Here is a 235,430-nt window from a genome sequence, read left to right as displayed (position 1 = left end):
TACAGATATATGGTGAAAAAATTAAAAAGCAACAGCAAAGTGGTCCCACTAGGATTTTCTGAGATCACACCATCAAATGCTCACAAACCCCAGACATCTGCTCTCTATGGGCCAAGTATAATGTCAGTGTACTACATAAACTCTTAATTTCAACTATGTATCACAGAACATACATAAAATCTCTACTAAATGAAAAAAATCTAAATCATCTGCCTAATGACAATCTTGCATCAGTGAAGTATACAAAAGGTCAAACATAAGGTCTTTCAGTAACATGGGGGCAATGCTGAGTTAGAAAGCCTCACTATGGAGAGGGGTGTGTGTGTGTGTGTGTGTGCGTGTGCATGTGTGTGTGTGTGTGTGTGTGTGTGTGTGTGTGTGTTACAGCTTCATTGAACGTGCCCCCATCATTCCAAAATCAATTGTATATGGACAACATATTAAATGATAAATCTGTTAAGTAATTAAATATGAGGATAAAGATCCTGCCTTCTATTCAGGATCATTGAAAAATTTGACTAGTTGCAATCAAACTCCTTTTCTTAATTAACAGTAATCAATTTGAGGGTCACAGCCAGCTTATATCGAAATTCTGCTGACAAACCAATTCACTAACCTTCACTATGCATGCTCACAAGAGACCATTTTACATGTAACCAGAAAATGATCTATCCTGTCAGCAGAGTGCACTTTTACTTTATTGAGTAATTCCTCTTTATGTTTCTTTATACATATATTTAAGAGGAAATTGTTGTACTTTTATACATTAATCACTTTATAAGTTACTTTGCTGATTAAAATTTTACATAAAACAAATGTTACAGCTATGAAACACAGCTAATTAATTTTTACTAGAAGTTAAAACCCCAAATTTAGAGGATGGCAGGCAACAGATCACTTTTTATTGCAAGGAATCATCAACTGAACATTACATGATCAAATCAAGGACCCAGACTGAACTGAAACCCACAGACTACACTGACAAGGGGATGAAGTGCAGGTGGAGAAAAGATTTGGAGATGCTCAGGTGAGGGGAATACGGTGATTAGCCAGAAGAACAAACAGGGAGCTGATTGGCTGAGAGAAACTGAGGAGCAGTGATGGACTAACAAGGTCTGATGCAGGACAGGCGTGTAGCTGGATTAATGAGGGAAAGGCAATACAGGAACACTACAGTAAACTGAAACCCAAAATCCAAGAAAACACAAACTTCCATATGCTGAACAAATGAAAACAAAGACAGACTAACTACTGGAGGCAACTTAAATGAGTCTTAAACAGACACTCAGTCCAGTCTTCCAAAAAGCAGACTGTGACATTAGTAAAGATTCAACCAGTGGTTCTCATAAACTGTGACCTTTTACAAAAAACAAAACAAAAAAAAACCCAAAAAACAAAGTGTTTGGCAATATAAAACATGACCTATGTTTGTCATGTTTTAAATGTCTGAGTTGCTAGCAGTGCCACTGAAAAGATGCTTCCTCTCAGAATTTCTTACATGTGTAAGGGTTAGAAAGACATCCAAAAAGTGTATACAAATATGTGTAACAGAGCTTTGTGTTATTCTTTCCTGTCCCCTATCATCACACGATTAATCCTGGAACCTCTTGGATGGGTCCCACTATTATGTTGGGAAGGACTGAACTACTCACCTTTAATTAAGTTAAACTAACTCCACCTCAATCAAATACATGCAGCAGACACACTGTTGCTTCAGTATTTAAACAATCTAATAATGTCAGATGTGACAATATATCACCCACAGGGGACATTTTACTACAGAACCAGTACTTTTATTTTCCATAGTTTAGTACATATTAATGACACTTGCATACTTTTACTTAATTGGGATTTTAAATGCAGGACCTTCACTTGTAAGTTTTTTTTTTCCATTATTATTTTTTGAGGACTTTTGCCTTTAATGATAGGACAGCATTAGACAGACAGGAAAGGTGGGAAAGGGTAATAACAAGCAACAAAGGACAGCAGGTTTGGAATTGAGTCCAGGTCAGTGCTAAGTTACTCAGGCTCAGGCTAGGAGAGCTAGAGGTCACCTCATAACAGAGTATTTTCACACTGTGGCATTATACTTCTTCCACCACGGCACCCCACCAACCTGCAGAACTGACAGATGTTGGATGGACGATGAATTACAGTTTTTCTATTTCCCTTATTGATTTCCTTAAAATGAAACCATGACTTTAGGTCAAGACACAGTTTGTTGAATTGTGCATGTAATTACATGACACCAGTATTATTAACTCTACTGAACAAGACAAGGGTCCATTACCTTAAACAGCTTGTTTTCAAGCATCACAAATTAGTGTTAATAGCTTGGACAGTAAACATGGCTAATTACACTGCACCAGTACATTTCCTTCAATGCTATCTTGTTCCACTGAGGGAATGCCGTGTGTCTTTCTCTCCTAATTGGTCTTCTCATCATCTCTCATCTTAGGAAACTGCTGCCACCTAATTTTCCCAATGGTAATGTTCCCAGATGCCTGCAGGCCTGCTGAAAATGACTCCTGTGATGTGTTTAATGATTACCGAATATGCTCGCCACACAGCAGTCAGATAGGAGCAATCAACACAAGAGGCTATAGATATATTAGAAATTGCTGGAGGCAGTGTAATAATGCTTGGTATCAATGACAAACACTTGCACTCATGTCATTTGGTAAAACTGTAACGGACATTTCTCAATCACAAAAGGCTTTTGCACTTTTTTTCAGAAGAAAACTGCTTTTCAGGGTTTTTTTTTTATGAATTATATTGCAATACCTGAACTAACCAGCAGAGGGGGCACATGTTATTCTGTTACAATGTGAAAACCTGGATGAAACAGAGGATCTTTGATCTCTGGCTGAATTGTTATGTGATTTTGACAGGCTGTTCATATCAAACATGAATCCACTTTAAACCCATGCATCATGCAATACTGTGCAAACGTGGGGCTTCTTCCAGTACACTGCACTGAGGTGTCACATATACAGCTTTCATGCAAAACACTCACTTTCGGAATAGGAGAACATAATTCATGATCCAGTTTCAAGCTTGTTCTGACCCTAACTTGATCTTCTTCCATCAGACCAGTCATAAATCTCCATGCCAGTCACTGAAATCCCTTGATGAGTGGGAAGAGCAGAAGATCTAGTTTTCTGGTTGAGAAGAAAAGCCAATCCCTGACCTGAACACACATAAAAGCTAGAAGAAGTAACGTATCACAGCTGAGGATTTACAGCCCTTTGCCAGAATTAAATGTTGATGCATGGAGAATATTTTTCCCCAACAGTCAGAATCACTTTGAGTGCTTCTGTTTTTGAATTATATAAGTTTCAAAACACTGATGTTAAAGTTGTTTTTGGGTTTTTTGGGGTTTTTTTTTTTATCTTTGCCTGAATATTTTCTTGAAAGAATGATGCTGCATATGACATGAACTGGAACCTATTATTTGAAAAACATACCATGGCAAGAAGCTTCACAAATTCAAAGTAGAAAATAAACACACATTACTTTCAAAATTGAAGGTAAAGCAATGAACTGAATATGTGATTATGAGTAGAAAAAAAACAATACAACACGGACAGAAATGTCTATTTAGGAGCTTACTGTTGATTGAAAATTGATAAGAAAGACTGTTTTCCCCGTTAAAACAACAGAGGAGTCATTTGTTTATCATTTATGTACATTTGTAACAGTCTGTGAAGACAATAAGGGGTTTAAACTCTTCTGGAGGTAAAGAGTGTCATTAACTACAAGACCCATAAGCCACTGGGCTAATTGCTGGCTATTGATTGGCTGTAAGGCCACAGAAACCTAGGTAGACACTTCCTTAAACAAAGGCCTTATCTGCATATTGAAGCCTAGACTGTCAGTATGGAAGATTCTATTGGCTCAAATGAGGTGTCAATCAAAAGGTCAGAGTTCAGCCTTAATTTTGACACTAGAGGAGGTGGCATATATTTTTATGCAATCAAAGGAAATTCCGAATAATATATGGAGGAATACGAATGTTTGAAACAATGTAAAGGCAGATCACAAGTCAACAATGAGGACATGAAACATTTTAGGAGAGAATGACAACAGTGAGAGATCTGTCTGGTAGCGAAGCAATAAAAGGTGACATGAAAACAAGATCAAATTGCTTAACAGCTGCTGCAGGAGCAGAAAAGTTGAGAAAGTTGGCCTAAAGTTGTGACGGATGGGGAGCGATTTTTTATGCCGCGCCTGTGGCTAATGGAGTCAGATAATGGCTAGTCCCCTGCTTTCATCCCAGCTCCAGGTTATTTAATTAGATCAAACGCTGATAAATGAGTCTTGACTTTCAAATGAGCGTCTCATAGGGTTGGAGGTGGAGAGATCTCTATCCACACTGATAATAAAGTTGGCCCGAGTCTGCAATTCATTAGGGAGTCTGTACAAGACTGGAATGGTTACAAACACAAGCTTTCTTCCTCATGTACAAACAGACACAGATGCAAAAGTGAAAGAAACATGGACAATAAGTTATCAAAGCATTTGCCTGCTATAAAGTGTGTCTCATGTGGAGCAATAAACTTCATGTTGGAAGCGTTTTCCGTTCATCAAAATGTATCTCTGTTATATAGTTTCATGGATGATACTTTTTCTTAAACATTACCTCGTAATACCGTAGGCATTTAATCTGTCTCTTTTTCTCTGCTCACCTCCCATCTCTGCCAGGGGTCTAATCCTCTGTGACTAATAGGCTGGATATGAGGATTATTTTTTACCTGCCCAGAGATACAGTTAAAGAGAGGCAGAGAGGGAGAGATGAATGGATATGTGGAAAGCTGATCTTTTTTAATGGTATGACAGAGTTGCCACTATCCTGCTCCTGAGCTTGGGAGGCAGTTTGAGCATTTACATGCTGAAATAGAGTCTGAAAGCCATGATGCTTTCATGTTGCAGTCACATAAATGTTGTGCCTACGTAGAACTTTCTCAGGTTTTATTTACAATATGAGTTGGACGGACCGACTCATGGTATAGTCACACGCACCGAGACATTAAAAGTAATCAGTTCAGCTAGATTTTTCAGTTCATGAAGAGATTATTCAGTGTGATCTCTGATCCACTGCTCAGTGGAAAGAATATCATATGTTAAAGCTGTATTCCACATCTCTGCTCTTTTGATAATAAGAAAGCCATGCAGTTTGATGTGCCAACCATCTTAAAAATGCACCCGAAATAGCCCCAAAACTGAGTGGCCTCCTATGAACTGAGGTCCAAATAAAAAAATGAGCTATGGGTATGAATGAGCACAAACAGTTGAATCCACAATATAACGTTGCTTTGCATTCTTTAACCAGACAGCCATGTTTGCGCCATGCTGAACGCTAACATCATGACGCTAACATCAGCCCGCTAATTGGCTCACACTGACAAGGCTTACACACTGATATTTGGTTGATAATGGTATAATGTTTACCACATTCACCATCATAGTTTAGCATGTTAGCATGCCAACATTTAATCCTCAATGTATTAAAATAATAGACATTTTGAGTAAAGTCAGAGCATCACCAAAGTCACTGGGAGATAGGCGTAGCCTAAAGTTCAGGGGGGATGCAGGGGCCACATCACCCTCAATATTTAGCTTGAACGTGTTTGTATCCCCTTAATAAAAAAAAGAGAAAGAGAGTAGCAGAGGACGGTTATTTTGACAAAATTAAATTACACTATAGATTGCTCAAAAGCACAAAATGTTCCAAATCTCTTGTTTCATATGTGCGCCCCCCCAATATTAAAACAAAACCTATGCCCTTGTTTGAATACCTCCTCTAGGCACCATGAATGTCTGCAGGAACTTGAATTGCAATCCAAACAACAGGCTACTTGCTAAGATATTTCACACTTAACTTACAGTATCTCTCTGAACAATAATCCAATCTTGCCATCACTTGCCATGCCACAAGCATGGCTAAAAACTCTTTTAAACCTGATCTAAAGAAGAGTTCTGTGATTGCTTTTCAAGATGCTTGTCATCTGTCAAGTGGAGTGAAGTGGAGAACAGCATCTCATTGCTCAGGTCATCCATTTTTGCATGCTCCAAGAATCAATTTGAATATCTAAAAGCCCAAAGTGTGTTGGGAAAATTTTCTCATGCTCTCTTGCCGTATGGCTCACTCCTTTGATTTCAAGGGCTTTGGCTCGTTAAGATTGCATCAGCGGATAATCAGATTGTCCGAAGAATGAGCCAGTTCAGCTTTACGTCTGAGACCCATGGGACACAATAAAGCTAATCTTATTAAACAACTTCTATAGTAAATATATGCAGTGATCCTCCCTCGACTGCTTCACATTGTAATCCTATCAAAAGGTTGCAGACAAAGAGGACAATGTGGTCCTCTCTCACCAATGTGTCAAGCTACATTGTCTCAGGCGGATCCACTAATGTATTTCCACTTGAGAGAATGCTGTTGGGGTTTGGGATAACTTGTCTTCAAAATAAGGCAACATAATAGCCAGTGAATTGGAGAGTTAGAGGTAATTTCTTCAAGATATTAGCATATGATTACTCTCAGACAGTGCACTGTGTGGCAGCAGATGGCAGCACTGTAATTTTGCACTTCAAGAAATCACAGGGTTCATTTTTCTGTGCTTCATTCTTGCACTCATCCAGCAATGGGATGCACCAGTTATTTGGAAATCCATTTCTACATTTGCAAACAGTTCTTCATTTTTTATTAACTTAAGAAACTTTTGAAGGGATTTACAGACACACACACACACACACACACACACACACATATATATGAGCATGGCAGCTTTAAATGACAGGCATAGTCTGTGATTAAATAATGAACGTAGCTACTGTGACGTCACCAACTGGTTTGTACACCTCCAATTTTTTTTTTTTTTTTAGAGCCAGAAATGACCATATTAGGACAAGAGGGTGGAGCTGTGGAAGAGGAAGTGGTGGATCCTGGGCAAAGGCCACAAGGTTGAACTCAAGACTTCAAAAGTAAGTCTGTCAGGCCCAAGGAAGCTTTGAAGTTAATTTTTGTATTGGTCAAATAATGTAATTGAACCCTCACGCAATACCCTGTGGCTCAAAAATACTTTTCCATCAACTAACATTGTTCAAAGAAATGTCTGTATATTAGTGGACTGCTTTTTTTGAGCGTCATAACACAAGTAAATTAACTTTTTTTGGTCGGTATAAGTCTGTAGTGCATCTGCTCTACAGGCCAAATTATGCAGAAGCAGTGCCGACATAAGGGTAAATGTATAGACGGCAGTTGAACCATTTCCGCTTCATGTACCACTGAACAATTTTTATATGAATGAGCGGGTCCTGCCTCCTATGCTGTATCCAGTTCTCTGTATATATCCATAGAGGCCAGAAACCAATGGGTGACATCATGATCGCTGCATCCATACAGTCTATGGCTGAGCCTGTTAGCAACACAACAGTTACACCAGGTCAGTTACCACACTGAAATCTTTAATAAAAACAAATCTCTCTGCAAGTCTGTGTGGCGCAACACTTTTACTTAAGTGATGCGTAAATCTCCATCCAACACTTGCACTATACAGGAAGTTTGAACATGCTAACAGCAAGTGCAACCGACTGCTAGGCACAAATGAAAACACAATACACTGATGGCCTTGAAAAATAAAGAGCCCAGCATCCATCCATCACATTTTTACCTTGCAATATATAGTATATAATACACTGTATGACCCTTTGTAATACAATGAATTCCACATCATGGAGGAATTGCTCTGCACTGTGTGCATCCACAGATGACTGGTCTCAGAGAAAACTTAGTCCTTTGGGATCTAATTTACTCTGCTTCTCTAGAGTTCCCAACAAGTCTTGGGAATATCTATTACTTGCTGGCTTCTCCCTAACACATATATCTGCAGTATCTATGAAATAATTCCGTTTAATGAAAAACACAGTGCAGCGAATAGCATTCTGTTTATTTCTGCAACCTGTCTGGTCACATCTTCATGCAAAGCTTTTTTGGTTTGAGGTAGGAAGGTGTATTTTTTATGAAAACTAGACACACACATGCAAACACATAAAAGCAGGAGCACTCATTTACAGAAGGGAATAAAATGCCTACTCGACTTGACATAGTGCTCATACACGGCAGCCTTTCACACACACCCGTTATGTGTCTGTTGTTTGTCTTTGGTTGCCTCCACCCTGCCATGTTCACTCAAGGGTGGAGTGCCTGAGATTGCGTGTTGGTTTGTGCACGTGAGAGTGTCAGAGGGATTAATATCAGTAATGGCGACAAAGAGCATCTATGCCCATATGTCAAGTGGCCACTCAAACACTGATAGTTGGGGGATGGGACTAAAACAGGAAGAAACAGAAGTAGTAAATCTGAGAAGAGGCACTATGGGGATGTGTGAGTACTGACCACTCATGTATAGAGAGAGAGAGAGAGAGATGGGACAGATGCAGCCAAGAGGTTATTAGATAAAACATATAATCTTCAGTCTAGGCCCCGGTGGCACTATGTAAGCCTCAGGGCCGAGAGGTGTTAAAGGAAGTTTATGAGCGTGTTTATGGAGATCGATATGTGTAAGCTGCAGTGGCAGGGGACCGAGTGCAAAGGCATCAGTGAGATTGCCGTTTTGTCTGGAGGCAGCAGCCTCATGTTAAGGCTGTTGTAAACCTCTACTTGTTGTTCTCAGACTGAACTGTAAATCATTGCATCCAACAAGTCTTAAGTTCAGGTGTTGCTGGAAACAAGCATGCTGAGATTGTGGAACTAAAACGATGGATAACCGACTGATAGGAGTATGATAACCTCATTTTGTAGAAGAGTGGACCAATCATGAAAATACGAATGAGGTGATCCTTTGGCCAGCACTGAAAGCTTTGCTATCACTTTCTGTCATATTTCAGAGTCAGATCGTGACTTTAAAGCTGCATTTCAACGAAAAACTTTCAATAAATTTCTCTCTTGATACGATACGATACGATACGATACGATACAACACAAGATACTTTTTGACTCGGAGGGGAAATTTGTCTTAGACTCAGTGCTGCACAGATAATGCCTCCGCAGTGACAATAAAAACAATGATCACACCATTACATTGAAAACATGACAGTCAAAACAAAAAACAACATCAGATGTACCATTGCACATAATCCCCGTTAGACCTAACACGATATTGTGCATACATTGCATTCACTGAATGGTCATGTGATTCATTGCTAATATAAGTACATTGATTAGTGCTGCTTTTGCAGATTTTTTTCATTCATGTGCACATGCATGCATCAGAAACTTTTTTCTGGGGTAACACATGCAGGTACTAAGTCACCATCATGTATCATGCCGTTCAGAGGAATGTTTCTATACACAGATACCACAATGACAGCTTAATAGCTTGCACAGCATGTACAATAGTTGTGAGATATAAATCATATTCTTGCCATGTACCCTGCATTATTATCAGATAGAGCACTTTTCTTATTCCCCATGATAAAAGGCCAAACAAAGATGGCCTCAGGTCATGTCAAAAATACTTTCAGCACAGCTGCAAATTTACTTTAGCAGCACAAATCTTCCCTCTGGGTCAAAGAGCTGTGGCTTTTGCTGGCCTCATTATTTTGCACTAACAAAATAACAACAATCACACATGGAGGAAACCACCGAGGAAGAGATGATGAGACACCAGTCCTCCCCTCAAACATGCCTGTAGAGTTTGCAGTGCAGACACAAAAGATGTTGTGCTTCAATTAATTAACTCTACTGGACTTCTTTACTCTTGCCCTGAGAATGCTCCCACTATGATACTCTCTCACACCTCGATGCAAAAGCCGTCTTCTGGGTTAGTGTGCCAGTGAGACTGACTCCAGTCTAAATAGATTTCTTCCCAAAGGATCCCAAAACTGAAAATGAAAGTGCCGCACCTCCAAGAAAAAGAACGTTCATGACAACTTGCCTCAAAGCCATTATGAACTCTCACATTCTCATGGTAACGAACCTTGACCTGAACAACACACACACGTCAGCACATTACACTCAGACAGAGACACACATCCTGTCCGCGCATATTTATAGTCAAGCATGACTCTATAACCGAAGCCATTGTCTCTGTGTGCGTACGTGATAAATTACACACCATCCTCTCCTTTCACATGAATCTACTAGCACACAGACACACACATGCCTGAGTCAGTGCTGCAGCAATGCCACAGTGGATCACAGTGAAAAGCCAAAGAGGACCTGCAGCTTGGAGCCCATGGCAGAGACTCAGCCTCTGAGGGAGGTGGCCTCCTGCTGAGGACAGTAAACGTAACGCAGCACATAACAGAGCAGAGGATCCTGCTCAGTTCTCCCAACCCACAGAGCTGCTCACACATTACGGACTGCTCACTGAGTCGGATTGCTTTGTTTCTAGAATTAACGAGAAGGTTTTGTGTGTGTGTGTGTGTGTGTGTGTGTGTGGATGTGGTTAATGTTGCTTTTAGGGGTGCGTGCATACTGTGGTACAACTATGCATGTGCATGTTTCTGGTTAGAATGCATTTCTGAGCAGCGTAAACTTTAATGCTTTTGAAAATAGCAAAACATAAAATATTCAAACAGCTGTGTCAAAGCTCACATAAGTGGCTTTGCAGCCCCTTTGTGCTGTGCATCTCTCCCCCTCTCTCTTCCTCTCTCTTTTTTTCTCTCTCTTTCCTTTATGTCATTACTGTAATTCAGTTGTTATTTGCGACATCTATTGCACGTCTGTCCGTCCTGGAAGAGGGATCCCTCCTCAGTTGCTCGTCCTGAGGTTTCTACCATTTCTAGAAAAATGGATGCACTTGTTTATGGTCAAAATATCTTTGTTTATGAGAAGGAAAACAAAACAAAATTCAAGCAGCATTCAACATTTCAAAAATAAAATGGAATGCGATGCCGTCAGGCTCTCAGGCATTCTGTAATGATTTCAAACATTTAATCTTTTGTAGATCCATATTTTCATAGATCTTTATCTCTGCTGAGTCAACACACACGTAGGTGTAACTCTTTTTCCCACCGGCTCGTGTATTAAGAAACCCACCTTATGCTTTAAGATGAAATCTTCTTAACCCTTATGAAATATTTTGTGGTAAAAGAGACATCTCACATAGTAAACAACTGTCTAGAGTAACATATGATTCTCACTAACTGTACAATGTTAATTTAGAGGCTGGCGGGAATACTCTCACCTGTAACTTATATTTACTCAGCAGTCTGAATGAAAACACCACTCAGTGACACAAGATATCAGGTTTTGAAAATGTATCGCACCTGAAAACAAACATTCAGACCTTTGGTTTTGAAAAACAGAAAAACTAAGAAAAATAACAGACCCGGGTAAATATGTTTTGTTTAGTCCTAATTGTTACTTTGCTTCGTTGGCGCGCTTCGTTGGAGCTCATGGTGGTTCAGTAATGTCTGTGGGTACCTCTGTGTGTCTGTGAAGCTAGCGGGGCCACGCTGCAGTTGCCGATACACTCCGCCATTGCGACGGCTCCTTCGTCGGCGACGCTCATCCACGACGACCCGGCGATGATCCTCCGCGACGACCGTGCCATTAGCTTTTCACAAGCTCCGACTGGCTAACTCTGCTGAACTTACTTCGTTTCCAATAAAACAACAAAAACACTCAACTGCGCCGGAGAGGCCGACTCGCAAATTTTAACTTGAACTAGCTTTTTTCCTTTAACTCATTCCCATAAAAAAATATAACATAAATACGACTGATATTTATCAGAGTATTACATAGGTATGTGTCCTCTTTTGTGTGGAAAGGTAAGCTCTTTAAATGTGCATGTGGCACCGTTTGATGTCAATGACATATTAATTCATTTTAATTAATATTTAGAGCCCTGGACCCCTGGACAGTATCTCATATCGTTTGTCAGATTCACAGAGAGAGAATGGAAAACAATGCATACATGTTTGGGATCATTTTAGAATCACTAGGCTGGGGAACCTCTATTTTTTTTATTTTTGTCTTAAATTACTTTTTGGACAATGCACAACCTATGGTCAAAGCTTTCAATTTTTTTGTAATCACTATGAAATGACACTTATAATCTGTCTTTTGAGAGGATTTTAAACATTTGTACTCTTGTTCTGGCACGGCAGCTGTGGTCAGCTTATATTCAGATCAGTCACAATAGATTCCAGTAGTGTCAAAAAGTATTAAAAGTGTTTCTAGAAACTTCTCAAACCACTCCTATAACATCATCCACTTCTCATCTCCATATGCATTGTATATGCCAAACATTCATATTTTCCCTCAAAATATTGTTAAACACAGTTTCCATCTCAAACCTCACGCACAACCTTTCAGTATTTCTGTATGTGCCTGTATATTTTCCACAGGGATTCCATGAATGCATGGATAAATGATATGCTTTAAAGTCAACACATTTGAAGGCCCTCTTTTGTTAGGGAGCTCTGTTTTGAATTATTGTTCACTTCCTGACTGCTCACTTCCCCTGCAGTTGAATGTTCTCCCAGGCTAGTCCCCCTGCCTCGCCATGTGAAACCCTATACAGCCTTGACATACATAACTGGAGCAAAGTAACAACACGGCACTCCCGGGCCCTGCGGCCCTCGCCCTACCGGCCCACAGCTTCTCTCTCAGGGGAACAATCCACCCCAATCTCCCCCTACATCTCCTGGACTTCTGCCAAAGCTTCATTCAACGAGGGATCAGAAGAAGAAGCAAACCTCTACTGGTGAAGGAGGCCCAGATGAGAATATTACCTCTCCCTAGATATGTTCACAAAAAATTAAAGACACAGCAAAACATGCTGAATTAAAACTGTATAGAGGAGCTGAAGTTGAAGACCATATTGTAACTACAAAATGCATTGTATATATTTAACCCCTTGTATCCTGGAGAAACATCGCTTTTCTTGTACTTCTTTTGGATTCCTCTCACAAGTGTGTAAACCTTTGAACCCAGAGCAAATTGATGCAATTTCTTTCAAAAAAATGGAAAAAAAGGCAATGAGCATTTGGTGATAAATGTAACACAAACTGAACGAAATTAGTAGGTTTAGAAAATTTTGTGAGTTGAGTTTTTTATTTTATTTTTTATAAATCAAGGACAAAACATCTGGGGAAAAAGAAAAACCTAAGGAAAATGTATGATAATGTATTATTATATTTTTTAAGCGCTTTTCTCCAGGTGATTTCCTTTTTTGTTTGTTTTGTTTCCTTTTCTTTTCTTTGTTTTTTATCTTTTTTCTTTTTAAAAAAAATGTTTTCAGGTATTTCCTGTACTTTTTACTAATTTCTTGAGGTCATTTCTGCCCATGTTGCTCATTGCTTTCTTTTATATTTTGGAAACAAAAAGCCAAATTGGTTTCAAAGGGTTAAAGGAATTGGCAAGGGGCAGAAAACAGCTAAAAGGAGTGCTCAGCAACAGGACTCTAAAGTGATGGTGCTCCATGTCTGCTGGATGTGTAAATAGGCAACAGTTTGATAACCAATTCAACATACAAGTGGCAAAAATGTTAATACTGCTACAGATCTAGTGTGTAGAGTCACAGGCAAAATTTGTATGTGGGGCCCATGTGGGTAGCAAATGGGCTGAAAAGTGGGCCCCACATGTTTGCAAGAGCTACCTGGGTACCAAGTCGGACCCAAAATAGGCATCTTATTCGAGCACCCTTACATAACCCACCCAAGTGACTGATTGGCATGGAGCCTTTATGGAACCGAAACATGTAGGAGAATTATAGTGGATGACACAAAAATGCGAATTACCCTATCTAGAGCCAGTATCTGATTTGTGCAGACTGGGCTTCTGTAGAACGACATAGTGGACTCTGTGAAAGAGGGTTTGCTTTGTATGTATATACAAATGCCTCATTCTAAGATAACAAAAACACAAGTATTCAAATTTCCAAGTTATTATACACTAAAGAAAACATACATATTATATCATATTTATTATCTGCCAATATAGCCCCCTAAAACACCTGGACCTTTTAAGAAATAATGTCATATTTTACCAGGTAAGTGCCATGACAGACACCAAAAACTGTCTATTTTGGAAATCCATGCCAACACTTGCCAATAGGCTGGTGCTTTTGGCTAATGATCTAGCACAATGCTAACTACAGTATGTGAGACTGAACCTTTAACACGAGTTTCATGTGTTTTTATATGATCCTTAGTTTTAACTACAGGTAGGAAGTGATTTATCTAGTGACCAATCACTGATTTGTGAAGTGTACATGTTCAGTCACTCATCAATTTAACTGAACCACAAACTTTCCTAAAAATAATAACGGAGTAAAATTAACAAAATCTCTAATGCAGCCTCATCAAAATGCTAAGTGCTTCATAAAGTTACAGCAGGAGTTGTCTAACAAGGCTACTTGACTTTTTCAATCACTGCTTTTTACCTTATTTAATTAATACTGTTTATTTTATTTTATCTTATATCTTATTTATTTATACCGTAGACTTTTATGTATCGTTTTGTTTGTTTGTTTTTTCGCTTTTCAATAATTATTTGTCTTATGGTTGTAATTTGCAATTTGTAATTTTGCAATTCTAGTCATGCAAAACTAAAAATAGTTATTGTGTTATCCCTTTAATTGTGTCTTTGTCATTTAAATCATGCCACATGAAGCACTTTGGGCAGCATGTTTGTATCAAAGGTTCTATATAAATAAAGTTGAGTTGAGTTTATTTAGTCCAACTCCTTGTGTGACAATATTCTATTGTTACGTTATTGTTTTGGATCACTCCAACATGATACGGATTGCTGAAAATATCTGAGCCACATTGCACATAATCCAGACACTAATTGGTGTTGTTTATAGGCAGCAGTACATAGTTTCATAATCATCATTAACAACAACAAAAACAAAAGCAGTGCCCCACACAGTGAACCCATGACAACAACTGATTTTTTCATATTGACTCCTCTAATCAGCGTTGGGTTCAGGCACAAAGCGGATCTCTGTGCTGCACTGCAAACTGAGGACGGTTGGATTGCCTCACACTGCTGCAGGCAGGTCAGCTGGCTGTGAGTGGAGTCAGGGTCGTGTTGGCCTGTTGATGCATTTGTTCGTCTGTGCTCCAATGTTTATGCTTTCTGTCTTATCAATTATTTACTCTGTGTATTGCACATCTGTTGGTGTAGCTGCTTGCTTGTTTCTGTGTCACTATTGTCAGTCTCCCTGTTGGAGTGAAGGGACAGAATTTTTGAAGATGAGTGTGTGTTTTTTTTTTGTATGTGTGTGTGTGCTTACATGGAGCACAATGTGGGGCTATTTCTCTTGTGCATTTGTGTTTTCATGAATCAGTCTGAAATAAGAGATGAGTTTCATTTCATTGTTTTAAATTAATAAAATAAAAATGAAAGAAATGTTTGCATAAAAGTGAATGTACGAATACATACTTGAAATATCTGTATTTACTTATTCAGCAAGTCTTTCATTTTTCTTTCAAAAGATTTTATTCATAAAGTCATCAAACACAAACAAGGTGTCAGTGTCACTCTGATTTTGATCAAACCCACCTGATATCCAGCACACTTGATGAATGAAAAAGCTTGTGGCTTTTATAGTGCACAGAACAGATGTAGCTGTGCTGTATCAGTTTTCACTGCTACAGAACAAAGCTCTTTGTTGGGTGTTTGATGGAGCGGGTCCATTCTGCTTGAGTTAGTGAGAGGGGAAGTACCTGCACTCCAACAGAAGCACCCATGTGCTTCCTCCACTAGTGTTTAATACTCACTCAGGCAAACCTACTTTGTGCCCTGGCTGAAATCCTGCCAGTTTAGGAATTCTCATAAATTCAGAGCAAATGTTTTCAGTTGTGACCCTGTGCTTCTGGCCAAGCCCTGTGTTTGAGGAAACAAGAGTTGTACAGATGTAAAGAGTTTCAAGCAAACATCACCTAGATATTTTCTATTTAAAAGAATACTTCATCCCCCCAAAAGACAAACTGTATTCCTTTAAGGCCTCCTCGTCCAGCTACAGGAAATTAACATTCGCAGCATACTGTAAAAAGAAAATATAGGGACTATTGTGTTCATCCAGATTCCACTGGTTTCCCCGTTAAGTCCACAGGGACGCCGCAAAAAGCTTTGTGTATGTTTGTTTAAAAATGTTCCTTTAGCTGGGTGATATATGAAAGGATGCAGGACAGCAGTGATGGAGTGATACTTACAGATTTATTTTTAGAAATTTCATCATCAAGTGAATATCAAGAACATTTTGTAAGAAAGCTGATACCAAAATGTAGCACCAGCAATGTAGATTTAAGGGATAGTTCACCTCAAAATTAAAATTCAATTGTTATCTGCTCATTCTCATGCTGATAGAAAATCTGGTGAAGTTTTATAGTCCACAAAAAAACACTGTCGGAGTTTGGCAGGGAAAAGGCGTTGCACTCATCTCCAAACTAATTGAGGCAAATTGTGACCAGAATTCAAACATAAAAAAAAACCATAATAAAAGCATAAAATGTATCCATATTGCTCCTCTGAAGTAATCCAAGTGTCCTAAAGCCCAGATTTGCAAAGGCTGTTTTCAAAAACATCACTGGCACCATTTTTTAGCCTTGTTGTAACCTGTAACTTTTAGTGCAGGAGCCGCGTTCACGTATACATACTTCCATACCTATGAAAACTCACAGCATATCTGCATGCCAGTGTTTGCATGCTTTACATATATTACCTGTGAAACTCCGGCATTGTTTTTTAGATAAAATTTCACCTGACTTACCACTGGCATGAGGGAGAGTACATAATGACTGAATTTTCATTTTTGGGTGAACTATCCCTTTAAATGTAATATCAGTAGAGAATTAAGTGTACCTCTTGACAACAAAGGGCTATTGTACAATATTCAAAACACACTTTAAGATGTTAATCACATCCAATCAAATTCCCACTGAATCCAAACAGAGCACGGGTGGGGGGAGAATGAAGTCACGCCTGATGTGGTGAGGCATTTGCCAAGGCCGTACCCTCCCACCCCTCTCCCCCCATTGTGTGCTTTGGTCCTCCGTCATGCCAAGCAACCTAGCTGGGTCAAGCAAACAAAGGAGCACCTGGACACAAAAGCTGCCTTGTTTGCCACTGTGTGACAGCAGTGTGACAGGTATTTCAAGGCTGACGTAAGCACAGGCTGCCTGAGAGCTGCTTTGAAGTCACTGACACCGTGATTTTATTCTGCTGTCTGTCAGTACTGACAGCCCATGTAAAAGCTGTAAAAACATTAGTATGTTCTATCAGACAAGCATAGCACTCTTGATGGTGTGTTCAACAACTGCAGCTACATCTATCAAGTAGTAGCTTTAGAGTAGCAACAGCAGGCTGAAAAGCATCATTTCTCTTTTGTTTCAGTCTTTTCCTGACTGTTGTTGACCACACCGTAGATGCATAATAATATCTAGAAACCAAATGCCAATTCAATCCAATGGAGAGGCTCGCCTGGAAACATATGCCAAAAAAAGTTTGTGGCTTCCTGGGTTAACCCACAGCTTGTATTCCACTAAGTATGCACAGTACTGTTCCTGCAGATTGTATTGATAACTTACAAGCTTTTGTTTTGTTTTTTCAGTTTGAATTGTTTCATCCAAAACACAAGCACGGACCAACTATTGATGATAAGAAGACAGTTTCTCACTTGACTTCTCCATTGTTGCCTTTGCTATCTCCTCTTTCCAACCTGTAAATTATGACACACCGACTGACTTTGTCACAGTTTGCACTTCATGTCAAGGCAAACCTGCTATTTTCTGATTCCAGCTGGAAACCAACTTTCATTGTATGTCTTGCTTGGTTTTTCACAAAAAAAAAAAAAAATAGGGAATACTGTGAAAGAGCGACTTTATCCTTACTTAAAAGTTGAAACCGGGCAAGTTATTACACTGTGTTTCATCAGAAACAATATAAGCAGTGGTGTGTGCGTGTGGCCTTCAGAAAAAAAGCAGATCATATCAGAAGTTTATATCAAATAGATAAACTAGACAAGCACTTTCAAAACAATGTTGAAATGTCCAAAATGTCATGCGGGATTTGATTTTCAGTGCACATATCATTTAACTTATTTTATTTGTTGGTGAAGTTGGTAAAGTACAGACCAACAGAAATATTCTGGACACGTAATTTGCCAAATTTTAAGATGAATTAATCGCTTTATTTGTGAGATGATACTTTGACTTGCTCAATCCCAAGGGCTTTTTGAAAACATTTATAAAACTATTTGGATTTTATTACCTTTCATTTAGCCGCGTGTTTTATCAGATGATGTCAGACAGCTCCTTTAAAAATATTGACCGGTGCTATTTTTGCAGTGATTTAGTTATTTCTAACTGATTCCATGGATTCTTCAGCTGTCATGGTAGGAAAGATAGCAAAAGAGGCAGAGAGACATCGAGAGGAGAAAGAGGTGAAGGAGAGCATGCCCTGTCTCATGTGGTTTGGCCGAGCATCTTCACGTAATCACATCTGAAATCAGGAGGAAACGCAAAGCAGTTGCTTAAGGCCAGAGGGATCGCACAGAGGGTGAGCGGGGCAGCTCATATGGTCCTTACATGAGCTATCCATCTGTGCATACAGCACACTGTCCTATTCACAATCCCTTCATTTAGTCCTTTTATTAATTCATGCCCCTTGTGATGTCTTTTATTGTGTTAGAAAATACTCTTTCTGGATACAGAAAATACAGAAGCAGAGACTGTGATGATTAATCACCTTTTTTAACTGACAGTAGAAGCTGTTCCTTACAAATTCCCCTTTAAACTGTAGAAGAATATGAAAAATGTCATGTAGAGTGCATCATCGGCTTGTACAGCTGGGCTCTAACCCTAAAATGTCCACTTGACTTGCTTCTGTTTTATTCCAGGCCGTGTGGTCGTTGAGCTGGCGTGGGAGTCAGTAGCAGAGGACTAAGAAAAAGCCTCGCTCTGTTCATTGTGTTGTGTTGCTTTGAATTATTCAGTTTTGCTTTAACATGGCACACGTGACCTAACCCAGTCATACCCAGCTAATCATGATGTATCATCATCATCTCTCGCTCTCTTTGCTCTACGCTTTTATCTTTTTACTCCCTTTTCGGGCTCTTCATGACTAAGATGTTGAAATTGAAAGATTCAGAGATGAAAGCTCTAAATTGTGGAGTCGCAGTTCTTGGAAGTGAGGAGTTTGTATGATCTGTGCAAGAGCTCAATAAAGTAAAACCTCACATTTAGTCTTAATGCAGCAATTTAAGGTAAAACTCTGATGTGAAATGTTTTAATTTGTGTAATCAGTCTTGGCACTGAGTGAAGAGCCAATGAATGATACTCGTATTTTGCCTCAGACATTTACATGCAAAGTCACTTAGGCACAGCAATAACAAGCTATGACCATAACACTGACATATTATTACATTTTAAGTTGACGCTACTGAATATGTTGAACAAATAGTTCCCATATATTGTGTTTTCTGCCACCAAGTTTATGTAATTCTAATACATTTCTTTATGTCTTTATTTACATTTATTTCTTTTAGCTCTGTTTTTGTTCTCCACCAACTTCTGAGGGAAATTTGTCAGTTTTGCTGGTAAATGCTCAACTGTGTTTACTATCCAGTTGGGAAGTGTGTCAGTCTGCTGTCAGTTTGTCATGAAATGTTAACTATGAAGTGAAGAGTGGGATTTTAGATCATTTTGCTGTGTGAGAGATCGAGCTGCAGGCACGAGGAGTCACAAGTGGGTTTAGTTCCACTATAAAATGAAGGAAGCAATTTCCAAGAAAAAAAAGAAAAGAAGAAAGTTCTAAAATACACTATAAATACAACAAAATGGGACAATTAGTTTATCAGTTTTAATGTTTTCACAATTAAACAAAACAGAGGTACCGAAAAATTAATATACCTTACAAAAGGATCCCATTGAGGGTGGGGGGAGGTAGGATTTCTAGTTAAGAGTTTTTGCAGTGCACATCTTTTGCTGAGGCATGACAAGGTGTTCCTCTAGCTGCAGCAACCAGCAGCAGGACCCTCACCTCAAAGAAATAAATTAAGAACATCTTAAAGGGGCTCTGTGAGAAATTCAGTGTGTGAGTGTGAGAGTGGTTTGCTGCTACATGAATGCTCTGAATGTCACAAACAGGAAACTCAAAAACTCAAACTCTGACAAGAGTTGACTTTACAGAAGTTGTGTAAGCAACAAACGAATGCGCTCTAAAATATACTAAATAAACTATAAGTATCATGTATGAAACAAAGGCTTTGTATTATAATTTATCAGTTTACTTATGTGTCTGCAATGTCCCTGAGGTCAAAAGGTCAACACACTAAATGAGAAAATGAGAAGACAATCAATTATTAAGAGATAAGTAATAAAGGTGAAATAAAAACAATAAAATAAAAATAATAAACTATGAAGTGTAAACTATAAAGAAAACACAGAGATGTGTGAACCAGAACACGAAAACAATAAGTTAAAGATGCTAAGAAGCTCCATAAAGCTTAGAGGAGGAGTGGGGAGGGTGATAATTCAGTGGGTTCATAACTAAGTATGACCCCTTTTACATAATACAAACTTATTATTGTTGACATTTGAATATGTATATTTTTAACCAGCATTTCCAGCACCTATCAGCTGGTGCTTGCTGAAATGTGACATTTTGATCCTTTGATCCAGATTCTTAAAAGCCACCTGTTCTGTGAAGATAACTGTTGAGGCTATTGTGGATGCAAAGAATGTTATTCCATGCTATGATGCTGAAATGCAACTGCATGCAGCATCAATGTTCATCAAAATTTAACATCCAATAATGACATTGTAGTGTAAGCAAGAGTGACATAAAACTGTAGGTGGCTTGTTGAGGATTAATGAGTATTTGCATACATCTGCAAATACAAGAAAAAACAGGGCAAAGAGCAAAACTTCTCACTTGTTATGTAAACAAGTGTCTACCAGTCTTCATCTAAATACAGTCAATCCCCTCCCTAAGGCCCTGGAAATGCAGATAAAAAAAAAAGATACTTAACTCTGCTCAGCTGCCCGTCCAAAAAAGGAGATGATCCTCTCTGGGTTCCCGCTGATGGGAGGAGCTTCGGAGGGCAGTTGGGAGCACTCCTGACACGATGACCCATATGTCACACGTCTGAAGGCATCAGACGGTAGTGCTTTGAGATGTATTGAGTGTTGCAGTGTGACAGTGAGTGAGATGTCTTATTCAGAGTGCTGGAGAAGATGGTCGATTGTTTCTCGAGTGAGTAGACCTGAATGATTGTTCAGGTATTCAGATATATTATTCGTGTATTTGTTAAAGCAACACATGACACATGTTAAAAAATGTATCCCAAATGTGAATATAAAAGAAAATGTCTGGGTCCACAAGTAAATGTAAAGATGGCATCCCTTTATATTTCTGGAAAGGTTTAAAGATATAAGGTATTTTGAATTAAGAGAGCAGCATGGGTGCAGGCTGCTCTGTGCTTCATCAAAGTTATGGCGGAGCCAAACATTCTCAGCATCCAAATCCAGCTGATGTTTTATTGCTTGGGATCACAGCCAGCTGCGAGAATGTGCTGACGTAAATTTAGGCAGTTAAATACGCTGAATAATGTGTGTAATTCACTCAGTGTCCCATTCCTGTCCTGGCCCTTAGTTAAAGAGCTCCAGCCTTTGCTGCTCACTCACTCCTGATGCACAGTGGCGCCCCCAGACATGTTTCACTGGGATGGCCAGGTGGAGCCACCAAAACCAAAAGCCATGCCTGAATTTGAATATGTAATGTATCTATACATATTAGGCGATTTATTCTCTTTCAAGTAGGCTGTCCTAGGGACAAATATACAGCTTTCATTTGAAGGAGTACATTGACTGTAAGAAACAAAACATTTACTGATAACAATCTGTGTATCATTAGTTCTTTTGACATTAAATTTGAAATACAAAATCAGAAAATTTAAAAAAAAACATTTATAACAAATAATGGTTTGTTTTTTTGTGCTTTTTTGCTGAGAACAATAACAGGACATGCAAAAAAAAAAAAATCAAATTAAAATAATAAAAAACAAGCCATTGGCTGAACTTTATTTTGATATTTAATTTGTCTGATTCGTTGTGACCCAGAAGCTACCAGCTGGCTGCTACCCCACGGCTCCTCTCTGTTCCAGTCTTAGCGTATGAGACCACTTTTGTCGTGAAGAGAGCGGCCTGCACCTCAGGAGAGGTGGAGAAGGATTCGCTCTAGCAACTCGAATTCAGCCAGAGCCAACCTGTTAACCCAGCATGGGGTGGCCAGGGGCAGCTCTGGATCTAACCTGGAGAGTTGGGGTTTGAGGCTGGCTGTATTCAAGTTGCTACTGTCACTAACAAAAGAAACGTCTCCACGGATGCTGTCTGCTCTCCTCCCAGCTAAGTAGTCCCATATGCAGGAGTGGCGCAGCAAATGTATCAGGGGGACTTGGCCACCCTTGATCCCACCTCGTAGGCACCACTGCTGATGCAGATTTTTAAAAACAGAACAAAGCTCTATTTAGAGGACTTTAGTACAGTAGAGCTTACAGTAAAATGGAGTCCTTACTATACCAAGTACCTCATTAGTCCTAGTTATGAACCCCCCCTCCCCATCATTGGCTGTGATGTGACAGCTCTGCGAGAACCAGTCACATAATCTGATGGCCTTTTTGTGCTGAGCCATTCATCCTTAATCTTCCAGGGCAACACTGAGCTTTACAGCGCTGCTTTAGTTAAAAGAAGGATTTCGCTCTATTTTCCCCCTCACTCTCTCTCCCTCTCTCTTTCCCTCTTACGCTTTGTGGATATTATGATGAATGAGGCATTATCAGGGCACAGAGGTAAAGTAGATTAAAGTGACATCTAAAGCAGAAAAATGACCCTCCTCATTTACAGCGCCCGTGTTAAGTGATGAGCACAGATAAGTCATGGGTCAGCGAGAATGACTTGAGCAAAATTCGTTTGTTATACAACGGGAAAGCCACTCGGGGGAGTTATGCTATGATGCACCGATAGGCCTCAGATATGAAAAAAGTTCATATGTTTTTAATGACTTATGAATGGTGCACAAGCTGCACAAGATATGTGAAATGGCGCATCATTACAATCTCACGCCACAGATAATATGAGGTCATGTGCAGCCTGCAGGTTACATATAGGATTACACATATAGGCTACGTATATTCAGCAGATTTTCATCTATCAAAATACAGTTTGTGTCTGTTGATGTAGAGGATGGTGCTCGCGGCAGTCTGATCTCATTTATCAAAGCATGAGCTAGGATAGACATGCCCTAAAAAATTTTTTACAGACTTCTGGTTTTACAGCTACATGCCCATTAGAGTTTCTAAGAATTAAAAAGAAATAGGGAGTTTGGTTAAATATTTAAACAAAGTTCACTGCATGTCATTTGATATACAAAAAGTCTGCAAAGATAGCAAGAACATTAAAGATTGAGATGGGAAATGTCAGAGGGAAAACTGTGGAAGTTTCCAAACAGGAGGAAGCTTTGAGTTATGACTTGCAGGAAAAGGAGAGGTTTCTTTCAGGATGGATGTGTTGAAAGGTCAGGCGTCAGGCCACATCACATTATACAGCTCTCTCGTTTCTATTTCTGTGACAGCCCACAATAAATTTAAAGTATCATTTCTTTCTTCCTTTCAATCCCTCCAACTACTTAGAGGTGTAATGATAGAAGTGAAATAAATGCTGATGCACCTATAAGCTCATTTGCTGACTAACAAACAAACATAAATCATTTCCTAAATTCTAAAATGTATGTTGGATTAAGCATGAATATAGAGTATACAACAAAGTAAGTGAAATGACCCAGTTCGGTGTTGTACAACCAGTGAAAAGAAAATGGGCAAAGACAGACTTCAAAGTTACAACAACTTTATTAGAGCTGTAATTAATATTAAAAATAAAATAAGTGGAGGCTAAAATGGGGCAGAGCTACTATCAGGACTAAGGGGAGTGATAGGGGGAGAGAGTCTGTTATTGGGCGGCCTTCTCCTCTGTGTTGGCTAGGCCTATAGTGCACTGGGGACCACTGGTCAGGGCTGGTCTGCAGGTGGTCACTGTTTACCAGGCTAGATCACTGTATCTGGTGGTGAGGAGCTCCCAAGATGGCTTCACCAGACACCAGATGTGGGCCAAGCCCTTTCAGCCCCAGCAACCGGCTCTGATACTGCACACCCAACACTGCACACAGGAGGAGAAGAATGAAAAAGGGCCAGCTCACAAACAATTTAAAATACCACGTAGCACACCGGAGGAGAGTCTACAATATCTTACAGCCCACACTTAATTTGAAACATCAAGCACAACATGACCAGCTGCATTCCTGCACACAGGAGGAGAACAATGAAAAGGACTTTCCAAGCAGGAGTGAGGTTGCTTAAGTAGTAGTGAAATCACCTAATCACACTTGCATGCAGTTACCCATTACACACACACACACACACACACACACACACACACACACACACACGGAAACCACACCCACCAAGCACAAGAGGTGCTTGCTCACCTTCACAGCACTCAACACACAACACAAAAATCTAAACAAACAATGGATACAGTTCTACCTGTTACATAAGATTAAGTGTCTACAGTAATGCTGGCGGCTCTTTGACACTGCACTTGGAGTCTCAAGCGTTAAGAGCTGAGTGCTAATGTCATGCTAACATGCTGATAATGTGTTCACTATGTTCTCTCATATTTCATCTTGTTTTAGTTCTTTAGAATGCTAACATCAGCTAATTAGCTCTTGACACGATGTACAGCTAAGACTATTGCTGGTGAAAATACATCAGGTAAGTGGACTCTTAACTACTTGCAAAAACAGCAGGTGTGAATATTAAGAGAGAGTGTAATGTTTATATCACATTACACAATTTGAAATCAGATGATGGATGGGTCAGTCATTGTGTACATCATGAAAGCTACTAATGGTGGAGAACTGCCAGAGTGTAGCACCAAAGTCATCTGAGTGCAGCTGTCAGATTTGATGGCTACATTATTACTGTTGGCCATTAGGTTCACTCTGTCATAACTTGTCAGTGATGCCACCAGGCGCATCAGGCACATCAGGCACCGTGAATGGAAATGGTGGCTAATAATAGTTTATGATAAACAAACCATTCTCATCCAGGTCTTCCTCATTACACATGCTGTCATAACACAGCGGCACAATGGCAGAAAGCGATAATGTGAAGGCGCTGCTTTAATGAGAGTTCTCCCTGACAAGGTCCTGACTTTTCGATACAGCTCCTCAAGATCAACACTGACATTTATTGCATACTCTGTGGAGTTGAGTTTAATATGTAGATCCTGTAGTGCCGTATAGTATAACATGAGTGACACTGGAGACGTTATATAAACTATTATGCACCGGTGTAAAAAGACAGCATTTCGATTGTACTGTCACCATGCACTGCATGTGATAATGTGTACAAGACCAGACTGGACCAGAGTGTGTACTGCATGCAGTGTGGTTAAATCCATGTGGCTAAAACACAACATGCAGCTGACTCTGTGTGTGCATTTAATGTTTGGATGCACATACAGAGATTTGCATTTATTAATAAGTGCAAAGGGGTGAAAGGCAGGCAGAGAGAACATGACAGTGAAATACAGAGAGGCAGCAAACGCTACCAAGAAAACGTTGACACATGCAGACTGATGGATGGGTGGAAAGGGAATAGGAAATTTTGGGCCTGTGGCTGTGTGTGTGCCTCTGTCGATCTGATTTGGGTGACACTGTGACAGGAAGCTGGCAGAGGAGCTGGGTGACCCCCTCCATACTGGAGGTCAGGATGGAAGTGACTGGCACATATTCACATTCAAACACACACACACACACACACACACACACACACACACACACACACACATCAAACCAAGCCTCCAAGTCTAAAACTTCTTCAACCCTGTACTTCTTATTAGCCCTCAAACTACTAACAGTGAATATCAGGCTGGCATAATGCTGGTGTTAACCCTTACATGGCCACTAGAGCTTGAATTAGTCTTGTGCATTAAACCAGAGACAACAGCTGGAAATATATAATTTCCCTATGTTACATCAAGGTAGGACTTCTTATATCTATATCAGTGATCCCAGGCCAAGAGAATCATGTACCCACTCCCAGTTAGGTTGAAAGGAGTCCTCAGCCATGCTTGAGTCTCTAACAGGCTGTACTTGAGCTAAATGCTGCCACGAGCATGTTTACATACACTCAGTAACAGTGTTAAATAGCTGAGGTTTAGCAAATGAACCTAATGACGGCAGTAAAAGAAAGAGATCACTAAAGTCAGTAGGATTTATCCTCTGGAGACGGTGACTGTATGTCCAAAAAATGTATCAAATCTTTCAGTAGATGTTAAGATATTTCATTGCGTACGTTAAAACTGTGATCCCAAAGTGCCAGAGGAAATGTTAGTGGACCACCAAAGTCAGCAAATACATTCTCTGGGAACCATGAATACTGGACAAAAGTATAATGACAATCCATTCAACTGTTTCTTAGATCTTTCTGTTTGGACATAAGTCACTGAAGTAGAATTAAAAAAAAAACTTGAACCTGCCTTGATGTATGGAAAAACTAGTACCCCTAATTCTTGCCTTCCACACACAAAGTTTTTCCCCTTTTATCAGAAGGCTCAAACCACTGAAGGATAACTCCCACAAGAAAATAAGTTCTTTTGTTTCGTGTGCCATTTAATAGCTTACCTCTGGTTTATGTATTTTTTATAGGGTAGTTGGAAATGCAGTGTTAGTGCTGTTTAGTTTAATGGTGGTCCGTAGATAAATGAAGAAGACATTCATAATTTATGATGCCGGCATATTTTGTTTTAAGTACTTTTCTATATTAATGTTTGTATTTCATCAATTGTCTGCAAAGAGAATTTCCCTCGGAGGCAACTGCAATGAACTGAGCACAATATTAAACATGCATTTCATGTATGAACAGCTGATGAAGATTGTTGTACGTTTTCATCTTAAAAGTGCACTTACTATTTCCCGTCCCATCCAGGCCAATGGTTTTTACTCCCAGGAGACCAAGAGTACTTTCACTGTTATTTTTAGGTTGAGAAAAGCTCATCTGCTGTTCCCAAGGTGAGAGGCCCAGCCCATCTGATCCCATCAAGCAGTGTATTCATCTGTGCTGTCTTAGTCTAGCTGAATGTCCACCTATACCAATGTCTTTTTTGTCTTGCTTTCATTATATCTTGGACTATAAACCTCCCGTACAGTTATGGCCTATTCTCATTTCCTTGTGTTGTGTTCTTTCTTTGTTACTCACCAATCATCCCTTTCCCCTTCACTTGAATACAACAAATCAGAAAAAAATGTATAGTGACTGTAATTATGACACTGACCATAGATTGATAATGGTACAAGCAAGTCATTCTCTAGTAGATATAGAATTGCATCGTTGAAAAGAAAAAGAAACAAAGTCCCAATCCTTCTGCAATTTCTTTGATTAAAAAATATGAGTATGATGTCAGGAATACAAGAAATAATGCTGACATTTCTGTATCAGGGCCAAACACGCACAGAGGGGAGGTTTCACCCACACATGAAAATATGGTGAACCTCCAGTCTAGCCTGAAATTCAAGAATCCTACCTGGCAGGGTCACAGGTGTAACCCTTGGCTGACTCACTGATTGTCAAATTAGCATTTCAGCTAGAACCATCTACTCAAGTCTGAATAACCAACTTTTTTGAGTATCAGTTGAAATAATGACAATTCCTTCACAAAAATCTCCACAGAGCACATAAGCAACAGTGATGAAAGATGAAAGACATTACAATATATTTTATATTTAATACATGAATTTAAATGAGATCTTTTTAATATTTTATTGACTAGTCTAAACTGATTGGAGTAAACACAAGATGTAATCAGTCATTAAGGGAAGCCAGAAACTCTTTTATGTAAAAGGGTACAACCAAGATAGACCTTTCTGCCCTGAGCAGCACGCATGCGCTCATATTGCTGCCTTCACGTGCTCTTTGCAGACTCCGTCTTCCGATACTCAAATTTAGAAATGTGTCTGAACTCAATGCAATGATGATAATGTGAAGCACTTTACATTACTGTACAATTTCCACTGTTTAAGCACTTATCAAAATAAACACAGCAGCCTATATTGTTTTGTCATACAGGCAACTGGGAGACAAGAAATTATATAAGGCAAGCTTTGAGAGACCTCAGCAAAGCTTGTATTTAGATTTGGCTTGCGTAGAGTGATTAAAGTATATATATTACGTCAGTGAATTTCTTAATTATTTTTTGTTGTCTGAGCCGTTCTGGCATTTAAGAAAAAAATGTTTTAGTCATTTTGAGTAACCCATGTTTTAGCGTTTACAGTGTAAATGAATCTGCCTCAAAACAAAATTAATATGGACATGGTATGCAATTTGGCACATTATATAATTATAAATAGTTAATTTGAGTCTCAGATTGGATTTATGATTCTCATTTATTCTTTTATTATTATTTTTTATTTAAGTGTGATGCCTCTTTTGGCCCATCCTATGGAATTACAAGACATGTTTTTTTTTTTTTTTTTTTTAAATAAGCATTTTCTGGTCTTGCATGGACAAAACAATGCATGTGAAAAGGGAAAAGCACTCAAAATTAAAAACTGATTAAAAACGCATCGCATTAAAATAAAATAAAAAACAAATAAATTAGGAAGGTATAAACTAATTTAAGATAAACATCATGGAAACTCCCAGCCCTAATTTACTTATTTTACACTAATATTTCCATTTTTTTCCACATTACACATTGTTGGGTGGTCCATGTGAACCTGTCTGTAACTTTCCGACAGCGCCTGAATGCAGCACGAACAGCAACACATTCCCAACGCCACAGCAGAGCCCAGACTGGGAATGACACTCAGCTAAACTGCACGAGAGCGTCGTACCTGCTTAAAACGAGCCGAGGACGGTGTCAGTCACCGGCAAAGTGACGCTCAGATACGGAAAGGAAAGAGTTGAGTCGCTTTTCACTGAAGAAAAGACAAAAACCCAATTTAAAGTGAGTTTTAAGAACAACTGGGAGGATTTGAGAAGTGAGCACGAGCCGTGAGTGGAACCGTGGCAGATGTAAGATGACATCGATAAAGGTGGATTAAACAGCAGGGATGTTAAAGGGAATGATGAAAACAATATCTGCACAGTAAGGAGTGACTTTGGAGCCGACAGGAATGGCTTGATTTTTCTCACCGGGAGAGCGGCGGGACAACACTGTCAGAGGCGCTCATGTTTCTGTGGAAGAGAAAGAAAGTTTGCTGCGCTTCACTCGGATACACTTTCTGAAAGGCATCGCTGTTGTGACTATTTTTCACCCCAAGTGGCAGAGCCCGCCAGTTTTTGGTGTCGGCTCGTAACTGTTCACAATGTCCAAACCCGTGCTAAAGAAAAACCACTGGACCTCCAGAGTGAACGAGTGCTCCGTGTCCAAAGATGCCCGCGGTGACTTGAATGTGCCCCTGCGCGGCGGAGCGGAGAACGGGGAGTTTGCCTACATCGGACAACTTAACGAGGATGTCGTGGTTTACAAAAATGGAGCAATAAATGAAGGAGACCTGCTGCTGGAGGTGGAGAACCTCTCCATCTCGGGATTACCCCTGTACGACGTGCAGACAGTGATAAAGAACTGCAAAGGTCCCGTCAGGTTGAAAACGGTCAGGCAAGGTAAGGACTTTGAGAACACACGCCAAACTGGGTTCAAACTTCTGCCATTTTAATGTTACACACTGTTCTGAAAAATTGTAAGGTATAAAAAAGCCTTTAGTGAAAAGAGAAGGAACCACTCTGCCGTTCGGCACACATGAAATGAGAAATGAAGCTCAAAAGTTGACCGAAATAGAAACGTTAAGTTAGCTATGCCTCTGGAGAGTAGCTGTGCAGGTAATCTTGAAGTTGGTGATATGCTGAAATATTCTCTTCCTGACAAAACAATAGGTTATCAAGTTGTAGAGTACATGACAAGACGTCAAAAAGTCGCGACATTTTATACCTGTCTTTGAGCAAGACCGCGTTAAATTGACAGATTTTTGAATGGGATTTGGCGTGCACTTTCTTCACGTGCGAGAGAAAATGCCACCTGTCGGGCCCAGGGGGATTTGAGACAACATAGGTTCTTACATAGTGTTTATACAGATTTTTTTTGTTTTATCTTATTACCAACCCTTTAGCACACGTCTGAAATAATCTTATCCTTACTGGTGTCACTCATGCAATTACTTTAAAGAGAATTTAACTATCAAACCAGTGACTTCATGCAGGAGGCCTGTAGGATAGCTCCAAATTCAAGGTGAAACCTGGATATTATAATCATATGCAAGAGTCAGATCACTCTGAATTTTAATTCAGCCAGACACCATACAAGCAAATAATAAGCTAAATCTGAGCTGGCCTGGATCTGTTTCGGCCGTGTCGGTTAGGCTGTACATTATCTGTTGAGTCCTCAAACAGGCTAGACTGGCAACACTTCTCCAGCACCTAACAGGAATGGGGACACCACATTCACGTAAGAAAAATGTGAACATCAGGCCAGCGTGGCTGGTCTGGCTCGTTCATGGTCAGCTTGACTCAGCAGGGCTGGGCATTTTGACACTGAGAGTCTCTGACAGGCTCCCAGTGTGGCACAGCAGACTGCTGAAGGGATGCTCGGAGCCAGCCTGGGCCACACAGACTTCCTGTAGAGACAGATAAAAGAGCAGCAACTCTTCAAGGACAATTTCACATATTTAGAACCTGTGAATGCTGGTAGCAATATAGCAATATAGTCTTTTCAGAAGTGGCACATTGCTTTTTAAATGTGCTACATGTGGAATTCAGCATCCAAGCAAGTACTGCATTAATTTCAGTATTATGATTATGCATTTAAGACTAGAACGATAGGCAGCCTCAACCTGCATATTACATTTTTTGCCACCCCATTGTATTTGCCATTACCTTGGTATAAAACATGAAAAATACACTGCTCTTGCCGGGGAATAAAAAGTAGGAAAAAAATGCTACAACAGTGATTTAAATGAAGGAGAAAACCTTCAATGTAAATGTCCTCACTGGGATGGGGAGCATAAGGGCTAATGAAAAACATGGTCCAGCTCTGATTAGTTCCTGCTCACCGGGTTTGTTTACCACACATCACAGAATGTAGTTTTTGTCTGAAATAAAAGGCTTCAAACTTTTCATTTCTTACATTTCAAACAATTCTCCATGTAGAACCTTTTATGATACGCAGTATCAACTCAAATAGTGAAACTTAGAAACTGCCTTAATGAAGTATGAACAGAACACAACTAAATTTAAAGAAGGTCCTGCATACAGGTGTTTTCATTTATTGGTCGGTTACATGTTTTATGTTGCTTTTAAATGGAACTTGTGAGCTTGTTGACATTAAAATTTGTGTATACGATTCAATTGATTAAGTGACTCTAGATTGGTGACTCTAAATTTCCCGTAGGTGTGAATGAGAGTACCCCGCCTCTTGCCCAGTGACAGTTGGGCTCCAGCCCCCCCGCAACCCTTATGAAGACAAGCGGTCACGGACAATGAATGAATGCATGAATGTTGAGAATATCAATATCGCTCAGACATATACAATAAAACTGAAATTATATTGCGTTTATATTAGTCAGTAAACACCTCTGCCTTTAAATGAAACGTGAGCTTGTAGTGAAAAAAATCAAAGTTACGTACATGAGGCGCTTGGTGTTCAAGTGGTTAAGTCGTGAGAGCACTGCTAGGCCATGGCAACAGTATCAAACATTTTAGCAAGCTAGTGAGCGGGTGGTGTAGTGCAGGAAATGCAAAGACATAATAAAAGAGGGAAAAAATGAGGCCGTTGGGAATATCAACAGTTTCATATAAATTACAAAGAAAAACATAATTTATGAAATTATCAACAAACATGTCACAACTCGTGAGCTTTTGGGAAATTTCCACTTCTGAGGCTGTGAATATTACAACAGGGGGGTGGTAAGTAGTAGGTCAAGCACAGGTGTTACTAATAACATTAACAATGGCCCTGTTTTGTTGAAGTGTCCCATTGGGGCGTGACAGTGAGCCAACAGGCAATACAGCAGGGCCGTTGTTAATTTTATTGTTTACACCTGTGCTTTTCCTACTGGGACAGGTTAAAATGACTTTTATGAAAAATGCCTTCATACTCACCATGAAGGTGTATGCTGTCCTGCCCTGACTAATGGAACAAAACTGACTGGACAGGTGGGAAGATGTCAGTTAAACTCAGTAAATCCTACTCAGTCTTGAGCAAAAGGAATAATTTGGGAAAATAGGGAAGACACCTGTACACACATGTAGAGGCTTTAATTCAGTTTGAAAGCGCTCTTAATGTTTAAAAATTGTTGGCTACTTTGAATGTTCAGGATATCTGTTTTCTTGTTTGGTCAGGCACTCGAGTTAAGTATTGTTTACGAGTTTCCTGGTCATTCTTAACCGTGACAGGTGCTGCTGGTAGCTCGTCGTCACCCGTTAGTCCTTGCAGGGGTAGCGTGTTCTCCAAAAAACTCTTGCTGCAGGAGGAAACAGCAGTAAACATATCACAATACCAAGTGGTTTACATCTTCTTCAGAAAGTTTGCCTGTTGTTGAGTGCTGGATTTACATGCCTATCTTGAATATTTTTTTTTTTGTGGAGCTTGTAAATAGAAACCTATTTGGTGATTTCATTTAGCACTCATGTAAATACTTTGAGGAAATCACCAGTGTGAATTCTGATCTTGTAACAGTGTCTGTGTTGATTACACACCCCTCCTTCCTTTCTGCAGTTTGTAATGACTTTAGACAATAGCAGGAAACTCTTTTCTCACTTTGAACCAATCAGAAGTCTCTTAGCCCCCAGCTTCCCCCATTTTTCCAAGCCCCATCTGGGGATGTCGGGTGTCACCACCATACAACGTCACATGATCAGATTCCATTTCAAGTTTTTAATAATTCACGCTGTCTGGGAATTTCCCCTCCCTAATCAGCCTTAATTGGGAAAATATGCTTGGCAACAAGGGCCATCTGTAAAATCTAAGTGACCTAATTTTACCCGGAGCTTGTGCCATTTTCTCATTTTAATCAAGTGGGATGTGTGGAGAGGTACTGCTGCAGTGTCTTGGCTCACTGATCTTCACAAAGCTTTTGCTGCTGTTGACTGCCAGCCGTATAAAGAGACGTGTTGAAATGTGGGAGGTCGGGACCTTCAGCACTATTCACTTCTATTCAGAGCTGTTAGTGCAAACTCATGCGTGCACACGCACACACTCACACACTCACACACACACACACACACACACACACACACACACACACACACACACACACACACACACACACACACACACACTCAGACGCACACAGTGATACTTCCAGTCTGAGCTGATAAAAGGCTGTAACCAGTTCTGCTGCAGAGATTGTATTGTTTACTTTGGGTATCAGTGAGAAAGTACAGGACACACACAATTGACTGCAGAACACACACACCCTGTGCACTGCTGCTGAGTCCGAGCCATGAGAAGTCCACTTCAGTGTGTATCGATCGGCCAGAAGCTGTGGGAAAATAACTGGATTACATAATTATGGACTATTACAGACAAACACAGATATACACTCTCACTCCTCACCCTTTTAATAACCTAATGCAGTTCAGTGTTCATTAGTATTATGAAAAAGACAGCATGCCATGTTTGCAAACAGAAAGTCACATAATGATGAAGACGTGTCAATCTGCAAAACACTGGAACTTCTTTATGGCTTATTGTATTAAAAAGATGACTCAGTGCTCCACAAAACTATCACGGTCACACTGTGGATAATACAGTGGTGCACAAACACACAACCTCAACAGAGAGGTTTCAGATTGAGAGCAGATTATTGTCAGGCTCTCTCTGGTGATAGTACACATTTTGAGCGTGCTAATAATCAGGGAAATGTCTATGATAGTGTGAGATCTTGCACTGTATTTTTCATGGAGACATAAAGATAGCGGCTGTTACAGTTTAAGGTTGCTTTAGCACTGCTACCCAGCAGCTGCCCTGACAACCAACCTATCTGCAAGAGCGCTCCTGCAAAGTATTTTTAAAAGTGGCTGCGGCAGCTGTGATCACAGGCAGGTGCTCTGGTGAACACTGGCAGATTCCACTGAAATTACAAAAAAATTTCCTCATATTTGGAAAATTTACCAGTCATCTGAAGTTTGGTGGAAATGTTATCCCAGGCCCAATTTTTCTTGTTGTTATTCTTATAAGTTGCTAATGCTGTAGCTGCATATTTGGACACCAACATTCTCTGCTCCCCCATCTTGTTTTCTTTCGGCTTCTGCGATGCCTGGTTTTTGATTGGTCAAAGCCAGGCGGCAACTGCCAAAAGTTCAACACTGTGAACCCGCAGAGCGAAATCTGTGTGCATTCAGGTGGGCAGCAACCACTTCATACCTCTCCCACCTTGTTCGAATCGACACTTCCCCCTGTCGCCTTCACCTTATTGAAATGAGCATGCGGTTGTGTGAAAGCCCCATAAGGGCCATGAAACACCAGGCTACTGGTCTGCCGTTTGCCAATGTCAGGCTGTCGGTGAGTGGCCCTAGTCTTTGCTGTATGTTCCACATTGTTGGTAGTTGGCTCTTGTCGGTGGCTTTTTGTCTGTTTGCTCATGATGAATTGGTGGCAGAGCCTGTGGGTGAGACAAATCATGCTGATTGTCTGTCCAGCTAAACCTATCAGTGCACAAGAAGAGAAACAAGGTGAGAAAAAGCTGTATACCTTCATTCCCAGGCTTCCACTTTTCCTTTTCGAATTACGAATACAGACCACCGGCGCCTGCTGGTATAATTTCTCACACAGTTGCAGAATGTATGTGCTAGTTGGCTGTTGGCTAGTCTTTGCAGTCTGTTCAAGTGCAACTTTTTGGTACCAGACATAGGCAACGTGAAACAACACAATATTCGGCGTTCATCGCCACAAGTTCTTTGATGTCAGTTTGGTGGTTCTGGGCCGTAAGTTTAAGATTAGATTGTAATTATGTTTCAGGGTTAGGGTTTGCTATGTGTTAATATTAGGGGTAAGGGACTGTAGCCAACAAAGGTCCTCAAAAGCCTTGTAAAACATACATGTGTGAGTATATGAGTATGTGTGTGTTTTTTGGTCATGAAAAGTAGCACAGTGGCCCAGAGTTCACGGGTTTCCCCAGGCAAGAGGTATGCTGTGTGTTGGTTGCCCTGCAGGATTTACTGCATGTGACCACGCTCTCACACATACACTTGAAATCTGAATCCTCCTCATGTAAAACCAACCATCGCTTTCCAAGACCAATCAGGAACTAAGGAACTACAGCTTTGGAAGAGTGTAATTCTTCCCAAGCTGCATTATATTATGGAGCTGGTGTGATGAATGAGGGCCTCGCTGTAGCTATAAATTTCTGGAAGCAAAAAATATTCTCTCTTTCATAACGCTGGTGCAGGTCGCTAACCAGGGCTGCTCAAATTTACAACACCGTGTTACTGCATTAACTCTGAGCTCCGGGTGTGTATGTGTGAGTGTTTCTGGCAGGCATTGCATATGGAAGTGTTTATTTCCTTTCTCTCTGCAGGAAGTTGGACACCCCTCCTTACCCCAACCATTCTTCCACCTTTGTATTTTCTGACAGCGTTGGAACGACTTCACTTCCTCCCTCATAGCAGGCTTTAGGAAAGATCTCTGGCTTCAATTTTAGGGTGTGTGTTTATATCTTTGCAAGCGTGTGTGGGGGGTAGGAAAAAGAGGGAGAGTCACATGTGTACAGTATAAGCATCTTGCCCACTTTGAGATAAATTTGTGTTTATGTGTGTTGGTGCTCAGCTTAAGCTCTGCACTTAAATACAGTGGAGGGACACTCAGTTACCATCTAAATAGACCATGAAATGCTGCCTCACTAATGCAGCTCTTTTTGTAATCCCACTAAAGAGGTACATATGCACATGTGCACAGTCTGTCCTCTTGTTTGCTGAAGAATAGTCTTTCTTTTCCTAATTAGCTCAAGTGTAAGTTGTATTGAGTCTGAATGGGCATTGGTCACACTTGGCACTTGCGGTTACACACTCTGTCAGAGGAAGAGAAAGGCCAACTAATTTACGATAGTGAGTTTAGTAGGGCTTGGGGAGAGGCAGTGAGGCCGTTCCCTCCCCTTTACTTTGAAGACTCATCCAGTGTCCTCACATTGTATACATCCACAGCAGAGGAGTGTGTATTTCTGAGGAACGTGTCAAGATTTAGGAGATTTACCAAGGAACATCAGGACTATAGAGAAGTATCTAAATATTAGTTGTAAACATGACATCACAAATTGCTGTTTTTTCTTTACTAACAGGAAATCAAAGCCTCTTTATAGATGTCTAAGTCAGCTGTTTGTTTTGTAGCTTTAACGGTAGCCATGAAAATTGGAGCTCCTTATGAGTGCCAGAACACACAGGAAAATTAAAGCCTTAAGCTTAATATCAGGCTGCTCTGGTTCTGTACCTAAGGTATCATGCTAACCTAAGTGTAGACAAATCTACTCAAAAGGCATTGACTTATTGCCGCACTGTCAGTCCGACTGCTTGGTTAGCATAATCCCCCAGCTGGGAGGTTTGTTGATGCTCAGTGATGGCAAAATTAGACTCTAATGTCAGAGCAGGTGAACGTCTTAATCAAAGACTTTTTTAAATGAAGCATTAAGATCTTGAAAATATGCATCTATTCTCAGTTGTATAAAGGAGCTGTACGCAACATTCAAAGAAATATCTCTGATTCAGGCTGATGGAGGCATGGAGGTGGCTGAGCTGACTGCTACGAGCTTAAGGTGCTAACTCAGTAAACAGTGGTAACAATGGCAATCATGCTGACCAAGCTAACATTGTAACCTGGGGTGATATTGTAGGGTGGGTGCTATATGTTTCTGCATTGCTGCCTTCCTGATAGCAGTCGTAACAGTGCAGTGTGGCAGCGCATAGCTAGCAAGTGGGATACACACAAAGGGACTCACATGCACTAACATGCACACACTGCTGGGCCCCATACCACAACATTGGACAGAGAAGCTCGAATTAGGCACACACAAAACGAGAATGACTTTAATTTCTGCTCAGGATGCCATTTAGTCACTATATCTTTACATAGCTAATGTAGTTTTTTGCTGCTTTATTAATGGTTTGAATGTCACTAACAGGTCCTTTAAAAAGTTACTTCAACACTGATCCATTGGTCATTAAAAAAGAAGTTATATTTTCTTTGTATTTTTTTTCCTTGAAATACCCCCAAAGTCTAAGAAAAATCTATGACTCACTTTTGACAAACACCCTGGAATTCCTCCATTTGTTCTACTACTTTTACAAGTAAGGAAGTGGTTTACAGTAATGACCGTACTCCTCATTCACATCCCCTGTTCTGTGATTGTCACTTGCCTATGTGGAAGCCTTTTTAAACAGTCAGTTCAAATGGCTCTGAGCCAAAATCTTGGTGTGTCTGTGGTCTGCCCTGGGGGCGCTACTTACTTTCAGTTTTTCCGACTAATAAATAAACAATAGAAACCCACAAAATGTTAAGAAAAGTAATATTCTCACAGCTGCTTTCCCTATTAAACAGAGAAATACAACTGTACACCTTGGTACACCTTGTACACCTTGTTCACGGAAGACAGACAAGGCTTACATACCTCATTAACTCATCATAAAGCACGCGTCATTCAAATAGATGGAAACAAAATAAAACTCACTCAAACCATATTGGTTACTCTTGCTAGTAATTTAGTTAGTAAGTCCATTGTTCCAACAATTACCAGCTCCGGTTTGGTTGAAATAAATCCTTTAATGACCAAGTTATGTGTAAAAAAACATGCTATTATTCCCCACAGTCTCTCTCTGCTGTCGCTGGCTCGCTGGCTGTTTGCAGTTCTGTCATTTATGATGGTATTACAAAACTAACCATTGTTATTTCTAAATACCTTGTTATACTGAAAGATGGTGTACTGCACATACTTAGTTTGAAAGCATTTTTTGAAATTGTGAAGTGAGTGTGTTCAGGCTAAAACAGAGGGTTAAGTTGCTGTTCAAACTCTACAGCACCAAGACCATCTCAGGTTTAAAGCCTGTAGATCAATCAGAACCAGAGCCACCCTTTGAACTGTAAATGTGGTCGTTAGTAGCTGAGTGGTGAAATGTTGTACCAAGACACCAACCACTATAGAAGCAGCTGATGCTCTGCCAGCGTTCAATGTGCACATAGTCTTCACAGTGTTTGAGCATTGGCTGTTCTGTTTTGTGTCATGTGTTCAGTCAGGAATGGGATCATATGCCTGCAGATAGCAGTGGGGGGTGTGTGTGTGTGTGTGTATGTGTGTGTGTGTGCGTGCGTGCATGTGCGTGTGCATGTGCATGCGTTCGATTGCATGCCAGACAGGCTGACACGGCCAAGTCTTTCTGTCAGCTCTGCTGCAGTTAAACTCAGATGAGATGCGGTTGTGCCTGCAGCGGGCAGACGAGGAAGCAGAGTGATTGGTAGTGGCTTTGGGCATCATTAATATAGCTAAGACTAGACCCAGCAGCAAGTGGAAGTGCCCAAGAAAAATGCTGCTGGTCTGTTGAAAAGTTTGTTTTATGTGTTTTTATGTTTTTAATTCAGCAGGGACTTGTGCACAAAGAAACATAGTTGAGTGCTTGTGCATTTTTAAAGTCATCTTTTTGTCATGTTGCAGCATATTTGACTTCTTGCGACACAAGATAGTAAAAGACACTTGGAAGCTTACTTGGAGTTAATTTGTTGTTGTTAAAACTTATCATCAGCTCGTTATCATTCCAGTCATGGATGCATCTGCAAAAATCTATACTTTATCTCTCAGGCTCCTTGAGATGTAAAGGCTTTTCTTCCCAAGTCTGCTTCCTTTTTTTTCTTTACCTTTAATTATGTTCTGGTTGAGGCCTTTGGGGTCTGTTTACACAAATCCCATTAATGTCAAGTCTTTGGGAAGCTTACTCACATACAATCACGTGCTAACACAGACAAAACAATGGGAATATCTACAGGTTTAGAGGATAGTCTAGCCCTGATTAAGAGGATTTAGACACAACTCTGTCTGTTGGTCCACAGCAGTGAGCACACATGCACGCACATGCACAGACAAACACACGTACACACGCACACACAGGCCCAAGCTCTCAGGGTCTTCCTGCAATGGCAATTATGCAGCACGCAACAATGCCTCGTTGAACCACACTGCCTTAGTCCTCCTCCTCCTCCTCATCTTTCCTCGCTCTATTCATCTCGTCTGCTCTCTTTATCTCTGCCTTCTCAAGTCTTTATCTTTTCTCTCCACACTCATTGTCGTCTGAGTATGGGAATTGTGATGGCTCTTATTAAGGGGCAGCCTATTCTGACTGAGTCCCCCCTCCCTGTCCTTTTCCCGCTTAAGTCCTAATGAAAAGAATCGTTCCAACAGGTCACTTCACAGTAGTTATGGATGAGTGTGTGCGGCAAAGCATTGAAGACAGCTTTACGTGGATGGTAGTCATGGTGAAAGGAAAGTGTGCTGGATTACGCGTTAAAAAAAATGATCTGAGAAAGAGTTGAAGTAAGGAAGACATATTGGTAACGTGTTAAGGTTTGTGGTGAGGAAATGACCACTGATCTGTGTGTTTAAGTGTCCTTTGATAAACCTAGAGTGATGTTGTTCTTTAGTAATTTGGTAATTTATGTGTACATAGTAAGAGTTAAATTCAAACCGACCTCATGTCTGTACCATAAATATGCAACTGGAACTAGCAGCCAGTTAACTTAGCGTAGCATATAGACAGGAAACAGGGTGGAACAACTAGCCTAGCTCTGTCTAAAGGTAACAAAGTCAGTCTACCAGGGTTTCCCACACATTCATTTATTTGTGGCATCCCACCATGATAAAAACATCTCCCACTACGTACTGACTTTATATTTTTGGTATTTATATACTGCTCTGTTATTCATTGCACCACACTTTTGGAGTGCAGAGTGTACTCTAGGCACAGATGGAGCAGAAGACTGCCAACTGCAGTAAAAGTGAAACTTAACCATTTATTGTGCTGGGTCTAAAAGTTTGCTTTCACTCACCTCTGCAGCAGCTGCTCCTCTTATCCATTGATCTGATCAGCTCTGATCAGATTGACAGATCAATTATCCACCCCGCAACTCAAACTTCTCAAACTGCTGCTGAGAGAACAGGCTTAACAGGCTTGTTCTATATGAAAACACTTGCAGAAAAACAACAATTTGCCATTTTACACGGCCTGCTGGCTCTGTAGCTGTTGCAAGGCAGGTGTTCCCAGCCAAGAAATAGTGTAGCACATTATCCATCACGAAATGGTGAATTGTTGTTTTTTTGTATGAAAGTGAATTTTCCATTCCTTTAATCTCTCTGAGAAAATGACTGAATTGCTGTTAATTTCGGAACTGTGCTGTGCTGTCACAAAAAAGGATGTGGCAACCAATATTAAAGAAATCTTAAAAGTGTTTGTGTATGTGATCTTTTGTTTGCACGGTTTGTACATAGATGTGGAGAGCACTATTAAAAAGGCGCCTGCAGTTCTTCCATCTGGAAATATCAGCCTCAGTAATGATGACCAGCGCTAAAGCATCCTTGATTGAGAAAGCATGTGTGTGCTGCGGTTAGCAGGAAGCCTTCAGGACACCAAATGGCTTTGGTAATCTCTTATGGTGACAGGGGAGATATGGTTGTGTCATCAGCTTTGCAGGTGGCCTCCGAGTGCTTAGCAGCTAAGGGCCAAGTGACACTGTGTCTTAACAGCTATTGGAGCTATCTGATATCCCTGTGTTGGACTGCATGGCTCTGCGTGGTGCATCAGCTGAGCTTGTGCGTCCCCTGAAGCTGGGCACTCACCGCATGACTCCATCACCACCACAGACCTCTCCACCACTCACATTAGAGTCTGTTCCAGTAGTTTCGTGGCTTTTCATCTTAGTGGTACACACACTAAACGATTCAATACATGCTGGGGACCACACACAACAAATTCTTTAATTTGTTATGCACGCAGAACGTGACTTAAGTTTTGAACAGACTGAGCTGAAATGGAACTCGAGAAGGAAGAGTGGTGTGTACTCATTTGTGCCAGGAAAGAACAAAAGCAATGAGCTAGATGCCAGAGTGTATTACTTAATGTCCTTGCTGCATTAATAGCATTGTCAAGGGTATTATTTTACAAGCAGTTACAAATGATATTAGTTTTTTTATTCTAGATTCAAGTCAGTTTTATCATGAAGTCTTTCAGTCATTCACATTCATTACTAACCTTTCTTGGGATTATTTAAGTTAGAGGAGAGTTGGTTCATATCTTGGCATTTTGACTCCAAAAGTTAAAACTCAATTAGGGTAAAGTTAAATTTATTTTTGGAAAAGCTTTAGTGGCAAAACACTATGAAAGCAGGCAGACCTAACACCTCTGTAATGAGTGTTTGAGAGGGATAATGTGAGCAAAATGTGATTGAATTGTAAGGAATTCTTCTTATCCTTTGGCCATAGTAATTGGGATTCAGCCCACAGCAATATAAAATATTCTTGAAAGTCAAAATGTGACAAATGATCTGCAAATTTTATTAAGTTTAAGTGGTTTCAAACGGCCTTTGAAAGCACAGCTCTGTGACGGGTTTGCTTCTTTCATCGTCTTGGTAGCACCATGGCAGCACAAAGTTACGCTGTCCCACTGTGTGTGTTTGTGCATCTGATAGTTCAACATAAAGGCCGGTATGCATCTGAGCACTTTAAGGTCAGCACATGTACTATATGAACACTACAACAGAGAAACTTCATCCTCATTTTTTACAGGCAGAAACAGTTCACACACTCATCATTTGCTGCACAAGCTTCATTAAACCAGTACAGTGAGGGAAATGTGACAGCTTACCGATAGAATCTTAATTAGACAAGCAGAGACTAATTAGCAAAGACAGGGAAAGGATTGAGTCTTAATTAAGAGGTCATTGGTGTCCACCTCCTCTCTTCACTCTTGGCATCAGTCACAGATGCTAATGCCTAGTCTCTTGAAGTGAGGTCTGTTCATGTGACAACACCACCACCCTCTATATGTCAATGTCAGCAGCTGACCCCCTTTCTGTTCTCTAACTTTACAAGTTCCTTACAGGCGGGGTTCAGCATATTCAGATCCTCGCCTGAACACAAACATTCACACAAATTAAAATCAAGAAAAACTTAATGTGAGCAATACTGTACATTAAAACTAGCAAGTGTACCTCTGTCAGGCTGTTCGGCAGTATAGCCATAGTCCTCTTTTTTTAAATCAAGTCTGATAAATGTACCTGATGATAGATAGCATTACAGCAGTTAACTATGTATGTACATTTTCACACACCGACCGCTCATTTTCACATGATTATGATAATTCTTCTCCTTTGAGAAGAAGATATTGTACATCATCACCACAACTCTTATTTTGCCAGCTGCCCTTCATGTCTTTCACAGTGAATTTGACATCAAGTTAAATCAAGTTTACTTTCAAACTCCAACCAACAGCATTTATTATAAAGTAGATTCAGGGTGGTGTTTTGATGAAAGCTGAACTTACATGAAAGAAGTCAAATTTCTTTTTTAATTAAAGAACAAATACAACTCCTGTATTATTAAAAAAAAACCCAGAGGTCAAATGTATGCTACAGCAGATTTAACCATTTTACAATCTCCTAACACAAGATAGGGTTAAAGGAGCACTTCATTCCCCAAATGACCCTTTGTATACCAATTAATCGCATGGTGTTGGAATTAACTAATGGAATTAGTAAAGAAAGCATTGTTTTTTTCCTATGCCTCTACCGTGAACAAAGAATCCAAAAACATAGAATTTCATAGAGTCAAAGGGTCCACATTTAATTATAGCAAAACTATATCAAAACATCCGTTGACAAACTCTCACACAACTCATGCAGCGTAATCCAAGTCTCATGGATCCAGTTGACTGGATAAACATTTACGCTTTTTTTTTCTTAAACAAATTTCTTGCAGTTTGAGGGACGTTTCTTGCCAGCTTTGTCATTGCATTTTTACTTGCGTTATTTGAAAGAAATCAAATCAGTTTGCTCAGGTTTGAAAGGGTAAAAAAGCTTGTGAAAGGCATCTAAATATAGTATGAGAAAATTGATGTCTATCCAGATTTCAAAGGGTTAATTAGGCCTTGACTGTTCTGTTCTCTGTGACTCAGTTCTAATCTGCTGCAGCTTCAAAACAATATTCCTTTGGAGGTTTACAGTTATGTTGTAGTCTCCCTCTAAGATTTATTTTAGGACATTTTAATGTAACCAGTCTAGTTTCTTTCCATCTCTGATCTTATATAGACTTGACACCATAAAATAGTGGCGTTACTGATTTAAATTGCTTCTCTGCGCTTCAGTGAACGAATGTAATGAGGCAGACAAGCTTGGCTTTATTCTAAGGTTTTAATATTTTAAGCAGAAACACACATTTCTCACATAAATGTTGTAAACAAATTCCAAAGCCAGCCACTCTAGACTTTGTAGTGGTAATTACAGTAAAACACAGACCGCACAAAAACTTACAAAAAGTTGCCTATTCAGAAAGGCTGCCCTATCACACTGGAGCAATTGTATATGTTTGTGGTAACCAAATCAGCACCCTGATATATCTGAACTCATGTCTCCCACAATGTTAAATTCTTGCATGTTCATGGCAGAGATACACTGGCGTGGGCTTGTGGACCACGTGTCACTGCTAGTAGCGCCCACTGTGACGAGGCTAATCTGATACCCATATGGAAATAGTGCCACACAGCAGGATTATGACTTGACACAGACCCTGCAGGCCTTGTCATCATGCCTGTATTTTCAGTTTATCTAATGACCGCTCAGCAGCACGTCAACTGACTGTTGCTGGTCTTGATGGAGGCTTTGTGAAGCTGAGGTTCCCCACACACAGCATACTGTTGATGATGCATGGCTTTCATATGGGCATCATGTGATTTATAGATGTGTGTTGAGTCGAACGAGCAGGACTGTGTGGGCTGGGTCTGAATTCCATTTGTCACTTGGTAATGCCACACAACTATCACTGCAGCTTACAACCATAAACACGGACAGACACACACTTGCATGTAAAGTTAAATCCATAATCCATGCCCTTGAGATAAACATGTAAGCTTACTACATGCAGATGTTTTCTCCTAAGTTTGCATGCAGGGATGCACACACACACACAGACACACACGGACACACAACTGCTTCTCCTCACCCTGTTCTGCTCAGGAATGCTCTGTTTACATAGCTGGAGCTGGCCAAGATTAGTATTTTGGTCTCTCAGGTGTCTGCTGTGTGTCACTGACAGTTATTTTGTAGGCCCTGGTACGGCTCATGCTCAAATGCCGCTGCACCTTGCTGTAAACTCTAGTCTGTCTGCTGGATTTATAGGACAACACAATGGTCTAGAGACACTTGGGAATTTTCGCCCCATTGTTGAAATGCACTTCAGAATTGTCATTTATTTCTGTAGGAAACCTTGTGGAAAAGTTGTTGAAAAAGCTATAGAATTTTTCACCTTGTGTTCTATTAGCTTGTCTGAAATGTGACTGATGCCAAAAGTGCCACTGTGATGAATGCATATCCTCAGCATATACACTCTGACTTTTCAGCTTTAAACTTGCCGGCCTGACATCATTTGTCAGTGCTGCTGATAAGATTGCACTAGTTTATACAACTGTGACTGCAGAAAGCCTATCAAATCAGACGGTGTGCCGCGAATGAAGGCCACACTGATGGCCGGACAGAATGCATCTTTCTCCCCCGCTTGTGAATTGAATCTCCCTAGCCTTGCCAACTGCATCATTGTAAAAGGAATGTGCAACATCAGCACGCCTTTTTATATGATCTCTCTCTCTCTCTCTCTCAGACCTCCACCCCCTCTCTTTCTCTCTCTTTGATGTTTCCTCTTGATGCACCTTTCCATGAAATGACAGTTCCTGTACCGGTGATATATTGCACCAATCTGTTTAACACATTGAGAATCACCTATTTTCTTAAAAACTCATTGGCGCAAATAGGCAGAAGATTGCTGTCGAACACAGACGTCCCTCTGTGACCTCAAGCTCTGCTGGGCTCCGAAGCTCATAAATTAGACAAGAAATCTAATTTCCCTGTGGGGCTCTTAGGACCCGAGCGCTCACAGGTACACTGTTTCTTTTCAGGGGCGGTTGATTTCTATTCTTCTTGATGTAAATGGGCTGATAAGGGGACAGCTGGAACTGGATTGTGGCCTAGTTGCTTGCTGAGTCACAGTGGACAAGTAGTACACTCCTTTCTGTCACACTGACTGTGGTTTTTTAGCAGTTCACATGACAGGACTGTTTGCAGTTGTCTCCTCGCAGCTGGAGAAAGTGTTGCGAGAGGGAGTTTATTACAAGTGTTGAGTTGTTGTTGGTCCTGAGAGTCTCGCGGGCCACTGAAAGCACAACACACTTTTTAAACAATGTTATCACAGAAAGCAGCTGGAAAACTGAAGTGGGAATGAGTGTGATAAGAGGAGTCATTTTCAGCATTGTCATGTGTTACTGAGCTCTGCTGTCGAGTTCTTGTCTCCTCTTTGAAGGCGCTTTTTTTGTTTAGCTTTCCTTTAGATTCATTTTCACTATCTTTGACTCTCTGTTGCTCCCACTCTAATTCCTACGAGTCACTTCCTCAATCCATTGTGTTGTCTCTGTCCACCACGCTCTTTGTTCTGGTTGATATGCAGAGGCACTGTGGACATTTCCTGGGTAGGTCTCGGTGTATTGAAACCTTTCTGCAGGGGCGTGTTTCTTTCTCAATTTTCAAACACAAACAAGCCAAACAGATGCGTGCTGATGAAATCACAGGGTCATCATGTGAAACCTGACTCCTGCCATCTGTTTGTTTAAAGATAATAAAATGGTACGAGTCACACATTTGTTTGGTTTATTATTCATGTTCAACCTCTTTTTCTCCACCGTTAAACAACAAGTCTCTTTGATCAATATCTGACTCACGTCCTCAAAACATTTAAAGGCACTGCTACCCCGAACTACTGAATGCCAAATTCATTCAATCTTTATTTAGTCTCAGTGGATCATTGAGAGGAAGCTCTCATTTACATGATGTCGAGAAAAATATATCCCACAAAAACAAGTCTGCAAAAAGAAGAGTGATAAAATAATTGAACCAATTAAAAGCATTTAAAAGAATACGGTTAAAATAAATCAAAATAATTAAAATTAAAAATGAGATTAGAAAAATGTTTTTAAAAATCATTTAAGACAGTTGCAGACTGTGGCAGCATTATTGTGTGCTCATTTCTCCCTGCATTGCCACTCTGAAATTAGCAGTGTAAAACAGATTGGATTTATTATTATTTCCCTGAAATGTATCTTGCATCAAGCAAAGTCTGCTTCATAGTTAGACTGATTGAGGATTTTTGAGATTTCAATAATTGAGTTTAAAAAATGGATGATAAATTGGCAAATGGTGTCTCATTTTTTTTTTTTTGATCAAGTGCCTGGTGCTGCTTTCTTAATTACTTAAAAACTAGTTTGTCATTTCTGTAGTGCAGTGTTTTGTTGCTCATTGGCAAACATGTACACCAATAGTATCTGCAGTGAGCTGATACAAGCCAAGATGTCGGCCTGGTGGATTCATCAGTCTGGCTTTAGTTGCATTTTCATGCCTTGTAGCATTTCTCTAATGCAATTCCTTGTTGCTTATAAACTGATATTAACACTGATACAAATATAGCTACAATAATCTAATACAAGCCACTACATCGTCCATTATTATTTCGGCTGGAGGCTTTTTCATGTACATGGCATGTGAACATCACAAAACAAATGCAGCATGGCATGGCCAGCCAACAGTTGTATATTCAGCTGCTTTGCTTTACATTCAGTATATGGCATTCCCTGGTAAATTGCCATTTTGTGACGGAGAAAGAGAGACATGAGGTGTGAATTGAATTTTTTTTTCCAAATCCGTACTTCTAGCATTGTAACTCAGTCAAATCTGAACACACACAGATATGATACACATGCTTTATTTATTTTAGATTCGGTGTGATGTACACCTAAATATAATATTATTATTATCTCTAATGTCCAACATACAGAAATCTGCTTTGAAATCATAGAAAAAAAGATGCCTCTAATTACTAAAGAACTTGCTGAGAAATTATCATGTTTTCTGTTTTCTTCAGTATCAAACTAATCAAGTGATAAGTGCCTGCACATCCATAGGATTGCACTTGAACAGCAACTGCTAATTAGCTAAGTTGGCATACTTTTAATGGTGCTAATTTGCCAAAATGTAATTAAATATAGGTTGAATAAATGGGCTGCAGTTAAGACCTAACCGGCATGATGTTATTTCCTCTGTTGTTCCACAATGTAAGGCAACATTACACTCCAAATCAAAGTGAGATAAAGCAGCATAATAATAATAATAATAATAATAATAATAATAATAAATAATAATAATAATAATAATAATAATAATAATAATGATAATAATGGAAGTTAAACAGCTAGTTCATTGGCCTGTTGTTAGGAATGGTTGGAATCCTATACACCATTCCTACCATGTAAAACAAACAGTAACCTGCAGTATAAAGACCCCACCCATGCTGCCAGTGAGTCTGTGTTTATTAGCTCCATGCGGCCCCAGCTAGTTCATTGTCCTTTTGGTAGGAATGGTTGGAATCCTATACAGCTGGTTCGGGCAGTTCGGCTGTCTGTCGTCATGTCTCTGGCTTGTTGTCAGTTAACAGCACAAGAACATGCTGGTGTCAGGCGCTCTTTACGAGTTGTTTAAAACAGAAGGTGAACATTTGGGAAAATGAATGAGTGGTTTGAGTTGTCTGTGTTGTTACAGCCACATGAGCACGCAGACTACTACTCTGTATGGGCGAAATCGCTTTTCTGAATTAGTAGGCGTGGACTTAAAGTGACACAAAGGTTTATTCGTCAGAAGAATTGCAATTTTCTGAATCAGTTGTTGGTTGTGTTAATGATCAGAAACTGACTAATCACCTGGGAAAGCAGTTATGTCATTTCCTCTGAGGTGTGTGTGTGTGTGTGCATATGTGTGTTGACACCTGCTGAACTTGTTGGACAGGTTGGGGTGAAACTGCAGCATACCCCTGCTGCACCTGTCAGCAGGTGCGCTGGGCGGCGCTTGGTGGCAGAACACATCATCAGAGCGAGATAAAGATGAGAGATCAGAGGCTGCTGTGCTTCCTGGAGATTTGACCACGCCCGCATACGTCTTTGTTTTTACTGCACTCTTGTTTCCCCACTGGTAAATGCAAATTCCCCAGAGCCAGTCAAACCTCTCTGGACGTAATATTGGAATTGTCTCGCTCATTTTAAAGTGTTGGAGCTTTGTAGTCACTGCAGCTGGCACTTTAAAGAGATAAATGATCTCTCCACAGTTCGGGCCGATGTGTCTTTACCCTGGTTAAATGCCACACTTGAGCGCACTCCATCCTTTTACCCTTACCCCCCCTGTTCATCTGGAGAGTGTAAACATGATGTCTAAGGTGATTGGTGTCAGGTGACCTTTTGGTTGTCAGGGCAACAGGGTCCTAAATCCCAAGGCGCCGGTCATCTCCAGGGGCTTGGCTGATTACTAAATAAAATCTTCCCAGGCACACACACACACACACACACACACACACACACACACACTTGCACAGACTTGGAAAGCAGTAGATAAACAGTGGTGGGGAGAGGAGAAGCTTTTAGTCTCATGATGTTGCAGGCAGATAACTTTGTTTAGCTGCCCGAGTACAGACAGACCACATTCCTGCTGTCTCTCTGCACGGACGGAGAGGTACAACAGCATTGTTGTCCACATCTGGTTGGAGTTGAGTCACTTATTGGTGTGCTGAACACTTGCATTATTTTGTTAAAGGTAGAAATGAAATAAAGAATTACTTCCTTGCACTGTTATATTCACGGTGGAAGAACTTATAGTTGAGATATCCCAGAGGTGAAACGGTCTTGTCAAAACAATTGTCTGTAATTAAATATCCAGTCAAGCATTCAGATTTATTTCTGTAATAGAATTTATCCATCCCTCTACTCTGATATAAAGCCAAACAGAGCTGCATGATTTTGAAAAAAATCAACAGTTCCACATTCGTTTTAGACTTTTGGTCAGATAGAACAAGGCAGTTGTTCATGGCACCGTGGGCTTTGAAAAACCTTTAAAACAATGAAAAGACAGCACCTATCACATCCATAATCTAAGACGATATCTCGTCTGATATTGATATTGCATTGATTTACTGCCCAGCCCAATATGAAAATGTATTATCATTTTTTAATGGACCAAATAATAAATTGATTAATTACAAAGAAGAAGATTCATAGACAGTTAAATTGTTAGTTGCAGCCCTAAATCCACATTAGGTTTATAGGAGCCTCCCACTACTTCATTCAGATTTTCTCGTGTATTAAGAGCCGTCTTCCATTCCTCTCTCTGTTGTGAATAAAAACATGTAGTTTCAGCAGAAAGCTCTAGGAAGTGGATTCATCAGTACTCTCCTGCACCTTTGCCCTCTTAGATAAGCTATAGGCTGGCTGCTCTTCAGTCCCAGCTTCTACTAATCTATGGCACGCAAAAGAGAGAGGGCCAAGGGATTAGCATGACAAACTGTCTGCGGATGACTTACTTCAGTCATTATACATGTGGGAATATTTTTTTTTATCAAGCTTGAGTTGTAATGATTGCTCAGGCTATAACTGTATAACTGTTTTATTTATAAATTTTACAAAGCGGGAAATACAGGTTGTTCTTAATGTACACTTTGCAAGATATTTAAATCCTGAGTTTACTTTAGAGAGTTGAATGTCAGCAGAGAAACATGGGAAGGCAGCCTTAATGTTTCCACAGGAAAACTGTTGCTGGGAAGGTAGTTATATTTGAATGCAGTTTTAAACAAATGATGTCATAGCTTTGCTCCAGATTGTAAAAAGGGAGCAGAGGAAAAATGCGTTGCTTTGTTCTCTTAAGTATCCAGACTCTTGACCACAGGCCTGCTGTGTGTGTGTGTGTGTGTGTGTGTGTTTGTGTTTGTGTGTGTGCAACTCGGCACTGGCATACATGCTTGTGTGTGGTCTAAATACAGCTCTTTACTGTTGCCCAAATCATTGTGCGCCAAAAGGCACAAACAAGGTCATAAAGTGACTTTGTATTGTCGCTCTAAACATAGACCGCCTCTATATTTTCATACCATTTCCCACAGGCGACTGTGTCTTTGTTGGATGTGAGTCAGCAATGGATCTGTATTCAGCTACTGTTTTGCTCCTGAAATGTCAACCCTGAGTGATCATTTTGTCATTAACACATGTGCCCTGGCTCCATGTCATTGTTCTTAATGAAAGAGTGTTATTTAAAGTGTACAGATTTAGTCGTGCTGGCTAAATTGGTATAATTACTGTAAATTTTTTCTCCATTAGGCAGTCATAGTTCATAATGCGATCGACCTCTGCAAAGTAGGAATGTAACCAATTTATATTTAGGAGGTTCAGTGCTGTGCGCCTAAATGTGGCCCAGTAAATTTGGGGGAATTTACCCATCCAGACTGTGATCCTGGCTTAACCTCCACTCACTCTTTTTGGAAGCTAGAAGACACGCACACACACACACACACACACACACACACACACACACACACACACACACACACACACACACACACACACACACACACACACACACACACACACACACATTAACCCTACTACACATTCCCCATCTGCCTGACACTCAGATGAATGAATTAGAGCAGACACAGGATGAGAGGCTAGATCTGTGTTATTTTATTGTGTGTGTGTGTGTGTGTGTGTGTGTGTGTGTGTGTGTGTGTGTACCTGCTCATCTGGTCTGTTTCTCTGACTTGTTTCTGCCCTGCTAAGCGCCAGCTGTACAGGGAGGTATTTCTGTCTACCTGACTGTGGTGTGAGCGCTCGGCAACACAGCCTAGGTCAACCACAGAGCCATCACTCATTTTTCGGATAAATGACAGGCAGAGGACAATGTAGGTCTGACTGAAGCCTAGGATGTTTATGCTCATCAGTGACTGCTTGTATAACAGAAGGTCTTTGCTTAAAATGAGAGACTTCATTTTGAAGTTTTAGCACTTCAGATTCTTGGCTGACAAATAGGTTGAGCTTTTCCAGATGATGATCCGTTCACCTGGCGACGTCGTATTTCTCAAGCTGCTCCAGGTGCAAACCGACAACATCTGTTATCATTAATATGAAATGTACATTGCAAATTAGTGCAGTATTATAAAAAGATCTCATGGGCATAACAATTCTAGGTGAGTTATTGTCTGTGTTTTCATGATTGCCTTCAGTTGCACAGACCACCCAATTCCATTTCATGTGCAAGTGAATTTTTGATCATTGCATGAAATAAAAAAAAACAAGCGGAGATTTTGAGATTCTCTGTCTTAAGTCATGGGAACCAGAGAGAACGCGGAGAAATTACCTCATTTTGCTCTCATTAGCATTTTAGCTCACACCCATCTTAACTTAATTTCACTACTTTTCGTTGTCTCTCTCCTGGGATCTCTCTTTCTCCCTTTCCGATTGAACAGAATACATTGTGGGTCATAAAATCTGGGCGTGTGTAGTGTCTTCCAGGCGACCGCGGTCGGCTCGACACGGCCTTACGGAGCCGAAAGAGCCCTTAGGAGCAGAGGAGAAAACTGGCGGAGCTTTTGCACCAACCAAGCCCCTTCCCTCCCCTCCCCTGAGACTCATCCCATCGTTCAAACTGAAATCAATCCTCCTCCCTGTCGCTCTGCACCCCTCCTCCTCCTCCTCATCTCATCTCCCTCATTCTCCCTCTGTTCAGTCACCTCCTCCCGTCCTCCATCCTTTTCCCCCAAGCCCATATTGCCAGGAATCCAATTACATCACATGAGGGTAGACCCGGGCTAATGCTGCTGCTGTTCTGCCGCTTCAATCCTTTGCCTCTTAAACTTTTCTCTCTCTCATTTCTTCTTCATACTACTTCTCCCAGTGGGTGAAGAAAGATCCACCACCCTCTGGGAATTTGGCCCCCAGGCATGTCACTCTGTCCTGGGTCAGTGTCACCTCGTAGCCCCTCCTCTATGAGCTCTGGGTGCCTGGCTTTCTTTGCATTCCCACACTAAACAGTGGCTGTGTTGACATTGTTCCAGTGGTGCCGTCACGTTTTTCTGACACACAGCAGGTGAACCATGAATGAGAAGAAGGTCAAAGCAAGGCCATGCATGGGTGGATGATGGCAGTGGTGATACTGGGGGAGGAGGGTCAGCCAGTTGACAGCAGGGTGTTATCATTAGCCCTTTTTTTCACAGAGTTCTAGTGATAGGGCTGCTGCCAATTCTCCTTTTTTTTGCCTCCTTTGAATTCTTACATTGTACCAAACGACAGCATCATGCTGCTCCAGCGTGAGAGTTGAGATACCATGGTGACATGTGACATATGCATCAGCAGCTCTTTCTTAACAATAACAATGGTATAACATGACAATAACAATCATTTACTGTCTCTGTTTTCCCAATTTGCTGATATTTACAGACACTGTTCTTTTCTTTGATGTAGCCTCATGCAGTGAAAACATGACTCTCCTTCCGTCCATGTTTCCATCCTGCCGGCTGTCCCCTCTACATAGACCTCGATTCGGCCCTGCTACTTTCTCCATTGCTGGCTCCAAAGTGCGACAACTCTGTTGCGTTCCTTAATTGTACCTTTTATACAGGATGGCGAGATGGCATAACAGTGCAATATTCCTGCCTTGAACAGGCAGTGTTAAAGGGGCTGTTGACTCTCTTTGCTGGTTTGGAATTTCTTACTTAAAATAAATCAGCAGAAATGATTTCTTCCATGTTTTCAGACTGTGGGAGGACAAATAATATATTGGAAAATTAAAAGTGTTGGTGCTGACAGTGTTTGACAGAGTCATACATTGCACTGTAAATTTCCTTTACCTGAACTGAGAAAAAGCAGGTATGTTTTTTCATTTGACACCAGTAATGTGGAGTTGGAAAGGGTGGTTTATATTCCATGTTTGTTCCATGTGTGGGTGTGTGAGTCCGTGTGTGTTTGTCAGACATCGCTGGCTGAATCATTAAGCTGTCGGGATCCTCCAACAGAAGGCAACAGATATTACCTCCATATTTCATGTCAGGAGGAATGGATGTGCCCTGCCAGTCCCACTGTCTAATCAGCTCGAAGTGGACTGTGCCAATAATCAGCAGCCACAAATCACTCTCATTTCCTGTTATGGGGCGAGGTATGTTGTTGTTGTTGTTGTTGTTGTTATTCTTTTCCTCACAAATTCCACAATAACATTCAATCTGCAGCATTCTGTGTAAAGTTCTGGCTATATGCTTATAATAGATAGGAGGAGTGGCTGTCGGTGAGCGACTGTGTTTACATGTGTGCTGCTTATATGTGATGCATGACTTAAAAAAACCAAAAAAACTCAGGATAAATAATTATGCCCTCACATTTCTGGCTTTATCTGAAGTATTTCTCTTACTAAAACTGGAATGTTTAAAAGGTTATCATTAATTGCATAGAAAGTTTAAGCTGTCCTGAGCTAATATGCAAGAATGTGCCTGGAGCTGTTTGTTGAAAACTGCAATTTTCTTCATACCGGGGATAATGAGGTGGAATCCAAATTCTGTGCAAGCATTCTGCCACAACAGTAACAGACTGAAGCTCCTCTCACTGTGGATATTGTAGAGGACACCATAAGAAACCATGAAAAGAAATCTGTGATGCAGGCTGTTCCTTCTTAATTCAGAGCTGTCAAATGTCTAAATTGGATAGGCTTCATTGATTTTAATATAGGCCTTCTTTGATAAGGTGTATTGTGTGGAAAATACACTAAGTGAATTGAAACCTGGAAGGCTGTTGCTATTAAACGGCTTAGAAGGTGTTCAAGGGATAAAAAAAAAAATAATAATTTTTAAAAAAAAAAACTCTCCAGAGTTCCCTGATTATGAACTTTGAATGTCAAGTTTGGGTGTCATTTCCTCAAAATGTCTGGGTTTTATTAAATCAACTGCCATAACACTTTAAAAAAAGTGAATAATGCTGAGGTAGATTAACTTTATAAATTAACTTCACTTGAATTTACTAAATAAAGAGGATCAGACTGCACATTGCTGACCACCATATAGCAAAAATGTTCCCACACTGTCAACTTGAAGAATGTGCTCAGGATATGGACTGATAAACAGTATATTTATCAAATTCAGTGCTCTGTATCGCTATTTTCCAAGCTGCTCTAGCTGTCATATTTTGCAGCACTGAATGAGCAAAGTTTCCTTTGGAATGCAGCTGGTATCCTTCTAAAGTAGGTCCAAAAAATGATAGATGCCGATGTATGTTAAAGAGAGAAAGAGGACGAGAGAGAGAGGGGGCAGAAGAGGGGCTGAACAAAAAACAAGAGGGGACCACCACATGGGCACTGTATGGTTATCATGGCGTGGGTCTTGGTTACAGGACTATTCAACCCAAATATTTAGCACTATTGATGGCAAACACTGTTTGAGAAATCGATTGAAGAAGAAGTTGACCAGAAAGCAAAGCAGCTAATTGGAACGTTCTGCTTTAAAATAGTATTCCTCTTATTTAATATCAAAACCAATTTTCATAGTCTGTGGTGCCTATTACCCACAATGCAACCAGACATACAAAAGTTGCATAAGAAATCAGCTAGCCACTATCAGAGATGATGAGTGGCTATACTCCAACACCTCCAAAATTTTTGTTGTCATTATTCAAACATGTAGTTTTCATATTAAGCGACATCACTGGAAGTAATTTACCAGCAGCTCCCTCAGAATCTAGAAAAGGAAATTCACAACTTTTTTCTCACTTATGCATAACTACTATCCAATATCTGCAAACAGACTTTGATTTGTAACATTGGTGGAGTTCCCCTTTAAGGGACATGACTACTGCAATCACCACAACAAGAAACAAATCCACTGTTCTTGCTCATACAGTGTCATTCTATACTGTTCTTGTTTTGTCTAGATGTAAATACACACACAGCTGAAAGCAACAAGCTCATGGACCTTTTTTTGCCTGTACTGAAATGTAACTAGATGTAGTTGGTTGCCAGAAACTTGGTAAAACAACAGAGTGAAACTTTATTACTCAAAAAAAGAGAGCATAGTGAAAATCACAGATTGATGATATACTGTTCAAGAGAATGTCTGAGGTAGGATTCTTGCTTTAATCCCTTTGTTTGTGTGTGTGATCTGTGTGTGTGTGTGTGTGTGTGTGATGGATATGCTGCATGCTCAAGTGTGTCAGATGCTGGTGCTCGACTGTAATAATGACTCCCGCCCACTGCTATAGAGGAGGAGTGTAAACACACTCAAACAAACCCTCCTCCTCATCCATCTCTCCCTCTCTTTAACCTCGCCTGAAGTTATGGTATCCAACAAAATAAATTTGCAAATTTAAAGGTGTAAAAAAGCTACAACAGTTGTTTTAAATTGCAGATAGACTCACATGCACACGAACAGAGGGACTTACAGAGAATTGATTTTCTCATTTGAATTGATAATTTCTTGCCACTTGTCATAAAGTTCCCCTGTCAACTCTTCCGTCCTGACACAACATCGCACTGAGACCCAGCAGTAAAGAGACATCAAACCACCATGTCAATCATCGGAGGGGAATAAACTTGCAGGATTCAGCAGACAGGTAGAAAAATATGCACTCCTGCATCATATCTCAACTTTCAGTCCTGCCTCTGTAAACTGTGAGCATGGCAGACTGAACACCGTAACTGGCACGGCCCTTCATAAAGCTCCTCAGCCCCTTAGGCAGCATGCTAATGTAAACGCTGTGCTCCGCTGCCCCTGTTTTAATCACAACCATATGCCTCGCATTCCTCCCCCTCGGGACCTGGACCCCGGTTCTGCCTACAGTCAGCCAGTAATACGACAGCCGCTCTGTTAGCGAGCTTGTTGAGTTGCTCGGCTGAAACACCTCATATCAGCAGGCTGCCTTTTAAATATTAAATTTCAGTCGAGTTCATATCACACCTGAGGAGGCAGGAGACTAGCAGTTGTTAAAGCAAGCTCGTGGTCAGACTGTCAGAACTGACTGCAGAGCTGCAGGAAAGAGGATGAATAATGAACTCATATTGCAGCCATAGTGCCTTTGAGCAAGACATTTAACCCCTACGTCTGAGGTGACAGTAGCAGATTAATGGTTAGATTCTTGGAGTTAATGTCCATGCTTTCCATGCTGACTTACTTACTAACAGGTACTACAAATAGAAAAAAACATTTTGTCTTGACAAGCTTTCTTTAAATGTGTCATCATACCTGTTGTTAGTGTAGAATAAGGCACTGCGTGAAATTCTCACTAAACGACAAAAGCAGATTTAAAATTCCAGAAAACTGAAAATGATCATCTCACCTTATCCAGCCGCATTAGGGGCTTTGTGCATTTTGTTTTCAATACCTGTATGTCCATTGTATCATTCTGTGTCTTCTCTCAATTCATTGATTTTTGGGGGTCCATGAACGCAGGCCCAACTCTCCATGAGATCTTTTTTATAGGGGGTTATAATTGATCCGTTGATTTGTTCACAGCTAATCAGATCAGATCAATGGATGAGAGCAGCAGCAAGCGAGTGAATGCAGGTTTCAGTAAGGGGTGCATAACATCACATAATTTGCTGATATCCTATATGCCTACATATCATACATATCATATATATATAAACAACTCATTAGGCCGATAACCAATACCAATATCGATATATCCATTTATATTGCCATCTGATTTTGGTGATCATCAAGCCTCTTCTGTAGTTGAATTAACATTGATCATGCATACTCTTATTGTGATGGCCCACCAGCAGATGGACATGAAATACAATACTTTTCAGTGTATGAAATATTCATTAATTGTACAATATAATGAAAATACTTCAACTAACAGGGGTGGTTTTTTTGGGACATATTTGTCTTAATATATATACTTTGTCAATAAAAGATACAAAAATATAGGTTTATCGTATTGGCTGAAATCAGCATGTTGGCCAATTCTGATATTTAATTTGAAAGCCAATATCTGCTTTTATCGTGCATCTACGCCTTACGTTCCCCCGCTCCACTCTGTCCCGAGTGTGCTCTGTGCTCTGACACTGTGTCGCTAGAGAATGATGTATACACTCAAATAGGGCTCCTAATGAACGGTCCAGTTATAAAAATAGAAAATCCATTTATGGTGGCTAATGTTTTAATTGTGGTGAGTTGCCAGAAGTAAGAGTGTGTGGGAAAATTAGCAGTAGAAGTTTAATTAGGAATATGCAATATTTGGTTTACTCTGATGTGGAACCTGGCCAGAAAGGTAAAAGCTCCTTGAGGTATATTTATCATTTGTGGTTTAGGGCAGTATAAATATGATTGACTTGACGAGGTTGTTCCTGGAAATAACAATTCTTTCATGGTACCTTGCATGATTTAAAAACGCCTCATGGCTCATTACTGTTGCCTTGAAATAGCCTCCCAGGCCGAGCCTGGCCGTTATGTATTTAGAGCTACTTATACTAAGCCCTTGTGTCCCTCTTTAGTGTGGCTCACTGATTGTAAGAATATTGTATTTCACTGTTTTATGTGTGACTGATGGTCGGATAAATTGCTGCTCCATCTGGCCCCTATCTCAGCGCTCAATTAGAGAAAGAGGTTATCTGAGGACACAATGCAACACACCGCTGCGGCAGGCAGATGGTGACTTGGTGTGTATTTGTCTCATCTGACACTACCTGTGTCTTATGCATAATCACGCTCTCCCTCCCTCCCATCCACTCTCTTTTTTATCTACCCTAGTTTTCCAGTTGGTCTTCTCCTGTCGTCTGTTCGCTTGCGTTCAATCCCTCATGTCCACCTGACGTTTCACACTTTTCCTCTGCTTTGTCTTCCGAGGCTGTGATGGATTGTTTGTGCTGGACCAATAGCTTTGCATTCATCACTCCCGCTGGCTGATTTGACAAACATGATTTTTTTGTCTATCAATAAACTGTGTTTTATTGTGCTGCGGACAACAGCATAACCTAAATACGAGCCTAAATAGAGTGTACTCATGGCCTTAATATACTTGTGTGTTTTCATTTCTGTAGCAGACAGGCATGACCTGAGGCTTTATGTATGACCACTGGGGAATAGAACAAGAAACGTTTTGTTAACTTTGATGTAAAAGGAGGCCATTTGGGTCCAGTTTAACAAAGTAAGACAGGAGGGAAGAGAAAACTAGTGTGTGTGTGTTTGTGTGTGTGTGTGTGTGTGTGTGTGTGTGTGTATGACCAGAGACACACTTACTGAATGCTACGTATGTGGTTTGACCTGCTCAGTTAGATTGTGGGTGGTCTGATGTCATGTTTCACACATGCAGCCAGTTTCTGCCTTCACGCTGCACGGCCCAGCTTCAGTTTCAGTGCACATACACGATATGTAATTCCCTATCTGATCATTCTTTGATCTTCCATCACATCTAACGTTAAGCCACTCGGTGTGCGCTCTCAAGGCCCCTTTTTCTCTTCCACTCCTCAGGAATCTGGGAAAAAATAGCTGTACAAACAACAGATGTGCGCTCTGATCCCAGGCCACCACTTCCATTTTCAAGGAATGGTATGTTCCCAACCCTTTGACACAAAAGGAGATATCCTGAAGGAACATTGGTGGTCTTTTGTTCAGCTGTTGATCATCAGCTCTCCTTCATGTGTTAGTAAGCAGATGGAAACTTCCTATCCCAAATAACCCTTTTGATTTTTGACTCATGTGATAGGATCATGGCCCTTCCCACTGTGACACTGTGACCACTGAGCATGCATGTTCATGTGTTTGTGTATTCACACATTCCCAGCCACCAGCACGTATCCCATACAGGTTCAGTCACAGTAGACTTGCCGAGGAGACAGGAAGGTACCTGATCTCTGCCTGTGTTCCCACACCGCACAGAAACTCTTTTTTTGGATAAGATCAGGTAAAGGTAAGGCCCTTCTTTGGCTCTTTCCTAAAAGTTGTTATTTGTCATCCCCTAACAATCGCCATTTTAATAGCCAGCCTTAGGTCGGGGATGTTTTTCATTTTCTGCTTATGATGCTTTCTAAGTGTTGTGTGGGGACAAACACCACTCTGCTAAGAGCAATCTTTCCACTTTGTGATTATTACACAATCCAAGGCAGTGTGGGAACATTTCAGAAATAAAGGCCCCACTGTAATATATTCTTTATGAGGGCTTTATTGCTAGTCATATGGCTGAAGTTGATGTAATTGTTTGAGTGGGCTTTTGAAGTGCTGAAAGGTGGAGAAACGCTTGCTTCAACAGCCTGTATTTATGGTGGCGATGATGGTGGAATTTTTTTTTTGCTAATGTGAATGTTGCAAGCTTTTTCTACACCTCTGCTCAGTGAGCTTGTTGCACAGTGTATGTATGTCTGTAATATGTCAAGTGGAAAAATACATGTACAGGAAAAGTGAGTACAGCATGCACTTGTCATGGCCCACAGCCAATTCCTATTTTTTTTTTCTTGTGTGGAAAAGAGATGGGCATTTTATAGTAACTTCTCTGTTGGAGTACTTGTGTTATAGTGTCATGGAATACTGAAATGTTTGCAAAAAAGAAAATCTGATGTTAGATTAGGAATGCATATTGGCCAACAATGGGAAAAAAGTGTCATTTGAAATTCATTTATTGAACATTCAGGACAGTGTTTCACACAGAATTGGAAGGTCTTTTTTTCTTATCAGATTTCAATGTAAGCAGCATAAAAGTCAGAAGAAATATTAAACTCCGGAAAGAAAACTATCTATTTCCACCTGATGTTTCCAGTCTACTTGATCTAACCACCTTTGAGTAGAAAACTAAAAGAGACGAAATAAACCTTTGCCAGGTTGAATGGTAGCCTCTATCTCACAGCAGTGGTATTTTGTTGCGCTTGTAAACTCAGACCACATTCCCCATAAAGCCAGTTACTTTTTCTTGCTAAGATTATGTTGCTGCTTGTGCCTGATCTTTCTCCCTGCCAGGTAAATTTTATTGTTTACCAGTAGAAGAAAGCAATATTTTCTTTCTTTTTTTTGCACCGTACCAGCAGCTTTCTTGCCATATAGTATGAAGTGATCTCTTTGTTTCTAGTAACACTGAACATTTTCTCACAAAATCCAAACTGGGAGCGCAGACTAATAAATGCAAATCAAAGGCTAGAAATAATCTGCCAGTCTTATTGCTAATGATCCTTTTTTTTGTGCTCATCAAGCTAATGTCTCCTGGATAATTTAACAGTTTAATGTTAAATTGCTAAATGTAGGAGGCTGAAAGTTAGACCACACTTGCACACTTGCTGTACTCTTTACAGTGTTGGGGGGGGCAGCAGAGGCTGGCCAGCTGGTTTGTCCCAGTGGTAACTGCAGCAGCATGCAGCCATATGGTGCCTCACCCTCTCTGTAATCACTGGACCAGTGGTGGAGACGAGGATGGAAAAACGACTGTGAGAAAGAGTTGGCGGATGTGTCGGTGTAATGTTTCTGTCAATTCCAATTCACATTTTGAAGATCTCCAGAGCAGTCGTCTGAGCTGCAGTGAAAAGGCCCGTAAACGTTTTAGCCTCCACATATAATTTTTTTATCACCGCATATTGTACTCGTCTTTCCTTCGCTGCGCTTCCACGAATTCTTTTTGACGACTGTGTCATTGGCAGTTGCATGGCTTATTATTCCAGCTGTGTTTTAGCTGCAGTGCTGGCAGCAGATTGGGGCATTTAGTCAGGCTGAGGTCAGGAACAGGTTACCACCAACATGTATAAAACTTAGAGGTGGTGTGTGTGGTGGGTGTCTTGCTGTAAGATGATACAGTAATTGATCCCACTCCTCTCTGCTTTATGGAGACGTGATTACTTCAGAGGCACATGAGGAGAGTGATGTAATGCAAAGAGAGATGTGGTCATTACGGTGGTTGATTGTGCCACTGTGTACGTTGTCAGAAGCAATAAGGAAAGGGTTGAGTTATCATTAACTTGATGCTAATGCTTCCCACTCAAGCTCATATTTGAGGTGGCAAATTGGATGTGTGTTCATGTATCGATGAATGAGAGTCCACGGTGCTACAGCGCACCACTGATGGATCATCGACACCTATACTCTTGCCTGAGCCACAAGGCCAGAGAACCACCTCTCAGCTGTGTAACCTAGAGTTACGGTTGCTATGATACGGAGAGGCGGTACTCGAACCACAATGGATGTTACCGATCTTGGAGGTGGCTCCATGTGTAATTGATGACATGGCGACCTCGGCAGCCGGGGGCCACTGCACGCTGTCAACACACACAGGGAACTCTAGAGGAACGGATGTCGCAGGACAAACAAACACAAATCAATAGCTGGCCTACCAACATCTGTGTCCATGTTTGTCACTCTCTCTGTTTATGTGCGTGTATATTCAGTGACCACCATCAAGAGTCATGGCACAGATTGTGGCGACTCAACTCTATGGACAAGGGCTGCAGTTGTGATGGATTGCCTCGTAGTTGAAGGTGTTTTCTAACGTTTCCCATGTAAATGTCTTTGACAAAATACTGGACACACGTTTAAGCCATCACGAACCAGGGTTGAGTCGACACAAAAAAATGGAACTTTAAAAGTTTCACAAAACTAGTGCTACAGAGCTTTTACATTGGATTGCACTACACTGTAAATTACATTATTCATTTTTAAGGTCAGTGAGTTTTTATGTTGTTTGTTCTTATGCGTGATATTTACACAGCAGCTAAATTGGAACAGCAGCACAATGAAAAACTCTCATCTCTGCTCCCCTCCAAAATGTAATTAGAGGAGTTGAGAGCAGAAATGTCATGGCTATTGATCAGAGAGAGTGGGGGCAAAAAGCAGTGGCCGGTCCCCATGTTTAACGACTAATTAAAGGGCCTATTTAGGAGGGCAGGGGCTGGGGGTTGATTGTCTGCAGGGCAGAGACGGTCCAGCCTCAGTCATCTGGCCCCGAAGTGGAATGTGAGGGATTTGCGTAGAGGCGAATGGGCATGTCAGCAGCTGGCGCAGAGAACTCTGTGGTCAGCAGCAGGTTAACTTACAGACGCACCAACACAAAAGAGCATACTTTTGAGTTTCTCATCTTTGTGTTAACAAGCTTGTATCGATGTTTGTGACCCGCGAATCCCTGTGCAATCTTGAAGCGGAGGATCAGGAATTTTGACTTTGCGTGCATTTTCTGGGAGAATGAACATTGGGCAAACTTGTCATCTTTCATCTTGACATGAATTCTTTGCCTTTAAGACCATTGTTGGATGTGTTTTGCTCAATCACCATCTCCTTCAGCTCTTGATTCCCGACAAACTGTCCTCTTTACTAGTATTTTTGTTCCCTTCCGATCATGTGACTATCCAGCTTATTTTGCTGGCTGTCCTGCAGTGTCCCCCTTAGTGTGTTTAGATTTCCCTTGAGATTGCGAGACAGGGAAGCAGTTTCTCACATCATTAAGGGACAGTTAGTGTAATGATTTGTTTAGAGGGCTGTTTCTGCTCACATACGCTCTCTGATTATGCTTACATTTGATAGGTTATTTACTTGAAAGTGGAATTTCACTAAATAACTTGAAATTCACTTCCTTAAAGGCCCCATATTGTAAAAAGATATCCATGTCTTTTTTTTCAAAATTATAAGGCAGGAATGGGTGTTATATAAATACTGTTAAAGTATCAACATGCTCCAACACCAGAGAAATACACAAGGTCGTATTCAGGAACCTTTGCCTTTAAACAAGCTGTCAGGACTTCTGTGAAGTTGTGATGTCACAGCTATACTATATAACGGTTGAAACTGCAGCTGCAGTGCTGTTACAGTCATTCCCTGACTTCAGTGATGGTGCAGAGATGCAGAGTTTGCAGATGTGGAAGTAAACTGGACTGTTTTGGGAGGGGACTTTAAAGAGACAGCCAATAAAAGTGTTTTAGACAGAAGGTGAACACAAGTATACTCAGGCAGAAAGTGTGAGAAAAAATATTAACATTAACCCATATAAATGTATTCTAGTACAAACCCCAGACATAATTATGGACCTGAAAATAAGCATAATATGGGACCTTTAAAAACTGTGAAACTGTTACTTTTCATTTTCTCTGCTATATTTGTGTCTCAATATCAGGAGACCTCTCTGTATGCTGTGGCAGAAGAAAATAATATTTCAGACCAAGTAATAAGGCTGTGTTCGGTAGGTTGCAAAAGCAATACATCTGTATCAGATTTAAAGCTTTAACCGAGGTCACAGAGCAATGATGCAGGCGCATGCTGAATTGTGTTGCAGTGGGCTCTTGTGTTGCCCTGGTGCTGCGAGGTGTGATTAATCAGTGTCCAGCCGTCCTCATCAATGAGAAATTGCATTTTTGTGCACTTCCCTTCTTCCTCTCTGAGCCACCCATATGCAGCCTCTCACCTTTATGCAAATAAGCAATGAGGTGACAATAAACAAGTCTTCTGTTATCAAGTCATCTGAAAATTGATAATGTTAGCATGCAGAAGACTGCACAGAGCCAGCGGGAATATAAACAACAGCTTTATCAGTGTGTTTTACTCTTAATATAGAGGCATTGTGAACGTCCAGAGCGAGACATCAGAGTGACAAATGTTGTCCAAGCAGCACCTGAGTTAGCACTCACCCTCTATTGATTTTCCAACTTTATATTTCACAAATCTATCTCAGAGACTCTTTGCAGGTCAGCCTCCTGGCACGGCGAACTGAAATCAAAGCTAACTTTATTTACTGCCCAGCTCTCAAACTTTGACAGCAACTTTTTTTGTCCTCACAGCGCTTTCTCTACCTCACCTTTCAGTCAGTTATTCTGTGTTTACAGCTGCAGTGATCCAGGCACCTCAAGGCGTTTTTATGGTAACACAGCACCTAGAAGCAGGTAATTATGTATATATAAATTGATTCATCTGTGCTGAGGAGATACGTTTTTTAAAAATATATACAGTTGTGTGTACTCAAAACTCAGACTATATGGTTATTTAGGCACTGAGGTGGGTCAGTGAAGATGATGTTTCCTGAATGCAGTTCCGTCTACTTCCCTTTTGCGCCAGATATTACTCACTAACAAGCAAAAGAGGCATTGCAGTGCAGCCCTGCAGATGCAGGCAGAATGTGGCGCGCGGGCTTGGAGGCTCCGGGCTGACTTTGAAGCTAATTCAATAGTGTGTTCTCCTCTGCTCTGGCGCATAATAAGATTGGAACACAGTCATTTGGTCCTTTGATTAAAGTGTCCAATCAAATGGAGGTTATCAGGAGACAGATTCCTGCGGCATGGACTGTAATGGAGAGCTTTATCGCCGTCTTTGTCATTATTGTTTCCTTAATTGCAAACGATGCCGGTGTTCGTCTTGGTAGACCTCTTTGAGCATCCCAAATAATAGGACGTGATAGCAACGATTGCAAGTTGAGAATACAAATTAAATAGCCTGGGGATCCCGGTCTTTCCACATTTTTCCAAGTTCAGTAATTAAATAACTTTACAGCGAGTGGAACAGTAAGTACATTTTTCTTTGTATTACAAAGAAGCCTTATTTAAAGTTTGATGGGGCCACAGGTGGCCAAGAAACACCAGAGAACATGCATGAAAAGACAAAGTATTCTCCACTCTACCATAACATGAGTGTGTTGTATTAGGGAGCTGATATTTCTATAGAGCAGTCTGAGACACTATCTTAAGCCAACACAGAAATAAATCTTTCAGCGCCTTTTGGTCCGTCCTTTTCTTCACAACATCACTGCCAGTATGGGGTCTGAGGATAAAGCAACTGATGTTTGTATTGGCTCATTCAAGATGTAATTACAGCGCTAAAGGCCAACAGCAGCTTTTCATTGGTCAAGCCTCATTGAGGCCCCACGGGCCGATGTGTAGCATATCTTTCAGTATGCAGTTTAACTGCGGCCACATTATGATGCAAGGATTCACATTATTTCATGCTCGTGAATCTCAGAGAAAAAACATGCATGCATTTTTCTGGCTGCTAATACAGTGTGTCCTTTTTTAAATTCCACATCATCTGTAATGTGAAGGTCCACTTTTATGGACAGGTCATCAAAGTCTCAGACTGACAAGGTTCAAAACCAGTGTTGTGGTGTTTCTCATGATAGTGAAAAGATAGAGGTCTGCACACCGGGGAGCTCCCCTTGAAAGGTTTTTATTCTGCGAAATAAGTGACGTTTCTAACCAAAACGCTAAGTCTGAGGAAGAAAAAAGTCACTTATTTTACAGAATAAAATCCTTTAAGGGGAGGTCCTCTGTGTGCGGACCTCTACCTTTTCACATTTTGGTTTATCTTGCATCCAGCACCCACTATGGGATGTGCGTGTCTTATTTTTGAATCTCTTTGCGTGTTTCTTGTGATTAACATAACAAAGGTGTTGGGTCCCTCTCTGTAATCAAGGCTCCTGCTGAGCGACTTTCTGAGAAAGCAGCAGCTGCTGTGAATGAGGTTAATTTAAAAAGCCATTTTTTCATGTTAAATATATACTAACTCAGTTCTTTTCTTTGGCTTTATCACTTGACTTTCCATGACAATGTCCATCTATGTTTAGGGATGTCACAAGACCAATACTTTGGAATCAAGTTGTGAAAACATGACAGTACTCGTTTTTCAGCATAAGCCCCTATGAGTGTTCTAGTCTGCCATTAAATGCTTAGAAAGAAGACAGATACTTACCTGCATGGAAGAACAACAAGTCGAAGAGGGCAGCAAGCACAGCTACAGTGACAGCTTTGCCTCAACTCACTGAAAAAAACCCAAACATTTTTGACCTGAGGCCAACATATTTTTCTTTTAATTCTTTGCAATGGGAGCGCTGCGTACTATACTAAAAAACAGCAGCAGCGTGATGACGCACTGTGCGTCTATTCTGCGCTGAGCGGTGCATCTTAAGTGTTGTTGTCTGGTCACCGAGATTTTAAAAAATGCTTAGCGTTAGATAAAACACTGCAGTCAATCGCTCCAGTCAATTCTTCCTGAGCTGCTCAATCACAGTGAAGGAGGGGTTTTGTTTTTTTTACGGTGGTATTAAATTGGTATTGAAGATCATTGAATTTCACTGATCTCTTGTAACGAATGCTAAATTTCTCGTACTGTGACATGTCTACAAATATTATCTTTGCTGTATCTCACTTTGTCCTGATCTCTTGTGCGGCCTCGTGCTTAAATGGCCTAAAATGCAGTCCACCTCTGTGTTCTTTTGCAGTGAACATTATGATTTCTCCTTCCCTCAACTCCCAGTTCATCTGTCATCTCTTTTAAACTATTCCCCAACGTCAAGCCCCCACACAGCATGCCAGCCTAACCCTTTCCTATATATCTCGATTAGTCATCGATTTTTTTCCACTGCACATCTGCTGGCTCCAGCCTCATTTATGTTCTCTGATGACCTTTTTACCTCAGCGAAGCCCCTGCAGCTACATTGTTAGCATAGATCTGGTATAGCCAAGTATGAGGCTGATGGCCTAATGTGGTCGGCGCTGAGTGATGACTAACATCAAGACCTGCGCCGTGCCTTTTTTCTTTGGAGCAGAGCAATGATGGAGATTTTGGGAATCCAGGTTTTATTTCCCCAGCTGTAATTTCAAGGAGTACACCAGTATTTTTCTATGTTGAGGAATGCTTATTAAAAATGATGTACTTCATTTAATTGGGTTTCACTTTATGTTTTTGCCTTCTGGTCAGTTGTGGATTAATATGATATAAAATTATTGAGGTAGCAATATATAGAAAACACTGATTTAGTACTTTAAAGTGGAGCTTCCACCAAATTATTTGGTCAGTCGACAATTGCATTAATTATCTGTGTCTTTTTCATTAAGGAATCGTCTTTTCGTCTCTGTGTAATGATTCAGTCAACACCCGCGTAATGAAAGCTCTTACTGATTAAAACTTTGTTAATGGTAGCTTTTTCATGAGAAATATACTTTAGAGTGCAGGAAGCAACGCAATGAAATAAGAATTTAATCTTAAGTTTAAGTTTGTTACCACCAAGACTAAATAACAGCTCAAGAAAACAGAAAGTCAAAGAAGAAGGAGACCAAAGTTAAATTGCAAAGTGAATTCTTGGAAGTGCAGTGCAGAAAAAATAAAGCATTCACAGTCATTAATGTTGCCAAATAAAAAAAGAGGATCTCCAGCATTACAGCTTTACAGTAATAAAGTCTGATTTAACAAGACATTTAGATGATTTTAAGCATTGCCGTTTGTTGATGTCATTGGGTTGGAGATTTTGTAAAGAGGGGAAGACAGAGAGAGAGAGAAACAGAGTATAACGTAGCTCTCATGGTATGCATTGTTATAATGTGCCTGCACAGTACACATGTAAATTATGACCACATGCTCCAACCTACGGTTGTATACATTATATGATTTTACTTTTACCCCGTGTTTTATTAAAAGCAGTTGTCTTTAATTCTTGAATTGCATCAGTATGTGTTTCTCATGTTACTATTTGAAGGATATCCAGCTTTATTAGGCACAAGGTAGATTCATACAGGCTTTTTTAAAGACACTGGATTTAGATGTATGATCTTAGTTATGAAGAGGAAAACAAACAGCTTTTGTTTCACTGCAGTGTTTAACTTTAACTTATTATGTGAAGCAAAAACCCTTTTTAACTCTTGACTTTAAAGTGTCAGTGTAATATATGACACTGTTCATTTGAGCACCAGAGTTTTGGTTGTTTTACAATAGCCTTTCATGTAAAACCATTATGCTGCATTACAGTCGTAACTGAGCTTGTACTGTGCAGAGTGAGGGATCAATGTACATTACTGTGCATTAACAGTGGGTCCTTTTGCCAAAATCTCTGCAAGTTTCTCTGCATGTGTTCTGAATAAAAATGTCAGCAAGTTAGCTTGTCTTTTTTAATGAAACTTCCCCCCAGAACATGACATCATTTTGGTGCTGCACTCCACATGAGGTTGTGACTGGTTCATGTGTCATGGTGGTGAAGCCTTGTGGTTGTGTCAGTTGCATAGGATATAATCAGGGTTAACTAACTGTAAGTAATGTCTGTTACATCAGCCTTGCATCAAAAAAATGCATAGGGCTGTGTTGGTGGGGACATGCTGTTTAAGTTATTAGTTAGACAATGAAATATGTGTTTGTGTAACAGATAAATGTTACAGCCCTCTAGCTGCATACAAATGAATAAGAATGCTGTGTTGGCTGTTCTTCTACAGTGAAGCTCTGCTGGAAATCATCATGTTTGCTTTTCTATTAACATGAAAAATATAAACTGCACCAGTTCAGGGAGACGACATGACCCTCTATCAGTTTGCATTGTGGTGTTTAGCTTCATTCTCAGTAATAGTCATTCTCTTTATTTCTTGACCCTGACAGCCTATTTCAGTGTTAGCTAGACTGCGATTTTGAACATCGTTTTCTAAAACGTTTAAATATTCTTCTCAGGCCCAGTTCGAAGAAATGATTTAATCAATTTGTCTGCTGAGCTGAAAATGTTAAAAAAAACTGCAGTCGGGTGTCGACCTTTTAGCGCCCTGGTCCATTTGTCACATATTAATGTTCTCATGGAGTTACGTTGAGGAACTCGTTTCAAGGTGTTCTCTATTTGACATCCAAAGAGTGTCACCATATATACCTGCTCAATTTTTTATGTCTTGTAATATTTTTGGATCTCTGCCGTCTGTCGTGCATGCTATCTAATCTGCACTCTCCTCTCTCTCCACAAAACATGCCCATCGTCCACTCCCTATTCCAACCCCCCCCCCCCCCCAAAAACCCCCACCCCCTCTTTAATGCTTATAGTTCAGAAGGTTTGGGTCTTGCTAATGCTTAATTAATCACTCACCAAGATTCCTGCACGCTCCCAGAAACCATGCTGTGTCCACCCTGACTTGTTGATCCATTTATCAGGCTATCGTTGGGTAACTGAGCTGCTGCTGCTGTGAGCTATTAAACACTGGGACTCCAAGTATCTGCCAGTTTAAGAGCTCATTTACGTCATTACAGACACGCTACAAGGTTAAAGCTAAGTGATCATCAGCAGGCCAAATGGGCTTTTAATGTCAGTGCTTTTTATGTAGTACAGAATGCCATAAAGGAGATATACTGTATAAGCCATTACACATGAGTGTTAAGGTATGTGTGAGGAGTTGACTTGTCAGTTTGACTTCAGAGGTATCAGCTTTGAGTTTGGGTGAATTCTTCAGAACACAGTAATCCTCCTGTTCATACAGTGTATATCAGTGGGACAAGGTCAAACATATGTCACTCCTCCTTTGTCGTTAATTTCAGCTATTCCTCGCCTGAAGACACTCCCTCATATTCCTCTAAAAGTTCCCAGTGTTTATACCTCTATAGGGAAATGGCTTATAGAACGTCCTCCATACTGATGAATTGATTTTTTTATCACCATAATGCCTCTTTTCCTTTAAGTAAAAAATCCCACTGTGTTGTGTTAGCCCAGTGGTTCTCAGCCTTTTTTTTTTTTTTTTTTTTTTTTTTTTTTTTTAAATTTGTGACCTCTTAAAGGGGCTCTATACAAAATTCAACGCATATGAGTTATCAGCAACTGGCTGTCACCATGGAGGTGGCTGAGTCGGCAGCTTGCAGCTAACGGTGCTAACTCCATAAACAGTGCCAAATGATAACAGCAATGATGCTGACAGTGCTAATGGTGTGTCAGGGGGGGGGGGGGGGGGGGGGGGGGGGGGGGGGGGGGGGGTTTACACTTCTGCAACACCAGCCATAACCGCTGAATGAGCGAAGTGCAAAGTGGTGACAATCAGCTAGCAAGAGGTAACAATATCCCAGCACAATAAACGTACAGTTTCAGTTTCATGGCGCCTGTGCTGCTCCATCTGTGTCCAGAATGTGTTCTGCATTCCCGGTGCGATGATTAACCAAACATTATATATATATTCCAGTCGTGCTCCTATTATTTTATTTTATTTTTTTCTATCATTATTATTTTTATTGTTATTATTGTTATTATTATTATAATTATTATAATTATTATTATTATTATTATATTGTTATTATTGTTATTCCTGTTATCATCTGCTGATACACAAGTTGGAACCCACAATGTTCATGCATATTTTTCTCCACATTCAATAGAGCCAATAAGTGTATGAGTATATTTAAGGTCTATTATAATATTAGTATAAGGTAAAAGGATGGATGTTGCAGCCATGTTGCTGAAGCTGACAACATGATAGATATGGATGACTGACCATTGTCAGCTGGAGTTTGTAGGCGAGGGGTTAAGTTGGACATTCATTCAGTTGTTTGGAGAGCTGTTTCTAGTTCAGCAGCCTTGCGTACAGACTCCCCTGCAGGGGGAGTGAGAACAGTGAAGGGGAGGGGTTGGGTATAAGAGGTGGGGGTCTGCAGTTGACTAATTGTTGGTGCACGACTCTCACTCCCTCCGTCTCTGTCATTCTGCGTCAACATGCCTCAGAGTGCTTCTCTCCTCAGTCGTCTGGAATGCACACTTTGTCATGCACGCATGCACAAATGAGCGCTGCTGAAGGAGTTATCCACACACACGCACACACATGTACCCACACCTCTTTCACCTCCCGGGGGAGTCAAACCCAAATCATTAAGTTTATCCGCTCCCCTCTCTGTGTTTGCTTTTCCTACGTTTATGTCATCAGGCACGATTTCCCCTCAGAGTCCCCTGCAGTCTTTCTCCATAAAGTGCTGCTATTGACATCAGCTCTGGTTAGCTGTAATGGGGGAATGCATGCTGGGAGGTTATGGAATCCTCTGCGTGTCCTGCGGTCCTGTATGGCTCACTAAATAGAAATGGTGAGAACTTTTGTAATGGAGAGGGAGTAAAAAATGGATGATTTCTATGTTCTAGGTTTGCAATGTGCTGGTCTTGCAGTTTTGTATTTCCATGAATATTTGACAACTGGTATCGCCTCATATAATATAGTACTGTATACCTGAAGGTCCTCTGTGGTACTGCTTTAATTGGCTGTTGGCTTAAAGTTTTGTCCATCTGGTTTTGCCGGAAACTCAGTATGTGACAATTGAGAAGAAAGCCGAAGATTTGTAGTTGCTTTCTTTATTCTGATTTTGATTCATCTTATTATGCGCATAGTATGTCAACATGTTGAAACTGTGTGTAAACACCACAGGTTTATACGAATGTGATTTATTTACATCGATATTTAAGTTTTTACAGATGTTTTACAGAGTATGTCGGAGCTGTTTTGGTTGGGTGGAGGATATCAGATTAGCTCAAGATATTCAGCACGCTAGACCTTTTGAAACCACCCTGAATACTTTAATTTGGTATTACCATTAGCTAATGAAGATTTGTAATTTAGTTTTTATATAACTTGGGTCATTTGTAAATCAGCACTGAAACTTTGTATGATAGTTTATGCAAATTGATGGGTTCTTTGGGAATAAAAGAGCAATCTGATTGATTGAAGAGCTGCAGAGGTTCAGCCTCTATTGTTGACTAGAAAGGATGATAATTCGATCTCCCGTTTCATTCAAACCAAACTTTCCTTTTAGCAAAGTTTTTAAGTCAAGCAAAAGATAGGACACTAATTCTGTCATAAATGTAACATTCTGAAAACTGATTTCCATACCATTGCAGGGGTGCAATTACAAAAGAGCCAGTGTAAGTTTCAATATAAAAGCAAAAGTAGCATCTATAATTAACCAGCCTGACTAACACTTGTTTCCTCTGCCAACAAGGGTTTAGTTTTCAGTCCACTTTCATTTCAATGGCATTTGGCGGAAAGTTTGGCTTTGGGCCACGGTTAGTTTTGGTTTGGATCCAGGATTGTTTGAACAGCCTTTCATAACACGACGAGGAGGGGAATTTCTTGAACATTTTTATTTTACCATGATCTTCCTTGAATGAAATCTGTGAGTGTGTTTTGATGCAGATCTGGATTCAGGTGAGGATTTAAAAGGCTGAAATAGTTTCTGTTGGAAAAATAACATGTTCCGGAGATTGTCCTGCCCCGGTGGAGTTTAGGAGTAAGTAGTCAGAAAAATAATGAAATACACCCATCACAGTTTCCTCGAGCCCAAGATGACATCTTCAAATTACTTGTTTTGTTCAAAACCCAAAGACATTCAGGTTTAATTTTCTGTCAATCAACTAATCCTTCAGGCTCTTGTGGAGTTTTGTGCTCTCTTAAGTGCTTTCTGGTGTCCACTGGCATGTCCTTGGTGCTTCAGAGGAACATCTGTTTTCATCACACTGAAGGTGGTAAACATTACCTGTAAATTTGGGAGTACTAATCTCTTTCAACACACAAGTGATAATGACCAAATAGTTCTATAAAACATTGTCTCACGGCCTTGTGAGTATCAGCTGCAAAGATTGCATGATTTTAGCAGAAGGGTTAAGTAGCTTAAAGGCTAAGGGTTGTTTTGGAAGCTTATAAGAGGGTTTGTTTGAAATAATTTGTCTCATTGGGATTTTTTTTTTATTTAGATTTTTTTTTTTTTTTTTTACAAACATTAGCGACATACATCCGAATGCTGTGTGTATTTGTATTCTGGGTATTCATATTTAAAGCCTTAAAAGCTACATTCTGTTGTCACGAATTATCTTAAACCAATGCCATCCAATCCAATAATCAATTAGAGCAGCTGCATTATACAACACTCACTAATTGAACCTTTGAAGAGGGTTGATTACAATTATTCCAAGAACAAAACGACAGAGAAATAGACCATCACTGGAAAATGAGTTCATTTGGACATGAAAGAATATTCAAAATTATCATTATTATGTCGGCGCATGCTTTGAGTTTATCTATTTAAAACTTCACTCACCAGTGCCTTCATGCACCCACCCTATTAGCCCTTTTATTGTCTTAACTGTAACCATATTTTATGTTTTAGCATTTGTCTGTGTTCGTCGTGGGGGGGCTGATCTAACCAAGGTGCTGAAGATCTTCTGTCCTCTCTGATTGGTAGAGAGCGCACTGCCTCACCGTGCTCTCTGCTTCACCTCCCATCACTCACACTGCCATCTCCTCCACAAGTCCTTTAGTGGATTTAGGGGTTAGCCGCACCTCGCTGCATTCACCCTTTTCAATGAGCTGTCACTGATTGAAGCTCATTTGCATATAAATGGACAACTAATTCTCCCCTCCTTAATCGTGCTTGGTTGAAAGATTTGAACACAAAAGAAAACAGCTTTTGCAAAGTTTTAGGCACGTCTCCACATTTGACCTCAAATTAAAGTCTTTTTTTTTTTCAATATAAACTTTAAAAAGTGCTTGTTCCTGGGGCTGCATCAGCATCTGATAGTGGAGATAACGTGATGGCAGTGATGGAGGGAGTTCAGGCAGGCCGTCATGTTTTCCCCTCTTGCCTCTTTCTGGGTATTTCTGTCTTTCTCTTCCTCTCTCCTCCTGAGTGCACAGCAAAGATCTCATTTGGGGACAGATGGAACTCCCTTTTTTTCCCTCTGTAGACAGTTTCCACTCTGGTCCTCTTATCTCTGTCCATCAAAGGCAGCAGGAGGGGGCAAGGGGCACAGTAAATGGAGGCTGGTAAAGGAGAAAAAACAACGAGACCCCTCTCTCTCTCCTCTCCTCTCCTCTCCTCTCCCTCCTCTCCTCTCCTCTCCTCTCCTCTTTCCCTTTTCCTGACATCTTCCCCTCTTCCTCCTCTCTGACTCACATCCTCCCTGCATTCCTTCTCCTCTTTCCTCCTCTTGTTCCTCACCCAGTATCCTCTGGGTCTCTATCCAAACTATTTTTGTTTCATTTCTTGTAAACAGTGTTAGAAGCACTTTCCCAGCTTGTCATCACAGTAGCTTTTTATCACCATTTTCACTAAAGTCCAGACATTTTAGTAGTGTGTTTGATCTCATTTATATTTGAGATGCATCAAATGTCAGCTATTTATGGGTACAAACAATTGTCACATGACAGAAAAACATGTTGGTTCTTTAGTGATTCATTCAGAACGGCAACAGCACCATTTGTTTTGCACTTAAATACCAGGCTCTCCATATGAGTGAACTTTTCTTGCACTTTGATTCAGATACTATTTTGCAGCACTAATACTTCTCATGAGTTTACTAATGTACATATAATTTGCCACAGTAAGCTGAACTACTTATACAGTATAAATAACACAACTTTTGAGAATTGTAGCTTGTAAGCTAATTTGAAGTAGCTGCCCATCACTGCTATGCGTAAATCCCCAAATCACTTTTTAGTAAGTACTAGCTAGTTGTAGGGATTTATTAAATCAGGTTACATCATGGTCACAACCTAGTTTGTAAGGCCAAAAAATGGAGACATGCCATTTGAAAGATTAGATTTAATAGTTTATTTGATAAAAATAACTAAATTATGCACATAACAGATCATTAGATCATCGACAGAGATGTGTTCATCAGTGGTGTCAGGAGTGCAGGGTGTGCATAGGAGGTGGAAATGGTGTGTGAATGTTGTGCATAAAATAAACAACACATAAGCGAGGAGGAACCAACACTGCCACATAACTAGAGTGATGCCTGCAGGGAGAGAGAGAGTATGACAGGAGATAGATTTTACAGACTGGGAGAACTGACCAGGAGACACCGATGACCACACTGTGACCCAGACAGTGACGTGGATTATAAAAACACTTGCAACAACAGCAGAGATCGTCACACCATTAAAACTTCAGGAATGTCTTTGCCAGGGCTGGCCAATATGGAGAAAGCCAGATGTGATTTTTTTTGACCAGATACCTCAATACTGACATTGCAACGATATTGTAGGATTGAGTATTGGTTCTTTCACAAAATATTCACACAGCGAGTTTTTTAATAGATAGTCATCAGTGGTGTGGATATCATAACTTAGTAAGTTAAGGCAAACAGGAAAAGACAATTTATGATGTTACGATATCCAAAATCTAAGATGATATTTAATCCCATAACACCATTTCTGTATAATATCTTTATATTGCCGAGCCCTTGTCTTTGCCAGTCAGGTCTTCAGGAATGTGTAAATCAGTTATTCCTCCTTACTAATATCTGTGGTGCCATCCAATCAAAAGCAATTAAAAATGCTACAAGGAAGTCATTTTAGCATCACAAGTGTTAACATCCAAATCTAACAATTTAAAGGAGCCAAAGGTCATATTTAACTTCATTTTGTCAATTAGACAGACAGGAAAATGTAATTTAAGGTCTTCCTAACATCTTACATAATTATAAAACTGTATTTTTATCAAGTGTCAGGTCAAATCAAATGTGTGTTTAATATCCCATCCCCTCTTTTACTCTTCACTCTAAACATGTAATATATAAGCAAGCCAGCCCTTGATTTATGTGTTTGTTCAGTTAGCTATATGACTTTTACACCTGTCAGTTAATGCACGTCTCTACAGAAAAAAAAAATTAGTGATGAGTAAATCTGCTCAAGTTATAATTAGGATAATTTTAAATTTGGGAACAGCTGGTGCAACTGGCTCCTGATGTTCTCTGCTACATCGCTGTGTAACACAGTGAGGAAGAGAGCGATGGAGGGAGAAACCACGGGATGACAGAGTTGCATAAAGGCTGACCGTTCACTTTGCCCCTGTCCTGTCAGCAAGCAGCTGGAGCTGACACTGGTACTAACAACAGAGTCTCTCTCTCTCCCTCATACACAAACTTTAAACGCAGCTAGAATCCCACAACTTCTCATTACCACATTTTCAGCTGCATCAGCAAGACTGAGAAACTGAGGCAGAAACTGAATGTGGGTGTGGGTGTGGGTGTGTTTGATGGTGTTTTTCCTGTGGTCTAATAGTTGCTCTCTGCCAGTGCAGCGCTGTGTCGCACACTGAGGCTGACCTGTCCATGTTAAAGTGTGGAACACCCGTTCAAATCAACATAGCAGGATGGTCAGAGCGGCGGCCGTTTTTATGTTTACCGTTGCCACATGCAAACAACTGTGACTGTTGTAGCAGGCTAACTTCTGTATAAACTGACCTGTGGCTGGTCATGAACTCACTGAGGTGAGATTTTGCAGTAATGAACCAAAAAAGTACGTCCATTAATGCCTGAACCTTGAACTGCTGAAACTGGATGGTGGTCTTTTACTGAGGCTGCTGCCTTTTAAAGTTCAGGTGAAGCAGCATTTGGAGATTATGCAGCTTTAATACTGTGAAGAATTTCAAAATGAAACATGATAGGAAGGATTTGGGGGAAACAAAGACACACTGATGTAGAATGCTGTTGCTAGTTAGCTAACTTAATCTGAGCTCTGTGTGGCTAAAAGTTGCAGATCGATTAATGGGTAGATGTCATTTTACCATTTGTTGATATTGGTTTGTACAAGCTTACCCAAGCATGTGTCATATTTTGTTTGCAGTAAGAAAACATGATTGGATTTTGAGATTTTTATATTTTTTGTGTGTGTATTTTTGGCATATATTACGATGCACAGTATGACCAGGTACATTATCTTTAACTTTATTTTCATTTTATTTAACCAAAGGTGTTGACTTTTTTGCACAGTTAGATATAATTAGTTATATTTTGCCTTGGTTGTTTGTCTTACTTTCAACCAGTGTCCAAACAGTTAAATTTCTGTTCTAGTCTCATTCTACTGTAGACGGTAGTTAAGGTGAGCTGAGGACTTTACGCCGCTTTTTCAAAAATAGCAATGTGGCCTCAGAAAATACACACTCCACATTCACCGACAGGCTGAACACTTGACTGTAGCTGTGCCTTTGTATTAAAATCACAATAATGTAGTTAGTTTTATTAAACATTTTTGTAACGTGATCAGTACTGTTCTTGTTGTGTGGAAAGCTCTTCACTTTAACCACTTTTAATGCAGCATTTTGCTAAAACTCGAAACCACTGACTGCCCAGCTCAGAAAGCGTGCGGCATTCATTCTCACAAAGGACCTCTCAGAGTTTCCGGTTGTCTCTCATCTTTCCATCATCACTCTCTCCGTCCATTTGATTGTCCTCTAGATTATCTTGTCCGTGTCACCCACCCCCTTACTCTCTCCTAACGTCCACTCCTCTTTCTCGCTCTTCTATCTCTTTTCTCCCATTTCGTCTCTCTCATTACAAGTCAGCATCATTATCTGGGCTTTACCTGCCCACAGTTGCTGGAGGATTTAGTTTTTCTGCAGCGGTAGATGGCTTTTTCCCTCCAAAACAGTGATTAATGATGCAACTAGGCAGAAATGGCAAGTGCTCTCCAGTTTTGAAGAATATTTATTGCATCAAAAGTGTTCACTCACAAATACTCATTGCCTCCTCTCCGAGCCTTACCTGTCAGATGTTTCTCCCTGTTTGGCCCATTTTATTCACGCTTTCTCAGTGGATGTGACGTGTCAGCTGTCACTTTTTCGGTAGACTTATGTTGACAGATTGAGAATGCTGCTAAAAACATTGCCCGTTGTCTGTAAAATCCCAAGTGTCACTTCAGCTGAAATCACACTTAGACTGGTGGACGGTGCTTTTTTTGTTAAGGGGGACATTTTAAATGAACAGCTAAACATCGAGACAAACTGGCTAGGCTTATGTGTCACCATGGATACTTATACGCCTTGCTTACCCAGCTTTCGAAATTACATGATGCGCTTTTTACTCTAAATATTTTTGATGGTGCACTTCTCAATATTTTTATGATATGATGATATATGATACATAGTGAAAGGGGGCAATTGTAGTGACAAGAATCATCACTTAAGTTAGGAGTTTCCCTCAGCTCGACCCTGATGAAGGTCACAAGTTTAAACACCATGGTCTTACAGTGAAGCTGTTCTAAATACTTAAAGTACTGCTGAAACTTCTACCTCTTTTGATTTAGTTCCCCTTAGCTCTGCAAATCTTTTTAGCATCTTTAAGCTATTGTTTTGGTTTTGCAGCCAACAACTTGACTGTTTTGGTTCAGTCTCACAGTTCCTATCAGCATTGTTTCCACCAGTAGCATGCAGCTGTTTTCAGCTACCAAACTCCGATAAAGACTTTGTGCTACCTGCCCAGCATCTAATCACAAGTGGATAAAGTGAACCACTAGCTGGTGCACTCAATGGGCAATTTAGCAGTTAAACAGCAACATATTTCCCTCATGAGTTGGTGGAGACCAAAACAAAGCTGAAAAATGGGTAAACAATGAACTATAGTGGCTAAAACATGACTTCAAATGTCTACTTGATGTGTAAATAGATAAGTGATTGCTAAGTCATTGTCAATGTTGTGTTTACATCCAATAAAACAAGCATGTGCTACTTTGGAGATCTTGTTAAATTGGTGTGTGGATGTATGTAATTAAGTAAAATTAATAATTAAAAGACATGGGGTGATGCATTATGATTTTTATTAAAATTCATTTAAACCCCTCCAGGAAAAGGTTGTGTAAGGAAAATGTACAAGTTTATGTTTATATAGCCAAAATAAGGTCAGAAAATGGGCAGAATTTAAATATATTTGACATTTCCTTTCTTTCTCTGGCACGTGTGCTTTTGTTTATAGGTAGTAGAGTTTTATTAATATAATTTATTCATTTATTGGCACCCATTACCACATGTACTAATTTCGAGCACATGCTTTTGGTTGAAATAATCCCACAGAAACATACAACACAAACAGCACCATTGAAAAGCAGGAAAATACCTCAGTGAAGCACAGAATAATTGTGTTTTTTTCGACTTTGTTTGACTTTATGGAAGGATTCAAGAGTGATGTGCGTGAAGGGCTGCTTCGTCCTCGAGTTTTGTTTACTAAAGTATGTGGCAGCTGGCATTTGCATGTGGCATCCTCCTACTTTGTGCAACTTAACATTTATGTGCGCATGCAGGAAGATACACATATGTATGTGTATCTTCCTGCATGCGCACATAAATGTTAAGTTGCACAGGAAGATACACATACATATGTGTAGCTTCCTCCTTGTTTTTTTATATGACTTTTGGTGCACATGTCCATGTCAAAGTGTGTGCCACAGTCTTTTATTAGCACTTGTGAGTCTTGCTGTCTCTCTTTAACTTTTATGATTGAGAGGATTGCTGAGTTACACCTCTCCATTTGGCCAGCCAGCCTCTAAGGTAAACATGTCTGTAAGCCTCCGCAGCCTCAGCTCTGTGTAATGTTAGCTTTGGGTCTGGCTCTCGCACATTTCTTGAGTTAACGCTAAGGCTTCTGACTGTGCCTGAGACTTAACGTGAGCGCTAACATCAACACCATGAGCCCTTACCACCTCATTAAAACAAAGTCGATTTCCACTGCGACCCACATTTTCATCTGCGACTCCTGAGGCTTGCCAGGACGTGCGGTGATGGCATGTTGTGATGGTGTTTAGAGCAGAACTCGTTAAGTATTTATCTTGGGTTACCAAGGCTATATTCTCATACAGTGAGAGGATTTGTAATGGGAACCTAACCACCTATTCCCCTTTAAATTCCGAAAAGAAATTGTGCTGTGAACACAGTGGAAGCTTTAGTTGTACCCATGTGCGTCATCTCAGTTTATGGCTTTTTGTTTAACCTTTGTTTACTTCAGCAGTTTTGCTGAAGGTGGCCTTTTCTGTAGATTTTACAAGAGCTTATGGAGATGCAAGCAGTCTTACAGTAGTCAATGTTGTTTGTGAAAGCGATTATTGGTTGCCAAGTGTCAGAGTCAGCACATCGGTCAGTTTGCTTATGTGTTTGTGCAAAATGCATGTAGATTGTGCAGTGTATTGATCTGAAACTCTGGATCAATACACTGCAAAACTGTTCTCGGTTTTCTCGGGTTCTCTGTTTCTTGATTTGCTCTCGGGCAGTTTATATTCCCTGTGCTGCTTTTTAATATTTTTGCATGTAGGATTTACAGTAGATGAGGAACACTGTATATATTTTAAAATGTTTGCCACACTCCATAATCATGTCAAAATTTTAATGGTTTATGTCCAAACACCTGCAAAACTAATGGCATTCTCAACTGGACTTTGTCTCTATTTCTAATGAGCAACTAAACTAAGATAGTGAACAATGGCAAAAAAATACATACAAAAATACACATACATACTAAAGAAATGCATGTGAACATTATCATAGCGAGTTAGCTCTTTCCTCAAAGCAGTATTAATATTAGCATGTCAATAGACTTCTGTCATTGTTAAAAAGTATGTCACATTGAAAATGGTTATGAGTTTAGTTTCTAACGTTTGTTTCCTTTTCTTTTGTTTCTCCTCTCTTCCATGGTCCTGCTTTTCTTTATGGCACGTGTCAATAATGATGACTCTTCTTCCATCACTTCATCAGGTAAGAAATATTGTACTCATGTAACATGAAGAATTTGTCATCTTTGTCTCCCACATCATAAAAAAATGTTATTTTACGGCGAAACACACTCCCCTCACCCACCTGCCATGACGGCAATGAAGATGTAGGAATTCCACTGTTCCACAAATTGTAAACCAAAAAGCAGAGAAGTCATGAAGATGAGGAATGAGGCAGATATTTTCACTCTGCTGTCTGTTTAGTGGGGGTTTAAAATAATATTTAAACAGTGGATGTCTGTATCTGTCTGCATACCAGAAGTCTGATGCTGTGGGAGTCATGATACAGCAAGGTGTGGAGAAACAGGTGGAGAGTTTTCAGTATCACACACACATAAAATCACACAGGCTTAAGTTGGAAGGAATTTTTTTGCACATTTAACGGCCCACAATCCCTTGAGCCCCGAGCCTTCACCGCAACCAAGCTCGCTGTGTCACTGTTACTGACGTTTAGTACATTTTCCATTCCTTTCCTCTGATCTCCTAAAAATCCAGAGCCATGGTGAGGATCCAGCCTTCACAGCTCACCAAAGGACTGTAGATAATAAAGCTAACGTGAAACGGCAGCATGATAAAGCTCACAGGGGGAGGTCTTCTAAGGGAAAAGATACTATTTTCATCCATTTTAACTGGTGAATATGCCTCTCTTGGACATTTATAGTACCTGAAGTGCATACATTTTAGCCATCTGTCATCTGTACTCAAAGCAGTGAGGAGAGCAAACAAAAGGACAGATTCAGCTGACATCTGCTTTACACTTCAGTTGAAGGCAAATAAAGTACACTGACATGCTTATTAAGTGTATGCAAATTTTTGTGGCTGCTCTGCTGAGGATTGAACTGAAGCATTAGCTGTGCACAGGACCAACAGGTAGCTAAATGTCAATCAGTGTCAGTCTTGTATGTGTGTAACGCAGTAAAAAGGGAAAAATCCATGGCTTGATACTCTCCCATACCAGTGATTGGTGGTGATCCAGTATGGTCAGCAGAGTATTGATGTGGTGACGTGTTGCCTTAACTGAACTCATGTATTCCTGTAATCACTCAGATTTCAGTAACTGAGCTTCTCTGGATTTATACAAACCGGCACTTGTGTCATTATGTCACGCTCTGGCAATTTTAGAAGTAGCTCTAAATCCAACTCAAATTTCATTAGTGATAAGCAATATGGCAGCATGAATAATATAATATCATGTTTGTAAACCTACTAATGGAGCAACTTGTTTCATTCAGGTAGTGTTTTAATTTACTGTCAGGGCGGCCGGTGTCAAATATGAGAAAAATCAGCTTTCAGCAGAGGGGGAAAGCCACGCATGCTGTTTGTTTACATTCTGGTTATTCTACATATCTGGTTATTCATACTAGTTATTCTCTTAAAAAGACTTAAACTGTGCCAATATGGCACCATTTTGGATTTGAAGCCGACAAAAGAGGTATCCTTACCGGCTGCTAGCACTGTTTTAAGCTTAATATTTGTAGGACACCATTTTTCTATTTATTCCCATCACTTTGAAAGCAAAGCAGTGGAAGAAAACTGGCTGATTCACGAAGATGACATGAAAAATTATTTATACGAAACCTCCTTTTTAAATTTTTACATTACTTGTGTGTAATTTCCAGTAAATATCACAACATAAAATGTGTGTTTTCTTATTTAACAACTTACATTACAAACATAGAATGATAGCAAGTTGGCTACTCACCTATGGTGTAAGCGTTTACGTCTCCAGGCTGAACTCGAGTGCGCAGCTGATAGCTACATGGTTTGTTTACATTAACTGACATAGGTGCATAATGGAGTCAGTGTTTACAGAGAGCTCCGGTGTTACGCGATGCTCAGTGATAGTCAGACACTCGTTTTCTGTTGGGACACGATGTCATTATGTTCCTCTCAGGATTAACTGCTGAGTCACATCTGACACCTGGTAAAAGCCAGAAAATAGGCCCGATCCGGTGTTTAGTTTAATATCAAACTGGTTTGAAAATTTTCCCACCAGCCCAACCTGACTTATTCACAGTGAATACTTTTAAATCAATCCGTCAAGTGAGACCTGAAAAACACTTGGCAATGTGACTGACATCTTTATCTCTATGAAGTTGCTTGGGTGGTCCTGTCCAGTTGATGACTTTTCTCTAAATGTGAGCTGGTGGAGCTTTGGCATGTACGTTTGTGTGAGGAGGGCGTTTCTGTCCACTCAGCACATTCCCCACCTGGGTGGCGGGGGCACATCTGTGGCACACGGCCTGCCCTGGCACCCTGCCAGGCCTCCATGCCTTCTTCCTCCCCTCACTCACATTTCCTTTTCCCTGTTTTTGCTTCTTCCCCCCAACATCTGTGGCTGTTCCTGTCTTGTTTTCTCCCACCTCTGCTGTCTCCTCTCCGTCTCTCATCTTATACCATCATCTTCTCAGTCTCCCACTTTCCAAATCTTACTCTTGCTCTATCCTACTGCTTATCTCTTACAGCAGGTGGACAGGGGTCTGATGTTTGATCAAAACATTCATTCATTCATCATTACATTCAACATGCTGTAACAAATTCATGTGTTACATTTGCGCTCTTACAGATATTGGTTGACTTGTGAGAGACTGATTAAAAAAAGGATAGTCCAAATCAAGTGTGCAAAGGCCGAGATATCTGTACTTTAAGTACTAAAACTAAAATTATTAACAGAGAACCTGCATTACAAACTCAAGTTTGACCAATTTTGGGATCATGTTATCATAAAGGTTATTTTCTCAGACTTGTGAAAGCTCCCTCCAGAGCCACATAAGACATTACATCCGTTTTTGACAGGTTGAGCAGTAATGTCCCATGATTAGTTGCTAAAAAATAAGTTTCATTGTTAAATCTTTGGATTGTCCCGTCAACAGTCAATAGCCCAGTTTTAGCTTCAGATCTTGTTTCATACTGTAAAATATGACTGTGTGATCTTAAAATAATATTGGAAAGCCACTGCCTTTAAAAAGTAAAGTTAAGAGATCTGTTAGTTGTGTTTCGTTGACTAATCAATAAATAATATACAATATATGAATGACTAGTATGCACCTGGCAGAATACAGATATATAGTGCAGTAAACTTGGTTTACTGAAGTTGCTAAAACTTCAGAAGATGGATAGTCATTTTTAAGTTGCTACGAATTTGCACAATTAATAAAATTTAACTAAATTTTAAGAAAATCCAACAATTAGATTCAGATTAAAAGTTATATTTACTTATTTTTTTTCAAGGGAATTGGTTTGCTACATTTTTTTAAACCAAAATCAGCTTGTCAGATTTTACAGTGTTGTTACAATTAACTGAAAATATGCTAGTTTTGCCCACTTTGTTCGTTTATCTGGTTTTAAAGACCCTTTTTGGTAGAAATCAAGGCTTTTATATCATAAATTTGGCATTTTTATTCCTTCCTTTTGTGTAGCCCTGCATCCATGATTTCATCTTTCCCTCTGCCCTCTGTCTTCCTCTCCTGTCATCCCCGCCTGCCCCATTTAACTCCAGCTGGGCTCCTCTGCCTTTTGCTGTGCTTCTCTGCTGTTTTTACAAGCAGTGTCCATATGAATGTCCCGCTAATGTGGTATCCACGACCTCTTAAGTGGACATTTTTTGAGAGCGCAGAGTTCATGACTTTGTGTACAAGACTTCCCGTGTCGTAAACACGATTTGAGGCATCCACCTGCAGAGCTCTTCCACCCATTGTGAGTCACAAAGTGTTATAACCCAAGCTAGTGCTCATGAAGGTTGCAGCTGAGACCTTGAACTCTGTGCCTTCCTGCACTCACCATTTACCAAATCACCACATTTCTCCTCCTGATTAATGATAAATGCCTGAAAAAAAAAAAGGCTGCCTTGTTCAGGATCATTATTTTTTACACATCTGCTCTTGACGCAGCAGGAGGAGTGGATTGGTGACTGGTTGGCACATAAAAATTCCCTTAATATTTAAAAGTAATACAGATGTACTGTAACTAATGATGATGACCTTAAACAGTAACCAAAACGTGGAGGTTGCAGATAGTTTGTTTTAAAAACTGTTTGGGAGTAAGCTGGTCTGTGAGGCTCAGTGCAGCTTCTATAAGTGAATTGAAAATGCGGCATGATGCCATTCAAGAACTGTGGGAAAGGTTGGTAAAAGGAGAGAGAAACGGAAACAGACTTCAGACTTGACCTCCATTATCACTTGCAACAGTCACACACACACACACACACACACACACACACACACACACACACACACCACACACACACACACACACAAAATGTAATAGACTGTCTGCACAGAGGAGTGGTTCAATAGTCTGTCTGCATGGGAGAGTGGGTCTGTTGTCACGAAGTGGGCATCATTTGTTCACAGTGTGTTTACTTCTTTGTTCTGATAAGTATTAGTTGTCACAGTGAAAGATGGAGCTTTTAACTTTTTTGTCTGTGTGTGAGTTTGTCCAAAAGTCATAAGACCTGGGGCATGAAACTCTGGGTGGATTCACGACTAAAACTGTGTATGCGCACAAAGGCAGAAATGTAACACGGCAATGCACGATGTGAAATTTGTTTTATGTTAACCATGCTACAAGTGGCTTGCTGAAGATAATCGTGTGTATTCATGGTCTGAAGTGTGCGTGAGGTGAGCACATTCTTCCTTTATTAATAACAGTTTATGTGTGGGAAAACCTGTTTGCATGTTTTTGGCGTGTACACATCGTTTGTACATCTGGCCTCTGGTGTTTGAGTCGCTTGTTTGTGAGTTTGGATACATTTGTTCATGGCTGTGTTCAGGCACATGATCGCGTACAATGTGAGCTGCTGACAGTGATTACCGGCTGCCGGTTCCCAGCCAGCTGATCCCCTGTCTGTCTCTCTGGCTGTCTGTCTGTCTGTCTGGAGAAAAGGCCAGTCCTGCTCCACTCTGCCTCATCCTCATCTTTGGCTGAAATTCTCCCATGGCTCAGTGGCCCACTGCGCTGTGCTACTCTCTGCTCTTATCAGGCTGAGTTTAAATGTGTCATTCATCCCAAATATAATGTTAAATCAATCCATTCTCCAAACATTATGAAGGCACGGTTTCATAACTCCAGGTTCAACTTAAGGTGGACCCCCCCCCCCTGTATGAACACAAACATCATCCATCATCCTTGTGTCTTGTCATTTGCTCCAGTTCTCTTTACAGATTTTGTACAAAGTAATAACAAAAGTGGCATGCTGTGTTATTAAAAACCATAAATATAGAATATGGAAGCTTTAAAAGGCCAAAATAAACATAAAATACAAAATGTGAATTGTATTTCACTTTGTTATTATAAAACCTCCATAGTATGACAGGTAAAAGGCGTACAAAGAAAACAAAACCTGTATGAGTCTCTAAATTCCAATACTAAAATTAAATAATTCCATTATATTTAATAATAATACAATTTAATAGTAATAAAAATAAAAGGCTGATGGAATTCTGTCACCAGAAATATTTTCAGAGGGCTTTTATTTTGAAACTGACACAGGAAAGGTTGAGTAAAACAGATGCATGGGTATTTTTTCATGTCTGGGATGAGTATAGACATTGAAACTTTAGAGAGAGGAGTATAAAGTCAGTATGACCCTTAAAACTGCATGTTCACTGTTTATTTTTGCTCCTTACGGCGGGCTGCAAGGAAACGAATCACAATTTCTTTAGATATAGTGCAGCTGAGCAGCAGCTGAAACATGCCTGCGCAGCGCTGCTCACTCAGGCAGTGTGGCTGCTCTAACTTGCTAACGTGGGTGCCAAAAACAAAACAAAAACAACAAAAAACCCCAACGGGTTCTGTGTCACTCACGCGCTGCTCATGCAGACAGTGTGGCCCAGGTGTGAGCTAAAATAAAACAAGCCTTTCCAGATATACAACACAAATGGAAACCCCATGTTTTCCCCAAGTGTTTATTGAGCTCATTGTTTGTGTAACCCTGCCGTATTTGTTTAAAATTTAAAGTGAACTGGATTTTACATTTTCATATCCAAACTGGCAGCCAGTGTGCAACAGAGTACGGTTGGAAGCACCAAAGGTCCAATGACATAATACTATCACAATACTTACATCACAAATATAATATTACTGTGATCTTAAAACATTTTGCAATATGCAGTGTTGTGATCATATATATTGCAATTGATTATTTTTTAAAACTGAAAATTATGTCCTGAAATTTTATCTTATGAGATAAATCATGTTGACCAAGTTTTCTTTCTGTTCAGCTTGCATCATTTAATTGCAATTAATTGCATAATTCTAGTAAGCTACCGAAAGATTAATTTGTATTTGTAATATTAATAATTTGCATTATAGAAAAAACTCAATATGTTGCGTCCGTGTAACAATACAATACCGACTAGCAAAAATATTGAAATATTTATTTTTCTTCTCCCCCTGTTTCTATGCTAAGCAAACTTTGCAGATATGAGGAGTGATAAAAATCTTCTTTTCTTACTGGCAAGAAGTGTATTTCCCAAAATGCAAACTTATCTTTCAAATTTAAATTTGAATTATGTCATGTTTTTGTGTTGCCATCATTGATCCCATGAAAAAAAGGCAGTTTTTTGTTCCCCATTAATCTCTTGAGAAGCACGGCTTCTCCTGCTGTGACAGCGTTTGGCAGCAGAGAGGGAGGTGTGTCCGTCCGTCAGTGAGACGTCACCACGGCTTGGAAGGAGACCTCTGTGGTGGATTAAGGCTGCGAACTGGTGGCCTAAAGTCCTCAGACATGGGCCGGCTCCAACGTGAGCCTCTGTCGCAATACGATGGTGACGGTGTGTTCGGGAAAGTGTTTGAGCATGTGTGCGAGTGGATTCTGCACATTCTCCTGTATGTGCGCATGGGTGTGTTCACTTGCTGAGCAACCCAGTTCCACACACAATTATCACCCTCTAACTCACACAAAGCTCTCGCCATGGTTCACCGGGCTTCATCTAGCTCATCATGCTAGGACACTGCAGATAACTATAGCTCTTATTTAAATATGCATGTGCTGCTGTTCACAGGCAGTGAACACACACAGACACACACACTTACAGCAAATGGCACAATACATGCATACAGCCTCACGTGGACATGTGCACATGCGAGGCATGAATGCAAAGACAAGAGGTACAGTGTGGAGTAATTGATACATGAAATCCTCTTTACGCAGACCCTGAAGCTTTTTCTAAATTCATCAAGTGTGTATGTATGTGTGTTTGTGTGTGTGAGAAGAGGTTTGCTTACCACATGGCTTGTGGCTGAGGGTGCATGGTACTTATTCACACATCAAATACATGTCATTGTGTTGAGGTGTGGAGTTTTTTCTTGGATAAAGTTGAGTATTTATAGTTCCTAATATTTGCATTTATTCATTTACATACATGCTGTGGGGTTCTGTTACTTTAATGCTGTATAAATAGCTTTTCTGCCCCTGTTGGTTCTAAGTTAGTGTTACAACCGTGTGACCCAGTGCGTGTGTGTGTGCGTGTGTGTTTGTGTTTGCCCCATGTCTGGCCTGGAGTCAGCTGTTAAGGGATGCAGCGCTGGATGAGCGTTGCCTGATGCTGACCCAGAAACGAGTGTAGACGTAACCGGGAGTGACTGCTGCCCCATTAGCCTACAACCTGAATCAAACACACAGCTTTGAATTTATGTGTGAGTAGCAGGCCGGAAAAATACGGGAAAATAGTCTGTAATTTTTTTTTTTTGACAAATACTGCCAGTATTTGTTGTTTTTTTTTTCTAATCTTAAACTTACCTATTATTTACTATACAGAAGCATTTTTTAATTCTTTTATTTTAAACATAATTAACCAGTTAAATCCCATTGAGGTCAACTATCCCCTTTTCAAGAAAGAGAAAAGAGATACCAATCTATTCATTCACCCTTGTACTAATGAGAGCTTTAAAATCAGGCAGAGAGAAAAATTCTCTTAGTTTCAAATCTTTTTGGAGGCTATTCCAAGTGAGGGGAGCAGAGCATGTTAAAACTTTCTTTCCCAGCTGAATCTTTGCATCAAGAACAGACACAGGGCCAGATCTTGAGATCGCAGACTATAGCTACAGTCACAATCAAATTGCAAGTGTATGAAGGGAGTTTACTTACTTTGGCTTTGTAAATGAACAAATCCCAGCGACTGAGCCTATGAAAGGTCAAATAAGGCCATTCAGCCCTAGAGTAAAGTGTACAGTGATGAGTGAGAGCTTCACAAGTTGTGACAAATCTCTCGTGCACTATGAAATGCAGTATCTAACATATGCAAGCATTTATGTACAAAATATCACCATAATCTAGAACAGGTAAAAGCATAGCAGCAACCACATTTTTATGGCCTCAATCAGTAAATCATTTTGTAGTGTAACTAACTCAGCACTTGATTAAGTCGGCATATAAAATGCTCTTTTGTGTAGGCCAGCCCTGCATGTTATGATGAAATGAGATTAATTAATGCATGAATAAATATAAATTATATATATTTTTAAATATTCCATTTTTAAAAACCTTCAATCACTGTAGAATATCACAACAGTGGTTGAATTAATATAACTTGTAAGTTCAAGCCTTTTAAATATGTTATATAATAATCATGATTTATATAAAATCTGAATAAGGAAGCCTGGTGTAAATATGTATATGTATATGTATATATATATGTGTGTGGTGTGTGTGTGTGTGTGTGTGTGTGTGTGTGTGTTAACTATTCCTGCTTTTTTTATACACCGTGGTCTGGAAGCGCAGAGACTCTGTGCTCCAGTCACCCCTGACCCATTTTTTTTTTTTTGTTTGTTTGTTTTTTATCGCAGTTTTTGTGATTTGAAATGGCGTCCTATTACATCGTTATGCCTATTTGAGTGCGATTCATAGTTCAGCCCTAGTGTGAACTTGTGAACTTTTTACCCTGGTGTGTTAATGTTGCTGCTAATGATTGTGCCTTGAAAGTGTCCTTAAATTTCTCATAACCCTCAGTACTGGTGACAATGATGGCCAAAATTGGAAATGATACATGCGTTGGCTTTTATTTTTCATTTTGTCCTGTCAGACATGATGAAAAGATGCAACTTTTAAGTGTTTTCTTCCTTCTACCTCTATTTGTGCTTGTTTCTGTGTTGTTAGTGTGCATGTGTGTGTTTGTTTTTTCCCATCCTGTTTAAAATTAGATCAGCGGGCAGATGTGATGTGTTTGAGTGTCCCTTTCGTTTGCAGGTGTTGCCAAATGTATTCATCTGCATTAGCGAGGCTGTATGTCTGTAGTGGTGCGTTCACAGAACATCTTGAGCGTGTCTTGAGTCAGCAGTGAAACACGGTGACGTGAGCGGGAAAGTGGGTCAGTCATGCCCTCTCCAGGCATGAGGGAGATGGACGGATGGATGGATCGGTTGAAGAAGATGACAGCAGCTCAAGGGGTGTGGACGAGGGAAGGAAATAAGGATTTTAAGGATGGAAGGGGGTTAAGTTAGGAATTACCTAAGAAGGAAAGAAGCAAAGAAAAAGATGAGCGAGAGAAAGAGTGGTAGACTGCAGACCTTGGGATGAAAATGAGAAAACAGCAAAAAGTGGTGGAAAATACTGGAATATAAAGTAGTCAACTCAAGGCTGAGATCAGTGATGGAAATGCACAAAAAGCAGTAAACAAGCAAACAAAAAAATTAGTGGCATTAGCCACATTTTCAACCAGACATGAAGTTTTATAATGCAGCCTTGAATTTATTATGTAAGGAAAAAATGTCAGATGTTGCCCTAATATCAACTAATAATACGTCATATTATTTAGTACATCAAGTCAGCATGTCAGTGTTTATACAGCACTTTTAAAATAATAATGTCTGTAATGCACAAATGATTAGTCTTTTTTTAATTAATCAACGGGACAAAATTCACCAGCAACTTTGGTTATTGATATCTTATTTTAGTCATTAATCAAGCAAAAATGCAGAAAAGCCAAGAGATCCAGCCTCACAAATGTGAGGATTTACTGCTTTTTTAAAAATGTTATGTAATTTTAAATTGAATATTTTGAAGATCTGGATTGTTTTTCAGACAAAACAGGCAAACTGAAGACATTTTGGGTTCTGAAAAATTGTGAAGGGTGATTTGGATTTTATAGAATAAATGATAAAACAAATCACACTTATGCAACCTGCTGGAAAGTTGGAATTACAGTTGTGTTTCATTAAAGTTTATTGTCCTCTGTAAAGCCATCATGTTACCTTTAGGGGCGTAGATTTTGTTTTAACATTGGAGGAGTATCTTCTGCCAGAAAATACTGAGCATCAGACACAAAATCTCCAGTATTCTGGTGAAGTTTTCTGCATCAATTTATGGTCCAAATGTAATTTTGTCAAAATAAAAGTGTTACTTTAATGTTTTCATTAGTGTAGAAAATTACAGGTTGGCGATATGGCCCTAAAATAATTTCAGCGTTTCAGGGTATTTTTAAGAAAATGATATTTTTTTGATGATATGACAAGTATTGAAAAATATAAAACATATTTTATTATTCATTTTAAGAATATACAATTGCAACAAAATAGGTGTTATAGTTTTACATGTCAACTTAAATTTAACAGTTTGCCTTCAAATATTGAATAAAAAATAAACAGTATTATTGTTTAGTAAGCCATACTGGTGGTACTTGTGGTTGGCGTGTGTAACGATATAACGTCATTTTGTGAACTATTTGAATTATTGCTGTTATCTCGATATGAATTTTTTCATACTAAAAATTTTACTGCTATTATTGTGAACTTTATGATTTGGATCACACCCCTGTTCTAAATATTGAGGGGGAATGAGTCCTCTGCTTCCCTCCTGAAATCTACACCTGTGGTTGCTTTTGTCCTCAGATCTGCTCAAAACTTGACTTGATGAATCTGTGAAGACAGCTGTGGTCATCAGCTTTATTTTTCAGGAGCACCCTTACACACAACTACAGGCACACACACACACACACACACACACACACACACACACACACACACACACACACACACACACACACACACACACACACACACACACACACACACGGGCATCAGCAAGGTCTGCCAGATCACAATAAGCATGCACACACACGGAGTGCACCCTCATACTTAATGATCCTGAGTGACATATGCCCCCTGGTGGCAGACTTAATGAGCCTGCCCTGGTTAATCATAGAGAATAACTGACTCTTCCCCATGTGGCCAATTAGAAGCCAGAAAATCTGTGATGAAGACATAGAGTCTCAACAGCTGGTTGTGCAGTTGTAGACAGACAGGAGGGACGTGCCTCGCCGCGGGTCTGTCTCAAATATGAATACACCTACAGGAAACCTCCCGTGTCGTCTGTCTCTGCTTTGTCTTCTCGCCTTCATCTTTCATTCATTCTTTATAACCATCTATTTTTCCTGTTTTTTTCCCTTTTGTTTAACCTCTTTGGTCCCTGTTCATACGCACCCTTGCTTTTATGTGCATCTCCTTTGCCTTTAATTTCTCCTTCTTCCCTCCTTGTTTATGTTATTCCTCCCTCTCCCGCCCTGCCTCCCTGGTTGTGACCAGTGGTTGGTCTGTCAGTACACTGTTCACCCACTGTGGGCCTGGGGTGACTTAGCACACTGCCTCTGATTACACCCCAGCAGTCTCCCATTTATCTTGCCGTGAAATGGAATAGAGGTGGAGAGGGGCCAGAAGATATTATGGTAATACATCTCACCACTGTTAAAGGCGTAATAAACTTGGAAATTTTCAGCTTAGTCATATGTTTATATAGTCATTCATTTGTGGCTGCGGTAGTGATTTGCTGATGGTCTTTCCTTGGTTTTTCTTTTAGTGTGACATATTTGCCCTGGATTGCTTTCTTTTACTGCTTTTCTTTGTTGTTGTTTTTTATGCTGATAGTTTTCCAGAGTTTCTTAGGCTTCTGTGGCTTTGTTCATTCTGTATAACTGTGCATTTTAGTGAAAAAAACAAACACTTTTTTGAGATTTAGAACATGACATTCAGATTGATACATCAAGTTAAGTTTAGAGGGATAAATTCAGATTTTTTGAAGTGGGGTTGAATGGGGTACTTTTCCATAGAAAGGATATTCCAGAAGTTAGTTGGCACGCCCCCAGTTTGGAGAAGTGGGCTGGAGTCCGAGTTCAGCAATCTATGGCTGTGGAGGGGTCAGCAACATAACATATTTTCGCCAACTTAAAAAAATCAGTATCACTTAAAATGTAAACTATACTGAGAGTATTTTTACAGCTTTACCTTAATGCCAGACAGTGACTTTCAAAGGAAAGTGAAGCTGACATTGCATCGTAAGACTCCAGATATTTGCTAACCAGTCACATAAAGGACACACTCTACAAATGTAAACATATTAAGACAACTTAAAGCCTTGTTGTTTAAAAATCCTTAAATGCCACTTGCCTTTTAAATTGTAGAAAAGCCTGTTCATGACTGATAGGTCCAGAATCAGGTTATCATATTTCGTGATGACAGCATGTCCTCTTTGTTGGTTTCTAATCTTATAGTTCATGTTATTTAAATCATGAAGTACTTAAGTCAAGGGCTGCACCTAAAGGTTTGCTGTCATTGTCATTTAAGCTGCCCATTATTTTCTCGATTAAGCAGTTAGTTGTTTGGTCTATAAATTGTCGATCAATGTTTCCAAAAGCCCAAGATGACGTCCCAAATTGTCATAGAGTAGTAAAAAACCTTTAAGAAGCTGAAACCTGAGAATTTTGACTTTTATGTCTTAAAAAATTACTCAACCAGATTAAACCATTATCAGATTAGTTCCAGATTGATTTAATAGTTGACAGCTAATCGATTAATCCTTGTAGCGCTCCTTAAATCATTAAATCAAGAAGAGAATTCCTCTATTTTCTAAATGGATTTGATGCTTTAATCAAATTCATAGAGAAACACTGCCATGCTGCTTTATTTATGGTCGATTTCTTGTAACTGGCTTTCCTTTTTTGCTGACACACACCTCTTTGGTTGCGTTTGAACATGAAGAGCACTTTGCTAAATGGCAGATGAAGTGTGTGAAGGTTTAATCTTGCAGTGTCCCAGGATCCCCCTATCAGATGTCTTCCCTGTACACACGCACACACACACACACACACACACACACACACACACACACACACACACCACTGTCCCATTTCTCACTGACTGTAACCATTTAAGTTTATGGTCATATCAGCCATTAACCCTTTGAAACCTGAGCAAATTGGCTTGATATATTTCAAAAACATGAAAGTCAAAAATCAACTTAAAAAGAAATGTCCCCCAAATTAGCAAGAAATTGGTAAAAAATTAACAAGAAATTGACCTGGAAATAAGGGGAAAAAAGTATCAAACAAAAACAAACGAGTAAACATATATGACCTAAAAATATTAAATTATTGTAATTATGAGTATAGTTTCCTCAAGATTTTTTCTTTTTTTTTCTTTTTTTTTCCATAATCCCCCCCCCTTTTTTAAAACTATTTTTTCAGTAATTTTATTGTCACCTTTTACATTTTTCTTGCAATTTGTGGGACATTTTCTGCAAGTTATTAGTCATTACTTTCCCCCATGTTTTTAAATAGAAATCAAACCCATTTGTTTAGATTTCAAAGTGTCAAATAACTTGTGAAGGACATCTGAATGCAGCGCAAGAAAACTGATGTCAGTCCAGGTTTCGAAGGCTTAAAGAGTCGTTACTTCAAAATTTATTTTTTAATTTTTCCGCATTACCTTTCTTGACAGTAGTAATGTTACTTTTTTTGTATAAAAGTGCTGATCTGCCCTCTTAGCCGGGGAGACCTGTTTTAAATCTGTGAGCCAATCAGCTGTCCTGTCACAGGAGACTAATACTCCCATTGGTCTTGAAATGCCACCTGTCAATGAGTAGTGGCCATGATGGAGAGGTAATTACCTCCAAAATACTTGTGTCCGAGTGGCGTATGAATCAGTCAGTCAATAGTCATATCATTAGCAGGGCAAATCTCAGCCTTAGAGAATGTTTGCATCAAGGACACCTCTAATTCAGTGTTCAGTGTTAATCATGTTTTGTGAAGATGTTGTAGGTGCATATAAAGATGCTTATAGTGTTCGGTTTGTACCTTTTGTCTTTCATATTCCTGGACTTTCAATATTAGTGTTGACAATCTCATCTACTGCAATACTTGTTGACAATAAATGCAAAACCATCCTGTGTGTCAGTGGATGATGGATCCTCTCATCCCGAGCCTCTGGAGGAATTGTACAGGCTCACACTATATGCAGGTATCATCTCAAGAATATTAATAATAACATAGAAAACGTATATTACTTTGTTCAGCACCAGCAAATCATAATGCAGGGGCGGTGTTATTGTTTATTGTGTCCAAGTCCTTGGTTTGGGGATGCTGATGTTTTTCAAATTAGACAGGCGCTCGTGTAGTGCAAGTGATGAACCATTACTCCACACAATGAAAAATGCATGTGAAAAATTAAATCGACAGCATACGCACATGTAAAAGTCACATACATGTGCTCCTCTAGATCCTCTGTCAGATTGCAGCAGGGAAATTGACGCCTCTGCTGTAGCCCTTTTGCTGCTCTACGTGCTGAAATGAATCCTCTGAGGATTTCTTTTCCCCGTGTGGAGGACTACGATCAATGAAAGCAATCTGGAACATAGTAAACAGGCAAGCGGCTCCAGTACACACAACCATATAGACAGGATTGACAACGCATCAGAGATTTAACCCCGGCCGTCCTGGTGTTTTTCTATCTCTGCTCAACATGGAGCAGATGTCAAAGGATAAAAATGAGTTTTTCTTGTTCCACAGCCGCACTGACAGGACTCTCCCAGGTTCTGCAGTTTGTGTGTCTCCACAGCTTTGACTCCAGCATGAGCCATAGTGATTGACAGTGGTCATGTGGCTAATTGGAGGCTCACACAGCTCAGGGAACTTGTTATCAAACAGCTAAGACATCGCATTCTTTATGTATTTCTTTCCTATTTAGGTGGGTAATGACTTCTGAAACAATTTCTGCAACAATCTCACAAAAAAAGCTCCAACTCAGGCCTTGTTTATGATATAATCAGGAGTAAATATGGTTCATGATGGGCTTCGAGTTTTTATTTGCTGTGTTTGGAGAACCAACATTATTGATAACCACAGACTTTCCTCTGAGGAAATAGACAGTTTGGCTCATGCTGTTAAAGTCATATCCAGATACATTATTTTGGTGTCTGGGTCCATTTCCTTATCAGCTAAGTGTGTTTATTGGAAAGCTGCTTTTCCCTGCCACAAGGGGCCTGAAGGAAATGCTTTCATTCATTCACATGTGCATTTGCAATAATTGGTATGTGGGCAAGTACAGCAGTCTATCTAGCAGTCGTTAGTGCATGGAGGTTAGAACAGTATAAGTATACCTGAGGCCATGAGAAATCAATCCTTTCATGCAACAGCATAGGGAAACCATCACGCAATTATTCCAGTATGCTTGAGAAACCACCAACTCAAACACAGATCTCAACACAAGCAGAAGTGGTGATATCAATAGCTATTTTTGAAGCTATACTATGCAGGATTGCCAGTAACTTTGTTTGGCCTTTCACCTTGCTGTACTTTTATTTTTATTCTTTTGGCACTGTGTCTCTTGGATGGCTCCTGCTTACAGTCTGGCCCCTGGTCGCTACCCTTTTATAAAGCGCAGACCTTGTCTGAGTACTGTGGCGGTACACGCCCGTAAAAGTCCTGAGCACAGAAAATGAGAATAAAGTACGGTAAGAGGGCACAGTCGCTGCCACACTATTCCAGTGGGTCATAAGTGATAATTGAGAGGTATTACTTCTCTTTGAGTCAATACATTGCTTTTTAGGAAAATCCTGCATAATGTGCCTTTTTTCTTACATTTGAATTTGGGAGGTCTTCATTGCCACAAACATTTAATCTTATTTCATTTATCCATCTTTTAATTTCCTTTTTGTCAACATGAGTTAAGCTTTTCTGCCTGAAAGTCCAAATTTCTGATTTTACAAAGCTTTAAAACCTAGTGCTGAACTTAACACTGTCATTTTACTTTATATTTATACTGTTGCCAAAATGTGGATTAACCCAACCAACTCTAAAAATGCTATTCCTGCAGAAAAACCCACCTCTGCAAGGGACTACTTTTACAACTAGCTATAGCTGCAAAGCTTGAATAAGAATAGCATGATTTGTCCAAAAATACTGTATGGTTAAAAATATTCTTGACAATATCTGAAAAAGCATTAAATGGAATTCTGTGATGCCATCAGGCACTGTGCATGTGGTTGTTTTTGTGCCGTTAAAGGCATCTTAGATACAGTGCATCGCATTACGCCAGCGAGCACATTCATACTGGAAGCTCTGAATCATTTGTGAGTATTCCAGTGTTGCTCATTACCTCTTTCTGTTAGGAGGAGCTGTCTTTTGTTTTTGTAATATCCTGTCAGTCCAGATGGGGGCAGCAGACTATGACTGGCTGTGACCGTCACCACCCTCACCACAGTCTGTGCTCATCTGGCAGCTGTTGCTATGGATACAGAGCCCGGCCATTGCTGCGTGATGCAAGCCACATCTAATAGAGGAACATAGGGGGTAGTGTTGAGCTCAGAGACAGGGATATCTACACACACACACACACACACACACACACACATATACACTCGTCTGATCAGTGAATATGAAAGATTGGTCTCCACATCCCTGCAGTATGGTATGGGACTTCTTATTCAAAAAGCTATTGGTTAAAATGTTGTTTTGTCGACTGCCTTACACAAAAGAGCTGAAAGAAAAAGGTATCTTGCCATTTGCAATCATTTTCATGTGGCTGCAGTTGGGGTCAGTCTCAATGCATAAATTCTGCAGGTGTCAAAAGATGCAACCGTGATGCACTTAACACTTGCTTGCTTGCACTTAACAAGCCGGATAAACAGTAGGATCCCTAATCCCTGGTCAAGGGTCAGATGACATCTCAACATGCCCCCTAATGATTATGACATATGGTTAAGCTGTGATCACCGGTGATGGAAATAACTTTGTTAACTGTAGAAAGCCTCTGCTGGTTGAATCAATTAAATGGTGATTAGCCCTGATTATCTGATTAACTAGAGCCATGGATGGACTGCTCACTTAAGAGTTGATTACTTAAGACATGACTCTGGACAGCCTGTGTATGTCTCACAGCTAAATTTAACTTGTAGTAGGTCATGTTTGAATGGCACAAATCCTTTTGACTTTAAAGCCCACTTCTTTACTATGTCCCACTTTGGAGAAACTAAATTTAGCAATAAACAGCCCACTGAAAGAGGACTTTATTCTAATCATAGCCTCTGCCTGGCAACATGTCCCTTGATGTTAAAAAGACAATTGAAAAGAGGGAGGGAGAAAAAAAAAAGTTGTTTGTTACCTTGTATGCCAGACTGTTTGTGTATTCTACATCGATACAACACTCAGTGCCCAGCCAAACATGGTGGCGCTGCCAAATCTGACTTGGCTAAGTGTAAAACAGGCTGGCACCCTGGCATATGACTGTGTTTTCTGCTTTGTCACTTAGACTGGTGCTTTGTGTTAAGAGGGTGACTGTGTCTACCATTGCCCAGCGTGCTGATTGAAGTCAGAGCATTTCTTAGATGCCTCTGCAAGATCATTTCAAATAGGGTTATTTATGATAGGGCAGGTCCTGCATTGCAATTATTACCAATGGTACCTCTGTAATTAGTATCCACACAGTCCCCTGTGTTACCTACAACCCCCCTAAGATTTTTTCTGTCTCAAATACAGCTAAACAACACTAAGAGTCTACAGCCACACTAGCAGCTCTGTGATGCTTTGCATAGGTGTACTGGTGCTTTGAGCTATGGTTAACATGCTAAAATGCTCACAATAACAATACTAGCATACTAGTTCTGGGTATTGGTTCTCCATACTTCTGAGGCAATAACTAAAATAATCCAGTACCAAGTATTATCGAAACTTCTCCAGTCCAATGATACCTGCATTTGATCCCTTTTGTACCTACATCTAGAAATAATTACTATTTGTATGGTTTTGCTCAGAGCTAATTACCTTAATTACCTTTAGCAGTATTGGTATTGGCATAACTTTAAGGGTACTGGTATCATAATGATATTTTTAAACAATACCCAGCCTTATAACATGCAGATGTTTTAGCAGGTATGTTTGCCATGTTAATGTTTTAGTTTTAGGTGTTAGCATGCTAACTTTTGCGATCGCCAGACAAGTACTGCTGATATGAATGCGAGTCTTTTCAGGTTTTTGTTCACAAAACAAAGTATTGGACGAATGCTAAGTTTTATCCAGTGATGGCCCTGGATAAAACGTTGAGGAATCTCCAAAGTTTTTACATTTTTTTTTTTTCACATTTTATCGTAAGGGAATCTACACAATTCATCCAATACTTGTCGAGACAATTATCTCAAAACCACAAATTTCAGGTCATGGTTTACATTTGTGGTCCCACATGCTAGTGGGAAAGTCAGATCTGACAGTCAGGTGATCACCAAACTCAGTAATGTACATCCTCAGGGAAATATAAATGTCTGTATAAATGTTTGTGCCAGTTCATCCAGTAATGTTGAAATTTGAGCGGCAAGTGGTGTGAGACGAAAAGTCAGGGGATCTTTAAAATCAGCATGATACATCGTCTGGGGACCATGAATGTCTTATTGAATTTCATGGCAAACTATCCAGCAGTTGTATAGATACTTCACAAAAAAAGTCAACCTCAAAAACTGTAAATGACAGCACACTCTGTATTTGAGTTATGGACAGTAATTTAAAAGGAACCCAGATCCTCTTTCTCGTGTGAATGTTCCCCTGGAACTACACACACAGCATGTAAAAAAACTCCCATTACTTGGCTTCTTTCAGTGAAAGTAATGAAGTGTAAGTAAGTTTAGATTTTGGCCTGAGTCCAGGTCTTGAATTGACAACCTCAGCTACTTCTCTACAATACACACAAGTAAGATTAATTTAAGGAACCGCAGTCGGGTCATACAAAGACATATATGTAGCGTTAAAGTAGCTGAAGGTTTTGAATATCAAGCAAGTTACCGGGGCTCTCTACAATGTAATGACACTGTCTGGAGCGTGAAGGGCCCGTACAACTTCAAGACTCCTGCTATTTCCAAATCAGCAGAGATCGGTCAAACCTTTCCTTTCCCACTACGAGCCGGAGGATCGAGTTTCAGTGAAGTTTGGTTTTTTCCATGCTGTGAATACAGATGTCAACTGCTAGCGGAGGGTCTGGCTGGTGCCATGTCTGGCTCTGCATGTCTGAGCAGAGCCTTGGCTGGCTGATCAGAGCCGAGGGGCGCAGGGGTGGGCTCAATGGGAGATGCCTGGAAAGTACTGGAGCTTTTCACATTTCAGCTGTGTCTAGAACTCTTTTGATGTGTTGTGTAGCTTATTCTGATGTTCTTTCTATGTGACACACTCTGCCTCTCTCTCCTCCTTTCATAAACCCCTTCTTTCCCACTTCTCTTCTGCCATGGATTGCATGTCTCCTTCTCAAAATCTTGCTTGTTTTAGGGGGCTTATAGAAAATCTATAACAGGTGGGCAGTGTTTGAAGGATATGTCTTTTCTAATTATCTGTTTGCAGAGGGATTTGGGCAGGCGGTCGTTGGGCCAAATGTTCTCTCAACCAAGCCTTGTTGCCTGTATACCTGCCATCCGTTGCCCATGAGTCAATAGTATTTAGATAATCAACGAATTAAAAAATTCACTACACACATGGTCTGGCATCTGGAGTTAGACTTGAGTTTAGAGGGTATTTGAGATAGGATATTTGAATTATGTTGATACCAAATAAAAGGAGTAAATGAGGCCATAATGAGGCACACCCCAGTGAAGGACCCAATAAATCTTGGCTATAAAAGGGACAATATATGTTTAAACATCACTGGTAAAGCTGTGAATAAGGTTGCAATGGTATGAGATTTTCATGGTACAATAACCGTCTCAGAAAATATAATATAAAAATGTTTTTTCTTGGTATCACATGCTACAGAATTTTAACATTATCACTTACAATGACCCTAAAAGGTATGAAAACAGGAGCCTTTTCTTTTGATTGAACATACCATTTATCACAATAATTGAAACCATTTTTTTAATGGAGTTATGTGTAACAGTCTACCTTTTGAAAATAATTAAAATAAATTGGAAATTCTCCTTCCAGGTGCATTTTTGTAGATAGCTGTACATTTTCATACAATGGTATAGCTTGAAACCAGTTTATGATGCAGCTCTAACTGTGTATTGTCAGGAATCTGATGATACAGTACATATCATAATATTTGGGTTACGATTCAAAATATTGCATTTTATTGCAAAACTCTAAGGAAGGCGATATATTGCAACTTTTTTCATACAACTTTAGGCAAACTGTCATGGAGCAAAGAATAAATAAAAAATGAATACACAAAGTTTTTTCTATGCAATCATTATCATAGCATTACTTTTCCGCAGTCTGAGCAAGGATATTAACATTGGCTAAATTTTGGTAAAACAAATAAAATAAACATGTTTGCAGGAATCTTTAGGTAAACAAATTAAGAAAATAAAAAGAAATTGCAAACAGCATTACCGTTCTACTAATTAATAAATGAAAAAAAAAATCAGTAGTGTTTTTGAGAATACATACAGTATCACAAAACATATTATTGCGATACTCAAGTGTAATGATATTTTCTCACATCTCAGATTTATTTTGTTTTCTAGATTGATCTAGTCAATTCAGTCTATATCCAAGTCTTGGATCAGTACCGAGTCCTTAGTTTGCTATCAGGGCCAGCATGCTCTGTCATTCCGGTATCAATATAAAGCAAGGCACCGTAGTAGCAGTTAATGGGCTTATGGTGTTAACATGCTTGTCATTGGTTTGCCTTAAAGGCTTAAATGGAGGTGAGTGGTGATCTTGACCTTCTAGCACATGAGATGGAGACAGATTGCTGGTAAAGCATTCACAGAATATTGGTCTCTAAGATTACACTGTTGACTGTATTTGCACCTCAGTTGGATCAGCTCACACCCAATCTCGAGCCAACCAAAAGACTGAAATCCACACATTGTGGGTGCACTTAAGGAGACTGGTTTTAAAGCAGTCTGCTCTTATTTTAAGAAGTGGGAAGGAAAGAGAACAGAGAAAGGAAATGTGGTAGACTGCTATTTGACCTCAGACCAGAAACAACATATTGTGTCGGGTGGCCACAAAATGAATTTGAGTTGACTCCCAAAGACCTCATGCATACTTTGGTCCCAGCCAACACCTCAGCCCAGTCTAATGAAAAATGGTCTGTTATCTTCCATTCCTTGTGAGAGCATTGAGGACACTTTTCAAGGTAGTGTGCATAGTTTGCAAAGACTTAAATGATCTATTATGGGTAACCTAATAATTCACAATCTGCGACAAACAGCTTCCTGTTATGTCTAAATCAAGCATTATTTTAACATCAAGCATGTGCCCCAACCTGCTCCATGCCAGTATTGGATAGTGGTTGTGAATTTTTTTCCCAGACACCCCTACTATTATTATTAAAGACAATATATTCACGTTGGGTGCTGATCCATAGGCATTCTGGTATTCCCATATCAGCACTTGATGACTGCAAAGTGGCCAAAAACAGCAGGACAGATAACACTATCTACTGAATCGACACATCCCTAAGTGATTACCTTCCCCTCATTCATCAATGCAGCAGTTCCTTCAGGGCCCCATCATTCACACTGTTCTGCCTTTGAAGGGTTTATGCTCATTTTCAATTAAACATCAATGTTTTCATCAAGATAAGCACACACAAAGAGAGAGTAAGGGGAGAAAACAGTCTAAGAAACTGGATTAAAGCTTAAGCAATAGCTCCTTGAGGTGTTGTTGCATGCACGCCAATGATCAACCAACCACACGGGAAGCGCTGTGTTAGCTTTTTTTAAACACTGCAGACATTTTCTGCTGTATAAGATTAACTTTTTCTTGAATGTTCCTCCTTTTTTTATGAAATAATTGCTTATTTGTAAAAGCCAACAATGTTTTACCACCCAAAATAATGTGATAACTTTTATATAATGCACATAGCTAGTCACTCAAAGTTGTCCTTTTGTTATATTTATCTGCATCCCTTTAGTTTGCTCTGTTATGATTGGCCAAAGTAACCAAACCTGTCCCAAATCATGCAGCTCACTTACACATCACAACTCACAATAATAAAAAAAACAAAAAGTCTTATCAGCTAATTTAACTGTTTTTGCTGGGACTAGCAGATCAATAGCTGGCTTTATCAGTTGGTTGGTTATATGGCCACAGAAATTTCCCCACCCATTGGCAGCCACAGTTTTCACCCTAAAAGGCTAAAATTTGGAATGGAGACCAAGTGTGTGTGTGTGTGTGTGTGTGTGTGTGTGTGTGTGTGTGTGTGCGTGTGTGTTCATGTCAATTGGTTAAAAGGGGTGTGGTAATGGGAGTAGCCAATCACATAAAGCACATAACTTCCAGATGGATTCACACACTTACCCAAGATTTTGTATAAAGATTTGTCATGAGCCAAAGGACAGCTGATTAATTGTTCATGCAAACTGGCAAAAAGGGACAACACATTGATGCATATGCGCATGTGATTGCAGCTATTGCAAATTAGCACTTGTTTACAGAAATTTCACAAAGTTATAATGGGCTCTAGGGTCAGATATTGAAAGCCCATGCACCATTTGCCATAATATTACTTCCCAATAGCCAAGCCAAAGTTGGTTAACAATATGTACAGAAATATTAAAATGATTGGGGCTTTTGAGAGATGTCTTTTGAAGACCTCCTTCTGTGACCAAAAATGATGAATTGTAGAACTGCATTGAGGAGTTGCAGAATCCAGCAGTATTGGAGTTGATTCATATATAGGGTATAAATGACTGAATATATTGGCCTGTGCTTATTCAATTTTGACAATTCTGTTTTAAATCTGTTCCTTTCAAGTTCCTCATTTTCTGAAAGGGCTATAAAAACATTTCTGTAGCAAAATTTTGAGCACTGAGACATTGACACATTACGATATAACTGGTAAAAATGCGACATAGATTGATATATGCAGGGAAATGAGATCAATGTATGTGAGGTAATACCCAGTTTTGTGTGTTGAAGAACTTTGCCATTTGAATATGACTTAATATAAGTGTATAAAGTTGGCTTACAAATGATAAAGACTGTCGCAATATATTAGGACTGTGTACCTGAATCCTTCTTAGCAGTGCCCTCATCTCTTCCTGTATGCCTGCTTTGGTAAATCTTGAACACAGATTTTTAAATGCAAAACTCAGACAGGTTCACACAGCCAGCTTTGGGTCTCCTTGTGAGTAATGCCCATTGCTCTCCAGTAACTGTTGTGTACAAGAGCCCATCAGGGTGTGCATTAGGCTCTCTGCTGGCTGCAGTGTTGGCTTGTGACCCGTTGTGAGGATTACAACCCTGTAATATGGGAGTGGGCCAGGAGCAGGGTTTCTTCCCAGGAGGAGCTTATAGTGGGTCAAAGACTCAACCATTCCTCTCAGACTCTTCACTAAACAGCCACATTGTCCATGAGTCCAATTATGACTCATCAAATATGCCACTCATTACTTAATGAAATATGTTTGTAGTAGGGCTGTAAATGATTAATTGTATAAATCATGATTAATCACAGAATTTCAATGGTTGACGAATGACGAGTAATCGTATCTTTAAATCAAATGTTTGCAATTCAGTTATTTTAATTAAGTCCATATTGACAGGGTAAATTAATTCTTACCAGATTGTCTTGATTAGGAATAAAATGACAGCAAAAAATTGCATTGTACTAGCATAATGTCTTTTAAGGGAACACTCATGGATACCCATAGAACCGATTTCCATTCAGATATCTTGAGGTCAAGATCAGGGGAACCCTGTGGAATGGCCATACTGTTTTTCCATCACCAAAATTTTAGCCTAACTTTGGAGCGTTATTTAGCCCCCTCTCTGAGATGCTAGCATGACATGGTTGCTACCACTGTCAGGTCTTCTCGTTTAAGATGATACAAGTATTATCACTCCAGCTTTAAAACTGGTACAGCCCAGTACAGTCTCTGAAAGATGGGAATGTTGGCTGGCGTAAATGCGATTAAAAAAAAATAACACAATAGGTACAGACCTTATTCACGTCAGGGTTAAGTGACAGCCCCAGGTTGTAGACATGGGCATGGATTCACTTAAGTTGTCATAAGTCATCCAAGCTTGCCACCAGTTTTGTTGGACGTGACATTTGGTTGAATTTAGGTCCTAATGTTAGTTTCCACACAATGTAGAATTCTAGTTAGACATTTAAAATACCATCAACACGATTTTCATTCCAACTGAAAGTTAACGTCTGTCTGACGCAAGAATCCAACATCTTTCTGATGTCATATTGACATCCTGTGCCAGCTGGGGAAAGAAGGTAATTCACAAGACATGTTTTGAAAAGTCCAGTCTCCAATGCATAAAACCAAATTTACATTGTAACACTAAAATACAGTACATTATAATCTAAAGCACACACCTTAAATAAAAAAGTTGTTTTGCTTTCAGAAATCCAATATTTTTTTAAAACAAAAAAAACCAACAAAAATAAAACATTTTTATAACAAAAAAAAAAACTAGATTCAAGTATTTAATTGCTATTCTTAGGGAATTGTCATTTAAAGCTAAAAGAATCACAGTTACATGTTTTTTTTCCCGTTTCCACGTTGATTATCTGGTAAGAAGCAATATGAACATTTGACATCTCGCCCACTCTTGTAACTTTTGCTGATACTGAATGATCTTGGTTCACATTCTAATATAAAGCAGCCATATCAAATCTGTGGGATGTGCATGTTGTGATTAAATTGTATTTTTTATTGTATGAACCTACAATCATTCTGCCAACCAGTGCAGAGTGCTCCTCTGTACCATGCAAACAATCTCAATCATCTTATTAAACACACACACACACACACACACACACACACACACACACACACACACACACACACACACACACACATACATACACACAGTTTCCATGGAAACAGGATCCAGGGCCTTTTATGACTGGTTGTTTGCCCAAGACAACTAAAAATGGTCTTAGCAGCAGCCATGCAAAGATGGGAGATAAATCATTTGGATAATAAATAATGGGACATGTATTAACATAAAACATGATAAGATGTTTGTTGTTGCCTGAAGTGGTATTGTTATTGAATTTAGATCGCATTCACATATTAATACGGTAAATTCCCTATTTGAGTGACATCGTTCTGTACATCTCTGCTCTGTTTTCTTTTATGTTATCATACTGTTTGTGCTGCATTTGCATACACATAGCGCTGCCTGTAATTTAGACACTCACTGTAATGGCCACACACACCCACACAGACACACATTCAGCATCAAACGCACATACATACGGACACTTTCCAGCCGCGCTGCCCTTCAGTAGCCTAATGTGTGTCTGAGGTCCAGATGGCGTAGCGGCAGGAGGGCTGATTCATAGTACTAGCCGTAGTGCTAGCAGTCTTAGTTTTGGCTAGCCCTGGCTGGTTGGAGAGGGAGAGTCTGCAGCCAGCTACCCCTCCGAGTGACAATGGCAAGTGTACAATTCACGGCTATGCTTCTCAGCATCTAGCTTTGTTGTGGTTGCAGGATAAACTTGTGTTTTTCTTTTTGTGCAGAGCCAAACTGTGTGGCCGTTTGACACTTCACCGAGAATTATGAAAGCGGCATTTTGACTTTTTGTGATGCTCTCATGTCTGCTCGCCTTATTTTTAAAAAGAAATGTTTTGATGCAGTTACCACATGCTTCCCTTTTTGTGTTCGCAATGACAGGAAGTAAGCTGAACAAGGACCTGAAACATTATCTGAGCCAGCGCTTCCAGAAATCCTCGCCTGACCACGAACTGCAGCAGACCATTCGAGACAACCTCTACCGTCACGCCGTGCCTTGTGAGTCCACGACCACCTTATGTCTCTTTCTGTCATTCCCTTTTGCTCACGTTATTCATCACTGCTCTTTTGTCTTCTCTGTTTCTTGGCATTCTGTCCATTTGTGATGATGATACGCCGGCTTTACACATGGTTTTACACTTTGTTTGTTGTTGCTCCAAAGATTCTCATTTATTTTGTGAATTTCCTCATGAAAACACAAAAAACACTCATGTGAGGTCAGTGTTAGCCGCTGTCTCGGCTCCAGACATGATCAGTTTTAGATCCATGTAATGATTGTGAGTGTAGCTGTCTCACACAGACACTATGGATGGTTATCGAATTAAGTGTGATTATTTCCGTCTAATTCCAGTTGCATTTGGATCAGTATTGGTTGTGCAGGTAACCAGGCTGATTACTTCATATCCTCCTTGGAACTAACCTCATGTTGATTGCTTTTATCACACATTTTCCCTCTTTATGCCGAAATGGACATCGCCTGCCTTACAAGCTGACAACAAGCTATGAGTTGATACAAAGTCAGCCCACCCTCCATCCATTCAGTCAGCATGTTTGCTTCACTAATACTGTCTAATCAGTTAGAGGAAATGTCTGGTGACTCAGAGAACGGGCTAGTAGTTATCTCATATCCACAGGATCAATAGCACCAGTAATTATAGGCACTGAGGCTTCATCTAAGTCCCTCACCCTCTATCACTAACCAGTATCTCTTCTGCCAGAGCCGGCTGTGTAATCCAGGAATAGAGGCTTGTGTCTTTGACGTTTTTTCCTGCCGACTGTCGATATAGCAAAGATCTAAAGGAACATTTGTTTTTTGATGCTGTGTATTTCTCTTGTAGCTGCTACTGCTCAAAAGCTGAGGTAGATATTGAAGTGTTTTATTCTTCTCCACTGTGAAAAACAATCCTTGAAGATGCCACCGCAGCTAAGGATGTGGCATTGTAGCAGTAACTGCTTAATGGTGTCGTGATAAAGGGGAAAATTGTGCAACTGCCTTCATGAAGAACAGTAGGATGGTTAGACTGGTGCACCTTGCTGCATGATACCAGTCCTGTTATTCGTGATTTGCATATAGCACTGAAATCAACTCGATGGACCAATCAGATCCAGGCTCACCATTGGACGGATGGAGAGAGGGGAAAAGACAAAACAACAAGAAATGACTGGGCTGTATGGAAGTTCAGTGTAATGTTTTTTTATGCCTTAGCACCGGAGACAGCTGTGGGCGGACACATTATGTTTTTGGGTTGTCCAACTGCCCCATTATTGTGAACACTATATCTCAAAAACTCCTCAAGGGAATTTCTTCAAATTTGGCACAAATGTCCACTTTGACTTAATGATAAACTGACTACAATTTTGTCATCAAAGGTCACAGTGATCTTGCATCCATCTCATTCCAGGGAACATGACACCTCAAGAGCACCTTGAGGGAATTTCTTCAAATTTGGCACAAACATCCACTTGGACTCAAGAATGAATTGATAATAATTTGGTTGTTGGAAGTCAAATATCATTGTCATTTTGACCTCACAAAACATATTTTTTTTCCATAAAAGAATTTATACACTAATTATGGCAAAAATTTCTCTCAAAAATCTAATGTTTGCACAAACTTTTCTGGCCAGTACTCAACGTCATAACTCAGAAACAAAAGGGAAGACGTTTAGGCAGATACTGAATTGGTGGCATTAATCTCTGATTAGTGGTTGTATACATGGATGTAAAACTGTGCAACTTCACTGGTTTGTGGAGGCATACAACTGTGAGGCGGTAATTTCGTATTTTTATTTATTTTTTGCTTTTCTCTACTTACTTTACAGCATTTTTATAGTCACGAAAATTTGCAGCTGTGGTGCAGTGACTTCATGTTTTTTTAATGGTATGTATATATTCCACAAGTGCTCACTAGACATACCACATAATTTCATACATTCTACAAAAAACACATAATTGGAGGAGCAACATTAAATTCTTTGTAGGCAGACTTGATCAAAACTTAAGGAAGCTTTTTTGTCAGTAATTACTTTTCACTTTCTTCGTCACCATAAAATTTCCAAAGTATATTAGATTTTTTTGTTTACCTGTTAATTTCAGACTTGAAAGGAAGTACCTCTCATTTCCCCAAACCCGTGTTTCTCCCTTAATGATTCTCATCCGGTGGCTTTTCAATTAATTTATTCGTGGCTCTTTAACACAAATTACTATCTGTATTTAGGGGTTTGTTTAAGGGACTTTATCTGCATTACCTCCACTGCCATATGTCAACCAGACACTGTGGGAGGATGGGGGTGTCTGGCCATAATGGCCATTTTAATCACTGAGTGGTCTATGGCACAGTAGTAAAAACCCTGTTGTTGTTAGCAGTAAACTAAGCATGAAGGTGTCCCCCAGGCCATATGTTTTATGGGACTGTTAAGTTTTTGTTGTCATGCACTCGTAGAGAAGTGTGAAACTCTCAGTGGAATATTAAATTTACAGATAATTTGCCACAGCTTAATCTTTCTTCTTTGTGTTATGGGAGTACATGTTACAGTAGGCACAGTCCATTAATAAGTACTCTCTTATGCCATTCACGCTCACAGATTAATCAAGACCAGTACAGCTATTGTATAGGAAATGATTTTTAATTTATTTATTGTTAATGCATAAGTGAGATGGATTTACTGTGACTGTTTTGGCCTCTGATTATGAGAGGTCAGTGTGTGTCCATGTTGATGTATGTCCAAAGGTTGTTTGAAGCACTGTCCATGTGTATGTGTAGGTGTAGGTGTGATTAATGCACAGCGAGCAGGTGGAGAAACAGATGGAGAAGTGTGTGGATTTTGGGGCTTTTCCTGCTTCCAAATGAGGCAAAATGGAAACTCGGTTTAATCGACCTTTTTGTACATATTCCGGTAACCAACCCTCCGGTACATATTATTATCAACAACATTAAACAAGACGAATTTGAGCCAAATTCACAAATGTAATTTGTGAGTTTCACAGAATAAATTTTAAAAAAGCATTTCGTGGCTTGAAATACCAAGTGCATATGCATGGTAATGAATGTAAAATTTAAGCTATGTGCTGAGACTCACACAATTGACACATTTTACATGCTTTCATGCCACACATCCATTTTCTTACACCATGAAAAACAAATTATAACCTACAACTTCATGGCACGTAAAGAGGACACTGACAGTGCACAAAGACAGATCAGCACGGCACAACAGCAGAACTGTAAAATTCTTCAGTAAAGTGAGCCACTGCTTGGATTTTTATCTATTATTGCTGTTACACTATCCGTTCTTGGAGCGGCCAAAAAAGATGAAGAAAGATTTGCAACACGCCAATAATTTATTACACTTTATACATTAAATAAATCTTGTTCAGTATTTCACATCACCAAAGAAGTCCTGATATGATAAAACTGACAAGTGAAATGGATTTCTGTTTCTGTTTCAACATAATCCATGAAGACATGTCAACATTTTACTAAATTTTATAGGTTTTATGTGTACTTTTTTTTTTTATTATGAAAGTAATTAGCTCATCTTGCAGTAATGGAGGACACAAAAGCTTTCACGTTCACTGAGGCATTTTTCTGTTTCTTTGAGTGGTAAATTGTACCACAGTCATTGTCTTGGCTAACTGGCGCGTCGGGCTGGGCTTCTGTGATTCGATGCATTATTTATCAAGCTCTTGTTTATTTTCACCGACAGCAAGCAGTTTCACCAACACTTGTGGAGGTTCAAGAGACACCTTTATATTCCTCCCTTCTTTACGTTAGTGCCCGAAATAACTAATAGGAGTAACATGGAAAGCCAAAAGGACATTATCCCTCACTGGCTTCCCACCTTTAGCACCGCCAGTTGTGTTGGTTGGGCTGCCATGCTGTTTGCACCTCAGCAGGGATTGAACACAGTTCAGTGCCATGGCAAGTGAGTGTGCCACTCTGTGCCACCCATGCCACCATCGAGTGTTCCAGGGGTGACGTTTTTCTGTAGCCTCGCACTGGTTCCCTCGTCAAAAAGCCAATGAGATTTTTTTCATTGGACTTTTGATTATTGCAGGAAATAAGCTCTGTGGTAAGCAACCATTTGTGAAACTTCCACCTTTTGTTCAGCAAGATAATCTTCACAAACAAACACTACTTTTGTGATTTTTGAAGTCTAAATATGATCAACAGAAGTAACAAGCCAACGTTAGGCTATAAATAAACCATACCACAGTTGCATGACTTGACATCCTTACCACAACAAGACTGTAAAGCCGTGTTTAACGTAACAATGTTTTGTGGTCTCAGTTGGCCGCTTTTTAACAACCGTCAATTAAAAGTTTCAAAATTCAGGAGTGGGGATTTTACTGATGCATTTTAGTCATAGAACAAAATGTCAAAGTCTCCAGCTTGAGTTAACCAGAGACCTTATTTCAGGCTCCTAACCAAAAAGCCGTTCAAAACAGCCCTTGATCTCAAGGTGAGGGAATCTGGAGTGCTGAAAGACTCTCTTCCGGGTTTTAAGACTCATTCCTGCACCTCTCTATTCCAGAAAAGAAAAAAGTAGCTAACAAATATACTGTACAGTATGTTAGGTATTAAAAGACAGTCAGAGAAATAACACACAGAGTAAAACTACACAGAAGTAATGCTGTCACAAAGCTGGTGTGTAGTATAAATAACAAACTCAGAACAGTGCATTTTTATTCTCATTGGAATAAGTTGTCTTTGAATTTAAATAAAATTATACGAAAAGACATTGCATTTCACTCTTTCTTTTTTTTTTTTTGCAGTTTTCACTTTGTCCCACAATTCCATTACCAAAAAACCCTAAAAATGGTGAAACATTGCAATTTTTTTTTAGAAAACTGCCATATATATATATATATATATATATATATATATATATATATCCCCTCTTTCAGGCAGTTCTCTTAACATGACCAAGTTTTATGAAGTTTGCTGAAAACACAAACACTCACATCTCAGTCAGCTGTTCCCATGACCCTGTAAAAATTTAAAGCACAGCACTCTCACCCTCCCCCATCTACTGAGGCGTCCGTCGGCTTCCCTTGTGGTCACCCCGTCCGCGTGTTCAGCATTCCCAATCTCCCATTATCCCGAACAATCCTCCACCCCCCTCCATCCTGCTCTCATTCCTGACCCCCCCCCCCCCCCCCCCCCCCCCCAAGCTCATGGCACCGCTGCCTCTCGTCCTTTCGCCGCCACTGCTGCTCCCTCTTTCCCCCTGTATTGCTTCTCCTCTCTCTCTCCTTATTTTTCCTGCCAGTTGATCGGAGCAGTGGCAAGAAGAAGAAGAGACTGTTGCCTGATTTTAAAGCTCAGCAGTCTGTGTCTACGAGCCTTGAAACGGGAGCTCTGGTCTCTCCTGCATCAAGGCAAGTAGCAGTATTGTCTGCTGTGGTTGTTGTGGTGCTGATGACTTGGTGTTCGTGGCTCAAATGAGCGAGGGTTCTGCAGAGTGCTCGTGTTCACATGCGTGCGTGTGATGAATTGCGGGGCTAGCACAGACAATTTGACGACCCGTATATAGGCTAAGAGGACGGCTTGGAGGGAGGTGGGGGCTGAAGCCACAGGGATGGAGATGGGGGTGGGTGGAGTTTGGGTGTGGGAGGGGGCACAAGAAGGGGGGATGGGTGGAGAGGAGAAAGAGAGAGAATGGAGATATGCAAAAACACCCTCGCAAACTCAAATCAACTGGCTCTAGCTAGCCAGTCAAGCTAACATAAACATGCATGTATGACTTGTGGTTGGACAGGACTGCACAGTGCTGTCTGTCTTGGGCAGGTTTCTGCTTGTGTGCTTGTCTACAATTTATACCAAAGCAGCATTTCTGGGGCTGCTTTAGTTGCATCCACAGATGCAATCACAGTGTGCACCTGAACAAAAGAAATGCTGTACCATTCCTAAACTGAGAAGATGCTAAATGGAGATGGGGGAACGAAAGCTAAAGGAAGATTTAGAGATTAACTTGAGAGTCATTTGGCTTTGTTGACTTTTATCAGACAGGAATATGATGCATGTCAGTCAAATACTCTGTGTTTGTCTGCTGTTTGACATACATTACACAACTTATGTTGTTATTGTCAATGCTATGTAAAAGCAAATTTGCAAGTCTGCCTAATGACAGATCCTTCCTGTTGTACCAGTTCACACTTGAGATATATATTGTCACAAAGCCACGTTGGCTTTACTCTGCATTGGACTTAACCCTACAGCTAAAAGGATTGCTACAGTGTGATACAACTTTTGTATTAAAACAGTTCATCCAGACTTGGGCATGGGGATGGGTATTGTTTGGCTTTTGTGGATACCAATACTGATATGCATACTGATACTGTTTATCAATATTGGTGTAGGGTTAAGTCCTACTCTTATCGATACTACTCTCTGTAATTTGAAGTACATTTTTCTTGCCCTGTGAACTTCTCATGTGACTCTGGCTATTCAAATTTCCTTTGACAAAGCATTTCCATAAAATGGCATGACTTGCACGTGTCTCCCCTGTCCTGTGACATTTTCTTTGACTGAACCTACAATAAGGTCTCTCCACAGCAGAACTTCTCATATGAATCTTCACAGTTTCCTTTTTATATATAAAAAAGTTAGAATCAGGTTGAATTAACTTACGCTAAACAATTTGTGTCATAAATACTGAAAGCAGCATTATTTGCTATAAGGAGCTTATCAGTACGTTAGTACCAACCCAGTCACGTACTGGTACTAATTAATACTGGTTCTCGATACTCCTACTTGGCAGTAGTTGATAAACACATGGATATACATACATGTATATATATATATATATATATATATATATATATATATATATATAATAAATAACCAGAGAGTTAGCATTTGGCTGCTAAGCTAAAGGATGTGGGCCTATGGCTTAGTGTTATGGACAAACTTTTTATATCTTGGTATATTCAGGCAGAAATTGGTTACATTTTCAGTTGCAAGCCAAAGCAGACGGTGATCAAAATAAAAATGCAAAAACAGGGATGTTATCCTTGTTTGAAAATATACAGCTGCACAACATTTAAATGAAAATGTAATAAAAAAGATAAATGGCAGGAATGCACGTTAGCTTTCGTGGTCTGACACTTCTTGCATCGGTGCCCCATTGACATGTATTTTGTAGAAAATAAACAAGCACACAATGACTTGAAACAAAACTTCAGGGGAAAAAAGAGGAAACTCCACTGTCCATCTTCCTCTCAAAAGTCAGAAACATCATCTATGAATGTCAGATATGATCCCACACATGGTCCAAATCATCTCTCTTGATTACTTTGGCATGCCCCCTTTCAAACTAGCATAGACTCTATGCCTAGGTGAGCCTTACCATAGACTGTAAAAATAATGGACATAGCTACTGTGATGTCACCCATTGGTTTGTGGCCTTGACTTCAGCATTTCAACCATTGCCATCTTGGTTTGTTTGGAGACAGACGTGACCATATTTGGGTAGAGGCCAGCGTTATGGAGGAGCAAAGGGTGGATCTGACTTAGATGCCATGGACACTATTGGCAGACAAGCCTGTGACTCAAAGCAACCTGCCTTCAATTATGTGTAATTACGAGCCAAAGTAAAATGTAAACAGGTGAGTTGTATAAAAATGGGGTCGGCTTCAAGTGGCCATTCAAGAAACTGCAGTTGTTGGCACTTCATATTGGCTTCATTTTTCAGCCCTGGAAACTGCCCCTTTAGCTCAGCCCACCAAACTGGACAGCCATGTAGGACAGTCAATAGGACACTATAGTTTTTTAAATTAAAGGAATGGTTTGATGTTTTTGAAATACACATATTCACATCCTTAGCAAGAGTTAGACACCTGTCCCATATCTGTCTATTAAATATGAAGCTAGAGCCGTGAGCTTTATGAATAAGTGTATTTCACCAATATTAAATACCTTCAAGGCTTATATGATATTTTGTGCATTAAATGTGTTAAATCTTGAGTTTAAAGTCTTTCAACTCCTGTTCATATACATTACCATTGGAAAAGGATGAGAATCCCAACAACATACTTGTATCAGTGTGATTACATTTTGACTATAGGAGATCCCAGCATGCTGCAGGTTGATCAGAGGGAGGTTATGAAGGAAACAATAGGAGCTGCTCTGATGCCGATGGGGATTTTGTTTTGGATAGCTAACCGCATTAGGAAAATTCAAAGGAATGTTGTCAACCAGAGAGTGAATGATGAGTGGAAACCCCCAGATTCATAGCCCCCCGCTGCCCCACCCACCCACACTCACTCAATCACTGACACTGTTGCACACAAATGCAGGATGGGAGGCATGAAGATAGTTTACGCAAATTATGCCTCAGCACAGGCAGTATAGGATGTTTATCTGGTGCTTATTTGCGCCTCTCTACATCTGAGTCTATTTGAACAAACAGGAAAAAGAAATGGTGGCTTATACTCTGTTTCCTAACCTGGTATAACAGTTTGCAGATCATGGTGGCTTTCAGTCTGACGATGGCACACACTATATACTGTGTACAGCTCTTAAACATACACTAGCTTTGCAGAAACAGTGCTGAATGTGTCATATTTTTTGGTTCTAATAGTAGATAATACAAGAAGCACTCTGCGGCATGCCCATTATATAGACCGCCAAAAAATACTGCAAAGAGAAAGCTACATTTTGTCCAATTTATTTACCACTTCATTCTTGTGTTTTCTGAGATGTTTCTGGAATTTTCTCACCACCGCCCACTTTTAGTTGATTTTTTTTCCAGCTGTGAGTTACTCCTCCGTTTCATTTGCATTGTGGTACAAAAGTGTCCATCAACACCTCACTGGAAAATCAAGTATACTGGAATCTTTTTCTTAGTTTTCTTGTGAATTCCTGGTTGGAAAGAGTACAAAGTATGGATTTTGGATGCATTTAAGGCATATCTGACAGATAAAGGCACATTGCATGACCTATGACCTCCCCCCCCTTTTTTTTTCCTTTTCCCACTGCCGTTCCCCAACCCCCTCCTCTGACCATAAAGCATAACAAAAGAATCCTACACAAGAATCATGCATGCACAGATGTGAACCAGTTGGTGAGTTTGACTCAGCACAATCAGTGTTTTTGGTCAGTCCATATTTTATGTTGAATCCTAAAACCTTTTATGTTGGGATTGCTCCTTAGTTTCTTCATTCCCGCTGACACTGCGGTGGCTTTATGTTGCTCGCATAATCTTTATCTACCATGGTTGTAACACTTATAATAACGTAGAACTTGTGAATTACTGTTGTGTCTGACATGCATATTTACACAGCTCTAGCCCTATTCTAGCCCATGCTCTCCTGCCCAACTCTTGTCACAGATCTCAGCTCTGTCTCCTCCACCTTCAGGATTCCTCCCCTGACTCCTGTCCTCCTCACATGTTGGTCAAGGATGAGTTGTTTGGAAGTTGTTAAACACCCAGAGCATGTGTATGAGTTTGTGTGTGTAAGGACATCAGTGTCTGGGGAAAGCACAAAAAGAAACAGAGATGTGGGGAGAGGGGAAAAAAGAGTTGGGATCTGTGAGAAAGAATGGGGTGAACAGCCAAGAGAAGGGAAGGGAGAGAGAGAGAGAGAGAGAAGGGGGAGGTGGGCGGGTGCATGTGGGTGCCTGCGAGACGGGAGACAGCGGGGCTCAGTCAGTGAGAGCAAGAGAGAGAGACAGAAGCCTAGCATTGGTGTGTGTGGGTATGAGACGGAGTGCATTATAAGCCAATGTGTGGATGCTGCTTAGCTTAGCTCCCATTAGCTTAGCATCACAAAGCCAAAGCTGGACAGAGGACAGACGCACGGGAGGAGGAAGGGGAGGGTGGAAAGGAGAAGGAAATGTGAATCTGCACTGGTTTTTCTTCCACTCATCCAGACCTGATTGGATTGAATTTTTTTTTCTTGATGTCTCCTGTCGACGTGGTGTTGTTCTGTGGACTGTAAGGTGAAAGAGAAGAAGCCCCCCTCACAGGCTCCCTAACTGAGGTATTTTGTTTTTGTGTTTTATTGTAAGAGGGGGACGCTGAGGGTTGCTGTGATTTAATGGTCGGAGTGGGTTGGGATGAAGAGAGATGGAGAGGCAGGCGGTGAGGATGGCTGTGCATCAGGCGGAAGACATCAGGAGCAGAGTGAGGGAGACGGAGGCACATTGCTGGCAGTAATGGAGGCTGATGTGTTGTGGTCAAACGGAAGCTGTGTGTGTCTGTCTGTGTCTGTCTGTCTCAGGTATGCGTGGCTGTCTGTGTGTTTTGTCTGTGCCCGGTTTGATGCCCATGTGTGTGCAAAGTGTCACTTCCAGGGTGTGTGTGTGTGTGTGTGTGTGTGTGTGTGTGTGTGTGTACAGTACGTGTGTTTATGGTGGAAGCGCTCCAGCTCTGCGATGGCTGTATTAAGGCTATGTGATCTGTTGACATGCTTGATCATATTGGAAGCCATTACCTTCCAGCAGCAAACTGCTGCCTGTCTGTTTGTCTGTCTGGAGCTTCCAGGATGCTAAGATTAGCTTCTGCTTCTCCTTTATCCTCCCTCTTTCTTTCGCTCCCTCTCGATCCATCTCGTGTCTGGATGACCCCCCCCGCTTCCTCATCTCTATCCCTCCATCCCCACTCCCTCCCCGCCCCTCTAAATGTATCGCTTTAAAGCCTCTCTTTTCCATTTCCATGTTGCTGTAGGTAGCTTGCCCATGGTGCTTTTTTTCTGGGTGGAATAAAAAAGACAAAGGCCGGCTCTGTGTGTGTGCGGGGGGCATTTTCAAGCAGGTTTCTGGCTGATTTAGCTTCACACTGCAATAGTGTTCCTTCAGGTTTTTTTTTTCTTATTCTAATCTCCCTCCCTCTCCCTTCCCTTCCCCCGGCCCTCAGACCTCTGTATGGGAATCATTTAGAGCTGAAAGCTTTGCTTATGAAGGGGGAAAAATGGAGCACATCACAGGTCCAGAGAAAGGCCTGTTTTGATCTCATTGTGGTGTGTGTGTGTGTGTGTGTGTGTGAGAGAGAGTCGTCTCCTCACTGAGAGCCTCTTTCTGCCAGCCGGAGCAGTGAAAACACCCTCCCCCCGACACAAAACACTCCATCCCAAATGAAAGGCATCCGTTCCAATCGTTGAAAAACCATCTCGAAAACTGCCTCCTTCATTGTTTAATTCCCTGCTGCCGCCACCACCACCACATGGGGACGGCTGAGATTTTGGGGGTTTATAGAATCAGGTGGGGTGTCTGTAAGGCTGGACGAAAGACCCCTCCTCCTTCTCCCCACACAACTAAAACACACACAAAAAAATCCAGACTGTATTTAGAAATGTGAGGACTGGAAAATGCTGGTATCTGCGGCCTGTGCTTTTGGTTGGATTAACCCTTTGCTGGGACAGATGGCTCCATCCCCCTGCCGAGCTGACAAACCCCAGTCAGCTCGTCACCCCTCCTGCATTTGTGTGTGTCTCTGTATGTGTGTTTCACAGAGAAAAAAAAAACACTGGCAGACAAGCTGTGGCAAAGATGGTGGATGGATCTGTTTTGGTTTTGGAATATGACGGCAGTCTGCTAGCCCTCCCCTTGTGTTTGTGTGTGTCTCTGTGCGTGTGTGTGTGTGTGCACGTGCATGCAGTCGCGTGTGTCTTGAACATTATCCATGAAGACATGCCTCAGTATCTTCTTGGAAAATGTGGACTAGCTGGCTAGCTTGACATCGGAGCATGTTTATTGTGGAGATTTAGAGGAATGCTTCTGTAATAGCTTCTGCATGACAGTTGGGGTCTATGAATGTTGCCACATTTTCAAGGCAGAGCCGTTATCCATGTTGTGTATCTATTATCATCCACTAGCTACATACAATAGTCTTTATATTGCCACTTATTTCAGCGAGGCAGATGCTACAGTAAACCCAGCATAAGCAGCCAAATACAGTCAGTTAGAAAAAAAAAAACAAAAAATGTGCCTGCCAGATTTCAGCAGAATAATTAGGTATGATTGTATGGTGTTTGCCTACATGCTTAACCCTTTGAAACCTGGATCAACATCAGATTTCTTGTATTGCGCTCAGATGCCTTTCACAAGCATTTAAACTTTTGAAACCCTAGCAAATTGGTTTGTTTTATTTTGAAAACATTAGGCGAAAAGGCAATGAGATACTTTGCAAGAAATCTTTAGCAAATTACAAGAATTTAGTAAAAGGTGACAAGAAAAATGACCCGAAAAAGATGAGAGAGAGAAAAAGTATTACAAAATTGGCATTGTATCCAGAGAGCAGCATTTATGGTTATTATATGTATTTGAAATTATTTTATAGAAAAATAAAAAAATGTCTTTTTTTATTTGTTTTTTTTTACTTTTCTCTTCTTTTTATTAAGCAAACTTTTGGGTAATTTTTCTGACTTTAATTTCTTTCTCTTATTTCTTTCTAGTATTTTGGGTAATTTCCTGTAAAGTTACTCATTGCCTTCTTCTTATGTTCTTAAAAAGAGTCAGGCCAAAATCCTCTGGTTTCAAAAGGTTGTGTATTAATTTACGTTGCATCCATTTACGTGCCTCTGTGTTTACCCTGACTGACATTTCCCAAAAACCATAACTGCTTTGTAGAGCAAGTTTGTTTATGTATGATTTACTGATAAACTGTGGCACATTTTGATTTTGCACAGCTCAGTGGTATGTTTTCTGTGAAGGAAGTTATAGTTGATGGCATAGATGCATTAAGTTTGACTTGAGATGACTGGACTCTTTGAAAGACATACAGCGGGCTAATTCAATCCACTGCTGGCTCTGCCTTTAATGTAACACGGTCATCACATTTCATTTCAAAGCAGCATGATTCAGTGCATGGGCTAACTTCATATTCACGTAATACAGGCAAGACTAAGGGAAAGCATGCGCTTGCTTTATGCTGAGGAACCCGTCTTTATTAGAGATGGAGCCTGAGCTGTTAGCCTGCATATCACATTGGCCCACTACTTCACCCCTTCGCTCCAGTTTCTCATGTGAGACGTGCACAGACTACGGACAGTAGGGAAATGAGGGATGCATCGTCCCAGAGTTATTCTAATGCAGAAAAAGCCAGACTGTAGCCTGTGTTTGACTTCTTTAGCGGATCTTTGGTATCGGTTTGTTTTATTCCACATTGGAAACATTTCCTGACTTAAGTTGATTACTTAGTTAAAGGGGAAATTAAAGTCTGTTTACAGAAGTGTTGACTTTGAAGAAGTGACCTCACCAGACCTCTGTAAGCTGCTCCCTACCCATTTTTTGAGCAGCCCCGACTTCTAGAAATTACGTTTATGTTACTAAACTGCTTTCATAATAACGTTGTTCTGCTTGGATTATATTTAGAGACGATGTTTCCTTCAGGTAACTAAACACTATTCATGTACAGAGTAGACTTTGCAAGAAGGTGGTTATCGAGAGTGGAGGTCGTACAAAGTGCAGTAAAAAGTTGACAGCAGACCTTCAGGGTCGCGTCTACTGTCTGACATTTAGGCAACAGAAACACTTTAGATAAGGGAAAGATTGGAATTTGGTCAAATGTGAATGAAAAAGGTAATAAAAACATAATGCTGTCGTCACTATGAGTGCGCACTGTTGTGCAAGATTGTCTATTTTGATTCAAAAAACTTAAATAGATTGTAAGTGAACATTTTGCTCAGTTCAAGATTTTTGTGACTTGCCAGATACATTTATAAGCAACATTTCCTAATTATGTTAAAAGAAACCATGATTTTCTTAGCATTATAATTCCCTCAAAACATATTTGCTGTTTCAAGTTGTACATTAATGTAATTTCAAGGAGACCGGGCTGGTTTGAGGGTAGCGACTTGAGGCTACATTACCTGACTCAAGCACAACACACCTGAAATTGGCAGTCAGGGTGCACTGTGGGTAATGTAGACTCCAAGTTTTGACAAAAAAATGAATGGATTAAAGAAAGATGGTATTTCTGGTTTGGCTGCATCAGTGTTGAATCCATCATGAGTCCATCATGTTAATGTTAAATGGCCGTGTCCAATGTAACATTATTTTCCCACTGGCCCTCTTGGCCAGTCAATCTCAGATTTATTACTTTTTCCATAATTTAATGATGTTGTTTATAATTAGGAATGCACAATAATTTGCCAATATCTGATATAACATCTCATTTGGCCGATAACCAATACCAATATATCCCCCTTTTTTTTCTTATCTAATTTAGGTGATGATAAAGTCTCTTCTGTCGTGGAATTAACATCATATTATGCATCATACTAACATCATACTTTGCAAAATAAGAAAAAAATATTCAGCTTAGGGTTGATGTTTGGTACATGTTTACTTTGTCAGTAAAAGAAAATATCTGTTTGTCATATTGGGAGAAATCAGCCGACTCCAATATTTGATTTTAAAGCCGATACTTGCCGATACAGATGATGTGCTGATATTGTCACGCATAGTTATTTTCAAAGTTCCCTTTATATTTGGTTGTTGTTCTCGAGTTATTTATATTTAATGTCTACATAGAAAAATGCAAAAATCATGCAACAGTCACTGCTTTCCACCCAGAAATACTGCTGCTTCCACAAAAATAAAATGCCTCTTTTTCTTTTGGTAACCTTGTAAGTTTGTTTTGCTGGCTTTTTATTTTTCTTGAGGACCAATAAGAGTCTAAGGTGCCCTTAGTGTGCATCCCGTAATAGCATCTTTAACAGCTCTCATGTCACAGAGTGTGATTGGCTATCTCTTAAGTCAACGCTGATAAGGGTGTAATCAGTCAATTATTTTTTAAAATTTGGTAATACACAGTATTCTCCGTGCTTTTCTCATTAGTCTACCCCAAAAACATTTGACTCCAGTTTACTGAAAATATTAGAGCATCTTCATTATCCTTCACATCTGGATTTAGGTATCACTGGTCATTTAAATGAGTGTGGCAGCCAACAGGAATGAAGCAGCAGTTATTTGGTGTACTTGTGGATTACATGACATCATCAACATCAGAGCAGCAAAACTGAGTTTTGAGCTTTTGGGAATGGACTGAGTCGGCAGCTTGAGAAAAACTACAGTTGTCCTCCAGTCAAACCCAAAAGCCGGAACCGTTTTGCCCGGCCACACAGGCAGCTGTCACATCTGCCAAACGTACTGGAGACAGAGAAAAACACAAACGAGCAGATCAGAGGCTGGGTGGAGGAGTCTGTGGTATTAACTTCCTTAATAGTCTTTGTATGAAAGACAGAGTAGATAAATAGTGGCTTAAAGATTAAAAGAGAGAGTTGGTGGTGTTAGAGATTTGAAAGACTGGAGCAAATAAGAGGAGCGGTAAAAGAGAGAACAAAGAAAACAGGGAGAGAGTGAAGTGGAGGAGTGAAGGAGAGATGGGGGGGGGGGGGCAGCAGAGGGAGTGAGCACCACAAGTTGCCTGTGCTATCCACTAGGTCATGCTCATGAAAATTTTAATCAAGCTTTGCAGATAACAGCTTCTTCTCTATCCTAGCACATACATTCGTCTCTGTGTTTGTCAATGATTCATGTGTTTTATCCATCATAGAAAAAAAACAAAAAAAAATCCCCAAAACATTGTCAGAGTTTCTGAGTGCTGCCATTGTTTCCATGTCAGTCGCAAACTGCTTAAAATGCACTCTTTCAAATAACTCCTGTCCTGGCTGACCTGAATGGCAGCACACAAGCAGAATAAGAATAGCTGGGCCTATTAATAGAACAATTATGATAATGATTCATTGCCAAACACATTTATGATGGCCTACTTTTCACTCATGGCACTGATCAGTTCACCATGGTGAATATGTTAAACCAGTATTTCCCCCTTGTTTTTTGTTGTTGTTTTTTTTCAATCCTGCATTTTGAATTGCATAAGAAATGAACCAAAAATGTACTGAATTTTAGGTGTTTTCCTTCTTACTGTGCACACCGTTTCTCTGAACCGTCTGACTTTTGAAGATATGATTTTTATGTAGGTCATACTGAAGTTTGTGTTTATAGTGTGGGCATGCCATAAAGGCCTGCCTCAAATGGAGAGACAGATTGTGATGGAAGAGATTTACTTGATGTTTGAGATACTGTAGAGTAAAGCCGTATTTTTTGTCTTGGGCGTCTCAGTGTGTTTGAAAATGATCACAATCTACACTTACTCTTAATTTTCTTGGTCTTGTTAGTGTGTGTGGATATGTTCTTATAAAACAGTTTTCAGGCACGTCCCCAGCGTCAGTGTGTTTGGGTGTTTTCTTATGAGCCTGACTAACTCGTTTGGTGTAGTCACCTGCCTTCCTTATGTTAAGTATTTCCAGGTTCAGCTGGCTGTGTGACATGTACACAAAAAAGTACTTAATCTTTACTGTTTCATGTTGAGGAATAAAGTAAGCGTAGTTTGCTATGATGTTTAGATAATAGGCATTTTTGTTCTAAGCATTTTAAGACAACTGGCACTCTGTCATGAACATCACTATAGTGGATAGATTCTGCAGAAACGTGCTAATCCATGCACAGAAGTAGCTGCAGTGTGCACAGAGTTGCAAAACATAACCATTCAGTGTGAAATCCAGGGTACATGTGCATTAACCCAATTGGTCTCGCTTTTCTAACTGATGATGCTGTTATGTCATCAGCAGTGACACGCCGACATGTGTGAGGCGGTCAGCGTGAGTGGGGCAGAGTAGGTGCACATTGATCACTGTCCATATGAGGCAAAGAGGTTTTACCAGATAAATCTAAGTTGTTATAAACAGACTTCTTAACCATTTTATCCTTAATTTTAATTTACTTTGAATCCTTGCCATGGCTCCCTGTGGCCACCAAGTTTTATCAGGTCTCTTGTGAGAATGAGACAGCACACCCCATTGATATTTCCTGTCTAAATAAAGGTTAAATTCTTCATACTGTGATCCTCCATCAGTGTTACAGTGCAGATCCACAGCCATTTCTGATTCATTGACATCGTTGAGATCGACATTCTACGAAAGCAGCAAATCGTACTCGTTGCTGGTGTTTCGGTTTTATGAGAAAGCATTTTAACAGGTGGCTCGAAGCAAAATGCATTGTGGTTGCTCGTAGTGACGGCAGCTGTTGGAAACATGAACAGAACATGCATGTGTCTTTGTAGAAGCCTTCAATTTTAATTAAATCAATTTTAAATGCATAATCATCTGTTTCCATATATTCATATACATATATTCTCTGCCAAACATTTACTACGTCCAACCACAGATGCATTTGGCTGAAAGTCAGTCACCAGTTTATACAGTCACTTTTTAAGTTACTGATTCATCAGGGCTACTGACGTGCAGATTTACAAAGCCTACTGACACTGCTACTGTGATCCTTACATAAAGACAAAAGGTGGACTGTGATAAAATGACACATCAATGAAACAATTGGAAGTATGTAAAATAGCTTTTCTACAGACTATGAACTGAAAATTTGTGTACTGTATGTTTATTAAGAACTTGAGATTTCAATTGAACGAATAATTATACATTTTCATCCTGTTCATGTCTTTTCATTAATTGAAGTGTCACAGTTAAGGAAGGCTGCCTTAAGTTACATTTAATTGCCTTTTCTGTATTGTTTATACATAAGCTTACATTTAAATCACCAAAAACTGACTTTAGCCACCAAATCGGGGGCCTGGTGGCCTGTGGGCCCTGTGAGGCCAGAGATTGTAAATATTTGTGTCTATGCCTGCCGCCTCAGTGCCTGATCCAAGCTTTGTAGACACGTCCTATCTTTCTGCATTTTCTTTGCTCATGGATATTGACACATTTTGGTTTTGGGTGGAGCAATCTCTTAGTGATACTCCCCTCAAAGTCTTCATGCCCTGGGGTCAGAACAAGGTCCTCCTCCTCGTTTGTCCAGCAAACAAAGGTATATAAATATGGATGTTTTGCTGCTAGAGCCGGCTGTTTTGGAACTAGTTTTCACTGTCTGAGGAGTGACATTCAAGGATATTTGGACATTCACCTGGATAATTATTTTATTTGGTACAACCAGAATATATGTTCCCTCTTTGTTTTCTAAAGCTTTGTGGTTGTTTCGGAGTCCGCAAAAAGAGAAAGAAACCTGGTACTAACATGAAGGAAGTATTTCAGTCTGGTTCACTTGCGTCTTTCAAACTCAAAAAAGCAGTAAGATTTAAGGAAGATGAAGACAAACTTATGAAAACTGCCAAACTACACCACCAAACTGGATCCGATGACGATGACAAGACAGACAACTCCCCACCTCCCAGCTATAAACCCAAAGTCGTCCAAGGAGTCAAGCCCAACATTGTCCTTGTGGAGGGAATTAAATGTAGGTCACAGCTAAAATGCAAGGCCAGGCCTGAGGGATATGCGGGCCCAGGGTGCTCTATTGCTCTGGGGGAATGCAAGCGTAGGAAATAAACAGATTTTTCGCACATGGGTATTTTTAGAAGCTGGGTTGTGGCTGTGTGCATGTCTGTAGAGCCTCCTTTTACATTTTTCATGTGTTTTGATGCCATTGCGTTAAAAAAAGACGGCTAATTTTTTCTAATTCTTCTGTCATTTAAGCTCAGTTGCTGCCAAGCAGAGCACATTTTCCTCTCGCCTGCAAGTATTTTTGTCCTGTCCTCCAGAAAAATCTAGCACGGTTGAATTGATCATAATTTACCTTTCAGTCTCTCATTGTGTTGTGGGAGATGTTTCAGTGATGCATAATCGAATAATGTAGTCATTTTGGTCTTTCATATAATGTCACTGTCCTCTCAAATCTAATTTTAGTGTCATCTGTTGCCTTCACAAATGTCAGAAAACTCAGTCTGGAGTCTATCCCGCCACTAGAAGGGCAGATGCTCTCTTAAAATAGTGTGACATCAATTAAATATAGATAAGGTGCTTGGATTTGTCTGCCAGTGAGTGTTAGTTGTGCTTGGAGAGGGAAGAGGTGAAGATCTTCCATATATTAAGTGCGTTAGACCACTCTGTTTTGTTGTACAGTATTTAAATTATGGGGTCTATTTCAGGTTGTGTCTGTGGGTGGTTTGTTTGGTGCAAGACATACAAACACTTTTATGTCTAATTTATTTCCATAAAGGTAGAGTAAGAGGTGACCCATGGATGCAATAAACATGGAAGGAAGGAAAAATATGTCTGTGTCAAGTCTGAGGTGGTTGCTTTCTAAAGGAGCAGGAAGATAAAAATATGTCCAGTCATCTATCACGATATATGCTATTTAATATCACTTTGACGCTGTATATCATGATACAGTAATTGCTCTGTAAATTTAATTAGGATGTGGCTTAAAACAGCCATACCATACTACATTACATTTGATTATTTTCTTCTTTTATTTGGAATTTACATACAATCAAAAAAAAACCTGAAGGGACAATACTTGAGATAAAAACAAAAGGCTCTAAACAGTTAAGTTAAAATTCAATATGGAAACTCTAGGTCCCTGAGAACGATAATTTCACGTGTAAAAAGTTCCTGTATTAACAGCTTCACTCTCCTCCTTCATGTGTGCCCAAAGCACATTACCTAGCAAGGCAGATTGCAATATCATGAAAGAATCACGAGATCACGCAAAAAATGATGAGATCTGCTAAATAGCCTGCTCCGATTAGCTCCTGCAATGGAAACAGGAGTGTTATGTTCAAGACTATGGCTGCAACAATATGAGATTTTTATGGTATGATAAGCGTCTTAGAAAATATTGCTGTTTCACGGTATCACAGTATTACAGAATTATTATTATTATCAGTCAGAATGACCCTTGAAGGAATAAAACCAGAATGTCTACTTTTGTTTAAACAAATGTTTCATCGCTAAAATAAAGACTTGTAAAAGTCTCTCTTTTAAAAATAACTAAAGCGCAGATTCTCTGCCCAGTTGTTTATTTTCTGGTTGTTTTTTTTCCCAGAGCTGTAAATAAGCAAATGCACACGGTATGATAATCATCAACTTTCATATCAAGGTATACCTAAAAACTGGTATTTCGCTACAACCCTAGTCAAGACCACCTAAACTGATACCAAGACATGACCAAGACCAGAGTGCATTGAGACCGAGACAAGACCAAAACTTTGAGGGGTGAAACCGAGTCAAGATAAAAAAAATTAAAAGGAATTGCAGAGGTGAATGCATGTGTGGGAATTTCCCTTTGTTTTCTATGAGCAAACAAATACAGACAAACGCTGAGTAGCTGAAATCAAATTAATCGTCTTTAACCCTCTTTATTTGCACAGCCAATTTAGTGATATCCCCGCAGTTGTAGTCTTGACCAGTCTTGAAATACAAAAACAAAACCAAGACCTTAAAGTGGTCTTGAGACCAAGACCGATCTCAGGTAATACAAAACTTAAAGACAGTATTGCCAGATCTCTACCAATGGAAAACAATTCTACTGTTGTATCGCCAAACCCTAATTATAGATTTGTTATAGATTTGTTATTATTATCCATCTCAATAGCTAACTAACTAGAATAACAAACTTTTTACTATTGATGTTCCGAAGTCGCGTTCAATATGACACCACATCATGGTATCATCCTATTTGAACCTCAAACTTCAAAGTTGAGTTGATTCAGTTGAGATGATGGGAAGTTGACTGAAAAGAGACGATTTGGTATTGATCCAGTGCAAGCTGAGTGACAGTGGAGACACACTGGGAGAGGCCAAGGTCACAGCGAGGGTTGTGACAAGTTGCTGTCATGTATTGATTGTGGTTTGAAAGACATCACATTGTAACCAGATGCTTTGTGTAGTTGATAATCCAGTGATACTGTGGAGACGATCGCTTTTTTGACTTTTAGTTCAAGGTCACGGTGACACCTAAGATTTTGCTACTGTCTTTTGAAAAGGCAAAATACTCTCACAAGCCAGTTGTGTTTACAATCAAAATAATTAGCTTTGGAGGTTTTGACCTTTCAACGGGATCTCTGCGCGTTTGATTCTGATCTAAGTATGATCTAAATAATGTCTTTAAAGGCATACTAATCAATTTTTTACCCCATGCATCCGAAAAAAAACTCAAAAGGCAACTTACAGAATCAAAGCTCTGAAATACAGTATCATCTGTTTACCATGTGCTTATGGCTTAAGTGTTAACAGTTACCCAGACAAAGATCAACATGAGCATCCTGTTGGAAACTCTTTTTCTCAGCAATTAAAGTAATTATCTTATATTAACTAAAACGATTAGCTCTGGTATAGTGCACCTGTATGGCTGTCAGGATATCTAACTTCACGTATGGTTGGTTTACTTTGGCTCTGCTGCTTTGTGCTGGGCAGGTTGTGCACACTCTACCTGCTTGATCTAGTTTCTTTGGAGCGTCTGAGTACAGAAAAAGAATAGCCTTTAAGAGGCGATGAGCTGCAGGGTCGTGTGATGCTTTTCATTGAGGTCATGAGTACTGGTAGCCCTTTTCACAGCACAGGATGTTATGTGATTGAAAGTTTTCATTGATTATATTACTCAGTGAAGCTTTGAATTTGCACAAATATGAATTGATGTCAGACATATAAGGTTATATTATGCTTTGGATTCATGTTGAGGTAAATAGAAGTCAGTGTGGCAAATAAATTCTTTCACAAGGACTAATAACCATTCCCAGAAATGTAATAGGCAGAAGGTAAGCTGTTTAAAGCTTCACTCACAGTCAGTGGTTACTTTTGTTGTTCAATAAAGGTTAGTAGGGATATCAGTAAATGAGGGACTCAGTTTAACAGCATTGACAACTAATTGCAGATTGTTCTCTTTGTCAAGCAAAACTTTAAGCTTGGCCATGGTGAACAGAGGTATTTGAAAGACACAGATTAAAATTAACAGATATCCACTAAGCAAAATAACAAGTTAAAAACTGCCAAATGCTAAAATCAAGAATTAAATAATCGTAATGCGTACTGTCGTGCATACATGAAACATTGCATCATTCATACTAAATGGCTGATGGTGCTTGATGTTAAGTCCTTAGTACTTTCATACCCCTTTTCCACTAATATAGAATGGCTTCTTTTTAGCTTATCTCATTTTGAACCGTACGGGGCATTTGGATCAAAAATAAATTGGTTTGGAACCTGAGAAGTTGGTGGCAGGTTTTCCTCGACCTCACGTGTGAATATCAGCAAACATGTCATATTATACAGCTTAGGGAAGAGAGAATGTCTCATTTATAGTTAGTCCACCCTTGTTTTTTCATAAAAAAAAAAAAAAAATCGTGCATGTAGTCAATTTGATGGCCATCTTGGTGCTACTGTTTACTTCCATTGTGCATTGTGGAACAACTCAACATCCATTGATTAAACATCCTTGTTTACAGTGGTTCTGCTCAAAATTGGACTGCAGGCTGGTTCACAAAAAACACCCCCCACCATGATCCCACAAATTCTAAACAGAACCGGTTTATGTACCAGAGGTGGTGGTGGAAAAAGGGTGCCGGTGCTCTCCCTCATAGCACAGGAGATGGGAGAAGCCATGTGGACGTAGTGGGGGGCAGCAGAAGGACTGATTAGACATTTTTGCCAGGAAAGCAGTTGATTAGGAGGTCAGTGAGTTCAGAAGCTTAACAGCCATGGGGATAGACGCTGTTTCTCTGCCCTGCTGTTCTCGCTGGGGGGCGATGGATCCTCCAAGAAGATGGAAGAGGAACGGATACATTATGGGAAGGATTAGAGGGATCCTTGATAAAACAGGAGGCTTTTTTGTGGATGCTGAGAAGTCTGAATGATGTTTGCTGTTGTCCCTGCTATGTGCAGGGAGAGTTGCAGGCCATTACCAGATATTTAGCTAGTGCATTTTTAATGGTGCCTCTGTACAATGTAGACAAGATCAATGCTGGAAGTCTTGCCTGTCTCAGTTGCTGCAAGAATTTGAGCCTTTGGACCATATTAGTTAGGAAGGATGGGATGTAAGGGTCTAGGTAAGGTTCTCAGTATTTAAGTACTTCAGAGTTTTTCAACTGCAGTCATGCTGATATCCAGTGGGGTTGATCAAGATGGGCCTTGTTGAATTCTATTGTCCCCTGTTTTGTTTTAATCAACTTAAGAAACAAATCATCTTTGCACCTTTCCACCACCACTGATGATGCCAGTCACGGCATGCAGAGAAGTGAACTCAGCATGCATCCCTGCACTCAGTGTGTTGTTAACTGTTGATGGGGACCCTGACTTGACTGTGCAGAGTTACGACTTAGCTGACAAAGCTGAAGACGGACAGACTGAATTTCAGCTCTTGTCTTGTGGTCCAGGACAAGTCGCTTCAAGCAGTTTGCCCTGACTACTGTGAGAGAAACAAGGCAGTAATTGTTGAGACTCTTATCCTTTTGGTTTAGCAAAAGCATTAAACATTTTACCCAAATACTTGTAGCATTGTGCTAATTTTGCATTACAAGCTTTGAGACATGGGAGAACATGCTTGCTGCCCTGATGAACTTTTCTAAAGTGCCCGAACTCTCACTGTGCCGCTGGGGACTCATTCAAAGCTATATCCCACTGGCCAAGTGTCTATTTTAGCGGCATTAATGCTTGAATATCTAAATGTCAGACCAAACAATGGGAAACATTTTGAGAACAAAGGAGAAGCAATAATATCTGTTTAATTATTAAATTACATAAACAACATCGGTATGGCAACACTTTCAGAAGGTGGGGAGAAACAATTAATATGAGTTGTAGTAATGGTAACAGGGTCCACTCCATAGTTCCCTTTCATGTTATGGCTTTAATGTGGTTAGCCCAAACTACAATATGACTATTTAGGGTTGAGTAACTGCAGATACAGTGTGGTGGTGCTGAGCAATATAGCCCAGTTTATCTACGTTAAATCTGCATAGGCTCTGCGTAGATGCCCTATGCAGATTTAACCCATAGCCTGATGTACTCCTCCCCAGAAAGGTAACTGCGGTGCAGGAGAATATATATTTTTTTTGTAAACTTTTGTAAACTGAAAACCATTAGTGGATTTTATCAACTTTTTTTCCCTAAATAAAAACAAAACAGTCACTTGGGGATTCAATATATCCCCCATAAAATAATATGATATGAGTAGAAGAAAAGTTCGCAAGCCACCTGGCTAATTTATGCAATGTCAGATACCGTTGACATAAGCTACAATGTTAGCATGCTTTATTTGTGGGGAAAACATGCCAAGCAAACACTTCTAATTTTTTTGTCTTGTAATCTTGTGAGTTGGAACTGAAACTTTTTTACATTTGCTGAATGTTAAATCATGCATTTTTTCAGTGTTTTTTTAAGCATGTTAGTTGTATTAATCAAACTTTACTGCACTTCACTTCACAAAGACTCAAAATACTGGCATAAAAATAACCAACCATTGTTTTTGCGGTATAATTGCAGAGCAATGCAGAGCTGCAGACACACCCCTGCACAAGTATACATAGATGAACAACGGCTTAGGCCACTTCTGTATTCTACATCGGCTCTGCGTATTCAGCTATAAATAAATGAGCCTTAAGTTGCTGTCCACATTGTGGGGGTCTAATCTGGTCACCATAGGTGGTTCACAGCATAGACGGGGCAGTTCTCCCACTGTGGCTGTTATGATAATGAAACTGTGTGTGTGTGTATGTGTGTGTGTGTGTGTGTGTGTGTGTGTGTGTGTGTGTGTGTGTGTGTGTGTGTTGCAGGGGAGATGGGTGCATAAAGCTCCATTAAGTGATTACCCTCCACCCACAGCTCCCGTTTAGCCCCAGACCATGCCATTTGGCGGCCATGCACCTCCTCCTCATTGTCAATGGGTGTGAGTGTGAGTTTGTGTGTGTGTATGTGTGTGTGAATGTGTGTGTACATGTACATGTGTATCTGCTGGCTGGCAGGGGGTGGAACAGCTGCTGATTATAACAGGAGGTGTTTCCTCCCCAACCCCTTTTTGTGGTATTACAAGCCAAAGCATGTTTGCCATTCACAAACACACAAGCCATAGCACCCCTCTGTGACTGTTGGTATCTGAGTCAACCCTCTGCTGGATTGCCAGAGGGAAGCGGTGGCTCAGCATTATGCCCTCGTCTGAGTGAAGGGACAGGCAAGATCACAGACGTAGAGATAAGAGGACAGAACCGATGATCAGAGGTCCGTATGTTCGAACATAAATCTAAAAATATCATGTACACAAAGTAGTCATTCATTATCTGCTGATATATAGAAGGACATACATGCTGTTTTTCAGAAGCACCCTGCTTTACATTCATGTAGTCACACCTCATCCAGTATGAATAAAGATATTACATTTATATCTCTAGTGTTCAGATCATTTTCTAGTGTTTTGAGGCTCCAACCCAACAGCATTCTGATCTTTAGCCAGCACATTTTTAAATTTTAAGTTTTGGCATATGCCATATTAGTATTCTGCACACATGACAGTTTCCCATAATGCTCTCTTTTGTTCAGCAGTAGAGTTATTGCACTCTGGCTCCCAACTGTCTCTTGCCCCTCTACAGAGAATCAAATAATGCTCGACTAATTGGCTTGCTAGTTAACATTTGCAATGGCGCTGACAGCAAACATGAGCTTTGAATATTTTTCTGTGCGGTGTAAAGTGGGTGGACACAATAATGTGAACGCCTGCACAATGCATTGTGATTTAATATAAAATAATGCCTATGAAGATACTGCCTTTGTAAGGGCGTATAATGTTTGATGCTTGCCAAGTTTTTGCTGCTTTTAGTCCAATATTGTTATGAAGGGATTGATTGGAAATGTGGCGTGTTAAGCCCCTTTTCCATTGGACAAAAACTCACGAACACCCACTAACATCTGGCTTTAGTATTTAGTGGGACAAATGATTCTGCAGTAGTCACGGGTATTTATAGGTTTCAGCACGGATTTGCACCAATTGTCAGTGATGGAAATACAATGCAACAACGTGCCACCACAAAATACCAACCGTTTCCATCTGAGCAGTGCTTGAGCATCATCCCAGATTTAGTCTGCCTGAGTTTTAGAGAGAGCCTGATTATGTAACAGTTTTTTTTTTTTTTAAAAAGTAACCATTGTCACATTTTTCACTGGCCTCCATGCTGCTTTCTACTGTTTACTCACCTGTTTCCCAGCCTGTCCTTCATGTTGAAGGTGACACACCAAAGAACAAAACAAACTGAAAGACTTACTTGTCTGCTGCAGAGCCTTGTAAATGACTGTCTCCTGTTTTTAATTGGTTTTCCAGCGTTTAAGAAACTCACATAAATCATTTTGGTGGGAAAATCTATTAGAAAAAGGAGCAGAAGCTTTAATTTTGGTGTGTTCTTAGAGCAGACAATTTTACAGGCACAGAGCTAAAATTGTAAAATGTAAATATGTTAATCTTTGTAATGTATCTGCTGCAGTGTTTTTGTATTCTTGTAGCTATCTGCTTGATAATGTATGAACAACTCTGCAGTAGTTGAGAACGTATACAGAGGAAATGAATGACTGACACTGAAACAAAGAATGCCTTGAAGGACAGTGTTTTACAGACTTGGTAAAAGGTTAGGTTTAAGTACATTACGGTGGCAACACAAAAGAAAGATGAGGTTTGAGGTTGAATACTCAAGGTAAACTAATGGTAAACAATTTGGTCGCTGCTTTTAAAGTGTCACCTTTTGTTGCCCGGCCCTGTAAGCCACCTTTGTCAACAGTTTACTGTAAACTTATTTCAACTGAGGTCGTTGCAGTCCATGTAATTGTGACTGTGAGTGTTTTTTCACTCCTTCTCACTTCTCTCCAATTTTATTCTCAATCAATATCTCTCTGTTCTTTCCAGCCTTCCCCCACTCTCATTTTTCTTGCACATGCATCATTTATGCTTTCTCATACGGGCCAGGCCTTTGAGTCATACCACTGTGGTACTTCATATTTCTGTCGTGGAAGTGAAAAGGGAGTTGCGAAGGCAGAGGAAACTGTGTAGAGGACTGCGTCATCACTGGAGGACAAACTTCCCCACGTTACCTCCCCACATCTCTCGCTCTCTCACTCTCCTATCCTTCCTGGGTTGTCCCTAGCAACAGCAGAGACCCAGTGGCAATATGCATGAAGACAAAAAAAATACTTCCCTTCTTTTTTGTTTCTTTGTTGTTGTTTTTTTTGAAAGATTCAGTCCCAGAGCATTTATATTTGTGTGTTATAAATTTACAGATTACAGTACATTTTCTGTGGGTTTTTATGGGGCATACATGCATTTGTTTTGATACAGCAGTAGTGGCTTTGAGCTTGCTGCACTACAGTACAACTGCCAATATCTCAACATGTGTTTCCTTTATCATCCTCTTGAATTGCTAATGATGAAAGTTTTTTTATTATATTGTTGTTGTTGTTTTTTTTGTACAACGCCCACCCACCCATTTCAGCTGGTGAAGATGTTGAAGCTGTTAAACCATGAGCCAGCTAGCAGTAGACGAACACCCTCACAGCAAATCTCCAAGGCTTTATTATATGTGCCAGTAGCTGGATTATGCTAACTCTTAGCTCGCTCCTTCTCTCTCTTTCTCTGTATTTAAGTTGTCATTTCGCTTACCCAAATCCAACTCTGGGCAGGAGTCTCTATGCATGACTCTTAGTCCAAACATGTCTCTCCTTTTCACTCTATTTCACAGCTTTGGTCAATGGAGCTATTGTGGGAGGGAGTATTGAATTAATTAGGCCTATAGCGATGACAGTGTCTCATCCCTGGGTCTGAGCCAAGGCTCTGCTTTTCTATCCCTTTTGAAACACTGGTCACAATTCCACTTCCTATTTGGTTTTCTAGGAGCAGCAGCATCTAAATAGAGTCCAATCAATGGCCACTTTTGTGTGGGAAGTGAACTGACAGTCGGCTGAACACTCGGGCTTGGCTGAGGACTCTCCAAGGTTGACGTTCTGTAAAGGACTCGGTGCCTGGGAATGAGCGGACTGACTGTTTGTTTGATGGACTTCAGATGGGATTTGTTTAACTTTAGATCAATTTCCTCTTACCGCACAAGTATCTGGTCACAAATAGTAGAGTTTGGAAGTTTATGCGTGGGAAAGTGTGTATGATGAAGAGGAAGATATGCCCTTTCAGTGTGCCCTTTACAATAGAGACTAGATAGAGAGTGTAATAGAATATACAGGGTTGAAGCTGGGTGATCAATTTGTGTGACAGAGTTAATGTCTTCAAGCTAGGGCTTGGCTATTAGTCGAATTTAATTTTGACTTACCATTTTGGCTTCAAATGATTAAAAACAAGATAATTGAGATAAAACGATTATTGTGCAGTATTCCGTCTCACAATGATGCTCCCGTTTTGTATTTTGTTAAATCCAGCACGCCCCTCTCCTAAGCGGTGGTCAGTGTTGCAACTTGGTGACTTTCCCATTAGATTTAGCATCTTTTCAGACCTTTTTAGTGATTCTATTTCAACAAAGTCACAGGAGACTACCTGAGCAAGGCATTCAGACTATAACAAAAAAAGCGAGAAATTTGTTTGCAATATTTTATTTGGTGATTCATTCATGCATGCTGCTCACAGTAATTGCAATCCAAAATTCTAATGCAGAAAGCACAAGATGCTGTATTTATATTAAGATATTATATCATGTAATTTATTTTATCTATTTCTTTACATTTATTTTTTATTTGCTTATCAGTTGAATTTCATTGCAAGTTTGAGAAAATCAATTTCTAAAATGCCATTTTTTTTTTTTAAATACTTAAAAATAATTATGTTATGTTTCCAAAGTCAGTGGGTAGGTTAATTGTTTGTAGGGATATAGCTGCCATTTTCAACCAGCTTTGTTATGTGGGAGGTATGAGAAATGAACCATGATGAACCTCCATCTTTTCTACACATACTGGCGAAAAATTCTCCTCTTCCTCTCAAACTCAAACCAAACTGTGATCAAACAATAAAACATATTTTTGCCTCATGTTTTACTTTAATACAAAAATTGCGGCCATCCAGATGCCATATTGTTTTTGGATGGGCAACTCACATTACATCATCCACCGGTGGGAGTGTTTATTGGTCGGGTTGCAGCACAGTGCATTCTGGTAGTTGTAGGTTTTCTTCCTCTTGAGCCAAGCCAAATTTTCTTTGGATTTTTTGGTCATATAGCGCCAATGTCAAAAGTCTTTCTTCAGTATAGACAGCCTATTTTTATGTACAGACCATCTTTCCACCAGTAAAATATTTATTGAAATAATCTTGATCTCAATGCTGACCAAAATATTTAGGATTATGATTTTTTTTATAATCAAACAGCCCTACTTCAGACAACATGCATGCTTTTCTACATGTACTGTATGCTTGCCTGAGTGTAATGCGTGCCTGCTTAGGTTAGGATCTGCACATCTGTGATTTATCACCAGTGTCACTAAACATGGCTGCAGTGGGAGCCTCTCCCCCTATCCCCACACATCTATTTTTACCTGCTTATTGCTTACCAACCCACTGGAGACAGAGTGATTGGGTGATAAGACAGATAGATTGAGAGATGGAAGAGAGGGAAGGGAAGGGAAGGAAGCAAAAATGGGAAAGCACCTCTGTTGTCGGCAAACAGATGTCTGTCAGAGCAAAATGAGAAACATTATTTGCCATGAGCACTGTCTGTATGCTTACATTTATTCCATTTTTCAAGCCACTGACAGAGTAGGTTTTTTTTCTGTAATGGGATACAAAAAAATGCAGTAGAGAGTGAAACACCTAGCCAGAGAACTTTGTCAGACAGTATTGTGGAAATATGTACCAGTGAGGCAAGCAAAAAAAAAAAAAGCAGACTGCTTTAAAGAGGACCTATTTTGCTTTTCCTTATTTTCTGTCATATATATAATTTTACAGTGTCGGATGTTCAGATCAAACGTGACCAAAGTTTCAAATAATGAGGTTAATATTTGAAAAAGTAATTAATGTGAGCAAAAACCTGAGGCTTCAAACAGCTCTGAATACTTTTTTTCTGCTTTGGCTACAAGCTGACATCAGCTTGTGAAGAAATCTTTACTCTGTACCATCATCTGCTCCAGGCATGCTGCTACAAGTGTTTACATTATGTAGCCTGCACTGATATACAAAACTACATGCTGTCGTCGGGGAAAATGCAATATTGGTTGCTGATGTTGTTAATTTCTCAGTTTCTAACGTTCTCCGTTCCAGTCATTCCCCAGCTACACTGTTGGTGCAGAGACACCATGTTAAGGAAGACTCAGAAACACTGACCAATCAGAGCAGTTTGGACTTTTTCGGAGGGCGGACTTAAAATTAAGAGTTTCAGATAGAGTGAGAATACAGTTCCAGCACAACCAGTATGAGGAAAATATAGTGTGTTTGAACAGGAAATCATGTTAACGTGTTCAAGTAGAAACCCAAATTACAACTATGAACCTGAAAATGAGCACAATAGGTCCCCTCTACACAAAAATCATTTGCAGTGTTGTCACCTCAGTATTGTCTCAGCTGTATAGCTGTTTACCATTGACACCACACTGGCCAACTGTCAGCAGTCATTAAAGACAAGTGCTAGAATCTCAAAGGCTACATGCCAAACCACACACACATTCACACACACACACACACATATGGCAGGATCCCACTAAGGTGCTACTACGATACCTCGCACTCTACCTTAGTGTGAAAAAAGATTGTAACAAACAATGGAGCATGTCCCCTTTGGGATGTGGTTTTTATCTACCAGTATTAAAAACCGCTCATAGCATTGTAAATCTCAGAGACACTTTGTCTCCCCTGTCGCATTTACCTTTAAGCCTGGAAATTTGGAAAGTATACGCAAGATGGCTGAAGATAGATGGCTGAAAAATCAGTTTTCACATACAGTGACATAAAAAAACTGAGTCAGTACAAAAAATGAAGATGGAAGCAGTGTTTCCACTGAATTATTACACACCAGCTGTGACTAAAATCTTGAGCTGTGTTCCTTGATGTTAATTGTAGTTAACTAACTCCCACCCTGTCTCTGATTCATTATCCAGGTACAACTCGCGCCCCACGTGAAGGAGAAGTTCCTGGTGTGGACTACAACTTCCTCTCAGTGGAGGACTTTCTGGAGTTGGAGAAGAGTGGGACCCTGTTGGAGATAGGAACATATGACGGTAAATTTCAAAATCACACATTTGGTTGGGTGTATTGTGTGTAACTTGTACAGATTGAAACTTGCAGGGGTTTTCTAGTTTTCGGATACCATGGACATCTAGGACAATAAATATCAGTGTTGATTTAACCAGAACTTGCTGGCTAGGGCTGCAAGGGTATGTTGATTAATCAAATAGTTGTCACTTAGCTTTTGAATTAATTGCGAACTACACTGATAATGAATTAGTCCATTTAAGTAGAAGAGGTCAAAATTCTCTGATTCCAGCTTCTAAAATGTGAATATTTTCTGGTTTCTTCACTTCGCTATGACAGTCAACTGAATATATTTGGCTTGTGGACAAAATAAGAAATTTCATTTTAGGCTTTGGGAAACACTGAATTTCAATATTTGCCATTTTCTTATATTTTTAGACCAAACAACTTATTGAGTAATCAAGGATATAATTGAAGATAACGTGACAATGAAAACTTGTTGGCTTCATTGTTAGCTTGCGAACATACAGATGCAGTGGGGCACAGTTGCATACTTTCATTCAAACGCTCTTAATCCTTCTATGACGCATGCACTGGATATTTGTAGCTGTATGTAGGAATTCTCAGACACAACTCTCCCTGTTTTTGTCTTAACTGTCAAATGGCATTGAACCTGACTGAAGTCCCTCTGTCCCTCCAGCCAATGCGTAAACTCGCCCACTTATGGTACATCGTCAGCAAGCAGGCATGTTGTGTCCCTGTCCAAGCCAATCAGCCTGCTTCTGGACAGGTGCACCTGTTAGCACAGCAGGGGGGAAGCATGTCTCCTCACTGTCTCCAACCAGCATTCAAAACATGCCCGCCCCCGCCAGAGTCAAGTTTTGGTGTCAGTCCCTTTGAGTCAAAAAGCACACTATTCACTCTAGATTGTGGTTGCATCAACATTCACATTAACAAAAATACTTTACAGAACGACGGATGTACTTTCTGAGCAGATAGTCACCTTAGTATGCCATAGTGTAATACTGCAGGATTTTTCTACGAAAGAAAAATTTAAATTCTCTTGCTTTTTTGTGTGCACTGCAATTGCTATTACTCTGTCCACCTTTAATTTAGGCCAGCCTGGCCTCCCCAACATGTTTACCTCCTGTTTGGGGCGTTATTGAAAGTAGCTCTTGGACATATTGGAAAACACGAGCTAAAGTAGACGAGGAGATTTAGTTTTAAGGTTGAAAGGTTTCTGACAGACTTGATATGCTTTGTGTTTCATTTAAGCAACATCGTAAAGACATGTTCATGAAATTTTGATGCAGCGAGTGTTGGATATATAGAGGCACTGGGCAGATGCCAGTGCTAGTGTTTGGTTGATGCGATTTGTGTTGCCAACTGTGTGTAAACCTTGTAGGTCAGGTTGAAGGCTTTTGGGTTATAAGTGATTGACAGTTGCCTTGCTACATCATCGTAATCACAGACTACCTATAATGCAGATTGTTGTCCTTTATATTTACCCAGTTCTCAAGTATTTGCTTCGTTCTAGCTGCCAAAACTCAAAAAGTCTACATAATGATGTTGGTGAAAAAAGTTGTCATGTGTGGGTTGTCTGACCTTGGAAGGTTTTAATAATCAATTCCAAGCCCAGCGATCACCATGCCTACCAACATTTGACTTCATACAGGGTATAAACTTTATACAGAGATTGTTCCTGATGCTTCTGTAAAACACATTAGACATTCAAATTAAATCAAAATTATTAATCTGTACAAAACAAGTTTCCACCAGTAAAAATGCATTTTCTTACATGCTACACCGCACAGCAGGATAAACTGTAGCATCTAAACAAATGCATTTTCCATTTAGTACTTTTTGGAGAAGAAAATGCAATATTATTCCCACATGCCGGCCATAGAGAAAACAAACAAACAAACAAAACAGAAGGCTAAATAAAAGTCAGTGTTGTAAGGAACTGAAAACGTTTTGAAAAACCGCTCTTTACAACAAAGCCAAAAAAATTAATTTCAGTGATCATGACACAAAGTGTGTGTCACCTGCAGCATACAACAGTGTGCTGATAAACCAAAGTCACGTCTGACAAACTGGAAGCACTGTAAACAACAACACTAGCATGTAAAACCTCTGTTCAGTCAGATAGTGTTTAATTGTCTGCTGTGTCCACTGAGCTTGTTCACTGTTGCAAAGCGATGGATTTCCCTCTGATAACAAGCTAGGAGAAGCAGACAAGGCCGAAGGACTTCTGTTTAGGAACTAGCTCACTCATTTCCACTGATGACCATACAAAGGAAATCAGAACCTTTCAAATTTCTTGCTGTCACTTTAAGGGCTTTGATGAGCTTTAAAGAAACTCGTCAGGTGACATGATGTCAGACTGCCAAAGCCTGAGCCAGCTAAACTTTGCCAGCATAATTCCACCCATTGGATTGATTTTAGATAGCATGCAGACGTCCTGGAAGCAAAAGAGGCGTAACAGACATGATGTGTAACAGAAAAGTGTCAGCCTTTATTGTGATATTTAAAGTATGTGTCGGACAGCGCTTTCTAAACAATAACAATAGCATAACATGGCAATAACAATCATTTACCGACCCTGTTTTATGGTGCCTGATCTTGTCCTTTGCTTTGACAGTAAGGAGCTCCCAGACTTAATCATTGCTCCAATTTACAGACATTGTCGATTGTTGTTCTTTTTCTTTGAGTTATTTGCTAACTGCTGCTAGCTTCCTTTTAAAATCTACGTCACATGCGTAATATTTTATCAAAACGTCTTAATTGGCGTTGTTACTACCTCCACTGCAGGTAGAGGTGCGGCAGCTCTATCCCTCCATTCTTGATCGTAGCAATGCAACATTCCCTTCTTGAACAGGCAGCACAACGCAGGCTCTAGAAAGGGAAGGGATGACAGTAAATTGGAGGGAGGATGTATCTGTCAAGTGTGCTCAACTCACAATTCAAATATTTTCTGGAGCATCCAAAGGCAGCACTGGCTTGCAACTGCGGGGCTGTGTTTAGTCAGTAAAAACTTGGGTGATGTTTCAGTTAACACTTTACCTAATTCAGTTTGTGACTTGAGATGACGCTTCAGATGTTAACACAAATTTTTGTTGTGTTTGAATGCGTAAGGATACAACTGATTAATTACTAAAATAACCAAACAAATAGTTTTGAGGTTGTGACACACCAATCCAACATCAACATCATCTGAGCTGCATGGCCAATCAGAGTAATTTAATTTACTGACGGGCTCCTTGGCTGCGGCCACTGATTTCGGGGAAAAAGACGACGAGGGTTGATAAGGGCCAACGGTGCAGGACACACCGTAGCGACGAGGGCCCTGGTCACTTGTCATCAGCTAAACGTGGGCAGACGGCCAACTGTGTCAGCTTCCCTTTAATGTGTGGAAATAAACCGTAGTGGTGTATAAACTACAGATGATGAAAAAAGACCATTTACCCGAATATTTCTGTCATGGTTGACTGTAGGTTTTATGTTGTGAAACTGAAACTGTAAACTTCATACCATGAATCATCTGTATAGAGGCTTATATACCTGTCTTCAACAGTAAAATCATAATACCATTTTTGTTAGTACTTTTGGCCCATGCTGAATTTTAGGACAGGATTTATCATTCAAGGACTATTTTGAAAGCTGCTAATAAACACTGTCCATGGCAGACATGGCAGATTTTATTAATGTTATCAATTACACCTTTCCTGCTAAGACTTGCCAAAAAATGTCTGCTGGGAAAAAAGTCTATTTCCCTTTGAAGAGTTAGTTTGCCAATTTCTTTTTTGACTGTAATTTTGCCACCTGGGCAAGAGGACTCTTTTTTTCATTGCTTTAATATTTTGGATGACATCCTGTCGCATTAAGATGTTGTATACTCTGCTCTGAAGATGGTTCAGTCTCCTTGGGTCTGCCTGGTCTAACTCTGGATGAGAATGACTCAGTTTGGGGGAAAAAAAAACAGTTCTGCATGTTTTGTTCTCTCGCCTTTGAAACTGTCAGTTTATCTGAGATGTGGTAGTGGCACTGGAGGACATTTTGGCTGCAAACTGCTTCACTAAATGTCTCCAGATAATTTTATGAACTACTTGGAGGAAAACTACCACTGTGTGTCTGAATATAAAACATTTCATGGTATCAAATCTTAAAAATATAAACCTTACTTGAGTTGTAATAGTGAAAGTGATGGAATCCTGTTTGAGTAACATAATTTGAGTAAAACATTCAGTAGTTTTTGGTAAGTTAAAACAAAGGGATATGACCTTTATTTGGGTCAAACAAGAATTTAGCTTTGCCTCAGATTCACATTTTTTCCCACAGACAAATTCAGTCTCTCAATTTGCATACAAAGACTCTACACTCGCATACACACACAACGCTTGACCCCTCCTGCTGAAATGCCCTTCTTTTCTCTGTCTTCTTCTAATCCCCCCTTCCCTGCCTCCTTCTCTCGTTGCCTAGGTAACTATTATGGGACGCCCAAGCCACCGGTGCAGCCCCCCGGTGGGAAAGTGATTAGCAGTAGTGGTAGCAGCGGTGATGCCCCACTGCCAGACGGGCTCAGCGATAGCCTGCCGGGCTCGCAGCACTCTACTCCCCGACGCACCAAGTCCTACAATGACATGCACAATGCTGGAATAGTGCCTGGAGAGCAGCAGCAGGAGGACGACGAGGACCTTCCTGACATGAACAGTAGCTTTACAGGTATGTACAAGGGACAGGAGGCCAGAGGAAAAAGACACGCATGTTGATGGTAATGAGAGGACAGTGGAATCGATGGATGTCTTACAGGTTTTAGCTTATATTTGTGTCACAAGGACCACAACAAGAGCAAAGTTTAGAAATTTTGAGATTGCCAGAATAAAGCCTTCAAAGTGATGACCAGGCATGTTTTTCTGCATGATGTAAAGTGAAAATATGACCCTGCTGATAGAACAAAAAGCCCACTGGCCTTTGCAACCTGTTTACAAATCGATCCCTCTCAGAGCCTCCAGCTTCATGCAGATGTAGTACTAAATAGCTGGAATATGCCTTTATTGGTTTTTGACATCAACTTCAAGCAAGATGTTCGATAAGTGAATTAGAACCATAAAAGCAACCCGCCAAACACAAAACATATTACAAGATGTGACGCTGAAAATTGATCACTCTGATCATGCAGTAATAAAATGCAATGTGAATGCTAAACCTCCCCAAAACAGTTGATTTGAAGTCTGTACTCAAACTGGGCTCTGAAACAGCCTGTGCAGTCCTTTTCTCTGGCTTTTTGGCTTAGGACGGACGTGCATTTTTGTTGTAATGCAGCTTCACACGGTGAGCACGGAGGTGAAATCCAATAACAAGCAGCAAACTCAAGGCACATTTGAAACACATTCTGAAGCCAGGTGTAAACAGCAGTCCATCTGCGATGGATTTTGGCACAATTTTCATTTATTTGGATACAAAATACTCGGCCGGGACAGGCCTCAGGCTGGTAGTATACTTCAAACTAAATTAAATTTGGCATCTTCACACAGGCAACAGCCAATCTGAAGTGCCACATTTGGCATTGGTTAACGCTCTCTGTACAGACTAGCTAGTTTCTCTTCTCTGCACAGTTTTTTCCTCCCTTTCATAATTTTACCTGCAACTAGTCAACAACTGTCATGTGACCAGCTCAACTGCAGGCCACTTGTTGTTGGTTTATTGTCTTTCTGTAGCTGTAGTTTTGTGTTAACTCCTCGTTACATCATGACTCACATGCTCGTCTAGCTGGTGTAAAACAAACACACCTGAAGTCAGTGAATACACAGGCGATTGCTTGCAAAGCCGCCTCCAACAGCAGTCTGAGATCATGCTGCATTGTGTTTATTTTGGAGTATAACACCAGAATGCGACCCTGCTTTCCGCAGCTCTGTCTGGTATAGGAGAAAAACAGAATCTGAAGTTGCGATGGACAAAGTGGGAGGGGAGGGAAGTGGAGGCAGCAGGACATGAAATAGAAAGAGGGAGTGGCTGTGAAAGGGGCAAAGTGGGCAAGTCTGAAGAGGATTGGACAGAGAGAAGAAGAGAAGCAGCAGAGGAATGTATTTTGTGAAAGAGGATAAGCCCAGAAAATAAAGTAGTAGAAGGAAGAGCACAAAGAAGGTGGAGAGAGAGTGGCAGAGAGATTGTTTTGGTGTGGTCAGGGGCTGCCGAATACAAGAGCGTCTTTGATTGGTGAGTAAGTGGTCTCTGGGTTTGACTACATCTGCCTGTATCTATGCGTCCACAAATGTAAAATAGTGCCATCTGGCTGCAAGCAGCAGAGAGTGAATGACTGAGCAGCCTCCATCTATTTAGTAAGTGATTCTTCAATGAAATCATCAGTGCTTGCTCGGTCATTTGTGTTTGTGAATTCGATTTTATTTGATGAATTCAAAGTGTTCGGAAGCACGATGCCGACATTGGTGCTGCTTCGTAAAAGGGGCTCTGCTTGTGATGATTTTTGAATAATGATACTCATTTTTTGATACCTCCTCTTGTGTGTTAGTAGGTCAGTAGGCATTGTGAGGAGGTTGACTCAGGCCTAAAGCTGTTTCTGCCATGTGTTTTTGGAAGGTGGGACCAAAAGTTGTTTATTTGCCGTCTGTGATTGCGCGTGCTGTGAGGGTGCCACTCAAGTGTTAGTGTGAAAATGAGATAACAGGAAACTAGGTGATAACACTTCACTAGGAGGCCATGGTTTTAGGTGTGAACTGCCCACTCAGCAGTCTTTAGCTGAAGTTAATGTCTTTGTAGCTGTAACAGGCAGTGTAAGTGTGATTTTAGACAAAAACTAAATGTGAGAGCTTTGGACAGAGGCTTTGTAGTGGCGAGATGAGGCTTTTTACAAACTCATCTTGGCAGTATTTGGACTGCACAGCTAAAAGAGATTTTTAATTAATGTAGTACATTTTAGAAAATACAATAACAGCAAAACTGTAACTTTTGACTCCTTTTCTTTTTCGTTTTTCACTTATTCTTTAACATGTTTATCTTCATATATGACATCAATCGTCTGCTATGTTGGCTGAAACCTGTCATGCTTCTTAAAAATAAGCTAATCTTATCCAAGGGGGTATTAAAGCAATGGAAGCAATTGAAGTAATCAAATGCCATTTTTGGTTGATAATGTTTTGATAATGACATTGTTTCCACAGCTTCTGCTGGTTTCTGAACGTTTTTTCAGCTCCATATAACCGTAATGTTCTTATCTCCATCATGTGTTTGCCTTAAATCCTTCAGGAGATTCAAGTGAATTTGACGAGATTCATCACTCAGTGCGCCCCTTCCCCCCCCGCCAGAGTGACCCGCCCTACGTTGGGGGAACCCCCTCCCCACCGGCCCCCCCGGAGGGCCCCCAGCAGACACACTCTCACCTGAGCCATCCTCCCGCGGAGGATCCGCTGGGACCTCTGCCTGACAACTGGGAGATGGCCTACACCGAGAACGGAGAGGTCTACTTTATAGAGTAAGTAACTCAGGGCATTTACACTCACAAGGCAGTTTGCCAGTTTTTACTTCTTGGTGGATGCTGCTGTACCTGGAACTAAGCCTTTGTCACTTACAGTTCCCCGTAAATTACTCGTATAACCTTTCAGGCATCCATCTTACGCCTTTTCACACATGCCATGGCAATGCCGTAATAGATGGGGCAAGGGACAGTCTAGCAGATGGTGGTAATACAACGCATATGGATGCCAACCTCCATAAAACTCAACAAAAGAAGAAGAAAATAGGGCAAGGCTGGATTTACTTATGTGTGGCGTCTCTTCATTTTCAGTAACATGGCAAGTGAGGAGATGTTTTTGTCCAATACCAAAGTTCCTGTAATTAAATGATTTAATATTCTTTTTTTTAGTGATCCATTTAAATCCGAATTACTCATTTTTCATGAGCTGAGTTTTGTCTTTCGCCAGATGGACACAACCCTTTATATGCTCATCTCTGTAATGTTGCTGCATTCATTCACAATGCAGCCTTACCGGCCTTTTCCCTGAAATGTTTTCAGGTCTTGAGGTTGGAGATTGGTGCAACTGATTTCCCTGAATATTGGTTCCTGGTCCCATTTACACATGACGCCATGCAGGAAATGCTCCTAAACATTTTAGGAATAGACTTTGTGTGTCCGGGGGCTTTAGAAATGGTGTAACTCCAATTAAAATGTCCCTAAAGTTCCAAAGAGCTGTCATTTTACATTTTTTTCCCTGCATGCATATGTACATTCTGTATATATCAGTATATATGGCCTAATATATTATTAAATTCAATTTTTAATTTAAAAAAATGTTACACAGTCTGCACACAAATTTTCCAAGTTCCAATTAATAATCAGACATTAAGTATAAAAAGAAACATAATTTATTCATACTATTAATGGTTTAGTTTGTAGTTGCAGTTCTCAAGGATTTCTACTGAATATGGTATACATGTTGTGGACACTTATCGAAAGCTTTAGAAAGTGAAACCGTAAAAAACATAAAAGTCTTACACCACAAACACCAAAATGGAGTATAAACCAAGAAGAAATTAATTTTCTCAGTATGCTACACAAATGCAGCCACTATTTTTGAATCATTTTGGACAATTAAGTCTGCATGATTGAACGTTTGGGAGAAATTTATCACAAGTAAACTGCATACAGTGATCTAGATCCTAATACTGTACTGAGTACAGTGGTGGTGAGTCTGTAGTAAGTGACCTTGTGAGATTCTGGTATTCATTCATATTTTAAAGGATAGTCAAGGTTTAGTGATTTGTAAAACACTTTTGTTCTGTGCAGCTTCTGTCCATCTAAGAGTGGCAGTCTGTTATAGAAGTCAGTTGTGGAAGAGCCTTTCCTCTCATACCTGATATTCTTTGTACTCTCTTTGGGCTTTTTTCTTGTAATCAAAATCATAGTAAAGGCACTGACTTTCATCCCTGTGAACTTTTCTTAATATTATTAACAAATCAGCCTCAGCCTCTGACCCGAACACCTCTTGACAAGTTTTATTTGGCCTTTCAGTCATGCCTTTCAGTTAATGATAAATCATCAAACAGTGTCCACTCCAATCTTAACATCCTGACAATATCTTAGAAATCTCTCTTGCAATATACCAGATGTGAGGGGATAAATATTTTTCACATTCTTTCACTGCCAGGTCATTGCAATTTTTTTTTGTTTATTTTCTGTTTAGCCACAATACAAAGACCACCTCCTGGATAGACCCTCGGTGCCTGGACAAGCCTCAAAAACCCCTGGAAGAATGTGAAGATGATGGTACGTTCATATTTAAGCATAATTAACTTCAAGATTTTGTGTGTCCATGTAAAATCCTCTAGATATTTACAAGACAACATGGTATTCCTTGACTTTCCCGTTTTCTTTTTTTTTTTTTAAGTTTTGTTTGTCAGTGTAAAGATATGTGTTTCTCACATCAGGAACTGACAGTTACAAACAGCCACCTGTTCATAAGTCAAATAAAAGTAACTGTTGTTAGATCAAACTTAACTGTCACTTTATGTAGATTCTAGTTTCCCTGCTTGTTATGACTAAAAACATGGTGTAGAAAACATTAGATACCTTCTTTTTTTACAAACCTTTTTCACAACGCTGTGTTGATGTGAAAACCTCAGACGTTTATACAAGAATGGCGATTCCCCCAGCAGCCTTTGGGTGTCAGTGTTGGGTCACGTAAAATGGTGAGCAGCCATTGGGTGGCACTGCTCTGCCGTGCTCTTTCTTTCAGCTGTTTGTCAGAGCGAGATGCCCCACAGCTTCAAGGAATTCACTGCATCATTCGCATCATGTAGCGCAGATAAATAATGCCCTCCCTGACCTACACTGAGGCGTCGCGCCTGCTCACAGATGTTTAACACAGATTTTTAACCACAAATGCAAACACAAGAGAGAAATGCATTCCATTTTGCTCAGGAGGTTGTGTGAGTCTTACAGTCATTTGTTTCCCTTTTGTAAGGCGCCCTCGCAAAATTAAATGTGACAAGAGTATTTAGGTTAAAATCTTCCCCAACTCTGCTGCCTCAAACCACGCACAGAGATCCAGTTATTAGGGAAAACATGCCTTGTGATTCTTGTCAGACGAGACTGAGGCTCTGGTGTTGATTAACTCTCAGATGTAGATGACTGACTCACAGATGTGCACCTTTTCTTCTCTCTGCTCCCCTTCTCTTTCCCTCTAACAACAATCCTGTGCTGCCACGTCCATCCCGCTGAGCAGAAGGGGTACACACAGAGGAGCTGGACAATGACCTAGGTAGGTTTCCCTCTCATCTTTTACACTACCTTTCTGTTACACAAATACTGCACTGTAACCCTTATACTCACCATTCATCCACTGCTGTCATCTTGATTTTGCACACATTCAACTCATTGTTCCAATCCAAAAAGTATAAGCTAAATTTAGGAAATGAGTCACAACAGTTAATAGTGCACATCTACATAATGACATGCATAACAACCGCCACCAGTGGCTCACACAGGAACATTTGACAGTCGGTAAGAGATGCCTTTGACAATGACTCTAATCATCTAGAAATGACACATTATACCACACTGACAGGGATTTGACCTTTACCTAGCCTGTTCTCAGTATGCACCTTTGATTGTTAACAAACACACGCTGCGCCCAATCTGAAAACCGGCCACAAACACAACTGTCAACTTACCCACATGCCGCCAGAAAACTAGACACGCTCGCACACCGGCAAAACGTCATTTCATACATAAGAGGCGAGGGCTGATCCGAGGAAGATTGTTGTAATGATGATTTCCTAATGGGTGTCTGTCTGAGCCAGACGGCAACAGGGCCCTTTTTTCTTGAGGCCCATCAGTGCACTAACTAGCCAATCAGACACAGCAGCGCGACCACTTGTGCAGGATAAATGGTGTCTGGAGACTGTGACCCTGCACCGATATGCAAGGGTAATGAATGACGTTATTCCATGAGGGGAGCTATGTGATTAATGATTAGAATAGCCCTTTATGACCAGCATGTTTTGACATGACCTAAAAGTACAGTGACATACAGTTGAATAAAAAAAGATACATACAGATATAGTACATATAGTGAGGCAAAGATCCTCCCCCTCAGCTGCACTAACATGGGATCTTATGCTGTGTTTCATTTACCTTGATAGTTGAAAGTCAGAGCTGGGAATCATGTCACACAGGGTTTCAGTGTTTCCTAGGATAGCGGAGGAATAGCCCGCCTTACTCTGCCCCTGATCATATACGCATTTTATGTATTTTTAACTTTTATAGATTGTATTGTAGTTGTTGTTGAGTCACATAGTTTTTTATTTTTACACGCCTTACACTCTCAGCACATTATACACATATTATAATTTTTATTATTCACATATTAATGGTAATTATTTCTTATTACTACTGTCTGTCTGTTTTATATTTATATTTTTGCACACTTTACACATTATACATAGTCATCATTTTTAAATATTCACATAGTACCTTAGTACCGATTGTTTTTATTATTAGTGTAGATGAAGAGCAAGAAATCTGTCACTCATATTTGCTTTACATTTTTACATACTTTGTGCCGGCACTTATTTCTACTTTTTAAAATTCTCTATGCTTGGCATCAGAGCAAGTGTATCGAATCACAGTTTCCCCGTTAGGGATCAATGAAGTATTTCTGATTCTAATTAGATTATCCTGTTATTCTTACCCCAACACTAATCAGTCTTACTCCACTTGCCAAACTAACCAATCAAACCAACAAAGGCAATAAGTACTAGACATTCATAAGGAGAGTGGGGCGGGCCATTCTTTTGCTATCCTAGGATTTGCAAATTTGTTTCCAGTATAAGTGAGAAAATCAAGATATTGCTCGCAATACGAGTTGATAACAACAGATTCACATTCATACATCGTTGCAGCATGTCCACAGATAGAAGTTGGATAGGACTGTTAAGACTGCTTTAATGACACACAAATAAGACAAAAGTGCTAATAAACAGTATATTACCACAGCTTTCATTACTGCTGATGCATGGAGCTGCCTGATTGGCTGTTGAGGTCAGCGCTGGCAAGGTTCTGCCGACTAACTGAGTCAGAAATCCAACTTCAGGGGGCGCTCCAGTTGAAAGTGAAAGAATGAAACATCTTCTTTTAGCTTGATTTGTAACCTGTTTGAGTTTTGCAAAATGAGATTTGAAAGGTTTTCATCAGCCCCAGGGTCAGAGACTTACTCAGAAATCTATTTAAGTATTGGAATCAAGGATAGTTTTTCATCATCTGCTAAAGTTGAGTAAATCAATATATTTTTATATTAACATTGAGTCAGATGACTTAATGTCTGTAAAGAAAAACATCACACTACTTTCACCCTCTTTCAAGCTTGTATTTTCCAGCAGCATCGGGCAGCTGTTTTCAGTAAACAACAACAAAAACAGGACAAAGACAGAACATGACAAAAACATTGCAGTGTAAAGGTGAACTGGCCATCTACGGGGCTGTAGTCTTGTTAGTGCCTCGCACTGTTAAACATCTCAAACAGCTGCCATGTTGTAATTATCAGATCAGACAAGTCCAGAAGACAGCCCTCGACTGGATGAGCATGTTCAATAATTATTGATCACCATGATCCAATACAGGTGGGCAAAAGAACGCAATTAACTTCAGCTCTCTGAGGAGGAGCAGCACACTCAAGCATTTTATGAATGCATGACACACACAAACACACAAAGTGACTCTGTCGTACATGCTTACTCAAGAGAAATCAATCACATCAATGTATCAAGAGAATGAGATGCAAATAGTTAAACATGTAATTCATCATGCTTGACTCCTCCTTGAATTCACAATATGTTCTGCAAGGTGGGATGTGGGAAGAGGGCATAGTGTGAGAGGAAAACGCAGCTTAATGAGTGACAGATTTCTTTTTCTTTGTCTTTCTCATTTGCGTTTTCACTCACTGAAATGTTTGCAGTATTGTTAAGATGGTTGCAGCACCAAATGTCGTCTCTGCTCTCTCTCTCTCTCTCTCTCACACACACACACACACACACTCTCACCACACACATGCTCACAAACACAGGTGCTCCTCCAGGAGCGGAACTAGTGCAGTGTGAAATCAAGTGGGTGATTAAAATTTTGCGCGAGGCGATGCGGGACTGCATTCCATTTAACGTTCCAGTTCAAAAATCTGAATGATAATTCACCATGCCCGCTTTGTGGGTTCAGCCTGTACAACAACGCTAACGCTGTAACCTTGCAGTCCTTTTCAGCTTCATGTGCTTGTTGTGTTGGCCGCGTTTTGCAGATGTAGAAAATATGGATTGCAGATTTTTCTGTGGTTCCTCTAAATCAGCTTTGCTTACAAGTCGTTGACACCTGGTCTGACAAACTGTAGTCTGTGGTCGTGTGTGTCATGTACATACGATTTAAACATTCCCATCTGGCTTATATCTATTTGCATCTGCTGCTGACTCCACTCCAACCAAGGACCCTCCTCATTAGAAAGCAGAGGGAGGCTCTCCAAGTTGGATGATTGTAATTGCCATCTACTTGCACACAGGGTGCGGCTTAATTGGCTCAGGGTAATGATATGTAAAACTGATACATCACAGGAGAGGATTATTGGACAATCTGTGTTTGTAGCCAATTAGAAGCCTCTGACATTATCTATGTGGAGGCCAGCCAATAGTCAATGCTGCTGTAATCAAATGGCTCTGTTGGAGATAACGGCATCACTTTCTCTGGCAACAACTGTAGAAATACAGAGATTGCACCATCGGGCAATTACGCACTGTTGAAGTGGGGCCCAGTCATATTCATATATTTGCCTAATCAGCACTGATTAAGATGAATCTTACTTTCACTTTCTGTAAAAGTGTAGAAGTGTCTGCACATGCTTGCTAGCATCTCTGTGAGGAGGCAAGCGCTTTCAATACCACCTCCTCAAATGAAGCAGGTTTTCAGACAAGTCAAAGTTCACAATGAGTTATGTGAGGACACACTTAAGCTGGGAGACAACAGTCACACTACCATTGTGTTTAGTCAAGGACATGTGTCTTTTCACTAAATAGGCATCAATAATCAGAAATAAGCTGCTTTGTTCAGGATCTCAAATAAACTTTTTTCAAGTTGTTTCTTTTTTTTTTCCGCCCCTCAGACATTTTATCCACCTCATTTGAAATCTATGTTCTAAATGATGAAATAACATCATTTGGACATCATTTAATGTCAGAATTATGTCATTCAGTGTTTGATGTATTTACACAAAAAAACATCACATGCATTGTGATTTCCAGTGTTCGAATTACAGTGTGGCTCCTTGGGGAAGCTCTGTTTTTTGGGGAAGGAAGGTTACTGTGCATGCATGCACATACAGCATATGAACACACCTGCCCACTTGCAAAAATATGGAAAGCTGCAGTGTTTATAATGCTAATTTCCCCCTGCTCCAATCACAAAAATTTCTGCTCTAAATGCAGTCTTTCTTGACAAACACATGTTACGCATTGAGCTGTATTGTCAGGCGAAAGTGATATGTGAAGTGGTGAAATTGAAACAATAAAAATTGGGCGTGTGTTTATGTTTTCATGCATCTTTTTATTGATGGTTATTAAGTAGAACAGAAAACTTTGACTGTCAATCAAAACGAAGGTTTTGCAGCTAATAGCGTTACTTTTATATAGCAATTATGAGTATGACTTTTTAAAACATATCTTTTTAGTTGTGCGTTTAACCGAAAGAAGCAGACAGCCTGTTGATTTTACCCGCCACTGCCAACAATTTGCCCGCATTTGGCGGGTGTCCTGCCTTTGTTATCATCTGTGGACTGTTTGTCATTGGTATGAGCAAAAGACTCTTTTCAAATAAAGCATGTTTTGTGTGTGTTTATGTGCAATGGTTTCAAAGCCTGGAATATTCCTACACTCTTTTTTCCCCTCCTTCTTATTTTCACCTGTGTTTCCTTCTTTGCTTTTTCTTCCCGTCCTCTCTCTGACCTATTCACTACTCCTTTCCCCCATCTCCTTTCATCTATCCATCCCTCCATTCATCCAACCATCTTTGCCCAAGGGGGTCTTGCTCTGTTCTTATCTGATGTGTGGAAATGTCAGCAGAGTGAGGGGACAAGGGGGTGTAGACAGCCTGTGAAGCTGTTGAGACACTTCAGCCCTGGAGACTGACTGACAGGCAGACACAATGGAGAGGCAAAAGGTCTCTACTGGCCTTGCCTCTAATGGCTCAATACATGGCCCCCGGCAACTTAACAGTCTCAAGTTTTCCTTGTTTCGTCTGTATCACTCACTTTTCTCTCTCCCTCTCTGTATTTTTTAGAACTTCCACCAGGATGGGAGAAAATAGATGATCCAGTGTATGGGGTCTACTATGTTGAGTAAGTGACGTACAGTAAAGGCACCCAACACCACACAAGATCACTCTTATGCAAAGGCACAGGCTTACACACAGACAAGAAAGAAGCAATGGCATTGCATTTTCCCTTGCACATAAAAAGAAATGCTGTCACACATTTTCATTCAAATAAAAGAAACTATTGACCTCACTGTAAATAGGAACAGCTCTAATGTATGTACAGTTCAGCTTCAAGATGTCACAGCTTGATTTTGCTGCAGCTATTTTGATCTTTTGTATTCTAGAAAATGTAGGCCATTTTGTTTGTGTCATTATCATTTGGGAAAACATGCGGCGAATGTGTGTGTGTGTGTGTGGGTGTGGGTGTGTGGGTGCGTATATGTGCGTATGTGCGCATTTCATCTTGTGTGTGCCCAGGGGCACACACAAGATGAGATGCATTAATACGAATATGTTTCATGCGTTTTTGATGTTGTTCAAAGCAACACCTGGGGGCTCAAGGCTGTGGCATTTCAATTTTTACCCCCCTCTTTGTCTCTGCAATATTAAGGGTTTTTTTTCCTAATATACATTATTCACCGTTTCCTTAATTTGCTCAACAATGTGGTGCTTTCAGGTGTAATTTCTCGGTGCTGGTAGGTTAGGGAGAAAACCTCCCAGAGTTGGTGTTTGATGTGAAACATGTTTGTAGCTCCTGTGAATTAAGCCATCATCAAAGTGGGATTTATTTGATGTGATTTGTGGGCGTGATTGTGTCATGCGTGTGTCAGAGAGAGGTGTGAGTATGGATGGATGCATGCGTATTGTGCCACTGTGTATTAATCAAAGCTTATCGCCATGTGTCCCCCTCCCTCTGTTGACCCTATCTCTCACTTCTGTTACCTTATCCTCTCTTCTGTCTGTTTTCCCTCTCTGCTGCATTCTGCTTTCCTGCTGATATTTACCTCCTGTCCTACATCCTGTTTTCTGTTCTTATTTTCTGCTCCTATTATTCATTCCTCCCATCCTTCACTTCTTATTCCTCAACCTCCATCTGCTCGTCCCTCCAAAGTCATATCAACAGGAAGACCCAGTATGAGAACCCAGTGTTGGAGGCTAAGAGGCGCAGGCAGCTGGAACAGCAGCAGCCTCAGCAGCCTCAGCCCCAAAGCCAGCAGCCACCCGAAGGTGAGCGCTACATCCGAGGTTCGTTCACAAGCCCCCATCAAGGGCGTCATTTCCTTTCTTTCTATTCATGTGTGTGACTGAGATGTCTGCATACGTCTCTGGATGTTTGTGTGAGAGACTGTGTCTATATAGCAAGTATTGCTATGATATAACTTGATGTTGCTACTGCCTTATGATTTGCTAAGTACCCTTCCATAAAGGCATAACTATTATTTGTGGCTGTACCACGCAGCCTTTTTGAAGTTAATTTCTGTTTTCTGTGTTGCTTCCCGACTTGTTTGTGTTAATAACTTGTGAGCTTTTTTTCTTCTTGGGTGATGACAGGTAAGTTTGTCTTCAACTGAAAACGATCTGCCCGCTAAAGAGAGCTTCTTCCCTAATTTGTGTCATTTAATAAAGCACTAAGTGCGACCAGTAATAACAGTGATGATTTAGCTCACACAGCTGCCAAAACATAACTAATTGGGAACCTTAGCTTGCTCCTGCGCCCCATCTTAAACCTTATGCATTCACAGGACGCCCCGCAGAGAGATTAATTGTCAATGCAGGCCAGCCCACATGGGAACCCTCCTATCGCACTGCACCCTTTTCTCAGTCAGCAGAAATCATGCAATTCCACTCCATTACCTGCTGATTTTTCCTCCGTCTGAAAGCTCAATCTCTCTTAAAAAAAACGCTCAATACCTTCAAGCTGGGTTTTTACCTATTCTTTTCACTTCTGCATTGATCTTATCTCACTATCAAGAATATTAATGAAGGTTGTAGTCTAATCAGTGCCGTGATGCCGTAACAAGGTGATTAATCAAAGTTGGTAGTCGTTATGAGGAAATGGGCTGCTCTATTTTCACACACGTCCGTTTTCATTAAAAAGGGTGACGTGAAACAGTGTGAAACGCTTCAAGAATTTTCTGCTCTGTGGATAACCTGAGTTTACTTGTTATCCAACTGTAATGTAGGTTTTAAAGGACAAGTCATTCCAAACTACAAATACACATTTTTCCTCTTCCCTCCTGTAGTGTTATTTATCAGTGTGGAGTGTTTTAGCTTTAGAGTTTTCGAGTGTTCAAAATATAAGCTGTAGAGATGTCTACCTTTTTTCCAGTATAATGGACCTAGATGGCACTCAGCTTGTGGTGCTTTAAGTGCCAAAAAACACATTTGAAAAACTCAACAGCAATGTCTCTTTCCAGAAATGATGACCTGGTTACTCAAGGTAATCCACAGACCATGTTGTGAGCAGTTTCATGTAGGAACTATTTTCTCTCTACAAAACAACACCCGCCAACTGAATCATCGAGTAGAGGGAAAGGTGCATCTACTGCTAACTCACTTAGCACTACTGAGCTCATAAACATTACAGCTCAGCTAAGGAGGACACCAGTAATGTTTACATCTTGCGCTGTCAGGAGCACAAGCCTCTCGTCGAAGAGTAGATGCGTGGTTCTCCCTGCGTGGTGATAGTTTGTTGGAAAGAAAATAGTTCCCACGTGAAACTGCTCACAACAAGGTCTGTGGATTATCTTGTGTAAGCTGGGTGTGATTTCTGGAAAGAGACATTGCTGTTGACTTTTTCCAAATATATTTTTTAGCTGTTTGTTTCTTTGACATCACTGTGAGCAAAGTTGCTTTTTTTCCAAAACACAGTAGGCCATGTTGTCCCAGAGCCCTCAGCCCCAGTTTCTTCCTCAAGTAGGGCAGCTGTGCACCTGTCTAGACCCCATCTAGAGAACATGTGCCTCTTGCTGTTGCAGAATGGATCGAGGACTCTGCGTTGGCAGGGGCCCCCCTGGCCAGCTATGCTGCCAACCACCAGGAGACCTACAGGGAGCCTGGGACAGGACCTCCGGTGCCCAACGCGATGGGACAAAAACGTAAGTTCCCGTCTCTATAGACCTCATAAGAACAGGATTACTCATTACTTTTCTGTTTCTAAGCTGTGTTACCCAGAGCGACCTATTATGAGTTAAACCAAATTCAGCTCTTGCAATGTAGTTTGTTTTCCTCAGCCTGTGCCTCAGGCTGCTTTTGAGTTTTAATGATGGAGGACCAGTTAGGAATTGACATTAAATCTGCTCTTCGTATACACCTCATCATATATTCTTAGTAAGTAAAATTAAATTCTACTCAGCTGGTATGTACAGGAGAATACATTTTTCAAATAAAGCGCCCCCAGGCTGTGTTTGCATTTTCTTAATCGACAAACTGAATATGACTCTGCCAAGTACAGTTTTATTCTATATCCTCCCTGTGTGTTTACTGCAGCCACATGTTGCCTCTCACAAAACCTCTGTTATGTCGTCCCATTTCCCAGATCAAATAATGGCCTGATTTCACCCACCATTTAGCGATACACACACCTACAGACACAGTGTCTCGCCGTTACTGTGTGTTTGCTTCTCCTGGTTGCCAGCTCCTTTTATACCAGCCTCCCACTAGCAGCTTGTCTAATTAGCACAGCCATTGCTGAGAATTAACTGCCTCACCCTGTCTCTCCCTCTTACTCTCCCTTGCTGCTCTGTGGGATGTCTTTTCCTTTTTGCCTCATCAATCTCTTCATGTTATAGCTAGCTCACATTCGCCATCTCGCTGGCTATTGTTTTGTCTCCCGCCGCTCAGCTTTGGTTCTATTGTTGTTTATGTCCGTCTTTCTGTCTTCTATCTCACTCTCTGTCTCTCCGCTACTCTGCACCGTCCTAAGCCTTGACATTCCTCCAGAGAAAGGCGTCATTTCATATCTCTTTATCCAACTCCAGGCTTTCATGTTCCTCCTGCTTCCTGGTCTGTTCTTACATCTGCGGATCCCTTGTGGATAAAGCTGCCATCTATGTTCACAGTTTTGTTACATCTCTCCTGTTCTGAAAAATGCTATTCAAAGGCGCTGCACACACAGACACACACGCCGCAGGAAAAAAAAAAAAAAAACACAAACACAAGGACACTAGCTGACTCCAAGGGTAATGCATTTTTCATTGAATGCATAAACTGTAGCACAAGCATAACCTAATGTGGTGCTGCTGGTCACTAAGTACACATTCCTCTGTGATCCCTTCTCTTTAAAGCGCACAATCTCCTTCTCTCTCTCCTTGTTCGCTTTCATTCTTCCCCTCGTCTCTGCCAACATCTCCGCACTCATTGGTGTGAAGTCATTTTCTGTAGTATGTGGCTTACATGATGTCAGTTGATAGAAGGTTAGAGCCAAGCTCGTTGTTCCTCGGGCCTCTCATTCTCGACAGTGACAACGATGGATGAAAACCTCATTCAAGTTTTTGATTTAGACTGATTCCATCTCATATCTGTCTTCATTCTGTCCTTAATGCCAGATAATGAGGTAGAGAAAGCAAGAAGAAAGAGGATGGCTGAGTAATTGGGTTTAGATTGTTCTCATGAGTTAAGACCACTGTGAAATGTGTTTTGTGGATATCTCTGTGTTAATTAAACCCTCACAGCCAGTGTTGAGTGATAGAGATATCTTGTTTGCAAGAGCCGCTCACCGAGGCAGAACGCTTTCTACAAATGCTTTTGTCATGTGACCTTCATGCATTGAGGATATCAATGGCATTTGATTTCATTGCTTAAAAAGCTGGTGTCTCTCTGTTAAATCTTTTATTGCAAAACCGTCATTGAAAGCAAACAAAGCACTGCACACGAAACAGCAAAGCTGCAAAATCATATTTGGATTGAGGTGGTGCCAGGAGGGCAGTTTGCATTGATTTGGTTTTTACATTAGAGATTTGCCACATTTTCTACCACTTGCAACCTCACCTGTCTTTCTGATTCATTTTTAACCTAATGAATCTATTTATCATGATCAGCCTGTTTTGATTGATGTTGTGTCATCAGACCAGAACACACCCACTGGGTGATCAAAAACTGCAGTCTCTAGCCATTCTCTAGCATACACGTGCCAATTTTGGCAAAAAGGTAAAATTTTATGTGGATGCACTGATCACTTCATTAAGTGTAGTTTTGTGTCTTTTTTTGCCAGTGAGCAAAAAGCATTTCACTGAAGCCCAGATTCAATTTATATCGACAGACCGACAACACTTTTAGCATTTTTGGTGAAGAGCAAACTGAACCCAAAGCTGCTTACTTAAGTCATGCTGTTCTGTCGGTGTATCAAAAAAATCTAAATTTAATTGTCTATGATTGTATGTTCAGGAGGGAAGCCTTTCTTTACTCGAAACCGATCCGAGCTGAAGGGGACTTTCATCAACACCAAGCTGAAAAAGAGTCGCCGAGGGTTCGGTTTCACTGTTGTGGGAGGGGACGAGCCAGACGAGTTCCTGCAGATCAAGAGCCTTGTCCTGGATGGACCCGCTGCCCTCGATGGCAAAATGGAGACAGGTAGGTGCACTAAATTTATCAAGGCCAACAGTTTTGAATATTGCTTTTGTTAGGTTTTCTGATTGCTGATTGTTTATTAGTAAGGAAGGTTCGACAGATGAATACTTTACTTGCAAAATAAAACTTCTCCCTCTTCTCAAACTCTAAGGTGATGTTATTGTGAGCGTCAACGACACATGCGTGCTCGGCTACACCCATGCCCAAGTTGTGAAGATCTTCCAGTCCATCCCCATCGGCTCCATGGTCAATTTGGAGCTGTGCCGTGGTTACCCGCTGCCTTTTGACCCCGATGACCCCAACACTAGCCTGGTTACCTCAGTGGCGATTCTCGACAACAAAGAGCCCATCATAGTCAATGGCCAAGAGGCCTCCAACAGCTACGACTCGCCATCCAGCCACGGCAGTCAGAACAACAACAACGGCTCGACCAACGGAGGGGCACCTCTCAACGGCCTCCCCCGAGCCCACAGCCCCTCGGCAGAGGTGGCCTCTGATACCTCTTCCCAGCACGGTTACCCCAGCGACGTGGTCACCCTGGCCTCATCCATCGCAACACAACCAGAGCTCATCACTGTACACATGGAAAAAGGAGACAAGGGCTTTGGCTTCACCATCGCCGACAGTCCCGGAGGCGGAGGACAGAGAGTGAAGCAGATTGTTGATTACCCACGCTGCCGCGGCCTCAAGGAGGGAGACATCATCGTGGAGGTCAACAAGAGAAACGTGCAGAGTATGTCTCACAACCAGGTGGTCGACCTGCTCAGCAAGTGTCCTAAAGGCAGTGAGGTCACCATGCTGGTGCAGAGAGGTGAGTGGGGGCTGATCCAGCATGCCTATATTGTCCCAGTGAACCCGCCATGAGTATTATAACTGATTATAGCAGATGGAGGTGAGGAAGATGGAGGGAACAGGTGTCAAGTCATACGGCGGTTTCTGATTTATGTGCCCATATGTTGAAGTATTGCAAAACAAAACAAGCCTTTCCTATGAATCTGCTTGATGCTGTTGACAAAAAAATAATAGGCTTCTGCCTTTCAGGCTGTCCCGGCTCACAGAGAGCTCCTTTATTGACACACATTTATTTATTCATGTAAATAGTGGTTAGAAGCAGAGAGGAGATTGCAAAGGAGGCAAAGATGGAGGGACGATACTGAAGGAGAAAAAGAGCCACAGAGAAGGGGGAAGACAGAGTGAGGTGTTTACACTGAATTGCATTGACAGTCAGAACATTATAGCTGTCTTGAAATGGAACGGAGGCAGAAGGAAGGGAAAGTTAAATGGGGAGATGAAGGAGACATGATAAGAAGGGTAAACACAGGAGAGTTGGGTTTGGTTGGTGTTTCAGGTCACAGAGTCTGAGCACTCTCCGTCTCTGCCCAGGTTCTTATTCACTTGTCTCTGTTTTTGTCTGTTGGTTTGTGTGTTGGTTGACAAACACGTCTAGTTTATTTTAGGCTTTTAGTGTATTCCCATGTTAGAGCGAGTCGCTCTAAAGATGCCACTGAAATTGTGCTGGCGCGCCTTTTATCCGCCCACCTGGCTATCTGGCTTGGTATGAGCTGAAGTCATTCTGCTTGCTAACATACATTTTTCAGTGTTCGTTGGTCAGTGCCAGTGCTGAGAAAACACCTGCATGCTTCTATTCAATGTGCACCACCCAGCTTTTGTTGCGGTTTCTGATTGAAAATCACTGCCACACAGAAGCACCGAATGGAAACAAAGAAACTGTGAATGGGGAATAAAACTGAAATGACTGAATTTTGGTATTTTCCCTCCAATCCCCCTCAGACTTGCAGACCTCCAGAGCTCTAAATGCGCTGTGTGATACAAGTAATTGGACTATTTTCTCTGTCAGACTGTCCATAGCTTGCTTTGGGGCTTATTAATTCAAGTAACTAAAAGGTTTTTTTGTGTCATTGTGCACATGTGCAGTTTATCTCCTCTGTAGGGTTAAGTGCTCAGAACTGTCGAGGGAAATTGGTCAGATGAATGGCGGCCAAGTCACAGTGTAGTTTCGCATTGAGTCCTCATCTTTCTCTCCACGTGTGTGACTCCGTCTCAATTTGTATCTTCGTCTCTTTCTCCATGTTGTCACACTCTCTCTTTGTCTCTCTTCTCGCCGCACACCCACACTCCATACGCATGCAGACCCAACCGTTCCACCCCGCCTCCTCTCACTGGCTTTTTGCTAATGAGTAGCATTTCTTCATCGTGCTAGTGTACACAAGCACATAAAGTGATACAGCCTCATCATGGGCAGGGTCCTTTATGGGCTGTCAGTGAAACAGAAGGCAGTTTAGCTTGGCTTGTGTGAATGTGGTGACTGACTTTGATGGCCACAGAAAGAAAGATATGACTGTGATCGAAGGAATGGCACTGAGCTGAAAGACAAAGTTATGAGTGATGATAATGCATATGGCGCATTTTAATTGAACCAGCATCACTAAATGGCTTTTATGTGTGGTGCAAGGGATGCCAGTAGGCAAAGAACACAGGAAACAAATATGAAAGCAAATTTAATATATATTGTCGCAAAGCATGACCTGTATGTCCGCTGCTTCATGCAGATTAATGATAGAACCAGATTGTGCTCACTGCACTTCTCCCATTTGAACATTTAAGTATGAAATGCTGCCTACTGTATATTTAACAGAGATCGTATCAGACGAAGAGCCTAATGGCTCCAACATCACAACACAGGCAGTAATTAGTAAGCGCAATTACAAATTGGATGAGCACATTGTATTGAATTCTTTTTTTATTTATCCGGCGGCAGAGCTGGGCGTCACACCTACATATTGTTGGGTAAAAACTGAAAATATGTAAATAGCACTTTACATATTAAAAGCTGTCAAGTCTTTAAACCTAGCATTGAAGCCTCGGTCAGATTCAAATGTTTTTGACTAGTTTTTTGATCAGGCACCTTAGATATAAATACTTTTGCTATTTTAAACTCTATTTGATTTAGGCTTGTACAGCTGCTTGTGTTTCCACACCATTTATTTGGCTTCTTTTGTTAAAAGAACAAAAGGCTTTTGTAGAAAAATACCAAATTCTCCATCACACTTCTTGAACATTTTTTAAATAATACACGTCCTATGTAGCATCAGGACATGGATGCTTGTTTTAGAAATTAACAACCAAAATGATAGTCATTTAGGGCTGCAACTCTGTTATTGATTCATCTGTTTCTTTTTCTATAAATCGATCAATTGTCTTGTCTACAAAATATCAGGAAAAAATGGGGTCACATTTTTTCAGAGTGAAGGAGACGTATTCAAATGTTTTGTTCTATTTAACCAATGTTCATCTATCTACGACCAGAGAATGAGTGGTACTTCTGCTTGATAAATGGTTTAAACAATTAACTATAATAATAAATAATTAACATCAAAATTGCTGATAATATTTTTTTTTTAACAATAGACTTTTTTTTACTAATTGTTTGATCTACTCATTGTTTTAGTGTTATATTCAGCCCTTTTTGTGCAGGACTAGTATTACCAGGGGACCTCATTTGATTTAGATATTACTCCCCCACGTCTGTGTTTCGTGCAGCACATTTCCATAGCATCATTTTTTACTTCTGACTTTTATCCCTCCAATATGATGACATGAAGGCTCTGTGTGCCAATAATAATATGATAATGCTGATTTGCACAGGACAAGTATTATTAAATGTCCTGTAAATTAATTTTTTAGCAGAAGTGCTTTCCTTGAATTTGCTGACACTGTCCCCGGGATGTGATCGACAGTCATCTGTATGTGTAATTTGTATGAGTGTTAATCTTCCACTTTTTTTTCTTAATGTGGGTTTAAAAAAAGAATGGGCTCTGTAACACATTGTCACTTCATGCATTTTTATCAAGAATTTGCTCTTCTGATAGATTTGAGTTTGCTTTCTCTGCATATGGCTCCCCATGATGTGTGGCAAGATGAACCTCCTGCACCCAAAATGCTTTAAAAACTTTCATTTATAAATATTACCATCACATTCTCCGATTGTCGACTGGGAAAGAGGCGCGGAGAAAACAAGAAGCCCCAAATCACAGAGATGCCAATTTGCAGTGTACTAATATTGTCACATGACCTCTGTGTTAGGAAAAATAGGGTAGGTAATTTTCAGAGAAATTTTGACTTGACACATTAAGGGCACGGCAGATACACATAGGATTTAGATCATAGACAACCTCTGCAATGTTTGTTAATCACATGAGGTCCCCAGGTTATTCTAGTCTCCTGGGAGTATTGCTAATGAAAAAGATCAGATACCAAGGCTACCCTTGCACCATCAAAGCCTTATGGACGTGTTCACCCCGTGTGTTTGTATTTCTCCCACCCACTGTATTCCCACACATTTTCTGTCCTTCGTATTTCTCCATGTTGTTTGATGAATCTGTTTAGATCACACCTTTTTTCTTCACATGTCAGTGCCTCATCAATACTGCACCATTCACATGACTGACATATACACACACACAGTCGCACTCAGAAGAACATAAGCCAAGGTTGTAGATACAGTGCCTTAATTACTCTCCTGCTCTTACTCTCCTCAGTGCTTCCTCACTCTAGCTTACTCCACCACCGGTAGCGGAGAGGCACAGTGGTCTCTAATTGGGGTCCTGATGTCAGCTTTGCTTATCATACACATACATCTTTTTCTCTCCTGTGCTCTCTTTTACTCCCTCTCCTTCCATCTATCAAGAATCTCTTCTTCCCTGAGCAAACACCACTCATGCAAGTGCGTACACATCCACATACTCTCTTTGAGTCTCGGCACGAACAGCCATGCATACAATTATGGATTTGAGGCAGAACGAGCTCGGTACAGTGTTAATTGGTGGAGATATTCCCCTTCTCCAAACCTCCATCCCCCGTTTCCATTCCCCCACTGTCAGGATGTGGATTTACACCCGCTCGCCCACATGAAGATGGGGAACCAATCCCTGAGGACCAGCGCACATAGATATGCACTTGTTAAGGCGGCCATGCGCAACAGCGTGCCCCCCTAACCTCCTCTCCCACTGTCTCTCTCAGCATGCTGGGCAAGTCAGCTGGTGTGAGAATGTGAGCATGTGTTTTTATGCCACAGTGTGCTACATATTGGGGGGGACTGTGAGTCATGGATCTCAGTGTGAAAAACTGGCCTAATGAATCTCATTTGAGTTTATCTTAAACTGAGCTAAGCTACGATGGCTATGAATGATCTTTTTAACCCTTTTAACCCAGTTAATACATGCAGTCGAAGAGCCACCCACGGGTCAGACTATCAGGTTATGAGACTATGACAGTGTTTCTAAGTTATGCACACATGCCACAGACATTTTGTACCGAGATATACTGCCTATAAGCACATGGGGGGGGGGGGCATGATTTATTGCTTCAATCAGCTCTGTGTTTCGTGATACATTGTTCTTTCATTTGTCTAATTACACTGCTCTAATGTGCTCATTTTCCCCTGCCTGTCTTCTCCTGCCCTCGCTGATGCGCTGACATAATTCATTTTGGCCCCTGATGTCTTGCCGTAGCACAGACGCTAATTTCCTCTCCCCTGTTCCCTTTAAAAAGGTGTAAATGTTACATCGTCTGTTGGGACACACACACCTGCTGTGCAGCTTTTTGTCAGCGAAAACCTGTTTGGGTGTCGAATTTCTGAAACACAGGATCTCAATAGCCCAGCAGCTCATGTCATTAGTCTGCTGTAGAAAAATGAAGCCCATTTGTCTCAGCATGTATGTAGTCGCCCCTTTATTTCCTCTTTTTTTTTTACCTGTTTGTAAGGCCGGGCAGGTGCTGCAATGAATGCAAAGGAAGTTTGTGCAGCAATTGCTTGTATTCGTGTAAAGGAAATGGAGGGAAAAACAGCTGCGATGAATGGGTGAAGAGAGAGGAAGCATGTCAGAGGATCAGAGATGAAGGAAGAGCGGCAGAGAGACCCCCATGCTCTCTCTTTTCCTCTCTCTCCCTCCACTTCATGACTCATCACTCAACGGTGACACATAAGTCCCCACTGGGCAATCAGGGCCTTGCACTCCTCTTCTCTCAGAATGAGAGATGGACCTTTTCTCTCTGCCCACGTAGCGAGCTGATGGACGAATGGCAGGTTGAGGGACTTACACAGACGAGAGGTGTTAAACTCTTTTGCAAATGTCAGTGTATTTGATGAACCCCTCTGCTGCACACTCACTTCCCTTATCTCCTTTGAATAAATGAGAATCTTAACACCCAAACAAACGTCAGAGACCTGAAATTATCTGCATGGCTTCTTGGAAAACTCTTGAGAGCCTTCTTCTACAAAGCATCCATAGCGTCAAAGCACAAGAGGGTGTTTTCCCCTCTTGTTTAGCTTTGTTTGCCTTTCCCCTCATTGCCTTTAAGTGCCGATGTATCGCACCCTTGAAGACAGACAGTGGGTTGAAATGTGTGTTTTCCTTTGTTTTCTTTTTTTTCCACCGGCGTGCAGCTTAAAGAGGGTAAAAGCAGCGAGTGGATCTCTGCCACAGTAGATAGCTCCTATTGGCATAATGTCGGACAAGTGAGCAGACAGCTTGTAAATGCCTCCTGTCAAAAAGCACTCCACGGACTAGTGTTCTTTGAGGACACACACTGATAAGCACGAACGCACTTACGTGAACTTACATAACCCACATAAACAAACTGCCAGTTACCGGCGTGCACATGCGCAAGGCCCCGTATAATGTGGACAGTCTGGTGCACACCCATTAGAAAGAGATAAACGTTGATGATGGGTCCCTGCGCAGACCAAAGCAGGAAATCAATTCACTGTATGGGCAGGAAGCGTCGTATTTTTGCCCACTTCGCATTAAAAATTCTGCTGACTGGGACTATAACGAACAGCATTGCAGTCCTGAAAAGCAATGACGGGGGAGGAGAGCAGCCTGCCCACTAGGCGCCCACGATTCACCTCGGCTCACTTCTGGTTTGCCGGAGGCTTGTGCCCGTGAATCACCGCTTGTTGCACAGGGACAAGGTGAGCATCTCTCTCTCCCACAACCCCCACCGATCTCCAGTGTCTTCACAGCTCCATAGCTATTGGGCGAGTTGTAAATCTCCACCATTGCACCATCCGTTGTTTCTATGACAATGCTCTGCAGCTAATCTGCGCTGGGGTCTCCTCTGGATGGATGTGTGCAACTGTGGGAGGAGAGGATTTCACCTCTGCTTTTTAAAAGCCATAGGAGGCTCAATACAGGGGAAAACACTCCTAGGTATTTCTCTCTTTTTGTTGGCTTTTCTTGCAAGAAAAATGTTCTATCCACTCTTAAAAAAATTTGCATGCATACTCTCCCGGTCATCTTTGCTATCCATTTAGTCACATTGGTACGCTCCTGTCACATTTAATTTCACTGTGTACACACACAGATAGAGGTAGCTAAATAAAGCTGTACTCTGCAGGACTGTCACATCCTGGCTGCTGATGTACACAGCTGATGTGAGCCTTTCACTCCTTGGAGACCGTCTGTCAGTTCCCCATGGTCACCAGGCACTGTCGCCACGGTGACAGATGGACCTGCCTGTTGGAAGCCATCACTCCTAGCCGAGATCTTACCAACACGTACACACACACAGACATTTTTGTGCACAGTGGACAGACAACGTAATCTGCTTAATAATGGCTTCCGTTTAGTGACTGCTGAGCTGCCAGGTTGTTGCATCAGTTCCCATTTGTTGAAGGGAAGAGTGCAGTCGAAGGTCCAGTACCTCTTGTCAAGCTAAACCCAGTTCAGCCGAATTCAATTAATCCAAACCTCCTTTGGGAGCTATTTTTGCAGAATTCATCTCTACAGTGCACAACTCTTTAACTCTGTGTGTGTGCATTCACCACACCTCATTTCCAGTGTTTGCAAAAGACTCCACCGTGTGTTGTCGTCGTGCACCCAAACCGTTGGACCTTAATCAGCTGTGTGTGGCTGTCACCCAGAGAAAAACAAGCTGCTGAAAATCATGGAGTTTCTCCCTAGGTGGTAAAACAACATGACTGTTATTCTGTCAAGCACAATAAAAACTTTTTACTGCAACCCCCAAATACACTGAATACTTTATTATTTTGGCTTCACTGGAATTCACGATAATCAGTTGATGTATCATTAATCATAAAAACCACACATCTAACAAATGTAATGCCCTGTAGGTTGAGCAGCCCTTCATTATTCACTGTTGATAATGCATTTTCTGCCACAAACGGTAAGATTTAGTGAGCAGAATAAAAAGAGATGGGGGGGGGTCACAGAGAATTCAGTCTCGCTCAGGCTGTCAGTGCGCAGGCCAGCTGAGATCACCCACCTGTCCAAAAACGCTCTTTCCTCCCTCTTGTATGTAATTAGTACTGGAGGTTGGCCCAAACACCCACAATACCTTTTGATCTGGAGCTTCAAACACACTGTGGTGCTTCACACACACACACACACACACACACACACACACACACACACACACAACTGCTTCTGCCCACCAATGTGGTGTTGACCTGCACATAGCTTTGTCTTCCTTTACTTTCATTTGTTTGTAGATATTTTTGCCAAAGGCTCAGTAGTGCTTTATATCTATAAACAAATATCCAATTTACGGATATTACATTTACAGTAAAACATACAGATTCCAGGGTGAAATTTGAAAGAGAGGACAGACCATCGCGAAGACCTGGCTCAACCCGAGTCAGTTTCTTTGAGCGAGTGTGTCAGATAGAAAAGCTTGAAGAGAGCACGCGCTGAGAAACATTGACGGACAGCAGCAGCCGATCAGCTGCAGTTGATAGACGAAGGATAATCAAACGCCAGCCTGACACTTTGACTGACAGCATGCTTAGCCCAGAGAGAATACCTCAGGACTGACAGTGTGCATCTGCGTTTGCGTCGTGATTCATGTGCTCCTGAATGAATGATTCCTATTGACTGAAAAAAAGGGGGATGAATAGGGGAGAGAGATGAGGGGAAGGAGGATGGGGGAGGAAAGGAAGGAGAGAGGGGGAAAAAGGCTGCAGACGCAACACAGTTGGAGCTGTCAGTTGTGAATTAACCCAGATGTCTGAGAGATAAAGAAGACACAAGCCTGTGTGTGTGTGTGTGTGTGTGTGTGTGTGTGTGTGTGTGTGTGAGAGAGAGAGAGAGATCTTATCCTCTCTGTTTCCCTGAAGGATTGACACACAATAGTGGCCCATTTTCTTAGATCAGACACCGCCTAGTCTCACTCGTGCTTTCACACATGTTACACACCGCTGTTGTATGTCAGAGGTGTGTGTGGTTCCGCTCATTGTTGAATTTTCAATATTACAGACTTAAATACATGCCACGAGTCTTTCCTTTTCTCTTTGTTTCATGCATTCCCTTCTCCCGCTCTCATTTCCATAACTTCACACAACTGTTTATTTCATGCAGAGTCAAGGGAGGGAGGGAGGGACCGAGGGAGGGGGAGAGGGCAGTGATGTGCTTAAGGAGCAAATTTCCCAGGCTGTGTTAGCATTTTAGTCACCCGTCAGTCTTTCTTTGTGTGCCTCCCCGCGATAATGATATTTCCGCGATGGTATTTCTGGTCACTGCTCACTCAAGCACGACCCCGTCTGTCATACCTTTTAAGCACACTTCGATTTGCGTCGGGGGGCGCCAAGGTGTGTGTGTGTGTGTGTGTGTGTGTGTGTGTGTGTGTTTGAGTGTGTGTGTGCAGCTGTGTGGATGTTTACCAGCATTTGGGGGTGGGAGGGAGACTGAGATGGAGGGGAGAGAGGAAGAGGGAGGGAGGGTGGGTGATGATGCTGAGGGAAGAAAAGGGAGGGAGGACAGTGTGCGATGAGGTGAGAGAGAGAGAGAGAGAGAGAAAGAGAGAGAGAGGGAGGGAGGGAGAAAGGAAAAAAAGGAAAAGGCAGCAGGAAAGGGAGAGACGGGGAGGACGCTGCAACTGCCTATAGATGCTGGAGCCTTCGACAGCGGAGCGCGGCGCTCAGCGGACACAGGAAGATGGTCTCAGTAAGAGGGGAACTGACGGTTGCCTATAATTTAATGTTCAGTATCTTGGACTCCTTCTCCATGGGTAATGCTACGGACGGGAACTCCAGAGCACAGCTCGCTTTTCTCCTCTCTGCTCCTCTGTCTTTATCCCTCTGGCTTAGTTGCTCTCCAGGATTCTGTCCTCTCCTCTTAAACTCTCACTTTCCTCCCTCAAACACACACTCACTCACACGCGTACGCAGCCGTCGGGTAGCCAGGCTCGAGCGAGCGCAGGGTTAGTCCTCGGGGCTGGCCCCACTCTTCCGCTGCACCAGTCAAGCCGAGCGCTGGCCGCGGCAGTGATGCAGATAGATCGCGCTGCCTGCTCCCCCCCCTCCCCCCCTACCACCACCCACCTCCCCTCCCTTTCCTCCTCAAACACCAGCCGCGGATGGGCGAGTAAAGGAACCAAGCAGGGAAAGAGAGGAAAGGAGGGAGAAGGAGACGAGGGCTAGATGAGCACTGTTGTGATATTGTTTTGGAGTCTGCGTTATCTGTCTTTCACCCTTTTTTCCCTTTTTTTTCCTGAACATGGACAATCTACTAAAACTACATTTGTAACCTCCCTTTTTCTTTTTTCTCCATTTCTGTCTGGCTTCACAGGGGTGGCACCTGCAAAGAAGAGCCCCAAACTGGTAAGTTGTTGTTTTTTTTTTTCTAAATGTTTTTCCTCTTGCATCCATCCTCTACTCCTCCATGGTGTGTCTGTCAGAGGGAGATCTGGTTCACTTCGCCCGCCTCTCCTCACCTACCTCATCTCTAACTCTAATGCTCTCTCTCTCTCTCCAAGGTGTAAGTTGTGCTGATGTTGTGGGTCTGTTTGTAGACATGGGATGCTGTGCTGTGTGGGGGTGGATCCCTGTAGCTTCACATCAGCCCCCCCCCCCTTCTCTTCTGTGGCGGGGGCTGGGACGAGGGGCTTTGATGCACAGCGTGAGCTGGGTTTCTAACGCGCTGATGATGGCATCGTTCGGGGTGCTAAGCTGGCAGTGTGAGAGTTGAATGTGGGATCACAGCTGAGAGTCGGCCTCATCCTGTGATATCTGCTGCATTAATCGGAGGAACTCTATTGACTGTGTCTGACTGAACGTGTGTTTGTCAATTTTGTTTTGCAGGATGCCTTTGAGCTGGCTCCTCCGTACAGAGATTACAGTAGGAGGGTATGTGATGTTTTAGAGATGGTTTGAAAGTTTTGGAGAATGAGGTGTGGTGGTGTTGGTGCTGGTGTAATGCGTTAGATGATAATGGTGATGGTGTTTTGTAGGTAGATACTAGAGTTGATAAATTTAGGATGATAATAGAGTTAATGCATGATGTTTTAACTAGGGCTATCAAATGATTATTTTTTTTAAATAATTATTAATAGCAGAAATTCAACACTTAATCATTATTAATAAGCCTGCATTTTGAATCACATGCTTTCAGTTTCATTATTTTGCCTTTCAAAACAGTTTTGGATTGTATATTGAAAATTCTATATTGAAAATTCTGACCAGATTGTCTTAAGTAGGAATCAGATGACAGCAAAAAAAAATGCATGGGACTAGCATAAAGTGGGCATGTCTGTAAAGGGGAGACTCATGAGTTCCCATGAAAACAATTTTTATTCAGATATCTTGAGGTCAAAGGTCAAGGAACCCCTGTGAAATGACCATTCCGGTTTTTCCATTGCCAAAATTTAGCCTAACTTTGGAGGAGTTGGATCAACTGGAATCCTTAGTCCTTAGTTTCAGATGATGCCAGTATCATCACTCTAGCTATAAAACTCAGCCCAGTGCAGCCTCTTAAAGACAGGAATGTTGGCAGGCAATTAATGTGATTTAAAAAAAAAAAAAACAGGCTATGTACAGACCTTAATCGCATATGTTCACGCTGACAGCCCTAGTTTTAACATAGTGCTTGGTTGTTCATGTGCAACAAAACACACAAAAGATGACTAATGCTGTGATGCATTGAGGCACTGAACCTAAGTGTGGCCTGATGGTGGCAAAGCAGGACTAAGCTGAGTCTGAGGAAGCAGCAAGGATTTGTTTTCATTGCCCCAACCCCCTTGCCTCCCTCCATCCCATCTCCTGTCTTCTTAATAAGTTATTGGAGCAGCAGAAACCAATGTATTAGACCAGTCCTGCAGCACAGAGGGAGCACACAATGACTGCAGTAGGTCAAATCTAATAGATCCATCAAGAACAAGAGAATTTGTTTTCATGCGATTGGGGAATAGTATTCGGACTTTGTATACATCAAACTGAGAGAGAAACAAAAACAAAAAAGCAAAACATGTTGCCTCATTGGCTAATGGAGGCACCATTTTGTTTGAAGGAATGGAAGTGACTTAAAAATCATTCTGCAGTCAGGAGGAAGCATCAGTCCTGAGGTCTGACTTTAGCACCAAACAGGCCCTGTGTTTGTGACTAACTATAGGAATCCATTGACATTTCTTTCACCACACAAGCCAGAGAGGTTACACTGGTAGAGTAAGCATTCCAGCTGGATCCACGGCTATTTGCCAAAGCGTCAAGCTTCTTTTATGTCTAACAAGGATGATGAATATAAACATGAATTGCAGAGGTGTAACAGGCTGATTCAGGGAGTAATGAGTCTTGAATTTATTGAAGACTGGGCTGCACTTTGAAGGCCAAACACTTTGATATTTGAGAACAGATGAGCCAGCTTGCCTCCGCCCCTTCCTGGTGTATTTTCGTCCACCACATCCAAAGTGCTCGGAGGTCACATGATGTGAGGAGACTGAACTGCTGTCATTTTCTTTTATTGTCTTAAAATATCTTCCTTTCTTTCTCACGCTCTATCTGTAACCCATTCCCTTCGCCGGTTTCTTTTTAAAAATCTGCAGAGTAATGGTGAAGACGAGGATGTAAAGGAAGATATCGTGACAAGGGTCGTGCAGAGGTTTTTTACTTGTGCTTGAGCTCAGGATTGTATGTGCTTTACCCTGCTCAAGCACCGCTCCCTTCAAATCCTCGAGCAGGTGCTTAAGTGCCCATGTTATTGAGGGGCCAGTGGCAATTTATGGGGGGTTTTACATTTCTGGCTTCACCAGTAAAACCCTCCCTTCGTTTCAAACCCCACGAGTGTTTCATTCACTGTGAATATCTCTCCATATGCAGCAGGGGATGCAGTTCCTTGTTATTCCATTCCACTCTGTTAAACAAAAGGAATAGGCAACGTAACCTCGTAAGCTGAGCTACAGTTGTTTCTCCCACAGCTGAATGACTTAATCATGAGAAACCATTGAGGTCTTTTTTCTCTCTTGGCTAAAATAATTCTCCGAATGAAACAGGTTGACTATTCTTTGTGTTGAATAGCAACACAACAATTGTTGACAATATACACTGGAAGGTTTTGCTTCCTTCTACCCCAAGCAGTAGCAATCTTTAATCTTTTTGATTTCTAATCCAAATTTCTTCTGTATTCTAATCTTCATCCCTCTTGTGTTTTCCACCACTGAGCATGCAGTAATCTCTTTTTTTTTGTCTCTACTAGTCTGTCAGTGCTCTGGTGTACCAACACAGCTGACTGTCAATTGTCAAATTATATTGATCTGCTTCCCCCAACAGCAGTTGTCGAGAAAGGACAGTCAGAACAGCTCCCAGCATAGCGTTTCGAGCCACCGGAGTGCCCACACAGACTCGCCCGTGCACCCGTCCCTGGCGCCCCCTCTCAGCGAGAGCATCGCTCCCCCACCCCCCTCTCAGCCCCTGCCAGGCCTGCCGCCCCAGGACTCCCCAGCAGACGGGACCATCCAAAGAAAACCGGACCCCTTTAAGATCTGGGCCCAGTCCAGGAGCATGTATGAAAGTAGGCGTAAGTATATACTTTTTTGGTGGCGGCTGGATGAGGGGCTGCATGGGGCTGTTGGCTCAGTGGAGACCCTTGGTGTGTTTAAATGGTACTGCACGTTTTGGAGGAAGATTTGGGATAAGAGATAAGTGTTGTGCATGTAAGTAACGGGTTCATATTCACTTTATATTCACATAAAAGTGAGGATGGAAATATTGTTGTGGGATAAGAATTTAGGTCAACAAAATGTCATTTTCGTAACTAAAAGAGTATTTCAACAATTTTGGGAATATGTGTATTCGCTGTCTTGAGCTGACTGATACCACTCAGTTATCTGTGCTCTGAGGTTAAGCTGGAATCAGTAGGCTATTAGCTTAGCTTAGCTCGCACAGAGAGCAGAGGGAAACAGCCGGCTTGGCTTTGCTCAAATACAGTTACATTTTTTTGTGTGTGGATTAAACAAACAAGTTCTTGTAGCTTTCCTTCTTGAGGCCAGGCTAGCCTGGCCTTGCTTCCAGTCTTTGAGCTAAGCTAATCACCTGTTCGTCTATCTTAAAGGTCCCATATTGTGCTTATTTTCAGGTTCATACTTGTATTTGGGACTTCTACTGGAACATGTTTACATGTAGTAATGCTCAAAAAACACATTAGATTACTCATACTGTCTGTCTGAATGTACCTGTATCAACCCTCTGTCTGAAACACCTCAGCACAACACCTGTCTCTTTAAGCCTTCCTCCTAAAAAAGCCCAGGCTGTTCTGACTGGTCAGCATTTCAGGGTCTTCCCCATCTGTGTTCTTGACATCTCTGCACTGTCAATGCAGCAGAGGAATGACTGTTAAGGCACTCTAGCAGCAGTTTCTAGCTTTATATTGTGTACCTGTGACATCACAACGTCACAGAAGTCCTGATGGTCCATTTAAAGGCACGGTCCCCAAATACAGACCGTGAGCATTTCTCTTTGGATTGTGTGCTTTGATACTGAATTTATATAGCACTTCTACCTGCTTTATTATAAAAAAGACATGGAATTCGACCTTTTGCAGTATGGGACCTTTAATATTTAACATGCAAACACGAGCATAATATCAGTCTTCTCATTTAACCCACAGCACGAGGAAAGTGAATAACTGTTGAGCTATTCCCCTTAAAGTAGTTCTTCAAAGCCTATAGAGTAAGCATAGATTTCCGAGCAGCGTTCGAGGTGTAGTAGTCTCCCACATGTTCTTTGTCCGGTCGTTTAAGAGCTACTACTGTAGATGCCACTGTGGTCCAGTTGTCGACACTGCCACTGTTGACACACTTTTACACTACACTTCCCTGAAGAGACGCACAGGCGTATAATTAGCTGCAATAGTGGAGTGGATGTCAGCAGATTGCATATCCCCCTCCTCCTTGTCTAGCCTTGCCAAAGCGAAGGGATAGCTCCAATTAAAAAGAATAACCCTCAGATCCGCTGTCAAGTTTTTAGAAGAAAAAAACAGGAGAGGAAGAGAAAAAAAACAGGAGTCTGTAAGGGCTGAGAAACCTTAACATCTAATCACTTTCCCAGGCGCCACTTGTCAAGGATTTTCATTATTTAGATGCCTATGAAGAAGAATGTGAAAAGAGTGGCTGAGCGTGGGCTAGTAGTGCAGACGCCTGTTGGCAAGCTGCCTTGAAGGGCTGAGAGGACAATAGTGTTTGATTTGAAAAAGAAATAGTGATGGAGAGCGGAAGAAACCAAGAGTAAAGGGGAAATTATGTCGACACACCTGGTCTAAGGTGATGGAGTCTCAACAGGGGTTTTCTAAATTGCCTGAGCCAGTTTGCTCAGTGCAAATGGGAGGACTGCAAAGAGCGCAAAAAGGATAACGAAGAGCGAAGCGACAGAAACATCGAAATAGGACGTGAAAGAGAAACGTTAAGAGGAAGGCCAAGCTTTGGGAGATCAAGGGATTCGGAGGTGTAGAAAAGCAGAGAGGAGCACAGAGAGAATGACAGGGGCACAGCTGACCTGTACCAGCAGGTGTAAATCCACCACTTCCTCTCGCCGCATTGAGCTCTCAGCCTAAAATCCTGCTCTGTGCACCCCATAGGGCTCATGCCTCAGCTATGGCAGAGGCATTTTCTACGCAACATTTGCTGTAATGAAAAGTTCTGCTGAGATCAAGGTCTTTAAAAACACCATGTGGTGAACGATTTCCAGAAAAAAATTCCCCCCAAAAAACTCACCTAGCATTTACCTGCTCTAAGACATCAAGGCCAGAGAGCTCGCTTGTGCTTTATTGGTCTTCATTTTGATTATTGTCCGGTCTTAACATGTTCCCAGTTTAATTTTCTCACTGTTTGAGCTGTCTGTGCTCGTTATTTGCAGTCCTTGCTCATAGCTCTGCACATGTCCGTCCATCTTTGTGAAATATTGATCGATTCACGCCCAGTTGCCTGACTGCGGGGATCACTTATGGATCTATTAATCGCCATGAGCAGGGTGTAACTGTGCAGTTGACCCCACAGAGTGCAGGTACAGATTGCGACAGTTACCCTCTGACTCTTCCTCTCCAAGTTCCTCAACAGTTGCGTTGTGATAGATTGGAAGAGATAGCTTCATTCCACAGGGATTTTAAACTGTTGACTGAAGGAACAGATTGGGAGCAGGCTGTTTGTGCCTTCTGCCACCCCGCCGCCTCTTAGTGGCTTTAGTGGCCTTGGCAGCGGTGGGCTGTGTTGGAGCAAAAGGAAATCTCCTCGGGAGTTTGCTCAGAGGTGCTTGTTTGTCAGCCCGTATAACACAGCTGCGGCCACACAAATGCATGCACATACATGAATATGTGAATAAGCATACACACACTTGAGGATGAGAGAATCCTGTTTTTTTTTTTGGAATAATCAAGATCACAATTATCAGGGAAGTCATTTATTTTCTTCTCTAAACAAAACAAATTATTGCTCTTTGCACTATTGAATTTCTTGTCAGTTAAAGTTTCTTACAAAGAAACAAAGCAAACATATGGACTTTGTTAAACAACTGTTGTTAAAATACCAACATAGTCAGCAACTGATCTCCAAAAAGAAAATTTTTCCATACCCATCTACTGTATGTATTCATCTACATTCCTGTCACCCCACAGTAATGCAAATAGTTTCTGGAAGATGAAGGAAAAAGTGATAAAAAGGAGCACCAAGGTTGAAAAAAATGGCTTGTTTCATTGCAACTGCTCTAGTGTAAACCATTTTTTATGATAATGTGCAGTACATGCATGTATCATTAAGACAGTGCTGTTATGACTAAATAACATTAGCAGAGATGCTTGCAGAGGCAAGTTTTGGCTTTTTTTTGTTTGTTTGGTCTTTTTTTATACCTAGGATGGCAAAGGCATCTGGAATGACCCACCCTACTCTGCCTTACTCTACATCAGACTGTTTTAAACTGATATTCTTACTCTAACCAATATCATTTTTCTTGTGTAAGCCTAACCAATCAAACCAACAAAGGCAACGATTACTAGCCAATCAGAGGGAGAGTGGGGTGGGTCATATGGCTAGCTAACTTTAGCTGACAAGTTCGTGGAGATAAGTTCAGGGAGCAAATTTGCAATTCCTGGGATTGTTAAGGAATGACAAGCCCTACTCTACCCTATGACTGGCTATTGCTCCTATCCATCATTAGCTAGATTGGCAGAGTAATGCAGAGTAGGAAGGGTTATTAAACACAAATTCACGTAGAGATGGCTATGGTGAATGGGACAGCAATGAGGTGTGGTGGGGCTACTCTGAGTGTTGCCTCAGTTAATAAGTTTACTGAAATTGTCCCCACAAGCGTAGCCAAACTGTGTGAGATAATAGAGCGTATTATCAGTGCTTGTCATAGCACACTAGTAATCAACCAGTTCCCACCTGTCATTCTAATGGATGACTGGTAGGTGCTTTCTATTCAGTGGGATTTACCAAATTGGCAGAAGTTTGCTTGTCAGGCGGGTTTGGCTGCTTTATTGAGGTGTTTTATGACAGTTAGCTAGCTCGACACCAAAAACTCCTGGTGCACTGGTATGTTGAGATACTCTCCATATTGTTTTTACATTTCTATAAATGAAACCTAACCTAAACCTAAACCTAAGCAATATAATGACAGAGAAAACCCTGAATATCTCTGGTAGAGCACATTTACTAAAACATTAGTGCATGTTGGAAAAGCTACAGACTAGGCTTGAGCCCTCTTCCCATATAACTGTGATCAAAGATTGGAGAGTCTTTGCTGCGATCCGGCCTGACCCTACAGATAGTTTTTGGCTAATTAAATTGGTTTAGTGGTAGTGAAGTGGTGAGTTCAGGAAGAGTCTGTCAGCCTCAAAGTGTTTTTGTGGGTGCCACAGCAGGGACATATCATGAGCATTCATTCCATATATGCAACTCTCCAAAGCAAATATGTCAGAATCTGTCTTTCAGAAATTAGCTTGCATATATGCCTGAATTGAGATCACTTTCTTTTAATGACTAGCCCGAGCAAAAGAAGCTCATGTTTTCACCAAGATGAGGCCACACATGCACACTCTGTCTCTTGACTGGTTTCCAGCAGCACCCCTAAGGACCCCTCCATCTCCACTGCTACATGAACCATGAGCTGTGATTCGCTGCGGTGCAGTGCCTCTTTTATGGCACAACACCTTTCTAGTGACACACACACACACACACACACACACACTTCTTTCTCTTGTTCATAGGAGTGGACTGTGAACTAGCCGTACTGTGCTCTTTAATCTAAAGCCTATTTCAGCATGTATTGTACTATTGGTTGGTAAGCGCTCTCCAACATATGCAGGAGTAGAAATTGAGTTCCATGTCACCTTATAAAAGAAACAGCAGACTCCCTTCAAATAGTGATGTCCACTCTTGTGGGAACATCACTGAGAGTGCTTTAAAAAGCTACAAGAAAATAAAACGCTACTATTCTTGACATTAGAGTGGAATTTCAGCCTGATCATTTCTAATTATGGGACCAATGAATGAGGCTGCTCTGAACAGTTTTGGCAGCCTGTCTGGCTTTTGACAGTTTATTTAAGCTCTATACCTATGCTCTTTCCCCAAAATAGATCCTTTTTATCTTTTGATGGATCAGTTGTTTGTTCTTTTCCCAAAGCCTCCAGACAGATTGTTTGTGCAAAGTGCTATCTTAGTGACAAAGCTTGAAACAATTGGGAGGATGAATATTTGCATGTTGACATAGGCAGGCGGGTGGTTTGATTCCCTGAGAACAATGAGTGCATCCATTTTGGTCATATCTGCAGCCCTTTTTATGATAAAGCGTGAGCATGAAATTTTAACTAAATTGGGATATTGGGGGAGTTTTGCTGAATGGCTAACGGCATGCTGGTGCTGAGCTCTTGTTGTACTGGTGCAGGGCGCAGGAAGTCCCCTGGGCTGCTGTTGGTATTAATGCAGAAATATTAATGGTGCTCTGTTGATTTTACAGTTCCAGACTTCCAAGAGCAGGACATTTTCCTGTGGAGGAAGGACACAGGGTTTGGCTTCAGGATCCTCGGAGGCAATGAGCCAGGAGAGCCGGTGAGTCTCTCTCACACTTTTTCTATCTCTCTCAGCAACGTTGCTCTAGGTTGCTTTTCAGTTTCAAAATTTACCTGAAATATATAGACTAAAGCTGACAAGATTCAGTAACCTGAATGATGAAATGGACGCAACATTTCCAGCACTATGTGGCACCTAGGCTCTGTTTTTCTATTTCTCTGCCTCCTGTGCAAATCTTTTTATCAGCTTCATATCAGTGATTTCTACAGCACAGTTTTTCTTTGATCTGGCCAGTGTAAAAAGAAAACCACCCATCTCACACACACACACACACACACACACACACACACACACACACACACACACACACACACACACACCCCTTTTTTTTTCTTTTCTATAGAGGCAAAATTGTTTGTTCTTGTTCACTGGCCTGCAGTGCGTTTTTCGAAAAAGAAAAAGAAATAATTTAATGATTTACTGTAGAGCTGGGGTGACTGCTATTGCAGGCTGGGAAGAAGAGTAAAGGTTTAAATTGTAGCAGACATGTATTGCATGCCAACTTTATGCCTGGTGTAAAAGTTAGGACATCCTTTTATTCTCATTTAATGAATATATTTACTGCATGCAACACTAGATCTAAGAACTGAATGCACCTGGCTTTTGATCGTTTTTGCCTACCTGTTTATGATCTAGGTTGGTCCACACTGTCTCATAAGTCTTGTTCATCTACTTTTTGTTTCAGATCTACATCGGCCACATAGTGAAGTATGGCGCGGCGGACGAGGATGGACGTCTGCGATCCGGAGATGAACTGATATGCGTGGACGGCACAGCGGTGGTGGGCAAGTCTCACCAACTGGTGGTGCAACTGATGCAGCAGGCTGCCAAGCAGGGCCACGTCAACCTCACTGTGCGGCGCAAAACCAACTACGCCGGTAAGAAGGGAGAGGGATCGGGATTAGGAAGCAGCTCTGCCTGTGACCTGCTAACAGGTTCACAAAAGTTGGTGTTTAACCACACCCTATATATGCAAAGGAACGAAGGAAGGAACAGAACAGTTCATATCGATAGATCGATAGATAGATGGATAGATAGACAGATAAATAGTTTAGTTATATAGTTTGATTTTCACACAGAACGATGGCAGCATCTTTCCACTCCAGTGTGTGATTATACACAGCATCCCGGCATCCCTCAATCAGAGGCATGACAGTTGTGGCATGTAACACAATGACGTCAACCTCTGATGTCACATATAATATATGCGTCTGTGACACTTTCTAAACAATAACAAATGGATAACATGTCAATAACAATCATTTACCTTCTCTGTTACATGGTGGATGATCCTCTGCTCAGAGGGTAAGGAGCTCCGAATCTCATTATTTTCCCAGTTTGCAGACATTTACAACCGCTGTTCCTCTTTTAATTAGCCACTAATTGCTAACAGCTGCTTTTTAAATCTCCCGTGGTGTGGTTGCCAACATAATGCACATGAAAACGTCACTCCTCCGCATCCATGGTCACGTCTTCCTGGCTTTTACATTTTACACAAACCTCGTTTTGGGTCTGTAACTACCCCCGTCTGAGATGAGAGGCGAGAACACTCTGTCCTCCCTTTCTGCAGTCGTATCTTATACACAGAACGGCAAAGCGGCACAACAGCAGGATATTCCTGCCTTCACCAGGCAGTGTAAAACTGGCTAGACAGAGGGGGGTTTGATGGATGGATGGATGGATGGATAAGAGAGAGAAAGAGAGAGTTAGATGGACCTGTAAATTTAAAATGTATAGAATTAATGAATGTATTTTATATGTTTAAAATGATTTTTTTGTTTTGTGAACTGCTTTGGCAATAGCATACTTCCGTTCATGCTCATAAAGCTATTTGAATTTGAAAGATAGAGACAGAGAGAGGTCCAGCTACAGTGTCAGTTTCCTTATAATTACTGTAAACACATTTGAACATGTCAGAAATTGTGTTTTATAATATATCAGCGGTGCATTTTATTATTTAATGAGTCAATTTTGCGAACAAAATCATATCTCCTCATTTTTATCTGATTCCATTATTTTATTATAGCTTCTCCTGTTACAGTATTCAGTTGCTGAAAAGCATTCTGTACTTGATAGCGCCAAGAGCCCCATTTATTTTTAGGGCCTTTCTGTCAGAGGCCCGGGGACCTGCTCACAATGTGCAGAGGTTGCTTTCCTCTGTAATAGTCTGGGTGTAACAGTTGAAAGCGCTCGGCTACTGCGAGCGAACTCCCCCGCCCATTTCGCCGCTCTGCAAAGCTCCACCCTGCTCCTCAGCAGGCGATAAAGAAAGGCCCATAAACATGATGGAGAGGGTGGTCAACCTTCGGCCCGGTGACAGCGGCCAGACATTAGTGCATTGCTGCTCCCCGTCTGCCTCAGAGCGTTGACAATATGAGGCGCCTTCCGTGAGCAGCTGCACAGGAAATGAAATGTGGAATGAAATGTCCAGATACGACAGACGGGCCGTGTCTTTAGTCCATCTATTGTTCAAAACAGATCAGAGGAGAGATCGTTGGAGAGGCTCTTCTCCCCAAGCTGTCTTACAAGCTTGTCTGCTTTTTCATATCAGCACAAACAAGCTGTGTTAGGGAGAAAACTGTTTATGTGTATTAACAATCCTTATTTATTTTCAGATTTTGCAGATGATGTCACATTTTGCTGTGTTGTGATATCTTACCTTATTATGCACCGATCTCTTATTCTGCCGTTTCTGTTCTATTATCTCCTGAGCTTGTTATGTAACACTGTCTGGACTCATACTTATCTGTTTCTCTTCATTCTCTTCTCGATCTCCTGAATCTGTTCTGTCTCACCCCTCAGTCCACAATTTGTTCCTCTTTATTCCTTCCATAAATCTTTTTCCTCTCTTGTAACCCACACCATTTCCTCTCCCACCCTTTACTGTATCTGTAAATCTTACTCACTTTATCCGCTCCTGCCATCTACAGTTAAAGCAGAGGGAGACGTGCCTCCATCGCCGGCATCCTCCCACCACAGCAGCACCCAGGCACCCAGCCTGACAGAGGAGATCGGGAAACGCACCCCTCAAGGCAGCCAGAACTCCCTTAATACCGTCAGCTCCGGCAGCGGCTCCACCTCTGGCATCGGCAGCGGGGGAGGGGGTGGAGGGGCGGGAGGCAGCGGTAATGCTGTGGTTGCTTCAGCGGTTGCCACCACCTCCTCTCAGCCCCCCAACGTCATCAACAACGCCCCATCTGCCTTGCAGCCCTATGACGTTGAGATCCGCCGCGGCGAGAACGAAGGATTTGGTTTCGTCATCGTCTCCTCTGTGTCGCGGCCTGAAGCTGGCACCACCTTCGGTAAGAGATGCCGCACTTTTCTATTTGGAGTGTTTTAAAAGTTACAAAATATCTTAAGGCACACAGTTGTTGATTTTACATGCAAATGTTGCAGAAATCACTTCCACTCAGCAAAACATGAAACACGCTCCAACACTTCTCCTCATCACTGGGGCCTTTAATCTTCCTATCTTCTTTATGGGCTGCCTTTGTATCATCCATAAAACCACTGAACACTAAATAGCCTGACAACCAGCACCGAATCTGGCTATTTACAGTCCCACCGGATCAATACCAACACTCTTCAAAGAAGTGGTTCTTCTTTCTCGTTTTCGTCTGAGCCTGTCAGACCAAGACACTGAAACCCTTTCTTCGCCCGCAGCTGCTGCTACACTTGCACAAGCCTTTCATAATTGATCACAAGTGAAGTGGGTCTTACATAAGGCATTTGTATTATTCAGCTGAACTTAAATGGCTTCTGCCGAGCAGGTTGGCACTAAAAGCCTAATGACAACTTAATGAGAGTTCTGCAAGAAGAATAAATAGGGGAAATGATCGGTGTGAATATTGTTTTATCTCACAACGCAGCATCAGAGACTCAAAACCTCCTTGTCTACATTTTTTAGGTTATTTTGCATCACTTAGCTAATAGAGGAAAATAACTGCATTGTTGAAAAACTCTGATGTGACAGTATTTACTGTTTGATCTTACACATGCGTATCTAAAGCTTTTCAAATTGACTCCACTTTTCTTTTTTTCAAACTAGTAGTGTCTTTTCTATGCGGTGCACTCTTTGCCCTTCTGCCATGGCTTCCTGCCCACACCACTATGGCATTCCACTCTTCTCTGTGCTCTTATCTCTGTCAGTGTGGGTGGACTCAAAAGGCACGAAAATACTCAACTTTCCAGGTTGGCTGACAAAGTGGCAATGCTCCTTTTTTTACAGGCCAGAGAAGAACACATAGGTCTGCAGATAAGCTTCATTTGACCTGACACATGAAATCTAATGGAAACCCATTTGTTACTTGAAACCAGTCGGCACATACTGTTAATATTTTAAAAAAACAAAACAAAAAAAAACCCACTTTATTTTCTCAGCAACTTTCTTTTTTTCTCCATCATCTACTTTTCCACTCAATATTTTACAGCTAGATTCAGTTGGAAAGACAGGAAGAGGTCAGGGTTAGACAAGTTTGTAGTGGAATAAAAGAGAGGAGGGCGGTTGAAGGGAAGAAATTGGAAGAGATTGAAAGGAAGGAGTGATTGCACGCTCCTTTTCTCTGCAGTGACTGATGTCAGACTGCAGACAGACAGAGGGAGGGAGGGAGGGAGGGAGGGGAGAAACAGAGACCTCAGGGTAGTTGGTGAGATGTCAGCTCTGATGTATGTTTGTCGTCCCCAACTTTTTGCAGGTGCAGGTGTTTTGGATACAGATGACACAACACAGTTTTTTCAACATTAGCTTTCTGCTGAGATACCCTCATGCAAATATAATAGTGATACTAGAAATTTGGTGCTGGAGCAGTATAAGAGGAGGTTCAAAGAAGGTCGGGGGGGGCGGTGTCATTGGAAGATTAGTTTTTTTGCAATGAATAATTTGAAAAAAATAATAAAGGGAAAAAGGTCTGAGAATTAGATTTTAACAGATTCTTTTATTTCTCTGCAGTGCACACTTTCGTCCTTCTTTGCCAACGCTTGCATTTTGTTCTGCCATATTTCTGATCAGCTTCTCTGTGACTGTTGCTCAGCTGGCTGTTGGTGAATTAACCCTCAACCTTCTGCTTCTCTTTTTCTACGCCTTTCCCCCTCATTCCTTTCTCTCCTCGATCCAATCCAACATCACCCCAAACATACACACACACACACACACACACACACACACACATACACATACACACACACACACACATACACACATACACACTAAATCATGCATCACAACATGGCAATGGTGACCATAGCTGGCAATGCATGTGTGGCCATGCCCCACAAAATAGGCCGCATCATCGAGGGGAGCCCAGCAGACCGTTGTGGGAAGCTGAAAGTCGGCGACCGCATCCTGGCCGTGAACGGGTGCTCCATCACCAACAAGTCCCACTCTGACATTGTCAACCTCATCAAGGAGGCTGGGAACACCGTCACACTACGCATCATTCCTGGAGACGGTGAGTAGAGAATGACACTTAAAGGGATAGTAAGGATATTTTAAGTGGGGCTGTATGAGATGTTTATATATAGTCAGTGTATTATACCCCTTCACCACCAAAATCAGCGCATACATGTGGGCTTTTCAAATATGGGTAAACCTGCTAATTATTGCTTTTGTCTGTGTGTGTGTGTGTGTGTGTGTGTGGGTTGCATTGTTGGTGTATCTGCGATGTTACCGACAGGCCAGAGAGCAGGTTAACGGTAAACAGCAACAGGAAAAGCAGTCTTTGAAAACATTTCAGTGGTTTCCTCTTTTAATATATCTCTAACTTATTCAGTCTCTCTTTCAAACTTAGTGCAGATGTATTTGGATCGGTGTTTTAGTGCTGCGTAGGAGGAGATAGACAGTAATTAGTAACGGCATGTCACTGCATCTTGCTGGTTAAGGAGCTGAAATTACCACATTCAACCAGGTGATGTGTTCCTATCAATGCAGATCGGAGCCAGAGGCAATAAAAAAACGTGTCTATCGCAGAGTCATTTGATGTCATTGTGTGAATGCAGATCTTAGGCATTCTCATTGCATTAAAAAGCCAGACGTTAGCAGGTTTTTTTGTGGAGTGGGAATGAGGCTTTACAGTGCAGTGGATGTCGAATGGCACACCTCCAGTTTGGAGAACCAGGCTGGAGTCCTGATATGGAAACAATGTAATGCTGTGGAGGGGACAAAACAGATTTTATTCACTTAAAAGAAGGACAAATTTAAAAAAAATCTTGAACAGATTAAGTCCATGCTATATTGAGAGTATCTTCACCGCTTTTTTCCACCAGATAGTCAATTCCAACTGAGGAGCCATTAACAGCCTTAGTCTCCCATCTCTGCTCTGGTCATGGCCACCAGACTCCATTAACAAAACCAGTAATTTTGGTTCCCTGAACACAAGAGGTACTGGTCTACGGCTGCCTTAATCAGTTAGTCAGTTTACGTTAGTGTGTGACTTTGGTAAATTCAAACTTACCCTTTTGAATGCCAAAGTCACGCAATAACACAGAAAATAACTGTTAGAGGCAGCTGTAAACCAGCAGCTCCTGTGTTGAGTTATGTTAAATCACCATTTTTCTCAGTGGAGTCCGGCTTTAAAGAGAGCGATATAACAGCTTCAGTTCTCTATCTGAAATTGCTGTCTGATAGAAAGATACAGCAGTGAAAATACGCCCAATATAGCGTACATCCTATTGATTGTTTTAGGTAGATCTTTTTAGATGGCTAAAATACATTGTATTACTGACTCCTCCACAACCGTATTTTGCTAAGCTTCTGTGTTGGTACTCCCACCTGCTGCTCCAAATTGGGGCCACGCAAACCACCATTTACTATATATAATAAATACATTGACAATGGGAGAGAACTTCATTCAACCCCATTTAAAAAATCTGGACTATCCCTTTAAGGAGTCCACTTTACAAGATAGTTTATTATACTTTGTGACTTATGTGTTTAATAGCCTCGACTCACTTCATAAACCACTGCTAGAATGGGGAACTGGCAACCTCAGGGTGCTTTCAAGGCCCTTACAACAGTGTTGGATATTGCCAATCAGCACATTCTGACAATAACCCATTCAGCTGATGGCCCTCAGCCAGAAATTCATATTTCAGCAAACTATTGAGAGCATGTTCATGAAGGTTGTCCAAGTAGGAGTAAATACTTTTTCAGTACAGTACAATCACCAATTATTGTTAGTTTTACTATGTAGTCTGAGTATTTCTGAGGATCAGGATAAGTCATCACTTCCCCGAGTGGTTGTTATGAGTGCACTGTAGTGTTATATAAAGCTTGCAGGTTCTTCACTTGCTTTCAAAGTGACTGAAACTCCCCTGCAGTGTTGACAGAACTTCTTCTTTGGGGAAATTTGGGAAATTTTCCAGTCTTTGTATTTCTGCCTATGGCATGCTCGCACTTTTAACTGATGGATAAGGTGTGTGTATTTGTGTGTGTGTGAGGCAGAGAGAGAGAGAGAGAAGGAGAGAGTGAGAAACATAGATCTTCTTCTGTGTGTATGGGTGTGTCTTTTTATGTCAAAGTGGTTTTAAGGAAAACTTTGTGCACGCTGTATGTTGTGTGGTGCAGCTGAGAGCTCTCGCTACTTTGTGCTGACAGATCACCCTGGCATGCTTCACAAATGCCGTTTAATTAAGTGTATGTGTGTGTGCGCGAGGAAGGCGATACTCCCTGTCAACCTGCACACTGCTAGAAATTGGAGCTATTTGTCCGCCGCTCGTTGCTTTTTCCGGCTCACTTCTTATGGATGAAGAGGTTTTTTTTGGTGCTTTTTTTCCCGTGAAGCGCTTGATGAGAACAGTGAGCCAAAATTGCTCTGCCAAGAAGACACAGAGAGCAAGAGAGAAGGCGTCGGAGAGAAATAACTGGATATGCTTTATCGGAAAGTTCTGGTTTGTGTTTATGTGCATGTGTCAAACAAACAGACGCAGTCTGACACGAAGACAGAGAGAGTGACAGGAAAAGATTGTGGCTTGTGTTTCTAAGTTGTGTCTCTGAGTGACTGTTCTCTCTGCCTCTGTTTACACATGACTGAGCATGCCTATTTTTGTGTGGATCAATCTTGTCTAAACTTTCTGACATGAATACATTGCAAGAGGTTCTTCCAAGGTGAAGCCAGGTTTAGCTCCTTTGCATTGAGCTCACCTCTCCCCTGTGTGGGAACACAGGTGGAGTTTTGTAGTGACTGATGCTCAACAGTTATGCAGTGACAGGGAAAACAGGAACTCTTCCTGCTGCTGCACAGAAATGCATGCACAGACAGCTAATGCCTTCATCAAAGCCTGTGTTTCTGCAGCACAGACTTGAGGCGCAGACCAAGCTCACCTCATTGCTTCCTATTGTGTGTGAGAAGGGAGAAAGACGTGCCTGAGGTGATATGATGTGCTTTTTTTTTAAGCAAAAGCTGGGTTATATTGCATTTTACCGCCCTCCCACCTTTCTTATCTCTCCTCCCTTTCTTCCCCTGTCTACTCCTCTTTCTCTTTCCCTCTCCTGAATTTCTCATTTTGATTGTACCTGCTCTCCTTCCTAACTCAGTCTGGGAGGGCATATAGCCAGGGCCAGAGACAAATTACAGAAACACCTCAGTGGTTTTTCTTTGCTCTGTGAATGTTTTTAACGTGCGAGGAGAAACGAGGCAGTGGGTCGCGAGCGGAACAGAAAGACAGAGAGAAACTGAGCTTATTCGATTTCATTTCCAGACAGAAAACAGTTGGAGGAAAGATAAATGGAGAGAGGCAGCAGAATGAAAGGAGTGGGTTATGCAAATGAGCAGATGGAGGGGCGAATCGGGTTTATGGGGACAAATTTGAGGCTGTGAAAGTGAAAAATGTGCAACAGAAAATATGGGAGATTGCAACACAGTTCAGGGTTGTTGCCAGAAATTCGTTCGGGTGGGGGTTGGGGTTCTCAGCATGGACATCATGGTGTGCACCAAGCCTAAACGATAATCACACACTCACGTATACCCCAGAACTGGAAGGTTCTCGCCCCACCCACGCTGCAGCTTGACTGGTTGACTTTGTACCTCGTGGGCAATGGGCAATCGAAGAGTTAAGCCAACAGGGCTCTAAGGGGACTGGTGGAGGTGGAGGAGATGAATAGATGAGAGGGGGAAGGACCGTGAGAGGAATAGTGAGTAGGGGACTTAGAAGAGAGTGGAGAGTTGTAATCAAATAAAGGATACCTGTAGATAGCCTAGAAAGATGAGGTTGTTAAGGAGAAGAGCAGTTTCTTTATGCAGCAGGGGTAGTGAAATGGTCTGTTTTTGTCGTTCGAGCCAAGCGTGATTCATTGATCACACAAAATGATTGAATCAGTGTTGAGATAAAAGGAAGAATAACCAGGAGCTTTTATGTCCCCAGAGGCTGTGTGTGTGCATGTTTCCTGTTCGACAATTCACAGGCAGACAGGAGGAGCTTCAGTTCTCAGCAAGATGAACACCTTATGAAAAGAAACACGGTTTCAAAAGCACCACGACAAAATGATTGATAGCACAAATGTGAAGAATGCTGTATTATTCTGGTGTCCCGGATCTTGGCTAAGTGATGGAGGAAGCCTAGAGGCTGGTGGAGCTAGTGATGGTCCCTGTACGTCAGCTAATGTTTGTAGCTGACAGCTGCTGAATCTACACCAGTGCTCACGCTGAAAAATGAAAATGTTCTATGTGTGAAATATGGATTTAATTCTGTCATGAAGGGTCTTTCAGGACTCCAGAGACACTTCTAATGGAGTATTTTTATAAAAATTAAAATGTATTAGATGAGAAGCTTTATGAAAAAGAAAATGTCAATAAAATGCGCTCAGTGTAGCAAGAAGGATTTTGTATTTGCATGAGGATGAAAGGTTCTTGGACTGTGTGAAAAATCAATGTCCTATACTGGCAGACATAAAAAGCAATAACTCCTTTCTCTCTCCTCAGAGTCATCAAATGCATCTTTGTTGACCAATGCAGAGAAGATTGCCACTATAACCACCACTCACACACCTCAGCAACAGGCTGCACCTGAGGCCAGGTAAGGGGCATACTGGAAAAAATGAGTGTTTTGTACAGAACAAGTTAAGTCTTTTAAAGGTCTGCTGTGATTCAGTGGCATCTAGCATTGAGATTGCAGAAATAAAACGTCTCTCATGTGTCAAGCATGTAGGAGAACTTGTCTTGATTAGAAAATGTAATGACAGCAAAAAAACGGCATGGGAATAGCATAAGGTGGGCATGTCTGTTAATAATGGGAAAGAACCCATTTTTATTCGGATACCTTGAGGTCAGAGAGCAAGGGGCCTCTGTGAAGTGGGGTTTTTTTTACATCGCCAAAATGTATCATCACTGTAGCTTTAAAACTCGCTACAGCCTCTTTAAGATGGTAATGATGGCCAATGATTAACACAATTAAAAAGAATTACGTTATTAATTAGGAACCTTAATGGCATTACGATTTATGCTTTAAAGCTAACAGCCCTGATATAAAGATATGTTTAATGATAAACAAACCAGTAACATTGAGTGAAACATCAAAGTTTATAGTCATCTTTAAGATATGGATTTTTATTGAAATTTCCAGGGCACCATTTCCTTTCAAGCGCAATTCCTCCCTAAACATTCAAACACTGCCGGCGGCCCAGCATCAGGCAGACAATGGCATGCTGCTACTGTACGAGCAAAACCTGGAGGATATTTACTGATATTATCTCATTTCAATCACTGCCCCCTGAATTGAATCAAATTTCATATCATTTCATCACAGACTTTGTGATATCAGCGAGTACTGTTTTGTCCAAAGAACTGATATATCCTATCACGATAAAACTCGTGATTTACACCCTTAGGTGATATGGGATCCAGACCACCTCCGAATATGGTCTTAGCGATCGGACCTCAAGATTCCTCGCAGATGCTTTGGTTGCATTCCCACTTGTACTTTAGAGCTGTTCGCTTGTGATCCGATCACCTAAGTCGCGTGGTACCACCAGATGTAAACAAGATAACTGACTGCTGTCTTTCTGCCTCAGGAACAACACCAAACCAAAACAGGAATCATTTGAATTTAAAGCACCACAAGGCCCTCCTCCTCAACCCCCGACACAAGTTTCATCTCAGGTAAGAAAGGACGCTCCAGTCATCCATTCACCTGTCACTTCATTCATACATCTGTCCATTTCATGTCTCCTTCAAACACCCCAGCAACTTCCCACCTGCATCCACATTAGTCTTTTCATACATCCATCAGCTGGTTATAGCCCCCGTTGCTCCTCTGTCCCTTCATGCATCAACCACTCCACCCACCCACCTTCCCAAGGACAAGCAAAGTGCATTTTTATTTATTTATTATACCTTTTTTGTCTACCTGCTGGGGTTATCAGAGTCCCTGCATTAAGGGAAGCCTGTTTGCTTTCAAAGTAACCCCTCAGTCCACTGTGTTCACTGCTGAATTAATCTGGCAGTGTGGTGATGGCTCATACAGATAGCATTGATCTCTCAGCAGAGGAGATTAGGAGGGCGTGAAGACGGGAGCTGCTGTGGCTGTCTGCCTGTCCTTGTGGTGCCCGGTCCCTCTCTCCTTCTCTCTGTCTCTCTCTATCTGTGCCCTCTCTCTTTGTCCACCCAGAGCCCGAGGCATCAATAATTCAGCATCCTTACACCTGAGCATATGCATGTACACACACACACACACACACACACACACACACACGCACGCACACACACACACACACACACACACGAACACACACAGTCTGGCGCACCTTTTAAAAAGGTGTGACTTTCCTGAAGGTGGCATTTGTCCCATGCTCCCGAAATAGGAGCCCACTTCAAAGGACACACACACACTTCAAATCTGAATCACAAACCTTGATGCAAATGTGTCTTTCGTCCTCCCTCACCTTGTGTGTGCGTGCGTGTGTGTGTGTGTGTGTGTGTGTGTATGTGTGTGTGTGTGTGTGTGTGTGTGTGTGTGTGGGGTCTGTCTCCATCAGGATGCTGAGTTCTACTCAGTTGACCTGGAGCGAGACAACAAAGGCTTTGGCTTCAGTCTGCGGGGAGGCAGAGAATACAACATGGACCTGTACGTGCTGAGGCTAGCTGAGGACGGAGCAGCTGTCCGCAACGGAAAGATGAGGGTACGGACTCAGTGCACTGACAATATTCACTCACCAAAAACGTCAACAATGTTTCCAAATACAAGGCCCCGTTTAGACACAAAGAATCTGCTACAGATATTGTTTGTCATTTTTGTTTTGTTTTTTTTTCTCAGGAACTTACAGAATCAGTAGAGGGTTTTTTTGTTAATAGGACAGTTTGGATTTGTGGAAGTGGGGTTGTGCTAAGAACTTCTCAGTGGTCACTGTATTACCTATGACAGTCAGCATGCCTCCAGTTTGGAGAAGCAGACAGGTGTACCAACACAGAAGTGTTACACTGCTGTGGACACGGGCAGCAGCAAAACATATTTAAGCCACCTAAAAAAAAGTCCCAATTAATGTCAGTTTGAGTGTACGCTATATTTAGCATATTTTAATTGCTTGGGGCACCCAGTCGGTCACCTGGTAGAGCAGGTGTCCCATGTACAAATGCTGTGTCCTCGCCACAGCGGCCGCGGGACAGATTCCAACCCTGTTCCTTTGCTGCATGTCATTCTCTCTCTCTCCCCCTTTAACACTATAATCTGTCCTATCAAATGAAGGCAAAAAGCTTCAAAAAATAACTTTAAGCAAAAGAAAGGAATATTTTTACTGGTTTACCTGCCCGTCAGTTTACCTACTAACTAAACTGAAAAGAAGACTTCTCAAGCTCTCTCAAAAGCCAGACTCCATTGACAAAAAACGTAATTTTACCTCACTCAACACAGGTGTTCCTGGTCTCCCACTGCCTCAATCAGTTTGTTTGTGATATTGTATGATTTTGGTGTTTTAAAGGGTTATTTAAGACTCCAGTGGCTTGAAGACAGATATAACAGTTACAGATCCCTGTTGGAAATATCTATCTGAGAGCAAGTTAAAGTGGTGACAATATTCTTAGTGTAGCGTACACTTGAACTGATATTGACTTTTTTTTAGGTGGCTAAAATTCATCTACCTGCAAAATTGTCTTAAACAGTATATTTTTGGCTTTCGTGTCTGTACCGCTGCCCACTTCTGCAAACTGGGGCTGCACTGACTGACATATATTGTATGTAATACACTATGGTATAAATACTATAGTTAGATACCTCATACAACCCCACATCAAAAAATCAAAGCTATTTCCTGAAAGGGATGCATTCAGTTTAGTTGTCCCAGGAAGTTTCACTCAGCCTGTGTACACAGCTGTATAAAGTCTTTGTGCCTCTGGAGGAGTTTTCTAAGGTCTGAGAAAATATGCTCTGATAATGTCATCAGGGTTATCTCGACTCTGCTTTGGAGACTACAAATTATAGTAGAAAGCCTGCTTTACAAACTAGGGCTGTGGGGTTTGAAAGTGTAATCAAAGAAGCTATTGAGTTGCATCATGGGAATTGTGGGATCCAGCATTTTTGGAGCTGGAGCATGTAAAAGCCAGGATATCTCAGCCTTCCATACATATTTTTTTCTATTTGAATATGTCACTCACAAGTCTCCCAACTTTGTGGAAGTTTAATGCTAATGTGCTGCTTTAATATTGTATTGAATGATAAATCATTTAACTTTTTCTATGTAATGTTGTGTCCCTTGAAAATGAGACTTAAGTCTCAATGGGACATACTTTATTAAATAAAGGTTATATGCAACTGCGATAGCAATAGTCATTCTGTAACTGGAATATTTCCAAATTAATTACAGCAACATTAGACTGCATTCTTCCATCCGCCCAAAAGAACCCCTGGGGTCCTTTGTGCATTCAGACTATTTTGGCTTAGGAACATACCTTGGGGATTTCCCGATTGCTTGCTCGTCATCACTGTAAATGTTATTAAACAGTAAGAAGGAGACAGTGAGGAATAATAGGACACCCGTATTTTAGTATATATGAGCTGTGTGAGAGACTTTTTAAATTTGTCTCCTAGATGTCAACTTTTCACCAGCTAAGAAAAACTGCCTTGTTTCCAGCTTTGTAACAGTGCATTTTTCAGAAAATCCAGCAGGTTTAAAATAGTTCATTTGTTTAAGAAGGAGAATTTTCTCAAACTATAGAGGAACACTTAATGAAGTTTGGACAGGGCTGCAGACTTCCACACTATTTTCTCCAAAGCAATCAGGTTTCACTGCTGTTATGTACTGATTCTGATATGATAATTCACCGCTTCCAGGTGCAGTCTAAGCCGGTTGACTGTGTTGATTAACAAGGGGGCTGATGATACTGCCTCATAGACTTAACAGCCATCAGAATAATATTATCTATCAATATAATTGCTTGTGCATAATGCACCCCCCAATTACTGCAAGCTATGCTTCACTGAATATAAACAGTTGCCTCCAGGCTCGGGCACGTAAGAGCTTCATTGTGTGAGTGTAATATCAAAACACGAGGCAAACATTGCATAGTCATGGAGCATATCTGCGCACAGAAGATGTACATTTTAATTAATTTAACAGCCAATAAAGTGGCGTTCGTACATGATACAATAGCTGTCATGAAACTGTAATATTTAACCTTTAATTTGATTAATTGCACAAGTCAGCAACACTTTCCCTGAGCTGAGATTGAATATACAATGTGGGGTTAATTGAATCTGTCCTGTGTGTTTGCACGTGTGACACATGCAGAGAGCCTGTTGGCTGATATGCATGTGAGCTATAGAGAGTTTTTGATATATGTTACTATGCTACAGTTGGGAAATGTGTGGGTGTGCATGTATTAGCACATTCCTACATGCATAAATGAATATATACATCTGTGTTTGTATGCCTTATTAGCAGAGATATTAATAGCAGCAGCTCTGTGAGGCAGAGAGAGGTGTCAGTGAGAGATCCATATTCTGCCAGAGAGGAATTCCCTCAGCGCAGACAGCACTGTCAGATAACTTGAGGCGTGGAGGCAAAGAATCGTGAAGCAAAAAGTGTTTCTTCTAGCTCCTGTTTCCCTCCTCTCTCTCGTTTTTCTCTCTCAGCGTCACAGTTGCAGCTTTTAGATGCAATTTGCCCTCTCTGGAAACTGTTGATTTAGAAAAAAAAGTGCAATTTACCATTCAGAGGATTCTATATGTAACTTCTCCTCAATCTGTCCTCCCTTTCCCTTCCTTTCTGCTGTCATTGTGTCCCTTTGAACCTCCGTGCCTCTCATCTTTCCTCTTGTGTACTTTCTCCCCCACTGTCACTTGTTTCCTGCATTCTGTGTTGCTCTGCCGTCTCCTCTCCTTCTTCTGGCTTTTGCTGTCTCTCCCTTTTCCCCTCTGATTTACCTCTGCTCCCCCTCTATCTTCACCTGTCACTCTGTCCCCTCTCTCTGCCTCCCACCTTCCTCCCCTTTCTTCCTCTCCCTGTCACTCTTCTTCTTCCGTAGGTCGGCGATGAAATCCTGGAGATCAATGGCGAGAGTACCAAGGGCATGAAGCACGCGCGAGCCATCGAGCTCATCAAGAGTGGAGGACGGCGCGTCCATCTGGTGCTCAAGAGGGGTGATGGCTCTGTGCCTGAATATGGTGGGTCAATCTACGAAAACATTCCCTTCTCCCCCATCTTCACGCCCTGAGCCAGGGGACACCCAGTGGACGGTGGTGGGTCGAAGGGGAAAGAACTATATAACCCTCCCAGAGCCCTTCACCCATCCCTGGGGCAAACCCACCAGGGAGGGGAAAGGGGTTGGTTGCTTGGGTCTCTTTCTGGTGGAGGTCACTACTGGGCTCCTTTGGGTGCTGTCGCCTCCCTCCTGCTGTCACCTGCTCTCAGTTTCCATGTCATCCCGCTGTCACTTTTCACCTTCTGGCCACTGAGCAAAAGCACTCTGCTGGGACTTTACAGAAAGGCGGTGGGTCTGATTTCAGTGCTACGTGAGAACAGAAACTGTTTACAGGGTTTGAACGATCAGAGTAGTGAAAAATCAGTGTTTCTTGTGAGTAGGAAGTGATAATGAGGACTCCAAATCCTCATTAATTTAGCACAGAGAGGAAAAGAAAACTTGATCCAGTGCATCCCATGATAAAATGGGACATCTCGCAGCTTTGGTTAGGATGTGACACAAACATATTTATGATATTTATTGAAGGTGAATGTAAGCTACTGAACTCTTAATGGTTTTAAGTGAGAACTGTATTGAGAAGAAAAGGCAGCCTGATGCTTTTTTTGCCATTTCAAAGAGGAAAAATCTCACTTTACTGTGCTTGACATTACTCACTAATCCATGGATTTTATTTGCACCCACTGTTCATGTCATTGAAAAGCTGTGACGATAGGAACTCCACCCATCCCCATTTAAAAAAAGAAAAAGAGTCGCTCCAATTATATAGACGTTTTGTACAGTGATGAAAAGAATAGAGGCATTTTTACAAGTATTTTTGTTCCGTGTACAGAGCCATGATCGAAGCCACATATTAATGGATAAAAGTCTATTGCTGCATGAAAACTTGTCAAAAGTGTAAATTGGATTTTTTTCCTTCTATTGTCTATTTTCCATAATATTTATGGAACTTTCTTTTTTAAACGTATTGACCAGTTTTGATTGATAGTCACGAGTCATCATTAATGTTTTCTTTTTTTTTTTTTTTGCTTATTTTTTTGTTTGTTTTTTTGAGTGGAGATACATTTGCCTGTCTTGAAAAGTTCGTCAATGTAATTTTATTTGCGCTAAGAATGTGCTGTCTTAACCTGCACCGATATGACATCATGTGAACTTGTATATTTTGGATCATTGTTTGTACTTTTTAGTTGGCACCACCTTTGACAGTCTTGCCAGTATTTCTTTTTGATTTCTGTCAGCAATGTAAAACTGCTTCATACGCTGTTGTCGTGGGTGTGCGAGTCTCACTGTCTTTATTTTTGGGGGTTTTGGGTTTCTGCTGCTTCTGTGTCCACATGCTAAGGTGTGTGTGGGTTTAGTGTGTCTGAGTGTGCGTTTGGTTCCAGGACTTTTCTCTGTAACTGATGGGTTCCACTGAAGGGTTTGGGCAATTTCCTGGACTGTCTCTTTATTCTGAATGACTCATTGATAAAATAAACACTTTTTTTTTCATTGAAAAATCAACACAATAATTCTCCTTTTCTTCCTTCAAGTTGGTTCCGAGCGATCTAAACCCTGTGCTCTTCTCTTTTCTTTTTGTATCTTCCCGTATTGCACTGGGCTCTTGTCTTCCTTCAGGGATGGTCGCTCCCATTCTCACTGCATGTATGAGAAATGACAAGATGGGGGAGGCCTCTGTCCTCCAAAATCAGACCACGGTTTGTAACTGTCCTCCCCTGTCGTCTGGCTCTCCCTCCCATTTCCTGTCTTTCTCTCTGTCTCTCTCTTTCTCCATCCTGAACTTTGTGTGGTGTGGCCTCAACTCACCCCATGCCCATGCTCTACTCCATACATACAAATCCATCCAACCAAAATACATTGCCAGTGCCGCCGCTGCCGTAGCCGCTGTTATGGATACTTCATGTATATGTATGCACCAGTTGCATTTAACCTTTGGGCAACACGTCCAAAGGTGAAATGCAGGCCGTTATGTTGCTCTTATTAAATAGTTTACATAATGCACTACTTAAGACCTACTGGAGACATATTTACATTTATATTTACTGGGTAGAATGATTTTAAGACTTAATCCTAAAACAAAGCATTGTAGTGGCTGCATGTATATTTAGTGAGACCCACTGGATGAATTCCCTTAAATGGACCATTAACCCCTAAATCAAAAGTACATATTTTTCCTCTCACCTGTAATGCTGTTTATAAATCTAGATTGTTTTGGTGCGAGTTGCCAGGTTTGGATGTATCGGCAGTAGAGATGCCTGCCCTCTCTCAGATATAATGGAACTAGATGGCACTCCACTGGTGCTAAAAAACACTTTTGAAAAACTCAACAGCAATATCTCATGACCGGGTCACTCAAGATAAGCCACAGACCTTGTTGTGAGCATCTTCGTGTAGGAACTTTTTTCTTTCTACCAAACTACACCCACCAACCAGGTCACTACACAGAAGGGAGTGTGCAGGAATAAAGAAAAGTACAGTAGTCTAACAGGGAGGACATAAAAGCATTTATTACTGTTTCCAACTGTTGGAGGGATAATAGTGGGCATATTTTTGCAATGTTTCTTAGGCGAAAATAGCAGGACTAAATAACTGTCTTGACATGTTTATTGAATTTCAATTGCCAATTAAAAGTGACTCCTAGGCTTTTTGCAAACATTTTTTTTATTAGTGGTCAGTGGTCCAAGATGTTGGACGATATTGTGAGAGACCTGGTCTGGGGTGAAAACTAGAAATGTGATTTAATTGAAACAGATTTTGAGAAATCCAGTTAGTGGTGTTGGCGAGACACCTCTGCAGAACAGATAAATGTGAGAGGTTGTGGGGCTTAAGAGACTTAAGAGGTAAAGTTATGTATAATCTGCATAGAGATGATAAAACACACAGTCGAACTGACAAATAAAGTGCCCTAAGGGTAGCATAAGTAATGAAAATAAAACAGGACTAAGGATTGACTCTTGTGGCACGCCACGGTTAAGGGTTGCGCAGATTGAAACTTTGTCTTCAGCGGACACCATAACTTCCGATTGGGATAAGAGGAAAACCACTGCCACTCCAGATATCTCGAGAAGGCAGACATTTGTACGGCCAATATCTCAAACACTCAGCTCACAGCTCAAACCAAAACAATCTAGATCGATAAATAGCATTACAGGTAAGAGGAAGACAATGTCTTTTTTTGTTGTTGGGTGTACTGAACCTTTAAGGTAAAACAGGCAAAGTTAATGTGAGACTGTGCAGATCATTTTATTCTTCTTGTCATAGGAAACTGTGGACACTGTTACGGCAACAAAGCAATAGTTTTAGGAACTCATCTTGAGCATTTTATTTGCTTTAAAAGTGTCTAAAGCATCATGACAGCGCATGAAAAAGCATGGCTAATCAGTACAATCAAGCAGCATCATCAACATGCAGCATATTGACACTGACTGTAGCCAGCCTCCAGTCCGGCCACCGACCAACGAAGTCCCATTCTTCAGAGAGGTGACCCAGGTAGACCTGGGAACAGGTTTGTTGTGGGTAACAAGTCTCTTCAAGACCTGGCTGCCTATGTGTCACTGGCTTTTATTCTCATGTGTAAGCTACACTAATTTTTTTACCATTGGCTGTGCCATCTAACAACAAGCCATCTTTGCTGGCATTAACATCAGAATGGCTTCCATTGGAAATGTCTGAGTGATTCAGCATGGTTCACGTGAAAGCAGATAGGAGATTTTAGTCGAGATGCATGTTTGATCCCCCCTGCCCTCGTCTGTATTTCACACTGTGTTACAGACGGCAGCCCCAACGACAGCAGCGCAGCCAACCCAGCCTCAGGGTTACAAAACGCTGCGGAAGTGAGCATCCTGCCCCCAACCAATGCGCCATCGGAGTCAAGCTACCCACCAGAAACCCAACAACCATCCCGGAGCAAGAAGGAGCCGACCCACCACTCTAGCGGCACCGGCAAGCACCACCATTCCAACCACCGCCACCGCTCCCCAAACAAGAGAACCAGCACGGGAAAAAGCAAGGGGAAAAAGTCCACAGGGAAGGGCGTGTACAAGCTATTCAAAAAGAAGGGTGATAAGGGAAGTGACGGCCACCGGCACCATTCCAGCGGGCACCACCATAGTCGCCACCGTTCACCTGACAGGGGACATGGCCGGTCACGCAGTGCAGAAAACACTCTGGATAGCCGCCACAGGGGACACCGCCATGGCCGTTCCCCTGAGAGGCGCCATGGTCACCACTCTTCCTCTCATCACCGCCACCGTTCTCCCTACCGCTCTCCTTACCGCTCTCCCTACCGCCACCACTCGCCTCACCGCCACAGGTCCCCCCACCGCTCGCGGCACCACTCCCCCACCAGACGCCGAGCCCACTCCTCAGACCCCTACCGCCGGAACGCCTCCCCAGAGAGACAGAGTCACAACAACGAGAAGCCCACCGTGGACGAGGCAGTATTGAAGGAGCCACCCAAGACCCCTGAACTCAGCTTCCCTCTCGAAGACAGCATCCTCCGTGCACCCACGACCCTTGACAGGAGCTCCCTGAGCAGGGACGCCACACTACCGCCGCTGCGCAGGGAGGAGCGCCTGTACGGGGAGGACAGTCTGCTGGCGAGAGCCTCCTCCATGGAGAGAGCCTACAGGGGGGACAGCCTGCTGAGGGACGTGGCATCTCGTGGCCAGAGAGATGCCTTCAGAGACACCACCTTGCCCAGAGTGCGCACCCCTGAGTCAGATTCAGCCTACAAGAGGTACAGCTCGCTGCTAAGGGGGCGCTCACCTGAGAGAACGGAGAGGAATGGGCGCTACGCCAGCCGAGGTAGTTCTCCAGAGCCGCAGTACCGAGCCCGCAGCCTGGGACGAGACATCTCCCCGTTCAGGAGCTCCAGAAGGGACGACTCGGAGGATGAAGAGGATGATGACCATTTCGTAGCGGCTAAGTTGAGGGAGTACTACAGCAAGACCAACACCAGTCGCACCCTCCCTGAGCCCAGGAAGACCTACAAGGACAACCCCAAAGACCTGAGCATCTGAATGGATGGCTGTCAGCCAATCACAGCCACTACCCACAAACACCTCAAAGTACTCACTCACATTACCACTCGGTTCAACAGAAATGCACCCAGTTGTGAACACACATACACAGATACACACACCAGACAACGCACACACACACACACACACACACACACACATGCACGCACACATTATGTAACTATGTTGAGTTACTAACAAGACAGTGATTCCAAAATGACTTTTGAAAGCTGTTTCTTTTTTTTTTCTTTCTTTCTTTCTTCCTTTTTTTAATTGTATGTATTTTTTTTCTTGTTTTTGGTTAAGCATTCTACATTTACAGTAACTCAGACTTTTCCAGAAAATGTAAAACCATAAAAAACAATGATGTGCCTAACAGTTCCATTAACGAGCAACATTTTGTTTTTGATTTGATAAGTGACGGGCGTTTTGTGCCGCACTGTCAGATGATGAAATGTATGTACTTTTCCACGAGGATCCCATGGAAGTACCACGCACCTGGATTACTGTAACCGGTGCTCACAATGATGCTGTGCATGTCTTTACCGGTTTTAATGTCTTCTCTCTCTCGCTCTCTCTAACTCTCTCTCTTTCTTTCTCTTCCGCCTTCATTCTCTCTCTCTGTATCTCTCTCTCTCCCCAGTGCCACTGTTTTTTAGACATTTGACCAGACTATAGCACAAGCCTGCATTTGTTTGTATATTTTTGACAGTTTGCAGTATGTGTACATTCAGAGGTGACCATTTTAAATGAATGAAGGGAAAATTAAAAGTTAAACTATGATGATGATGATGATGTTAAAATAAAATAATATATTCAACGAATAAACAAGTGTGTGGTTGCTTTGGCTCGGTGTTTTTGGTTATCACAGCCATAGGAATGATGATTAAAGTTAATTTTTACAATACAAATATGGAATGTAAAGGGTTGTCCACACCAAGAATGATGACTGTAACAATAACTATAAATATATCACGTTAAAGGAACACTGTGTAAGATTTAGGGGGATTTATTGGCATCTAGCGCTGAGGATTGTAGATTGCAACCAGGTTTTAACTGGGAGCCAAATTATTCACAGAGCTCTCCTCCTGTCCAAAAAAATTGGACCATGAGATTAAAACCATTGGGAACACTAAATACAGCAGTTTCACGTTAATAAAATCATTGTTTTGCCGTTGCTCTCATTGCAGAGGGACTTCAGTCTGCAGTGGCTGATGCAAAAAATGAAAATGCGAATGGCCCTATCTAGAGCAAGAGTGTGATTTGTCTGCTATGGGCTACCGTAGAAACCTGCCAGTGCAACATGGCAATCTCCGTAGGTGAGGACCCACTCCCTTTGTAGATAAAAATGGCACATTCTCACATAACGAAAACTAGCTTCTTAATTTGAGGTGATTGTACACTAAAGAAAACATACTTGTTATATTCAATTATTGCCAATACATTCTCCAAAATCATACACACTGGACATTTAAAAATTGTTGCAACTCAAGAAGATGTAGACAACTACAACTACTGCTTGCGGACAACATTATGCGATCATTTTCAGATCGATTTAATGGACAATGGTAGTACTATCATTAACCTTTTTCCTAAGCTGCCCACAAAGCCCACAGAGCATTATTGTGCGTCAGTGCGTATGCTCACATCATTATAGTTATCATTCCTGCTTCTTAGGTGTCAAAGAAAGGCAGATACTGGGTGGCAGGTAGAGAGTGTATCCTAAGAGTCTGCAGAGCACTGAGCTGTCATCATTTGGGCAAACAAAAGAGTAGGAAAGCTGACATTGTTATTTCAGGCCTCCCAAAAGTATGTGTGCGTCTGTGTGTGGAAATAAAGTCTTTGAAGAAAAGTAAAGCAAAGAGCTTCCATCCTTTCACAACATCAAAGCCTGGATACACCAGTCTTGAATAATGTTCCTGCACTCCTCCTCTCACTGCTAACTTTGATTTGTGTCTTTTCTATGCCCCTTTTCTCGCGTTGTCCTCAACACTCCTTCCTCCTCTTCCTGTATCCACTCACTTTGCTGAGAGATTTCTTCATCTGATAGAGAACAGACAGCAGGGAAGCTGCATCCCTATTTCAGGACAGTGACAACAGTAGGTGGAAGATGACGACAGGGGAGGGCTGTGTCCCTTTTTTTCCGCCTTCCTCTCAGAAACAACAATGGGGGAGAGATATGAGAGAAAACTGCAGAGAACAGAGTGGTCACTCCTGGTGACCTGTGAATGCCAGCAGGGATTTACTACTGCAGATATATGAAACATGTTTTCTGGCTATGCTTGATGCTGAGCTACAGAGACGGATGAGGCATGGCATGTTTTTACAATTTCATACCAAGATCCATGATAAAAGTGCTGTCATTTTAACTTTTTTTTCATCATATTTACCGACATGCAGTTTTAATATTCTGGCATGCATGTCTACTAATTATATGATGATGTCTGTTGACGTTTTATTTACCTTCCAGCTTTAACATGCAGAGATTTTCTGAGCTTTTCATCATATGAAGTTTCTTCAAGTTGCTACAACACATGCCAAGGTACTTAATACCATATGTTCAAAAGTATGCATCTAAGATTACCCCGTGGACACAATCTGTGCAGCTCATAAGAGGAAATGGGAAGCAGAGATGAAGCATCACGATCAAACAGTTACATATCAGAGCTTTTTTTGGCCCAGTTTCTCTGCATTCAATAGGGCCTCAATGCGTTTTACTCCTTTTGATGCAAGGATCTGAAAGTGTTTCTACATGCGTACATTTATGGCTCTGTCTTCCTGTCCTCGTACAGAACGCATGCATTGCAACGCATTTTAAGGGGATTTTTTGCAAAATGTAACTTGAAACAGATAATAATTAATTGTAATTTATTTAAATTTTTGTTTTTACAATAAGGTCTTTTTTTTTTTACATGTAGGTCTTATTCAGGACGTTCTGCTGACTACAAAAAGACATAAAGGAGATGTTTGTACCGTGCAAACACAAAAACCTTTCCCTCCTTTCTCAAAGTGAAGGGGAGGCAGCTCCTAAATAATGGATGCAATCCACTTTCCAGCTGCGAAACACTCTCCTCCCCTCTCTTTAAATCTCCCTCTCCATCTTTAACAGGACATGCTCCACTCCTTCTCATCATCAAATGCAGGAACAGAGCCCCATGTTTTATTGCTCGCGCGACCCCAGAAATGATTAACAGCTTGTGTCTGGTGACAATTTATCATGTCAGTGCCAGGCAGGAGGAAGAGACAGTAATGAAAAGTCCAATAACAACATGCCTACAGCCCAGCGCGGCGACAGCCCCGCAGGGTCAAGCCTCCATTCTCCCATCAGCTCGGCTCCAGGTGCTCTCGCTCCGACCTTGGAGACCCTCTGCTCCCCTGTTGCCATGGAAACACCGATGCAGTGGGCTCTCTCCTCAAGCTGACTGGAGCAGACAAGAGTTGTAGATGTGTAAACAAGGCTGAGGGAGAAAAGTAAACGAAAAGAAAACAAGAGTGCAGGGTTATTTTTGGCTGTGTGCTCAAGATGCTTTCACTCGAGAGAGAGATGGGGGTCTAAATTGTGAAGTTACTTTGCTCTCAGGAAGCTCAGCATCCTATATAACAAGCCTCTTAAAGTTCCCACTGCTGTCATGTTATGGATGTCCACGCTGCTGCCAGGTGGTAGCTGTTCTTTGTCCTAATATTGTACCTGTCTCATGCTTGGCTGTGCACGGAAATCGGCCTTCTCGGGGAGGAGAGGTGTGGTGCAGGAATGTGTTATAGCTGCTCAAAGGGCATTTCATGTAGTGTGTGTTTTCCTTATCATGGTTACAGTAACAGCACTCAATAACACAGGGTGTGTTTACATGCAATGCTTGAGGGTATTGTGGTGGATGGTTTCATTGAGCAGAGAAATGGCTGCATCCTTTTGCAGTTGTCACACTCATCAATCAGCAGCTTTTGGAAAGAAATCCATAGAAGCCATGTCTCATTAGATTAGATTCCTTTTTAATTAAATTGTGTTTTTTCTGTCTTCAGTTTCAGCCATCCAGATTTTTATTTCATCCCAGTGCTAACTTGGGCGATATCTTTGGAACACCGAAGATCCCAAAAGAACTTGATTGTTTAATTTGTCTTAACAGCCTGTAGTTATTTTGTGCTTGATTCAAATTTCGTAAGATTAAACAAATAAGAGACATCTTTCCTGATATTAAATTGATAGGGCTCTGACATATTTATTTGTGTCTATTTTTTTTACTTACACCTCCGAACACTAGATGGAGAATTCACCTTGAGGGTAAATAATAATAATACATTTAATACATTTTTCTTAAAGCTACACTAATCAAAATGTTTGATGAAGACCGTGATCAATGCTGCTTCCACATCTCGGTGCCCTGAGAGTAGGCATACCTCTAATTAGAGATTTCCAAGTCGGCTCCATAAAGTTTAGCATTCAGTTAACTTGAAAGTAGTTCCACTTATTTATTTATTTTTGTCTTTATATTTATACATTTTATTCTGCCCCAGGTGTTTCCTCACTTATGGTAACGTTTCTTCAGTTCCTGCTTTTAACGAGTATTACTTTTTTTGTGTGCTCTCTTTAAATTCTCCAAATGTGTTTTTTTTGTCCATTATAGGCAGACATCTTGCTTACCAATATCTGAAAGCAACTTAAGGCAGATCAATGATAAATAGCACTACAGCTAAGCCAAAAAAAAGGTATTTTTGGTTTTAGGCTGAACTGTCCCTTTAATAATGTAAAACTGCTTGCACTGTTTTCAATCATTAGCTCAAACTCTTTTGCTTAATCGCAGCAGACAAATGACAGTTACACTGTATGAAACCTGGCCAGCACCAAATAACAGGAGGACAACATTAGGAACTACCTAATGAGAAAAGTGGAGCATTCAGCATCTAAAAGCCAGATATCTCCCCCTGTGGAGGCCAAAAGAAGAGTGACTAATAGATTAACATTCATCAGGTGGCCAGAAACAACACATGACTGCTAATGTTACTCTGTGTCTGCAGGACATGTATAAAGGCTCCCTTTTCAAACGTGTTTGCCTTATCAGTGATGGGTAAACAGCTTGTTGCCGCTTTTCACAGCAGACATTTTTACTGGGCACAGCAGGAAAACTGCAGGTGAAACTAATTACATTAACGATGGCTTTGTTCTGTTCAAGTGACTCAAAGAAGCAATGTCAATGAGCCAGCATGCACACCTCCAGAACTCTGAAACCGACATTTTTATTTTTCACATGTGCTTTTCCTTTGGCTTTTCCCACTGTGACATGTTGAAATGCCTTCAGTAAAAATGGACAATTAATGCAGGTTTCAGGAGAGTGCCCGTAATTCTGTAGCAGTATTTTCATTATTTTTTTCTTTCAATAAGTGGATCTGTGGACTATAAAGCAGAATGCAAGGTTAGTTGCAAAACAAATCTGACTTTGTTAAATTATTAAAATGCTGCTTTATTTTAAACATGCGCCACAGGCAAGTCAGTGGAAATCCTTCAGGGGAAATTTAGGTCACCCAAAGGTGACTTGTGATTTAGAAGTTCCAGAGGTGGCTCCTTAAGTAAAGGGTGTTTGTCCCCACAATGTCCACTGTAGCTGCTCCTTTAGAGACGTCAAGCACACTAACTTTTGCCTGCCCCTGAGGTGTGTCACTCCTGGCTTCCTTTCTCTGTTGGAATGTGTGCATGTATGCGTGTCTAATGAGTGAAGAAACAAATCCTCCACTTGTACTGTGTGTGGTGTGCAGATTCAAGTGTTTTTCTTCTCATCAGGTCTCAACAACGTAATCCCTGATCCTGTTTCATGCATATGGTGCTCTTGATCAAAGGCAAATTACAGCACACCTCATAGTGAGAATAATGCCGTTTTCAGAGTGACCCGTGCACTCTGAAAGCTGCCTTGTACTAAAACAATGAAATAGTTATACTGTCATAAGAAATGCATGTGGAAAAGTCGGCTTTGCCTGTTGCACTGCTGAATGATTCATTTCATACTTTGTATGAGGCCATTTGGTCAGGGTTATTCAAAGACCAAGATACTGTCCAGACCCTCAGACCAGTGTTTTTATTCTAAACCTTTTCAAACAAAATTAAAAAAAAAAAAAAACACCTCAGTTTTCTGAACAATATCGACACTTTTGCAGTGTCCTTGTTCAGTTTGTATGAAGGCATTGCAGTGAACTTTTTTATAAGCAGGTGTTTTGAGTCAGTTCTAATGGATGTAGCCTCCAGGTCTAAAAAGTAGAGGCAATATGGAAATGCCTTAAAGTTGCACTCTGGGGTGCCTTGTCGCTTGGCTGGTAGAGCTGGCGCCCCATATACAAATGCTGTATCCTTACCAGTTGTGCCCCCATCTCTCTTCCCCCTTTCATGCTTAAGCTGTCCTGTAAATAAAAAAGCCATAAAAAATATCTTTTTTTTAATGCAGTATTTCAAATGACCAGCAGGGGGTGACTCCACTGGTTACAAAAACAGGTCTTGTTGTATAGAGGTCTGTAGAAAATTACCCTACATCTCACTTGATTTATCACCTATAATTTCCCAGTGAGTTTATTGACTAAATAATGTTCCCTATTCAAGAGCAAAACAAACAAAAAAAGCAGAGTATTTTTATGACATGGCTTCCTTGTGATTGACAAGTCACTACCTACTACCACTACTACTAATTTGGCAGTCACAGTGACATATCCAGTGCATATCCATAGCACTGTGAATACTGTTAAATAGATGTAAACTTTTTTTCTGGGTGTTGTCTGTTTGACCCTCTGACAGCATGTTTTTAGCTCATGAAAGTCAATTTAATGGCTGCTTAAAATATCTTGTACAGTGTTCTGTTATTCAAAAGACACTTTAGGGAGATGTCTGTTTAACCTGTCAGGTATTTACATTTTTTAAGCCTGCTTTTTGGATGACCAAATTAGCATCCTAATTAGTATCACAGTGCAATGTCTATTACAGATGCACCTCACTAACCTAACTAGTTATACGGGTTTTTTTTTTTAGCATTTTGGTTCTCAGTCAGATCCATCCCTTGCTCCTCCTTAGCTCTACCTTCTTGTCCAAATTTGGTCACATCTTTTCTCCAAAATCCAAGATGGCGACAGCCATTATGCCAAACTCAAGGCTTCAAAACTGTAGTCCACAAACAATTGAGTGACATCATGGTAATTACCTCTACTTTTTTTTTCCTTTTTTAAGCACCCAGCAGACCAGGACGCCCACATCCATGATCATCACCATGCAGATGACTTGGTGCTCAGTCCACTATGTGGCGTTCTCATTTCCTACCAACCCACGAAGGCCCCCTAACCTGAAGTAAGTACTTTTAAACCAACCATGCTCTTTCCCAAAATCAAATCCAGTCATGTTTGTGCCAACCTCTGAAAATGCTGAATTGCTAAAGACCCCAGTTTATTGACTGGTCAGTTGAGGCTGGCTCCAAGAGCAATGCGATCCCCGTAGACTTCCGCACTAAAATGCCCAACTTTACAGCAAAAATAAACATCTTTACAGCCTCGTGCCAAAAATGGTTTGGTCTCTATAGCTTATTTTCACATACATGTCACTATGTCAAGTAGCCCTCCTGCTCTGTGCTGAGGTCACTGGCCCCATCCTATTAGTTCCCATGTCATCAAGACCATAATAATGTATTGTGTGTGTGTTATCACTCCACACTGTGTGTCTGTATTGTCATCACACTCAGAGAGGAAATCAGCCATGTGTTCAGCGTGGGTGTACAGGCAAACATGCTTCAAAGATCTCCTTTCCTTTCAGCATAAATTCTTTTTTTCGATTTTTGACAATGTCAGGTTAAATATTGATGCTCTGAAGTTGCTTCAAAGGAGTTGTGGATGGGGGTGGGGGGGTGTTACTTTGGCAACATATAAAAGGGAATATTGAGATTTTTTAAGTGGGTGAGGAATTTTAGAAAAGACAAAAGATCTAATCTTGTCTTACTTTACCAGTTGTAACAGTTTAACTTTTACGTGTGTCCAAATAAAATAAAATTGAAATGGGTTTTAGCAAAGATTTTTTATGTACATAATTTGATTTATTAGATCTGAGTATTATATAGAAGCATAGACACAGGAGATTGTGGACCTTGGACCACTCGCAGTTCAAATGATGTGGACTGAATTTACAAATACCAAATGTTTTGCGTGACGCTACGTCTCAAGGCTAAATTATTTTATGCATGCACTGATAACAACACCTGCAGTGCATTAGTAGTCAGAGAAAACCAAACGGGGATCAGAGGACATTTTGTGAAAATCAATATCACTGTGTCTATGAATAAATTCACGCGTAACCTCCATACATAAATGAAAACCTCCTGACACATTTCTGAATGCACAGCCTGCCTCATAAATATTTATATTTGACAAAGGCAATGCAATTGACATCCAAATGTGAACATTTCAACTGCAACAAATGTATGAGTAACTGTTGTGGTCTGACGTGAATGCACAAATTGAATCTCTCTCTACACATTGTATAAATCTGTATCACGATATTATGCAGTAGTGGTAGTTTGTTGTGATGAATATTATATGAGTAAGAATGTATCCTATGTAGGAAACCATTAGCTGTTTACAGTCTTTTATATTGCCAGCGGACATGTCGATGTCGATTTTCTGTTTGGCATTCAGTTGAACTAGAAAATTGTTATACGACTTGAACAGATCTGCCACCATTGGCTGACACACATCATGTGATTTGTTGAACCGTGACAGCAGGACCACTGTCTTTGGCTCAGGTGTTTGGGAAATGGCATCTGGTTGTAAACAGGAGCAGGAGCGCTGCTGCAGAAAGCTGCTGCAGTCTGCTCAGGGATGTGACAAAACATTTGGTCCAGTGGCTCTGAGATGCTGACTGTGGCAGCTTGTTGGCCATTGGGTGTCTTAGTGACATGATGTTGGTGTTTTATAAATATACTATGCAGGAAATGTTAATTACTTTTTGTAAAGACAACATTCAGATTTGGCCCTTCCTTCATACACTGCTTTTACTTAACACTGCAGGCTGCTATTGTAGGATTGCTGCATTTGTTTAATGAAAAAGTAGATACTTTAAGCTAACCGCAGGCACCTGTCTGTCCAACAGAAAATAGGCCAACTTCATGTGGCTCCCCATTCTCTCCAGTGCTGGCCAATAAAAGTGAAAGACCTGGATTTGAGTTTTTCTAGCACTTTGTCTGATGTTTTAGTAACTTTCTCCTGGATGTGCTCTGTTATTACCTGGTCACTATCCAGCTGGCAACAGACATCAATATGACGTTAGAAAGACTTTGGACTAAAATTTGACTGGAATGAAAATCGTGTCAATGATATTTTAAATGTTTAACAACATTAGAATTTAACACTGTGTGGACAATAACATAACTGTTATTCTACGTCAAGAGGATGCTGTCAGGAAATGTTTATAAGTTGTTGAATTCATCAGTATTCTACGTAAAATTGATGTTTACATCAGATGTTGTCATGACATTGAATTTTGGTCACCTGTCTTAACAACCTCAATTCCATCTCTGGTCCCAAACTAACAAAAACATAAACATAACTAGTAACAATATATAGATACAAATGCAAGTAAAACAATCAAAATGTATTGAACAAGTCAAGTTAAAAGTGATCACAGTTCTGCCCACCGCTGCCAAAAGGTTGCAGCACAGAAACATCCCAAAATGCAGCAAATTAAGAAGAAAATATGGGCAGAGGGCAGAGTCTCTGCATATAAATACACTGCCACAAATTTCTAGTGAGTCATACATTATGAGTCTATACAGTGTTTTTAAGGAAAATTCTCCATAGTCAACTTTAAAGAAGCAATCTTCTTAAAATACAGACCTTTCTGTAAAAAAAGCTCTTGCTGATGGGCTGTTGCATCTCTAATTGGTCCCTTGACTGAAAGAACAATTCTGGATGGCCAAAGGAGTAAAGAGAGTAAAAGCTTTCTAGTAGTTTGACCCAGCTGATGCTCAGGACTCGGCTGAAGAGGGTTCATGATCGTCATCCTGAGTGGATGAGTGCTGCTTCTCTTTATCACTGATGAGGAGGCAGAAGGGGAGGAGAGGTTTGATCCCGAATGAGCTCCTAGGATACTTCAACAAAACTTCAAAGAAGAGAGGTTGGTTTGGGACACAAAACCACAGTTGAAAAAGTACCGCAGAACAGTGTAATTTAATTTAACCCCAAAGAGTATTTATGAGATACTCTTAATTAGGTTATTCTGATCATTTAAAATGGAGCATGATATTTACACAGGAACAACTGGAGATAAGTAAAGTAAACACTCAGGTAAAATTATTGTATTCATGTATTGTAATGACAATGGTCTAGTAAAAAATGAAGTGCAGACACAAAAGTGTGCTTAAACAATATGTATTGTAATCAGAGTCATTAGGTAAGTCATTTTTACCACACATAACAGGTAAGAACCAGCCGTTTATTCTGGCAGTTATTTGCAGAATAAATTAGTTATTTAGAAATATTTGTCATATTCATCATCAGTGGATGTATTGTAATGACTTGGCGTTTGTGAGTAATGTGTTTTTGTTCAAATGTTAACATCTTGTGTCGCCATTATTTACGCCCCATGGCCATTGAAATGTTGCCATGGTTTCCATTATATAACCCAGTGCCTTGAGAAAAACAAATAGTAATATGCTTCACACTTCCTAATTATTTCCACTCCTTCCTCTGCATAATTTAAGGGGCTACAATTATTATACACTGAGGACATTTTTTTTTACCTCCACCAAGGAAGTTATGTGTTCAGTGTGGTTTGTTTGTTTGTCAGCAGGATTATGGGAGAACTACCAGCCCAAATTTCATGACACTTAGTGAAAGAATGTAGCACAGGCCAAGGAAGAACTCACTAAATTTCTCTGCACTTTGCACTAATTATATTTCACTTTCATTACATTGCGAGACAGCATTTTGGCCTTGGTGAAGGTCTGTGCTCTCTGAGTGCTCTTCTAGTTAGGTGCGTGTCACAAACATCAAATGACAGTACCTATACAGTATCCTCTTAAAGTTACAGTATCCTCTTCTTGACCCGTTCTGAGGACTAAATAAGATTAAATTTCTTGGAGTGTACTGCATCAGACATTGAAAAAACAAACAGTAATTTTACCTTGCTGAACACAAGAGCTGCTGGGATACCACTGCCTCGATCAGTTAGTTTGTGTTATTTTAGAACTTTGGTGTTTTAAGGGGTTAGTTAAAATTTACTAAAATTTTTGGATTCTCTCTTCATCAAAGGCATACAAGAAAATATTCAACATAACACAAGGTGAGTAAATGATATACATAGTCACTGAGGGGTGAGTGACACTTTTGAAAAAATAGACCTGACACTAAAGATCCAAAATCTTTCAAAGACATGTGACCAAAACAAGAACTTATGATTGTTGCTAGAAATTATAAAGAGAATGTAAATTGCAAAATAATACTGATGTCCTTAGCACAAAAACATTTGTGCTAAGGCCATCACATTATAAAGCAAAAACATACCAAATATATAATAATAATAATAATAATAATAAATAATAATAATAATAATAATAATAATAATAATAATAATAATAATAATAAATAAAAATAAATAAATAAATAAATAAATAAATTCATAATAAATCTGCAATTACTTGAAATAAAAATAGGTATTTAGCCCCATTTGGCTCCATTCAGTGTTATGAGCTTTATAGTAAATACAGCTGCTTTCCCTTCCATGTCATCATAGAGAAGATCTACTGTTCATTTAAATAATAACATATAAGTACATGTGTTTGTGTTTCAGCAGCACAACATTGGTGCACAACATTCATGTACTGCATGTGTCCCACAGTGTCATCTGGTGGCCAGTTTAAGACCTCACACTCTAACATCACCACTCACTGGAAGCTGTCAGAACCAACAGTTCACAGAGTCAACAAACCACTTCCTGTGGCAGACATACCGTCACCTCGTGCGCTATAACTCACAGCCTTGAGTGTGACTGATGCTCTAAAATGAGAGCAATCTGCCATTTTCTGCCCTCATTCCCCATTATAAAGCAGCGAGTTTCCTGCCAGGGTGTCACACATCCAACATCTGAGGCCAAGGACTCTGTCAGAGAGAGACGGATCAATATGTCAGCAGAGGAATTTGTGTGTTGATGTCCATGTGTGTGTTTGTCATAGTCAGGGTCAGGAGGAGATGATGGTCTGAGGCTTCTTTGTTCATGGTATTGATTGAGTCTTACAGAGAGTGAGCTGATGTCACGCAGCACAATGCTGGCTCAGGGTCGCTGATGTTGAGGTGAAACGCCCTCTACTGTTGCTGGGATGAAACAGGTTAAGAGGGTTTACACAATGAGGCTGAATTCTTTGTTATAAATACTGTTGGGTGAATAGATCTTTTTTTAGGTGTGAATTGAAATGTGAGCACACAGTTTTTTTTCTCCTTGTATTTCAAAGAATATGCATCATCCTGAAATACTGAATAAGTGCTAAACTTCCAAGTGATTTATCTTGCTGTACTGATGAGATGAGTGGATAACTCTACTCGGAGGAGTTAAGTGTACTTTCTTTGCTTTTTTGAAGGGAGCTCTGCGCCCCTCCAAACACACATTTGCCTACTGCCGAAGGTTTTGTAAGGCTGTGAGACTGACAGATGATTTACTGAGTGTTATAAAAAGTCCCAGCAAGGACACAGAAAGATGGGAGGCCCTGCGTGGGCCGACTCACTGTTTCGTACATGACTCACGTCCCTCCCTATACGCTACATGCCTGTCCAACAAACACGCTCACACACAAACACATGGTTTGCTTTCAAGTTCGAGTTACTGCCTGACCACCGCATGATGCATTTTTGCATAGCCCTTTATGCATCACAACATCAAAGTACCAGCTCATCTATAGCATGGCAGAGTTAAACACAGGCTGCAGGGGCTGGACACAGAGTCATCAGCAAAATCTAGCACAGAAATATGCTGAGCCGACACAAGTTAAGTGTTTTCTCATGGCCCCTTTTCACGATCATTTTCCTCTTTTAACAGCAGCTCCTCTGTAATAACCACACTGCAGGAGCTGCAAAAGCTGTAGTTAACAACGAAGATTTGTGTTGAAGCCTCTATTACAGAGCACCATACAACACAATGAGGTTGTGTTGCTGTGTACGCTCCACACAGAGTCAACAAAACATGATACTATTGTTGAAATTAACTGGCTTAATTCAGTCCCAAATGTGTGGCTTTGGCATATATAATTGAGCCGCGACATTATCTAATGTACACAAACTGAATTGCTTTTGCAGGGCAGGGCACACACACATAGTCGATCTCCACCGCAGGGGGAGTTTCAAGGAGATCCACACAGCATGCTAATAAGCCTGCAGTCAGCCAAGAAAAACACAAATCAGATATACATCTGCGTTTTGACCTCGCCACTGGCCTGTAGCAGAAAACAAAGTAGAAATAATAAGGTACGTTCGGAATAAACATTTCTACAAACAATGCTGTTTTGTGTGGCCTGATTATTGTCAGCATGTCTGAGCTGTCGAGAACTAGTTGCTTTTTGGACTTTTTGTTTTTTGCATAGCACTCAGTTGTATAGTGGCACCAAACAGTCCTGAGACTCTCCATGCTCTCTGTTTTAGGACAACTTCTTTGTTACAGTAGAACAAAGGCTGTTTGGCATCTCGAACAAAGACAGGCACGCTTTGATTGACTGTGGTGGCTGTAAACTTCCTGTTAGTTACAGTGAGCTGTTGTGGAGCAGCTGACCAGTGAACTGCTTTTGAGTGGGCATGCAAAGGCGGTCATTACAGAAACCCAGGCTCCACTCCCAGTAAAGTAGACTGCTACAGCTGGAAAGGTAGTGATGCCAAAGTGATTTTGTATTGTAAGAAGAAAGCAGTGGCCTAAGCCTGTAACTTTTAAGCCCTCCAAATTTATTGTATATATTATATTTATTTTTTACCACTTGGGGGCATTGCAACAAGCTGTGAACACAGCATTGACATATTATCACCACATACAGCTGATATGGCTGTTATGTTAGTAAACAGTTGCTGTTCTGTGTCGCATCCAGCCCACAAAAAAAAAAACTGCTGCGCTTTGAAGCCAATTTTACATAGTGACCAAAAGTGGAATTATAACATTCCAGTCTGTTATGTGAGGCAATATGGCCCAAAATGACTTTTTCTCATAGACTTGCATTGTAAAAGACACATATGTAAATCAGTGGATAAAGATTTTTGAGTATCACAACCCCCGTGAAATAACTCGTTTCACTTTGTGATTTTCCATGCGGCGCCATAACACTTTGAAGTCTAGAGAACTGCAACAATTTATCCTCATTCCAGTTAGCGGAGCACTAAACCCGAGGTTAGCCACTCAGCTGGCAAAGTCTTGAATGAGCTTGCTCTTGACCTCACAATGCGGAAGATCCAAGTTATTTCATACCATGGAAACCAAGCTTTTGTGACATCATGTGCCTAAGCAACTTTAATATAAATGAACAGGCCCCGCCTCCAACACTATATCCAGCTCTTTTATACATCCATGGTTGCATCCAGCAGATTCCAAACAAGGTCAGTATACATTTATTCATATTTCTGAACGCTAAATAAATGCAAGTTAAGTAAGTTCCCACATTAGCTCTGTTTTGTTTTCCAGCTAGTCCTGAGGAATATATCTGACTCTTAGGCTGTTAAACACTCCCCAGTGTTTACTAGTTAGTTTTGAGCTTTTTTTGCCTGTCATGCAGGTTTTGCATTGTTGGTAAGATTTTTCACTGAAAAGAGTTGCATGCTGTGGCCTAAAGAAAAAGTTAATGAGAGACTTGAGAGTGAATAAAAATAAAAAAATAAAGTGGCACACAGAAGTAAGACAATGAGCTGAGAGACGCCAATACACTTTGCAAAGTAGCCTATAGAGGAATTGCTGAGTTGGGTCTTCACTCTTTGTAAACCAAGGAATACTAAGGGAGCATTTCAGCATGACTGACTATAATTTCGAATGGTAACTGTTGGTGACTTTACCTAAAAAGATGACTGTTTACAGCAGCAAGCTCTGTTTGAACCCACTGTAGCCTACCTATCAAGCACCAAATGGCAGAGAGATAATATTAGTGACTAGCTGGTGAACGCAGAAGCATTTAGCAACTCAGAAACCAAAAACCAACAAGTTTTATTAAGTTGGAGTGACCATAAATGGCAAGAGGGTAAATATTGGACTTTAACCTATAAAACAGCGAGAAACATGACTCCAAATGACTGCTAGTGTTTTTCTTTGTCTAATAAGACTCAAGGGAATTGTTTGCTTTTTGCTACTAACATTATGCATGTCAGATGTGCCTGATGTTTAGCTTTCTGTTTAGTTTTGTACCCTAGTGGCCAAAATGACTAATACAACTTTAATCTTTTGCAGCTTTAATTAGGTGCATCCTTAAAATCGATGCTGTTTCCTCAAGCCTTTCACCTGCATGTGATGTGAGTATAATTACCCTCCAGCTTTAATAGTATGGACCAAAATAAATCAATTCAGTTTTAATTCCCAAGAGAAGCAGGTTTGAGTCCTCAAGGGGCAATAGATGAGTCCAGAGGTAAGACAATGCAGTTACCTGACATTTCTCATTAATCTTCCCTTCCTTTTCTGTCTCCACAACCACTGAGAACATCTTCAATCACTGTGATTTGTGAGTCCAATGCTGAAAACAACACAATCCATGAGGTTGTATCTCAATGACAAATGTCCTTGAATATGTGATGTGTGATATTTCATGTGTTTGACAACTCAGAGTACCAATTTTCAACATTGGGATGAGGACAATGATGATCAATAGCCTGTTGATATCTTGGTCTCTGTATTTCGCTCATTGGATAAAATAAGGTGGAATTATCATCAGTGGTAAATAGACTGTCAGAGGCCCACAGGCACTGTATAAATACACGAGGCACCAGCCAGGAGAGCATTGACTAAGTCCAAATTTACTGCTGAGTTTATCACTAGAGTCCAAATTTACTGCTGAGTTTATCATTATTATCCAAATTTACTGCTGAGTTTATCATTATTATCCAAATTTACTGCTGAGTTTATCATTATTATGAGCCTGTTTTATCACCTGAGACGCCAGCAGAACAGTCTGTCTGATCTACCTAATGCTAATCTTACGAGGGAAACCCTTGTAGTGTTGTTATAGAGGTACAGCAATAAAGCGAATGGCAGGGAGACAGAGATGGCAATGGAGATGGAATGAAAGCCAACATAATATTTTAGGTCCATTTTGGGAAGTCATTGTCACAAAGGAAAGTTTTTGTATTGTGCATTTGAAGATGTAGAAGGCTCCTACAGGAAGACTGACTTGTGGGGTGGAAGATAACTGGAAAAGGAGGGGGGGACAGTTTTAACCATAAATCGTGACTGATCTCCGTCAGTTGGGAAATATTAAAAACTTCATGTACAAAGACAGGAAGAACAAACAGGAGTGTTTCCTGCTTCTGTTTACTAGTTGTTAACATGAGCCAAAAAATATTTGATTCATAGGATGTTCTCTTGAGCAATAAAATGTTAATAAATGATGACCCACACCTGCACGGAGGCATGCGCACTGGATGGGAGTCAATGTGTGTCAAATGCCAGGCCAGATCGATGGGCTTTGTGCATCTGTGTGTGTGTATGTGTGTGTTCCTTCCATGAATTCTTCGCTGCTCCGTATCGCATCCTCTGTGGGTAAGTGTGAGTAAGCACTTGTGTGTCAAGGATGTGACGTCTCACAGGGAAGGGATGAATGAAGATTTTGAAAGGGTGTGTATTTGTGAGCTGCCCCAGGGAGGGAAAACGTGACCTCCCATCACACCCGTACACCCCACCCTGTCCTGGACAATGCAGGGGGTGGTGGGCTGGTGATTAACAGTAGAGAACATGGGCTCTGTCATACCTGGAGTAGCCGGATGGGTTGTGTAAAATGCCGGTGAACTTAGACGTGGACTTCCCCATGAAGCTGGACTGGGAAGTGCATCCTGGAAGGAGCCTTGGAGCCGCAAAATCAGGGTGGGAGGGGGCTAGACAGAGTGCAAGTGGTAATTTATAAGTCCTGATTCCAAAAATAGAAAGAGACTGCATGTTCTGATTAAAACTCTGTCTTGAATTCTGTTCTTTTAACAGCATTCTTTGGATAAACTGAGGCCATCTTTGTCATTTTTTTAAGAAAAAAGGCTGAGCTGGCTGGTGCCTCAGTTGGGACTGAGGGGCAGAGCTGACCAGCAGTCCCAAGGACGTGACAGCTCCCCTGAGCAGCATGACACAGTATGTAGTAAGAGAGGGTCACACAGAGGGACCAAGGATGTAAGCCACGCCAGTTCTGTGGGAAAACAGCACTGAGCATGCTCCGAGACCCCTGATGAACCAGCCTCTCCACAGTCTGACGGGGGATTTCTTCAGGGAGAGACCCCAGAGGACGCTCCACTGCTTCGCCTGCTGTGCAGAAGAAAATAGAAAATCACACAGACAATCACAGTCTGTCTTTTCATTTTTCTCACACAGTATTTTCATGTGAAAGATACAATCCTTCCTGTTGTTTAACTGACAGATTAAACATAAATCTTGTAAATTTCAGAGCATGTGTGAGTGCATCGTTATGTACATGCTTGCATAATTTTTTGTAATGCTGTAATGTTTATTTGTCAAACTCTTTTTGTCTGTGTGTGCCAAACATGTAGACACTTCTGTACAGAGGACAATAAACCTGGAGTGACACTTCCCAGACTCAGTGAATCCTCCGTTCCTGAAGTGTGCGTGCAACCCTGCGTCTGGCTGGATTTTTCCCGCCCATACTTCACCCTGCTGACGTTGCAGGCCTGCGAACGCTCTCTGGCACTCGAGTGCTGTGACGTTGGCTGAATTTAGGAGTTTATAAATGTGCTCTGGCTATTCCCAGTATTACAGTCTGACGCAAGAAAAGCATTAGTGTGACGTCGCTGCATTTACGGTAGCTATTAGAGCTACTGTTTTACATGTGAGTTATTTTTGTTCTCTCCTAGGTTTGACTTGTCCTTCAGTTCGAAGTAATTCTCTTCACTTATTTATAGGAAATCTCATATATAAACTTATTGACTTTCTGTATTAAAATTTGTGGATTCTCTCACATTTTTAATATGAAGCCTAAATATATTTATAAAGGTGGATACAGCTCTCAAGAAAGACAAACTAAGGAAGCAGCTAAGGCAACATTCATTTATGAAACCTCCCAACCCCTAAAACATGCACTAACTTGAGCATTTTGTCTGTACAAATGCATTCCGTCTTTTCCTACATACACACTGGCTTTGTCTTGCCTTTGTATATTTGGGTAAATGACCCCTGTGCGCCCCCAGCTGACCCTCAGACTGACCTCTGTCTGGTAGTGATGATGTCAGACACAGAGGTCACCAGGGGTTATCACAACCGGCTATCAGAGCAGTTTGGGACTTGAGTGTTTGAACGCTCCCACCAGACTGACAGTGGTCAAATAAGCCACTCCATGCTAACTCAGCATCCCCCTTCAAACACACACACACACAAACACACACATACACACACACACACAGGATGAAGTCGCGCTTGAGCACTAACAGAGCTCCAGATTCTGGAGCTAACCCTAAATGGGTGAGTGTGTGTGTGTGTGTGTGTGTGTGTGTGTGTGTGTGTGTGTGTGTGCCTGTCTGTGTGTGGGGTGGGGGGGGTGTAGTGAAGTCTGTAGGCAGCTTTAGGCTTCACACTCTAAAAGGCTTTTTTATTTGACCTTTGACCTTAATGATCTGTAACTCCAGTGGTGGAGCCCTCTTTAGATGTAAGTTAATGATCTTTGCCAGGAGCCCTCAGATGTTATGGTGAACTTGTAGAAAGCTTACGGGGATGATTTTTAGGGTGGTTGGAGATGGTTGAAGCTTCTCAGGGTCATCAGGTTTTGTTAACTGGGGTCTTTGAAGTTCTGGGCATTAGGATTCTCAATTCACAGACACAGTTTCACTTACAGCCTAAAGTAGCAGCAAGTTTTACATTTTAGAGCAACATATAAAAAGCACGACCTTGAAAAGTTTGTTGCTTTTAACAGCTGCACAGAAGTGTACGGTACTGATGGTTTCATTACAGGTGGCACTAGTTGGCAATCGTCTGCCCTTGTTGGCTATATTTTGACCAATTTAGCATGTTTAAATGGCCTCAAAGAAAAAGAAGTAAGGAAACGGCTAAAGCCAAGAGGCTATAAGACCAGAACAAACTTTGTCATAATATGTAAGATTGTGGTTTTAGCTATTGATCTCTTTGTGTTTTTGATCACTAACCCATGGTAAATATCCTTTTGTTCTGTCAACACCTGGTTGTGTTGTTAATGTGCTGACTGGCGTTCCCTTGTTGAATGACATATACAGACCACCACAGCCTTCCAATATGGAAAGCTATTTCCTCCTTTCACACAGGCGAAGAACATTATGTGCTAACTGGCTTCACGCCTAACGCAATGTTTTGCGTTGTGTTACTTGCACGTATAAGTATTTTGGAGAATTTGCAAAAATTTGCCCTCAACAGCTGTGGTTGTGCTAGCCTGGAGAGGCAGCTAACGGCTTACTTGGCTTGCAGTAAAGCACAATAGATAGGAGGATGTAGACACAGAGGACCCCGTGCCCTGAAGTAGAGTGAATCAAGATTCTCACTATTATTTGTCAGACTGTCACAGCAGCACATCACATGACCTCCATTGTTTACTTTCCACAATAAAAGACCAACTTAAATTACTCAGAGCATTTGGATAATGAGCAGCTCAATAAAAATAACTTACTCTCTGAGCCCTTCAAGTCCTTATTTGTTCTGTCTCTCACAGTAAATTACTGACGCTGAGTGTTGCTTTGTGTGTTCACAGACAGCAACATAGTTTATCCTTTCTTTCTGAATCATGGTAATTTCAGGAGAATCTCAGCCAGATCTTAATGTTGATAGGCTTTCTTGACACAGCATCACGTGAATTTCTCGATGGTGCTGGAAATGACTGTGTTGATGCAGGGATCAAACATCATGAGACGGAGCAAGAGTTACAAATGGAGTGAAAGTGAAGATATTTTCTTGCGTCATTTAACTTTGTGCCTCTGGTAAATGGATTCATGCTGTGGTAACCATGTCACATGAGAATCACAGGCGAAGTAAGTTGCGAACAGTTGGCCTTCAATGCTAGAAGTTCTTTGATGTCTGTGTGTCCGAGCCTTTAAGCTCTCACCTCAAACTTGGGTAAACGAAAACAGACTGTTGACTATTTTTGTCAAACTAAAAGCCTCATGAGAGACCTGACACAAAAATATCCCTGTGGTATTCACATTTAAAAAATGTATTAACCCATATTATAAACATAATTGTCTTTGCTATCATTGCATCACTGTTCAGTTGATTCTATAAAAAAAGCTATATAAAATCTCTGCAGTACCATGAGAAGAAAGATCTCTTGCATTCAAAAATAATTTGCTTTTTTTTCTTGAACTAAATTGAATTTAACCAAAATCCAGCAGCAGTTCTAATACATTAGCCTACAGGCAGGACTACAGACTGGATTCTTGAAATACTGAGATCTAATTTCCAAATTCTTCTCGAGAAGATTTTCATAAGCCACCAACTAAAGTTTTCTACTTTTTAAATTCATTTAACATTTATATTACATTTTCTATCAATTCGATTTCCCTTTGGATGTAATTTTTGGCGGAGGATAGTAAATTCTTTTAATTTTTATCCCGTTGTTTAGTTGAAACAGTCAACTCTAGTCTAAATAAATATGAGAATTAGCATTTAAAATGCTGAAACCTGTAATCGCCCCACATCTCCAGAAATAAGACCAAGGGTCTATGTCTGTTTTACCACAGCATACAAAGTCCAATGATGCAAGAAAATATCTCCATTTTCACTCCATTTGTACATCTTGCTCCGTTTTATGATGTCTGATCCCTGCATTTTCACAGTCATTTCCAACACCGTAGTTTCTGTTAATTCTTTAACGTCTTTTTGTCTGCTGTAAACCTGGCAGGAAAGGTAGGGCAGAGAGGAGGGAAAAAAAGGGTGAAACAGAAAACATCTCTTTTATCCAGCTGTCAGGCTGTTAATTAGATGGGAGAGTGTTTTGATGAAGGCACATTCCCTGGATGTTCAAGCTATCAGTTTGGTACAATGGGGCCAGGAGCACAAGCCGTAGGGGGTGAGTAGGAGGTTTGTGTGTGTATGTGTCAGTGTGGTGTGTGTATGTATGCGTGTACATGCAGGGGGATCTGAAGCCTTGTGAGATTGAAGACAGAGACCCTGAAAGGGGGGAGGAGATGGAGGAGGTAGAGACGTGATCAGAGTGAGAACTCTGATCAATCTGAATTTGCAACATCATTATTTCCCTCTTTTATCAGTTTTCCACTTTCCTCTATTCTTTTTCTCTCTGCATTAGGTGTGGCTTAATATTCATTGTTACGGTGTCTAGGATTAAAATTGCTGCCTGCATACTTTTCCCTTCACTAGCCCACATGTGCTCTAATTCTTCTCTTCTCATAAAATGACACCTGTACATTTGTCTTTTGCTCTTTTTATTAGACATATGGTGTGAACGCTTGTCTCGTATTTGCAGCCATAAGGTATGAGAAGTTATAATGAACAGAAGAGTGCACTGAGAAGCTCTTTGAAGGTGTGACAGATCTGTCTATAAACCTTTTAGGAAATCATTTCTAGAGAGGATGAAAAGGCAGTAAAATCAGAATTCATAGTTGCTTTTATGGGAAAAGTGGATATTTGGGGAGATTTTCTTTTGGCTTCCTTGAGCCGCTTTTACAAAGATTGTGCTATAACGCTGCCACAAAGTACTTTCTTTTTACCGCCCTTGCATTTTTACACAGAATCAAATGACGGAAGCATCATTCTGTTCCTGATTATACACTACATCCCAGCATGCTGCAATTAAAAGAGGCACGACCGGTGTGACATGTAACACAATGGCATTGGTCTCTCGTGTGACATATAACATACGCGTTGGCAGTGCTTTCTGAACAATAAAATGGCACAACAAGTCAATCTCAATCATTTACCATCTCTTTCATATGCCAACTGATCTCCTCTCCTCCGAAGGTAAGGAGCTCACAAATCTCCTTGTTTGCTTAGTTTGTGGTCATTTACAATCGCTGTTCTGTGAATTAGCTTCTAATTGCTACAGGTGCTTTTTAATTCAGAGAGGTCGCCTTCTTAATATGTAATCAAAACATCACACCTCCTGACCCATAGTCATGTCTTTTCAACTTTACATTTTTCATAGACCTTGTTACGGTGCTGTCACTACGTCCATTCCCGGCTCAGAGGTGAAACCACTCTGTCCCCGCTGTCCACAATCAGACGTCATATAGCCTACAGAACAAAGAGGCAGCATAACGGTGTGATAACCCCACCTTGAACAGGCAGTGTAAAGGCAACCTTGCAGAGTGTTAGATGAAAACCACTCTCAAGAAGGTACAGCCAAGGAGCTTTGCTTAGCATAAAGACTTAAAGCAGGGTGAAAAAGCTAAACTGTAAACCCTTGTTTGTTTATTTTAATACAAAAAGGGGGAGGTATGTGCTGAACTATTTCTTGTCCAAGTGCAGTAACATCCTGAGTCTTGTCTTCGGTGTGAACTTTCTAGGCAGCTTGCGCAGACTCCAGGAAGTTACTGCCACTGTAAACAGCCTGTCGTCCTTAAACTTTGTTTTTTTATACAAATTAAACAAGAGCAATTGTTTTAATTAGTGAGATTTGGAGACACTAAGAGGTGGGTTTTTTTCAGAGAACAAACTGTTTCCCCCCTGATTCCAGTCTCCATGCTGAGTTAGGTAACCAGATGCTGCCTCCAGGTTCGTATTTATGAGCAGATAAAACAAGGGTATCAAGCCTCTTATACATGCTTGACAAGACAGTATATTTCCCAGAATGTTAAACCATTTATTAAAAGGGTAACTAGTTTTTCAACCTGGACTCCACTTTGCCATGTTTTTATGTGATGAAGTGACAAATGGGAACAACAATTTTTTTTAAAACTAGTCCAGTAAAAAGCGAGACCACCACAACAGGCAGCTGCTAAACAGGCTGTAATATAACCACCAGGGGTATTTGTGCTCTGTCACACAAAGTGTTTATTTTTGCATCAGGCAGGCTCAGATTATTATTCTCAGTGTCTGATAGCATTTATGTGAAGGATCCCAGCAGAGATAAAACTGTTCATTAGAGCACAAGATCATTTTTGTTTAACCAGAAGCAGCCTTGAAATTGCCATTCCCAAATCCACCAGACCTCATTTAAATAAACTGTAATTTTAGCATGTATGGATCCAGCATACTTGTTTTACTGTAACATTTAACTGAATGAATTAAGGAATTATTTCAGCCAGAGATTGTGATTGTTTGAACAATGGAGAGACAAACCAATGATGGCTGTCCACTTTGTATGAAGTGTGTTTTAAGATGATAACATTATTGTGTATTTATATGGAATCTGGTGAGTTTGGTGATTGAGATTTTGGGGCTGTTTCTGATTAACAAACAGGATCTTACTCTTTAACAAAAAGGTCTATCTGTGAAGGAATAATGTCCACAACGCTGTCAGACACTGAAAATAATAACATGAGCCTGTTAGTGGCAAAAACAAGCACTTTTAGTGGCCATTCATTGACGGTGCACAAATGCCTTGTTTGCAGGCTTTTTTTGCCACTGGTGGCTGCAGCAATTTTACTCAATACTGGACCCATTTCAAAAATTGTTGTTCCCATTAGTCACATAGATACAAAAACTTTGGAAAATGCAGTCGTGGTCAAAAAATTTAGTTACTCTTTTAAGTTATGGTTACAAAAATACTACAAAGGTTGTAGTCCCTGTCATATTTTAAGAATAGTAAGCAAATTTTGAACCAGAATAATCAAACGTCTCCAAAGATATGACAGTAAAATAAAGAGGGTGGGGTTAGGGGAAATATCTAAAAAAGCTGCTCCTTCCTGCTTGTGATCGGTCTCTTTTGAGTGCTTTATCTGGCCCTTTTGTATCCTGACATCCCCTTCCTCTGATTCTGTCTCTTATTCTCTCTCTCTCTAGGTGGCCTTGTCTTGTCACTGAAGCCAACCACAGCCACATGCAGGCAGACCCAGTAAATCGCCAATTCTCCCATTACAGACCATGTTTCTTGTTTCTCATCATCCAGTCTGTCTGGCTTCCTTATCAGCCTACAGAGCTTTTCATCTGCATCTCTGGTCCTCTGCTACGCCACCAGGTTCTCGTTTAGCCTCCCACCCTGGGAGCAAAGCTGTTTAGAGGAATTATCTTTCATCTTTGTGGGTGGACATTTTGATCTGGGAGGAAACAATGTCTGAGAGTGTAGGTTAGAAAAAGGAGCCAGTAGGTCTATTTATTAGTTTACACAAGTATATGTTGGAATATCTGAAAGAATCACTTCTCAGTCCAGTTTGAAGCCCATCCCTCTCTCATTTTAAAGGATTAACAGATCCAAATAACCTGACAAAACATTCCACATCTTTGTGCTTCAAGCATGTGTATTTGAGCAGAAAGTTGAGGTTAGTGTTTTTTTTGCTCCCACTCCACACTGGGTTTCAGAAGGAAGTGTTTAGTGGTGAGATCCAGATTTCAGACAAGGCTAAGCTAAGGATTTGAAACCAGGTTTTGTGAAGAGAACACGAAAAAATCTGTGGCGCAAATTTACAGCCCTTCAGGACTGACTGGTGTGCAGTCGATGCTCAGGACTTACAGGCTCTCTTTAGTGCTTGGTGACTGAGACCTGCTGGTAGAGACAAAAGGCCTCGGCTTTGGCCCTCATCTGCCCCCAGCTGAGGGACTCGGCGGGCACTAATTCTCCTCTGTCAACCCCTGTCAACCCCTGCTCATTACACCACTTACTGGGAAACCTCTGGTGTATACCTCGGCACAAAAAAATGGGACAATACCTTTGTGGAATGCGAAATAACAACAATGCACTGTGGGAATATTACACAGGGGCTGAGAAAGGAGGAGGACTGTTCATTAGAAATAAGAGCTTTGCGGTGCTTCCTGCCAGTGTTGAAAACCAGTGGGGATTTTTTTCTTTCACGTTTTGTAGAGAAAAAGCAATGCTGATCGATGGATTAGGGTAGGTAAAAGTTAGGGTTAGGCCTGCAGGGTTAGGGCTAGGGTCAGTAAATACACTTTTTGCGCAATGTTGCATCTTAATTTTAGCATTATATCACAAAAATGTTGCATATGTACAAGATGTCACATTGCTGGTATTACTGGTCCTGATAAGCCATCCTGCACTCACCCCGCCCAGTTTCCACCTTGAAGCCAACCACAAACTCTTGTTGTCACAGCCTGTTCTCATTCTGAACTCTGTCAGTGATTTGGTGTAAGTGCACAATGCCAAAAGGTAACTTTCGCATAAACACCGAATGCCATTGGATGGTGTCAGCTGACAACACAGCCAGACAGAACTGGTCATGGTGTTATTATACACCAGTAGCAGGCACCTGTCGTGTCTACCCAGTACACGCACGGGTGGCATCTCTAGAGAACATGGCTGGACAGAACCTGTCAAATGCACAGGAAACATGGCAGGATGGCTTCAGGTGGAAATGCTGCAGGTAAAAACACAATATGAGGAGCAGGAGGGCGCCTATAGGGTAGGTAGGAGGGTTGGTGGATGGGTTTCACAAACAATGGACTTTCATGAGAGAGTCCAGTGTTTGAATGTGATGTTTTTTCTTACAGCTAACCGTGTGCCTCCTTCCCCTGAACCTAGCCATTTGTGACTTTTTTGCCCATACCTAACCATCTGTGACATTTTCACCTCAACCTAACCATTCTTGCTGTTGTTGCCTAAACACAACCATGTGCCACATCATCCCACCATGTGCATTTGTTGGCATCACAGTGGTGGCATCCCGGAGTGTAAACAACAGAAGCAGCACACCTAACCGTAATATGTAGACGTGGAGGTCCACTGACAAATCTGGAACATTTGACAAGTTGGGATGAGAACGTGTTGGCCCCATCCAGTTGCCAACTTGTAGTCTGAACTATAATGAGTAACACTTCCACCAGCCACAAACTCTTGTTGTCACTTCTCTCCTTGTATGATTAGTGCCGTCTGCTAAGCCCGCAATGAAAAACAGCTCAGTTAGACCTGAGCTGTCAGATGACACCTGTCACAAGGTACTTTCACACAGATTTAGAGGAGTAGGAAGATTACAGTTTGTGTGACTGTCTATCACTTAATAACACAAGCAGTCTTTCAAGTAGCGACTCTCTTCTCAGTCCTCACTTTCCTTACACCCTGACCCAGACTGCTCATTTCACAGACTCAGCAGTTCCAGTTTGTTTTTGTCTGTGACCCCAAGCTGTGTCCGCATGTTTGCTGCATCTGCATGTGTGTGTTTTCATGCTCTCACTCTCTCTCTTGCTGCAGATGCATACAAAATAGATGTTGTGTGTCTCCGTCTCTGGTTGAGTTTGGAGGCCATATTTGTGGCTTTACCTCCCTGCTGCGTTTGCAGGGCTTTGATGCTGAGTCTGGGGAAGGAGAGATGATCTCTGATCTGACTCCCCTCTTTTTTTTCTCCCCTCCCTCCTCCTTTTTTTTTTTTTTACTCCTGTTCTAATGCTCCCCACAAGATGCAGCTGGTCTGTGAGCTCATCCCTCCTCCAGCAGAGCTGTAAATAAACCTACTCTCTCTCTGCTCTCCCTCGCAGTTCCTAGATCTATCTCTCTCCTTTTTCCTTCTTATCTTCCTCAAGGAACATGTCTCTCTCCCCTTGTTGCAGATTTGTCTGACAAGTTGTCAACAGACCTGGAGAATAAAGTTTCACACACTTTAGAAGTGGATATCTCTGAGATGAGCAGAGGTAATGATGTGAAGTGGGCTTCAGATCATTAATGCAACAAGCTACATATTGCACACCGCATATGTGAAGGGTAGTTGTGAAACGTTGAAAACAGCACTCTTGCACTCTTGAATATAAAGGTACAGAATTTCAGAAATCTTCTCTACTCTGAGGACTTGAACTTATAAAAATGTGCCTGAATCAAACTGCTATCTCTGCCAACAAATTGAATTTTGAATAATCCCAGTAATGAAACTGCAGTGACATGCCTGGTCATGTTGCAGTATATTTTAGACTTGATTTTTTTCTACGGTCACATCCATGTTTATGATGATGTGAAAGCAAAACATATTTTTCTGTTTAGCTTTCTGGGTAGTAGTCAGAGCTGCTTTTGTCCCAAAATCCCCTGGAATGATTATCCAACATGTTCACATCCCAACTTGTCACATGTTGATGCTTTGCAGTGGACTTTTGCATCTTCATATTATCTGTTAAGTATCTTTCTGCATCTGCTATTTATGTTGCTGGGATACCGCTACCATGATGACAACAGCATATGGCAACCAATGCCTGGATATCAACAAATGCACATGCTGGCACATATGGTTAAGATTAGGCAACAAAGTTACAGATGATTAGGTTTCAGGGAAGAAGGCACATAGTAAGGTGTAGGAAAAAAAAACATCACATTCAAATTGGAAGAGAACACTAAATTCCTGCAGCAAAGTCCAGGTTAGTTTGACCCATCTGCCACAGGTTCCATGCTGCCTGTGTGCGTACTGGGCGGATGTGCTCCCTTGGTGATAAGATCGCAACCAGTTCTGTCCAGATGCATTTTTAGGTGACGCTGTCCAGCAGTGTTCCATGCACACATGAAAGTTGCCTTTTGGCATCACACACTTGCACCAAAAGCTCTGACAGACCGGTGTTGTTTTACAAGTTTGAAATGAGAAGAAGTTCGATATTCAGTAAAATGAGGGATCACCATGCTCACAGATGTCAAATTTTTATCTTCTTTCTGCTGTAAGGCAGCCTGGTGAAAAAAAAAGTAAATTTCTGTATAGCTGAACCCAGTTGTCATACTTGTTTGCCTGAGTGTATTGTTGTCGAAGCAGGGCTACCTTTACAGTAGTTTATATAACGGTCGAACACAGTAAAAAATTATTTTCCTTACAATGGTCAATGCACAGGCTCTCACTGGCCTCCATGCCTGACCTTGAACTTGATTGCAGGCATGTGTCACATACCTCCACCTATGTTAGTCAAAGCCAGATTCTGCTGCTCTAACACAATGCAGCAGACCCCGAGCAAGGCCAGGAAGGAAGAATTAGTAACACATCCTCCACACGAAAGCTCCTGCCCTAGGTTGTCATATCGTTACACATAACACATCCGTTTATTCAATTAAGCCTGGTTAATTTATCACCACCAGTCATAGGCCTTCATGTTCTTTTCCACACTCTCTGGCTCACTAATATTCAGGCATGTTTGTTCACATGGCCCACCAACAATGATGAGGTCAGCGAACTTGATTCCTTAAAGAAAGGTGCTGCGATAATGACGCACAATGGCAGAGAAAAGGTTCAAGATTGCGCTCTTGTTCTGCGTGGTCTTTTCACCTCATCTGGGATGTTCTGGTTGAGTGTTGCAGACAGATAAAATGCATCTGTGGTTTTTGGTTAGTGGACCGCGGCTCTTCTGGCACAGTTTGAATCCCTGTGTCTTCTCTGCGCTCTCACAGAGAGAGGCGCAACTGTGGTCATGTTTTTCCCAACATGAAAGGATAAGCCTAATTAAAACATCTTAATTACAAAACTAGATACAGCCGTCCTGAAATGTGTGTGTGTGTGTGTGTGTGTGTATGGGGGGTGGGGGTATGCTGGAGTTCAGTACAAACTCTTTCACCCATCCCCTCAGGACAATTGTTGGCATCAATAATCCTGCAAAAATAAAAAGGTTGGATTTCTGTGCTTGTTTGATGCTTGGAAAAGTTTTCTGGATCTATTTCTTTGTAGATCAGTCGACACAGCAACAACAAATTGGTTTTTAAAGGTTTGTGGTTGCGGTTTTGGTAATATTTGCAAACACATGCATGCACGCAGGCTGAAAAGTCCCTGGATCACATATGTATTGATGCTTTTGTGAAGGAAGTCGGGGTTTCTGTTAAAAAATGACTGGAATTCAATGTTTGGCAGAGGGTTTGATAATGACAGAATAGCTGCCCATACTCATTTTGAGGTTGTAAACACATGAAGTTCTATGGAATTCCTTGCATTTCACAAACAAACCAACTCTGGTTTGCCAAAAATGGAGCTCGGGGTCGAATTCAAATGATGGACAGTTTGATTGGTCCCAGGCGATAACAAACAAGACTGTCAAGATTCCTCCATACCCCTGTCAATTTGATTAGTGGAGCTTCAAGGGAACTCTTTCGAAGCCTGAGTGTTTTGTGAAATCTGGTTTTCTTGTCCTGTGTCTAACTCTTTAAGACCTGGATTGAAATCAGTTTTCCTGTGCTGCGTTCAGACACCTTTTCTAAGCATTTAAACCTCTGAAACTTGAGAAAATTGGTTTGATTTCTTTCAAAAACACAGGAAAAACCTAAGTAGCAACTTAGCAAGAAATGTCTCATAAATTGAAAAAAAAAAAACAGTATTGGTGTCAAGGAAATGACCTGAAAATCACCTTTATATATCCTATTAGATATTCTCCGGAAAAGAGAGAAAAATGGCAAAAGAACAATATTAACTTATAATTATATATTTAAACAGAGGGCAGAGCATAACCTCAAATCTAAGTATTGTAATTGTAATGAACTATGTCCTAAGTTGTAAATGTGTGTGTGTGTGTGTGTGTGTGTGTGTGTGTATGTGTGTTGGGGGGGCGGGTTACGGGCTGATAAATGAGGCCAGATGCAGTGTCTGATCATCCACCTGGCCATGAGGCCATTGACCAGACATATCAAATAAAAGGAAAACAGGAAAAGGAGAATCAGTGTATATCAAACAGAACTAGACTATTTAGTCTATTCCATAACTTCCCAAGGACTTATTGATAACACTGAGCACTGCTGCAGAAACCACAGCATTATTGGCAACAGTGTTAGTGCATGTTCATGAACAGTGCATGCAAGCTTGTTTTTATATATCCTGTCAGAGGCATTCTTGTCTCAACTCTACTGTTGCGATGATTACAGTTGCCTTTTGGGTAGTGGCTTAGTTCAATGCAGATTCTCCAAAAAGTCCAATCAGAAAGCCATTTCATGTTAGACTGTGCCAAACCAAAATCCTGACAGAGTGAGAAAAGTCAAGGCAGTATATTGTTGTGCATCTTTATCTGTATGTTAGTCTCTCTTATTACCAAAAGGATGATGAGAAGAGAGTGATTGTTCATTGATTGGTTTAAAGTAATAGCTAGACATATTTAGAAATGTGCATCCTTGCTTTTTTCTTAATAAGAAGATCAGCACCACTCTTTGTCCATTTACATTCCAGCAGTTACTTGTATGGGTTGGGGCAATGTGTCCCATACTGTTGACACTTATTGGCCCTGGACGGGCCTGGTTGGCTTGTTTGTGGCCATTTCAGCATGTTGAATTGCCTTTGGAGACAGTGGAGCCCATCGATGCCTGAAATCACTCTGATTGGCAGTTCAGCTCAGTGCATGAGAATAGAAATGAAAGCGAGGAAAGCAAACAAATGACCAAAGTCAAGAGGGCATGAAATTGAAAGAAACTTGTTATATTAGGTAAGATTATTTTTTAGCTATTGAGCTCTTTCACAGACATGGTTTGTATTTATTTGTGTTGTTCATTAGCTCACAGGAAATATCCCTTGTTCTTTCAGAATTAGTTTGTGTTGTTAATGTGCTAACTGGCTAATTAGCATCTTGAATCCACCCTCTAGGTCTTCTTATTCCATTTTTGAATAATAAATGCAGACTACTGCCACCTGCTGGTATGAAGAGTTCATTCTTCTCATACAGGGGCAGAACAAACATGCTAGTCTGCCGAAACAGTCAGCCTTTCTTGCCATTGGTCTTCATTGACCAGGGTTAGAAAAAGAAAATTCAATAATGATTGTGATCATGGTTAAAACAACAACAAAGCTGACACTTTCCATGGCCAAGTACCCACCTTCACCTCCATTAAAACAACATCATGCTGCTTCCATGTTTTGTATATGCCAGGATCGGACTAAACAATATCAGTCTGATAATAGCCTAACCTGACAGATGAGGGGCATCAGAAAGAAATAGCACCGAATATATCAATTGCTTCTTATTTCCATGTTGTAAAAAAACTAATGCTGCATCAGGCATGTGCCACAACATCCTAACAAGTGCTTCAAATTAAAAATCTAAATATGAAGTTTATAATTGGTCTCCAGAATAACATATACATAATAAATGATTTGGGGAAACAATCAGCAGGAAGACAGTATTTGTCAAAGCCTTGCAAAACTTTTACAAATCATTTTTCGCAAGAATCAACCAAAGTTGACAGTTGGTAGGAAATGGGAAACATTGTTGTCCTGATTTTAACATTTGACATTTTGTTTGCCGTTTTTTTGATGCAGACCGTCTCCTGGTTTGAGAAAGACATCCAGTATTGTTTAATGATGACCCATAGGAGCACAGAACACTCTTAAGTGCACTACTTCACATGGCAAAATGAAAAAGGGAATTATTGTAATTATGGCCCTTCCACAACTGTAAGATGTCTTCATGACAGAGATTGTGAAAAAAATGGCAAACTAGGATTGCAGGAACCTGCAAGACTTTATGATTCTATTGCCTATCTGGCTGTCATCTCAAAAGGCAAAATTATGGTATAGAAAACACAACACAAAACAGTTTCATACAGCGATCAGTCTCCACCAGTAACAGCTTGGAGATGAAGTGCCAAGTGTTTTCCGTAACCTCAAGTTGTTTTTGTATATAGCTGGAAAACTGTATTTTCTGTGCTGTCTGTGTGGTTGTGGGTGTTGAATTGTGACACAACACATAATCTGACACAATTCAGAGTTTATGTTTTGCTGACACACTAACATTTTTCTCAGACTTCCTCAACTCTTTGTAGTCTTTGATGTAAAGCCACAGACTATTTTATAAAAAACATGTCCTTGTTAACAAGCATGTGAATAAATCCAACTCCACTACTGGTTGTTAAATTTAACATTGGTGGCATCATGACGCTGAAGCTTCAGATCTCAAAATGCAGCCTTTACAACGAATAGAGGGTTTTGTTGGAATGTCTGTGCGATTGATTTTGAGCAGAAAAAGGGCAACCAATACTCTGTGTATTTGAGGTCTTTGCTTCTATAAATTTAATCAACATGCATTAAACCAAGCAATTAAAAAGAAGGTTCTTGGAAGGCCAAACTGCCTTTAAATTCATCTGTTGAACCACCTTTTTGAACATCACTTCCTGTTCTACACTATTAGGAACAAATCAGTTTCTGTATCACTTACAGAAAGGGAATGAGATGTCCCCCCTTGGCTTTTTGGTGGTTAAGTCTTGAAAAATAATGATATTTGCACTCCTGTATTTAACATCTTACTTGACTGAAATCTGAAATGTCTCTTCTTTATAAACAGATATATGCATATGCATGCAGATATTCTTGGGCAATTAGAAAAGATTTTAATGTTGCATTCATGTGCTCTCCAGATGGTCCCGTTTCCTAAGTTGAGAAGCTGTTACTCCATTTTTGGTTTGTTTGTGAACTTTAAGTTGTAATGTGGAAACAGTATGGACACTGAGGAAGATGTGTTGTATTTTATTGCTCAGACCATTTAAACAACATGTTGATAACAGTTTGAAGCTTTGAATTACAAAGTGATTTTGTCCCAGATATATTGCTGTACCCATCCCCTAAAGATCACTTTATGTAGACAGCAACTAACGATAACAACCTGAAACCACATTACAAATTGTGTGTGAGCAAAACATTGAAATGCCACATGTGCATTAATGAACATTTTCTTACCATCAAAATAACAATTACTTTTGTCCTCCATGTTTCTACATAAATGCAAATATTCCGTAACTTGTGTACCAAAGTTTTTGCTGATTTGTTATTGTTCTGACTTGGGGGGTATTCAAGTGTAGTTTCCAGTCTCGCCCTCATTTTTCCCATTATTCTGACACCACATGAATGCAGTGTTATCGGAAGCATTCTGTGTTTTGTTTGCAGTTAGTTTGTAGTTCATGTTGTACTGACCTTTATGCTTGGACAGGCTTTGGTTGCATGCTGGTAAACAGTCAGTGTAGAGAATACAAGAAGCGGAGCGCTTTGGCCAAAATGCAATCTCAGAATGGTTATAGTCTAAAAATTTAGCTTTATGCTTTTTTAAAATGTATTTGCATTCATATGCAGATACCTGTTCACAAAGCATAGTCAAAATTTCATCTCAAGTTGCTAATCAAACTGTAAAAAATAACACACACATGAAAAGGGAAGTCTTTGGCCAGATATCCACTGGCTGCATTGGATCTCCGGAAAAATTGTCCATTGCCCCGAGAGGCTTTGTTGTTGTCAAAATGAAAATGTCTCGATTCAGCAAATGTTACCATCTGTCTTCTTCTCTAAAATATTAGTGCTGAGAAACAGGCAGCATTTGAGTATTACAAACATACTGATCATATGCCAACATATCCACAGTTGAATGTAATTGACTACATTCACTCAAATAGTGTGACATATTATCTAAGTGTTTTTCCTTCCTGCCTACTTGCCGTCCTTCCACCTTTCCTTCTTTCCTTTGTCAGTTGATCTTATTTATTGTATTTACATACGGACAGTGACCCAAAGCTTTATGGAACATTAAGACACAAAACTGTTGAAGACAGGAAGGCTGTTGCATAGAAATAGTTTCAGACAAACAACGTGTGTCCATTCCCCGATTACATATTCCTAAAGTCCGTCAGGGATCCACTGATCAGTTAATGATGTTATATTCATTTGCTATTACATGACAATGGGTTTTGCAAAAGTAATGTATTGGGTAGTGTAGTAAATGACTTTCTACAGAGAGTAATTAAGAATGAGTAATGTGTATTACATTAACTATTTTGATTAATGACCCACAAGCATATACAATATGCAGGAACCTACAGCTCGAGAGTGAGCACAGTGACATCATGAAGACATGGTCACCAATGGTAACCAAAGTCTCTTGTTGTGAAGGATTTTCCCAGAGATTATACTGTGGAATCAGATCGTCTCAGTGTTGAACTTTAGTTCAATCCCCTTTTGTTTTTGTGCCTTTGTAGACGTTCATATCTCTCTGCAGTGGCACAGCCAGTTTTACTCCCTTGGGTACTCCAAATCCTGAATGGCTGTGTTTCCTTAATTTCTTGTTTTGTGTGACCCACCATATGGCTCGGCTCTTTTACACTCATGAGGTCATCTCAGGTCCATTTGCAGCTTTCCTAGAAACACTGCCATAAGAGCATTTATACTGTTGTGCTCTCTCCGTCTCTCTCTCTCTCCTCTCTCTCTCTTTCACACACACACACACACACACACACACACACACACACACACAAACCCCACCCACACACACAGACACACTCCCAGACACAGACACATCTCTCCCTGAGAATAACAACAAAGCAAAACATACTTTTAATGGAAATTAACATTCTTGCTCTATGATGATTTATTTTAAACTCAAGTCAAACTACATTTGTTAGCAGTGTTAGGTGGTTTATTTTTGTGGGGGCTTTTGTGTTAATCTTTTGCCTTTTTATACAACTTCCTGTGAAAGTTTGAAAGTATGCTTAAAGAGATTAGGGCCACTTGAAACAGATATTAGTTTATTTAAGGGTACCAGGGGTTAAAATTCAGTGACACAATGCTGTGCCACCCTATGAATAGCACTGCTTTGTTCAGTTGTCAAACTTGTGCTGTATGTTTGTCTCCTCAAAGAGAAAAAATATTTCTTCCAATATTTCTTTCAAGAAAATCCTGATACTCATAAACAAAAGAGTTCTGTACATCTGTACTTCCCTAGGATTGACCATGCCGAATGTGACCTGAGCTGGAAACGATTTGTTCACCGGCAGTGTCGTCACTCCTGCCAAGAGGCAAGGCGGCGGGGCGGGGATGGTGGTGGTGTTTGGTCGCTGGGGGGGGGGGGGCAGTGGGTGCATGGATGTTCAGATCGGAAGGGGAGTATACAAAGCTCCTCTGGTCTAAAGATTTGGTTGTGTAGTAGTATGATACTTGGCTGTGTTTGAAGATGTAATCTCCCATTTGATTCCCATTCAGCAGGCAGGATGGGAGGGTGCTGGGTCCCTGCTCCCCTGGGCTACTACATCCAACCCATATCAGGGTCAGGCCGACTCTCTTATAAACACTGATTATAGCTGCTCGGCTAAAAGCTTATGCTGACAAGATCCAGCAGGATGGAGTGGCACTAAGGAAGATGAGCCAAAAGTGAAATTACAGTTGACAATGTGCATCTGTTGTGATTTTAACCACTTTGTGAGTCAATATACAGTACATTTGATCTGAAACACAACAATTATTTCCCTTCCCTTGTTAGCTCTGTCAGTTCTTCTGTTTATTTTATGGTCTTTAAATCTGCAAAAGTGAATGACGTGTCATATATTGTTAACATCATCAAAGCACGCAGTGCATGGTGCATACTTATCTCAGTATCGAAAACAGATGCCACAGGTTCAGAGGGCAGTGCTGAGTCGATTTCAGCAGTTTTATAACAACCAGATAGAGAGAGAAAAAGAGTCTGATGTCAGCATCTGCAGCCCCCCATGGAGCCTGTATGGAAAATACTCATGGATTGCATTACAGCACACAATAATGCAAGAATGAGATGTGCGGTTTCATCTGGCAGTGTTCATTTTCTCCTAATTTTTTGTTTAAACATAATGATTGACTTTTATATTTGCAATGTTAGATGTGTGGTCAAAAGAAAAACAGTTATTGTGCAGAGGGAATGGTGGAATTACTGGGGGTATACTGTATGTAAAAATGATCAAAAGAAAAAATGTAAAGACCTTAATGACATTTTTTGTCTAAATGAGGCATTGTTTCTGTATGATAACCACAATGAAATGATTCCAACAGAGGCAGACATAAAACATATGGCCATTCGATGAATCCATGTTTTTGTTCAAAGCACACAGAGAGCTTTTCCAGAGAAATTTCATGGGAAGTGTAGGGGGAAAAAAGTTCTCTGGAAGAGCTCATAAATGAACATTTGAAAACTGTAATTAGTGCATGATCTGTGGCAAACCCAGTATCATGATACACAAGTGTTGCTCTGTCCTGTCTTCGCCAAACTCGAGCAGAATTCCTGAATGAATGACAACAAAGCATGAAAACATCAGAATAAATCTTTTAAAGCTGATTTTAACCAAGGGAGTTATTATAATAATTATTTTTGGGAATATTCAAATATGCTCAAAATGCCCTGCCCCCTAATTATCTGGAAGCCTCCAGGACTGAAAAATGAAGCCAACACAGAAGTCATAAAAACTGCAGTTTTTAAGCATAGCAAGCTTGGTAATCTTAGGGGGATGGCTCATAACTGCCCTTTACCCTTCAGGGCACTTAGTGGCTACCTTATCAGATAAAAACAAAAGCTGAAGGAGTCATCAGGTTAAAAGCTTTGAACTAATGAGATGTAAATGATGTAATCAGATTCATCTGTTGCTTATTTGATGGCCCAGTGTAGCCACTTAGGCTCTGCGAAGTGTGCGGAGTGGAGTTTGCAAACAGTGGCAAGACTATTTTCTGAAAGGCTGCAAATATTCTGTGCTGCAACACTAGATTTAAGCTCATGTTTTGCGGAATTCATTGTTGTTGATTCAGCTTTGAACTGTAACTATCACAGGAATATGTAATGATAATTCTGCGCTGTACTTCTAGAGGTCTTCATTGACTTTGTCCAGTCAGTTGGAGTCTATTTAATGCAGAACAGTGGTGTCTCCTCCATCGGACACCCCTGACTTGACAAACAAATGTTTTTTTTTTAATGAAAGTGGCTTTTTGTAAAGCCATCTCTAGAATAAGGAATGACATGTTCATGCTTCTGCCATTTTAATATGATACAATTATATGCTGGCTTTATTGAAAAACTCCTTGATTTCAACAGTGCTGAAGGAATTTGGCAGCCGCATCATGTTGTTTGACTGCATGCAGTCATTTCGTGAGTTTGAACTGTCTTGTTGTGGTTTTGGAGTAATTCTTGATTTGAGTGGGACAAAATGACAGGGTTCATAATTTTGGACTCATGGTCCAAGTTTCTATACTGAGGTCTTTTAAATGAACAAATAGTGGAGCTGTTGGATTCAAGAAGCAATTGAAATGATTGTGATTGTTGCCTAAATTGTAGCGACGAGAGGTCTGCAGGAAAGTCGGCTACTTGAAAGATGCCCTCTTATTTTGAGCTCTTCAGTCAGGTTTTATCGTTCCCCAGTGTCTGTGGATCATCAGTTAATAGCTGCCTGCTCT

At 40.9% G+C, this 235,430-nt stretch overlaps 1 protein-coding gene across 10 annotated transcripts; it reads left to right on the top strand.

Moving 5' to 3' along the window:
• Window positions 1-28,884: 28,884 nt before the first annotated feature.
• On the top strand, window positions 28,885-198,904 carry magi1b (membrane associated guanylate kinase, WW and PDZ domain containing 1b). Of its 10 annotated transcripts, none has more exons than XM_042502584.1 (25): window positions 28,885-29,684; window positions 106,149-106,265; window positions 137,124-137,243; window positions 141,697-141,939; window positions 144,481-144,706; window positions 146,415-146,497; window positions 147,456-147,491; window positions 152,543-152,600; window positions 153,630-153,745; window positions 155,497-155,616; window positions 157,904-158,089; window positions 158,238-158,897; window positions 168,694-168,725; window positions 169,206-169,250; window positions 171,666-171,912; window positions 177,339-177,430; window positions 178,137-178,329; window positions 178,754-178,756; window positions 180,382-180,753; window positions 182,695-182,898; window positions 187,366-187,459; window positions 188,454-188,541; window positions 189,417-189,560; window positions 192,898-193,036; window positions 196,843-198,904. In XM_042502584.1, the coding sequence occupies exons 1-25, from the start codon at window positions 29,387-29,389 to the stop codon at window positions 198,090-198,092; spliced, it is 5,166 nt and encodes a 1,721-aa protein (XP_042358518.1). In that variant the 5' UTR covers window positions 28,885-29,386; the 3' UTR covers window positions 198,093-198,904. The 10 variants fall into 10 exon arrangements, with proteins under 10 accessions (XP_042358518.1, XP_042358501.1, XP_042358509.1 ...); XM_042502567.1 differs by having other exon boundaries at window positions 153,630-153,763; window positions 171,669-171,912; XM_042502575.1 differs by having other exon boundaries at window positions 153,630-153,763; window positions 171,666-171,906.
• Window positions 198,905-235,430: the final 36,526 nt, after the last annotated feature.

Source organism: Plectropomus leopardus, chromosome 2, assembly GCF_008729295.1.
Source record: "Plectropomus leopardus isolate mb chromosome 2, YSFRI_Pleo_2.0, whole genome shotgun sequence".
Taxonomy (NCBI): domain Eukaryota; kingdom Metazoa; phylum Chordata; class Actinopteri; order Perciformes; family Serranidae; genus Plectropomus; species Plectropomus leopardus.
The sequence above is the reverse complement of the archived record's forward strand: the minus strand, read 5'-3'. Positions and strand labels throughout refer to the sequence as shown.

Bases quoted from the DNA above. Each gene is read 5' to 3' on its own strand.
- magi1b (XM_042502549.1), top strand. From the start codon at position 29,387: ATGTCCAAACCCGTGCTAAAGAAAAACCACTGGACCTCCAGAGTGAAC. The intron at 147,492-152,542 runs GTAGGTTTCCCT...TGTATTTTTTAG, and splicing joins GGAGCTGGACAATGACCTAG to AACTTCCACCAGGATGGGAG. The intron at 171,913-177,338 runs GTAAGTATATAC...TTGATTTTACAG, and splicing joins GAGCATGTATGAAAGTAGGC to TTCCAGACTTCCAAGAGCAG.